The 236,994-nt window shown below is 43.0% G+C and overlaps 1 protein-coding gene across 1 annotated transcript; it reads right to left on the bottom strand.

Annotated features, from left to right (window-relative positions):
* Positions 1-2,446: 2,446 nt before the first annotated feature.
* Positions 2,447-201,455, bottom strand: si:ch211-186j3.6 (neural-cadherin). Its single transcript, XM_037490285.2, has 37 exons — positions 199,922-201,455; positions 144,186-144,383; positions 142,562-142,787; positions 140,934-141,138; positions 137,275-137,386; positions 131,619-131,868; positions 122,611-122,753; positions 111,043-111,215; positions 107,329-107,497; positions 106,077-106,247; positions 105,631-105,803; positions 104,424-104,591; positions 101,911-102,160; positions 99,155-99,282; positions 98,789-98,975; positions 93,912-94,055; positions 86,752-86,872; positions 86,434-86,596; positions 84,682-85,350; positions 83,857-84,048; positions 82,502-82,945; positions 82,034-82,364; positions 80,975-81,068; positions 78,436-78,620; positions 71,846-72,075; positions 63,348-63,625; positions 55,002-55,216; positions 44,357-44,484; positions 41,436-41,563; positions 40,995-41,118; positions 36,171-36,351; positions 32,906-33,072; positions 24,096-24,360; positions 19,810-19,990; positions 14,522-14,766; positions 4,793-4,947; positions 2,447-3,269 (listed from the first exon to the last, which is right to left on the bottom strand). The coding sequence occupies exons 1-37, from the start codon at positions 200,967-200,969 to the stop codon at positions 2,649-2,651; spliced, it is 8,862 nt and encodes a 2,953-aa protein (XP_037346182.2). The 5' UTR covers positions 200,970-201,455; the 3' UTR covers positions 2,447-2,648.
* Positions 201,456-236,994: the final 35,539 nt, after the last annotated feature.

The following is a 236,994-nucleotide window of genomic DNA, read 5'->3' as shown; positions in this document are numbered from 1 at the left end:
ATCAGATGAATTTGTTGGTGAATAGTTTGCATATTTGACTCATATCTTCTCTGGAAACCCACCTTAAGTTGACTCGTGGACACTTTCCACGATGGCCTCCTTGTCAGCAGCTGCAGTTCAGCGTGGAAAACTGTCGGTGTCTTTTAGGGACTTTATAAAAGCAGTGAATCCTAAAATGAGACCTCCTGCGGTTTGGTATCCAAAGCCAGTGGAGGAAGGAGAAGAGAAACTAAATATAAGAACCATCTGAGCATCATCAGACCCAACTACCACTGAAGTATATTGAACTGGTTCTGAATTGGAAATTTGTGTCTAAATAACACCTGTGATTGAATGAAAGTTTTGATTGGGCGAAGGCTTTGCAGGCTGTGGTTTGTCTGAGTGCATTTAGACGAACCACAGCCTGCATGAGCTCTGTTTACATCTGTGAGTGTTTAGAAGAGAACTTCAGTACTTCAACTCCTTTCTTTTCTAACGATCCACAAAACACAAGTTGTGCAGCTTGTTTTCTGCAAAAAAGATAGTTGTTACACCGAACAGGAGTCAGTAAATGTGTATTAACCATTTAAACTCCTATAACTCCTTGTATTTAGATGCAGCTCAGTGACTGGTGCAAACAAATTCATTTATTGGAAAAAAAAAGCAAATACAAAACACTTACATAACTGTCCAAAGCTCATCACCTTCATGATGACATGTTCCAATACATATATATAGTTCTTTTTTTCTCAGTAGCTGCACATTTTTAAATCTCTGTGGTGCTTTTCTTGACAAAAGAAGCAATCATTGATATTAATCTATCTTTGTATTTACAAACAATGTAAAACATCAACTGTGGCCACAGCGCGTGTGCACCCAGAACACAACATTAAGGAAGCGTTTCATGGTACAAATGGATGTTGGTGGGAGGCCAGGTGCTGCAGGGAGGGGAGTGAAGCGTGAACAGCTTCCCGCGCCCCCCCCCCCCCGCAGCTTGTTAAAAACAGGCCGGTGGTCCCTTTAAGAAAACGGTGTGTTTCTGGAAAGCTGCAATCTGGGAATCTACTCCTCTGTCGGCGATATTTTTTTACGCTCTTTTCCCCCCAAAAGTACCACGCAACCCTTCGGTGGTTCCCCCCCCCCCCCCGCCCCCCGCCCCCCGCAGCGTGACAGCGAGCGATCAGCTCCTATCAGGATTAGTGGGCTGACATGTTTTCATGCGCTCCACCCTTTAGCTGCTCCGCCGGCTCTCTGAGGTCGGACTTCTTATCCCTGCTGGAAGAACACGTCTCGGTGCAGCGGCGTCACATCCCATCACGGAGCTGCCTCCACCCTCCTCTGCCTCCACCCTGTAATCATCCATCTCCTCTCCCCCTCCACAGCTTTATTATTGCTCTTTACCTTCTGGTTTTTTCACACTAAATGTCCTCGATGGTTCCCTAAGGGAACAAAGTTGGTTGTATTTTTTTGTTGTCTTGAGAGGGGGGGGGGGGGGTGAAAAGCAGCCAAACCAGAGGAGCCACCTTGCTGACCACGTACAGCTTGGACCAGAACTTTTTATCCTTTAACCTGCAATCACCGGGTGTGTGAGGTCCTTTAGGCAGAGACGATGGATAAACGTGCGCGTGGATTGCGTACAGCACAGGTACCACAGCTGGGACTAATATACATGAGTAACCACCTCCAGCAGGCCCTCGTGCTCCTCCCATCCGCATTGACAGGGGAGTGACCTTGGAGAGCCGCTGGACGTTTGGTATGCCAAGGATCCCCTCCGCCTCCAACGGCCCACTTCTTTGTAACAAAGCTGTTTGTCGGTGCGCCTCCCCTCGTGGGGGGGGGGGGGGGTGGCAGCGGAGCGCTCGGCGAACGAGAATAAGAAATCACACCAAGACGAGGGCGCAGCAGCAGATAGAAAAGAAACGTGTCATCTTACGAGCATTGGAACTTGAAACATCCAACCAATACAGAGTTACTGATTACTGAATACTGAAGCCAGTGAAGAACACGTTACCAGAAGAAAAAGAACAATTATCTCACCCCCCCCACCTTCACAAAACATCAACAGAAGCTGTGTACAGCGAGAACACTATATAGTGAAGAGACAAACTCCTCCTCCTCATCGTCGGGGCTCCTCTTCGTCACGCAGCAGCACCGAGTGGCTGCTTTCATTTACATTGATTTATTCCCGCAGCAAAAGACATTAGAAACAAAACGGAAGAAATAACCTGACCAAAACATTTAGATTTCTCATCAGGCCACGGGGGGATCATTTGGGGAGGGGGGGGGGGGGGGGGGGGGTAGTGGTTGTGACAGGAGCAGATTGGTTGTGACCTTGAAGCTAAGCTCCATCATGGCGAGCAGCGCGGCTGGGTGACGTTCCCGAGCTGAACCTGACTGGCAGCTTTGATAACGTCTGCACCTGTAGGAGGGGGGGGGGTGGGGTGGGGGGGGGGACACTTTCATCTGTCTGTCGGGCCGCCGCACTCAACCGGGGAACACCTTCCGTGTCGGTTGTCAGCGGGTGACGGGGGGAGGGGATGGGAGGGGATGGGAGGGGATGGGAGGCGATCTGTCTGTCACTCAGTCTCTCGCCGGTTTCCCGCCCACGTCGTTGCAACTGATAGTTTTTTTGGGGGGGGGGCACGGTCCTGTCAGTCGGGCGTCCGAGCTCAGAGGTCGCCGGCCTCCGCCCGCTCGTACAGCGCCCGCAGCTTCTCAAAGCGGGGCCCCCACTCCCCGAGTGTCTCCTCCCTCCTCCCCTCCTCCCCGCCTCCCCCGTCCCCGCCTCCGTCCAGCCCCGCCGAGCTGAAGGAGCTGAGCGAGCCGGCGGGCGAGCCCCCTCCCTCGGTGGAGAACACCTGCAGGGAGTCAAAGGGCCCCGTGTCCGGGTGCTGGTCGGCGTCGCGGATGATCTCACACAGGTAGCGCGCCAGGTCCTGGCTGGAGAAGGACAGGGAGCGCCGCGCCAGCTGGGTGGAGCGCGCCTGGCCCTGGGCCGGGAGCCGGGTGGGGGGCACGTCCCTGCGCAGGCTGCCGTTAGTGCCAGTGGTGGCCGTGGAGGTGCTGGAGGCTGCCGAGGGGGGCAGGGTAGTGGAGCTGGACGTCCGGGTGAGGGGGCCCAGCGGCTGGGCGGCAGGCGGGGCCGGCGGCGCCGCCTGGTGGAGGAGGTGGTGGTGGTGGTGGTGGAGGGGCGGGGGAGGGTGGTGGAGGGCTCTAGAGCGGCAGTACTGGACCGACTGGGCCGGGCTCGGCTGGAGGGATTTCTGTAGCTCCGCCATGTCGTAGGCATTCTGGACGCACACAAGGTCATGCACACACACACACACACAGACAGAAGAGCAGGAAGAGGCCAAGTTAGCAGAGAAGAACCAGCCAGGGAGAAGGAGGCAGTATTTTTTTTTGGGGGGGGGGGAGCAGAAAATGAGGGAGAAAACAGAAAAATGTGAAAACATTATCATTAAGTGTGAACCGATGTAATGCACTGCAGTGGGGTTCAGGGGCGGCCTTCACTTTGCAGGTACCTTAACAGCCAATCGCTTCAGTGAACAGTAACCACGGCAGCAGAGAAAAAAAGAGGAGGAGGAGGAGGAGGAGGAAGAAGAAAGGGTACACACGGAGGAGGTGTGGGTCGCTTTGTAAAACTGATTATGAGACGGGTGGAAGTGCTGATGTAAGTCCTCTTCACAGCGTTCAAACAAGACTCTTGAGAATAAAGTGCAGCGTCTGCTCTGCTGCAGGGATCAGGACTGGATGGGAGTGTGTGTTCCTGTTTGTGCGTCTGCGTCGTGTGTGTTTGACTGAAGGTGGTTTACATTACGGAAGACAAGACCTCGAGGGTTTCTGGGGTACTGACGAGGTGTGACAACAATCTGTGTGTACAGAGTCACACACCGAGTCATTGTTGTACTGTGTGTGTGTGTGTGTGTGTGTGCAGCACTGCTTTGTTTCTATCAAAGCTGTGATATGATGCAGCTCTTCAGGACTGTTGGGAGCTGGTGGGTAACAGTCACTGTTGGAGAAAGGAGATAAGGGTTTTTCTGTGTGCCTCATTCTAAATGCTAGTGCACGCATACAAGAGCATTCACACACACACACACACACACACACACACACACACACACACACACACACACACCTGACCTTAACAAGTAAAAGCCCAACCCAAGCTCCATGGAACACGAGGCAGATGCAGACACATTGTTTAATTAGCTACAGCTCTCACACAGACCAGGCATTGGGTTTGATTGCTCCATGTGTCCCTTTGTCCTTCCCAGGGCCTTGGACAGAGACACTATGACACGCGTCATAGCACATGTATGAGGCCTGTCAGGCAAACAAGTCACAGCCTGCGAGTCACCACGAGACCCCCTGAGGAAAGGCTCCAAGAGTGTGACAACCTGGGACAAAGACCCACAGGTAGGGGGCGGGTGTAGACAAGGTGTAGACAGGTCAAACATACACAACTTCAACCAGGTCACAAGGGTGTTATACAACAGTGACACATGTTGAGTATTTGTGTATTTAAGGGAGGTAGCAGGTGCTACTGGCTAAAAACAAGCCATAAAAACAAACTTTTGGTGCTCGCCACAAAGCGCTTCTCGTGTATCGCTGGTGTAGTAAAAAGTAAAATATGAATTTCCTTACATCTGTTTGTAGAGCAGGTCTCATGTCTATAGCTCCGAGCTGCTTTCACACCTGAATTTATTTCCCTTACTCGGCCTGATGCTTCAACCCTAGTGTCGGCCCCCACTTTGTAGGGGGTGCAAGAACATCATCACTTGTGAGCATGTGTGTGTGTGTGTGTGTGTTGTACCTGGTCCTCCTCCCCGCCGCCCTCCTCGTCGTAGTTGAGGACGTTCTCCCGGATGTCCTCCCAGCCGTCGTGGTGGGCTGAGACGTGGTAAACGCCCTCCTTCAGCCCTTTGTAGCTCCTCCAGCGGGTGTAGGAGAAGATGCCCAGCAGCAGCACTGGAGCGGAGACACACAGTTGCGATGGAATCAGCCCTGCGTTCCTCTTTCTGTCACTGGTGGAGGAGGGATGGGCCAGAGTGCCACGGTTTGCACAATGGAGAATGTGCCCCCCCCCCCCCCTCCTCCTCCTCTCCTCAGGGGGACCGGGTCCACCTCAGCAGGCGTTTTCACCTCTCAGTGGGCTGCAGACTGTCCGACTGTGTCGACTCCAGCAGACGTGGAACAACACTTATTGGGAGTCTGCTTTGTTGGCAGCTGAACATTTTTGGATTTTATTCAATGCTTTATATACAACTTCATAATCCCTTACCTATTATGGGACAGCAATATTAATGTCGGATAACAACGTAAACTCACATCCAAGACACAAATGTACATCAATGCATTTTTTATTGGTGATGAATTTGCGCAATACGGGGAGCTCGTTAGTTAACCTTTCAGTTTACTGACAACTTACTAAAAGGACAGCACCAAAGAACGAAAAGAAGAGAATTCACAAATAAATCAACTCATTTAAGTAAAGAAATGCTATCATTTCATACACTCATCCTTTATCTTACATTTATTTCAATGTTTTGAGACCACAATAAAATCATTCTGGTCACAACGGCTGCGTTAAAATTTATTAATTTATATTTATAGACATAGATTTAAATATGCAACTGCCTTAGCCCCACATCCTCTGTACTTTACATTGGCCGATAACTCTCTGGTTAGGGTGAATTAGAACCGTGTGATTGTGTGAGGGATTCACTGTCCTTTAAATAACAGCAACTGCATGACACTCAATTATGAAGACAGAACCATAGGATGATAACGATGCCCTGGCCAAAGGAAACAAAGACGATGACTGTGTGTTTTAACAGAGCCAATTATGCTCCTGTGATTGACAGCGTTTCATTCATGTCCCTTGAATAAATAATTCTGAATCAGATTAGCTAGAATTCTTTGAGGTGATTTAATGAGTCAAAAGCAACTGGCTACAGACAGACCATCAGCTGGTCTTCCCCCTGTAGGGTTGCTTTGACCCTTGATCCCCTAGAGCCTTAACAATACTTATCAAACTAATCCTTCCATCAGAACAGATAATTAAAGTCATTTCTTCAAAATTTGAGTTCAATCAAGTGTCAAGAGTGAATGGCACACAGCTGATTAGACAACAATAATGTTGTGGTATAAGGTACATGTGGATGTGCAAACAAGAACACACTTCACAGGGACCCCGTTGACTCCCTCTGTCTCACTTGGGAGAGACATCTGTGACGTCAGGGTTCGAAATGAGGGGGATCTGGGGGGGTCCCGGACCCCCTATAAGTCATTGGGGACCCCCTATAAGAATTTATTTTTAGATTTTGGGGGGTCCCTGACAAATATTTTTAACATTAAAAATGATTGTGAAAAGGTCTTTAGTGACGTTTTATATTTATAAAAATAATTTATTTATTTCCTAGCGCGATTGGGCAGCAATCAGGGCAGCTAATAGCATCACAGATTGTTGTTGTGGTCCTCCGGCGTAAACAGTACAGTCTATGGCGCAGACACGTAGGTTTTTGTTGAGCGCGGCAAAGCCTCACAAAGAGTGAAATGCCTAATGAAAATGCTGTAAGTGCTTCGATTATGTTTATATCTCCATAATAATTGCTTATTCTAGTAAAATATTTGGAGTTGGTGTTCCTATATCAAAAGTTCCATTAACATCACCTTTAAAATATATCAATATAATTTTGCCTGCAGTATATAGTGTAGCAAGGTAGTCTTCAGTATTTTTTATAGTTACATTTTAGGGGACCCCCCAAGAGTCCTAAGTCACTTCGAACCCTGTGTGACGTTAAGGCACACAGTGAAGTCCGCTCAGGCCTATGTGAAGCTGCAAGTATGAGAGGTGTAGTCCTGCTGCTGTAAGGTGGTGGAGTTTATGTTTTCATGTGTTTACACTTTACTCCCATCTGCTGTGTGTGTGTGTGTGTGTGTGTGTGTGTGTGAGGACTAGGTTAGAATGAGCTCCATGGGCAATTGAGTGAGGAAGCTGGAGGTCAGGGCATACAAGATGAATCTGCCCCGTTCAAAGGCGCTTTCTGGAGGGCAAACAGAGAATGAATGTGATTGGCGTGTGTGTGTGTGTGTGTGTGTGTGTGTGTGTGTGTGTGTGTGAGAGAGAGAGTGAGCCTGAAAAGAGAGATTATGTGTTTATTTGTTTACACTGCCTCCAAGGTACAGAAGTCCCTCTGACCATCACTCTTTTCTTTGTCAAACTTTATCACTCTGTGCTAAACTCCTAATAATACTGGCCATTCCTCCGTCTCATGGCCTTTAAGGAATTGATCTCAGTTAAATAAATATCTGTTAATTCAATGGTAATCAAGCCTTCAGTCCACTGATGAAAAGCCCTTTGAATTTACCGTGCAAACAACAGTGGCAAGACAGGCGTAAAAGTCCTACGCGATGACCCCTACATCTAGGAGAACAAACAGAGACCTTCATGATGCTTTACTTCAATCTTTTGGCTTTTAACAATAAGCAGGCACGAGAAGTCTAACCCTTAAAGGAGCTTAATTAGTAGTAAAATACTATTTGCTATGTGAGGATATAATGGAATAATGTCCCTTTGTCCCTCCCTTTAGCTTGAGGACTTTATTAATGCTGTAAGCGTGTCCTACTGGTTAGCATTGACGTCATTGACTATTACCACTGTTAGCTCTAAGCCGCCCTCACATGGGAGAGCTTTTTCTTTGGCACGTTGTGACAATAAGGATTTATTTTGGACCAAATCTTGAGAATTTCCTTAACCTTACCAAGTGCATGGATGGAGGGAAACTCAATGCTCCCAACCTCCTGTCTCACACCTTTGAGATAATCACAGACCGCTGGCAGGTGCTTTGGGCAATCTGCACCACATTAGGTATAACAAGATTTCACCCTCACCAAATCACTTTACCATGTCATCGCCTGAGTCCTTTAAAGCACCGGGACTATTTGAGGTCTCTGCAAGCACTGTTAACTGGTAAGGAAAATATCTCATTATTGAAAAGGCCAATTTTAGTTGAATGCCTCTAAAGATGTCACATATCTCCCCTTTATTTAGGACTGGCGGCACAACATGGCGGCCTGGGGCCCTTTGATGAGCAGGGAAATCCATTGTACCTGAATGAGTGTGCACGTAATGGGATTTCCAGTCAGACGATCAATATCCGAGCCGCCCTGCAATCAGATCAGTGTCTATGAGTACATCAACACAAGTCAATAATGCTGTATGGATCCCACCCTCATCAAAGTATAATCATGTTTACTGCAGCCCTCTGTCTCTACACGCTCACTGCGTCCCTAGTCCTCGTCTCACTGCTTGTTTTTATTTCGGCCCATTGTAGCAATTTGTTGCTGCTAATAACCTGTTTTTGGTTTTGATGAGGTTTTTCATTGGTTGCTAGCTTCAAATGAGTAGATCTAATGATGGAGGGGAACAATGACAACTCACTGATTAGTTAGTTGGATGCTGACTTTGCATTCAGACCACACGCCTGCAGTCTGACCGCTCCCAAAAGGAGGTAAAAACATCCCATGTTCACCTCATAGGGCAGTGACCCTTTGACCTGTCAGGGTGGAATGTTTGCACTTTCCCAACTCGCGCTCATCCTCCTGTAAATGTGGTCTCAATCATCTTCTTTTAAACAAATCACAGATGATAATCACTGAATGTGGATGCATACATGCACTTCTCCACCTTCCTTCCACAGAGAGAAGCAGACTTCCCTTTCAAGATAATTACCTTTGACTTAGATTGCGGATCATTATGTACTCAAGTCTTCTTAAGCAGAATATCCAGCTCCACGTGGCTTCAGCAGGTATTAATGTGCTTTCAGCTGGAGGGGTTTTACTTTTCTGCAGAATATGACTGGGGGGGGGGGGGGGGGGGGGGGGGGGGCTGTCTATGCTGAGTTTAGTCGGGTTCGGCCCCATGTTTCCTGTGTTGCTGCTACGCTGTCAGACCACTTACACAAAGATCGACTTTACTCTTATCATTTGAGTGAAATTAACTATTTTGCTTTAGGCATTGCAGGCTGTTTGAGGCAGATTTCCAGTGAAATAAACTGCAGTAAACTCAATACACAGTGTGAGACTTCAGACAAGCTGTGGTTCAGTGTACATCAACCTGTTGTTGCAGTTATTGTATATAGAAGAAGACATGCTGACATTTTCTTTCTTTCTTTTTTTGGGTATCATGATCCCAACAAATTCTTCCAAAACAAGGTCCCCTTCTGTGACAGTTACTCCATATGCCATTGGAAATAAAGGGCCCTAAAGGAAATACTCTAATTTCAAGTAGTTCTACCACATTTCAAAAGTTTGTGGAATGTCATGGTTTTAAAAAGGGTACGGTTTTAATTTAACTAAGTGGTTTTGTTGTCTACACATGAAATAAAGTCAAACCCAAAATGCCTTCAGCCATCAGAACCAGTTGGAAGAAAAAGTCAGAAGGAAACGTTCTATTTAAAAATGTGGAGGCTGCTGGATTAAACGATTTCATCTAAACAGAATTTAGCTCTCTCATGTGCTAAAGCACTTGTTCGATTTTCCTCCAAACTCTCAACAATGCACAAAGATAACCTTGGAAACATCTTCACCTTAAAGGAGTTAGATGGAAGGAATCGATGCCAGCAATCACTGCACTGACTGCTCAGCTCATCTGGAAGAGTCGATTATACGGATATATTCAGTCTCTGGTCTCCTTCTCTAATCTCTCTCTAATCACTGAGTGTGTGTGGCTGCTTCAGTGCCCACACAACCACCCTGTGTGTGTGTGTGTCAGATGATCACAAACTAACATATGGTTTCAAGACATATTTCCTTTAGTCTTGACATTAGTAACTATAGCCATGGAAAGGTATCGTTTACTCTCCTCTCGTTGTTTCTCAGTGACTGGATGGAGGCCCCTTTTAGGCTGACGTTGCACTGATGACTAATTGGCCAATTAACCAGAATGTAGCGTGTTGGCTTGCTTCGAGGTTCGCTTTAACCAAGCGCTCTGTGCACCGTGTTGCAATTCAATTCCCCTGCCCTTCTGTTTCAGTGTTTAGCTTTGTTTACAACTCTTAATGCCAGACACTTTAGGGGATTTATCAAACAAAATGTATGAAGTATAAAAGGTATAAAGGTTAAATAACTGCTACTTTCAAGGTTACATCACGTGCACAATGTGATCACCTCAGCCTTAAGGTGAAGATGAGAAAACTAAACAGACAAGTTTCATGGTTTTTCATCTGTTTACAAAGTGCAAGGAAGAAATATTGAGTAAACAGCGTCAGTAAATGCAACAGAAAAGGTCCTCTACTTGTAAGAATGACTCACGTTGACCTTCTAATTGAGGTTTTCCATTTAATCTCTACTTTTTCGCCCCTCTAAAATGTTGTTTTAGAAAAGTTCTAACTATAAAATTAATTTTTCTTAAAGAATCTATTCATCTTTGACTTTTTACTTTTTCATTACATTATCTTCGCTGATCAGATCAAAATAAAGAGTTGAAATGGCACAAACCCACTGTTCAAGTAAACAGAACAATACAAGTTTGGGCTTTACTATTACTAGCTATAAACAGTTCTACATGTTGTTAGATAGAGATGAACTCCCATTGTTGAGGGCCAAATCAATATTCAAGCTACATGCTCAATTCAGAAGGCAGGCTTCTATTCATCAATAGAGATATATATATATATATATATATATATATATATATACTGTATATATATAGAGCCAATTGGACTTTGACTTGGTTTAAGAGCCGTGCTAACATTTGTCCACTACCAACTTTACAGAAGCCCAGGGGACTGTCACTGGGTCAGCACAGCAAGCCCCCCCAGGTCCATCAATGGAGAAACGACACTTTGACTGGATCGCACTGTTCACACCAGGGGCGTCAACTCAGCTAGATCAATACGAAATGTCCCTGCGTCTAATGCTCTCTGCTATAATATCCCTTCAGACCGTGGGAAAAAGTTATAAAAGCAAAAAAAAAAAAAGAAGTGAAACCCCCCCCCTCTCCAAAAAAAGAAAAAACAAACAAATCCGAAACATTTGTTCCTTGTGACTTTGTTTTGAGCTAACTGGGTGGGGTTCACCGGGAACATCCTAATGATGGAGTGTAGAGAACAAGGAGAGTTGTTTGGCAATATGAAAGCAGATGGGGAAATGTATTTTAGTATCCTTGGATACCAATGATGTTCGGGGATGTTTTCGTTTTCATTCTTTCTGATTATTTCCAGTCGGTATTCTTTCAAATGCTCCTCTGTAAATGTTGTCAACAACTCGGCACAGAAATGTCGCTTTCTGAAGATTCCCCGAGAAATTCCTGAGCTTTCTTAACAATCATAGAATGTTTAGCTGGTAATATTTAGCATGTTTGCTATCTGGGTGCTTCAACGATTTGGTCTGCATTGGCAATCACAAAATATATTTTATATCTGTCCATAACATCCATGTCAAAGTTTTTGTGAGTCGTTTTATACAAAACATAAGGCATTCAAAAAAATCGGTCTCTGGCTGCCACTTAAATTTCAGAGTGAACAGCGCTTCACAGATCGAATGCTCTACTGATGGAAATTACTGCCAGAATCCCCCGGAGCCTTCATCTCAATTCCTGCAGGTTTGGGTAAACAGCACCTTGTGTGCCTACAACCCAAGTGGTTAACACAAGGGAGCCTCAGCAGGATCAAGGTCGGTGTTGCATTTAATATTAGCCCAAAGCCAAGTTTGAAGAGAGATATTGTGGAATGGTGAGACGAGGAGAAGGAGAAATGATCCTTTGAGCTGGCCCTCTGGAATCACCAATGAGACAGGCAGACATGGCCAGCAGCATTGTGACATTGAGTCCATCCTTCAAAAACAAGAGGTACACAACCTCTTGTTTTCTTCTGGTCTGTGCAGTGTCCTCTTTTATTCTGCACCTTCCCGATCTCTTTTCTTCTCTTGTATTGTCCTCAATTAAACACACAAAATCCGTCGACAACTCACTCTCTGTGTCAAACCTGCACACGAGGCCCCTTTTCAACCTCGAGGAACAGAACCAAATAGCTAGAGGTATCAGCGTGTGAATATTCAACAGGCTTGAAAAACAAACAGACAGTGAGAGAATTTGGATTCCAACAAAAAACATGCAGTCCACTCACAGTGGGCCTGAGGAAATGCTCACACAGCACCAAAGGTTTAGTATTTAGTAGTCGGTAGTCCTTACCTCAATTCCTCGATTCCTTGAGACTTCTGACCTTTTAGAAAACTATTGTGAGTTCTTTGCTGGCTGTAAGCTGTGTACTACAGTTTATTTGCGAACAGGGGCCCTTCAGGAGAGGGCTTCCGAACAAACACACAGCCACAGCTGTTGTCGTTTTATTTACTCACTTTCATATTCACGAAGCCCATTAGATTCAAAAGTTGCTTTTTGAGGGGGTTGAAAAGTCTGACAACTAAACACACCAAGCCCAATAACCCCCCCCCCCCATTATTAATGATGCACCGTGGTACAGATGGGCTCAGGATCAGCAGCCTTGTTTTGATCTCTTTACCTCCTGCCGAGGGTTCGCTGCCTCGTTGGACACTGCGGCCTCTGCCTTTGTGCATCGACCCGCGGTGCCAGAACACAGTCGAGTGCCCCCCTCCAAGTGCATCAGGAGCATGCCCAAGGCCCATTTAGCTTGTATAATCCCTGGATGCACCTGCAGTGCACTCGGGAATTGAGTGGAACACTACTTATACACAGTGTGAGGCCTTTTTAATTGATTCCAGACTTTTTCTTGAGCTCCACATCAAAGTTTTTTTTGATGTGCCCAATATACCGTGTGCAATAATTCATCAAAAATGGCAACTTTGATAGCACATAAGCATGGGAGACTCTGCTATTTTATTTGACAATCTGCAGATAATAAAGAGATGTGGTATCTTCAGATGACTGTAAAGGTAGTCATCAGTGTAAAGGAAAACGCTTTAGTATAGCAGTATAAGGAGCTATGGCACATATCTGCATCAGTGGAATCTGGAAAGTGGCACTATGAACTTTTTAAACAAACTTCCTTGTGGGTGGAAGAGTGATGACCCCTGCTGTAGTTAATGTTCCATAAATCCTACTCACAAAATGCACCGTTACAGTCTCTCTCCAAACCCATTGGAACAGTCTGCAGCCTGCTGAGAAGAAGTAAGGATTTTTGATGCCATGGGGCACTAAGAGTTTAAACCAAATCACCACCAATGTAGCTGCTGCCCTCCATGTCGGGGACCTAATCAACCTAATCAAGACGCCCAAATACAAGAACTAACTTCTTATTGTCCTGCAGAAAACCACCATGGATGGTGATGTTCAGCATCTTGGCTGTGGACAGTATAAATAATTCTGACATTTAGGGTGCACTCCTCAAGTGCTCCAAAGCACGTAGTGAACACCACGTTCTACCTCTGCTCCCCACTTACTCAAGCGGTCCAGGATATAGAGCTGCTTCTTACAGCTACAGCAATTCCAGGAAGCAGCCGGTGTCCCGTTAGGAGCAGCTGCATGCTGGGTATCTGTGTGCGTGACGCCCAACGGATGGACAAGAGGCTCCGGCTCTTTCAGAGGTGCAGAAGCAGTAAAGTAACAAAGACGGTGAAGGCTTTTCACGATGGAAAACACATCGTATCTTCTGAATGGCCTCGGTGATAGCGTGACTGACAGATGGTTTATTTAATTACCTGTCAAGTATTTTATATTTTCGTTTGCAAGTGCCTGCCCTTTCTCAAACAGTTTGCAGTAAGGGCTTCTCTGGAGTGTGAAGGAAACCATCCGACATGCCAAGTCATCTGTAGTATGCAATGAGTAAGATTGGGTCCCTTGGCTGTCTTCCAGAGAACGTTGTGCTGTGAACACCGAGCCCGTGGGAGGGGAAAACAATCAGAGGCAAACCCTGACGCTAAAAAACACTGACGTTTGGGAAAAGCTAGATCCCACCAAGATAAGGTTGTACTTGTGAACATAATATATAATATTCATCCACAATCAAATATAACCTCCAACTTTAATACCTCACCTACATAACACATAACCTTAGGTATATAGAGTGTCAGCATCTCCTGGTTTGTCCTGATTGTGCCTTAAGCCTTATTGCCTGTATTCTCATTTCTCCCAGTGTCGCCAGCTTATAAAAACTTTGCTGTGGGTTCTTCATCCTGTTGCTTGTGCATTCCACCACATAATGCAAATGGTTTTCCCTGCCGTGTGTGCGGGACGTAATGCAGATCTTTGTAGGTGAAGCGTGGTAGAGTGCGGCAACATGCAATATACACTATATGTTGATAATGTTTATGGCTGCATTGTCTTGCACATGCGAACCATCCGTGCTCCCTAGATTTCTACAATGGAAATGGCAAGTGCTATTACAAAAATAGTCAACCCGGAACACAAGCAGGAGATTCGATCCTGATGGGATGGTATCCACGTGTTTCTTAAGCATCGTAGGCTTCAGAGGGAAAGGCGCAATAAACACGCACGCATAGGGGCTCCTGCTGTGTAATTATCCCCTCATCACGGTTGGTGTAATGCAGTGGATGCAATAGCTACCTAGTAAGGCCATGAAGCAGATACAGATGGCAAACAGGGAGCTGAAGCTCAGACCCACGTCCTCCCGATAGATGGCCAGTGTCGTCTCACAGTGGCGTCCTCGGTAACCCTCGGGGCAGTGGCAGGTGAACTTTGAGGGGGACTGTGCCACACAGGTGCCCCGGTGACAAGGCCGAGTCGCACAGAGGGTGTAGACACAGGACTTCCTGGTCCCGTTCACACGGATCATGTGGCCAGGAGGACATCTGCAAAGAACAGTGAGAAGTCACAACCTCAAACCCATTAGGGGTTATTTTGTATTAACTATACATGTTGCGCTTTGAAGTGACACAAAGCGTACGTATATTACATATTAACCAGAAAACGATTTGTGTAATACACCGTATTATGCAGATAACTGAAGTTACCAAAACGCCACACATGCAAATAAAAATGGAGAAGGATTAAACAAACAATGCTTAGTAGTAGATAAGATGAATGTCTTGAATATGACGTGTTTTACTCATTCACACACTGACACACAAGTGGAATACTGTCTGTGAGTCAGTGATTGTCCACTGATGTACACCTCAGCAGAGAAGGAACTGGGGGAAAATGCTGACTTTTATGCAGGCAGGCCCACATTTTCTGCCTCACTTCAGATGGCACCACTATAATTAAAAGCTCATTTGGGTGTAAGAGCTCAAACAAACATTTTATAAACCCAGTAATTCAGTATCTCTTTGAATGTCTTTGGAGAAGCTCCAGGCTCGACATTTTGATGACATCACAGATGTATTAGAAATACTGACTCAACCAGCGCCGGCGCTCCGCACACGCACATCACGCGCTGCGCGTAGGGCACCAAGTGCCTGGGGGGGCACCAACAAATCTAGGACGTGAAAAATTATCACAGTAGGCTACTAGTATAAATAACAAATAAAATATGTCTAAAGCATGTTAATATGCAAAAGCAATACAAAAGTAATAGGCCTAGACCAAATTAGTCGAGAAAAAGGGGAACCTCCTGTGCGGCCCCCCCCTCCCCCCACCTCCCAGTGGTTTGTTCGATTATGCCTCAAATCTCAAATGTGGCAGACAGCTTTGAAACGGCTTCGAAAGAGTCGGGGGCGGAAAAAAGAAAAAAGAAGGGACAGCGGGATGATGCTCGACGATAGACAATATTTTAAATCAGGGGTCCCCAAACTTTGTCTCGTGAGGACCGTTGCTAGCGGTCACCGGGCGGCCGGCTGCCCACATGTACTCGCGCTCATAATGTCCGCACGGATCGCCGGGGGGGGCCGTATTCGGTACTCGTCCGCGGGCCGCCCCAAGTTTCTGTTACCGTTACGTGCTTAGGGCACCCAAATGGCTAGGAACTATGAAACAGCAACATGACAGTCAAAATCAGAACTAATCCACATGACAAACTGCATCATGTGAGAAAGTCTGTCTCTTCTAAATTACATTTTTTTTGCAAAAAAAGTAGATTTATTTGCACCTTTCCAGAGGCTCTGGATGTTGGATGGGGTGTCAGTATCTGGCTTTGACATCCCGCCTCCCCCAAATTTGTATTCTGGATTGTTGCGGTGGACACGAGGTTTGCTAAATGTGCCTTATGGAAGAAGAGAAGTTCTTTCTTCAACGTGCCTCATTAAAGCAGCTTGCACGGCAACTGCAGTGTTTCCCCTACCATTAACAAAAGCCTCCCCCCCCCCCGAACAAGTGTGCAATTAAAAAAAAAAAAGTCTCTTATCATTTATTTTCTTTTTGTTATTTTCCATTATCTTGAGTCTGTGCTCACAGCGGGGGGGGGGGGGGGGGGGCGCAGAGAGCACCGCAGTGACTACCCCATTGGCCCAACTAATATTGCAACCCCCCCAGGTTCAATTTCGTGGGGGTGTTTTGCACACTGATCAAAAGTACGAAGGACAAATCACTGTTGATGTGCCTATTTGAGCCCCAGGGAGAGGAATTATCCCCACAAGGTGTGGTAGTAATTGACCAGAGCTCCCCTGAGGAATCAGGTATCAAACACCTGGGCTTGGAACACTCGCTGCTCACACTTACTACACTCCAATCATCATCATCAAGTGGTGAAAGGAGAACAAGGCAAACAAGCCAGAAGGCTGGGGGGCCTGCAATGGGAATGTGTGTGTGGATGTGTGGCGATGGCACATCAAAACTGCTTTAAAGAAAACAAACAAAAAAATACCTTGGTGGATGGATGATGCGAATGAGTGGATCAGAGGAGTGGAAAAGATAAAAGTAAAAGATTAAAAGCAAGGCTGCATGGACTGAAGAGCGGCTCATTTTTTCTATGGCAGAAAGAGATTGCTACTACTACTTAGCTGCTGCAGCTTTCATCGCACAACATTACTCATTCGTACTGACAAAAAAACTCTCTTTCTACATAACACTGGTTTGTTTGAGGATTTTGAGTAAAGTAGTAAAAATCGCTCAGATATACACTCACCGGCCACTTTATTAGGTACACCTGTCCAACTGCTCGTTAACACTTAATTTCTAAGCAGCCAATCACATGGCGGCAACTCAGTGCATTTAGGCATGTAGACATTGTCAAGACAATCTCCTGCAGTTCAAACCGAGCATCAGTATGGGGAAGAAAGGTGATTTGAGTGACTTTGAACGTGGCATGATTGTTGGTGCCAGAAGGGCTGGTCTGAGTATTTCAGAAACTGCTAATCTACTGGGATTTTCACGCACAACCATCTCTAGGGTTTACAGAGAATGGTCCGAAAAAGAAAAAACATCCAGTGAGCGGCAGTTCTGTGGGCGGAAATGCCTTGTTGATGCCAGAGGTCAGAGGAGAATGGCCAGACTGGTTCGAGCTGATAGAAGGGCAACAGTGACTCAAATAACCACCCGTTACAACCAAGGTGGGCATAAGAGCATCTCTGAACGCACAGTACGTCGAACTTTGAGGCAGATGGGCTACAGCAGCAGAAGACCACACCGGGTGCCACTCCTTTCAGCTAAGAACAGGAAACTGAGGCTACAATTTGCACAAGCTCATCGAAATTGGACAATAGAAGATTGGAAAAACGTTGCCTGGTCTGATGAGTCTCGATTTCTGCTGCGACATTCGGATGGTAGGGTCAGAATTTGGCGTCTACAACATGAAAGCATGGATCCATCCTGCCTTGTATCAACGGTTCAGGCTGGTGGTGGTGGTGTCATGGTGTGGGGAATATTTTCTTGGCACTCTTTGGGCCCCTTGGTACCAATTGAGCATCGTTGCAACGCCACAGCCTACCTGAGTATTGTTGCTGACCATGTCCATCCCTTTATGACCACAATGTACCCAACTTCTGATGGCTACTTTCAGCAGGATAAAGCGCCATGTCATAAAGCTGGAATCATCTCAGACTGGTTTCTTGAACATGACAATGAGTTCGCTGTACTCAAATGGCCTCCACAATCACCAGATCTCAATCCAATAGAGCATCTTTGGGATGTGGTGGAACGGGAGATTTGCATCATGGTTGTGCAGCCGACAAATCTGCGGCAACTGTGTGATGCCATCATGTCAATATGGACCAAACTCCCTGAGGAATGCTTCCAGCACCTTGTTGAATCTATGCCACGAAGAATTGAGGCAGTTCTGAAGGCAAAAGGGGGTCCAACACGTTACTAGCATGGGGTACCTAATAAAGTGGCCGGTGAGTGTATATTCTTTATAAACAGTCTTTAAAGCCTTTCCAGTTGATTCAGAATGCTGCAGCACATGAACGAATCATATTACTTCTGTATTAGCTTCCCAAGAATATCATTTAAGGTACTTTTCCTCACCTACAAGGCACTTGCTGGTCAAGTAAAGTCTTATCTTAAGGAGCTTATAACGCCATTTTGCCGTACTAAATAAAGAGCTGCGCTCCATCAATGCTTTATTGTTCCGTTTGTGGAACCAGCTTCCGCTTTCAGTCCGGGATGGCAGACACAGCAGCTCATTTAAGACTTTCCTCTTTGATAACACTTATAGTGGGTGCTGGCTCGGGTTGGCTTGGACCGGCCCTTAGATGAACTACTAAGCCGAGTCTTCTCATTAATGCCGCTCTCTCTAAGGTTTCTTCCCTTTTTTTCATTTTCACAAATGATTTGGTATTTATTTGGAAAACTCTTCAGGATAAACTCCAGCAGACTGTGTCATCCGTAGATGTGTGCAGAATTGAAAGGTTCTCTGTCAGCCAGCCCGAGGAGCTAAAGTGAGCTCACACACGGCGCTCTGCTAAATGAATGCGCTTGCTAATTTGTTTTTCAAAGAGCAGATATCCATTAAAAGAGAAAACAAAATGAATGCCTTTTGACCATCAACCAGTTTGGCACTCGCCTGGCAGTCGAATCCTATTTCCTCACTTCATCTCGTGGTTTTTAATCAAGTGACTGAGCTGTGAGGGACAATGTGGACACATCAACGCAGGCTGCGCACGTACCATCACATCCGCAGCTTCTCAACAAGGAAATCAACAACTTTCACGTCGGCCGTGTGCAGACTTATAAAACCACTGCTGCTCCCCTCACGACGGACAAAGGCTGTCTGACTCATTGTTGTATATTTAGTGTTGCCCACTGCAGTATTCTGTGACCTACAGAATTAAATCAGTAATTAGGCTGACACCATCCAATCAATGCCTGGACCCTTCTCTGAGGTGAGTGGGGCTCAGTGGTAGCGCAGCGTAGGCTTTCAGTCCCAGAGCTAAAAGACTTTAACCCCAAATGTCTGTCATCGGTGTGTGAATGAGGACACGAAGGGTTATAACACGCTACATTACAGGCGTGTTCCCCTGCCTGCTCGCTGGTCAGTCTGGGCTCTTTATTACGTGAAGTGGAAAATAATTGGCTGCCATGGGTTCCTTCTGAAAGCCCAGCGTCTTGTTCCACGAAGCTCCTGTCACCGGCTTTAGAACAAAGGCTCAGGGAAGATTCGCCTTCTGCAATTCTCCCTCCCCAAGCACTCAACTAGTTCAGAGCAGGTGGTATCAACACGTGTGTGTGTGTGTGTGTGTGTGGCTGTGAAGAAACACAACTGCAAGGTCCTGCTTATAATTTAAGCATCTAACCCATAAAAGCACATGAATTATTTCAATCTAATCTTAAATAAACAACATGAAATTTCCATGACTTTTGCAAAAGCTCTTCCATGACTTTTCCAGGCCTGGTGATGACCATTTTAAAATACCATGACTTTTCCAGCTTATGAACCCTGTAAATGCATGTGTCCTCATGCCTCTGTGTGACGAGTGTCCAGGGGGAGCATCCAACCGTCAATGAGAGGCGTGTCTGTGTACCTGCATTCGTGCACTCTCCATAAGTCAACACAGGTGAAGGGGGCGCTACACTGGTTCCTCTTGCAGGAGTCAGACGAGCACCCGGGGGAGAGGCCTTGAATGGTGACCTGGGAAACCCCATCACGCGTCTGGCTGTCCAGGGGCAAATAGCGACCGTTGAGGCGTGCGTCCCTCATGCAACCTGCAGGGGGAACAAAGTAAGAGTTCAGAGTTCAGCTGAGGGTGAGCATCAGATTACAGAGACTTCTACCTCACTGCTGAGCAAATCAAGCATATGTTCTTGATGGATGAGTAGCTCTAGTTCCGACAGTTCGTGATTAGCACAATGGGACCGATCTTTTTGGAAGACCATAATGTTTTGAAAAATAATTCATAGGAGTCCAAAAATACAAAATAATCAATTAATTCCAGCAAGAGTGAAGAAAATCAGGATGTTTTTCACAAACCATATCAGCACTCGAATGTGTGAAGCTTTTGTTTTTATCCCAGAACAAATCCCAAACGCCAGAATCTTTGTGGCAGTAAATGTTGTGGGTGATGAGAATAAATCATGAAGAAACATTACACAGTTTCTTGTAGTAGGGTGTTCACTGCTATATCTTAAAATGCAGTTTCGACGGACCGAGGGGAATCTCTGAGGGCAAAGACTTGCATACATGTTGGATTTGGTATAATTTACTCCATGGTGAACTGATGGATGCGTTGTTCACACACATCACTGCTTCGCTGCTGTATGCCTGAGAGACTTGGCAAAGAGGAGAAAACGTATTTGAAAGGCTGGCTGCAAAGTGGCAAAGCACAAAGCTAAAAGAAAACATTGCAAATGCGGGAAAAAGGCTTCAGCTTGGAAAACATTGGTGGGTCTGGATCCAAGTTGTAACAGGATCCTTTTCATCCCTATTTAGATTTGGTTTCCACATCTTTAGTTTATCAATTTGTACTACTGCAGGGTGCTGTACCTTTCATAAAATCCAGGTGCATTTATAGGGGACACATTTACTAGGATGTACCTTTGTAAAACATGTGACATATAACATTTAAAACGGATTAGAGTACATTTAGAGGGTTTATTGCTGCGTAGGGCATGCTGAGCCACAGCCAACGCCATACGCTTGACAAGGGAATTCAGAGTATATTGAGACCGTATTAACTGCGCTCCATTCTTATTCATTAGTGACATTTTTATGGGCCAACGTTATAGCTGCTGGCTAGCTGGATGAGGCTCCATCACGACTGCACATTCAAGCACAGAGCTACAGGAACTGCTGCGTTTGGTTTCTTGACACTTTTTGGGGTTTTCCCAAAATCTGACGTCTCTCTTTTGTTGCCATGGGTGCAAGAACGAGCACATCAGTCCCCTCAGCAAAACAAATCCTGTTATTGAGATGGAGGCTGTGACTGCAGCTGTCACATGACAGGCTGGGCAGCCGAAGGGTCGGACATGGCTTCAAAAGGACATTTGAGGGTGAGGCGCTGCATAAAACAGGAAAAGCAGGTGATGGAGCAACATTACGAATGCAACAGCGATCCACCCATGCAAGAACACGTCCCGCCACAGACGGGACACCGCATTAGAGGTATGAAGTACTTTAGCCAAACTGCTCTTCCTACATTATACAAACAGCATTGTGCAGTCCCCCACCTTTTGATAACATTTTGAATATCTAACTTATTTATCTTTACGGGTTACTTAAACCTGTTCCAGTAAATTGGTCTCTTTTCTAGTCTTGCAGTCATTATTCACTCATTTACAACCATTGATATAGTGACAGTAGGGACGTCCATGCAAGGTGCCACTTGCCCATTGGTACTCACTAAGCATTCTCTCCCATTCAAGCCTGCAGGAGGTGGTCTTGCCCAAGGCCGAATGGAGCTTGACTAGCGTGGGCGCCGCGGATGGGACAGACGACCCTATTCTATGACTTTACCATACAATGATGTTAAGCATTTCTATAATGCCCACTCCGGTATTTATCTAAACGTTAAGCTCAAATCTACTGACGAGCCCCCCAAGGAGGAACGGTAATCTACTACACGCCTGCTAAAGTCATTTTAACGTTTCTTCTGTTCAGCTGATTATACACCAATGAAACAAATATTCACAGTAGATCCAACTTAATCCTACACACATCATCTCATTCCACCTCTGTCAATATTGCACACAGAGCAAGGTGCTCGCTCACATACACCCGTTAGCGTAGAATAGACTCGTCTATTGCGTCTGCTTCAAGAGACGTGCTTTTAAAGTCCACTTAATAAACACGTGTATTGTCTTTCACTGCCTGAGGCACAGCTGTCTAGTTACAGAGAGCCGTTTCTCGCTTTAAGTCGGCTTCCTCTCAGCAGTTGGGACCTTTTTCTCTCTCTCTTTTATCACACGGGGTTTCTTTTTTCTATATATCTGGTTCGGGACTGCGTGCTATTTCATTGAATCTTCTCGACTGTGTCTGCCAACACCAGGGATCATGCTGTCCGTGCTGCGTGCTCCTCTCTGCGTGACTCTCGTAGGGTTTGGCCAACAATCTGTTAATCTGTCACTTCCACGCATTGCCAATCCACACCTCAAAACACAGACCCAGAGAACCGCAGCACCAGCAATCCAACACGGCTCGTTTCAGACTATCTACGGCGTCCTTGTTATGTGCACGGACACCACTGGACTTTTCAGGCCATGTTGATGATGGTCCAATGACCGTAATGGAAGGCCATGATGTACGTCTTATTTCAAACCTAAACGAGTGCCCTTTGTTTAACACGTCTATTGTTCAATAAGTCCTGTCCTCACTCCTTAAAATGATTAGTAAAAAGCAATCCTTGTGTCACCAGGATGAGAACTAATTAGGATTATTGGATCTGTTTGTTGCACCAAGTCATCTGGCAACGTTAGTGTACTCCTCTTCTTGTGTGATACTCTTTTCTTATTTTATTTCTTGTTGATTGACACGTTTTTTTTTTTCATGTCCAGTATTTAGGATAGCATTTCTTTCTCAGCAGCTGGAAGGCGAATTGAGTCAAGCTGCCCATTAAGAAGCAGGTGCTGCATGGATTTTCATTTCATTATGTCACGAACCAGGTTGGCGCTCTTCTTGGCTTTCCTGTGGGTTTTGCACATTCTATCCAGTCTGCTGGCTGTGACTCCGATGACTAGGAATCAGCCTTCCCAGGGCTGATGTTTGCACTCTTAATAAGCACTGGCCTTTCAAGCTTTGTCCCCTTCTCTCTTCTCCGTGTCCTGGGCTTGTAGGAGGTGTGATGGCATTATAATGTTGTTTTTTTTTAACCCTCTTTGTCTCCTAAAGCACTGCTGGAACCCTCTGGGGCATATTCAGCTTCACCACTATGACAAAAAATGAAGGGCTTAATGCAGCCCAAACTGTGCTTCTGAGCGAACAGCGTCTCTGTGCTGTTATATTTTTAATGCAATTGAGCTTCATTGCAAAAACAATCCAATTCACAAAGATTAGAGCAGTCACACAGGGATTCACAGAGAACACGGCAGCATTGAATGATTCTTTGTCTCGACAAACTGGGACATCAAAACCCAAAACTTTCTACCCTTCTATCGAGTTGAAATGCCTGGAGCTTTGAGGAGTGTCCTCGAGTATTTTGTCCACAGCAGCTGTAGCTCGCTGTGCAAAAAAACAGATTTTCACTCTGACATTGTTTGACTTATTGGGTTCTTGGTGCAAAAACGTATTTACAAAAAAATTAAATACGTAGATGTAAATCAAGTCTTCCGTTTAGCTTCAACTTGTAACAACAATTTGAATGTAAAAGCAGCAACTTTACAGAGTTTTTAAGAGAAAAAATATATATAATTATATATAAATATTTGACCTTATTGCTCAGAAATTCAGAGATTGAAGGCATTATTTTAATTCCGCCACTTCAATGTCTTCAGAAATTCTTGATGATTGCATCTAAAACTGTTTGGACAGCAGTAGCTCTGACCACACGGGGTCTTACAAAGTGAGAGCAGAAGGGATCAGCATGATCACATCTGGTCATTCCCAATCGGGTCCCTGAGAGTCCAGATTCAACAGATTCTGTTAGGGATGTCAGCACCTGGGTAATACGTTGTTCTGAGCTGTTTGACATAACTATCATTTTTTTACTTATTGTCCATTTACCAAGTTGTCCTTCAGCCCGTAGTCTCTCCCAGCTGGATTCAGCATGTCCAATTCACAGGGACCTTCAGCGCGTTCGTTGCTGTTTTTACCACCTGATGTCCAGAAGGACATGTCTGATACCAATGGAAGGCCCAGCACGTGTGGCGTGTCACCTACCCTGGAAGCTCTTGTTGATTCCCGAGGGGAAGGTGTTGCCTAGCATCACCACAGTGGGGTCGATGATGATTTCCCGGCTTCGGCCCCGCGATCCCTTGACCTCCCGCTGACCCCCGCCGCCGTCCAGTCGCAGCGTCATCTCATTGTCGTGCCGGTCGAGGAAGACCTCGTGCCATTCGCCGTTGTCGAGGCGATAGGAGGGCAGAGTGAGGTTGAAATCCCCGTCCCCGAGGTTGTAGAAAATGCAAAGGAGGCCCTGGAAGATCTTCAATGGGAAAATGGGACAATTAGTTTTGAATTGAAAGGTTTATTTTTGTGAACGACATTTCAGTCATAATTGTTTTACATGATACTTTATTGTTATTATTACTTTAAATTAAGATACATTTAAAAAGCAAACGAAAAGCAGCAAAAACTCTCCACTCTTGAACTGGGTGGCGCTCACACCAGCGGACGGAGAGTGGATGTCCACCCGAAACGACCCCCCCCCCCCATCCGTCAGTCCGTTTGCCAGACTACCCACAGGGGAAATAAAGAAGACAAATGGACAGAGGTGCACACACGTGGTCCACCCATGTAAACACACTTAGTCTCAACATAGGAAGAAAGTTCTCTCCCGACACAGACAAAGGTCATTTTAGGTAAGATCAAAGTTGATTTGCGTTGCACCTTTTGTATCTTTAGTGCACTTCTTCAGATGACCGACGAGCCAAAAACCAGACACAACGAGTGTAGACCTTGGAAACAACGTAAAAAGTGGCTGCTTTGCTTTGAGATCATTAGGTAAGCCAGTGGGTTGGACGGGCTCTCAGATCAGGAGCCGCACTGCTCAGTGACAAACGGGGTCAACAAAACATTTAGTGCTACACCTTCAGAACAGCTGATCCGTGCCATGGGAACCTGCGGTTCATAGAATGTAAGCCTATGAGACATGGATGCTGGTTTTGGACCAATGGGGACTTTTAAAGACAAATAGTTAAACAACTTATTTGTCAAGTGACATTCTACCAAGGCCTGCTGTTGTATCGGCAACTGAAGACATCATCCTCATCATCATCATCATCTCGGCACAACACTGATTGAAGGTATTGCTCATAGTGTGCAAGAAAGAACAAAAACGGACTGCAGAAATAACTAAAACAAACAAAGTAAGTAGAAACATATATTTCCCCCTAAACTACAACTGCCATCTGTCTATATTTGAGCAGAAGAAGCACAGCAATAAATCCAATGTATTTTGTGTCCACTAGTGTAACATTGAGCTTGGTGGTGGAAGTCTCAGTGGCATGGATCTCAGCAAATCCAATCACAACTATCTATCCGGCAAGGTACCGCAGAGGGTAAATTGGGAAATAAATTGAACTGACTTGAGTCCAAGCCTCAGGTTTAAAGCTAATGGGGATCAGCACAAAGAGATTTGACTTGTTTTGTAAAACACTGGATCAATAAGCCAATTTGGCCAGTACCGACCCAGTAAACCAGATCAACTTGAGGGAAGTGAGCAAACACAGGCAACATGTCAAATGCACAGTATGCTGACATTTATACCACTCCATGATGATGTAATGTCAAGTAAATCTCCTTATAGAACAAATAGAAATGTGTTTGCGTCAACAAATCAATCAAAATAATACGGGGTTTAGCTCCTTGAGCAGTTACAACCCGTTTTTGTGGTAATAAAATGACAAAGCACTTGGGGAACCGCTGGTTGTTGTTTGTGCTGTTGCCACTGGCCTGGAATGCATTTTAAATGAGGCCCTGCTCTACATAAACTGACATATTAACTTGCAATTTGTTGATTTGTGTAAACATGCCCTGCCGTCGGTGCCGTTAGAGACACACACACAAGCACGTATACACACACACACACACACACACACACACACACAGAGCACAGCTCTGGGAGGGCATGGTAATGAGGAGAGGTATTGTGGGAGGTATTGATGAGCGGACAGAAAGTGAGAGGAAACTCATGGATGCACCGCGACAACAAGCTCCAGAGGTGGCCCGTCAATCACAGAGTAACAGCCCTGACACTAAAAAGACACACCAAGTTGCAGTGTCCCTCTCCAGCGACCCTGTCTTTGTCTCTCCCATCGCTCCCTGCCAGATCAAGCCCGTCCACATCTCTTCTTCTCCCCTCCAAGCAGCTGGGCTAGTGCTGACGGCTCCGTGGCTGTTTAGCTGTGATGAAGTATTCATTATATTTAGAATCCGCTGGGGCGGTGCTTTTTAACCAGACGCACTCACAGCCACCTGATTTTACCCCCAATTAAGGCCGAGCGCAGCAGAGCCAAATTGCTCTGCTGCGCTCCCTGGGTGCTGACGGGTTCAAGGGTGTGTGACTTTGCAGGAGAGTCACACACTCTGAATGTGTGACGGCGTGCGACTCACTGCGGGGACTGCAGACCCGTGGACATGTGCCGATGATGTCTTCATCTACCTGCCTCTCATGGTTAAGTAGTGGTGTGCAGATACGGATTATGTACACACGTGACTGACTCGTGCATTCCTCCTTTAATAAAGCTTGGGAAATGAAACTTAAGGGACTAGTTATTGATTTGATCCTAAAATAAATATATAACATATGCTGGTGGGCAAATTACTTCACTTTAAATTCTCATCAGCCCAGAGGCAGATTAATATAATTCATGTGAAATACTGATGTCCAGTTTTATGTCAATTTAAAGCGTTTGCTACAGCATCATTTACCAATATTTCCCTGGTGAGAACTAAGCAATATGTTCCCTAAACCCAGGTGCGTCAATATTTATTTCCTTTTCAAAAGTAAACTTTATTCTAGAAATTGTGTGAATTGCATGCTTGCCTGCATTCATGTTTTTTGGCTGTTCAGTGTGCCTGCTGTGCATAAGTCCTTCTCCAAAGGTATGTGTCTGTCATTCCCCAGTCAAGGTAATCTGCCTTGTAAAAAGAAATGAGCCATACAGTGTGAAGCAGTAAAATAGCAAAGTGACTTCTAGCCCAGCGTGATTTTAATGACTTATTTTAATCGATGCATTTCACTAGTTGCAGCCGCGGCTTGCTACTGTGGTTTTGAAGAAACAAGCCACCAAACTGCTGATAACAAACGCTGTGCATAAACTTTTGGTTACATTTTACTGAAAGATGTCCCTGATCGTTATCCCTCTTATTCATTGCTTGATTTTGATTTAAGGATTTTAAAAGCTTGTTGATACATCCTTAGGAATATCTTAAAGGGCGGTCCTTATTCACTCTTGACCCAACGTGACCTCCGACCCCCTTCATACTGTGGTTTAAGAAACGCGTCTCACACTCAAGATTTTATTAAACCAGATTACATTGGACTGAGAATAAATCGCTCCATCTTTAAGGGCTGTTGTAACTACCGGAGAGAGGAAAGGTCATTTTATGCCCTTTTATGGTCATCATGCATGGTCATTGGATCACAATCCGTCATGTGGTCAAGCACTGTGGCATCATACCAGATGATGCCCTAAGCTGCTTTAGAGGCATTGTGGTCCCTCTTTGTTCACTCATTCACTGTTACAGATACCGCAGGCAGCAGACTGATGGACCAATGAGAGTTATGGAGTTTGATGCATGGCTGTCTAGAAAGTAAAGAATAGATGAAGCAAAAAAACATTTTAAAAAGCCTAACAAAAAACACATGACTGATGTGAATATGTGAATTCAGTTGTTTGGCCTGCTGTCTGCCCGGGGGCTTGGTGCTATGTCTGCAAAGTCTTCCTGAAACGCCCTTAATGTGTTTACATCAACACTGTGTCATAAACTTGCAGGATGAAGCCAGATAACTTAGTTTCTGTGCTACACATGTGGAGCGATGTGTGCACAAGAAGCTGTAACCCTTTAACTAATGCATATACATTCAGCTGACGGCAACACAACACGTAGAGCAGTGACAAAGGAGAGATCCCCCACTGGCTTCCCACCTGTGAACACTGACAGTCACCAGAAATGCAGTGTGATTCTCTGCAGTGGGGGATCAAAAATAGAAATCGACTTGGCACAGACAAATGTTTTCAACTATTCCTAAATTATGAGACGAAGAAGAAGAAGAAGAAGAGGCCAAAAAACGGAAATAATGAAGAGAGGCTATTTACAGCAGCGAGAAGAATGATATGCCAGACTTGTCAAAGCAGTGTACCAACAACACACCATTAAACTGCAGCGCACTCTATTTCACAGGACCTCCCGTTGCCTTTTCCTACTGCGGGGACCCAAAATAGAAGAGACAACTGCAGTTTAAATACACCAGCCTCGTGGTTGAATGGGGGAAATAAGTTACTATGGTGCTATGTTATTCACCTAAATGTTAGCGCTGCTCCTGGTCAGGGACATAGCTAAAATCAATTGAAAAATGTTTGTGAGAGGCCAGGGTTGGGGATGCTACTGCACATGTTAAGTTAAAGGAGAAGAAAAACACCCCCAACAACATGTTTCAGGAAAGATCCGAGCCACCTCCTCCTACTGGAGGGATGAACACCGCTCTTTCAAAAGAATTTCCCTCATTTTGGGGATGGTGTAATTGTGCAGTAGGTGGGTTGGGTTGAGCTCTGCTGATCAGTGGCTCTTTAAGGGGGAGAACGGCAACTAGAGGAAGGAAAGCCAAATGAAAGAATTTTTGTGCCAGAGAGATGGATGTCCTTGTGGCTGAGTTGGTCCCTGAACACTTGTTCCCTTCTAATTCTTCCATTAACTTAGTCCTCTAGCAGAGCCAGTGCATCCATCATGCGCCGTTAAGCCCCATTGTCAGCCCAGTAAAATGTGTTTACAGCAATCACACTGATTGCTTCACAACTTGCCACAATGACAATCAGTGTTATACCCCACCCTGGGATATTACTTGAAGATGGAAGTTTCATCGGTGACACGTGGATACAAATGGATTATTCATCTAGGTTTGATTTTGGTAAACTGGGCCTGCGTTGTGATTAAGACTCATATTTAGCGCTTGAAATGAAAGAATTACAGCAGCCTCTTGCTACTTATTCCTGTTTATTTATTCATTTCTTCCTTCGGAATGTTGAACTGAGTCAGTTACTGTTGTATTTTAATACCTTTAATACTCCAACTGAAACATTGCTGGATTAGGCTTGTGTGTTGCTGTTAATAACTACAAAAGTGGTAACTAGCCAGGTAGCTACCATGCTTATTTTAAGAGTCATACTTGTACTTAACACAGCCTCATTGACGTACAAAGGACCTATCAAAGTGGAATCAAGGTTTCTTTCACACACTCTTGTCACAGCTCGAGAAGAGCGTGAGAAGGGATTGAAAGACCCGGACGCTAACAAGTGGACTTTACTATTTCATTCCTATTAGTGCCGACGGGGTTCAGGTAATCCCAGCATCGGCACTTTCATACTAACTAATGTGCAATGCATCTCTCACCTTTTGTTGCTGTAAAGAGCAAATGAACACCCTTGTATAGGAGAAGCTTTCAGATGAATCCAATCTAGCCAGAAGCTTTCATCCTCAAGGGAAGAGTAACAGCAGAATGTAAAAATGCTGCCAATCAGTAAGCCAAGGGGAGGAAGAAAGAAACGCAATAGCTTTAACTAACCATGTTGTTGGAATGCATGTCACACACAAACAGCAGAAACAAAGCGCTCCTCACATCGGGAGTCTGTAGCCAGCCAAGAGTAACGCATACTAATTCCTCGCTCTGATTAAAAGCAAACACTACTATTACAGTGAAAATCATAATCCCTGAAGGCAATATGGTTGGATTTCTGCCAAGGAACATTGCAGGGTTTCCAACAGGGGGGGGGGGGGGGGTGGTTTGCTATTTCATAGGATTACACACATTTCCACCGTACTGTGTGCACCCACACGCACAGTCTATGGTGGGTGAATGATGTGAACCCACTCCCCATGTCCCTCAGCTCAGGCATTAGTGTGACATTTAAGAAGACATGTAGGAATGGGTGGAAGGGAAGGAGAGGCAGATGGATGACAGGTGGGAATAAGAGGAGATCCTTCACTGTAACACCACACAGCGATGATCAATATGTATATTATATGTAATATTCAGCGTGAGAGCAAGTTATTGTTCAATGGCACCGAGTAAGTCAGTGTTGGACAGGGTAAGGAGGGAGGGAATAAGTAAGTGAAGTAGTCATGTCCAAGATTCAGTGTTGGGAGCCTGTCATCAACGTCAATCTGATTCACAGGTGTCAAACTCAAGGCCAGCTGGGGGGTGCAGTTCGACTTTGCTATTGTGAGCATTACAGAAAGAGCTAAATTGCATTTCTATAAAATAAGCTGCTATTCCTAAATTGCGCACTCTGTGAGTGAGCACATGCGTTAGACCAGGGGGAGCCCACGCTGCGCCGTTGTTCCGTTTGGTTACCGCTACTGCTCGTAATGATTATTATTCAGGCAAACTGCAAAATAGCAGATTTGACGATGCTACAAAGTTACGGAGGCAACGTGTTGCCATTGTTATCGTCACACGGGCGACCTCTCACCTTAAAGTGTGTGACTGAATCTATGGCATCTATGAGCCTCCTGTTACAGACAGGCCCATTTGATGCTAATCTCATGCAGTTTCAGGCCCAAACCTAGCCATGTGGGATGCAGAATATGTCGTACTCTCTATGGCGCGTTTTGGATATATACTTCCGGTGTCTCTGCAATGAGGCCATTTATTGAAGGGTCATCACTGAATAGAGACACAGGACATTCAGACGATATGTATATGTACATGAACATATGGCTCTCCTCAGTATATTTACAATAATGCTGCAGTTCAACCATCAAAGGACAAAATATTTTTTCTTGTTGTTACATATTTCTGAGGGTTTTGGGTTTTTTACATTTTCGATTGTTTAGGTCTGTTACCTATTGAACTGATGCATCATGTTACTGAGATAAACAGATTCTCAGGATGAGTCGTGAAGCAGGATCTGGGTATTTTCCCAAAGAAGTCATGTGGTGAAGTTTTATTGATCATTCAACCATGGATGACAATGCTATCTCTGTCTCTCTTTGATGTGGAGGTGACCAGTGGGAGCAGATCCCACAGGAAATTCACTAAAGGATCAATCTGCATAAATGAGAGAAAAGGGAACGTTGTAACCCCAAAATCACCTGCATCAAGTGACATGTATCTGGAACTTTGTTGCAGAGAAAGTTTAGCATTTTTAGTGAATTGTTCTTGTGTCTATGAAATGAGATTCTTTGCAAACAGTCAATTCCACAAAGATCATGCTACGAGGGCAGGCGCCGTCACAGTGGAACCACTAGTGTGTTTAGGTAATCAAAGCACATTTACTGAATAACCGCTTTCAGATCAGCACTGATTGAGCCTTTTTCTTTTGTTCTGTGATCAAATCATCTTCTTTTAAAGTCTGAAGGTGTGCATTCGACAGACTGGGATTTCAAAATCCCAAATATCATTTCTCCATGGCATGTTTCAATTGTCATTTTCTCTCTAATGGTTTTCTGCCTTCTGTGTTCTTGACAACTAGTCAACCGTTATACATGGCCAAATGGGCAGCCAACCTTGAGACGGGGCAGGTAGCAGATTTAAGTGATGCGCAATTCATGGTGCTACGAGCAGCCGAGATCTATTATTTGTGAATACTGTGAGTGTGCAGGATCCCAGCTGAAAATCAATGCTAACCATACCAAGCTGTTGGAAGAGAGTTAGAAGAATAAAAAAGAAATGTTAAACGCGCTTTTACACGGTTATTTGGCGATGCAACCGATGCACTGTAACAAATTAAATCAAATGTTCTTTAGGTACAGCAATAATGCTATTTAGTATTTCTATAGTTTGTATCAGTATTTAGTGGAATCGAGTTATTCTCACCTCAATACCTAACTCACTCTTTGCATGAAAAATAAATGTTTAATAGAAAAATACACTTTTTTAGGTACATTGCAGAAGCCTAGATATACATTGCATTAGTCTATCACTATTTTTTTTAATGTTTATAAATCTTTTTTTTTTCAGTGTAAGTAGTCAAATGAGACACCTCTGCTGCTCGGGTCATAGTGACCCATGATCGCCACCATCCTCAGAACCGTCCTCCTCTGTATCACTATTGTGATCGAGGACCACTGTCATCCCTCCTCTCTGTCGCTCATGGTGTTCTATTGGAAAGCTGCTGCTCTCAGTATCAGAGTGTAATGTTGGTAGGACTCCCAAGCAACCCTTCACTATGTGTCCTCCCTCCCTGCTAGGACTGTCCCACGGGGAAATAAGAGGTCCCGTCAAAGTCAAATCAGGATCTGCATTTCGTGCACAAGTGTGGTAATGCGACAGAGAGTGTGTGTGCGCGTGTGATGACCCCCCCGTGCGTGGGATGAAATGTGCGTGTGTGAGTAAATTGGGGTCAAACATGGTGGGCGGGAGTAAGACGACTTTGTCTCACATTCTATAAGAAATAAATGGTCTAAACTTGACACTCCTGACCCCTTTTTGCCTTCACTTTCACTGCCGGCTCAAATAGCCCTGAACATCATCTATGAGGGGTGATGGTGGTGCATAGAGGAGTGTGATGCGCTGCGAGCCGCAGGGTTGGTGGTTCAAATCCCAGCAGCTCCATGTGCCATGTTGAAGTGTCCCTGAGCAAGACACCCAACCCCTGATTGCTCCCCAGGCAAAATGTAACGCATGGGTTATAATGCAATGGAAGTCGCTTTGGATAAAAGCGTCAGCTAAATGACATGTAATGTAATACACACACACACACACACACAAACACACACACACACACACACACACACACACACACACACACACACACACACACACACACACACACACACACACACACACACACAGGTAGCAGTCTTACCTCTAGTCGGATGTATTCACTCAGCTCCTTCGAGATCAGGTTCAGGATGGTGCTGCTGTGTTTGCGGGTCCGAACCAAGACCTGAACCCAGGTCCGCCGGGCCGACAGCGGAGGTGCCAGCTGGTAGTGCACGTGGCTGTGGCCATCAAATGTATACTCTGGGGCCTCTGGTGTTGGCAAAAACACACAAACACACAAACAGCGATATTATTGAGTGCAGATGGAGGTGGGTTCACTTATCTGAAATAGTCCCACACACTATGTGGTCTAGCTTGGGTTATACTTCCTTCTGAGGCACACGTTTCCCCAGGTGGATTTTGGACTAAACCGAGGACACCGATAATGTTGGAAAAGCCTTTCCTCCATCTCATCAGGTATGTCCTTCTGTCTCTGGCTCCCTCGCTGTCTCCCTTCAGAGCGACAGCGACAGAGCTGAGCAGCTCGTCAGATCCCGCTTGGAGGCAATGTCAGATCGCACATTTTGGTTCTGTCCTCTCGCTGCTGTTTATCGAGGCCACGGAGCTGCTTGTGTGGGATTTGGGTTGCGTGTGGGATGTGGCAAATAAAATCCTATTAACACTATCAATTTTACACTAATAATCGTTCCTTTATTAAGTAGATGGATGTTCTACACAGAAGAATGTGCTGTTGATTAACATCCTGGGGGAGAATATAGCTAAGCTCTTTTCTCACTGCTGTTTGTTGTTTCTTTTGGATTTTACTTTGCATCTTTTGATGATGTTTGCGTACCATCGCTGCAGCATGACTAAATGTGATCTCTCTTCTCATAAACATTTTAAGCACTATGCAGTGTTGTGGCATCTGTCCAACCTTTCAGAATTCTGGCTGTTTTTACTCCAACTTCTCTCGACGGGGGACATCCCGGCTGGGGGGCTATCGGGGGGGTTAGCGAGGGTTCACAGAACAGTGAGGGACGCTGGAAGCAATATTTTTGGAAGGAGGGCCTCTGGGTGATGATTTGACTTGCTTTAACCATCATCCTCTGAAGCTTCGTGTTCCTCTCCTGTGAACTGTAGCCCTGTGATGCTGCGTGCCCCTCTGGAAGCTGCACTTGACTGGTAGTTGCAAAGTTGACATTTGTACATGGGAGCCACATGATGGCGAGCTCTTTATTCGTTCACTACCTCCGATGAAGAAGTGCTTCATGTGCTCAGCACTGCAGCAGAACGATGACGTAATGAGGAGGTTGTTTTCCTTATGCTTCACAGAGACACAGATATGTAGCGTTTAGAGCTTCATGAAAGTCACAATGAATAAATGTATCATTGAGCTAAATATAAGAGGCATACATGCAATGCAATGCCCCGACCCCCCTCTGGCTTATTGTCTAAACCTACATTGAAGAAGCTTTCTGATTGGCTGCTGTTTGTAACCATTAACAACAGCTTATTAAAGTAAATCATTCTTAACTTTGTTTAACAGTATCATTTATATTCACGTGGCTTCTTTGCCGTCTGTGGAACTCATGATAATGATATTCCAAATGTCGAGTTTAATCAAATGTGTTATTTGGCATTCAATCAGATACTTTTTTTTTTTAAAGATAACAGAATAATAATTACCATTAATAATGAGTTGAGACACTGAGCTCACATTCTAATTGATATGGAGCATTAAGGGACCTAGATAATGGATAGAGGAGCGCTAATCGTAAAAAGATAGAGAACCACTGGACTCCCTGGATCACTTTCTATTATCTCACAGGTACATGAAACAACACACCCACCAGCAAGCAGCCGAGACGCTTGGATTTTTCCAGACATGGTTGTTTTCCAGCTGAATGCCAGCTAACATTACACTGAGTACCTTTGAGTAGTTGAGCATTAGCACAGCATAAGCCAGGGTTGTTTTTTTGGTAACAAATCAATATTTTCATGTGAACAGACCTAAAGGGGCTCTCAGTCGTACTCTCCAGGTGGCTGGGTGCTGCGGGGGGGGGGGCTCGGGCGGGTGTTCGTGTCCCCTTTGGAAGGTAAATGTTGACTTTACGCTTGTCATGCTTGATCTAAAAAATGTTTACCCCACGGTAGTTGTTGCTTACTATTTGAGCCCTTAAAGCCTGTGCTAGAACACATGAGGACATGAGAAAACAATACTTTTAAAAACAAATTTCCATGACTTTTCCAAACCTTTATTTTCTTAGCAGGTTTTTCATGACCGTAGGAAACCCTGAAGGTTCTCCACTACCCCTGCTGCCTGCTGCTGGCAGTCTGATGCAAAGTTGATACAACGCTGAAAGCTTTTCTTTTGGTTTAGAAATGTCGTCATTCATCCTCCTGGAATTAAGTGGGCCTGTGTATTGGTGACAAGCACTGACAAAGTGTCAGTATTTTACTTTTGCAGTGAGAACGGGTTGAATATAGATAAAACACAGTTAGTAAAAACACATGCCTTATTTTTTAAATGGTTTCTAAGCGCATCCACAGCACCCACTTTTTTTTTTTTTAAAGAAAGATGCATTCACATTTTCATCAGTAACTCATGTGAAGGTCCTGTCTCTGTGGTAAAGAAGGAGTGTGAAGCCCACCAAAGACTGCTGCAATCAGCAGACTGCATCTCTGGAGGACGAGTACTGTGGGAGGACCACTAAACATCCATCTTGTCCGACCCGCTGGAGGCAGGCAGACGCCTCCTCAGGCAGAGAAGCACACTAGGAGCTGCTTTCTCCAGGCTATAAGTTAGTGGGGAGGTACCAGGGGCTATGCATGCTGCTCTGACAAGTGCGTGACCTATACATGCATTCATTTACAAGCAGAGGTGTGTACCATTCATGTTGCAGAAGGATGAAACAGCAGCGCGTGATGTCTGAAGACCACCTCAATCATCTGTTACTATTTTAGTTGACGTGTTTACTCAAAGCGGGGCGGACCACACTTAACGTTTATGATGACATTCACAAAAAATTCACGTCACCTGGATTTAATTCAGCATTAAAGAATGCCGCAAATAAAAAAGGGGATTTACTTTAGAAAACAACCTGTAGGCAGTCTCATCTTATCCTCTTAAATCATCAAATGGAATCCACCATCTTGTTTGGTGGTGATACATTGCTGAAAGAAGCCTCTTAGACTGTGTAATTGTTGTATGGCCTGTAAAAAAAAAAGGGGTTCTTTGGAAGCTGTTTTAAGTGAGAAATTGACACTCCCGACCTAAATGTCAGTGCTACTAAACCAACAGCTAGAAGCAGTTCTGCTTGGACGGACGGCTGATTTGGGCTTCAGTTTGATGCCTACGCATGGCTCACCCTCTTCACAATGGTGTCCTGTGTATCCGGGGACACACTGGCAGCTGAAGGAGCCCCACTCTCCGTGGCAGCGACCCCGGTGGCCACAGGACGGATAGCCCATGTTGACGCAGCTGCCGTCGGTCGTCAGGCAGCCTGGAGAGCTGGATTGCGAGTCGGCCGGGGAGCCCAAATCATAAAGCTGAATGCGGGAGATAGGGCAGAGGAGATAGAGGGGTGAGGCACGTCGATAAGTGGAGGAGAAAGAAGAGGGACATTTGACGTCAGCAGGCCAGATGTACGGTGAATTGGACAGTGTGCGGCAAACAAACAAGTGACAGCGGAGAGAAAGGATCGAGGAGGACAGACAACAGACAGGTAGTAGTTTGGTGCCACATGTTCAGTCAGAGAAGAAGAAAGAAAAAGACATTTCAAAGCATGTAGAAGCTCAGGGTACACGGTGCTGTGGCCTTCTGTGCTGTTCCACTCTCTGACTCGCCTCCCACTGCGATGAAACCAAACACCGGACACCGCACCAAAGGCATGGAAAGCTGTAAGGACGTGAAACCTTGATGCCTCAATTTGTGTCCCTCATAAAACCACGCCATAAAAAACATTAATATCTTCAATCTCGTCCCTGTCCAGCCCGATGCTATGAGTTATGTTGGCGCTGCGAGGACGTGGGAATGCAAAGAATCATGAAAACTGACAGTGACCGCCAGGGAGTTGGTGATTGGCTGTGACCTACAGCAGAGAGGCATCTGACAGGTGGCTCACCTTTTAAAAGCCACAGCTAGTCCAGTTCGGTTTGGACCAATCATGTCGATTGCAGAGAACCCCAAAAAGCCAGATATTATAGCAATGACTGACACATCGGGGTGTTTGCAACTCACTGTGTCACTGTGGTGTGTACCTGGGTTTTTAAGTGAAAAGACTTGGATTAAAATACAAACTGATGAAAAGAGTGTCACACACCGACACGGCTTGTTTTTGCTAAGAATGTTTGCAGTTGTTGGGTTAATTTCTCAGTCAACACAGAGTGAAAGTGTGCTGCGTAGTGAGTAAAAACTACGACAGCCCCCCTTCGTAAAAGAAGCTTTCCACTAGATTTCCATTTATAACAGCATTAGTAATGTTGGACAGAGCCTGTCCACTAGGGCTGTCAAAATTGCTCAAAAATGACGTTTGAATATTCACTTTAAAAAAAAGCTTCTAGTCTATTTTATTCATGCAATATAAGGTCAGAACAGTAGAGCGTGTGTTTTGTTTTTCTTCGAATATTCGAATATTAAGTTTCACATTCGAATATCTGTTTTTAACAACTATTTGAATATAGAATATTCGTTGACAGCTCTAATGGCCAAAAAGGCTGTTCGTGGTATAAAATATAAATGCATTTGAATAAAGGTGCGTTTATATAGTTATCCGTGCTGGTTGAGGTAATAAATGTGGTTACTGAAGGTTAGTAAGAGGATGAAAAGTCCCATTTGATGAAAGTCAGTCCTTTATTCTGGTAGTTGTGGCCTGACATGGGTGTGTTTTTTCTAAAAATTCTTCCAATGTATTTCTGCAAATGAATATTATGTAATGTCCTAATTCTCCTGGCAGAATGACAACATGCTCTACATTAGCCCAGAATGTTGTAACTTTGTGTTGAGCAATTTCAATTCAAAGTGGCCAACATTCAAAATGTCATTAGCCCACCCTTGGGCTAATTGCAAACTTTTATACTTTGCCAAAACAACCCCAAAACTCGATAGCAGTTATGTTAGACTGTGAGCCGAGGGGGGAAAGACTAGAGGAATAATGACAGGACAAGGATAGAAAGTTAAAAAAAGAAGATGGCAAATGACAGCTCGATGGGAGGGATCCAGCTCCAGAATAGAAACTCTCTTAAAAAAATCAAAATATCTTGCTGTCTCTCTTCCAGCAGACAGCATTTGCTCCTGCCTTTGGCACAGTCTAGTTTGTTTCCTCCTTCTTCTAAACACACCGCACACTGTTTCCATACAGCAATGCATCACACAGAAATACGTTTAATGGAGGTGAGACACCATAATTGCCAGATGCCCACGTACTGTAAAGGTGTGCTAAATTGGCTAAATTAGCATTGTCCTTAACCGGTCTTTTTTTTGTAAGTAATGATCATTCACACATGTCAAGAATCTACGTGTTGAATTTCACAAATATACATAAACATGCTTTGGGTTTTCTTCCCGTTTTCCTTTGTGGTTTCAAGCCCTGTGTGCCTGGTGCCCCTTGTCGCGTCATTCTGTCAGAACGGCTGCTACAGGAAGGCAGGCAGGACTCAGACGCAGAGTTCCAAATAAAAAGGTTACTTTTAATAAAACCAAAACACGTGGCCAAAAACGCCGACAGGGACAGACACCACTGACATGCAACAGTAAACAATGACACAAGAGGCACCAGGCACACAGGGCTTAAATAGCCAAAGGGAGGTGCAGGTGACTGGACACAGGTGGGAACAATCATCGGCACTGCAGACAATCACAGGACAAGGCAGGAAGTGACATGAAAACTACAAAGTAAAACAGGAAGAAAACCCAAACAGTGACACATGTTTAACTACTGCAAGAAAGTTACTTTGATAAGAGAAAGTATTACGAACACTTGGACGACGCTCGGGCAATACTGCATTCAGCATTTTTTGGAAGTGTATGTCTTACTGTGATGGCCAGAATTGATATGTGAGAAGTATTTATAGTCATTTTGGAAACCCTTTTGGCAATGTTTAATCTCAATGAAAAATAAGGTTTACAATGATGATAGACGTCTAACCGGTTTATGCCCATGGTAGCAGTTTTGTAATAATAAAACAGTGAGAAGTCAAACTTTACTTTAACAGTGTTAAATTGACTGATAACATTACACAATATTTTGTATCCATACTTTTACTTGAACATTAGGGAAAACACCCATTCACCTATTCCTCCTGCAAAGATCCTTACCGTTACAGCTTAACCGTCCTATTGCTTTGTGTTTGTGTTTATTTTAGATTCTTTAAAATGATACACATATTTTAGTAATGGTCACATTTTTTTGTCTCACTCTCGCCTTTCAAAGAAGCAACCTCCTCTGTTTGAGAGACACATTAGTAAAATCACAGACAAATATGAACACCTAAACAGACACACAAAGTCTGCAGTCACTATGAAAGTCATCTACCTTTATCATTTGACAGGCAGGTAAACCTCAAAACAGTTTCAATTCAACACAATTGCACGGTTATAATAAAAAAAGATAATAAAAAAATGTATTATACAATGTCGGAGCACGTCCATCAACATTACTTATCAGTACGCCTACTGTTGCTTGCTCTGTGGAGATTTATTATCTTCATATCAGCCCACACACATTATGCAGATTTCTCTCCATGATGTATGCGGTTTGTGCACCCTGCTGCTATGTGTCGAGCTCAGGTAAGCCGCACCAACCATAGTATAAGTCTGCGTATTGCAGCAGGAGAAGCATATTTACCTTCAAATTTCCATTCTTGAGATTGAATTAGTCAGGATTTAAAGCTCTTCTGAATAGTTAACCAGGGGTGTTCAATTAAGAGCCAAAAATGGCTAACTTGTGCGATAATGTAGTTCCATATATTGTATATTAAAGTTGACTTACAGTTGTATTAACGTCTGTATGAAGTCAACAGTATTAAATCAATTAAGAAAGTTCAATCGGATAATACCTCAATACTTATTGTCCGTTTTTAAATTAAACTGGATGAATTATAAATAATACAGTGATGACACCGTACAGAAGTACAATAACACCTGGATATGAAAACTAGTTTAAAAAAACACAAGCTTTTGTTCTTGATCTGATCAACACATGATTTATATAGCGTTGGTCCCTGTCCATGTGATCTTGTGCCGATTGGAGGGTCACAGACCACAATACAGAGCAGATGAACATGATTCAGACTACAGCGTCTATATTTGTCATTGTTGAACATTTTGTAAAAACAATTTAAATGACACCAAATTTAATTCGGATTAGTCCAACGGCAAAATACAAGGTGCATGAACCCTACTTCCAAAATTCCAGAGGCGCGTAAACAGTGTTTACATGCGTTTACCCCCCACTACAAAGATCAGACCTGGGACTTACGCTTAAATGAACACTGACCAGGGCTGACCATGTTTCCTCATTTACTCTAAACAGGATCATTGATTATAAAAGATCATTAGCAACACTAGCTTCTACAGTAGCAGCAGTTTTACTTTTTAATAACCAATTTGAAATAGTCACTGCCCCGGAGCTCAAAGCAGCAAAAAGACCTGCTCCCCGCCCACTCCTTTGATTTGCAATGAGAGGTGGAAATATTCTGTGATCAGGTTACAAGCATAAATGAACGCAGTGCATATTGCATACACGTTGTAATTTTAGTCTTAATCAAAAATATGAATCCAAGCAAAAAGGGGGAGTAACAAAGGTAGCATTGCCTCTAAATTGCGATGAGAAGGGACATCAAATACTGAATTTCTGTTTTAGAGATCTTAGATTATCAGGAAACCCACATCTCACACTGTGAGCTTTTTTTATAGGTTTATATCAGGCAAGCGTCATTTTGGGATTATAAGAAACCAACGTTCAAAGGCTATGCATCTGAGGCCTGTGGTTTCAAACCGACGGATTCAGGTCCATTTGGGGTCGGGCTGACATTGTCATGGTTGAGTATGGAGTCTTTGACTGTTTGACTCCAACAGATAAGCGGAGGGTTACTTGAAAGTCTCGACTTGAAGTCGAGATGGGGCGGGAGTGGAGAGGTTTTTATTGCGCTTTGCTCTTACATGGCGTGACGTTGTGTCCGGCTCGCGTTACCTTGCTGTCCACGATGAGGTTGCGGATGCAGCCGGTGAAGTGTTTGTGCTGAAGCTGAGGGTAGATGTAGGGAATGTCCTCGTTCACGCCGCCCAGCTGGAGCACCTGGCTCATGTTCAGGTGTCTGACACGCAAAAGCACAGATTACAAACCGTTCACCAAATGCTGCCAAACCTCGGCCATGTGGCTACAACTGCAGGGATTACTCCAAAAGCGATATCATGGAGACACACTGGAACCAAATGAAATGTTGCTTGTGTAGCCATTACCTTAGCTTTAAAGCACTTTCATTAGGAATGAAGATCAATTGAAATTCTATGGGCCTGTTTTTCTGGCACCTTGTAAAGTAGCGGGTCCACTTGAAAGCCCATGAAATGCCCTTGAACTCATCCCCATCGCCGCACACAGGCCCAGCATAGGGGTGAGTGTATGTGTGCGTACCGGTCGCCGTTGGGTGTAACTCCCGTCACTTCACAGGAGGAGTGGTCCTCGCTGGTCACCCAGCTGCCGAGGCCTTCCATTTCCTTCACGGCCGCCCCAGAGCAGCGATCCAGGGTGAAACGCACTTCCTGTGGAGAGCGCACAGTCAAGGACATTCTGTATGCAGACCAAATACATGAATACAGAGTCCTGCTATAATGAGTGCACCCTGTATCGCTGTCAAGTGCTTTTACCGTCACAACTCACGTCTCTTTACGTTTGTGTAAGGGTTATGATACTGCCCATACACAATTGGCCCAAACATCATCGCAATTACTCTTAGAATTCAGTTTAAACGTGGTCTAAAAATATCACGTCTGAGATAAAAGCTTTTTCCACAGCACAAACGAGGAGAACATGTTATTGTGCCAAGAAGAGAATTCTCTGTTGCAATATTAATGTTGGATATTCAAGACATACATTTCAGGCCACAATATTTCTCACCTCATTCAGATGAAAATCACCTGTTGGCAAGGAGCATTTTTTACAATATTTGATCATGAGCATAGTCAACACAGCCAAATAAGTCTGCCTGACATTTGAAACACATGCAGAACACTTCAATACAAAAACACAACTACTGACCGACGGTTTCCTCCCGTCGACAACCAGCTCACGTCCGTCCTGATTGTCACCACATTATAATATTATGCACTTGGACTAGAGTATGACATTGTAGTAATTTCCCAAAAAACATGTTTTGTTAGGTCACAAGGACCTTCAACCTTCAAATCCCAATCAGTTCATCCTTCGCTCCAGTTCAGACGTTTAGGACTACAGAGGCTTTAGAAATCCGCCTTTCGGGAAGTCTTCATAAAAACCACTTCAACTGTTTCAAATGTTATTTATTGATGTAGGAGACAAGACAGTAAAGGGAGATGGCCTAGAGAATATTAAACACAAGGTGATGCTACACACTGTCGGGAACAACTAGGGATGATCCTCCGAACGGCGACTCGCTTAAAGACCCAGAAACGGCTGCATGAAACAGGACTGGACTACTGAACTCAACAATTCATCAAACAAGCCTAAATATATTCAAAGAAAACCTCACTCAGGTCTTCCAATCTTAAAAGTAAAATGACAGAGGTACTTTTCATTATTACATGAAGACAGGAAGGAAGTGGATGCGTTGTAGTCAGCAGCTGACACCCATCATCGGTGGAGTTGATGGTGTCCCATGCAGAGGAATTTTTTGCAGGAATGTAAGCTATGTCTACTGCATACGCTATCAAATAGTATCCAGTTCTTTATATGGCTCAGGAACATTGACTGTTCCAGATGTAAACATGCATTGGTTTGGATGCTATCTGGTTCTTAGCTTAGATCTGCTGAATCACACGGTGAATCTACCGACTGCAGCTCCAAGCAGCCAACCGGGTACCACGATCACGTTGAATAAGCTGCTGCTGACTACAAAACAAATACACTCGCGTCATTTGCAATAGTGCTGATGTGGTGCAGAAACATCCCCATCATAAAAAAATAAACTCTCAATAAGTTATTGTATTCATGAAATTCAGAAAAAAGATGGTGTGACTCACTCATGCATTTATCCGGCTGTCCTCATTCTCATTACATAGAGTCCGTGTTTTCAATGTGAAGCTGAAGCTACAGATGGTATTTCCTTTCAAGCTAAACAAATTTACTGGTTCATTTACACTATGACTTGTCTTTTTTTAGGTTTGGGAACATCTTGGGGTACTTTGATCCACTATCTGGGTGCTGACAAAACCCAGTGTAGTGCTTTTAACTGGAACTCATCTCCATTGGGATTGGTTGGTCAGAACACGTTTTATCCTTTCCAGGTGCTTTAACCTGATATCGGGCCAAGACTCATACACGTGTTGCTTACAGGCCAACTAATAATCTGTGGGGTTAGGGTGTCTTACTCTCCACGCGGACTGACCAGCTGTACCAAAGCCTGCTCAAATGTGATTGGTCAATACAACACAGATGGAAATTACTTCTAAATATTGTCCTTTCGCCTAAAGATTGTGCCTTCACATGAGGGCATCTGTTTAAAGGGATTCAGATGTCCTCAGCTCGGAGCGAGGCTGAAGCTTTTATGCTGGGTTACAACAAAGCCTCTAATAATAGCACCACTTACTTACCATCTTGATATTTAAGAGCGACGAGAACAATGAGGCAGTAGCAATGTGTGAGTCCTTGGAGGTGAAGAGCTCTAAGCGGTCCTCAATCAAATGAAGATTAGCCTAATTTAAATCTAATTTAATTCACTTCCAATGAGCCTGAGCAGAGAATGTCAAAGGAGGGCCACCGCAATGATTCGTCCCACTCTAACTGCTATTGTCTCCCTTTGCACTTTACATCGCAGAGTTCTGCCTTTTTAAATCCCTAACCAACAGTGGTGGATAGCAGTATCAAATCGGCCTGCCCGGGGCTGTGTGGAGTCCATGACATGAGCTTTAAGGTTACATGGATAGAAATGTGATTATGTTAATTGTCCTGAATTATCAGGCTGAATAAGATGGTTTTAGTGCTTGGCGCCATCAAACGATCATTACTCCAAGGTTGGGGCGCTCAAAGGCTAAAAAGGCACGTTCGCTCAACACTCCTTTTGGATTTCAGTCAACATTAATGGTTCAGACGGGAATTAATCGCTGCATCTTCACGGTGTTAAAAAAGCATTCACATTGCGTGCAAAACATATATAAGCAGCCCATCTTAGCCAATATTGGTGGAAAATAACACCGTAAGCTGTTCATATGACAACCATTTCTTGATTTTAATGCCGAAATAGAATGTGTGAGTGCGTTGCTTGTGACCTGCCAGTACAGCCCGCCACGAACATACTTGGAGCTGATTGGCTAAAGTGCTCAATAATCGGTGGCTGGTGTTAAATAGGTGAAGCGTCCAACCTTGCTGTTGCTGCGGACATCCAGCCGATGCCACCGTCTGTCTGCCACGTTCACGTTGCCTGGCAACTGTAGCACTACTCTGCCGGAGCCATGGTTGATTTTCAAGGTGGGGGTCCCATCTATTAGCTCTGGATGGAGAGAGAGAGAGAGAGAGAGACGGGTGGTAAGAGAGGGGACAGTCAGGGGGAAAGACTGCATTGACTGCTGTTCACTACAAATATTTGGTGCTCATTTTCAAGTCTCTTGAACCGCAACAAAAACTACTGAGACTGAGTGACACGTGCCAAACTGATAAGTGGTGCATAGACATTTCATGGAGTGCACACTTCTGTAAATTCTCTTTAATGCAGATTGTTGATGCGATGCAGTTTCTCCATCCCCAGGGTGAGGGCTAACCCTAGCCCATCGCCGTGCTCGCTGAACTTGAGGAGACGGTTCAGGTACATGAACGTGATCACTAAGGAGCCTGCTGTCTCTAAAAAGGACTCGTTGTGTGGTTTGCAGCCAACCAATGCACGCAGTGCACAGTGGATGTCCAATAGCTCGTCCCACACACGCTGCGTAAATCAGGGATTCAGTTCCCACCAAGCATCTCTACTCATGTTCCCTGTTGACACCCGACTCCTAGCCTGGCAAACTCAAACGGTTACAGTGTACGCTGGAATTCTAATTAACACTGAGATAAGACTCCTGCGTGTCGCCTGCTCCCGCACCACGACACTTGTGTTGATGCTCGAGTCAGTAGAAGTTGGAAGTCAAAAGGAGCTGACGAGAATCTAAATCCCTTTTTCTGCCTGTGCCTGCTGAGCTTTCGTCATCCCTCTTGGTGCGTCTCTTGCAACGTTAGTCTGTCTATCAGCGCTCCTCCATCCCCCGTCTTTTCTTCTTTTATACCGTCTGCCGCGCTTAACTCTTTCATTAACTTTTCCACCGTAACTGACAGGTGCAGCTTTTAGACGAGTCACAAAAGCTTTCAACTGACATTCTGCTTTTTAACGTGCCTTTGTGAAATGAAGCTTGAATTCATCCCTAAGCCTTGTGTTTTTATAAGGGTAAAACATGACCAGTTGCAGGTCCTCTCAAAGTTAAAGCTTTTCAATCATTATTTCAATAAACACATTAAATATCCTGTTTTGATGATTCTACATTTTTCTAACAATACACTGCATGTATTATAAGCCTATTTTCTCATTGCACAGTTGCTGTCTTCCCCTGTCTCTCTCTGTAAGAGGCCCGAGGTCCTGGACACGCACGATATTGTTGATTGTCATGGTCTTCAACCAATCACATCTTTATTTGGACATGTTGGGCCTATTCTTTGACGTGCCGGTAGTACCGAGGTGGCGTCATCAGTACGTCAGCATTAATGTACAGCGCGGCGTTAACGTGCTCCCTTCTGATTGGTCAGTGGACCAGTGGGTCTCTGTCAAACAGAAAGATACCTATAGAAGATCTTTGTATTTAGACTTCAGGATGAACAGCTGCTTTGGTGTTTTTACATCTGCAGTAGCGTTTTAATTTGTCTATTGTGTTATTTTTGTTATATGGTTGATATCGTTCCCTCTGATGTAACTAATATTTGAATGGTCCGAGCTCTTGAGTGTTTTTGGACGGATGGTTTTGGCCTGCTTTGTTGTAAATAATTGTGACTGGTTCTTGGGAGTTTGCTCTTGTCAGAGTTAATTGAATTCTCCATTGACTCTTTGCATTGTGCAATAATTAAACAGCTTCCCGTTATGACGTTTTCATCTATCTGCAGTTATTGTATTTGTTGGTGTTGAGCATAATGTAACATTTGGTTTCCCTTTAAATGTTACCGTGTTATGTGAATATGAGGTGTTTACACAGAACAAATGATAACTTGTTACTTAGGCGTCAAGATGAGAACAGAAGGCCCAGGAAGAAAATCACCGCCGGCCACTGAAAATGACTCGTTATTATGTTTAAGAGCAGAGAACAATTCAAGAAATCAACGTGATAGTTCTTCAAATGATCGTTTACTAATGATGAATGCAGTGAAAGGTGGGGTCATTTGCTGTAAACCTTCTGCACATGGCGTCAGTGAAGCTGTTGCAGCTCAGATGAATGTCCAACCTGGGGATACAGCCAATCTGGCAGCCAGTACACTGAGTTTGTGATGAATGACTGAGTCCCATCATGCAAATTGAATTGTATCTCATGGGTTTAGATACGGCCCAGTCTTTTCATTTTACCCCGAGGACAAGGACGGTATATAGAATGTCAACCACACAACGTCTGGGAGCAATAATGTTGCACCTTTTCAAATAATTCCATGCAGCGAGTCTTCACCTTGAGATGGAACAAATGAGGTGTTGTCAGGTACACAAGCTGCTGCTCCTCTTTAATTGCCTTTTCAAGGCATGGCTTGTGTGGCTTCGTGATGAGGGGCTCCATACTTCATTATGCTGCCTCTCGCATAAGTACAAAAAAAAGTTTCTAAAAAATCCTGGCATCGTAGTTTTTAAAGTTTTTCTTACCGCACCTTTTCTTCTAAACATTCCTTCAATTACCTGGAAGTTGATTCGGCCTTCTCCAGCTGCAAGATAAAGTTGCGGCCGCACTTCAAGAATTGTCCAATTAATTTTTCTATATTGGCCGGCACCAGAGAAGCCAACTGAGTAAATTCAATATATCTGTTCAATCCAAGGCCTCTCTTTGTTTAGCTTATGCTTTGTCGTCTTTAGGCCGCAACTCACTCTCCCCACATCTCAGTAACATTCATTACCGACTGTCACTTACTGTCCCATCCGCTGGGGCCCTCACCTTTTTTTCAATCTTTCAATAAGCGCTCTACATGCTGCGCCCTCGCCACCCTCAGGAAAATTGTCCCTCTCCTTTGAACCGTATGCCAACGTTATCACCGCCAACCGTCCCTTTATGCTGCCGCTGGCGCAGCCAGATAAGTGGCAGCACACTCAGAGCCGCAAAGGACACCTTCAGAAGTTGGACAAAATATCCCTTTCCACGGTTGCTCTTGTAAATGTGGATGTGTAATTGCACAGACACATGTGTGTTGAGTGCAGAAAAGTGCACGTAGACATTCACACACCTATAACCAGATAAAGGACATATTGACCAGCTGATGGTGTGGCGGCCTGAGAGCCTTTTTGCCATGATTCAAGTGACATTTGAGAATGACTTGAGAGGTTTCGGAGGAGAGGAGGGACGACGCGAGGCAGCGAGAAGCAAGGGGGGAGCAATACTTATCTGCAGGACTCAAAGGTACGGCAGGAAGGAGAAAAAGGTGGAGTAGAGGAGGAGTATGAGTGAGCATAACACTGGGATGAAGGCCACATTACAAGATGGCAGATGACAGAAGGATGATGGACTGTGAAGTAAATAGATGAGAAATGATCAATGCAGACAAGGCAAAACGGAGAAACAGAAGGTGATGAGCAGAGAACAATGCGATGGTTAATCAGAAGGAGGACAAATTAAAAGGCAGATGCAGGAAGCAAAGGAGGGAATGTGAGTAGAGGTTAGGAGGCATACCTCCACTCTTATCAAAAGGGTAACAAGAGTTTTCTTCACATCCAAGAGATGTGCGTTGAAAAGTTTCTTTGTTCCAACTAAAAATGTTAAGATAGCAAATACCAAGAGTCGTGTTTATATAATCCACAGATCTTTTCTGCTAGTTATTAACATGCGCCAACCATACTGTTAACCCCTTGAACTGGGGTAAATTAATGGGACCCACAGTGATCTAATTAACACAAGGCGGGAAACGTGTCAAAATGTGAAGCTGTGCGGCGCTCAGCACTAAGTGGAGGACAAGGAGGGGGGGAGAGGGGGGGGCGCGGAGCGAATTTCTCACAAGAACTCAAATAAATATCAAAACACATTTGGGGAGAATTGATGACAGAGAGAGTAATTTTTATTGGGCTGCAGCAGAAGGGGCACTTTTCTTATCCAGGGCAAAAGGGCAGGTGTTTGAGCACCACTAGGGGTCAATCTGTGCACGTGCCTGACATAGGCTGTATAGGAGAAGTGGACGTCGGCACCATGACAACGCCAATTGTTTTGTGGACTTTCACAGACTAAAGTTTTTGTGTGGCACACTTGTTGGGTTTGGATTCAGAAGAGACCATATTTAGACAAGAGGGTGGATCTGTGGATGAGTTACCAGCGAACTCTTGCTCTAACAAGCTTGGTCAGCAAGGTAAACCAGAATTGATCTTAAATTGTAATAAGAATCGGGCAGCACATTTTTGGCTTGTAAAGTTTAGCTTAAAATAAGTCTTGTGAGGGGATTAACCAAATTTGCTTAAGGGCATGAACAGAGGAGTAGGGACAACTTGATATACTATGTGCACACATTCTGTTTCCTCCAGTGACGACTCCATTTAGTATAATAGTAAACAATAAATATTGGGTGTTAAATCAATCACCTCAAATCAGATCCCTCCCTATAATTTTCAACCGCCACATATCTACTGTATGTCCATCAAAAAATGACGGTGTAGGCAGTCCTTGTTTTCCTCTTAAGGTTGGCTATGGGTGTGATCTCACTCAATCACACTTTGCTTGAAAATGGTCTCGGATGGGTTTGCTTTGTCTTTGGCTGAGGTAGTTACACTGGGGTAGGGACGGTTTGGTAGCTAGGCTGGAGTAGTTACACTATGCTATGGACAAGCCGGGGTGGCAACGCCGTAGCAGCACTAGCTGTGCTATGCTGTCATAGCGACAACCCCTACGTATTAAGTAGATCAGAGTGGTGTGGGATATACAAAGAACACAGACAGATAATGCATGGTTTATAATTAGAAAGTAAATGAAAAATCCTCATCCAAAATTATTTAAATTAGCCAGTAAAAACATGTACGTTATGTCATTGTTGCTATGTCAAGCGGTAAAACAGTTGAACTTTTTGCAGTTAAATAGAACTGAACTGACTGAAAGAGACACTCAAACAGAAACAGTTGAAAGTTAAACTGAGGGCAGCAGGCTGGAGAGTCTATCTGGGAGAGCAGCGGGGTGCCAGGCCAAATAGGAACATCTTCGTAGGGACCGGCACGCTTTAGAAAAGCTCTGGGTGTCCTCGGGTTAGGACAGGACTTTGCTCTTAAAGGGCACATCCACACGACCAGGGTTTCTTTCCTGCTACTCATACGTAATTCATTGCCTCCTACTGGGAGAGAGGGAGAGAATGCTCTGTGCAAGGAGAGCTTGAGCCGCAGTCGAGATGGGGGCTCTCTCTTGAATGCGAAACGTGTCCTTCTGACTGCCTGAAGATACAAAGGAGCCAAACTTACAGCACATGCACGGCATAAATGGCATAACAAATCACACTGTTACACCCCCTGCACACACACACACACACACACATGCAGTCACATATACTCTGAAGGTTTTTGAATAAACTCTGTCAGCTAACTAGCCAGCTTCAGAACCGGCACATATCGGATCTCTGCATCCGGCAGCACTTCCTATTTGAAGAGCCGTTGCAGTGCTAAGCTGGGGGCCACTGCTAAGAAACAGCTCTGTGGAAATTGAAGGTAATGTCAAAGTGAATCTATATGCTTGCTTGCTATATCCCCTTTACTTCCATTTATATCCAACTATGTTCAAGAGTAAGCAAAGTAAAAACACACTCACACATGCCGTCTCCTAGTAGACCCACCATCGACAACTCTATTTCTGTTCAGCGAGGGTGTTGTGATAACGCAAATGTAATTTGTCTTGTTAATTTGTCTATTGATTGGACAAGCACTGGCCTTTGGCTGGTGGTCTTTGCATGCATAGGTGTGTGAGAGTAGGCGACAGAGAGAGGGGAGTACTGTGTGCGTCTGATTAAGCACCTCCTCGCAGGCATAGCGCTCCGAGCGATGTCTGTCATTCAGCATTGATCTATTATATTATTACAGAGACAATCTCAGTAATACAGCTACGGTCAGCGTGTGGCCTTGCTGGTCAGGCCGAGCATTTATAATGCAAAGCCATGTAAAGTAGTGTCTGATGTCAATATCTGACAACAGGCAATAGTGCAACACTTGAGACAATTGATGTAGTCGGCCTACAATTTTCTGTGAAATATTTTATTATAGTGCATGATTGGAATCTCGCCCTGCTCCAAATTATATCCAACCCATTGAAAAAAACAAAGTGCAAAGAGGAAACAATATATATTATTCGCTAAGCACAGTGAATTTCTGGGGTCTCCTCGCTGACCATGAAAAAAGAAACCTCCAAAAATCACTGCACATGTAAATAGTTGCTCGGATCCAGACCTGTGAGTTTGACTTGACCGATTGGTCTGCATTCGCAATACTAAAAGCTACCGAGACGTTGTGCGCCATGGGAGCGCCTGTCATTATACCAACGGTGTTGTGAAGCTTTGCCACGCTGTTTGCTGTAGGTGGCAGACGTTCACAATATTGCCTGGACATCATAGTTTATTTTGCTCCCCTACTTCAACATTTTTTTTTTTTTTTTAGAAACCCTCTTGACATTCAACACCTTCCCTGAAAAACAGAATAACCATGCTGTATTTGGACTGGCAATGACTGGTACTCCAAAATATATACAGACATTCTACTTGTAATTATCACCAGGAAACAGAAAGGATACATCTGACATTACTCCACTATGCAATAGATCTAACGAGACAAATACCTCCTGTAAGTAAGTATAGGCACCAATCAGATCACAAAGGGAACTCCTGAGGTGTTGACATGTAGTGCCAATGTCAAGGCCTGTCAGGCGGGAGTTGGGGCAGCTTGACTTGAGTGACACATTGGCAATGAGACCTTTTTGTAGGCCATCGGCTGGGACTGAACCAGCTGATATTAATTTGCACTGACAAGGGTCTGGATTGCTTTTTAATTACTGATAGTTTTCAGCTGTTGTCTTGGCTTTCCACACCTTTTTGAACCTCCCTTTCTTCATGTGTTCAATACCTTTTCACATTATTACACATAACTTTATTTCTGAACTTCTTTGTTTTGGTTTATATGTATTACTTGGGTTGTTACCAATGCCTGGTATAAATTTCATGCCAATACTTTTACTTTAACTTTTACACTATTTTCCTCAATTAAATCTTGTCTGGACACAAGTTGGGTGCAAGGCGCAAGGTGACAACAGGGCTCTAAAACGCTTGTGGGGGAGGTAGGAGAGGTTGCTCGGTAGAGAACAGAGAAAGCTTACTCTATATGAGGTAATCCCAGTCATAAGGGGTGTTGTTTGCAGAGGTGAGGAGAAGCCAGGCGCTAGTCCTGAGAGGAACGTGACGACCCTGTAGGACGTATGGATGCGTGGACGGGCTACGAGGGAATTTTCAAAAGAAGGAGGGCCTAAATAACAGATTAAAGGTAGTAGATTTGATGAAAATCCCAAGTCACCTTTTTAAGTTGGGCAACCTTGTTGATTCAGGACAGTAGTTTACATAGAGACCAATTCAGTGGGAGGAAGAGAAAACATAATTTACCTGCTGAAAGAAAGTGAATAGATTAAAGGGAACATCCAATCCGATTTCACCTGGAACACTAGAGGTCAGTGAGGTCACACACACACTGGCTCTGTGTTATAACTGTGTAATCTCTTCTACCCCAGTTGCTAGACGTGTGTGTGTGTGTGTGCGTGCGCCTTACACCTCCTCTGGTCCACACGGCAGGGCTGCCGCAGCAGGATAAAGGGCGGATGAGTGGGCGGCTTTTGGAAAAGCAAAGCAGCCTCTGAAGGAGAAGCTGATGATCACTGTGTGGGAATGTGCGTAGTGGAGCAGTGGGAAAAAGGATCTGACCAATGTGCAGCATTCCTGAGGCAGACTCAATAACAAGGTGCACATTGTCTCGCGCACACAACAATATGATCTAAAATCTGGAGGTATTTTAGGGGCTTCTCATGTTCCTATTGACATAAAAAGCAGTTCAGCAGATGTAAAAAAAACTAATTTCAAATCCAATATACCTATTTTAAAGTCCTGTCACATTATACTTTCCAGCACAGCTCTCTTACTTATTATACATTCACGTTGAGGAGAGGCATTTGGATTGTGCCGCGTTTATTTTAGGAGCAAATCACCTACTTTTTGGTCCGATTCTCCTTGTAATTACGCATCAATCCAATATGGCTCTTTGAGTGGAGCGATGGGTGCTTGAAACTATGTTCCTGGGTTGTGGATGAAAAGCTTTTTTTGTGGCGTGCTGATCACATTTAATCAAAAAGCTGTTATTGAAGCAGAGAAGGAGTTTGTTCTGGGAAACCAACTGTGGGTCACCTTTACATCCATAAAATAACAATGGCACTCCATCAAAATGAAGCTGTATTCCCACTTCCTGCTTTTCCTCTTATGTTATTCGTTCACTGCGTTTATTACTGAGGCTGCAAGCTTTATTATTAGTTATTCAGAGTTTTCACTGTTTTGACTATTGGTCTCTATAGAAGTAAGGAAAGCAAAAAGATCATGAATATGACCGGTCTTTTTTCCATGTGTCTTGACCTTAGTGTAGACAATACTTTACTCCCTCTTTCTCTCACATCAAATGCACTGAAGAATCACATCTGCTGCTGTTTTTATTACAAATCATTCAGATCCAATAGGATCGAGGTTCTTGAGGTGGTGAATTTCTTTTTTAATAGCATTTGTTTCTCAGATAGCTTTCTGCATCGTGTGTCCAAGCAAACAAATCATTTTCTTGTGTTGCATTGGTAAATAAAATCTACTATTTAAGAATTTATTTAAATTCCTTTTACAGGGTTTATTTGTATTTTGTAAATGGTGTATAAAATATATAAAATAAATGAGAGACACGTCTGAAAATGTGGTTATAATACTAATACAAAAGGAAATCTAATGCGTTGCCCATTCTTGGCGTTCGGGGCCGGAGGATCATGATCGTGACCCAAAGTTACATTAGGGATGTTGGTAATGTCTTTTCTAGACTCATCACCCACGTTTAACTTGTTCACATACTTATTTTAGCCTATTGGTAAAACTAAAGGCATTGCTAATTGCTCATTCTAATGCTAATACTGAGGCTAGTTATTATTGGGCAGAGAGATGATCAAACTCATACAAAGAGATTGGTGCAAATGAATCAGTGTGTCAGCAGCTTCTCTCTGCAAATATTGGAAGGCCCTCAACAAACTGATGATTGATACATACGCATTTATATTTAAATTCAGTTATATAAAGCTCCAGCACAGTGGAGGATTGCTGACGTTTTTTATTTTTTTTACATGCAGTAGGTGAACCTTGAAACAAGCTAATTAGAGCTCTGAACATGTACAGCTTGACTCTAATTACACTCTGCGCAGTGACAAATCAGCCTTAACTTTGCAAACACATTAACTCTTTGTGATCTGACGGCACAGGCTGTGCTCGCCTTTCAGATGCACACAGACCAGCTCCAGGAATATTTCAGAAAATACACATAGAAACGGGCTTAAAACGGGTCCGGCTCTCCGGGCGGACCTCTCCACCCACATACATTACTTTGGCAATGATGGAACAACGGCCTCCCTCCCAAGGGTGAGGACCAATGCAAGAGAGACAACGAGGCGTTGGTCTCTCAGACTAAAACAGTAAATGTGCCGAGATGTCTGTCTGCCTCAGTTCAACAAGCTTTATTGTCTTCAAACTTCAACAATATTGCCACAGCAACTATAGAAATCCCCTAAGAGCTCCAGATACACTTCATCCGAAGCTCAGTTTACAAACATGATAAGATCTTTCCGAGAGTACAGATCGATGACAGTGTGCAGTAGGAGTGTGATGTCTTCTATCAGTAAGCATATGAGTAAAAACGACTGTATTTGAATGGGAATCAAAGTGAGTACACAGCACAGTGCAGGCCACGTCATGTTGAATAAGATAAAAATCAGAGTGTCAGTGTGTGCAGTTGTGTAAGAGTGATTGACACGGCCAAATCCTCAAGTCAAGTCAACACACGCAGTGTGGAGCAGTCGTCAGGCTAAGTGAAATAGGCTAATCTGTTAATGCAGTTTGTTCATTCATATTGTGCATTCCTCAGTCCCTATTTCCCCTGCACCATGTCATTCTGGTCTTTGCATTGTAGAACTTTCCATTTAATAAAGAATTGACTTGAAGGGAGAATAAAGCCCTGTGTGAGCTAACAAGTCCGCTACAGTGACACAAAGCTAATTTACTGCCTCCCTCGCTCAGGGGACAATACGTTCACACAACTCCTGTCTCACAATGGTCTGTGAACCATTCCTCTTCGGTGGGGTTTACATTGTGACAGAAACGGTGACATAAAAAGTGGATTGTGCAACCCAGCATGCGCTGTGTTCTACTGTCGGCTCTCTGTTCCCTAGAAGGTCGGCCCCCTGCAGACTGCTTGAACCAACTTAATGGAAGTTGAATTCAGTGGGGACTCTATTGAAATGCATCTATTTTACTACAAAGAACATCATTTTAGTAGCTGGTGTAACTAACCTCTCCAGTGGTTCCGTGCCACTTTTCTTTTCAGACCCCTCCAATTTGCTCATATTGTACAATATAACCTCTGTGGCCTGAACCAACCAGCCATGTGTTCCTTCTTTTATTTTGATGATACCTGATACCTGCTCTATGTCCCATTATTTACCAAATCAGCATTTTATTTTGCCCACGCTAAGAAAGTCCCATCCTTCTATGACGTACTGTGCGACGTGGTCCTACCTATGGCCATGACGTCCTCGTGGTCCCAGGCCTGCAGCTGGGCCAAAGGGCCGCTGTACAGAAGCAGGCCATCAGCAACCTCCGTGATGAACTCCAGCGACACGTGGCTCTCAAAACAAGGCATGATGGGAGGGAACCAGGCATAGCCGTTGCCATGGAAACTGTGCTTGTTCTGCTGGCACTCAGGTCCTTCGAACTGAGCTGGGCATTGGCACCTTGGGGAGAGCCAAAATGACAGGAATTAGTGAGTGCAACACATTTGGTTTTCTTGAAAATGCTGTTACTAAAAAGTGAGGCCCCCTTCCCCCCCTTTCCGAACCACTTACTCACTTTGCTCTTTAAACTACTTTTTTTTCCTGCACTCTGTGTCTCTCTGAATAGTTGTTTTCTCCTCTCAGACAGCCTTCCCCTTCGGCTCCCTCCCTCCATCTGTTTCACTGATGCAGATGTTCTCATTAGTGGAAACACCACGGGGAAAATCGCTACATCACTGGGAAACTCTTTTTACACACATCCAAGTACTTAATTGTTTTTCACCTCAAAAAATATCGGTCTCGCCGGTTTTCTTTTTTTACAAAGAGCCATTCTAGGATTTATGAATAACCAGTCTCATTATCGTCCATTGTTTTATTCCTCCATCCACTTGATCTAGGATCCCTCCCCAATTAGCATCTGATCTGGATATTTACATGTGACCCATTTATCTAAGCCATTGAAAAACTTGCTATTTGATCTGAGGAGTTAAAACAAACAAAGCATTTGAAAAAGTCAAACGTGGACACATTTTGGGTCCGCTGTATGAGCGAGGTAGAGTGAGAGTAGAACATAAAGTAGTATAAAGTACAATCAGGCAACATTTTTCAGAGACATTTGAATATTGAACGAAGGAAAGAATGGAAGCAACTAGAATCCACAAAGATGTTGCTGTTTAAGTACATACAGAATCTGTTGGGTTTTAGATTGTTTAACAACTGACTCCAAAAAAGAGGAAATAGTCTACGATGCCACCTGGAAATAATCAGCAACATATGTTCTCATAACCTTTTTGGCATGGCACAAATCATTTTCTCTCATCTGATTCTCAATATACCTCCTCTGCTTCTCCATTTGGCAGCAGCGTACTGATTTGATGAGAATGTTTTGCATCATTCCTGCAAAATACCCCGTCACCCCGTTCAATCCCCAGCAATTCCCCACAATACAAACTGAAGCCTGACTTTACGCACAAACACTAAGAAAGGCAAGGTTCTCATTGCTTTTTGTTATTCACACTTCAACTGCTTCTCAGGATGTTGAGGAGCTTCCCCCCTGTGCTTGGTCCACCGGCACAGAGGCACATTAAACAATAATAGACAGTAAGGTGCCAACAAAATATAAAGAAAAAGTTTGTATTCTCTGTAAGAACCCTTTTAATGAATGAACCCACAGGGATGAAAGGCCTGGAGCGGTTCCACTGGAACTATTACTTTAGAAAAGCCGATTTAGGTTTCATGGTCTGCAAGATCATTTGTTAACATGAATTAGAAACTAATCTGTTTGTATATTTGGTTGATGGTTGAATATGGATCCGTTTTGGGGGGCCTGACAGCAGTGAGTGCAACTGTAGAAATGAAATGAATCCCAGTGATGATTTGTTGCAGCCAGTCTGTGGGCAGTCATGGACATGTGCAGCCTGCGCTGCTGCATTGCTCCAATGATAAAGCTCCTCCCGGCTCGGGTCTGAGTCGGAGGAAGTAAGAGCTGCCAGACATGAAATGTCTCACGCTTCATCTCTACCAGCGTAGATGATCTAATACTGTGTTGCCGTGGAGACTCGGAGTTTATTAAAGGCACCTTTGATGGAGCATGAGCTGAGAAATGACAGAAGTCGGATGGAACAAATGTCACTAACTCGCTCGTTTACGGTCGGGATGACTTTTAGAAATAAACTTCATTATGTTTTTTACATTATATTTTACAGTTAGATAATTACAATTTGAATTGGGTGACATATTAATAAATGTTTTTTTTTTTCTTTCTCAACTTGAATGTTGCTCATCAAGTCATGAATATGTAATGTAACAAGAAAATAGTTTTCTCAGAGGAGTTAAGCCTCGATTCCGTTCATCGAGACCCACATTTTGTGTGGCTTTGTGTGTGCGATTACATAAACGTCCACGCCTGCATTTCCGTTTTTGGCCTTGTCATCCTAATTCTCTAAACGTGAGACAATCCCAGACATAGTTTTAGTCACAATGGCAGAGTCCTCCAATCCTCTTAAGGCAGCTTTGTTTTGCTCATTCGCTGTCTGCTGGGAATTGTGTTTGTTAACGTCGGGCCGGGAGCTGTAATCCCCCCCCCCCCACCAACCCTGTCGCTCCCTGATCTCCTTATTAATCTAAGCGACTCGATTATCTGCATGTTCTTTCTTTCATGTTGGGCCATAATCTGTTAAAGGTAGGTTTGTTTCAGAAAACCTCTGGAAATAACCCTTATCTAACTTTATCATACACACATCATCGTACTATTTCTTCTCTCGTGCTCTGTTATTTTTTACACTTCTTTCATTCACCAATTATTTCCACTTCTATCCAGTTGTCTCCCACCGCTGACGTCTCTCTTGCTCGCAACTTGGAGAATCACACAGCAGATTTGACAGAGTTCACGCACAGGAGCAGGACTGAAAACATGACAATCACGCAGCGTGTGTGTCTCCGGGTTGACAGCGCCGCCTGCTTTGTCCTGTTCTGCCGTGTCATCAGCACTTAGCGCCGACATTTCCTGCACGTTCTTTGTGGCCCACATTCAACGTCTCACAAAAGACACGATATTCTGGAATCGACAGAAGTTGCAATTTATCATTTGCAAACACAGGTTCTTACAGTTCCATTCAAGGCATGGGGAGAATGCTTAATTAAGGCCAACTGTAATGATTGCCTTTAATTGGAAATGATCCCTCAAAATAAAATACAATAGAGGATAATAAACTCAAATGACAAACAGGATCTGTACAAAATATAAATATATTTTAGCGAACGTCGAAAAGACCTTTTTAAACTTGATTTAATGAATATCTATTTTTATTATCTATACTTGAGGGCCTTAATATGCAAAGGAATGCAGAATAGATTACAGGGACAGAAATGCCCACACATCCAATAACTGTATGTGTGTGTCTGCGTGCGTGTGTGTAATCCACGGATTAAGCAGTCATCCTGCTGTGGTCCAGCGGTGAGCCACATTACACGCTGGCTCCAGCCGGCCGGACTCAGAGCCTCCGTCTAATTAAAATGAACTTCTAGAAGACACAGCGAGAGGGCTCATGTGTGCGCTGAGACTGGGTGTTCATCTGTTCTCCCATATGTTGAGGGAGTACGCACTGTGTGTGTGTGTGTGTGTGGCGGGGGGAGGGGCTGAATCCACACGTCTGTGTTGGCGCTCCAGGATTAAAAAGTTTTGCACATTCTAAGCGCGGAACACCTGTAGTCGCTGCTTGGTAAACGGTGCTCTGATCTGACGTGTGTCTGTGTGCCTCACTGGTCCCCCCCCCCCCCCCTCTGTGTGTGCTAAATGGAGATATTCCTCTTCGCATTATCACTTCAAAGCTGTAATCAAATAAAAAAAAATGTATTTTAGTCATTATCATAATTTTGTAGCATTTTCACGGTCGGATCTACGTTTAAGTCGTACTGGAATTAAACCTGTTACGGCATCTGCTGGGTAAATGACAGAGGAAAATCAAGGCCCACATTGGAGATATATGTACTTTGTACTATATTTGCTTTCATGATGCGTGGCTCCTATCTGTGCATTTAACAGTGAGAAGGAATTTGTGTCCACGGAAAGAGAGAGGATTACAAAATCCAATCATTTAAAGCGGTGACTGTTTCCACTGAATTATTGGCTAACAGTGACACTGATTCACAGACTAATAACAGCCACAATACAGCCAAAAAAAGACTTTCATCTTCAACCTAAACAAGCCTGGAAATCTCCTTCCTTTCAAAATAACGCAACAAAGCCACCGAGTCAGAGAGAGCAGACGAGGTGCTTAGTCTACAGCCATGGCGTCGGCAGAGAGGTTCTATCTTCTCATAGTGGCAATTTAGCAAATGGTGTACACGTACACCTTGGAGGCTTTTAATAATCAGAGGCAACCACTTGACATTTGACATCATAATTTGAATCTCAATGATGCATTGCAGTAATAAGAGATGCCTTTTGGCACTTCAGTTGGACTTCAAGACTGGTGCATTTAAAGCAGCTCAGCTTGCATTCGATGTGCCCCACCTGGACCCGTCTTGCCTCCTTTCAGGTTAATAATATGTACAAAGCAGAAATAATGGACAAGAAGTGACGCGTAGGATTATTTCTGCAGTGTCCCCCCAATAAATCAGCGAGCACATCAGTGGGTCGGATGTGGACTGGAAGCTGCTGCTGGACATATAGACGGTGCATTATGTAGATTGATAGTGCTCAGAGGATGAATCCTACCAACTACTGTGTTGCCCTGGTGAGTGGTCCTGAACGAACACCAGTTGGTTGACATTTGACTTTTTAACCACGGCCCCCAAAGGAAGAGGCCTGAAGGCTTTGATGTCCTACTGGCTTTTCACAGGAGCATCGTTTAAAAGTCTCACTATGTCCAATAAAATGTCTCAAAATCCACACTAGCAGGCCTTTTGTCCGGATATTCCCAAACAAAGTCTCCCGAGGTTGTGCGCTTGTGGCTTTAAGGGAGCTTGAAAGAAAAAATACTAAATAATAATTTGTACTTTCAAGAACAACATCAAGGTTCTGTCCTGAGGAAAAAGTCATCTCTGACAGGATGAAAAATGTACTTTTGATTGACTCGTAATAATCAAATTCCGCATAATGCCATTCAAGGCGCTTTTAAACACGTATTAACGTTTTGTTAAAAATCACAACAGAACTTTTAACTGCAAAGAACTAGTATTGAAGCTCATAGTTAACTGTGGAAAGCCCTCGCTGGCGGCCAGGATTGCAGAGTGACAGACTGGAATTGGTTGCAAAGAGGCTCCTGGATCCTGAAGCACTAACTACTTATTTCATTATCATGTCTGTAGCTAAAAGGATTTGTCCCACTTTGGGCCTTGTTTACACAGGGATTTATGCTAATGAGGAGCAACTGCTTCACTTCACTTATTTCCTGGGAAATGGAAACAAGAAGTGGCAGTTTGTGACAGCTAACATGCTTGATTCCTGATCTAGTAAGAGGTTGTGGAAGGTTGGTTTCTATTTATAACACTAGAAAACACCAAAGCAAACAAGGGCTGTGTTCTGTCCGACTCCACCGGTTTTCTCTTCTTCTTTGTGCGAGTGAGAGCCCGTGACAGAAAGGCCAACCAGTTAAACCCTGTCAGGGTCTGTAGGACCAGTGTCACTCGTTCACAAAGCCCCAAAGGCAAGCTGAACATTAGGAAGCCAAACGGCAAACTCGGATTATGTTGAACAGAAGCATGCGTTTTAGTATGAGAAAAGTGGAGCGGATATTCTGCAGCTAAACATCTACACAACATGTGCTTGTCCTGTTTGTGTTTGTGTTGCTGCTGTTGTTGTTGTAGTGTTTCATAAACTTAACAAAAGAAATGCAGAACTGAGATAATGCTGAGTATAGCCATACTTCCTTCAACAATATATCATGGAATCATGTGATATGATTATGTAATGTAATACTCTTTGAGCAGAGGAAGCAGATTCTGAGATTAAATGCATTTTTGAGCAGGCACCTTCTCCTTTGTACATCTGCTTGGTATCTTGGTGTCATCTTTCAACAAATCAAAGACTCTTGTTCCTGTCTGGACCCACTTGTTTCAAGTACTTTTCCACTATGCTGTGTGTGTGTGCCCAATACATTTGTATTAAAGGATAAATGCAAGCGGTGAACCTTTTGCCAGCAGCAAGGGAGACTTCTTCAGAAGGGCATCAGGGGACTTTTATACAGAGGAAACTCTCAGCAGTTCACTAATAATGTTCCCACGAACTCTATGAACCCCACAAAGGCAAGATATTCAGAAGTGCTTAGGTAGGGTTTCATGGAAGTTACTGTGATTTGCTAATGTATTAGTAAAATAGGCTCAACGGTGTTAAACCACTTTTTGTGTTTTAAACTATTTTACACATGACAAAAAGATTTAACTTGAAATGAATTAGCTGAAAATACAAATCTTGTGTGTTTCCAGCATCCATCTCCTTGCAATGGATGGTTGTGTCCTGAGATTCCATTTGACACTTTCATGCTACTGTGTCGCTGCACTTTTAAATGAGCACAAAAAACATTCACATTCGAGGTCATGTGGGGAAACTTAAACAGATTAAAAGATAAAGGATAACCAACTCAAAAACGATTCTTTGTAACTTGGACACGGACGTGTTTATTAAAATGCCCTGGCAATCCAAAGCGGTGGAGTGATGACCTAAGATTACGGTACTCAGAGGCTCGTCTGTGCCTTCCCTTTTCCCAGAAAGCAGTTTGCTGAATGCTAAATTGTGAGTTGTTTTCATGAAAAATAACGAGTAATGGTATTTAAGCACTCACGCAGTGCCTTAATGAGAGTTTTCTAGCTTGCCCAAACAACTACAACTGGTGTTTAAACATTAGAGTTTGAGTAAACTGACTCCGACTCTGCCAACGCTGGCAACACTTCCTCATTCAAAATGAGCAACTGTTCCGCTGATGTTCAGCCGCAGCAGCTGTTATTAACCACAACAGGGTTCAAGAAATTCCCTTCAGCATGAATAAAACCACTAATTGCAACTTCATTTTAATTCACCTCGTCCACAGCTGCAACACACCACCAGCTTCAAACAACATAGTCAGCTGCTAATGAGCAAAATAAGCGTGAAAAGACCTGGGACTTCAAATTAAGAGCTCAGCAGTTATGGGATTATTAGAGCATTTGGTGCCATAGTATTTAATGGAAGTTCCTTTTAGTGGCATTGGGCAGATTGTTTGTTTTGATGTGTTCATTTTCCTTCACATTCTGTAATCACGCCATCATTTGTGAGGATTTGCATCTAAACGAAACGCAGCATGAACGCACTTTCACACAGTTACACAAACCCGCCCCGAGAGGCACTCTGCCTTCATCTCTCCCTCACAGTCTCCAAAGAGTAATGCTTCTGAGGTTATGTTCACTCCCCCTAATTTGCTCCTCATTCCTCCCTTCATTTGCATCTTCTCCTCTGGTCTCCCTCCCGGCGCTCTGCATCCACCATGGCACTTCCCACTACTGCAAGTGAATGAATTGTCCACAGCATTTAATGTGGTACTGTACACAGTTTGTATCCTGTCATCCTTCTCATACGTACATATGAGCCGCTTTACAATGATAGCATCATGTGACCGAGCCATGAGGCTGATCGCACCGGTCTGGAGAGCAGCTAGTAGACAGCTAGACAAAGCAAACGCCTGGCACATCACTGCAGCACTACAAGGAGCTAACTGGTGTACATACACTCAGGGGGAGCAGTGGAACCTGGTGACAGGCCCCCTGTCTCCACACCAGGGGCTTCAAATGAGTTCACCGTAGGTGTTGATTTGGCATACGGTGTTTTCATGCCTTTGTGTATTGGTAATCTCACTGGAATCTGCATTAAAAGGAATATGTACAACTATGGCTTTATTTAGGGCACGCAGTTTGAATATCTACATCTCTTTGTTTTTAAAAGAGCATTTCTGTCCCAGAAACCTGCATATCCATACACACACACACACACACACACACACACACACACACACACACACACACACACACACACACCTCATTATAGTGAGTAGACAGCATTTATATTTGGATCTAGGGGAAGTTTAAAAAATGTCACCAACATACTTAACATATGATTAATATTAACAATATAAGAATAATGAAATGCTAACTAGGAGCCAGGACAGCAAAATAAAAGGTTCCATTTAATTGCACAATTACAATGCTGACAAGAATGGAAATCAAAGCTGTTCAACTTTCAGCAAGAGTTTGTCATCCCAGAAGTATTGTAAACGCTTCTTACTTATTTTTTGTGTGTTTGCCATGCCTGAAGTACACAATTGTCAAATCGACATTGCATTTTGTGAAAGTAATGCACGTGTCAAAATCTCAGTTGAATCCAACCCCGCCTATACGACACCTCCACATTTACATGTCAACAGTCTGGGAATAACATCAATGTTTTCTCTGCTGTACACAACGAGGAAACTAAAGAGCATTGTCGGCCTGCTTTACTAAAAGAAGCCGTACTAAGGTTTAGGCCTTGTTTCCCCATGTGCTCACCATAATGGAACACACCTCCCTGCTAAACTCTGCTCCTCAGGCTGCGTTGTGTGGACAGCGTTCCCTTCCCACTCACCTGTAGCCATGCTGCGTGTCCACACACACGCCCCCGTTGAAGCAAGGGTTTCTGGGATACGAGGTGCAGGGCTGATGGGACTGCTCCCTCCCAGGGCAGGAGCACACGGCTGTGGACTCCACCGTCACCGAGACGAGACTCATGGTCCCGCAATCCACCACCGTGGGCGTGTCCCTCACGCTCACAGCGCTGGTGCAGCCCCCGGCTCCGGCGCACTCCGAGCCCGGACACTCGTCCACCCGCACCTGGAACACGTTGACCTGCAGGAAGGACTGCAGCTGGATGGAGACGACAGAGAGGACAAACGCACTGTGTGAACCACTGCAGGCACCATGACGCAATTGCTTGAGTGAGCGTTAACTACAAGTGTAGCAGCACCCTTTCACATGGCGTGGTGACTACCACAAGCAGGTACTTTTCAAACCACTGGGATTAATAGTGAGCCGTCACATCCGGATTTAAATGTTTAATTTGTTAGTTGAGAATAAATACATTTGGGATGAGGACGTTTTCACGCATTTTAAAACTTGATTTCTATTCCACGCGCAGATCCGCAGAAACTGCTTCTGCACCTTTCACAATAAAATCCCTACACATGTACACTATTTAACATTGATAAGTCAAATACAAAAAGACCATTTTGCTAAAGGAGTCGCAATAAAACAGTTTAGGTTCTGAATGCAATCATTTCAGAAATGATAACTTGTGTATGTGTATTTAAGTTACCTATTATGCAGATATGGAGTATACTATTTTCATATTTTGTATTTTAAATGATGTCTTTTACTGTACGTGCACAGTGAGTGTAATGTAAAATAATGCCTTGTATGTGTAATGTCCTTGGCATTAAACTCCACTGATTTCTGACGACAGTGAACAAAACAAAATACTTTTTTTAAATGCTGAAAAAAGTCAAGAGCGAGCCACAGATGTGGGGAGAGAGAAATTCACACAGCTGGCAGACATGAGCCACATACAATTAAAGCTTATTTGTCATTGCGGTTCGAGATCATCCTTCTGGCTGAAGAAAACTAACATTACAGCTCCAATAAGAACCGGATCTGGTGCATTAGTTGCCATTACCTTTGAGGTATGCTGTAGTCTCCTGTGTATTAACACTGCACACAGACTGTAATATATGCCTATTCACAACATAATGTTGGTTTTTAGTGTGACACATAGTGGTGCTCTTAGTCAAATTAGTAGTTTGCTCAATGTTATTAGAACTCTTTTAACCTGGGATCATTATTCCTGTCCAGTTAAATGCATACTTACTGAAATGTCAGTGTATTAAATAATGTGTGGTTGATCTATATTACACAGATCCGTAAACATGTGCATACGCACAAACCTGTCGACTACCAACAGGAGGCTGATGTGGAAAGTGCATATTCAGTGGGAGAATATATCACACTGCGCAGGTTCCATCTAAGAACTCAAGCATTTCATTTCTGCACTAGTTCCTGAAAAAGTGGGCTAAACGGCGATGAGTCACAGGGGAAACTGTGACTTTCTAGGTTGAGCAGTTTGACGGAGCACAGGCAGCGACAATGGGAGTCAAATTGAATTTGAACCTAAGCGTTGTGGTGCAGAGGCCGTGTGTGTGTGTGTGTGTGTTCCTATTTTGAAGTGCTGTCCGTGACTGGTTTGAGTGACGATGGAGGAGCAGATTTCACGTGCATGGACTCATGTGTAGCAGGCGTGCACCGGGAACACGTGCAGACCCACTTGATGCGCGTGGCGTTGAAGCGGGTCACTTCCTGCTCAATGCTCTGGACTGATTGGGTCCGATTCAGCGCGTCTGGATTGCGCTCACTAACCATGCAGTTCACATCTAATCCACTTATTCCAGCAAATGACCTGTGCTGCAGGGAATGGGACTTGCATAGCGTTGTGTTCTATGGATCATTGTTACTGCTGACTGAATGCCCTCAGCACTTTATAACAACAATATTAGTCTCCATTTGTATGGCAGAACATGTTGAAAGATACAATAAAGCCCCACAGCAGCAACTAGAACACATGGACGTAAAAGGTCATATACAAGGTAAACAAATGCAACCAATAAACAGAGACTTAGAAACAGTTCAAACTTTAAAAAGTGCACAAGTAGTGATTAACACAAAAGCCTGTGGATGAAAATGTCTTTTTAGAAGGGATTTAAAAGATAGAACTTTCAGCTGTCTTTACTCCCTTAGGCGGGTTATTCCAAAGTACACGTGCACTAATAGAGGAAGCACCTTCAGTCTTCAGCTCGGCCTGCAACAACCACCAAGAACAGCCTTCAACCATGGAGATCGAAGGCTGCGTTCAGCTCCTCGGGGTTAGCCAACTTCAGATCTATTGTGAATCTTACTGAAACTAATCGCACTGCCAAGACTGGGCGTTTCCGGTTTCTATGTGGAGCGATAGTTTAGATTTCAGCCCAAACAGTTTTGAACAAGTCGGAGACGGGGGATTGATGCCGACTGCGACAAGCATGTAGAGGCTTGCAATAGTCCAGAATAAATCAAATCAAATGAATCACTTTCTCTGAATCGGCATGACATAAAGAAATGATTTGATACATTGCTGTGCTGAAGGATGCTTAGCAACTGCATTTACTTGCTCCTTGGTATCAACAAAAAGCACTCTAATGTTTCCTTCATTTTAGACCCCTGAACGCAAGGCATTCTATTAGTTTCAATGTTTCTGCCAGTATGTGCAGTCCTATGAAGAGGCCCTGTAGGAGTTTGATGAGCTGAACCGGGCCAGCACTGAATCTATGAACCCTCCTCCTCGGGCTCTTTGTGCGATTGTTTGTTGTGTGACAGTGTGAGGGACCAACAAAGCGGGCTGTGGAGGTAGTGTTTGGATGGTGAGTGGATTGGTTCATGGGGGAGAGTAGCAGAGACGTCAGTGCAACATATTCACATAGCTACCACGAGAAGAGGCTTTTTCCTAAGAATGCCAGCAACACAAATCAAACTATGGATACGTTTTTAAGTACCACTCCCCTCTAAGGTTCAGGCAACAAAACGACTTAGTCAGATTTATGAAAACATAACACAACTATATTATGTGAGTTATGTTGAACTTTTTGCGCCACCCATCCTGCTCTTGTGTGTGTCTTTATACTCCCTCGTTCACGGGAAAGTAGATGATATGAATAAATGTTTTTGAAGATGTCTACAAAACACAAATATTATTTGTCATATGTATAGCTATAAATGCTGAATAATACCAGTGTCCTCACAAAGCAACCCATTCATGAATAAATTAAGTTCACATTACACGACTACATGAATGCAAAGCTATGTTTTTACCTGCACATCAGTCAGTACATATAACAAGGCAATGAAGGCGAGGAGATACATTCTAGTGGGGAAGCCAGCACAGGTGGCCTCGTAGGGGTTTAGTTTACCTCATAATGTTGACTATTATAAATGGCCATATGAAATAGGGGCGTTGGAGCTGGGGGGGCCCCAGGGACGCAGCACAGCACACAGCTAGCGGTGAGCCACCGGAGATGGCACCCAACAGGGACTCAGCAGCTACTCGCTTAATTAAGTCAGACTTTAAACCGTGATAGAAGAGTGAGTCATAAAATACCCCCCCCCCACCCCCTGTACAGCTGTCACATGGAGGCATAGTCTTTCCCGTACATGGCTGATGTTAAATTGGGCGCTGAAGCCTCTTTGACGTGGGGGTCTCGGGGGGATTGGCTGCTTTTGGAGCCGACCTCAAGGGGCTATTTAAGGAAAGGCGCTTTTTGGCATGCTTCACTTTTTTTAGCACAGAGGTTGGTGGTTGGTTGTACACGGATATTATCAGTGTCATATTGTACTTTGTGGAGCTATATTTCCAGTAGATGCTGAGTAAAAGAAAAGTCATGTGTGGGTTGATCCACATCGACCCATCGTTATTGAATACTCAAAAAAGTCTCTGATCTGGAAATTAGAATTTCATGTGCACTACTTTTCCTAATGAGAGATGAAGAAAAAGGTGCGGCCCGGTCAACAGGGTGTATCCTTGATGTGGGTCAAGCTCACCTTCCCAGCACCGGATAATGGATCCCTGTTGATGTCACAACCCATGAGACACACTCATGCGGTGTAATAATGTCTGCAGTGGAAGGAGGTTAGGGGGGCGGGGGGGTTGTCGGCGGGAGGGAGACATCTCGGGATAAGTGTCATGTCAGGTGGTTAAAAAGCAATAAGTGAACAGCTGAGATATTAAGCTAAAAATGATTTCGTTGCCAGGCACCCTGCCCCCCCCCCCCCCCCCCCCCCTCCCCCCCTTGGTGGTGAGCTTGGAATGCCAAGAAGACACTTTAACATAATGACAGAAGAAGTGGTTCTTCCTTTCAGGTGGGGCAGTGCCATCTCTTCTGAGATTACATTTAGAAAAAGAGACCTCCCTTCTCAATAGGCCACCCCGTCCAGGTCAGGTGAAAGAAGGGGGGGGGGGGCGGAGAAGCTGGGTAGGAGACGGGAGACAGTGGTTGAAGAGATGGTTACAGAAAGACGATGTCCTTTCTCAATAGTCCATCTCGGGGAAAATCCTTCCTCTCCCACTGGAGTCTCCTAATGCCCACAGGAAAATGAATGAGCGTGCCTAATCTCTAGTGATGCTCTGCTGAGGAAATGTACACAGGGGCCCACATTTGATCTGTGGAAGGCAGAGCGGTGTGCAATGCAAGCAACAAAAGGACCACGGGGACGTATTGTTCCCCCGGCTGCAGCTCCGATGCACAGAGAAGCTTGTGCAGTCCTCTCCACCACCCTCAGGGCCACATTCACATAATGACAGGATGCACTTCGGGCCCAAAAAAGTCCAATAGCCAATGCCATTAAGAGTCGAGTGTGTTGGATGGCAAACGCTGAGGGATGACTTCGATGCTTAGAGCAGGGACAAATGGAGAGACCCAAGGAAGATCTTTTTTTTTTTTTTTTTCATTCATTCATCTGGTCATTACTGGCAAATTGGGGACATTAATATTAAGCGTCATCTTCTACACAATCCACCCCCACCCCGCCTCCCGCTCATCCTCTCCGTCGCCGCGCTTCACATTTCATTCTGATCAACGCCCTCTCTGGAGAACCTGGCGGAATTCAGATGAAACGCTCGGCGCTCTCCTCACAAATCACAGGTGAAAGCCGGGCTCCCTGCACGCCGCTCTCACGCCGCTCGTCCCTAAAGACTTCAATCACGCGTGCTTTCCACCTCATTTCTAATCTCTCGCCCCCTTTTTCTTCTCCCTCAAACAAAAGCCACTTGAAATAGAGAGGAAGCCTGGTCCAGCCTGAGTGGGGGAGAGGGGAGAGGCATAGTGAAAGTCCAGCGGGCTGCTCGGGGCGTTGAAGGGGTGAGGGAGGGTCCACGTGGGTCAGGTGGGTGTAGGGAGAGGAGGAGGTGCTCAAGGCCTGAAGAGGGAGGACTTTTGTGAAACGTTTGCTTTTCTCCCAAACTCTATGATGAGATGCTCCTCCACGTTTCCAATTTGGCTCAGCTGCGTCTCTCCTTTGGGTAAAATGTAATATATTGAGACACTTTCTGACTAAATGGAGGAAGGTCTATGATATCTTTCCGACCTCATTTGGTAAAGCACAGTTCATTTTGTTTCCTTCGCTGCGTTTCTCTTAGTCAGACGGGTTGGATTCAGGTTGATTTCCTAGTTGGACCCCCCCCCCAAGAAAAACCAAAACAATGGCCTAAATCAGGCCTCATGTGTTTAACGTATTAGAGATGGACAAGGACCTGGGGAGGACAAACTAGACAAGTCTTTTAGTCTTTTAGGCAAAATCAATTAATCAGCCATCCTTCTATTGAATAAATGGTGGAGGGTTTTTCTCACATTTGTTTCCCCCAAACAACCTTTGTCTCAACAGCAGATCAAACTCCTTACCACAAACAACAGCAACAGCTCCAGCAGGGGACCCCAAACTTCCCTTTCCCACACCTAGCAGCTCTGACTGGGGGATCCCAAGACATTCCCAGGCCGCCCTCGGGAGGCTCCCAGGGGCCATCCCTGCCCAAACAACCTCAACTGGCTCCTTTCAAGGAAAACTCCTCACGGACGGCTGAGCTTCTCCCCCTGGCTCTTGGGGAGACGCCAGCCCCTCTGCTGAGGAAACCCACTTCGGCCGCTGGTACCCGTGACCTAGATCTTTCGGTCATGACCCATCCTTCATGACCATGGGGTCGGAATGAAGATCGGTAAAGCGATTGCAATGCGGCCCCTGTGCTCCGATTCTCCGGCCAAGCTCAGGCTCCCTCTCCCCCTGTGGTTAAATTCACCACATCAGTAAAATGATAAGTTGCCAACATGGATATTCCTCGGTGTTTGTTTGTCTCATATATGCTAAGGCTCCTAACCAGCCATAGAGGCTAATCTACTGCTGACTCACACTTCCAAAGCAGTTACTCTGGTGTCTTATATTGGGCACGATAGGTAGAATGTTTTAAAGTTGCAGGTTGGTTGCGACAAATGGTGAAGTTAAAAGGGAACCAATCCTCCAATTTTATATCTGACTTTTCCACATAATGATCGTTTAGTGAAATATTTTTGACGATTGACCTAATGATTTGTTTGAATCCTAATTCCTAATAAAACTATGACTGAGGTTCTTGTGGTGAGCTTGAATAAGAGAGCTTTTACAAGCTCATTATTTGAACCGTGTAGGACCTGCAGCCCGGTTTATACACAGACCAACAATTTGACAGAAAATAATTGGCCGACGATGGTGTTGAGCGTGAGAAACACGCCGCTCTTTGGTAAATTGTTTAAGTTTAAGATCACTGTGCTGCAGATATGAACAAATAAAGAAGAGCTAGTAAGGGGTTTCACACCTGCTGTTGTTCAAAGCCAGCCATCATTCACACTGAGCCTTTATGTCATCGGATGTGACCTACTCACACTTTTTCTGAGTGGCCTTTTCTCTCGTTAACTAAACAAACAAGGTGCATTTGCCATTATGCTCTCTAGGTGTTGGATGATATTTAGACCATTATTACACGCTTGGACGGTAACACAAACAAACAAGCAACAGCTTAATTAAAATTCAAATTGCAACGAGCCTTTTATACAGCAGACAATATAAACAGGTGTTGCTTCTAGCATTAACAATGGTTGGGTTTCATTCAAGTGTCCCAATAAACAGCGAGCCAGGCTGCACCGCAGGCCCCTGGCACGCTGCGATATGTGAACATGTCCTCATTGCAAAAGGCCAGGCGCCTTACCCACAGGGTTATGTGGGTTGTTGCTGGGGGTCTGGGGTGTTGCAGCTTGCCCTCCTGTGTTTATGGTCAGTAATAATAGTAATGATGCATGGGCATCCCCCACAGACCATGTCGATAAATATGCGACAGGGTGGATGACGACTTGATTACAGTTGGCACATTGGTGCAGAACGGTGGCGGCGCAGGGGTCACGTTCTGGTGCAGAATGCATGGGATGTTAGATTGATGGAAATAAAGGACATTCTAGTCTTGGGTCAACTCAACAAGTGCTTTACATTCAGCCATTTACACACAGTGACACCACAGCCTTCATTCAAATTAGTAGGAAATAAATGATTATATTTTTAGTTACTCAAAAATGTTGTCGTTACAAGGGTCAATGAGGTACTAGAAATATGTTAAGAAGCTAAAAGGTCTTTGACTTACTAGTATATATTTCAAACAACTGGATTCATTTGCTCCCCAAAAACAAGATTATGTTTTAAAACCTTATACAGTCTTACTTTATGATAACCTTAGTTATTTTGAATGGAACAGAAGATCACCATTATGTACCTGAACAACTCAACTAGAAAGCATGAATGCTGAGATCCGGATCACAAACCGGCCGCATTAATCAGCGATAACACATGGTTCACTAAGTCGGATCAAATGTGTCTTTAATCTATGGCTCACGCAACTCCCTTGTCATTTCACTTCAGGTGTCGCCTGACTCCTTTTCCCACGGTAACAATGGAGGTCATGTGCTCATTGGTCCTCATGGTGTTCAAGCGGTCACTTCCTTTCACCTTGTTGATGGAAAAATCGCGCATTTTGAGGTGAGATGGGAGGAGAAACCAGAGTGGGAACCACGAGCATTGCTGCTGTTGTGAACGCGGTGAGACGGGGACATGAAGCCAGCACAGCTATGGTTCACAGTATTTAGGGATGTTTGAAGTCAGCTGTCCAGGGTGAGTGCAGACACATTACACTCCGGTCTGTCTCCACACTTTTATTACGGATGCCGTTTGGTTTGTGTGAAACGATGACTGGCAGCCCTGCAAACAAAGGCAACGTCCCACAGTTTGACTGACATATTTGATTTGCTGCAATCTTCAACCAAAACACTGCCAGAGGCAAGAAACGCTGCCTGCAACCAACAGGTGTTTCCTTCAAGGTTTCTCCGTGCCTCGGCTTATCCCAGGGCTCGTGTTGTGCCCTCGCTCACTGCTGTGCAGTCGGTTGGATTATGCCAATCTAGATTAGGTGTGTGACGGTAAAGAATGGACTACGCCTACCTTTTGTTTGTGGGCGGCCACATAGCCGTGGATCTTCTCGGGTTGGAGGAAGGAGGGCCCGGCGCGCACGGCGAAGCGGACGTCCAGCGTTCGCGCCTTCACGTCCGCGAGGCTGAAGATGTTGACGTCGTCCGGTGGAACCGAGAGCATCTCGGACAGGAAGTCCAGCAGCAGCTCGTAGCGGCTCCGCTGCTTTCCTCTCAGTTCAATGAACTCCGTCGCTGTGATGTCTGAGGAGCGCGCGCACACACACACACACACACACACACACACACACACACACACACACACACACACACACACACATACAGCATTGGAATCGTGCACTATTCAGAAGTGGCCTCATTATTTCCAACCCTGCTTGAGGATAAATCCAATTATTTTCAAACTAGGCCCTAGTGCGAAACTAAAAAACATGGTCTAGAGCACTGGAGACAGAACCTATGATAATTAATTATTGAACAGGGCTCTTTTCATCAGATTCATTTTTAATCATTCCTTTTTTTAAATGAATTTTGCAGTGATACTTTGTCTTGTCGTTTGATATTTCTATTTCACAGATCTTTTATATTTTTAGTATTCTTCTCTACCTTTAAATAATCTAATGGTTACCTCTCAAGGAAAAACATGTATTCTTTAAAAACATTTTTATGGGAAGTAACAGCAGTTTTCTTTCAGAGAACAGAGTGTTTTGGAAGGGCTGCTTATCTTTTATCAACGCTGCTGTCAAATACTGCTCATGAAGCCTTTTCAAGTCTTCCAAGAGTCCTTTCTCACTGTCTCTACAATGTAAGTAGGATATATATCTATTTTTTCTTTTTTTTATGGAGTGTGTGTGTGTGTGTGTGAGAATGCCTTTGGGTGAAGAGGGTGACAGGGACTTGGGTTTTCAATGCTGCACCATTCTTTTGTGGATAATTCCTCATCAGTCTGCAGCAGCCTCCACCCAGAGCTTGCCCGCCCCCCCCCACCCCCCGTTATTGAAGAGGATGAAGTAGCCAGAGTTGTTTGTTTAAGGACAGTAACATGATCGACTCTCAGCTTAGTTTGGGGACAATGGGCCTTGTCCCAGATGACGAACATGTTTGATGTGTCATTGCAGAGATCAGGCCATAGACCATCAGAATTCGGGGAAAATCGTCCCCTAAGGTCGAAGTTTACAAATAACAATGTCACATTTCTAAAGTGTTCCAGACCCGGGGCCAACAATGATCATCTCAGACTTATTTCATCTTGGTGTCGAGCAGGAGACACAGAAGAAAGAAAGCTTCAGAATAGGAACTTTCAGTAGTGTGCAGCAAGGGGGAGGCAGGGCCACCTAAATAAAAACAAGGCTTAATTAGGTTTACAAAAAAGGTCAAGTTTGATTCTTCAACAGAAACAGTCTTAACTTTGGTAATCTCTCAAACAACAAGACACGTCCCCAAAGAAAAGTGTGTCTGAGGAGAAAATCGACTCAACCCAGCAGCTCCGAGCTCTTTGGCTCAGGACCTGGTTCCCTCTCTTCCAGCCTTCCAGCTTCGATCTTTGCCTAAATCAGGTGTCTTAAAGACTTAAAGATGAGTGATTGTTGAGGCCTTCTGGGAAATGTAGTGACGGCCATTTTGTACCGATCCTGTGCGGAGAGGTAGCAGCCCTCCACCTGATGCCACAAGTTGCAGTTGCCCAAATCCAGAGGTGGCTTCCTCACTTAGTCTACGATATTCGGCTAAAGGAAACATGCTGTGTTCATTTTGAAGGTAGATATCTGTAATTTGGGTTGGTGAACACAGACGTTTAACTGTGTGGAACGCTCTGGAGCCTTCACAGTATTTACAAAACTCTTAAACTAGCACTTCTCCTTCATCAACCATCAATCTTACAGTTGACAACGGTGTCTGTCAAAATATCAATCACTTTAATAGTTCACCCTTTTAGACATTTTGTGGAGAATTGTTTTTGGCCAAAAACTCATTTAGCAAGATCAGAGTGCTCTTTGACCAACAAACTAAAATCACCTCTTCTCGAGTAAAAAGGGAAAGCAGAAAATTAAGGCATTTAAGCTTACAGTGTTTACAAAGTATTTCAGGAAACACATGAGGTCACCCTAAGCTTGACCTCTGACCTCCTGTTAGAATCCCTGATGTACAAGGTTTGAAGAAATGATGTGCAGGCGTTCATGATGGGTCAAACAGACGAGCCAAAACATATCATTATAAAACTTTAAGACTTATATTTATATATTATAAAACTTGTATTACATCATTACTAGGATGTGATATCTTCCTATTGGGAGACCAACTACTTGTTTTGCTCAACAAGTGGGCATGCAAGTGCTGTTTGCACGTATGAAAAAACCCTTTAGCTCTAAGCACATCCAGAAACTGTCCTACGTGGCAAAAGACGTCTTCAAAATCGACATTTCAGGACTTCAGCTGGTTTTCACGGGACAGAAGCGCAACACTCACACACACACACACACACACACACACACACACACACACACACACACACACACACACACGTGTCTATGTATAAAGGTTGGGCAGGTTGATTAAGTCTGTGAGCACGTAGAGGGAGACCCAGCCTGGGCATTAAGAGACAAGAGAGTGGGCTCAGCGGACACAGCGCGAGGGATGGAGGCTACTGTCAGCTCCCATCAGTCAGTCCAGCGGGACACATGCAGACAGAGAGACAGTCGGGAGGGACGGCGGCTGGGGGGGAAAGGGAAGCAACTCCTAACGCAGAGTGGCAGCCTTTGCACCTGGCTTTGATCCAACATCACAAATCACTGCTGCTCTCTCCTTGCCAGAGGCGTCATCGGAGCGCGGGCGCACGCCTGCCTTTGGGCTCGTGATGTCTCACAAAGAGGTGCAAAAATGTAATAGTAAACAAAAGCCCTGAAAGAAAACAGAAAAGGCAAATACCACACGGCATTTCTGCAGTTTGGTGGGATTCTTACTGAGAAAAGTCTGAAACAGTGCATTTTTAGGCCTGTTCTTTGATCAACTCAAGAATTGAGGATACGATTATTAAAAGACCAAAAAAATCTCAATTGAACTTCACACACATTACATTATTATATCAGTTTTGAAATAAACATTTTAAAGGTATAATTTAAAACCAGTAATGATTGAATCCTCTTAGGTGTTAATGGAAGTCTACCTTTCCTTTCTCAACTGTGATTCTCAATAGTAACACGTAATGTAACTAATGAGGCCAATAAAACATATTGGTCATTAGCGTGATTGTGTGCAGCAGAATGCAGATGGCAGTCAGCTGAAACAGGAATCTTTTCTCTGCAGAATGTGAAAAAAAATCACTATAATTAATGACTTATTTTGGATTTCTTGTGTAATGCATGTGGAGAACCTGCGTTGCCATGGTTTTGAACATTTTATTTCACTGATTAAAGAAGCAGGTGTGTGAAAGACAGGGAAAACGCAGTCTTTGCCAAGGTGGTTGACTCTGGTCCAAGATGTGTGAAAACAAGTACACTGTCCAGGGAGCTGTAGTGGACCACACAGGCTGCTGTCAGCCTGACAGCATTGCAAATGAAAGGAAAAGCAGTTATGCACTGTTGGTCAGACAAAGAATGTGATTCAAGCATGTCCCTTAGTGATGGTGTGTAATTCAGATATTTGTCAGAACAACAATTCTAATTGTTTTAAATTAACGTGAAGGGCCTTATGAGAAACAACCCTTTGGAAACATGATTCCAGCAAAAAAGACCATCCTCAAATTGCCAAGAAAAGAGGCAAGCTACCATTGATGCTAATAATATTAATAATTTTACAGTTGAGCAACTTAAACACAGAAATGGTACAAATGTAGTGGATTTTATTTTATTATTCATTGTGCAACTTGAGAGACCCTCTGCTGGTCTTTCAGTGGATCCTAATGACCAGGAAACGGTAATGAATACAAGCATTGGTTAAAGCCATAATTCAATGAGGAAATGGATGCGGCACAATTAGACCATCTAAACACCGAGCCAAGGTCAAGGCGGTGTCGAGACCACAACCATTAGGAACATGACTGGGAAGGACAGTGTGAAAACCAAGACCAGTGCCATTCTCAGACCACGTAGTCATTTGTGACATTGATCTGAAAACTCCCCATAATAATATCCACAGAGAATAGAAGCCATTTCACATTTCTTCACATCTTTTATAGCCAGAAATATTTAAGACCGTTTCCGGTATCTCACAAATCCATCCCTGCACCAGCAAACCCAGATATTCTTATAACTTCTGTAGATCGATGGCACAATGCCTCAGAGGGCAGAGACGTGTGAAGAGAGAGAGCTTCTGTTAGAGGACAAGCTCTCCATGTTTGAGAAAGTTTGTTTAACCTGTTACACACGCCATCCTCTGCCTCCCCCTGAGCAATCTGAGCCGGCGCTATGTGGACATTTCAAGGACTTTTTGTTTACCACATTCTCTTTTTTTTTTTTTTTTTACCTTTCCATCAATATTGAGAGAGAGCGGGAGGGAGGGTGGCAGATTTCACTCGTGTGTTCTTTGGGCGTCCTCGTCGCATTCTGCATTTGTTCTTGGAATAGGGTTTAGAATGTCAAAAAGGCCGCACGGAATGCTATGAGAGGAATACTTTCACAATCAATGAGACTGTTTACTCCAAAACTGCACATGAAAAAAACTAACGATTGCTTGTGTTACATATCCTCCACACATGCTCACTGTGTGGCTCCACCTCAGTCATTAATCCGTGCTGTTACTGTTTGCTTGCAAACTTCAAACATCCATTTGGTTTGGTTTGTTCACAGCTGAACTGCGGGTTAAAAGTCAGTTTGTTACTGTGTGTTCACTCCAGCTCTAAATCAAAGTCCCTCTGCTCCCACCAGGGCGTCTTCAATCAATACCCTGTGCAGCTTCAGCCCTCTGAGGACGGCGCTGCCCTTTGAAAACCCTCAATGAAGTGACCAGGGACTAACCGGGCCTCGTCCATCTTAATACATTGGACAAAAACTTGGTTTCATTCGCAAATGAAATTTCTATTTCGGTCCTTGTAAATTTCCACTATTCATCTTGAACACACGTTTGCTTGTCGACATATTGCGGATGGGTTCAATTGCCCCAAAGGAATATTGGAAATGTGGCCGCCAGCTGCTCTCCACGTACTGTCTGGTGGTTTACCTCAGTCCCGTTTTTCAGAATGAGAGGCAAATCCTTTTATCTACTTATAGGAGGCTCCATGGCCTCCTTGCCTCCTCTCCCTCGCCCTTCCTCTCCTTGGAATACATCCCCCCCTGGCCACCTCCTCTGCTTCAATTTCTATATCTCCGAAATCATAAAAATCCCTCAACCATGTCCCATTTCACTAAAGCAAATTTAATTCTGAGCAGACAGCTAATGTGCTCTGCATCAGACAATGATGGATGCTGCTCAACATGTTAAATGTGCTGGCTGAGCAAAACCTTCTCTACTAATCATTTAGCCAGCATAAGTAATGGAAACAGATTATTTTGTGTGTGTGTGTGTGTGTGTGTGCACCAGCGGCCTACTGAAATCCCCCGAGTCAGGGGAGAGGGATTAATAACGAGTGTAATCTTTTGCTAGGGAAAGATCTGTAACTGAGTGTGACAGTGCGCCTGTGAAACAATGCAAACAACCACGGCAAACAATCAGCCCGCATTCATTTGAAATGAATGGAGACAACTTTGCAAAGAAGGATCACAGTGGCCCAACACCAGTCAGCAGCACACTGCGCCCGCTTTTGTCTTCGTTGACGTTTATCAGCTCATCACACATTGGTTTCCCTCTAAGCCCCGTAGTGTAGTGCTGTAGCAGCATGAAGGGGCCAAGCTCTGAATATCACACAAATGTGACACCTGGAGGGCATGGAAAGAGGCCAAAGGGCAGTTCTCTGTGTACCTGGGAGAATATGGACAGCGTCTGTCTTCATGAGGACAGAGGGACAGTCCCGGGGTATGTTACTACACTCTACACACTATCTGGGTTTGTTGTAGTCAGCTCGTCAGACTAAATCTCTGTGATCAGTTCATCATTATTTCCCAATAGATATTTGTGTCATAATCACTGCATGAATTCTTTGGTCAAAACGTTCCGATCAGTTCATCCATGCAGGTGGATTTGTAAAACATTTGAAGAAATTCCCACCAAGCTTTCTGAGGTTTCTCAGTAACGAGACAATAACAGGACAATAATGGGACAACACAAAACATACAGACACATTCATGAAAGGATTGGTGGCCTGTATTGACTCTAGAGACGCTGGTGATGTACCTTACCGAACCTTACATTAGATAACCACCAATAAACCAGTGATTTGACCACCACATCTCCAGATAAAATCCAGTCCATCCAGTTTCCTACGGCCAAGGACCAGGTGATATAATCCCACTGGGCAGAGGCAGCCGACCCCGTTCAGCGCACTGCATGAACACCAGGAACCGACAACACCGTCCTGTCTGTGAACACCACAGTCGCTAAACAAAACTAAACATAGCTCCGACTGGAAAGGGGGTCAAAGGTCAAACAGAACATTCAAGTCTGACCCTTCAGACTGCATCTATTAGTGTAGTTCTGTCCAGAGGCAGGGCCGTGTCTGTCTGTCACCGGTCAGCTTACCTGCGAGGCGGAGGGACCCGGAGTTGTAGATGGCATCGTCACGCAGCTCCCTCACATGCACGGTGACCGAGGAGACGGCATCAGGCCACACTCCATCGGACACACGCACCTGGAACTGGTAGATGTCGGGAGGGGTGTTCTCTTTGATGATCAGGAAGCCGGTTCGCTTGTTCAGGATGAAGTAACTGAGGAGATAGAACCAACACAGAGATGTTAAAAAGACAACATTTCAATGCATTTATTCTGAATCATACAAGCCAAGCCTTGTGCAGGGATCAATACATGTGGAGATCGCTTTATGGACCAGAAAAAACGTTAAACAAACTGTGCTCATTGAATGAAAAGGTTTGAATGTGAATGTCAACGTTTGAGACGTTTTTACTCCAAAACAGCAGCGGGGGGGTTCTGGGACGACTGAGGTCCTTCAGGTTGCCGCCTCATGGGCCGTTCTCCTGGCTGCTGCTGGAAGGCAGTGTGACCAGGCTCCAAGACTGGCCTGTGTGTGTGCGTGTGTGTGTGCAGCATCCAGTTTCACCACAACGAACATCACCTGACCCTAGTTATATCCTAATGGCTCAGAGCGTAAAGGGTCAAGCTGCTGAATCTGGAGGAAACTGCTGGTGTTCTGCTGATTGGACTATTTCAAATGTGTCGTGAGTCTGCAGAGACCAGTCATTTCAGTTATTTGCCCATCAGAGGGTCGCCATGGTAACCGGCTAAGTGGAGAAAAATCCTCAGTATGACTGCTGGCTTATGTCCTGCAGGTCCAGAGTCCACCAGATCCGTCCTTATACAATATGTCAGGGCTGGCACTACTCAGAGGCTCTCTGTATGTGCGCAGCGTGGCCTCAGCAGTGCATGCAGCCCTCTAAAAAAGCAGAATAGAAAAATGATTACCGACATGGAGCCTTTTTATGGGACTCCTATTGATGGGTGTGTTCTCGGTGGTGTGCAATGTGCACATTCCTGGTGTATACATCTGCTGGGATGTGATGTAAAACTCACAGCCCCGAGTAAGGGCTCTGCTTGGGTTCATCGACCTCTGATTAAAAATACAACCATTAAAGTTGCAAGCAGTGATCAACATGAACATCCCTGCTCGTTGGGGGTAACAGCGGGAAACATCCAGGCACCACGCAACAGGAGCTGAGCTCAGTGCAGTAATTAAAATCTGAAAGTCTCTGACAAGCGTGTCACAGAGTTAAGAATGAGGGCGGGGCCACGCGATAACACACAAATGATGGGTGTGAATAATGAGAACTGGGCTTTATGTGTCAATATCTCAAAATTACCACTACTTACTGGTTTGTTGCAAAATGGCCTTTTTTGGAACCAAATCAAAAAAATTGCAAAACCCCCCCGTTGGGACAGAAATGGGCTGAAATGTCACTAAATTTAAAATGTCTGCCTTCTTTATTCTGAAAAATTGCACAAATTTCTAAGCATTTAAACCCTCTAAAAAAGGCCATTAATTTGAGAGACTGTTAGTAATAGCGTTAATAGAATTGGGTCGGACATACAGGACATAACTCTACAAGGTGAACATGTAATGCCAGGCACAGGATATACCAATAAAGAAACTACTGTATTTTCTATATTTTAACAACAAATCGGACAGAATGAGAGGATCAGCACGGACGGAATAAAGATAGAAATAAAAGATTAAAGCAGATGTGTTATGCAATATTCTTTACTGGTTTGGTTGCCTTTATAACTGTCCAACATGAAGACAGACCCATATAAATACGCTTTCATCCCCCCCAGCCTTGTGTTCTACTTAGCATTTTGGTGTTTACTCGGTTTTCTGCTGTAAAGCAATAGCCCCCTGGGACGGTAATGGAGAATGTGAGAGGAAGACACAGGCAAAAATGAGACCGACTAATAGGCAAAAAGACATGCAAGGAAGCAATTTCACTTGGTCCTCCTCTCGACGCTCGCCTTGAACAGCAAATGAGCTCATTCAAGTTGGATTAGAGAGGAGATCCAAGGCAGAACCTTGGCAAATCAAATAATAAACCACTTAGTGGGTCACATTAACTCATTTTACAACATATGCTGTGGTGGTAAATTATGTCTAATGTATAGCACTTCATTTCAGCTTCCACCGACGATTTTTTACTATTACAAGTACCAACACGTCTTTGTGATGTCATTTCATTTAAACGGGACACGTGCACTAGACCTATTATACAAGATGCATCGATAAGCTTTTAAATAATACTAATAATAGTATTATAAAAGTACAGTGGTGTTTGTTTAAATAAAACTAAGCCATTCAATGGCTGAAGTATATGAACAAAGGCAACCGTGATTCACTGACATGAAAACATATGAAGTAGAACAAAAAGAGCTGTGACCCAAAATCAGACAGATCTATCATCTATCAACACACAACATCACAAACAATGGCCAACAAAACCTACGTATCTGATATGTAAAAGGGGTTTTGGGAGATTCTTGAGCAAAGGAAGGACAATTTTACAATGGTAAAATGCAAACAATCCAGCAGGAACGGTCCTCAATGAGTGACCTCAGTTACCTCGGCACGTGTCCTTCAAAGACGTACGTCTTGTTGTCCCAGTCATCAGGGTCAGGAGAGTAGACCTTTCCAAGCACTGTAGTTGGCATCCGGCCTGATAACAGAAACTAAGTCAGTTCACTCTTTTTCAGGACATCCTTTGGTAAGAAGAGTGTCCGTCTCAGCAGGTGTTTTTACATGTACGTGTTCTTTAGTTGGGTGTTGATTAACTGCGCCTGATACACAACCAACACCACAAACCACCTTTACAACCATTCCAATAGAAACTTTATCCCAAACTTTACATTAACACTCCCACGCACACACAAAAACAAATAGACATGAAATATAGAAGAACTAGAATGAAGGCTAGAAGGTGTGTCAAATAATGACCTCCCAGAAGAAGGAAATGCACAGCAGTAAATGCTGCCTGGATCCTCAACGATAATGATCACGTAGAAAGAGCAGTTGTTGCGGAAACCATCTGGGAATCCTTCTGAGAGTCTCCTTAACAATTTAAAGGCCGACCCTGGCATGGTGAATTTTGGTCCCTTCTCCTTCGTTGAAAGGAACTCAGGAAAAGAAAAGTGTTTCAATAAAAATCTGATATTCTTCTATTTTGAAAGTATGTAAGTATGAATATGAACAAAACCTGGATGTGTGGGGGATGTCGTGCCCGGACATCCACTGGCTACAGCCTTTGTTCCCAGTGGCTAAAGTGCCATCAGCCCAATGGCTCATGTGTTCGGGGGCACAGCTCTGAAGGGTAAAGAGTTTAGCGGTAGTAAACCGCATGTCGCATGCAGCAATGGCGTGCCCTTGTCACCCTGAGAATTGCCCCATGGGAGTCATTCTGGGACAGGGAGCATGCAGACAGATGACTGTGTGCTAACAGCTGGTGAATAGAGCCAGAGGTGAATAACACCATGAAAATGATCTGCTGGTGAGAATTGCGAATTAATTGGCACTATTAGTTTCACCTGCCCAGACTGAAAATATGCGTTGACTTCAGAGTAAAAAACAGCCTGGAAAAGATAAATGAAGACCAGTACGATATGTGTACACGGAGGAGCGCCTTACCTCTGTGACTATTGATGAAAATCTTCTTCTCCCCGGCCACATGTGCGTGATCGTTTTGGTCGCCGATGGTCACCGTTAAGGTGGTGGTCACCGTTTTGGCTGGATGGCCGCTGTCGCTCATGATGATAGGAAGGAGGAACTCCTTCTGCCGCTCGCGATCAAACGTCCTCAAAGCTGTGAGCGTCGCCGTGCCGTTCAGGTTGTCCTGCAGGTAGAAGTCGTTGCTGTGGCGATACTGGGGGGGGACGGCGAAGTGAAGGGGCGGCCCGTTCTCTGGGGAGTCCCGGTCCACAGCATGCAGGAGGGTGGACGTTTGGTTCAGGCGTACCACCTAAGCAACAAGGGAGAGCATGACAGGTTGTGCTTCGTCAAGTTTCAGTTGTTTAATCCTAACTTTATTCCTGTCACCATTGCCGTGCGTTATACTACTACGTTGCATCACTATATTACTGTGTCCCACCTACGTACCTGTGGTCCGGCCGCATTCTCAAAGACCATTGGGGAGTACGCTGCCTCAAACTCGGGTCCGTTATCGTTCACATCCAACAGCGGCAGCTGGACCGTGGCGCTGCCGGCTAGAGGTGGAACCCCGTGATCAGTTGCTATGACAACCAGGTGATGCTGCGATATCCTCTCCCGATCCAGAAGCCGGGCCACGGAGAGCACACCGGACTGGTCGATGGCGAACAGCCCGTCGGGATCCGAGTCCTCAGATAAGCTGTAGGTGATGTCACGGTTCTGGCCCGAATCGGAGTCACTGGCCACCAAGCGCGCCACACTGGTTCCAACGCCGATGTCCTCCGGCAGTGGGGCGAGAGCCAGGAGGTGCGGAATGAAGACAGGAGCATGGTCGTTAAAGTCCTCCACCTCCACCGCGCAGTGCAGAAGGCTGGAGAAGTCCATGTCCTCAACCTGAAGCAGAGAGCTCGTTTAGTGCCACATGCCATGCCAGTACAGGCAAGATTCAAGTGTATACACATACATCATATCTGCCAAGTGTTACCACAGGGCATCAATAATAACCGCTGCTAAGAGTGTCATGTTTTTGGTTTGGTTTGTTTGTCTATTTGTCAGGAAATCACTGAAAAACAAGGCCAGACTGCATTGAAACCAGGTGAAAACGTAAAGCAGGGGCCAATGAGGAAGAACTGAGAACAACTCCCCACTTTCTTTGTCATTTTGCAAAGTCTGTGCCCTTCTGGTTGTGTTTGTAATAATTGATAACGATCATATCCATTGTTTTGTGCAATAACAGTACTGATAACCCTCGTGTTAGGAGACCTTTTTTATTCCTTTTGGCGAAGAAGCAATATTACCCAATTTATACATCTATGTGCATGAGTGTGCCACAGCTTTCTTCATATCCCCTCATAGGGTTTATTTCTGGTTAACAGCTACCTCTCACATACGAGTTGCCTAGTGGAGCTTTAATGGTCTGTAGCTGACATATGACACCGCCTGTGTCTTCTGTGACTGACTTTATAGTTCTCCCACACCCAGAAAGTATTTGATGTAGCTGTTAAAAAGGTGGCGTCGATTTGAGAGATTTGTGCTCACTGTCAAAAAAACCTTAAGATCAATGCTCAGAGAATTTCCAAAAACAGTTCTTCCTTGTCTCCTGAGTTTTTACACTTTCCAGGAACACCTAGTCAGCACAGCGTTCTTCATCATCTGTCAGATGGGCCCTTACACATTCGCACCCTTTGCTGAAAGTTCATCCTATTAAAGTAAAATGCAACTCTGCGAATTAGAGAAAGATTGGGAAACTGAATCAAAGCAACCTTCAATCGAGTGTGCCGAGCTTCTGGCACAGCTTGCCCTACCTTCAGCGTGAGGTTGAACCTCTGCTCGCTGTGCCGTTCATAGTCCAGACGTTTCTTAAGCCTCAGGGTGCCGCGCTGCTCCTGCTTGTGACTGACCATGTAGAATTTCTGCTCTTGGTCTCCAGCCACAACACTGAAGGTCAGCTGGGCATTTTCTCCAGTGTCGCTGTCCTCTGCAGTGAGCTCAAGGACCTTACAACAAGCAATTACATTGTGTGAGCCAGGTAGCATTTAGGGAGTGGTGGCTTCTTGTATTATGGGTAAATTGATTGAAATGACCCATCTTTTTTTTATAACTGACATGAATAAACCCAAGGAGCAGACATGTGTATTAACCGATTAATAAAAAGTTTAATTAATGCTGTTTTGCCCGTTTCACAATCACCTTATAAACTGAACAGATAACTTTTTCACAAAAATTAAATAAATAAATTACAGTCCATGAGGATCTTTTAGGCAACAGACAAATTTAAAACTGAGGGCCATGTTTCAATAATAAAAACTGGGACAAACAAATATTTCATAATTTGCTTGTTAACATGGTTGTGAATAAAAGAGCATAGAGAACTTTGTCGTATTTTTTAATACTGAACTGACCTGTAACATCTTAGCTGAGTTACAGGTCAGCCCTGCAGTCAGATGAAATGTTGAACAAAGCTGTAGTTCAAGGCTGACTTCTGATTCCTCTGATGTTTTTCTGTGTGAACCTGTTGTGTCTGTTCTTAATTCTGGTTATAAAATGATGAAGTATTTCATTACCATTATGTGCCTTCCTGAAATAAATTATGTTTTTCTATAATAGCTGTATAAAACTAAACGACCTACCTCTGCATTGGGCTCTGCATTCTCAGAGATCCTTGCCAGGCAGGACCGCTCAGTGAATCTTGGCGCATGATCGTTCACATCTTTAATTTGTATGGTAGCAGTTCCTGTTCCCGTCATGCCTCCCCCATCTCGGGCCTCCACAACCAGGAGGTAGGACTCGACCTGCTCCCTGTCCAGACCACCCATGGCCACGGTGATGGTGCCTGTGGTGGGGTTGATGGTGAACATTTCCGAGAAGGTAGGAGCGCCTCCCACCTCGATGCTAGTGGCGTCTAAACTACCCATAATCCGGTAAGAGAGCACGGCGTTCTGCCCCACAGCGGGGTCGTCCAGGTCAGTGGCTGTCATCTCCATCACGGACGTCCCCGGAGCCGAGTTCTCGGCCACGTCGCCGTGGCAGCTGGGGGCGCAGGTGAAGACTGGAGCGTTGTCATTAATGTCCCTCACATTGATGATGACGTCGGTGAATCCCGTCAGGCCTTCGCCGCCCTCGTCCGTGGCCAAGACCACAAAGCGCCACACGGCCCGCTCCTCGCGGTCCAGGGTCCGCTGGGCGTAGATCTTGCCTGTGACCTCATCAATTATGAATTCACTCTCGGCCCCCTGGCCATGGAGGGAGAAGCGCAGGGCCTCCTGGTCAGCATCCTTATCCGGGTCAGACGCCGTTACCTGTGACATCAAAAGGCAGAGCAAGACAGAGGGGGTGATGAGAGTGTCATCACGTTCTTTTCACCCTAATTATCGGCATGCTGCGGACGTGATCTCTTCGCTGGAGGCAATTCACAACTGCAAAGCTGGCTCCTTGTGCTCAACCCCCACCTCTCTTCTTCTGTGTGTGCCTTCTCACTCATTCTCAACGCATCGGCATTACACCCTGGGCACCCCAAAGATGTTTCAATTCACCACAGTAATTGTGGAGTGACGTAGAGCCAAGATTAACCTGTGTTCCTTTGAAGCGTAGTTAAGAGAGCATCAGGCTTACTATGAATCACTTTAAAGGGGTTAAAGGCAGTTTACCTTGCCCTTGTCAACCCACAATTGGCTGACAGCCCTCCTAGACACCAATGGGCTGTAACTGGTCGTAAAAACACTTCAAACTCAAAAACCAGCAGCAATGTTTGCAGGCCGTTGCCTCGGTCAGTGGCTGCAATGTAATGGTAGTTTGGTTAGCACCACCCAAAACCTAAAGCAAGCCAACTGGCCCCCTGTTGTGTCTCTGGGCAGAGTAGAAGCTGTTGGTTGGTAATGCAGTCAGCTGTTGTATCACCCTTTGGCGGGGCTAACAAATTGTGAGGAGTCTGAATAAAACAGGCGATAACACGACTGTTGAGAGAATCATTTGAACCTCGAGAGGTCCTTGAGCATGCAGGCATCACTGGCCGCCCGAATTATTATGCAGTTTGCTGCGGCAGGATTCAAAATGATTTATTTGCATTTTGATCGCGTCTTATTAATATAGAACAAACAGAAACTTTACATTTGTTAGCGTGACATCTAACACAAGCAAATGTTTCGGTCATAAGGGGCCCAAAAAAATGGTCTGAAGTAAAACCGATTCTCTAATCAACATTCAAGTTTAGAGCAATGTAATATAACAGCATATGTTTAGATTCTATGTCTTAAGTTATCTTAGGTTTATTAGCATTGTGATGTCTGTCCAACTCTCCAGAACATTCAAATATGATTACATATGATTCTATTTATAACAATGCTTGCATGTGATAGCAGAGCGGGGTGAGAGTTGGACTGCACCTGTAACACAAACACCGGAGAGCCATCCAGCTCCTCGGTTGCGCTGCCGTAGTACTCGTTCACGGTGAACACTGGAGCCTCGTCATTCTTGTTCATCACGTTCACCACAACCATCGTGTAATCCTCCCACTTCCCATCGGAAGCCAGCACGTGAAGCTTGTACCTGTAAAGTTTGGCTTCATCAGCGGCTTTCGCAAAATAACAATTGCTTATAAAAGCTTCGAAACTATTAGAATATGGAAGTAGAATTGCATCAGAATTGTAGTTTAAGAATTACAGCTGTGTCTCAAGAGATTCTCCCCTGGTGTGTGTTCCTACCTCTTGTTCTGTTCGTAGTCCAGAGGCTGGGCGATGAAGATAGTGCCCACTTCTGGCTCCACATCAAACACCCCTCCCGTGTTCCCTGACGTGATCTGGTAGCGCAGCTTAGCGTTTCCACCTGTAGAACCGGAGACGAGTCATTTTCATGAAAGGGCTTTTGGTGGATTGGAGGTCCCTATCGATAGAGTGGGGTGTGGGGGCCCTGGAGTCGATCTCAGTGGGTGAAGACAGGGCCCCCCTGGACTGACCACCACATAGGGGCCGATAACAATTCATCATTTATGTAAGGCTCATTTCTCTGGACCCTTGAGCCCCAGACCACGTTAAATCTTCATAATTCTGCCACGTACCCTTTCCTAAAAGACTCTCATACAAATAAATAGAACATTACCAGCGACCCCATTGTGGCTAAATGTATGAAAGAACCTTGATCCACATGACATAACGTCTGTCTGCACCTTCTGAGAATGATTCAACGTACTGCGATGCTGCCTTTTTAGCAATCAGAAGGCCGTTAAAAATGGCATTTAGATTGTGTTTGCAAAGACTTGAGGTTACTGAAAGTTCATATTTAGGGTGGAAAAGGAAATAAAACTATTATTGAGAATAATGCATTGCCAGTGGTATGCATACAACAGTACATTCTGCACAGAGTGGGTTGTGTTGAGGGGAAGGCTTAAACCATATTTTGTTACCATGAGTATTGTAATTATGAAAGCGTATTAATGCATAATGTCAGGATTGGCCTTCTCTCCTGGCAGGTCTCCCTGCTGCCGCCATTCGACCTCTGCGGCTCATCCAGAATGCAGCAGCTCCACTGGTCTCTAACCTTCCTAAATTCCCCCACACTACTCCACTCCTCCGCTCTCTTCACTGGCTACCAGTGCCCGCATCCACTTCAAAACACCGGTGTTCCAATTTTATTCTTATCTATAACAAGTTGGAAATCGGCTTATTTGATGAAATTGCACTTTGTTAGTTGTTTTTCTGAGTTTGCATCGTTACGGTTGAAATGCAGTTATTGTAATTCGCTTTGGATAAAAGCGTCAGCGCTTGATGGCTAAAAGTACAACAGTTAGTTGAGGATGGGCTTGAACAGCAGAAAACCTCCTCAGCGTGTTCCTGTCCGCTGAAGCATGCAAACACCTTCCAATGTAGAAGTTGACTTATTGGGAGCGGATGGCAATGGGATTCAACTTGACGAGTGTGACACGTGGTATTCAGAGATTCACATTAGTACCATTTGCACGGCTTCCTGCGAAAGAAAAAGGCCTGGATCAGTGTTGAAGAGGCTGTTAAGCGTCACTCAGAATGTAAATGCACCAGTAAGTAAAAATGTTTGATTGGATAATAAATAATCCATCGTGCCAAACTATTCAAAGTCATATTGCCTTAAAGTCAACCCTCCCATTATCTCTCCCAACTACTCTTTTTAACTGCTTTTGTTTAAGTTGCGCAAAGCCACATGCAACAATGCTGCACTGTATTATGCTGATCAACACAATGTTCCCCCTCAATGCAATTATGCAATTACTGGTAAAGCGACGGTCTGCATCTCAATCACTAGTGGATGTTCCACCCTTAATGGTAATAGGAGAGCGAAAAGGGAGAAACCTCTGAAGACGAGAAGCGATCTGCAGCTTATTAGCGAGATGAAAGTCGAGGAAGGAGAGGAGAACACACTAATCCAGATCGCTTTGTACCTTCAGTCTGTTTGCTTTTTAAATGAGACATTTGGGGATATATGCAATCACGTTCCTGTTCTTTCCCCTAGTTTTCTCAATCTCGTAAGTATTCAGAAAACTGCTGAGACCCAACAGAAAAAAAAAGAGGAAGCGCAAAGGGGTAATACAACTGTTCACATAAACAAAGCAATTGAGAGAAAACGTATTCCCAGTTGCACCAATTTCAAAACTCTTTTCATCTCCCTCAGTGCGGAGTGTACTGACAAGGGAGTAACAGACACACACACACACACGTTCGTTTATACATCACCAACAGTGAACTACCACTCCACTAAAACCAGGGGGGTCCTGTGCCATCGGTCGGAATTTGCTTCCTGGGAATATTAGTTTGTGTGCTTTTTAATTGGTTTCAAAGGAGCTGCTCAGGGGGATTCGCCTCCTTGAGTGATGTCGACCTATCAAAGGGCCTGTACCCATTCTTTCACTTCATAAGGTTGTTCACCACAAAGACCTTCTGTTTCATTCAAATATGGATCATTTGATCTGAATACATGTTTAAACGTTTGTTTGGTACAAATACTACAAAAAAAGCCATGTACACTTTAATTGCATACACTCATACCAAGATACACAGTTTTAGCAACATTTACTTTAGATTATCTTTAGTGAGGTAAAACATTACAACGTTCATTTTAATCTTGTTTTTGTGGAAAAACATAAATCTTGTGTTGCATGGTGACATTTACACAGCCTACTAATGCCAACATAACCAATGCAAAGCTTGCTTTTACTGATTAGTAATCGTAATTGTGTCATCAGCTGCCTTTAGATTGGCGTCTCCTAAAGGACCGGCCCAGAGGACTTTTACTAGCGTTCTGCATGTCTTTTGCCACGTTTTATTGCATAAAAAGATGAAGGCTGAGTGGTGCACACACTGTTTAAAGTGGAACATTTATATATTTCATATTTTCAACAGCTGTTCAATGAAGCATGAGCTTTTGGACTAAACTATTAAATCCATTGAAATGTAGGCGAGTGTAGATTATCGGCTGCTGTCCTCTGAAGACAAAAGCCACCGCTCAAGAACATTGAGGGTGAGGATTTGCTTTTATGAACGTTTTCAGTTGAGTACTCCAAATGATAGAAGCGCCATTCTTTCAGCTCTTTGATAATCTATGGAAATGATTACATCTTTTAACTACAAAGCAGCTCTTGCTAATCTGTGGTTTCACAAGACTCACCATGAGCTGGGCTTTAGGTTTAACATTTTAAACTATCCAAACCATCCACCTCTTAAAATCCTGCTCCTACATAGTAATGGTGCTACTTAATAGGCAATTCATTCATCATATCATGCATACAGTATGTCGGCTACATCAGCTATGCAATGTGCAAACACTGTGCCCATTGCTGTCTGCCAGAAGATTCCCCGTCTCCAATCTAACAGCCTCCTCCCCGACTTAATCCTTTGGACGCACAAATAGTCAAAATGGATCACTGGCATCTCGCTCAGCTGGTGGTAATACGCCTTTCCAGGGTTCTCACACTCGCACAACAAAGAAAACCAATTCGCGTCTATGATGTTGTGCGTGTAGCTGCCATCCATGACAGGTGCACAGCAGGCCTCTGCACTCCAGTATGAAAAATGCTAGATAATATGCTGGTTACACCTCTAGCCCGTCTCTTCATCTTCACATAGACAACGGATCCTCATCTTACATTACAGGTCATTTCGCTGCTGCTTTCATCCAAAGCGACTTACTTAGCAGTTTTAACCCATGTTTTTTTTCCAATTTTTTTGCCCGGCGAGCAGTTAGGGGTAGAGTGTCCTGCTCAGGGACACCTTGACATGGGACATGGAGCAGCCAGGGTTCGTACCCCCGACCTTGCGGCTCCCTGCACAGCCTTCCTACTCCATGCACCACTGTCTCCTCTCGCTCTCCTCCTTTCAGGCTTCTGTATTTCAATCACAAATTGATCCAATTCACACATTTCCTTGTGTGTGTGTGTAGGTGTGTGTATGTGGAGGAGTGTGTAGGTGGGACACCAAGGTCGTAGGCATAAAGAAGCATTTGTAAAAAGGTCTGGTCTCACTACACTACTTCAATCAGTGGTACAGTTAGGTGTGTTGAAATATATCGATTATTTCTCTATGAGTCAATTTGGGAAATACAGGACAGAAAATGAAAGGTAACAAGGTCTTTATGAGTACCAATATTGACTGTCTCTGGCTCTCCAAAAGGATTCTCCAGAGCTTTGTAGCAGACAGGAATCAGAAGGCGCTTTTTCTAAGTAAAAACCGCAGCAGCAGTGATCACTTGGACTCCATTCAGAGGCCCTCACTGGGTGAAAACCGATTGGTTTGAATGTTGATGACAGCTGTAAGTGTGTATTGTTTTACACAAAGGTATTGCTTCACAGTAGGAATAGGGTTTTCACAGATGAACCTCAGCAGGCACATAAGGGCCCGACATTTGTAACATCGGATCCAACTTAAAAAGGTAAACCGTAGTGTCTGATAGTGATGGCTGAGTATATGTAGCACGTCGGCCTGCACTTATTGACGTCAGTTGAGGCAGCTCACTGGCTAAAATGGCTGGTTGAGAAATAAATACAAATAAAATAAACCACCCATCCATCATCTCAAAGATGCAAGTTGAATCCCAGCCTGGACACTTGAATGCATTTTCAACAGGAGCTGATTTAATCTGATGCACTTGCACTCAGAGAAATATATTCTTTTCATTAAATCATCTGCTGATGAATCATTACTTGAACTCCAGCCAACCTCATGTCAGAATCTTGGGTTTGGTTCAGTTTTCAATACATATTTTATTTCATGAAGACTAAAAGTACCAATGCTCCAAAGGGAGAGGGAGAAAAAATAAAAATTTAGTGGGATCAAAACAGTTTTCTTTCATGTGTTTATGAAAAATGTTCTTTAAACCATTGCTTCAACAAAGATCCTTCAGACAGAAATGTTCTGTGATTTTTTTTTTTTTTTTTTCATTTTGTCCTCTTTATAAATGCATTTGTTACATTCTATAAAATACAATGTTTTGGGAGGTTACTTTGTTTTTTGACAGGATTTGTTTGTCATTGTATTACTGGTTCCAGTAATAGAGGCTGAAGATGCTAAATAGTCCACCACTTGGTTGCTGTTCAGAAAATGATTTAACATTACTGGAATCCAATTTTAGTTTGGAAAGAAATGCATTTTAATCTGTACTAATCTGCCCTTGTGGAAAATATGAATGGGTTTGATCCTGTTGAGGACTGATGCACTTCAGGAAACAACGACAAAAACACTACAAGATTTCACTTGCCAAAACGTTTACCACACACTATAAAAGATGAATGAGTAGAATAAAGAACTTAGAAAGATAATCTTCACAAAACCTTTTTACTCTTCCAAAACAAGCTCCAAGGAATTCAGAGTAGACGCCCAAAACAATGACAGTGTAATGGAACTAATTGGAAGGTGGGTGTTAAGCTTCTTTGACAAACATGCCACTAACAATTATTATTCCACCACATCGTTTCATGCAAATAGTGGTTTGCTGCTAAATTAAAGCTCTGAGTGTCGTACGGAGAACCTTGAGGTCACAAACAAAGAAATCAGAAACATTTCCGTTTAAAGTTGGAAATTGGATTGCCTGAACTTTTCCTTCCTTTTTTCCTCACTGGCCTCGCAGGGCTTCCGTAGTTAAGTGAGCAGGGGATTTTCTGGCTGATACAAACAAAATCAATCGTTACTGGACAAAAGTCAAAAGACAACTAACAAACGCTGCATTGCAGCAACAAAAGAGGAGAAGCCGACTTCTTTCTAGTAAACATGGATGGAAGCAATGTGGTTTCAAATAATAAGGAAAATGAGTTTATAAAAGGCTTTTAAGAGCAAAGACAAGATTTAACATGTTTTTGAGAGAAGGGATGCACTCAGTGTGTTTTGGTGAAGGACACTGATTATAAATCGAAACTTCACAGCGTGCCCTTAAGGCTGCTGTGTTTTAGTCTCACGAGTCGAGAAAGTCCATCACCATCAGCAGCTAAAAGGCCCCGATGGAAGCCACGCCACACGCCTAACAACGCATGGCCATTATTAGGGTAGGTGGAATCAGGAGTCGAATATCAGACCCAAATTCATCATGTGGACAGAACCACGGCTCTAAATGAATTTATTTTATGTCTGCCTTTGATGACGTGAAGATCTTGAAGCCTGTTGCAGTCCCCTTTCAGCCACAGTCACATGACGGCGTTGTTGTATTCTAGGATCATCCATGACGCAACGTGGGGAAGCACAACTAAATGCTGCTGTAACGCCGTCTTGTTGACAAACTCTCTCAATGACATGTTCATTGTTTACACGACTCACAGAGAAGTCAGGTGTTCCTACGGGGGGGAGCTCGGCACTGGTTCTTCATTGAAAGAAGAAGAGCAAAGAATGCCACTGAAGTGAAGAAAAAAAAACATGTTTTTGCTATTCTTTGAAAGAAGGGTCATCCGATCAACTGGCAATTTCCCATCTCTTTCATGTCCTCCCCCGGCAGTGGCCACAACCTATTCAAAACCACAGCTGCCTGCCTTATCCTCTTTGAAGTGTTTTGAGTCAAGATAAAAAGTATTACTTGACTCTGATTAAAAGCGAGATAAAAAAGATCAACTAATTGCAATCAATTGGTAGTTGATAGAACCTGAATGGAAGGTCTTATTCTCGTAGATGTGAAGTGCAGCAGAGTGAATGGAACCTCGGGGGCTGTTGACTAAACAGAGCACCACATCCTCAAACTGGGGGGAAACCCAGGTGGGAAATAAAAAAACGCCAGTGGTGTCAGAAGGTTCTGAGAGGCGGTGCTGGCTGCAGTCGGAAACATTCTAACAGTGAGAAATGTTTCACCAAAGAAGTGGGGCAAAAAAGCCTGAGGTGTTCGCATCGCAGCGCCTCACATATTGCTCCGGTTGTCATGACTTCGTGACATGTTTTGAAGTGGAAACCTTTTTTTTTTTTGTCCTCAGTAAAAGGGGTTCAACTAAAGCAGTGTGTTGCCTTTAAGGCATTTCTCTATTTATGTTATTTTTCTGTGAGATCGGGAGCAGTACAAAGGCCGGAGAGGATTGAGAGAAATCTGCAAGCATCCACTAGGAAGCATCTTAGAGGCAATGCTGAGAGTAATTTCACTTTGATGCTACCTGTTAAGGTCTTTGTCTCTGCTTGGGTTGGTTTCGCTATTGTGTGGTTTTATTTCCAGTCGAAGGTCAAACTGTCTTCATTATCGAGGCCTGGCTCAATGTTTATTCAGTGTTCCAACACACCGCACCGGACATTACAAGCAGTGAGGTGAAAGGTTCGCACTTAAAGTACCAACGCGACCATCAATCCTGCACACTTCTTTCTCTACATCCATTGCCTCATTTTAACACACACACACACACACACACACACACACACTCTCCTTTATCCTCGGCACCCACCTTCGTCCCCGTCGTTGGCACTGACTGTGAGAATGGCAAAGCCTACGTCAGCGTCCTCGTCCACGTCTACTTCATAGGACACCTGTGCAAACGCCGGCTTGTTGTCGTTCACGTCGCTGATGAAAACGCGAACGTACGCCGTGTCTGCAAATGAAAAGGGGACGTAAGAGGTTGTTCTTATTGTGAACATGAACGAGTGTCTCAGTCTCTCTTGGATAGTGACACGTTTTGCCACTTCTACCAGCCTGCACACTTACATTCACACACAGACGGCATTTCTTCCAGCACACAGACAGGAACACAAAAAACATCCAATTTACGCTGTCTCACACTGTTAAGTTGCATCCGTTGTACGTCACCACCTTTTTCAGACTATTTTACCATGAAATACAGACATTTTTCAACTGGGGACCGAGGGTGGACGACATAATGTCTTTAGGTCAATGTATGAAGTTAAATACAGCAAATATCATCACACCTCTGATGTTCTTTGTCTTCTTTTCTAATTTCAGATTTTCTTTTACTTGGACTGCTGTTGTCCTTTGAAGCTTTTAGAAAGCAACTATCCTCTGCAATACATACACCACAACAGCTTGACACAAACAATTTGTAACACTAACAAGAAATAACTCTCTGCTATGCTACATGAAAACATGAAAAAGCGATACAGGAGGAACGACGAGAGACCAGAGATGCAGCAACACAACGTTCATTGCCATCATATGACATACATGGAATATGACTTGGCGCTTGGTGCTTGACTGCAGACAACGTAGTGCAGGACTAAGTTAAAGATATAATAAAATATATGCTATGGGTCAGTAAGCTAAAGCTATGGGTTGAGTTAAGAAATAAAAATAAAAATAGAAATAAAAAGAAAGAAAGTGCACCAGCTAACAGAAAGTGACAAGTGAAAGTGTATGTACATGAAGAGAGTAAAGAGTCAGTCAGTCAGTCAGGGGGGGGGGGGGGGGGGGCGGGCTCTGTTGATGAGCAGAAACTGTTGGTGTGGCAGGAGGTCTTAGTCCTGATGGACCTCAGCCTCCTGCCGGATGGAAGGGGCACAAACAGATCATGACCAGGGTGGGAGGGGTCGGCTACAATACTACTAGCCCGCTTCAAGGTCCTGAAGGGATGGCAGTGATATGGATTTTGGGCCAACAAAATGAAATGCAGTTTGTGTCCCCATTTGGCTACAAGAAAAACAAAGAATTCTTTGTGCAAGGAGGATGAATCATGGCCTCATAGAATCATGGCCTGAAAACAGTTTGACGATACTCTGCCGTTGCTCGGGTGGGAATTGTAGATCAAGTCTGTTCTCTTCCCCAGGATGGAGATGTGTGATGAGCATGTCGGGTTGTTTGTGGTTCCCAGGAACTTAAACATTCACTGTTCCACCTCTGCTGCATTCATGTAAACTTTGAGCAATAGGTTGTTCTCCCACCATCCCTCTAAAGACGGTTTATTTCTGTTTTGAGTCTCAGCGCTGCCGTTGCTTTGCCTGCAAACTGAAATGCGTGACCAGGAGGGGGCTGAGCACACAGCGCTGGGGGCTCCGCTGTTGAACAACTGCTGCATTTAACTGCTGGAGGTGAGGCTGCAAGTTCCAGCTGCCTGGCTTCTGTTCATGAGGAAGTCAAATAAACAGTTGCATGAGGTGAGTGAGTCCTCAAACGAAGGGCGCTGGGCACTCTGATGTAGGTGGTGTTATTTTCCTTTGTTGTGTTGTATTTCTGTTGCTAAAGAACAAGTTTCTCAAAGCACCTTATAAGGAAATGAGGGGAGTGCCACAGGCCGCACTGCAGACTCTTCAGGTAGAGACGATGGTGACTTCCTTGAAGCAGGTGACATCCATTTACTCCTTGCGGAGACAAATTTAGTGTTACTGGTGTTTTTGTCTCTTACCAGCCTGCTTTGTCTCATTAATGGCAACTCCCAGTCTGACGCTGCTGTACGCTTTCATGTCACCTGTCCTAAAGGCATCTTTTGTGTCTCCATTCATCCAGGCCTTCTGCTTTGGAAACAATTTTATGGTTGGTATCACCGCATGATCAATACATTTTCTGATATATTGCGATAGTGTATGATGTGCTCCTGGGTCGGGCCCGGTCTGTGCATTCAACACAGTGTGCAGAGCGATAAGCACAGGGTGTATGCAGCAAACGCAGGGACATATTGTATCGTGCATCGTTTCCTCTTGTCTAGGTGTACACATTGAGGTGGAATAAAGGTGTTGTGTTTTTTAAATCCCCCGGTAAAACATGTTTTTGTTATGTGTATGCTGATAACCTCCCTACAAAACTATAATGGACTTTTTGGGATGAATGTGAAAAGTAATTATCTGGGTAGGTTTCTGTAAGCACGCGTGGACAAGAGTCTCACTTTGCTTTGTAAGTCCTATTTCCTAAATCTTATTTTCCAGAGACCGAACATCAGCGAGGAGCTGGATTGGTAGAAGTATAACTTTGCTTCTCTGCTGGGTCCAAACCATCTACGCACGTGACCTAAAGCATCCCTATTTCTTAATTGGAGATCAAAGTTGTGAGAAGAAGCTCTCACAAAAGAAAGTGGAACAAGATGGGATTTTATTTAATGGGATACCATTTTGTCTGCGTTTGAAGAGATGGTTTGGTATTCTGCCCAGTTACTTACCAACTACATGCCACCCTGCTAGGTTGCCATGCTGAACAATCTGAGGGTGTCTGTATTTTGTTATTGGTATAGAGTCCTTTTCCTAACAACATTTTAGAATCTGCAGCTGTTATATATATAAGATATGGTGACATGTTTCCGTTGCAGGTTTAACACATAGCTAGAGTTATTTTCAGTGGCACCAAACTGAAATGATTTCAATGGACAATTCTCTTATCAGAGATTGAAAACAGTCACTTCTGTGTGAAATTGGTCAATTTGCCTGTCACCCATCTGTCATCATGTGCACCTCATTCAATATTCATAGCACTAGAGAAAGAAAATAAAAAACTCCAGCAGCTTAACTGCAGTCTCCTGGTCTCTGCTTAATATTTAACGTGTGTTTACATTGACACCAGGGCCGCGGTGGGCCAAACCCAGACGGGGGATCTGTTAATGTACTATGATTATATTTAGAAAGAACATATCCTGGGCTGTCTGGCTGTTTATTCAACACCGCACTCCAAACACCCATCTGCATACAACATCTGTTCGGTTCTCTGGGTGTCTCTCTATTAGACTGTGGTAGCATGTACACGTTTCATCTGGCAGCAAATGAGAGAGTAATGGAGAGAGTGACTGAGGGAAAGATGGCCTTCGGTCGTTGGGTAGGGAGAGATGAGCAGATGTTGGGGAAGAGACAGTGATTGTTCCAGCCCTGAGTGGAGATTTGGAGCCTTCAAGAAGTCTATGGAGCAGCTGTTGTGGCTCTCTCCCCTTTTGTGCTCGTCCTTTTTTCAATCAGTGTAACAGGAACCACCGTCATTAGACTGGATTACTAATCTAGTAGCTAACGAATCCAAACAAAATCTTTTTCACCTGGGGGGTGATTAATCACATTCGTCCAGCAATGCAATGCAATGGAATCTCAGATTCTAATTGCAAAAGCATGGGTTTATTATTTATTTCTTCTAATCCAACAAACAAAACAGAGTGTTAGATTTGGATCACAAGGTCTGAACTCTGACCTGCACTTCATGTCACACATGGGAACAAGATTAGAAACAGGGTTTGATGTCAAATTGTGGCCTCAGCTCAGTAGTTAACCTGTGGGAACTGAGGGCAGGCACGTGACACGCCAAGCAGCGTTGGACTGGCAGGTATAAGGCACATTGTGAGTGGACGCGGGAGCCCTGCAAATGTCCAGGCTGCAGTGATGAATCGTGCTTCATTAATTGAAATCTGTGTTGGCATGATTCCGTCAGCCTGATTGCACCTTGCCAACTCTTTGCTGTGGGACCACTCATGTTCTGGGGCTGTTCTAAAGGGACAGTTTAATGCTTGAGCAAACAATTATCTTAGACAATGGCGTCCTTACAACACTTCAGGTGCAAACTGGAGGAGATCTTTTCTTTTCATGACCAAACCAGATCCACGACGGAGAGAAGAGAAACCTGTCCTCAACCCCAGCCAACACTTTTGGAAGGAAGCACAATCTGCCAATGTGGAAGCCAAACCTCATCAACTAACAACAGCAGCCAACCACAGCTACTCTCCTCTGGACAAATGTGAGCAAATCCCCAAAGACGGGGTTCAGAAACAGGTGGAAAAGCCTTCAGAGAAATTATTCTAGCAGAAGTTTAAAGAATAAGTACGTAACATTTTAAGTACTACAAAAGTGCTTTGTGGTCACGGTATAGTTCCTATAGTATTTCCCCTAGCATTATATCAGGGGGGCAAACAATTGGATCGGGGCAGCTACTGGTAACCAGTGGAGGGAGCAGTGCAGGGCTCTATGTTAATGTTTTTCCCAAGGAGTACATGTGCTCCTAAATGAAAAAATGTAGGAGCACACAAAGAAATGTAGGAGCACAGTGTTTTTTTAGGGTTGGGTTACATGTTCTCCCTCTGCCGGCTCCAGTGGACATTGAAGTCGTGGCAGTCACCGTAGCCGCTTCGCTAAGGTTGATCTCAGCTTCTGGTAGCTCTATATCTTGTGAAGAAACCTCTTTCACGTTAGTTGAATCTTCCACTGACTGAGTCACGAGTGCCACACAAGGTTCCTAGCAGTCAGGGTCGAGGTTAAGAGAGTATTTTGATTATCAAATGTTTCCTATGTCCTACTTCACAGTTCCACCATGATGTACTGCAGTCTATCTTTATCCCTGACAGCAATCACACAGTACCAGTCCAACTGGATTAAATATGTTTTAATGACTGTTCTTTCCAGCAGCAGTCCCACTTACCAGAGTTGGGCTGTCCATGTTTGCCGGGCCGAGCTGACTCCCAGCCGTCCATGGACTGAACCTCCAGCAGGTACGAGCTCTTGGTCTCACGGTCAAACACTGCCTGCGAGTAGATGAGTCCAAGCGCGGGGTCGATACGGAAGTACTGGTGGTCTCCACTGCGATCCTCCAGCAGGGAGTAGGAGATCTAAGCAGTGGGGGAGGGGTGTTGAGGCAGACATAATTATACAGTATAGCAGGGCAGGTGCTACAACACAGTTAAACAGCTCATTTACGCAGCTGGCTATTCAAAAACAGAGGGAGTTTGTCTCAGTTCTAAAGATCTCTTTCAACTGATCCCCTCTGTGTGTGTGTGTGTGTTCTCACCTTGCCATTGAGACCCAAGTCAAGGTCATTGGCTGAAACCTGGAAAACCAAAGTCCCCGATTCTGCCCCCTCAGTGACTGAGGCCTCGTAAATGGAAGAAGTGAAAAACGGGACGTTGTCATTTACATCTAGAGAGGGAAAAGAACAGAGTGAGAATGAAAGCCCAAATTGGCAGCAGCACCCGGTACCTGCTTATTTGCAAGAAGTGCTTAGCACAGTATTAGCACAGTTAGAAAAAAGAAACGAGCAGATGTTATTCTATCCTAAACGTTCTTAGTTATCAAAGTACATGTATTATATCTAGCCCCCTGCAATCTAAATCTCCGTTTAGGGCCACTAGATGCTAATGCGTAACATTGAAGGGGTATTGCAGTCAATTTGCATCTTTAGCCACAATGATTGCGTAAGTTTTGCTACTTATCCCAAAATAGTTCACTCTTTGGTTAACAATGTCTAAATGTCTTGGCAAATGCATAAGGGCATAAAGAGCCGCATTGAGCCCCATTGCATTTAAGAACTCTATGTAGATCTTATTCATGAATTCATGATCATTTATTTCTGATCTATGGATTCTGTAACTGAACACTTTTGAAAACGTTTTGGTTAATTATTCTATGGCTTGAACTCCCACTAAACTACTTGAACTACAAATAAACAGCTATCACATTAGAATGAGCTTTAAAGAAAAACAAAATCATCTGTCTAGAGCTGTGAATTCCTGCCACAGAGTGGATTAGGGTGATATTTCAATTTCAGCATTTGGGGTATTTTAATGGAATTATGTTGCGATGACATCATACATTAAGACAATTGAGTTATCTGAGGTTTTTTTAAACAAGCACATACTTCTTAGAAAATGTGTTTATTAAATGAATGAGAAAAAAGATGCATTACTGCATCTGTCATAAACCTACAAGGTAATTTTATATAGATTATTTCTCGAGTTAAACAAATCATTTAATACTGGAAGCAACATTAAGTTTAATCCTCTTCGTTAAGATGTTTCAATAAAGCATTTTGGCCTGTGGTAGATTTTGGGCCTTCATTAAGAAGGAAGCCTTCAGCTATAGGAGGAAAATACAAGACATCATTTACATTGTGATTAGAGGTGATCCTAGTTTTACATTACAATTTTTGTTTTCACTATCAAATAAGTCGAGTTGTGGTCTTTAGAACCAGCTCTGTCATGCAGTCAGCATGCTTTCATCGCTCTGGAGCTTGTTTCTGATGCCAAATTAAACAAACTGTGATTAAAACCTAGGCATTTATATTGCATTGGATTAATTTAAGCACATACTAGAGACTTTAAAAAGTCACATATTATATAGCTCCTATGTCATTTTGGCTGATGTGGCTATTCTTGCGGGCACATTCGGGTTCAGAAGCTTGAAAACTCTGTCCAATTAATAATGAACAGAGAATGTCTCTTAGCTTACATCAGTTACATTTAGCAATAAGGAAAAAGAGGAGAGCAGATTGTAACATGAACCAGTGAGAGATCCACTGCACTCCAAAGTTTCAGAGCCAATGTTGGAGCCAATTTTCCACACAGTGGATTTAAGGTCAAATACAGAACAGAAACGACTTGAGTAGAGCAACACATTAGATCCAACGGTGCTTCATGTGCCATTTCTGCTCCCCTTTCTTCTGAGCAAATGTCTTAATCTATGAATTAAAAATGGGGCCTTGTATCCATTAAAGCCCTCCCTCCCTGCCCCCGCTGCATTGCATCTGGAGGAGTCAAAGAGCTTTGTTATTAAGACAGATAAGCCAGAGGAGACGAGGAGAAGTTAGAAGAGGGACAGAAAGAGGAGGGAAAGGGTCTTTGTGAATTCATTATTTCTCACCGGATTAAACACAATTTAATGGAATAGTGTGTGTGTTTGTGTGTGCATGCGTGTGTGTGTGTGTGTGTGTCCACGTGGCATGGGGATGTAATGCAGGGGAGTCTGGGGCATGTCGGGGAGAACCAGTACTTTTGCAAGGGTTGAAATGCTTGTACTCGCCACAATCCACACATCGTAACTCGCTGTCAAATATGCTGATTAATTGAATTAAGTTCACATCTAGAGGCAATACTCACTTGTGTGTGTTTTGTGAGCTGTTATGAAACATCAGTGCAGGCACTAATGTTGACGTTTCTGAACCGATTTGAATGAAAACGGACCACTGTTTAAAATCTGTGGTTTTCACTTCACTGATCGTTAAAGATTGGCCTTTTTTCCCGTTGAACCAAAACACATTAGGGGATGATGTTGATCACGTTGTAATGTGTCAGCCACATGGGTGTATAGCACTTTATTATATTAACTATAGTAACTATTAGACCTTAAAAGGGTCTTTGAACAAGCATGCGGCTCCTCTTTTGTTATTGGTATTCTGGCGAGTCCATTTAGACCGTCTTGTGAATTAAACATGGAAATCTTTTCTATTCTTCCATTAGCTGTGGCCGTCACAAAGAAGAACACACAACTCGTCTTTTGTCCCTGCAAACAATCATTGATCCGTTCAGTGTGCTGCACATAATAAAACATTTAATAACTGGTTTGTTAATTGAACAAAACAACAATTCTTCAACAATCCTTTTCATCCACAATAAATGTTGTGTGTCTTTAACTTTTCTGTCTTCACAACACCGTCATCTTTCTTTTTCACCTGAAGGGTAAATCAACCCTGATGATGGTATACTCTTTAGCTTTGAAAATACCGTTGCTTAATGTGGTCAACTAAAGCAAAAAGAATCCAACGAGGCTCACCTGTGACATTGATGTAGACCGTGGTGAAGGCCGCCAGCGGCACAGCGGCGACGTTCTGCGCTCGAACCCGCAGCATGAAATTCCTGGTGGTCTCGTAGTCCAGGGGCTCGGCCACGAGGATGGAAGCGGAGCCGTCCTCTCGGTTGGGGGTCAGGTAGAAGCGAACTGGCATGTTGGTCTCTGGGACCATGCCGTCCTCCAAGTTGTACGTCACCCTGGGATCCCCGAGAGGGGACGTGGCCTTGATGTTCTGTTTGGAACAATGCTCACTTTTAGATCATATTGAAGCCGGCGTGGGTAGGACTTTTAATAGTGGACCAGAAGTAGTTGTGAGAAGACAATGAACAATGAGAAAGACAGCCGTGATTTGTCTAATTAGTCATCTATTCCATTGGTGGAGGAGCCCTCTGTGTGAGCAGTAGGACGGACGTCTCTGCGTCCTCGCTAGCTACTAGAGACTTGATCATGAATTGCTTTATGTAGATCTCCTTTCCCCACTTTTTGAATAAATTTAGAAACTCATTATTATTTTCTTGTTTAAGTGAAGGACGACTAACAGAATCAAATATTCAAAAAGGACAGTAATTGGATATTGAACAAGTTTGTTATGTTTCCAATTAGCAATTTGAAGAGCTGGAAGAAAATAACCCTTCTGTGGCCAATGATCCTACTGATAGGAACAGGAGCGGGGACAGCAGCTGCTCAGCTTTAACTCAAGTGCTCATTCTAAATGGGATGGAAGAATTATTCGCCCAGTGGACAAAACAGTGTTTTATAGCATGATAATGAACACTAAAATATTAAGGCAGTCAGTCCAAAACTGTTGGACCAGACAACGAACCCGGCGGGATCAAAGTGAAACAAACACTTCTCTTCAAACTAATTAAGAAAAGGTCATTCACAGATGATGCCATATTCACCCAAATTCAAATCGAACGATGCCATCTCTGACGTGATGTGGTTTGGGTGAACAGGCTGTGTACATTCAACCTGTGATGCAAAGCAGTTACAATAATGGTACACGACGAGCTGCCAAACATGGCTGATGTTGGCCACAAAAAGCTCGCGTTTCAACAGTAAAGCCGTAACAAGCCGCTGGGAGTCATTGCAGCGTTGCACAAAAGCCAAATCCAAACTGCGCTTCCATTTCGATTAATACACTGAAGGGGGAAGGCGCTTTGCAGGCGCATCGCTCACACACACACACACACGCATTTACACGCCCATTCTCGTGTAAAGCACTCTCCTCTGGCTTTTCATTTCCATCCCTCAGTTTGAAATATTCATCAGCAACTTTAATGGACTTAATTGCTTTAAAGATTGTTGGAAAATGCTGTTAATTAGATAAAAGTTTGTAGAGGAATGAAAGAGCAATATGAGTAATCAAATGAACATGACAGGATACATCAAAACTGTAAAGATAATGGAGATTTATTAGTGGAATTTCTATTGTCTGCATTTACCTAAATAGTTGTGGTTCCTATCAGTGTCATGTGACATGGTCGTGACATAATCTTTGTTGAGGAAGAACAACAGGCCTTTTCTGTGTGGATTTCTCTGATCTGTGAGGGGATGTGCACTGGATCCTGCTTTGCAACTTTACCTGCAGTATAGGCACAGTTTTGCATTCTACAGTATGTTTTGGCTGGGAGTAAGTAGCTTGAGCATGACAACTTTCTTGGTTGAGGAATTTACTGCTTTGATGGACTACATTGATCACAAACACTGACTGGACATCCCAAAAAACCGAGGGGGGGTTCACTAGACCAGTGGTTCTCAACTTGTCTGGCTCCGGGACCCACCTTTACCCCTTAATGACGAGCCGCGACCCAATTTGATCGGTCGACGGGGGGGGCGGGGGGGACGGTGAGGGGTTGCTTCCGCGTTAGCTGGCAGTTTCGACGTGGGGGGGGGGGGGATGCTTCCCATGCATGCTTTTCCCATGCAATGGCCCGCGAACCACTACAAACGGGTCCGCGACCCACTACAAACGGGTCCGCGACCCACTTGTGGAGAAACACTGCACCAGACAACCACATGGAACCATTAGTGCTGTTTCAGGAAATGAGGCATCGCATCAGTTCATGCAGGCCACAGGAGTGGCTGACAGGCAGCTGATTAAGTCGTTGTTTCTAATGAGTCGGTTCTCAATGCAAGGCACTCCATTTCAACATAACCCCCTCCTCACTGATCCCTGCTAAGACAGTGCTGATTCACAGCTTTGTCTCCTCCAACTTTCTAGTTCAACATGCAATGCAGACAGGTTTAACTTGTGTGTTGGTAATGCAGGGAGCGTTCTTCTTCAGCATGACTGTATTTCCAGTTGTTGCATTCAATGGTTAAATCTAAGACAGTGCTTGCTTAGACTCGTGTCTATACATGCCTATTTTTCCTTATTATTTTGTTAATTTAATTTAGAAAAATGCTCCAGTAGCACAGTAACTGCACTATGATTCAATTTATAGTTTAATGTGGTTCTGTAGTTGAGATCAACTGGTAAGGAGCAAACGTACCACAATGGCTGTGTCTCGGACGGTGTTCTCTGGTATGACCACGCTGTAGCTGTCTTTGTCCCACTGTGGAGGCTGGTTCTTCACGTTGGTGATGGTGACGGACAGCTCCACTGAACTGCTCATGTTTCCACCGTCTGTGGCCACGATTTCCCTGGTGATGTAGGTCCTCTGTGGGGACAAGGGCGCAGATGAAGAGGAGAGGAGAGATGATCACTGGAAGGTGTGTTCCTGTGCTGCAGGATTATTCAGTGACAATACAGATCAGACCGATTCCAAGCAAGCAATTTGTTTTTTACACTTTTTGTGGAGGCTGCTGACTGCATTTGGGTGAAAACAAAAAGGATAATTACATTGATTTACATGGCCGACTGTGGAGCAGCAGTGTTTTGGTGTTTTGTAACCATAAGAAGAACAATTAGCCTTAGAAAGTCCAATCAGTAAAAACCATCTGTCTTTGCGACTAAAGAGAAGAACTAGACAGAGAGTCTGCACTGCCAGTGTTAACTGGTGTATTTCAAAGAACAATCAGAAACAAATCCAATTTGTATTTTTAATTCTGTGCATGGCCTTTTTCTTAACGCAACATGTGATGAAGGTTATTTGCACATTCCGTCCCTTTAAGGGTAATTCAAGATTGAAAGGAAACGTTTTTCATAAAGACAGTTTTTCCCGTTTTATTTAAAAATTTGAGCAATTACCACAAGCAAGATTCTCACATCAGCAAAGACAGAAACAAACATGAGTATATATTTATACTTCATGCAGTTGTATTGTTTGTGGAAAGGTTTAGCGTGCTTGAAGGTGGATGTGATCGAGCACAATCTCTCTGCAAGGCAAAATCCTGGCACGGCGCCCTGTGTCGGTGTAAGATGAAAGGGGCTGAGGATAGGGACATTCTCTTGGCATTGGAAGATAGCGAGTTGCTGCTCTTTTTTTTGGGAGAATCATTGTAGCACTCATCCGAGACAGACTTCTTTTGCAATACGTAGCAATCACACTCTATTGCTTGTTCAAGTTCCAACCTAGATTGTTTTTCTCGCTGGTGTTGAAACAAAAGGGGGTAGTGGAACTGAAATGAGGGAAATATCAGCAATGGTATTCCTTCTGGTGACAAAAGCACACGGCTAGTAGCAAGTCTATATACCAAACCCGTCCTTGTGTAACTTTCCCTTGGGGTTCTGTTATCTGTATACAGTGTAGTGTGTACCTGGGAAATGGGCTGGTTGACATACACCCAGCCGGTCAGCGGGTTGACCCTCAGATACTCAGGCTGGTCCCTGGACATGGAGTACGTGACGGCCGCATTGGTGCCAAAGTCGTCATCGTGAGCCGCTACCCGCAAGAAACTGGTCCCGATCATCGTGTCTTCGCGAAGGAAGTCTATCGGGGAGGAAAAAGAGCTGAGCCTTATGCCTCGGTAGTTCTGAGAGAGAAAACATTACGCTGTGGACCAAGTTTGCTTCTGACTCATCAGAACAGTAAGTGCGTGTGTTTTATTTAAGTAGTTTCATTGCCTAAAATCTTGTTTTGATCTTAATTAACACCCATTTCAAACCATTTCAAACGGGGACTGTAAACCCAATTGAGAGTACATTCAAGTTAAACCAGTGTTTTCCTCACCGCGATATACACCACACGTATGCACCTACTTACACTCGTATCGGATGTTCTCAAACTTGGGACTGTTGTCGTTCTGGTCCAGGATGAGGACGTTGAGCTGACAAATGCCGATCAGCGGGTCGGCCGCCTGGTCAGTGGCGGTCACCGTCACGGCGTACTCCCGTTGGCGTTCCCGATCATATTTCCTTGCTGTCACAATTACTCCTGGAGACACGGGCACAACCAGTTTCATTACAGCGCTAAATCACGCAAAATGCCGCTCCGGTCCCCAGGGCCTTTTCCATTTAACACTCAAAAGGATTTCCTCTGCTTGCCTTAAAGCTACAATTTAAAGAGAATGGAGCAGATGAAGTGCAGAAGAAGAAGTATTATCATTAAAGAAAAAATGTATTTGATCTATATTTTAGACGTGAATGATAGTTCATCCACTAAAAATCGAAGAGATGCACCATTGATAGATCAGAAAAAAAACACCAAACTACAATCAAAATGCAATCGTCCAAGGAAAAACACCATTTCACTAAAATTATATCCATTTACTTATTTTTTACATTTTGTTTTCCAAACTCCAGTCAGCCACTTCTATGTAAAGCGTGATGTTGTGCAGTAATTAAAAGAATCAAGCTGCTGTGCTCACGTTTTTGGCCTTGGGATTGGAGTAACAATACAACCATATTCTACTGGCTTTTGACCCACTTTCATCCCAGAGTACCAAAGGCAAAACAATACATCACTCTTAGTAGATAGAGCAGGCTGTGTATGGGTAGAGATCTGGGACACTACATGATGTTTTAGACATACTAATATACTTGAAATCAGACAGCAAATCACTGAAAAATGTCGATGTCCGTGGCCATTGCAAAACCACAGGGCGATACATTCTGTTCAGAAAAGGATAAAACATATTTGATACATCATTGAATTAATATTCCAACTTATTCTATTAAACTTTTCCACTGAGTTCAAACTAGGAATGATCATCAAAATGAAAAAATCAATATTCTTGTAAATATAGAGCCCAATTTAATGTTTTCATTCAGTCAATATTCTTTGAAAACACATTAAAACACAATGAGAAGACATTCTCATGAAAAACAGGCTTTCTTTTGGTTTACAGCCCTCAACATCTGAGAACACAATCAGTTGAGAATCGTATGCTTCACATTTCAACAGTAAAGCCATGCAGCCATTTATCTACCTTTAAAAAGTAAGTACCCTGCATGCCTTGATGTACTTTAGACGGTCTATGTTTGTGCAATGAACGTGTGTGTGTGTGTGTTAGTACCGGTGTCAGGGTGGATACTGAATGCAGGCACAGTGGAGTCTTTGTGCATGAAGCCGTATGTGACCCTGCCATTGGAGCCCTCGTCAGCATCCACAGCGTGAACCTGCAGAACAAAGGTCCCAGCCGGCTGGTTCTCCAGCACCGACGTGCTCTCTCTGTACTGTTGACACTGAGGGGAATTAAGACAGCGGACAGAGATGGGAGGAAGAGAAAATCGCCGCAATCAGAGTGTGGAGAAACCTGGATTAGCGCTCTGATCTACAGAAAGGTATTTATAGACGGTGTAGCAGACCAAAGTCTGCAGACTTGTTTTTCCCACCTGACCAAAATAAAGAAGGCGGGGCAAGGAAGGCTACGAGATAGGACACACCTGTAGTTGAAAAGGCAATCCACTGACAGAGGCTGTCTGGCAGAGTGAGAGAAACCAGTACCCAGCTGGTCTGGGACATTATTGTGCCTTGTTCAAATGAATATGACAGGAAATAACATTTGCCTCTTTCAGATTCACGACGCACCCCTACGCTACAACAGTAGGAAGTCCTGCGCCGTTTCCAGTCATTGTTTGCTACATTTACCAGTATAAGGTGGATAGTGGTGATGGATTCAGGGTTTTGGAGCCATATCCCAGCAGCCAATGTTCTCAATGTGCTTTGGTAACCATGAAACACTGATCTCTGTTAGGCTCTGTCCAAAACAAGTGGGGCGCCACACTTCACTCAACGCCTTCAGCAGTGTACCAGCAAATAGCTGTAGTTGGAAAGATATACGACATGAAGCAGGTTGGTTTGTGTCAGCTGAGGGAAACTTTTGTTGGACAGTAGGGCTGTCAACAAATATTCTATATTCAAATATATATTTGAATTGCTTTGCTGGTGGCGCTCTGCTGTTCTGACCTTATATTGCATGAATAAAATAGACTAGAAGCTAGATATTCAAACCAGATATTCGAATATATGGGCTTTTTTAAAGCGAATATTCAAACGTCATTTTTGAGCAATTCTGACAGCCTTAGTGGACAGATGTTCCACAGACATGATACATCCTATTTGCATGCATGCATGTGCCTGAAGTGCATGCTTTAAACAACTGTCAACATCCACTGAGGGTTTGACATATATAAAGGATTCCAACCCAGACATTAAACAATGTGTTTCACTAGTACAGCGTGATACATAATCAGTTAAACTACAATTAATATTATTCTACTACAAATATGCACCACAGACTCTCCTGAACATGAAGGAAATTGTAGTATTATCAACGGCTATCGTTCTTATAATGAGACATTCCCAAGAAAACGTCCCAAAAAATTAACTTCAACCCTAACACATCACCCCTGCTCTCCATGGGGTGCAGCCGCGCTCCCTCTGTGAGCCGTCATACTGATTCATTAGGCACCTGCAGATCTTGGTGAATCGTGAGGCAGCTGCTCCGTGTTTGGGTTCTCCAAGATTTTGTCAATCACTGAACTTGTCAGACAGACAGAGCGCTTCATTATCCTCATTTACAGTCTGCCTGGGTTTCACTCACTTCCCCTACCGACTCCTCCCTTTGGTCTCTCATCTTTCGCTCTCAAGTTCTTTTTTTTCCCGTCTCGCTGGATTGCTGACACTCATGTGCCGACTGAGGAGTGGAAGGAATCCCTCAGTGCTGCTGCTTGATGTCTTGCTTTGACGTCCAACTAATGACAAAGGAACTCTTTTTATCTTCCCTCCATTTCTCCCAATCCCTTGTACCCCATCCTGGATTCTTCTAGCATGGAACAATGGTTTACCTTCCTCTGCCTCTTTCACTCTTCCATCTGAATTAATCACAAGGTTTAGGACTTTGTGCCTCCAGAGCTCAACAATTTGCTGTGAAGCATGAAAATACAGAAGGGTTTTCATGAAGTCGTGCACGCAGGCATTCACTCATGCAATGTGTCAGAGGCCCCAAATAATAACTCGCTCAGTCAACGACAACATACTGAACAAACAGCAACTATTCCAAGCACCAGGAGATCCCCGGTCATTTGTTATTTGAAATGTACAGAGTGTGCATCTCTTAGCAGACAATGTACACTTCTGTACACTGGCTTCCTCAGACGGTGGCCTTTGCTTTACAGCTGGTGGGACAGTCTGCCACCTTGTAGTTTGCTGTAGCTTAAGTTTCTCGGGGCTTTGCCCACGACGAGGGAGGTGTTGCAACGCAGCCGGACTGTCGGGGCTAACAGAGAGCAGTTTGACGGAAAAGCTCTGGATTGACCAGATAATCGACGTACCTCTCCTCACCCGTGACCCAAGGAAGAGATCGCAGATACAAGAAGATTAAACTATTTTGGCTTCCTTGGGTTCTAATATCAATGAATCAGGGTACTGGACGCACCTCTCTAGCACCTCTCTTTTTCCTTCATTTACATGCTCTAACTTTAAAGCAGTTTCCATTGAGGGGAACAAGAGTCCATGGACTGCCGGCACTAAACACATAGGGGGGTGACATAAACACAGAATTTAGTAATGACCCTGATAGAGGCTCTGATATTCATCTTGAATGAGTGGCGTCTCATCGAGTAACAGTATCAACTAGATGTTGCTAGGGGTGCTGAAGGTTAATATGGGTTTGTGTCTGTAGTCTGATGTGTATGCCACTGGTAAAGTGCAGGATCAGGCTTGACACAGGAGATCTCGCCTCCATGTACTCCTACACCTCAGTGTGTGCCTTTTGCCCCTGGTGCCTTGGTCCACTGATCCAGCTCAGAGTTCCAAAGAGACTCTAGTCTGTTGTATAAGATTGGGTATCAAAACAAGATTAAGGGCCTTGCTGCTTCGGTGTCCTGCTGCTGGCTGCCAGTGACAGGAAACACGACACATTGGATATCTCTACTAACTGTGAAACCAACTTGGCGAATCTTCTCAATTTCCTCTTCTAGAACAGCCTTTTCCACCTTCAATTTCTTAGTCCATTTTTGACCACAGACACACAAATAAACATGATATTTGTACAGACTTTTCTCTTCCATCTACCCTTGAGTCTGATTTTCAGTCATTTTTGTATGTGCCTTCATTCATGCATTATTTGTATTCAGGGTTTCTTTGTCCATTGCAATCTGTATCATTCCCTCTGAAAGAAAGAAATGAATCACAAATAGAGTTTGATGCCAGCAGGAGATCCGGAGGGAGGCACTCAAGCATACAGATCACATGAAACACTATGGACTCCTCTTCATCTTCTCTCTTTGCTCTCATCTTGCCCCTGTCCTTCTGCGACTTCCTGCAACTAGGTGGAGCCGAAAAGGATCGCTCTCCCCCAGGACAGTGAGTGGGATTTACTCGGCCAGCAGACGCTCCTTATCTTGGCTTGCGCTACCACAAGGGGCTCGACGAGTGAGCTCATTTCAAATGAAGACATGACAAGAAAAAAAAAAAGAAAAAAAGAGTAGAAACGTTGCTCTTCCAGAGTCGGCCGGTTGGGATTTCGCCCACATCCCTCGAAGCTTTAATTAAGAGGCTGAGATGATGTAGCAGAGAGATGAGGGTCAAGGCGGCTAAACGCTCCTCCAGAGAAGAAAGATAAAGGCTAATGGATAGAAGATGCAGACAGGGGTGATGCAGGAGATTTACAAACAGGAGAAAGGAATGACACATCCTTTAGATGTATGAAGGAGACCAGGAAGCAGAGCAATGAATGGCACGGCGACAAAGAGAGCAGACACTAAAACGCGGTTGCTTCTCTTACCTTCTCAAAGACAGGCTTGTTGTTATTCACGTCGTCCACCCCCACTATGACCTGGGCTGTAGATGACAGAGCCTGAGGTCCGCCCGAGGCGTTGTCGTCCTCCGCCGTTACGTTGAGGACGTATTCCACGCCCTGAAGGTGAGGTGGCGGGCTGGAACGCAGCCGGATCAAACCTGCAGCCAGACATGGGGGTAACGCACCCAGTGAGCTAATGAAGACGAAACTGGCAGTCCATGTGACATCAAGTGTGAGACTTTGAGATAACAGAGTTGGTCCTGTTTATAACAGTAACACGTTTCATTTTATGGATTTTAAGGAGGAAAACTTGGAAGAACATGTGAAAATCCCCAAAGGTAACATGAATACCTTCCCACATTCGGTAGTTAATCCTTTAAAGAACCTGTGTTCATTTCGTTGGCGAAAACTATGACAAAAAATGTCCGTTAACGACCTTTTTCCCATGAGAAAGACAAGAAGAAAACAGATCTTAAAAAATAAAAACTATGACTAAATCTATTCTAACTTTCGTGAACGAGACGAGCCAAAAATGTTGGTGGTGACAAAGTCCCAATACGTCGCATGCACCTAACAGACATGAGCAACCGGTTATTAACGTGACACGTTGACGTCATCCACGAACCCAGACCGCTCGTTCACTGCGGGGGCAGCCACGGACTATTTTACGCTTCGGTGGGTGTGAGGGGGCTTCCTTGGTTTAGCTCAGCTGTCTCAGTTTAGCTAACTGTCAGCGGGCTAAAGACGAGGAACTCCAGAGACCGATGTGCGTGGAGATGAAGACCCGTTTAACCAGCAGAGAGGTTCATGCGGACCTGGCTGCTCCGTTTTCTGGTGGCGGTGCCAGCGTTTGGAGACATCTGCGCACCAGTCAAGCAACAAAGCCACAAAGAACTCGTGACAGGTGGAGGCTTTTGATAGAACTGCTCAGTGCAGGTGAAGGATGTGGCGGCACAGAGCAGGTGGAGGAAAACAAGACAGGAGAAAAAGACTGGTCATGAAACCAAAAAATAAAGAGGAGAGAAAGAAAAAGAAAAGACAGTTCAATAAAAAGTGGGGGTCCAGCTGAGAACGGCTGGTTTATGATCCAGCCCAAAAAATAACGTATTGCACCGATTGTAGGAGGTTAAGGTCTCTTTTGTTGGGACAAGCAATTTCACAGTGGAAACAATAAAGGACCATAAAGCTTCCGTTGGCCTGTCGAAAACCTCGCAGGAAAACCAAGACAACAAAGTGTTGCATTTAGGTTCCTGGTTCTCATGAAGTCAGCGGAGCTTTACACCCTTGCAATTTGTTAAATATCCTTGAAAATAAATGCTTTGCTACTTGTTAAAAGCCAAATCCTTTCATGTAATGATTTTTCACATGTCATTAGAAACCACCCCTGCTATAGTCCTTTCCTAGAAGGGATATCTAATGGACAACTTAAGTGCTATAAGAAAACTATTATTCGGTCCCTGGGCCTGAAAAGGGAAGAAAAGGAGTTTAATATGGCTATTAAATATTAAATATTAAAACTAGACTAAAAGGTAATTTTGACTAAAACTAGACTAAAACAAAGAAGGATTAAAATTACTAAATGTGACTAAAACTAAGATGCATTTTCGGCTAAGACTAAAATGAAGACTAAATAAAAAATAGCTGCCAAAATGAACACAGAACATGATGATAGGCTTGTCGCGATATGCAATACATTGACTTATCGCTCAATATAGGAAGATGAGTCTGATCATTTTTGGTGGTGAGATATTCATTTTACAAATAAAATGACAAATAAATGAACGTCGATCGCGCTTCCTTCTTGTCTGCCTTCATTGTCGGAGGCGGGGCTTAGGCAGCACCATGATGTGGAAGATTACTGGGTTAGAATCTTTTCTAGAGTCCTGGATGACTTTGGCAGGAGAAAAGCAATGGGCTTAGCAATGGTTTTAAGTGCCGTGGTCCATTTACTGATTTTATTCAACACTGTTTTTTTATTATAATAATTATTATAATTTTCTCTACTTTAATAAAATGTTTTGTTTTTTCCTGTTTCATCTATTATCTATTCGTGTTTCCTCACTCTTTCGGCTATTGCCTTGCTTTTAAAGTTATTATAATTTCCATTATGGTTATCATCTCTATTGTCATTATAATATAAGCTATTTCCCTGCTCTGCCTCATGCTGAAATACTAAATGTAAGTCACCGTATTCAGTGGATCATGACACGCCTTGTTTCACAAGCGTTGTTTTTCTCCACTTTGTTTCAGTGCAGTTCAGTTTGGGATAAATAGTAGATCCACTTACTCACACAAAGTATTGTTAAACATCAACAGCTCTCCACAAATGCCAGACAATGACCGTTTTATGTATCAAAGCATGCTAATAAATAAACCAACTGTAGGCAATGTAGATCAGATAACTCAATGGCATGAAATGTAAAGGACACGGAGGACACAATCAACCAGAGTAAAGTGAGAGCAAGGGTGAAAAATCCCCCACGTTACCATCAAACAGTCGCTGCGCTGGTCTAAAAGCAAAGTCAGAGAGGGAGAGAGGGATTTCATTCATTTTGTCTACACAACATATGAATAGTTAAATTGATTGGTATTCCCGTTTAGCTGCCTCCCTCTCGCTGTCACCCAGTCCAGTGTAGGCGGCTCATCTGCATCCCACTCTTTGCTTTGCTCTGCATTCAACCCGCCCTCTGCCTCTGTTTACTTGTGCGTGTGGGCCACACTTACTACACCCTCCTTATCTCCACAGGCAGGTGCTGTGTCTGTCATGTGTTCACTTGCTTTCTGTTACACGAGAGACCTTGGAATCGCTTATCGTGGACACGTCTCCGTGGGTCCAGCATTCATCCTTCTATCTCCGTTTGCCAGACCAAAGCCACCGATGAGACAGATAGCAGCCAGACGTCGTATGAATCTATTGTAACCATTTTGTGTCACAGCTTCAAAAGTAGCATGACCCATGCTGGCCAAAGATTTAAAGTGTGCCCATTTAATGATTGACAGAGGAAACGGCACAAAGCAAAGAGGAGGGCTGCAGTCTACTCCAGGTAACGCTCTACGAGCTACACATGTACAGTATGTCGCTGTCGTTTGCCTTTGTGTGTGTGTGTTGCACAAGAGATGGAGGATTGCCATGGAGGGGGTGTGTGCCTTGAGGTGTTTGTCGTACGTAGGGCTGTGTGTGTGTGTGTGTGTTCGAGAGAGACAAAAATAGGCACGAGAGGCTAAAAGATGATTTTAATTTACACTCTTGGAGGTGTAAGGACACTTTTCATTAAGAAAGTCACATACAATGTGTATGTCACCAATGAATGTATAAATACACTCACTCACTCACACATACACAGCCTGGAGGTGAAATTCCCATAGGTGCAAACAAACGTTGGTATTCAGCAAACACTTGTGCACTAGAAGGGTCAGCCAGCACTGTGTGTGTGCAGGGGAATCTGAGGGGATGTTCTGCAAAAGCTTGTATGTATAATAGCAATTTACACAGTTATTTCTGCTATTTCACAGTGCCTTTTCTGGAGTAGAGTCTTTGGTTTAACACAAATACACCTAATGCATGTAGTGTCGCGCTGCTTCCAGTTTTATACGCGCAAAGTCGATCCAATTTTCACTTTGTTCCATTAAAAGCACGGAGTTGTTATACCGTATTATATTATTAACCACTGACATACAAACGCTTGATAAGCAGATAAAGTGGATAGTAGTGCAGAAGAATTCCTCCACGTGTCAAACAGAAGGGGGATTACTACTTCCATCTCAACATCGACCCTGCAGAGGACCACCACGGTGTCCCTAAAAGACAGTGGTTTGGAAAACGTCCTGCTAATGTCTGGAGATTGTTGGCACTTCAAACAAAAATGATGGAGATTTGAGAGCCAAGTGCACGAGGACAGCAGGAAGAGTTGCTGGTCCAACATGTCCCACCTGCTGGAATTCGGCCTCCAAGATGATCACTTGTGTGTAGCTTTGTGTTTAAAAAAATACAATTAAATGACAGTCTAAAATACACGCTTTCTGATTAATGAAAAACAAACTCTTACGGTGAATTTTAAAATGTGCAATTAATCAGTTACTCTTTCAAATCCATTGACAGCTGTAATCGATATACGGACTATATGGATTATTTTTCATCTTTAATTTGTACATTGAATTTACCTGAGGTGGTGTTACTGACTTGAAGGCCATGACCACCATTATGCATCAGCCTTCCAGCTCATTTAAAATAAGCAGTGCTGCACAGAAATCTTTCAGAAAGAATGTAATAATAGGACACACAATGGCACAATGAAACTTGTTAAGATCAAGGCAATAATCTCAATATTTAACTGGAAATCTATTCATTAGGGTTCTGTATGGAGAAAACCAACAAATAACTTCTACACTCAAAGCCACCTTACAGCTCTGTTCAGTTAAATAGCAGCATACACTACTATGCACACGCAATTCACTATGCTATTTCTTTTATGTTGGCAAGGCTTTAATTATAGACTTATATTCCACACTAGTGTTGCTGACTTTCATTTAAAGTTTGGCGGTCGCAGCAGCTAGATGTATTCAGACCAAATCTCTCACCTGGACACCTTTAATATGATAAAAAAAGCAATTTGCCCGTACTCTAAAGCGACAGGGCCCTGGATGGTTTGATCCCAATATCTCATTATCCAAACCCAAATAGGCTATTGTACAGTGCGTGGCTTGTGTTGACTGTAAAATGGGGGATTATGAGATATTGTGACAAATAGGGAACAATGAGGCTAAAATTAGATCTATTCTTTGCTATAGAAACAGCAACTGACTTGGGTCAACATAAGCTGGCCACGGACATCATTAATCCTGACATCAATTTTCATCTTGGCTAGCTATTAGTGTGAGCAGCAGGGGGTAAAGTAGGTGTTGATTATGCAGTAAATGTTATCCTTGTGGATATAATGAAGATCCTCCGGCTCTGCTTAGCAGGTGTACATTAGAGGGATCCGCCTAAATAACAACAGCTGTACTTTCAACCAAATGCCAACAGGCGCCCAACGACAACGCAGTCAACCTGGTGAACAGAGTACACCTGAGGCTGGGCGACGCCGTTCTTGCAGGTATTAGACCCAAGAAAACAAAGGATTACAGTTCATCCCAAAGGGGAAATTAATGTATGTACCCAAAGTCTATCCAATAGATATTGAGATAATTCAATTGAAATCAACAAAAGTCATGTCATAGAGGTGTAAGAGAGGGAGCGAACATGTGAACATGAATATCTGTACACATCTTTTCAACTAGACAAATAACATTGACAGTTCAATATAATTAAATCTATGTTTTAAATACACGTATTGTGCCACATCCTGATGGAGATGCGAACACGTCTACTCTGCGTTCGCCTTAAACTGTCTCTGCTCTGCTCACTGAAGCAACACAATCTGTGACCAATAAATATCAGAGCCAAGAGCAGCGAGTGTAGTCAGCTACTGCTGCTAACAGACCCTGTCGGACCAGGATTATTTATTTGTGGCCATTAATGAACTTTTCTCCTCATGTGACCCTAGTAACCGCTGTCATTGCAGACGGTTGCGTCAATTCTTGCTCTGAAAATCTACGTACTTCCGGTTTAGCGGCTCCGCTTCGTATTTTCGTTTTATGGGAAAAACCACAAAAAGAATTAACGGAGTAAAACGTTTTTTTTTAGTTCTAAACGAAGAACAAAAAAACAGAAACGAGTGTTTTCGTTTTATGGTTTTTACGGTAAAAGGGACGATGATAAGGTACACGGACCTGCCTTGAAAACTACAGTTTTAAAATTCCACCTTTTGTTTAGCCATTTTTTGGGAAGAGAGATAGTTGAAAGTTGACTCAAGTGGTATGTAATACAGACTGTGAGGTGACACACGGAGAGTGCATTGTGGGATTCGTAGTATTATGGTGATGCGTGCGATACACCGGCGGGCCAGCTCTAATAGTAAATAGATCATGCGGGCCAAAGATAATTCATTCACGGGCCGGATGTGGCCCGCGGGCCTCGAGTTTGACACATGTGGTCTAATGAATACACGTTAGTAAAATTTGAATTGCAATACTTATATATTGTAAACTCTACAGACCTCAAATTATGTAAATGTCTCGCCTTTCAATGGAATGGTTATTTTAATGAAACCGTATATGGAGTTAACAGAACACTCTATTGAAATGTCGCAAGTACAAATTCACATTTAGTCAAACTATGTTAATAATCTGATCGATCTGGATTCATTTAAATGCTTTTTAATATTCTGTATAGTTGAAAATACACTCACCGGCCACTTTATTAGGTACCCCATGCTAGTAACGGGTTGGACCCCCTTTTGCCTTCAGAACTGCCTCAATTCTTCGTGGCATAGATTCAACAAGGTGCTGGAAGCATTCCTCAGGGAGTTTGGTCCATATTGACCTGATGGCATCACACAGTTGCCGCAGATTTGTCGGCTGCACATCCATGATGCGAATCTCCCGTTCCACCACATCCCAAAGATGCTCTATTGGATTGAGATCTGGTGATTGTGGAGGCCATTTGAGTACAGCGAACTCATTGTCATGTTCAAGAAACCAGTCTGAGATGATTCCAGCTTTATGACATGGCGCTTTATCCTGCTGAAAGTAGCCATCAGAAGTTGGGTACATTGTGGTCATAAAGGGATGGACATGGTCAGCAACAATACTCAGGTAGGCTGTGGCGTTGCAACGATGCTCAATTGGTACCAAGGGGCCCAAAGAGTGCCAAGAAAATATTCCCCACACCATGACACCACCACCACCAGCCTGAACCGTTGATACAAGGCAGGATGGATCCATGCTTTCATGTTGTAGACGCCAAATTCTGACCCTACCATCCGAATGTCGCAGCAGAAATCGAGACTCATCAGACCAGGCAACGTTTTTCCAATCTTCTATTGTCCAATTTCGATGAGCTTGTGCAAATTGTAGCCTCAGTTTCCTGTTCTTAGCTGAAAGGAGTGGCACCCGGTGTGGTCTTCTGCTGCTGTAGCCCATCTGCCTCAAAGTTGGACGTACTGTGCGTTCAGAGATGCTCTTATGCCCACCTTGGTTGTAACGGGTGGTTATTTGAGTCACTGTTGCCCTTCTATCAGCTCGAACCAGTCTGGCCATTCTCCTCTGACCTCTGGCATCAACAAGGCATTTCCGCCCACAGAACTGCCGCTCACTGGATGTTTTTTCTTTTTCGGACCATTCTCTGTAAACCCTAGAGATGGTTGTGCGTAAAAATCCCAGTAGATTAGCAGTTTCTGAAATACTCAGACCAGCCCTTCTGGCACCAACAATCATGCCACGTTCAAAGTCACTCAAATCACCTTTCTTCCCCATACTGATGCTCTGTTTGAACTGCAGGAGATTGTCTTGACAATGTCTACATGCCTAAATGCACTGAGTTGCCGCCATGTGATTGGCTGCTTAGAAATTAAGTGTTAACGAGCAGTTGGACAGGTGTACCTAATAAAGTGGCCGGTGAGTGTATATATCTATGTGTATAGAAATATATATATTTCTTTGTCTACACAGCTTTATCATGTTTTTTTTCCTGTTGACTAGGGATTTATTTAACTAACAGAACATGAAACACTGCAACATTCTTGGAGTCTGTAATTTGACAGTGAACATTTTTCCTCCTATGAATACTAGTGATGCGTGTTCTGTGGATTGTCCAAAACAAACAGGTACATTTTTCTGTATTTCTCCAAACCTTTGATCTAAACGCTGGTAATTCCAGTGAACATCAATCTAGTCTCTTTGAGCTGAGCATTTAAAAACTAAATGTAATCTATAAGAAAATGAAAATAATGGTACTGTGGGTGAGAGTAGCAGTACTGTGGCAAGTTGTCATTGAAGATGGAGAGGGAAAATAAAAATTCTATTTGGATTTCTATTGAAGAAAGCTGACTAGAATCATGAATTACAAATGAAAAACATGTAACGTTAGGTACACGTATAAGACGCATTAAGAGAGAAAGCACTCTTTCATCCTCCCCTTTCTCCACCCACGCTGAGTCGGCAGCGCCGCAGAGTGCACTCATGCTTAATGAATTGAGACAGAAGGCCGGATAAATGTGACCAGTTCAGTAAAGGCAGTAGGCGGACACACACACACACACACACACACACACACACACACAAAGAGAGAGGCTGCTGCCTGCTCACTATGTGACATGAACAGGGAGCACCGGGGGCGCCCTGCAGTCCGATCCTCTGCCTCTGGTTGGCATAAACATCTAATAGGGCCTAAAAGCCTTAGATGAGAGCAGCACATGCTGGGTAAGTGGTTGGAAATGGGACATGGAAAAGGTTTTAGGGTATTCCAAGAACAAAGCATAGAGCGAGCGTCTCTTCTGATCTACTAGATATGTGTCCCTGTGGTATGGTTTATGGCCCTGTGTGGATGTGTTTGTGTGTGTGTCTGCACACACTACATGCTCCCTTCTATACAGGTACATGTTTGTTTATGGCTGTGCATGTCTGGTGTGTGTGTGTGTGTGTGTGCGTGGACTTACAGTGCATTTGTCATGTCTGCAAATGTTTTTGTGTGTGTGTGGGTGTTGCTGCTCACAAAGCCAGCACATATCATCGCTTGTTGGAGATGGAGAAGATGCTTCCCTGGGGGTCAGTGAGCAGACGTCACTTCACATGAACGGCAGCCATGAGGAAGAGGAAGTAGAGGGGTGAGGCGAGGGACGGGTGAGGGACAACACGGAGGACTGCGGGGTAAAGCGGGATGGTGGTGGTGGTGTGTGATCGGGGTGAGGGAGGAGAGGGACGGGGGGGGGGGGGGGGGGGGGGAGTGCTTCCTCCAGTCAGCGTCATGCCAACTGGAGTCTGGAGCTGGGAGAGGAAGAGGGACACGTGAAGAGAATGGAAGAAGGAAGTGGACAAGCGGAGGAGAGAAAGAGACTGTGACGATGCCACAGGGAACCGGGGAGAAGAATGAGGGCAGAACAATGTGGGTTTGTTACATAAAGCGGGATCAGACTCGGCTCACCGCGTCAGGAAAAAGCTCAATAGATGGAGTCGAGGAAAGACTAAATAATAGAAATGAAACAAGAGACCAGGAGGATATTGTTCCCCATCACTGTTTATCCAGTGTTCACTGAAAACAAACCCACAACTGCCTTCCTCTCAAGGAGAAACTATTCATCTCCTCTGTAAAATCACCCTAAAATAAAAAATGATGGAAGCCTGTTTATTGGCAGCAGAATTTTTTCCCTTTGCCGTCAGTAAAATCTTCCTCCCCGAGGAGGAGGGTGAGCGGGTGTCTCTGTATTTATGTCTTTTAATAGAAAGTGCGCGATGGTCACATTGACCAGCCTGCTCGCATCCTAATGGGCATCTTAATTCTCATGGATACGCACCCTTTTCTTTGGTGAGTTACAAGCAAATTAACATGGAGAGGGAGGAAAACAATCGCTTGAATGATTGTTGGACATTTAAGATGAGCTGGCGACAAGAGGGGGGGGCAACAAAGGATTTTCCTCAGCGACAGGGAGAGGATTAGGTGGGTTAGAGAGGGTGGGCCAAATCTAACATGCTCGCCTCCCATCATAAGAGCCATTAAATAGTTTTAATGACCAAGTGTCTGGCTCTTTCAAAATCATATTACAAGCGTTTTGCTGTGTATGGAGAGGGACTAAGTGGTTGTCTGGGGTGTGTGGCATATTCACTGTTTTATCCTACTTATAGATACAGTGTTTTGGCTAGTAGGGCTCATACAATATTATTATAATGGTTGTAAAGTAAAAATCAAAGTATCAGATCTTAGACAACACACCTGGCCTAGCAGTTGATCCCAATTCCATTTGTAACGAAATATTGAAGCCATGAAAGTCACAAAATAGCCTTGGGGTGGCTTTTTACTAACTAAATGCAGTGCTGGATGTTTTATCCCCGGCTTTGCGTCGCTGTCCTCCAGTAAGAACAAATTGTAAAGGGCAATAATGTAAAGATGTAGGTTTTTTAGATAAAGAGCAGGCACAGAGTGTAATAAACGCAAAGTCCACCATCTACATGGATGTAAAACTTACTGCCTACATCAAACTTTATTACTAAGCTCGTCGAGAAAACACTTGAAATAAACAGCAAACCTTTAATGAGGGATGACGGGCAGAAATGTGGTCAATGTGTCTAAATGCACAGGGGAGCAAAAGCAGTATAATTGGCAAAGCAAGCCTCCACTACCGTCTGATTAATAAGCCGCACATCTTCTCACTGCGCGATACTATGACCACTATCGTGTACACAGACGCCACTGACGGGGAGGAGCATTGCTGCTGAACAGAGGCCATGGTGCTTTCAAGTTCTGAGTAATTGAATTTATAGAAGTCATTGTATTACCCTAAAACGGGATATGTCGAGATGTGTGACTATAAACTCCAGATGATATTTTGTCACAGAGACACAGAGGAAACGCTCCACTCACTACGGCTGATTATTCTAGCGTCTCCTTGACATGACGTGTCAGGTTTTAAATAACCTCGACAAAGCTTCCAGCACGCGGCTGGCGGGGCATCCCTCCCCACAGAATGGTGGAATGAAACTATACGACGCACACTACATGAAGCATCCTTTCAAGAAGCGCCGAGGGCCGCTTGACAAACGGCTCTGCTTTTAAATTCACACGCTGTATGTAAATAGAGCAGGAAGAGCTGACAGCAGAGCGGGGGGAAAAGCAATCTTTGGGTAGATTTCAGAGTTCCAGGGAAGCGTGAGTAAATAGCTCAATAATAGCAGCTCCTGAGCAGCACACAGTCCTACTCTGCTCTCTTCTAATAACAGGGTCAAATAGTCAGACACATTTGATTCATCAAGTAACTATAAAACCATATATCATTTCATCTGCTGGGAGCCGTTGTAGGCTGCAGTGCAATGGAATAGTGAGGCAAACAGCCCGTTTCCAATAGGCTCGTTTTATGGGGGAAAGGGGGGGGGGGCACCGGTAACAACGGAAGGCAACGCATCGCCAGGTAACCGTTTGCATGATAGGCATCCAAAACTTACGTGGATGCATTTTACTACCAAAAGCCAGCAACTTGTGTACATGTTTAACTTTATTGGATTCATGAAGCCCTTTTGACTGCAACATCGTACGGCGTATGAAAAGGTTGCCATAAACAAGTCCGGGTTGAAGAAAAAGCTCCACTTAGTCGGGGATTGGGAAACAATTGTTTGCGTTGTAATACCACCAAAGTTGTGTTGGAGCAGTAAATTAGGTGAAAAACACATTGACTTCTGGTTTGACATGGGGAACACACCTGCTGGCTCTTATATTGAAGTTTGTTATTTTCACTTCTATCATCAGTATCTTTTTGTAACAGAAACCGGGCTGTCCCAAACTAATCCATTCCACAGAATGCATGGCTCGCAGAGGAAGATGTCATCGCTATGCTTGGTAAGTAGTGAAAATAGAATTAAATTCAGACCTTTCTAATAACAACAACCACCAAGAACCACTTACAACTGGTTGAAAGCGAATGGGCAGTAGAGAAGAAAAAAGACAAAGAATCTAACTAAAAGTCTTACCTTTTTGGCTGTCAATGACAAAGTTGCCCTCCTCGTTTCCTGTGGTGATCACATACGTGATCGCGTCCCCGTCAGGGTCCTTCGCCAGCACCGTGGCAACGAGTGTGTTGGGTCCCGCGTCCTCGGAGACAAAGGTCCGATATCTGATGAAACACACACAATCAACAGCTTGACCACACTGAGACAGTTTCAGATAAATCCCATCTAATTCATGTTTAACCAGCAGATTGATGTACATGATGAAAACAGGCTGAAATACTAACCAAAACATTGAGGGACTTGAATCATTAATGTAGCACAAGCAAATTCACTACATATTACAAGCTCTCATTTGGTTTAGCAATCTTTGCATTTCAAATATGACTATGGGGAACAGAAACACTATGTAACGTGGGGGGTCAGCCAACAATCACACCCTTTGTGGCATTCCTTCCAACATCTTGTGAATCCAGCAGTGACTTTTATTCCTCGTGCTGGAGCAGAGTTTGTGTTGCACACTGTGAGAAAAGCAAGTTTCATTGAATGTTTGCGTGTGCAGCCCAACTGGGGCTCATGAATTAAGTGGTTTTGTTCCCTGGTGAATAGCGAACAGACCTCCAAGGACCAAAGCTCCACTCAATGTTAAAATGTCATGTGTTTAATGTGAGAGCTATCCTTTCTTTTCAAAAACAGCATCGCCGGGTTGGTTTTGTACCAGCTAGTGGGTTGCTTTCACGGTGAGCCGCAGGTGTTGATCAGTCCCTGAGCAGTCAGAAAAACGCAGACCGAGTGTTCTGAGGAGCAGCAGACAGAAATAAAAAAAATTAAAAACACCTTTAGATACCATTTGGGTAACCGCCATATGCAGTGAAGACATGAAGAAAGTTTCACACTCGCATCTGAGACTTTCAACCGCCTACCCCACCATCTTCCACGGCTCCCTCCATCATTGAGTGGTTGCAATCTAACAGCTTTCAAAGTGAGAACGTGGAGCAGGGCGTGAATTGTGAGAGTGAGCTTCCTTCTTCCTCTGATACTTCTACAGTAAAACACGAGGCGTGAATTGTTCTCAGCACAGCACAATCCTGAGGATTGTGTAGGTGTGTCTCACAATAGAGGAGGACTTTAATGGTCATTTATTTAAAGGAAATCCAAATGTATGGCTGTTATAGTGAGCGCATTATGCATCATTAGTATGCAAGGTAATAACTTCATATATATTATGTACACAAATGGTTCTTCATGTATCCATACAATACTCCAATTCAAGCAAACTTGCCCTGACATGCAATTCTTACCAGCCGACGTGAACCAAACCAAAGCTCAGCTTCATGCTTTCAAATTCTCCTTTAGTTTTGTCTGTATCTCCAGAGTAGCACTTTGAACTTCAGCTTTGAACTCTATCTCACCACGGATGTGCTTGAAAGCAGAACTTCTTGAAAGGCTGGCCTTTCTACCTTGTTGACTTAGGGGTTCACACTTGACATTCCTGGCACAAGTTTCCACGGCCTTCTGGGCAATACCAGGTATTATTGCGTAATACAATACGCCAAGCTCCTGGGGTTAATAGTTAAACGTTAAGAAGCACCTTGACAAATTGGCATTTTAACTAGCTGGGTTACTTTTGTTTTGTATGAAATAAAAAGAGAGAGTGCAGCTTCGCTTGGTTTAAAAAATCCTTTTAACTATTATTACACAATTATTTGAACTTGAAGGTCAGTGAGAGACCAAGCAGACCTTTTGTTCCAAAATTTAGGAACGCCTCCTTGGCCCGTGCCACTCTTCCACTCATAAAAAGCGAGTGTGTACTGTGTAGACGGATAAGCATTAGTTACCTGGATCTCATTTGTTAGAGAAACATAAACTAAATGATACATGATGGTTAAATAATGGGTCAATGAGAAACAACAGAAAAACTTGACCGATCAGATTTAACCAAATAAATTAGTCTGGGACACTTCTGCTGTCCACCAAAGCCCATAAATGGTCTCTTACTTGCAGAGACTTAATCATTTTAATAATGCTTACAGCACTGAAAAATGACATTTAAAATACGTTTCATCAAGTCACGAATACTGTGGTTGCTGAGCACAATCCTCATACTGCCAACAGCTGTCAGTTATCTTTAACGAAAACATGTCAGTCTATCAGTAGGGTGTTAAATGTCATTTGGATTTTTTTTCTGATCCTTGCTTCAACCTGAGAGACAAAAAATCAAACAAACTGCTCCACCAACCACCCCTAAGTGGCTGTGTGGACTCTGCCGTTGTTTGTCAATGACTCAGCACTAATTGTGGCAGGTGGAGAATCTGTCGACAGCCTGACACGAACGCACATCCCACTGTCACGCAGCGCCCCAGTGACACGGCCCGTTTAGTGTTCGCTGAAAACACGGAGCTCTCATTAGGAGCCCAGCGCCGTCTTCATGTTCTTTCACTGCCTCCTCAACTGTTGGACTAGTTCTGTCTGGGAAGATCAGCGGCGTGCCACCGCTTTGCTGGGGTTTGTGCGGCTGTTGTTGCAGCATTTGAGTAATTTCAGCTCGCAGTCTGCAAGCCGAGCACAGATCAATACGCACGTCAGGCAAGAGGAGACACTGTGCGGCGTTTCTTTATTATGTCGTTTTCTCCGAGGACACATAGGTCGCATTGATCAAACGGCTTAAACCTGAAGTCTAAGGAGGCTTTCTGACAGATCATTCAAAAATTGCTTGTATTTATCTCCCCTCAAAGAACAAGGCCTCCTTGTGCTTTTCTGGCTGCAATTTGAAGGTTAAAGTACACAGGCTGTTTGTGCGCTTGAATTCAGGCGCGACTCTTTTACACAGAGCGCTAAGCCTCCTTTGTCCCGCCTCGCCGAAGGAACTCAACTCACTCATTACAGATGCAGACGACCTAATCATCATAGATCCAGATGGAGTTGGCTGAAATGGCCACAGCAATAGCAGAAGGCGGCCTGTGTTGGTCTGCTCCACCAGTGGTTCTCAACCTTCTCCCTCACATACTCCTCGTGAAAGGGTTGTTCTGCCAAGTACTAACCAGCGCAAAGCACTTTAGGTCAAAAAAAGATGTATCACACAGCGCTGTGTTTTAAGTGCCTGATTTATTAAACTGTCAATAGTGAAAATACACTGAGCCACGGGTGGGTTGCTGCTTCTATATCCCATTAAGACATATTCTACTACTGCCAGCTTTGATACTTGTACATTGACTTAAATCAGATCCTGATAAATACGTCATTCAACTTATAGTTTGAAAAATAATGATTTAAAAATAACTAACTGTATTGACGGACATTTGTAGAAGATCCGGCAACAAATGTGGACTAACTTTTCTTTTCTGTAATAGAATCCGTTGAAGGAGGACATTTTGGTTAATAACAAATACAAATGCATAACAAATGCAAAAGCAGACTTATACTCAGACTTATTACTTAGCCTTTCATTTAAATCTCAAGCCTACCATGATGTCAATAATTTCATGAGTAAAATAAGTGGTGTCTGACATTTTAAGGCTTAATTGACTTGACACCAACATCAACCTAACAAATACATGTCTCTAATGCTTTCTAGCTGATGCTTGCAGGCATCTACTGCATCTAAGAAGGGTCGCCTGTGAGTGTCTCTATTGAGAGAGAGAGAGAGAGAGAGATCAGGACTAATCACCAAGAGGAAAGCAAAGTAGGCCGGCAGTCGAGCAGCAGTGAGAAGCCTTTTGCAATCACATTTGGGCTCCGCCACAACTCTACTGTGGCCGGATCAATGCCGCCACAAATTGAAATCCGCCTCAGACATACACCGCCACACACTAATTCATTTTCTAACCTTTTTGTTTCACTTTTTGTTTTAGTTTGTTTTCAATCGGTTGATCCAGTGGGAGAAAAAATAGACGTGTTCCCTTAAAGGCCAGAACCTGACGTCAGTTTTGTACATAAATTACAGAATTTAATTATTGACTTCATTTAGTTCATCCTGATAAGGAGCATGTAGGGAATACGGGTGCTAATGTGTGTGTGTGTGTGTGTGTTGAATATTTGAGAACCAGGATCGTCAGCTGATCCGACTGCTGCTCACAGATTTATTTATTTGCTGGAATATCTTCCTGTCGGATTCCACAATAATCAGAGCCATCTTTCCATTTGTTGTTGAATGTGCTGGATGCATGGGTGGTGGTGCAGCTGCAGTAATAACTGTCGCAGCAGAATTCACTATAGAGAGCTAATACTTGTGCGCTCTGACGATTTAAAGTCTGCCATCTTATTGAGGTGGTGGGTTCATATCCCCGTGTCTCTTTACCCTGGTAGAGTTTAAAGATTGGTGTGTTGAATCGTTAGTACGTTTTTTGAAGGATCGTATTTGTGTAATAGGCCTGGGGTCCGTTTCAGGTGTGAGGTTCAACAAACCCTAAACTCTAATTTTAATTACCCTGAGATGGAAACTCTGAGTTTGGGGTTTCAGAACAGCTGTTTAGACTTTGTTTAATCAACTCTGAGTAGGTTGACTTCAAGTTGAGCGTGTGCACTGAAGGCAGCATGAATGGAGCCATGAAACTACAAACAATCAGTCGGCATACGTCACCCCTTTTGAGCAGGAATTATTAATGCAAGCATACGGCGACTATGAACCGCAATTAGAAAAAAAGCAACACACTACTGCAGCAAAAGACAGAGACGACGTGGGAGAAAACTACTGCTTGGGTCAACATGTAAGTTCCAATATAGTGTTGTTAATATTTAATGTACACACTAATCATAATCCATACGCTTTACTAATTTAAAGTTACATTTTTTACACTCTGTTAGAATGCACTACACAGGCTTGAAATACACACCATGCTCATATTAAATCACAGGAATAATATGGCTGGTATTGAACCTATAATGTATTTCATTCAGGTGCATCCTGTGGAACTCCTCTTTAATGACTCACTGGTTTAAAAGACGTTTCACACTTTTCTCACGGCTTTACTAATATCCTCCGCATCACCGATGTTGTAAAGGAACCTGCTGTTTGCAAATAAAGTAATGCTACACAAAGAATGTGCTCGGATGTGAGAGCATGTCCGCGATGGGGGACGTTAGTTATACGAAGACGGGTGAAGTTATGGACATATTTGATGGACTATGAAGAAAAACCCATTCAAACAAGTAGTTATCTTGAAATGACAATACATCTAATCAGGGCCTCAATATTCCCTCCTGACGTTTAACACAGGTTAGGTTCACAGGTTAGGTTCACAGGCTCAGTTACCATAGCGACAGTTTCCCTCATCTCAGGGTTTACCAACTCCAGTTTCCACTAAACCCGCTTCTTGAAACGGACCCGATCCAGATTCACATCGGTGAAGTACACAACAAGTACCTGTTAATGCAACCCGTCGGCCCTCTTGCTATTGCTATAGGACATGGAGGAGTTATGGTTGCAGATGTACTCACTTTGACACTCGCTGCCTTTTATACTCTCGACAGTGATGGAGGGACAACGAGCGTCTACAATGTATTTAGTAGTATTTAGCAAGATCACTAAAACGTTTTTAATTCACGGCTTCCATTGCACTGGTGAAAGAAACAGATCATAAACCCTGTTTAACTGTATCAATGCTATAGTATTTCGGTGCTATAGGAGCACTGCAGATTGCATAAGCATCCAGGCTCTATGGGTGGGTAGGGCGTTAATCAGCTGTCTCTGCCTTATGGTCCATAGCGCTGCTGGTGAGGGAGCCGATGGGGAAAGCTCACGTGCACGAGGAGCACACGCAGACCAAGAGTGACCTCATTCTCCACTCAGATAGAAAGGACTTAATATGGCCGAGCAAATAGTTGTGTCTGCTAAATGAATGTTCCGATTGTAAAATGGTGAAGTGCTTTTGTTTTAACTTCACGGGGTTGTTTCCCAACACTGAAGGTTTGCATGTGAGAAATTTGTTTCCCACTCCCAAAAATCCGTGAGCATCTGTGTTATATTGCTCAAACACATCAGTGTGCTGAGCTGACTAACCTAAAGTTCAAGAAGAAATAAGAGTCAGACATGACCTTATTCTCTTGAGGTAATGAAATGCTACGGCTAGCATGCTCTACTCTGCAAAGCAACAACATTTCTGCTGATTTTTTCTCTTCTACATGTCTCAGCAACTGCTGGGGTTGCTGAGATGTTACCTGGAGATGTACCCTGACGCAACGCTGGGTGTTGATCATTGCTTTGTTTGTTTTGTTCCAACTACACATGTAAGACTCATACAGATGTTCATATAGGTCAGGGGAAGAAAGCGTCTCCAGTTAATTAGAGAGCCAGCAGGAGCAGCTGATAAGATCGGAGAGTGACAGTTTTCATTTCAACTGGCCCACTAATTGTTGATGAATAAATATGGAGATGCCTGCCTCGGTCTTCCTGTTGGACGGATCTGTTGTCTTTTCACAATGATTACTAGTTTCAGTGGGGTATCTGCTAAACCTGTCATCGTAAACTTCATCCGTGCGTTGCTAGATCGTAAAGCTTGATAAGCTTGGCAGCAGGAACTTTACACGAGGCACATCTATACATTATCTCCACTGGAAGTGCACCCAAAAGGGCACTTCATCATGTTCCCTCCACCGGAGTGTGTGGGTGGACATCACCAACCATGAAGACAATTTCATTCCGATTCCTTTCATGAGCTACTATACAAGTTCACATCAACTCTCGCTGTACTGGACCATGAGAAACATGTCCAGGGGGGGGGGGGGGGGGGGTCAGCTCCTAGGGTGGTTACCGTGGCAACAGGCAGGTGATGGTAGGTACGGTAATAGGGTCCTGATCACAAAGTGACAGCGAATAGATGAGAGGCGGCTATTCTGTCACTCACCAGGAAGGGAAGGCATGTGGCGAAGAGGAAGATCTGAGAGTGAGAGTGTAGAACCCATGAGGAAAAAAGGTACTTCTCTTTTCATTCGCCCGCTTTCTGTCCAGGTTTCTCGCCCCGGTGGTCCACAGCCCGAACTCAAAAGAACCCAGTAATGCAAAATCCTTCAAATAATCATCAGTGGAATTTGTATCCTTTGAGCCTGGATTTAATTCATTCATTATTACAACAGAAGATGCTCGTCAACCACAGTTTCTCCTCTGGATGAAATATTGAGCTGCCTTTGTAGTTGGCCATTTCAACTGACAAGATGCTCGTGGAATAGTTGTAAAGCACAGCAATGCCAAATAACCCCGCCCGTTTGGAGCGCTTATGTTAAAGTGGATCAGGCCTACATTCATCCAGAGGTGGAGAAGATTGATTGATTATTGTGTGACCATTACACCTCACAATGAGGACATCTATGCCTGATCAGAAAGGACACAGTTAGACCTTTTCTTGAAATGTAAACATTATCTAAAATAACTTTATTCTAGTAATATTACAACTTTTATCTCAAAATATGACTTATTTTGAATATGACAAAATCTTGCAGAAACACACATGAATTATTTAAGTCCAGGGGTTTATAAATGAATTAAAATGTATCATTGAGATGTATAAATGTCACACGCACGTTTTAATAATTATATAATAATTCCCAAAACACGAGACACACAAAAGGGGGGGAAGAGTACTGTTCCCTTAGCAGAGATTACAATATCTCTTAAGGAATACAATTATTATTAGCATAATGTATAACTTTTCTCTACTAAGAAGCATTCAAAAGCACCACTCTTGTGTTTACCACAGATGTGCTCCCAAGTTTTCTTGGAAATGCAAGAAAAAGCCCCAAAACACAACAAATCTACCAAAGAAATCAGAGAGCAAAACGACTAAAAGGGGCAGACCTTTCGAAGATAGAAAGTGCTTTCACATCTTCCAGAATGCAGGAAATGATGTGTTTGACTTTGCTTGGAGGAAGGCGTCAAGCCCCCCCCTCCCCCTCCTCATATACCGGACATCCCCACCAATGGAACCTGAAGCCCTTGCATACACACATGGACACTCTTCACCGCAAGCTTCCAACTCCAGGGATCGATGGCAATAGGACCAAGTTTCTCTTTAATGACCAGCCTCCCTTCTTCTCCTCTCTGTCCATCACATATATGGACCCAACACACATCTCTCCTGCGCACGCACAAACACGCACACACGGTGCAGGAAGGGACTTTGCCTTCGTAAATTGCGTCCTCCTGGACTGTCCCTGCTATCTGTTTCCTCAAAGACATACACAACGTTTTTGCTCACTCCTGCCTCAGAGTGTGGGCATATTTATGCATTTGCACCAGCACACACGTGTGTGCATGTGTGTGCGTGTTAGCTATACATCAGTGATTGTGCAGTAAGGTTGTTGTGCCTGCTGCAGTACAGGGTTGAGGCCACCAGAACATGCTGTCGCTCATCAGTGGATCAATGCAACCCAACGCACGCGCTCGCACTGCATCAACAACATGAAGACGTGCAAATCGGACTCATGAATGTATTTTACAACTGTGTCCAAACCAACATTGTGCAGGGACCTTCTCAATAACAGAACACACACACAAAGGCATGTGAGAGTGCGTGCCCGAGGCCTCCTGAGGGTGCGGGTGGACATGGCTGATTGACCCCCGCCCCCCCCCACTCTGTGCCAGAAAATCTACCAATTAAAACATGCAGCTACCACAGCATCACTGGAACTGTGGTTGGCGGCAGCTGCAGTGTTGAATCGGGAGGCAGCTGTGTGGAGCTCACCTGACAAAGCGCTCGCTCGCCCGCCACCCCACTCTCTCTCTCTGTACCATTTCAACTCTTTTCTTTCCCTATTTCCACCACGGATTCATCAGCCTGTTAAATGTAGAGCCAGCCTATTTTAGTTGTATCTTCATATGATAGAGACAGAAAATCAAAGGGGAAGAGAAACCCATCACTTAAGTCCAATGGAGAGGAGAGCACATAAAAGGGACAGCGGCGCTTTCTGCTCGGCCCTGACCAAGTCATTATGTCAGCCAGCGGCTTAAATTGAACCTCGCCTGCATCTAATGAGTATTTTCAATTATTATTGAAAAACTGGACGAGAATTCAGACTTTTGGAGCCCGAATGCTACTTACATATGCTGGGAGAACTCGGGCGCCTCGTCGTTGACGTTGGCCATGCGAATCCGTACTGTGGTTGTGCCGGTGCGGGGGACCTCCCCCTTGTCGACGGCCATCACTACGAACTCGTACAGGTGGTTGGGCCTTTCGTAGTCCAGGGGCCCTGCAGGGAAGATGGTCCCGTGAGGGGAGATGGTGAAGTCCGGACTCAGGGTGTAATAGGTCAGCTCCGCGTTCTCTTCAGAGTCACAGTCATTGGCGGACACTGAAGAAGACGACATCGAAGAAGAGGAAAATAGGAAAAAACTTAAGAGGGACGGAAAGACAAACCACAGATCTCAACATGTCGCTCTCTGATGGCAGGACCGCATCAGGATTGCATCAGGACCGCATCAGAACCACATCAGGACCGCAGGGAGCCTTCACATCTTCCGCCGCAAACTAAAGACACACCTTTTCAGACTATACCTCGACTAAAACACACCAACAAATTGTAGCCCTTGAATTACTTATGTCCCTTATCTAAAACATCCTGTAAATCGGCTTATTTGATGAAACTGCACTTTCTTGTTTCTTGTTCTTCTTGGTTTGTATCCTAATGGTTGAAATGCACTTATTCAGCTAAATGACATGAAATGTAATGTTGTTTTCCGCTGAAAACTGAAAGTGTATTTATGGGATGCACTCTGACACCACCACTAGGCATCTGTAGTAGGCTCTCCAAATGAGGACTGTAAATCAAGGGCGTCCATTTTAATAAATGTACCCTCTATAAGCATGGCTGTTATTCATTCTCAAACACTTTCTATACCCTACAGCAACATCCTTGGAGATGAATACATATCGGACGTAAAAGTCAAATTGACTTGGATATGACGACACAAACTCACTGCTTTAAGATTACAATTTTTAGCAAATGTTGTTTTTGGAACATTTTAACTGCACATTTAGGTTGTACGATTGTCCTTACGTGCATCATCAAATGGGACTATTCATCTGAAATGTCTACCCCTACCCCTAACCCATTGACTGTTCAACGAATTTTTAAAGTCATACAGGATCAAAATATTTTTCACCTTTTTCTCACCCACTTGGGCTTCTTTAGTGGAATAAAATCCTGTTAGAAATGACTTGCAACAAACCTACTCAGAAAACCATGGTGAGATAGAAAGTATGAGCTGAATTAGACACGTACAATCTGTTCTATTAATAATTCAGGGACGCGTTTTATCACTGACTAAGGATCCGCACGACGTGAAAGTGATGTGATATCCAGTTCCTGCAGAGGGAGTAGGTGTTTTTTGCCCAGCATGCATTGAAAGGACTGTCGTTTTGCACCATTTCTGTTTCCACACTACACATTGGGAATCCATGGAGCCGCGCCTCGCTCCGCCACAAATTGATTGCCTTGCTAAAACTGAAAGGATCCACGAGGGATTTGAATAAGCATATTTTCCGCTAACAAGTCATTTTGCCATCAAACCCTCAATTCTCCAATTCACCTTACATTGCATTTGGCTCGAGCTCATGAACACACAAAAAACAAACAAACGCTTGGGTCAGTGAATACACATTAAAACAACATCATTGTTTGCAAAAGCTTACAATCTGTTTGCCATAAACCCCAAGAGAAACTCCGCACATTTCAGATTCATATTTTAAATAAATGAATGATTTCAACAAAATTAAAATATCGCAGTTTATTAAAAGACTGTTTATAGACTGTCAGTGTTCATCAACATAACTTGTTTTATTCAATTATGTCAGTACATTTTTTAATTTTTAATTGGAATATATAAGAGTCATTGATTTTGCATGGATTTTCAGTTTCAAAAATAAAATGTTTTTAGCTGTGGCCTCAAGTCTTCATCATCCGGAACAACCATATAATTAAAGAGAAATTAATTAAATTTTCCCAAAAAAAAACTTCACCCATAAAGATGAAAGTGTCCTGAATAATTAAGTTGAACTTCAGCAGAGAGGCCCATTGAATTACTACTAATTAGAAAACCTTGTGAAAGTCAGGCTGAGGATACCATGGAAATCCCCTAAAAAGCTCTCCACTCCGTCTTTAAACTACTTACATGATAATCATCCCGTAGAGCTGATGATGCAGGACGACTGTCAGCGACATCTTTTTTGCACAATTTATTCACACTACAAAATTTCTTGGGGGACCTTTAGTACCTCCTGTCCACACAGATTAATTAAATACATAAAGCAAATAATAATATACATACCAACCTAAAACAATGTAGACAAGAGGAGAAGAGGATGGATTATAGTATGCAAGTACATTTGAAAAGAACACAGCAATAGTTATTTATTCGTGGAAATGAGTTTCATCATTAAATCGTATTGATGAACAACTGCAAATGCAGCTTCTCTGTGTATTAATCCCACGGTATTCCTTTTAACAAAATTGCAATTAAAATTAAGGATAAAAGTCTGTTATTTAGATGTATGCAGAGATTAGCAAACTGAATGAAGTGAATTCATTTTTCCCCTACCATCCTGGTTACAGGACTGACATTTTTCTGAATAACTGAAATGCAGCCGTTTTGGAGCTGTAAAGTGATAAATAACCTCTCATCCGGCAACAATGGGTAGAAAATGGACTGCAGGGCCGGTGTCTGCCCAGCATCCAAAACGCACAACACACGAGTCAATATCTCATTTACTAAGTAGAGATTTCAGAGCACTATTTGAGCATGTATTCATCAGCAGGTCCCTCTGTAATCTGGAATCAGCATAGCTCTGCTGGCATCACTACATGTCAGACTGAAATATAATGATTCTGTACTGAAGAGGGAAACTGAAGGAGACTCAGATCTCTATGGAAACCAACCCTGTGTGCTTGCCCGGCACTCTGCAGTTTTTCTATCCAACCTGTCAAAGTACACACTTGTCCACTCTCACAATAGAAGTTACAATGGGATAATTAGCACACAATTTAGCAAAAAGATTCCAGATGCCAATTTCTCCCTCATTTCATGTAATACTGTGCCTCGAAACCTGTTGTTTTAAGGTTTCTTTTTATTAACGCTGGGCTGTTCCAAACTGAACTCCTCACCTCCCTTGGTGCATCTGTTGATCGCAAGAAGCTTAGCGGCCGCTGTGCATCCTACACCCAACACCTCATTTCCTTACTCCCTGGTTAACTTTTTCCCTTACTAGAATTTGACAGATGACAGAACAGAAGGGAGAGAGACAGAGAGAGACCCTAACCCTGGCTGTCCAGCATCTGGTGCACCATGAGGACAATTGTACAAGAGAGAACCAAATCATCCTTTCTTCAAATGTTACCATGTGACTCAACATCCAAGTCAGTCAGGGTTTTATTAAATACATATTCATTACGACATCAGACTGAGCTCATTGTTTTTCTGTTTGCTTTGAATGGATTTGATGCACACAACCATTTGATGTTGCATGCGTCATGCTGTGCTCCCTACTGATTGTAGATGGGATCAATGTTGTTTTGACGATGATTGCAACTCTATCCTGTCGGAGTAGGAGAGATTGTCCGTAGGTGTGGAGAGTTTGTTTATCTTGGAGAAAAGGACCATGGCTCTGGCGGAACAGGAGTTTGTGATGCCAGCGTAGTAAGTGGAGCATCACTCCGAGTGGATCTTTGACATCACCAGGCAGCAGGACGGAAGGAGAGAGTCAGAGAGGAAGGCAGTGCTTTGTGATTGGATGTGAGGATTTGGGGAGGGTTCTGAGGTTGGCTGTTTGGTAAGATGTCGTGATGTGGGACGTCTTCACTGTTTGGGCCTGGAGGTCTCTGCTGATTGTTGAGTAGGGACAGATCCTCTTTCAGTCTGTTGTTGATTCCTATACAGCATCTCTTTAATGCACAGTTAAATACCAGAGAGTACATGCATCCAACCCCTCTCAATATTTGAAAAGCATATTCTTGTGTTATTACTTTGAGCTTCATCAGGATCAAGTATTGATATACTTGAATATTAAGAAAATAATTACTTGTTTGTTGCAACAGTTGGCTGCTTTTGCACAAAAGTACAAAAAAACTTTAAAAAACACTATTTAAATTTTAAATATTAAGAAATAAATCTACTCAATTGATTTAAACAGCCAATATGTTTGCTTTCCATCTTCACAACTCTATTCCGTTTTAGTCAACTGAACTGCCTCATTTGACAGGTCGGAGCTGTTGTGTGATTTGGTGTGACACTGTGTGTTTGCAAACTGTGCGTAAAAACCCATTAATCCTCCATCAAATGGGCAGCGCAAACAAGGGTGATAATGATATGGATGATTACAATGATCGCATATGCATTATAGCGGGAGTGCAGCACATGGGTTTCTAGAATTATTCCAGTCATTTGCAGTTAACGCCCACAACGTCTTCACTTGCTCACTTTATCCTTTCAGACAGTGTAGAATTCTCATATTCAACGTATGAATTGTGGAGTTGAAGGGTGCTTTGCGAGATCTAACTACCAACATTTTCAAATCGGTTCCTCTCTGAGTTCATGTGGAGTTTCTTCAAGGCATTGCTGAGATTTTCTGTTGACGAGAACAAACCGGACTGAAAACACAGAAACATAGCGCCTCAACAATACTTTGTAATGTGAACCCGATCCAAAAGTGTACCGCCCGCGGCGAAAGTTAATGAGCACTTTCAATGCAGTGTCATAACAGCAGTCATTAATAATTTACATAGTGAATGCAGCAATTATTTTCCTGCATTTTTATCTTGTCAATACTCATTAACAGCTCTGTTGGCGTTTCCATTTTAAGCCAACAGTAAGTAAACCGGTTTATTGAATCTCAAGGAGTACTTTGTTTTGAGCTGTAAGTAGGAGGATGTTGAACTTTAAGTGCGAAAGTTGTTTTATACAGCAGGCAATTTTGATCCAATCACTCTTTTAGAGATAAGAAAAAGCGTCCAACAGAATGTGTATTCTTCACGCAGCGTGCAGAGTGGTAGACAAGTGGGACAGGTTCTGCAGACGGTTTTGAATACCAAAAAATGGTCCTTTCCATTGTTAAGCCACATTGTGACGGCTCACATTGTGACAAGTCGCACCCACGATGCTCACAGTTCCATTTCTTCACACAAGATGAAACTTAAGTAATCCCAATGTGGAAATTGGGTTGTTACAGTGAAGGAGATGGATGGATGTGCTGGTGATTTCACGGCTGCCAGTGCTGACAAGTACCTCCTCAGTTTCCCCACCAGTCAGAACATATGAATGATAAAACCATTTCCATACGCAGGCACACACTCACAGCCCCCAAGCTGCACCTGGGTTACCTTCAATTGCAGGCATTAGAGAGGTAAAAATATGCTGTGTTATAAGTGTAGAATTGTAAAACCACCTGACATCCACACGGAAAGGTAACTGGGATATTTATTACCCCCGGACAGGAAAAAACTAATAAAACAAAGCACTGCAGCATCCCTCCTACTAGTAACATAATGATTTATGACGATGAAATGATTAATTCATGATGTGTTGTGATTATTAGGTGTGCCAAACATTTTCAGCATTGCGTGGAAGATTTATATTAGTTAAGTTTTGCAGAAAAATAAAGCATCTTGTTCTTTTGTTTACTGTTGTTTGAGAACATTTCCAATTCCCCCTGAAGAAGGGATCATGGGTGGAACATAACATTTCTGAGGCGCGCCCGGAAGTCTTACCTTGCAGCAGGGACGTGGCTGTGGTCACAGTCTCCGGCACGCCGTCTTTGCTGTAAATGGACTGGAGGAACTCGGGGACGCAGTCGTTTTCGTCGACGATCACAACCCGTACCTGAGACAGGTGGAGATATAGGAGGGGATTGAAAGATGGAGAGAGACACAGGGAGCAGGTCAAAGACGTGATGTCTACCCACATCCAAAAAGACGCGCCATAGAAAACACACACATTCCTGTCCCATGGGGTCACCCACGTGATACCACTCGACCAATCAAGTTTTTGCATTCCAGGTAGGATAACACTGTCTCAACAGTGCAGACAGATGAGAGAGAAAGCGGCAAATTACAAATAAAAAGACGTAAGGAGGAAATAGCCGAGTGAGACAGAGAACGTGAGAGAAAGGGACGGGTGAGACAAATAAGGATCAAATGGCGCTCTACAAAAAGAGAAAACAGCGAAAGTAGAGCATGTTATCCAGAATGGACAGACTCATTTCTGGTCACACTTCTCACTTCAGCACTAAACCAGTGTCTCATATGCTTAGAAACCATTGAAACGGCATTATGAGGCACCGTGAAGACGTTTAAAATCCTGGCAGGACAAGTGCTAAGTTCTCCCAATGAGCACTCCGTGGGGGAAAGGCTCCAAAGGCGTGCCCTGACCCTGACCCCCGTGCTTTATTTACCTCACTTCAGTGGCCGAGCGCCTGCAGAGTCGGCCACTTCGCCAGGTCGGCGGAGAATGCCATCTAATGCAACTTTTTAACCAATGAGAGTGGATCAGTGGGCAGAGATGAATTGCTATGGTGTGAGCATGTGTGTGCGTGAGTCCCTGTGATGCTGCTCAGTTCATTAAGGGCAGGGAGGCAAACACAGCATCTTCTGGCAGATGTTGACTGCCTGCCCACAGCTTTCTTGGGGAATAAATTCAGACATGGGCTGGAAGGAGAGCTTCTCTGACCACCAGCCTCATAAACACAGCGGTGTAGACAAAAACATACACATCACGCTCCAATACACAAACAACCATCAGCGCACACAGTGTATTAAACCCTGGTAGGTAAAGTACATTTCTATAATATCAGTTAATCCCCAAGTAAAGATCAGCTTGGAAGCAATGGACAGCAAAATAAAATCTGACCAAGTCAACTCCCAAAGGGGTTTTGTGTTTACCAGCAGTTGTTAATCTTTGTTTGCCTCTGTGTATGTTTACATGGCAGAGTGTGCCATGGTACATGTGTGTGAGAAGAGAGGACACACACACACACACACACACTGCAGCTGCAGGCAGGTCTCAGGCTGGTTAAGTAACTAATGGCGCCACCAAGCTATCACTCTTGGAGGGGAAACTACCTGCATGCTCAGTGACTCCATTCAACACAAAGACTAAGACATATATTCTAAGGAACAGAAACATAATAGCAGTTACATGAATTAAAGATTATCCTATTAAAGATTATTTTAACAATACTAGTTAAGTTCAGTAGAAGAACAAAGGGAAAATAGAATGCTTTAAATGGAGAGGTGCTAGAATCAAACACAACCAATAGCGGTTTAGACATGGTCACAGGTTGTCCTTTTGGATTGGATAGCATTCTGAGGGGGTCTTATGTAATGTGGGTGTGCTAAAGGGCTAGATGTCAGGGGGGGGGGAAGAGATTTGTTGAGGCTGTGATTCCCACTGTACAATAATCCCCCTCCCTGAAGAACAAAGGTTTAGTATTTCTACTGCATTTGTTCGTTAACCCTAAACGGTATAAAACCAATGTGAGCTCACGCAGCCGTAACATTAACACAACAGGGCCTTATCTAGTGTGTGTGTGTGTGTGTGTGTATAATCCAACTATGCTGGCTTTTATACAGATTTCGATTGAGCTGTCTGACTACTTCCAACCCGGAGAGGGCTGCAACAGCGGCTTTTGGACTGGAGCGAGGCCATTTCAGCAGCACCAAGACAAGTTGACATTGGTTGGTTCTCAGTGGACTAGAGAGACCACTGATCAATTTATTCAAGTAAATATTGGCCAGTACCAGTCTGAGTACTTAAATGTGTTCAACAGGTCAATTGGCCAAGAAAACAAACAAAATAAACAAATAAAGTTACATTGCAGGTGTTTTTTTTTAAATAGTATTGACTTTCAAACGGTTATGTTAGTGGTGTGCATTGTGTATTTGCCCCACACCACCTCCATTCACTTGAACCACTGACGATTAGTTGAGATTAGTTGCAGTCGTTGGGCCCCCCATTACCCTTTCTATTGAGCTGATGTGATAAAATGACATAATAATAATAATAATGGTACAGTATGTTCATAAGAGGTGCATCAAAGCTAGTATGAAGCAGGGAGCATTTGTAAAGAGTTCACTGAGTCAACAGCCCACACAACACAGCAGAATTCAGAGCACTACAAATAGTTGTTTCCTAGTATAGCACCTCGTAAACATCAATGAGAAAATATCATTCATCATTCAGTCAGCCAATAACCTGAAGAAAAAGAAGAATCCTTGCATCACTGGCACCATTGTCAGCGACCACCCCGCCCACGGCGTAGTTTTCATCTGGTGGTGGCCACACTGCACAGCTAGAGAGGCGGCTGTGCAGAGAGGAGGGCTACACGGTCGAGGAGGTGCTGGCTTTTCCGCGCTGATGGGACTACGTGAGGATGTTCAAAGCACTAGCCAGACTGCAGAGGGCAAGCACTGAGCTGAGGAGGCCCGGTCACCCAGGGCAGCAGTGTGGGCAGACAAGAGCACATGCCAACTCACTGGCAATTTCTCTCTTTCTTTCCCTTTTCTCACTACGAGATGTATTAATCATGCTCTCTGACCGTACAGGCTCTGTGTGGTTCACAGGGGCCCAGGGCAAAGCAGTTGAGGACAGATCGGTTCTGCGGGGCACGTTTTGGCCCCAGGCCTGAGTAATGATGGAAACTAGACCAGATGCATCGACGCCTGCAGCGGACAACCTCTGTTTTCTCACTTCCTGACAGCATAAGGAAGTCATCGGGAATTCCAAAGCAGTCCTTTCAGACAGACAATTCAATTTTGGTTTGACCGAGGAAAAAACTGGTGGTCTCACAAAAGTGTGCAGTTGTTCTAGAGGTAAAGGGTTTTTAGAATCAATGTGCGTTAACGGCATCCCATAACAACCCACATAGCATCGATGAGTGTTAAATGCCTCCCATTAAACAAAAAAGACCAATCAGGAGGCCCTGCAACTAAAATATGGTTTAACTGCAACAATTTCAGATATTTAGATTGATTTGATCAATTCATCTAAATTCAGCAGCATTCAACGAGGTTTCTGAGCACACTGAGACTTGAGGGCCATGTGTGGTTACTTTATGCTCTGCAAGGTGTATCATAATCACCAATGCTCACCACAGCTTCTGGCAAAGATCCACTGCACTGAGTCTGAAGTTCTCTCCAAGAAGAACGTGACAATAACTCAAAATGCTGCTGATCAAAGTCAGCCGTGTGGAACTACCAACAACATCCCACTCGTAGAAGACTTATTCATTGGAAGACTTGTCATGTCTTGTTCCCAGTATGCTGTACGGACTGGGTAAGACTAGACAAAGGAGAGCCTTGTCAACAATCTTTGAGGTTTGAAGACAGTCAAATCTTTGGTAGGGAGTGGAAAAGTGACATCACACACACACCTCCGCTGCACTGCTCATGCTGTCCAGGCCCTCGCTGGCTCGCACCAGCAGCAAGTACCGATGCTGGTCGCTCTCGTAGTCGATAGGGCGGGTCAGGCTGATTTCACCAGTCTCTGCTGAGATGGAGAAGAGGCTGCTGGGATTGATGAGAAGGCTGTAGCTGATTGGTTTCTTCTGGAAGGACACAGCAGGTGTGACTAGGAAGCTGGGGACACATTAACAAAAAGTGCATCATTGACTTCACTTGCAGTAGAGGATTAAATACAGCAGATCAGAGCTTGTTAAGGGCTTCACGTCTCCTTAACATTTGTCTGTGTTTGAGGGGTGAGAAAAAACCTGTGTTGCTGATGGGCCATTTCCACGATGGCAACTAAACAGGTCATAACACGGAGCGTTAGCAGGACCTGAACTGAAGAACCTGGCTTTAATTTGAGTCTCTGCTTTAAACTTTTACCTTGCTTTGCAAACTGTAACATGACAACTATGACTTTAAAAGAGGTATAGCATTGACATTCCATTATGATTATTGCTTAATATTGGTGGGGCTCCTCCTGCAGTAGGAGGCCTGTAGAATGGCCCAGTGGCAGAGCAGCTGTTGCCCCACTGTCTGGCTCTCCAGTGTCCCTGGAGACAGCCTTATGGGGAAGCACAAGCTGCCGGGCTCACTCTGTCTCCTTCATAACGCTTCATTACACGGAGGTGCAGGTGAGGAATCTGTTACGGATAAGACTGCATGGGAAGTGCAAGCATTTATTCGATTTTTTCTTTTTTTTTTCTTAAGTGCTTTGCAGCTAAAAGCCGGCGTCTTTCCTCTGCTGTTGCACACAGGCAGCTGGGTCCCTGGTTCTGAGAGTAGGCTAACCTTTGCTTTTATTTAGTACAACCTGAGCAGTGGCTGAAAATGGCTACATGAAGATGGAGGTTGTTGAGTTGCCAGAGTAGAAGAGTTTCCAGAGTTTGCAGAAGAGTAAAGTATAATCTTGTATATGCAGAGGATAATGACTATTTATAGATTATAATGAAGTACACTACATTTATGAGAATAAAGAAGTTGGATAAATAAGGGGAGCAGGCAGAATTTGACTGAAAGAAGCGCAGGTGCACCTCAAACTCTGCAAAGGCGCAACTATGGAGATTAAATCAATTTCCTGCCAAATCACATTAGAAAGGGATCAAAGTAATGTTCATTGAAACAATTTTGCTCGTTTTATTGTGTGATTTTGTAAAGGAAAAGCGGTGAAAAGATCTAAAAATAGCTTGTAGTTAAACTGAAACCAGGACACAGAGGCCTTGGCATTTTAATCTGTGAAGGGATGCAGCCTGTGTCTGTTAAACAAATCACACTAATAAAGTACATGCATTAAATCCATCACATTAAAATGCCACACTGTGTGAATGTGGGTGCACATCAATACACAAAGGCAGTGCTTTTACTTGTGTGCTGCATATACATATTGTCTGTAGTAGGTAAAACATGGTCAGTTAGCACATCCGGGGATTGAAAGAAACACCAAATAAGGAGAAATGCAGGTAGGACCGTTACGTTTTGTGTTGCACAGCCAACATTGGAAGTGATGCTATAGATGGAGAGGGAGAGGAAGACGTCCTGTGTGTCTGTGTGCACTCACGGCTGTCCTTCAGGCGTGTTTTCCGGTATGCCGATGGTGAAGGAGGCGTTGGTGAACTGGGGCGGCCGAGATCCGGCCACCACAGACACGACGACGGGGGCGCTGCGGCTGCCCAGCCGGTCGGCGGCCACCACCGTCAGCAGGTACTCCCTGTCGCGCTGCAGGGGGAGGCCCGTGGTCTGCACCTGGCCGCTCTTCCTGTCCACTTCGAAGCGGCCATCGCCGCCTGCACAGAGAAGCAACAGGCCGGTTGAACAAAGTACACATTTAGTTTCTATTTAAATAAGAAAGACAGACAATACAGATGTATGAACATAACTTCTTTTTCAGTCCTTAACCCCCCCCCACCCCTCTGAAGATGTAAACCACTGAACACAATGAGTTAAAATAAACTTAGTCAACACCTTTTAATTGAAAGGCTGTATATGGGTATTACTTTAATGCATCATGGCACACAAGTATTATATATTTAATAGTCTTATCGCTATACGATTTGGAATGGCATAGGTGCAAAGAGAAGATAATTAAATAAAGACAATGTAGAGTCTTGCGAAATGAGATTGTAAAATAACTGTTTGTGTATAATAGATAAAACAATATGTTGGTGAAGTCACCTGAACAAAATAAAAGACGCCGTTTGAGGATAGCTGTCATAAAATCAAAGCTATTAGCAGAAATGTGGAGCGTGGAGTTTTCCCACAGCAGCTAAAGCCTGCAGAGATATGAAGCCTAATGTCATGGTGGGAGATGAATCTGTTGGTGACCGTTATCCTTTTTTCCCCCCAGACTTCCTTCTCTGGTTTCGTGTTGTGGAGGCTTTCAGCATAACCGGAAATGACAAACACATAACCACCCCTGGACTCATAATAAACTCCAGAGGTTACAGCTCAGACTCAAGCAGTGTGAAGGACCGCGAGGCGAGAAGCTGTGTAAATACCGCCGCGTTCAAGAGACTCACAAAGACAGTAAATTTGACAGAGGCCGCAACAGGCCGCTGCGTTTTCCAAGAGATGTGTAAGATGTGTACCACGAAAAAGCAGAGACATTTTTTAATTTTTGGTAATTTTCATGGCATCCAGCCTCTGCATTCACAGAAAAATTAAACCAAAACCAATTCAAACGACTTGAAACTTTCGTCTTGTCAGGTTTTCTTTTTTGTTGAGTCCGTCACCCCCACAGGGAAAATTGGAAGACTGCGTGTTGATAGACGGTGGTTTAACAGATTCCAGAATGGGCGGAGGAAAATCATTGCATGGCAAACAATAAGGAAAGCAATTATTTCTGAAATTAATTCAATTACACTGGAAAATAACTGTGTGTGCATGAAATATTAACTGGCTTAAAAATAGACTCAAGTTACAAGGAGCAACAGCAACAGGCATGCTTTTTCTCCATGAGATGCATTTAGAAAAAAGTATTAACCTTGCTGGCTTGAGGCCTATTGAGACTATTTTTCTACCAACATTTAATTGTCAAAGCAGAAAAAGCGAGAAAATGTGTGAATGACCCCTCTATTCTCTACACTGATCTGGCCCTAGTGTCCTGGTGTCCTCATCCATCTACCCCAATTTTGAAGAAAAAGTTCTTTCAAATCAAATGTTAAGCAGCAAGAAAAAAAGCCTACCGTCCGACAGGAAGTACTCCACTTCACCGTTGTTGCCTTCATCCCCGTCCTCGGCGTGCAGCTTGTAGACCAGAGCGCCCGCAGTGGCGTCAGGGGAAACTACGGCCAGGTAGGGCGCAGGAACCATGGTCCATTCTGGGATGTTATCGTTTACGTCCGTCACGGTCAGCTCCACTCTCACCAGGTACCACTCTGGACCTGAAACAGGGAGGAGCGCAGTTCAGAGACGCTTCCAGGTAGGGCTGGCAGACCCTATCCAAGGTAGACACCTTCATTGATGTGGTGATGTCAAGATCATGTTGAGGAACACAACATGGGAACATGCTTTGTCTTGCATTAGCCACATTTACTGAGAAATCAGATGGCTTTTCCTAGCGTAGGTCATAGAAACAGACCACCAATAGGAGGCAAGCTGTCTCTGCTGTATTGTTTCACACACTTGAGACATGCTTGCTGATATTAAGAAAAGAAGTGAATGAGTTTGTTCTTTCTATGTTCACTCCAAATGTAAACGTGTGGCATGTTTTATTCCCTTTGGTCTCGGCATGAAGCTCCACAGTTTATTCTCTCTCAGAAAAGAGACTCTTTGAGTGGAGCAAACCACGTGACAGCCGGGCAGGCAGCAATACACAAGTGTTTCCCAGGAAAACCTCCCGGCTGACAGTACAGGCTGAGCCAGCTCAAAAATACATTAGACATGGAAACCAAACGGTGCCAACAGGAAAAGAGAAGGGGAAGACGTGTAGACATGTAGTGGAAACTTCTGAGGTACACACAGCGCTGACTCAAGAATAAATCTTTAAGTCTTCTGACACAACAAGCAACTTAAAGCTCAAAAAGCTGGTACATTTATTGACACATGCTGTTAATACCAGAATGAAGTATTTTGATTGTTAGTAGTTTCTTTGACCAACATTTACGGGCTCTAGCTTCTTTATTTGGAGGACTTTGACTACTAACCTCAACATATTTGTGTTATGGACTGTTGCCATGAGAGCAGTGTGGAGACAATACCTAAACTCTGAATTCTTTGATGAGCAGCTTTAAGCAAGTATAGCAAAAGCCATTCATGAATTTAAGATTTGTTATTACTTGCCACTAAAATAAATACCAAAAGAAATAAATAAAATGAATAGATAAGGCATCCAGTATTTCTCTTAGCTGATGCTGGTTGCCATTCAACTTTCATGTCAACAAACAACAACAAGGATCTAAGAGGAGGCCACCTCTGCATCTCAAGTAGCAACTATCATCAGTGCTGTGCTGTCTACACTCATGTAAACAGCAATCATGCTAATCCACACACACACACACACACACACACACACACACACACACACACACACACACACACACACACACACACACACACACACACACACACACACACACACACACACACACACACACACACACACACACACACACACACAGCAGGGCAGTGTCCTGCCTACAGCAGGGGAGGAGCAGTGCTGTAGCACGACACTTCTCATGGTGTCATGCTACATTTACTTTCTAATGGCTGAGGTCTGTACACTGTTTTAATATATTTTAGCTTCCCTCACTGTGGCAGAGAAAAGGTATTTTTTTTTTGTGACTAAATAATCACCTTCTACCTTCACAAAATTTCGAATGACCAACTAACCAAATCCCCAGAGGTTGTCTGCGGCCTGTGGGAGGAAGCCGGAGAGGACCCACGCACAGCAGGCACGGGATGTGTTGGTGGCTTCGTACCTGCGTCTTTACTTACAGGATTGAAAATGAAAAAGCTGTGACCATGGTTTGGTATTGAACCGGCTGTCAACACAGCTTCTACTGTACGACGTTCTGCTGCAATGACTGTGTGTGTATAAAACATGGTAACACAGCTCGCCTCAAAATCTAAATCAACATCCATGTGCTGCACACCTTCAGGGATTTTTTTAGTATCTCTACTGAACAGCTTTTAAAGAGCCCAAACTAAAAAGTATTTCCAAAACGTAGAATCCTTTTCTACTATGTACTCTGATAGGTTGAGGTTGTCATCAATTATGAGAAAAGACGGTGCAAAGAATCTCTCAACAGCTGTTAATGAGGGAGCTCGGCTGGGATGACAGCAGTCTGCAGGCGGTGCAAGTCTTCTTCCATACAATAGGATGTACATTCAGTAGATGATGCTCCATTTAGAGTCAAATAGACATAAAGCAGGGGATGCTTTAGGGCAGGGATCTTCAACTAAAATGTGAAGAGGTCCAGTTGTAAAATATTTCTAGAAGCAAAGGTCCGGAAGATCATAATGTGACTACTTAGTGTGATTAAATAGAGGAAAAGAGTTGTATCAACATTTGTATGTAATCAACACACAACTAACAAATCAAATGAATGCAGTATGATTCTCAAACAATATTTATTGTCACATAACAAAGAACTGAACATATATATGTGACTGCAAATATATATATATATATAATGTTCTCTCAACAATATAAAAGTAGGGCTGCATTTAAGAAAAATAATGAATAAAATCTGAAAATTTCTGCATGTTCAAATAAAGCGTTTCAATTGAGAAAAAATTAAATAATGGGAGACAAGCTTGAATTTCCCCTTTTCTGCTTCACATTTGGACTTTAGATTTATTATTTATAATATGCTGAGACTCAACACATTTTAACAATTTAAAAGTTTATATATATATTCACTCTCCCACTTTATTTTGGTAATTGGGAGAATTAAGATAGTTTTTCCTGCCAGGATTTTAAACGTGTACCTGAATGCATCAGGGCCGTTCTCCTCCTCACGTGGAGGGGCATGTTGTGCCTCATGATGGCGTTTCAACGGGTTCTGAGCATATGAGACACCGGTTTAGTGCTGAAATGCTCTACTGTCGCTATCACTATCTCTTTTCTTCCTACTGTCATTTTAATTGTAATTTGCCGGGACCTCTCCCGTCTTTCCGCAGTTTTGAGAAGATATCAGCGTCCTGTCTGGAATGCAAAGACTCGTCGAGTGTTATCACGTGGGATGGTTTAACTCTAATGCAATTGGTCTGTGCTTTAAAATGTACCGGTTTCAGGTTGTTTTTCGGTTGCCTGAAACTCTTAATTAACTTTTGGTTAAACAATAAAAAGCAAAGCACCTTTCTCTATCAATGAGGCAGTGGAAGAGGGCAGGATGATGAACAAAATCAAAGCCATCTTGGGGAACCCTTCGTCTGGCAGATGAAGGACGGATCAAAGCCTGAGGGCAACCTTTTGATTTGTGATAGAGGCATGAATGTTAAAATAGTGCCACGGTGTGTGGCTATATGTCAATTGGTGTGAGAGTTCATTGAACAGCGATGACAGTAGATCATTCCTTGATAATGGAAGCCTCACACAAAAACACTCAGAGTCACCTGTTCAGTACCCGACCAAATGTGAGATGTGAGCAGATCTCCCCTCTCTTCCTCAGCATGGCAGTGCCTAGTAACCATAACAGCATGCCTTTCACCTTTTGGATATGCAATGTGATCACCTCAGCATTCTATCATATCAGACCTTTGAGCAAAATAATGTCCAAAGAAATGTGTGGTGTGTGGTTGACCTATTCACCAACAACATCCCATCAATTCATCCTCATTTGTGCCAAGTTTGAAGACATCCCATACAGGGGTTCCACCGATATCACGTTCAAGAGTATGGGAGGAATGGACCTACAACTCCAAAACCATAATGACTCCAACTACAGCTGTCGCCTGCTCCGTGGCAGAAAGAGCCGAGTGTCAGGTCAACAGGATTAAGAGTGAAACACAGAAGCTGAGAAATGACCCCACTCACCCCGGTTGTTATAGAAACTGCAGAAAAATCAAGGGTGGAAGATGGAAGAATTAAAGAAGAGAAAAAAAAAAAAATGAGAAAAGCGAGCAGGCAATTGCATAAATCAATAGCATTAGAGGAGAGGGGGAGCGAGGGAGCGCTGGACATCAAAAGAAGACACAAGAAGGAAATGAACTAGCCATACCCACTAAAAAATATACTACCCTCCAACCAATGCATCTGTAGATGATCTCTGTTTCTCTCTCTCTCTTTGTCTCCCTGTATCAGCCACTCCCCCCTTTCCTCCCTCCCTCCCTGTGGTCATAACGGATTCAGAATTAATTGGCAAAAGGACAATGCAGCTTTGGGGAAGAAGGGATGGCATTACCCTGATAATAAATCACCAGGCTAATATACAGAGCACTATGCCAAAATTCATCACACACACACACACACACACACACACACAAATAACGATCATCAGTGGATTAGTGGCTAATAAAAGACCCCTGGGAGTTCCAGCTTGGTGCTACAACCGTCCCTCACACTAATGCATCTCACTGGATCTAATGTATGTTGCAATGCTTAAAAAAAAGAAAATGGGACCTGCAACTCCTAATAAGGCTACATAAACTTTGTTATGCCCAGCAACCTTCTTTTTCCAATTATGGTTCCGGGCATTTAAACATATTCATTTTCACGCAACACTTTCATGTTATCTTGGTCCCAGAGGATATACAGTAGTCCTTAAACCCTATATAAACACACTTTATAAATCATTAAGTCTGTGTTGGCGGCTTTTTGTTCATGTTAATTCTGCTACAATTACAAATTGTGGTCAAGGCTGGATAATTTGCAATTTGGTCCTGTAAGGCTTCTAGGCTTTTTCTTTCGTGCCTGACTCTGGGGGGGAAAAAACATCAAATTATGTCAGACCTTTTCCCAGCAGAAAAGTAAAAAATCCAATAATCATGTTAGTTATTTCAATGTCTGCTTTCAACTCTAGTTTCATTTTTTCATTTTTCCTTCGGCTCGTCCAATGCCATACTTTTTGAAGATACAGATGATACAGATGTTGATAGGGATAAGTGACCAGTAATTGTGTAATTGTAAATTCAGTCAGGGCTCAAAAGGCAAAATTATAAATACTTCGTATCTAAAGTATTTCCAGATCTCACTTCTGGCATGTTTTCCTTCAACAAGCTGAGGACGGTAGGCAACAGCTCCTGCATGAGATGACTCTGTGAGTGACAGTTGCCTGTTGCATGAGAGCTGGAAGCCCCGCCCACCCAGCCAAGGCCTGCAGGCAGCCGGACAGAGAGCGGAACACTTGAGTGCGCTCTGAGTGCGCTTTTTAATAAAGTATCGGTACTAAAAATAGTCAGAACCGTACCGTTTTAAACATTAGGGTACCGTGGTACCTTTCTAGCACCGGTACACCGTCCAACCCTACTCTCGCTGAGCACTTGGGCCTGTGTGAACAGCTGCTGCTTCTGAAACTTTAGTGGAAATTGATCTCTTTTGACTTTCATGATAATAATGCTATGTGCTGATTGGACAGGCAGAGCGTAATAGACAGGGGACGGAGGGTTATAATCCCTACAGAATCCCAGTACACCTTAACAGGTAGTAAACCTGGAGATCATAGAAATTACCTCATCCAAACTGAAAATTCACACATGCATGTACGCAAACACATTACGCAAACACAACGAATTGTACCGCTTTTAATTGATTAAACGATTCAGTAATTAACATAACGTTGAATAATGGACATGTGGTGTTCTTGTCCGGCCGTAAGGTTACGTATAGACTAATACCTTCTAATTGGAGCAACAGAATGAAGGTTGTAAAGAAAAGCTGCTGTCTCATTTTGTAAGAAAGTCAGATTTAGATCATAAATAGCATAATCGCATGAAGGGATTTACCAGGGATTGAGGGCTAAAGCTAATGTCTGGATGAAGTCTGAAGCTAATTTCTGTACAGTGAAGGCTGAAGCTAATGTCTGGATGAAGGCTGAAGCTAATGTTTGTACAGTAAAAGGTGAATCTAATGTCTGTACAGTGAAGGCTGAAGCTAATGTCTGTACAGTAAAGGCTGAAGCTAATGTCTGTACAGTGAAGGCTGAAGCTAATGTCTGGATGAAGGCTGAAGCTAATGTTTGTACAGTAAAAGGTGAATCTAATGTCTGTACAGTGAAGGCTGAAGCTAATGTCTGTACAGTAAAGGCTGAAGCTAATGTCTGTACAGTAAAGGCTGAAGCTAATGTCTGTACAGTGAAGGCTAAAGCTAATGTCTGTACAGTAAAGGCTGAAGCTAATGTCTGTACAGTAAAGGCTGAAGCTAATGTCTGTACAGTAAAGGCTGAAGCTAATGTCTGTACAGTGAAGGCTAAAGCTAATGTCTGTACAGTAAAGGCTGAAGCTAATGTCTGTACAGTGAAGGCTGAAGCTAATGTCTGTACAGTGAAGGCTGAAGCTAATGTCTGTACAGTGAAGGCTAAAGCTAATGTCTGTACAGTGAAGGCTGAAGCTAATGTCTGTACAGTGAAGGCTGAAGCTAATGTTTTTACAATGAAGGCTCAAGCTAATGTCTATACAGAACGTATTTCATATTCCTAAAAACAAATAGCAGATTAGGATTAAGTTCTACTGTGTGTCTGAGAATAAACAGAACCTATTTTTTTAATAAATTTAAACACAACCATAGAATTTATGTTAAATACACTAGGTCATGGCTTCTTAACCTTTTTGACTTTGGGGCCCAACTTTTTAAGTACAAAGTGGCACGGGGCCCGTTCAAATATTTACACTGTCTTGGGTTAACTAATTGATATCAATCTACTTTGGATTTGTATTCAATGACTAAATAAAATGTAAAAGGTTTAATAAGCAAAAACCTGATTTATATCTGAATATTGAAATTTGATAGAAATTATAGCAATAAAATACATACATTCAAAATAATACATTTCAAATTAAATAAAATGTATATACAATTTAAGCAAACTGCAAGTGACAACGTAGCCTTGTAATTTGCAGTCAATATTTTTGGCATTTTGGCAATATTTTAACTGCGGCCCTGTGCGGCCTGTGGGTTAATTGAAAGTTTTTTGCGGCCCTCTAGGCCCTAGCTTAAATTATTGATACAAGATCCATTTACCAATTGGCACAAGCCCATAACATATCTTATTTTTTTTAATTTGTAAAATATAGCAAAGGGCTCTTTTTTACTTTGCTCGTTTTTTTATGTTTTTTTACCATGCAACTGCAACCTCATATATTTTTAGTAGTTGTTGTTCGTATATTACATTACATGTCATTTAGCTGACGCTTTTATCCAAAGCGACATAAAATAATTCCATTTTCACATAGAGATACAAACTCAGAAGAACAAGTAACAAGAAAGTACAATTTCGTCAAATAAGCAGTTTCAAAACATGTTATAGAAAAGTGCCATTATAAGTACAATTTAAGTGCTACCATTTGTTAGTGCTACGGTTTGCTAGTGTTTTAGTCAAGGTAGAGTCTAAAGAGGTGTGTTAGCAACCACTTGCCCAGTTACACAACCAGCAGACGTATTGTTTGAAGTTGTGTATCTACAAAGTTCAATATGCACTCTCCCATATCTGTTTCTGTCTCTAATAATCAGCTCAATGCTCCCATTTGTTAACCATTTATGTCTGTTGTCTGTTCTGGGGAGGCCAAAACACTCCGTGGAGCTCAGGCGGTCAACGGAGTCAGCTGGTGCCTCAGCACTGGTCAGGGTTTCACTTTATATAGCCATTGCTTGTTGAATTAGCTCTTATTCTTCAGTGGATGTGCTGTGGCCTTATGAGTGTGCTTGCCAGCTTGTGTGTATTTGTTGGAGCACAGAGTTGGCACAGTAAAGATTTTCAATTATGAGTAGCTGTGCTGGAAGAATAAACAGTAAAACTATTGGCTAACCATTTGTATCATTTGCAATTAATGTAAGAAGTAAAGCTTGATTTTCTTCCTGTCTCTCACTCTCACTTCCCCATCCCTTGCTTTAATTGGCTTTTCAGTGTAAAACATGTAAAAAAGTCACTAAGGCGGCAGCAGCTTTCCATTTAAACAGATTATTGATGGAACAGTTACCAGTCAGGCCCAAATAGCCCTTTGTAATCCTCACAGAGGACATTTAATTAACTGGCCTTATTTGCCCCACCCACCCCCCTCCGTCCCTCCTCATCTTTTTGTGTGCCCGACTTACTTTCTTTCTTCTCACTCTTCTTTTTTCTTTCATTTTCTTACCCGTTTCTTTTTTAATCTCACTTCATTTCTCACTTTTTTGTATGTATGTGCACAAGACACACATGCAGATGGACACGCTCACACAGGTGTTGTCAGGTACAACAAAATATGCTAAATGAAGCAAGAGGGTGGAGGGGGGCAGTGAGACTGGTTTTCCACACTATGCGTTGGTAGTGTCAGCACAATGTAGAGCACAAGGGGGGAGAGAGAGGCAGAAAATAAAGTATCAGAGTTAGAAAGGTGCTGATTGGGGTCATTGGAAAGCAGAGTGTGACTGTGAGTGTGCATGTGTCTGTTGGCTGCTCATCAGCTGCTCACTGACACTGTCTTTCCATACAAAAACATGTGCGCTCTCATGTCAATCTACATGTGTAGAAAAATAATGTAATTAAACAAGTAATTACATAGGTGTGCATGGAAATGTGGAAAGATAACATGTGAACAACTTGCATCTACTTTGTTACCCTGTATTTAAGGAAGAATAGAACTCATAACTTGGTTGTTCTCTAACAGACACAATTGAATCTCAATTGGACACTGTTTGCCAAGGAAACCTGTTTTATAAATCAAATGTGTCCTTGATACGTTGATCTTGTGTACTTGGTGAATTGTGCAGTAAATTAGTGTAATATTGGTTTCTGTGTTAGTTTTTTTTCAACCACTTATAAAGACAATTGAATCTAATCATTCATAGAAGTTGTAGAGATAAATGTTTCTAGAGCTGAAACAGTGCACAAAGTATAAGGTTTCGTATGTAGCTCAGTTTGGGGGTCATGGTGCAAAATGTTTTTGATACCTGAGGGGAAAGGAAGGGTGAGCGGAAACACTGGCATACTGAACCAATACATGTACCATTGACTTAACTACTAACAAATGCATTCCCAGACAGGTTGACGTTTAGCAGCTGGTCAGATCTAGAATAGACTCCAATGCATTGGTGCTCATTGTCCAATCATAAAGAAATTGCCATGTGGACATCTGTTCAAAGTGCATATGTTGGCCTTTGAACCTACACGGCTGTATGTATTTGGCCCCCGGTCTCAAATTGAAACTCATCCATTGACTGCTCCAACAGAATAGTTTTTCACAACTGAGTTTTACCACCAGGGAATATCTGGGGCCGCAATTTGTTTGGAAAGTAGAGATTTTGCAAATGTATTATCCTGCACTGGGCCTTGTCTTGGGTTGCGTTTGCTTATAGGTGAGGTACATGAATATGAAAGAAGACTTTAACAGTGATCTTTATAAACTTTGGTGATTCACAGATTGCTACATTTATAATAAGACGGCTCTTATTAAAAGACAGCACATTTTCTATGCACACTGTCATTTCTCAATATTACTAACATAAAGACAGAAAATCATTGCAATATTATATATTGTGAAATAGAAAACCTTTCATTTTTCTAATTAATTTGAGATATTTTATAGATAATAACCAGATTTTACGTGATCATAGTGTCTTGTTTTGACTCCAGTGAATCTACAAGTACCTAAACAAATCCACAAGGCTTACTTCATAGCATTGATCCAAGAAAAATCTATTTCTGCCATGAAGCCGTCTTCAATTGATTTTTCAACTTGGGCCACCCTGGACTCGTAAAACCAGAGGAGAGATGATTCTTTGTAGTGTCAACGTAGTTTGATATTGCCTAACCCTACTACATTAATGATACACATCGGTAGAAACGTTTCAGTGAGAGCTTGGACTCTTCTGTCGGGATGAATTCAATGTGAACTGGGCCTGTCTTTTTCTCTTGTGTTGCCATCTGGATTTTCTGCTCAAACAATTCTGTAAATTAAAAAGGGTGAGGTTGGAGGTTCAACGTTAAAATATTCAACCGCAATAAATTCAACCACAACATCCGGGACCTCAACGAAGAGCAATCGATTCTAGATTCAAGATCAGGAGCGTGCGTCAAGCAAAAGGAGCGAGCACCCGATACAACTTCAATCGTTCAATAATGCAGCGATTACGATTGTTTAAGTGAGCACTACGTCACTGCCACGTATGAAGAAATGCACTTTTTTATTAAAAGTTCGCAACAACCTGGATTCGAACCGTATCGAGCAAAGTAACATTACATCGTGTTAGTCTGCTGATTTGTATACTTGTCCATAAAATTGTATATCGTCAGTGGCAAGAAAATATTTTGGTTCAAGTTTTTTCACTTATTCAAACGTAATCGCGGCATTGGATATGGGATGCATTTTGAACATTTTCAGCAATATGTTTGCGAATGTGTGACGGATCAGGTGACCGAGGCAGACCACACCTGCCGCTGTTAGAACACAAACACGCACGCGTAGCCAAACCAGTGTTGTGCCAGATCCTCCATAAAGTTTACTCATTTACTCATTTAACGTTACGTGGACTTTGCATGCCGCTAAATACCCAACTGAGATCTGAAAGAGCTACTGCGGTTATTCCTGCATGTCTTGTCGGGTTTATGCGTCTGCACGCTCCGCTGTCCCCACCCCACTTCGCTAAAGCGGCTCAGGTGCCTCTTCAAGCGCATTCCTGGTTTTAAAACTCTGCCAATCACTCCTAACAGCTATAAAGGACCATAAAAAAAGAGTTAAAGCCCCGATATTATTGTACATGGCTACAATCCGAAGCCCAAGGTGTTTTGGGTGCTCGCTCCTTTAGCTTGACGCACGCTCCTGATCTTGAATCTAGAATCGATTGCTCTACCTTAGTGTCCCGGATGTTGGTGTTTTTGCGGCTGAATATTGTAACCATGATTTTTTTGGCGGCTGTATATTTTAAGTGATTTTTTTTAGGTCGAATTTTTTGCAGTATTTTAATGTTGAAAAACATTCAGATACATAATTTCAATGCATAAATATTCAGTGCTAGAAATCACCTTTTTATTTCAACACCCAATGACACAGATTTACATCCATACAGATTGTTTGATCGATGGATGTCACGGTGATATTGGCTCATATTGGTTGATACTATCTGAAAATAGAATTTTGTTTTGCAGGTAGAAAAATAAATACCTTTTTTTTGTAATTTTGTGTCTGAATTTTTCCCTTCTGTCTGCAGATTGATTTAATAATCAAAACACAAACTTCTATGAAAATATTATTTATATATATATATATATAAAATAAACTATGCATATGTGTGAATAAAAAATATAATAAACATTTTGCACTCAAACTTTCCAATGAACTGCCATCGTCGCTGTCCACCAGCACAGCAAATTATTCTGATGACTTTATCGAAAATATTAAGAAATACGCGTCCTTTTGTCATAATAACTAATTATTACTTTGAAATGATTTAGTTGGCTAACGTCAGCTAGCTCTGATTAGCTATTTAACTTGACTGGGGGTTACAAGGTTTAAAGGTTTTGTTCTTTGTTTTTACACAAGCATGGAGTAATCAGCTCCTTAACAGATTGCCAACCTTGGAAGCTTTGAATCCAATACAAAAGACAGCGTTTAAATTGTCAAACTGTTTGACAATAGCATATTGCTAAACACGAAAAATTACAAGGAAATAAAAATAAAATAAAATTGAATGAGTCCGATTCATGTTTTGTTTCTTTTTTTAAAAATCGAAGAAAATAATTTTGAATCTGTAGACTAATGGTATTATTGCAAAAAGGAACCTTGTTCATCAGCCAATCTGACTTGAACTTTCTTTTTGTTGGTACAAATATCTACATTTCTAATGTTCTTTTTTTCATCATGCCAGAGTCTGCATCCAAAAAAAGCGCCTTTTATGTAAGCCTTTAGTCACAATAGCTGCCACACGACTACAACATTGCAATTCATCAAATTAAACTTACTGGCAGTAAATCAGTGTTTTATTTTCATCCCTGCTACTGTAGGCCATAATGGATATGTAAGTTATTGTTACATTTACATTTTTCATTTAGCTGATGCTTTTATCCAAAGCAACTTAATAAGTGCATTCAACCACAAGGGTACAAACCCAGGGCAAGAAAGTAAAATATCTTTAAGAAAGTCAAACCGCTAGAAGTGCCTGCCATCTTTATATATATATATATTATAAAGAGCTACGTAGCTCAGGTAGTCGCTAGAAATGTGTTTTTAGTTGGTCGGAAGCTGTATAGAAGCTGTTAGATATGTTTGTATGGTTGATTTAAATTGTTGTGATGCACATGTAAACTTAAAACATTAAAATCACCAGATTAGGAGTGCAGCACAAAGCCTTGTAACCCATTACCAAAAGAAAAACAACTCAGTAACAAGGTTTGATGAATCAACACAGCGGGTGTTGCAGCCGCATCGTTCAATGAATCAAAGGATCACCGAGGCAGAAAAATCAACTGCGTGCTAATTAAAATCACCTGCTGGACACGCAACTCCTTCTCTGGGTGTGTTTGATTTCTGTTACCACACGTTCTCACCGGGCGGTGCCTTAAATCAATAATGTGTAATATGCTAAAGTTACAGCCCGAGGAAAGTAAGCATGCAGCTTGTAGCACAAAACTGCATGTCACTTTAAATATTAAACAAATAAAATCATGGTGTTGACTGCGATCATTCAAATCACGAAATTGTAACCGGTCCATTTATCCATCATATGTCTGGTTCCCAATGTGCAGCTGTGGATCCGTTAGTGTTTGGCATTCGAGAAAGAACAGGAATAAGGAGCTGGATTTCATTTCTCTTTCCTACTGGTTCTCCTGTCAAGTTCCCTCCACTGATTGTAGAAAATGGGAGTTAATTGTTTCATCTCTCATCTGAACTCCATCGCTGCGGTTGCAGGCGGAGAGTGGAAAGGGGGGCTGAGTGTCTCGGAGATAATGAGGGATAAAACCACGATGGATCTGGCAACCTGCTAGTTCGGGCTCACTGGGAATGACTGTTGTAAGTCAGCGTGCTCCAGTCTCCAGTACAGAACCTTAAGGATGGCTTGGTTCCATTTGTGAAAGAAATCACACAAATAATTGGAGGGAGAGAGAGAAAAGGAAAGAAAAGCAGAATGAATGAGATCAAGTGTAGAGAAGACAGAGGGACAATGCAGTGTGTGGGTGTAGATCAACAGGAAGGACTACGCCGCCTCTTTGTATCCTCTTTACTTTTAAAAAACGGTGAAACAATTTGTACGTACGCACCCACACATATTTGGGAGTGGGAGAAGAATGTCCAATGCCCAATACTTTGCAGTGTTTCCCCAACCATTATAACAGCGGGGCGCACCCCCCATGCTGAAATTATGCCCCGCCGCCCTGAAAAAGTGTGTCCGTACAGACATCCATTTGTGTCTCTACATGGTGGCGTTTACAACTCTTTGCGCTCGGTATCGCTCACGGAGGAGGTCCACCCCAATGTGCGCAGAGACGGGTGCACTTCACCAGCCGGTAGAGAGCGGCAAAAAATATGTCATGTGACAAGCAAAAAAAATCGATCTGCTTTTTCTTCCTAGCTTGGCTGTCAGATGGGAAATACTCCCCCTGGCCGAACAAGACTGATCTTGGTAAGTAAGTAAATACCCCCCGGAGTGGTAAACATAAGGGCAACACTGCTTTGGAAGCTATAAAAACCAATAATCAATATTTTTGAGGAGTAAGGTATGGTAGAGGCCTTGCTAAGATGTTCCTCACTCTGGCCAACACACAACAAAAAGATGCCTATTGTCACTGATTGATGGGTGGTTTTGTGTTGGGGGGTGGGGGGGGGTTTCAAGTGAAACGGCACAACTCTCCTCACTTTTGCGAGGCACCATAATACCAAAAAACAGCACAGCGTGAAAGCGGCTAAACAGCTTATTAACCGGATTATTAACGAGCAGGCATGAGAGGATTAGCGGCGTTGCTTTGAAGTCAATCTGAGGAAGGGATAAATTCACTTGGAAGGCGCTCTACCTCTCTTTTCTTTAATTTCCCCCCGTTCTCGCTTTCTGTCGGGTTTTTTCTATTTTCGAGTAAATGGAAGAAGGCAATAAAAAAAAGTATAACCAAGGCCACTGAAAGGAGGCTCGCTGTAGATGTGTGCGAGCATACCGACAAATCCTGTCACTTACTCGAGGAAAAGTCAATTTCTCCTAATGATGCTACTGGAAAGTATATTATTATTCAAATAAAGACAAACTATCCTTGAAAATAAATTGTGAGTTCAGAGTGAATGACACCCTCCTCACTCACATCAGTACGTATTGTTCAACGCGCTGCGTCTTAATACAATGTTATCACGAAGAATTTACAGCAACACCTTACATCAGACCGTTTTAGAGGGGACTATTTCTTTGGAAAAATGTAGTATCAAGAGTATCAGGGAGAAGATGTTCCCTGCTGATTTCTCTAAAATTACATTTTTCATTGATACAAGGACCTCTAATAAAAATCACTTCACCTCACCTGTATTCGGGTGCGGTAATAAATCCTTGTAACTCAAATAAAAACAAAACTCAAAATCTCCTTGACGCTCTTGGGTTGGAGATTTTGAGTTTCTGCAATTTGGGTCAAATCATGTCAGTTTGTGCAATCACTTCCTTTCAACCGATGTGCTTCTATCTTGTTACCCTGTTGTGTCAGCAGCAACCTGAACCGTGACTGTAAAAGCCTTTGAAAATCTTCTGGGTTTCTGCCTTAAGAACTCCAAATAGTTCTTGATTGAAGCTGCAAATCGCAGCCGGATGTAACTGAAGAAGCACATGAAGACAACATGAAAAGTGAGAAGCTTTCAAATTGTCATCTTCCAACCGACACAGAAGTGATTATACAGAGACAAGCATTTTGTCTGCACAAATGAGCTCAATGAACAGCTAGTAATGAGTAGGAGTACCTCTGCTAGCCCTAAACTGTGCCAAGAGCAGCTTTAATTCAGTCCTCTGACCATTCCACATTTAGAGCACTTACATACAGTACATTTCCTTAACCCATATTGTAGCATTCAACTGATGAGTGATGCTCAGTGTCTCTTGGCTGCGCCTCAGCAGCACAGCCTTTTTTACAGCATATCTATTACTAATTCCTCTTCAATTTTTATTTATTTCATTCTCTCAAAGAGCTGCTCTCATTACTCCAACATTGATGTTTCCGAGTGTGCGCTCGCTGCGAGAGGAGCACATCACCCAGGAAGCAAAGGTGTACAAGCTCTCCAGGGTCACTGCGTGCCATCCCACATTGGACTGAATATCTCAATGCGGCCCAAACACATACTCAAATTACATTACATCACATTTCATTCGGCTCACGCTTCTACCCAAAACCACTGAGGGTTGAGACCCAGAACAACAACAAATCCTGAAGAAAGCCAAACTACTAATCTGCACGTGTGTCCTCGGGAATCACACCTAACCGCTTTTTCAAACGTAGCTGTGACCACGGGGAGTGAATGTTAGCTGCTGATGAGCAGGTGGCACTGTGTGTGGTAGCTCCTGTCATCACTGTGTGAAAGGGTGTGAATGGGTGAATGATGATGCAGTGTTTAAGAGCTTTTAGTGTAATGAAGACTCGAAAAAAAGAGACACAAGTACAGTCCATTTACCATTCTGTCCATTAGGGGGAGACTCCTCTGGTTGCATAGATGGGTAAGTGTAATGCTCATTCAGTAAATGATGATCTCCTTAGTCAGAGTCAGAGATAATAAGCATTAGAGCAGGGATACCTTGCAGTCTGTTGGAAAGAAACAAGACGACCACAGCCGACATGCAGAAAAGGATGTACTGCATTAAAGATTATAAAAAAGCTCATCTGTGTGAATTGAAACATCTCTTGCTGTACACGCTGTTGGGGGTTTAATGTTTCCAGGTCACTGTCTATCCAATCTGGTCATAACCACTCTTCATTAGTACCTCATTCAAACATACATTTTATAATGTGAGTTAGCAAAATATTAAAAACAAATTGCAATGGATTTAGCCTAATTCCTACATGATTTGAAGGTTATTATTATCTTTGAGAAAGCTCAAGGCCATAAACACAAAGCCACTCCTCCTGCAGTTAATGCAAGTCAAATTCCACACAACAAATAGGTCTGTGTTGTCAGTGCCTGGAGACAGTGACGGTCTTTGTTTACCCTAATTAGTCCGTATTGATTGAAGATAGATGTGTGTGAAGGGATCGGAGTAGGATTTCATTGCTCACTGCACAGTGCAAGATGCATCAGATTAATGCACAGCATCATCAAAGAACCTTCCATCCACTGCTGATGGAGATTTAAGTTTCACACTATTGTGTCAACCTGGCAAATCTGAAAGTGGATAACTGAGACTCAAGTCCACTTCAGCTTAGCTCACCCTGCTGTGATCCAAGATTAGCCACCTTGCAGAGTTAAGACTATTTTAGAATTTAACCCACTTAACCCTAGGCTAACCAGCAGTGGAAAAAAGGGGGGCTTATTCTCTAGCCTTGAGCGCCGCAGAGAGAAAGTGCTGCGAGTTTACAATGGGTCCTGTTGCTGACGTGGGAAAGCAAAACCCCTCCAAGCAGGGTATCCATTTTTCTCTCCCATCGCTAGCATGCTACGAATCCAACTGCTGCCTCCAGCTCTGACAACTCAACCGGGGCTTGGAGGGATCTCAGTTTCCCACAGTCTGTGGCTAGAATAGATGCGTTGTGTCACAGCATTAGCATCACTCATATCACAAGGCTCCCCCCGCCCGCCCCCAGATGTTATAAACATCATCTGCATCCATGTCAGTGGGTCTATTTGGCTCTCCATCTGCATGCTTTGGAGCGATATCATGTTTGCGTCTCTCTCTGGGACTGATGTGAAATGGCAAGTCGTCAGAGCGACAATCCGCCGGGGGCGAGGAGTGTCTGTCACCACAGAGGAACCCAGTTGTGCGGTGCGGTTGTTGTGCGTCTTGCGGGCCATGTGTGTGGCAGTGTGCGCACGTTTAAGTACATGTAAGGACAACGGGGCTCACGTTGGTCAAAGTGTAAACTATCACCACCGGCACAGCTGGAGCACTCACAGTGCAGAGTGTGTGCGCTCGCAGCTGGTGTACACAGGCACAACTTGCAGATTAAAACAATGTAATAGACGGCTTATGGAATTTGCAATTAATTATAGATGATGTCATCTGAGGGAAAACAGCTTTTTTTCAATAAAATCAGTTTTAAATGTAATAAGGCGAGATGCTGCAAACAATACTTCCCATTGACTTAACAAACACCCCACTCTTTTCCACCACAGTATTTTTCTTACATTCCCAAACTAGGTCACTCAGGCTGGACCCATCCAGTATTCCACAGCTAACCCTACAAAATGTAACACACTTTATTAGAACCAAAAATCCATTTATTTGTGAACCAGGAGGAATAAAGAACGTGAAAGGACACAGAGAGTGCCGAAGGGGGGGTGGATGGGTCCAACAACGCTCAAGACCTTTGTCTGTTCCCCATGACAAACAGGAAGTCCACCATCAACGTAATTGTCACGTAATCCCAAAACAATATCTTAAAGCCAAAACAGGTAGTTTTCCAGGCTAAACCCCACACACGTGTTTCCTCCTAATTGACTTTCCATGAGACACTACCACATCTACGTAATACACCTCTAACAGCGCATGGTCATTTCATATTTTTGCAAAACCAGGTTGATTAAAGCCAAAAGGAAGCTCACAACGATATTTCTTTTCTGCATTCAAAGGAGAATTCATCAACAATCTGTGTTGTTGGTGTCAACCAAAGAGAATCCTTTTGGTCTGTGTAGGGGCTATTATTTAGTTATTTATTCTTTAAATATATTTTGCTTAATTGTTTGGATAATTGGATCACTAATTGGGTAATGCGGTGGGCACCTAGAGGTTACTTAGGGCCATAGCCAGGTGGAACCAGCATGCACCTGGGTGACTAATACGTTTTTACCAGTGACAGTTAGACAGTGGGAGTGAGAACTGCATAGGAAAGCAGCTCAGGTTATGGCATGTTATTGGTGGAATTTTGGTTGAAAATAAATGAGGAACAACAAGAAAAGACCGCCTAGACAATACTTACTTTACTGCGTATAAGAAAACAAACTAGGTGCAGCAGTGGCCCTTTGATTTAAGGATTTGTAGAACAAATGGCCACTACAGTCTGGGTTTCATTTATATTTTCTTTCATTAGATTTCATTCATTCATATTTTGGGACGCATTTTGTGCATTCCTTCTTTCTCTTCTTTCTTTACACTGCACTCCCCAGGGATTTCCTGCCAATCAATACACGCGTGTGTCAGAATTGTGACATTATTTTCTTTGGAAATCTGTGGTGAAAGTTTGAGTTTCTGCGGCTGTGACTGTGCTCGTAATAGAGCTGCAACGATTAGTCGGCGTATCGATTATGAAAAATGTATATTTAAAAAAAATTCAGAGTTAGTGGTCTTTTACATCCGGCATTGCAATTCACTACAGGAAGTGCCGGGGGGGGGGGGGGCGGTATCGCTTCCATTGTCTACATGCACCAATGAAAAGAAGAGGTAGTATTTCATTGTTAGTTGTCACAAAAGGAAGATATAAAACACGAGTGTGCTGGAGCCTCCACGTCTTCTCCTCAAGTTTAGCTAACTAAAGTAACGTTAACCCTTGTTAGCTTATTGTAAGGTCTACACTCACATGTTTGAGAACAGAACGTCTCCAGGAGGATGCTAACACTATAATGTTAAATGCAATGTAGTAAACCCGTGAATTATTGTAGCCTGTCTTTTTGTTTGTTCTTCAAACACAAGATTGTGGAAAAAATAATTTCATATCAACACAATTAGGAGTGATCCACTCTACAATAAAAACTATGACACTAAAGCCTACAACGGGATAATTGAAGCTCGGTTTTTCTCTTTCTATTTTAGTACTGAGCGAAGGCGTGTGTGAGTTCATCCTTCAGAGGCTCGTGCACCCTTAGATGAAGGAGGCTGGACAGAGAACATCCTCAACATGCTCATCAATTGTCATGTTCTAGTCACTCTTATTTCTACTATTACTACTTAATGTATCTATTATGATGATTCAGCAACAGACAACTTTATTAAGGTTGTACCACATACTTCAGTCACTAGTGGGCCAATATTAGAGTTGGTATCAGTGCATCTCTTATATCACTGAGTCTGACAGTGTTACAATGTTAGTGTGATGCTAAATCTGGGGAGTACTGTTCATACCACCTGCATGTTCCTGTTTTGTTATGAGAGTAGTATCTGCCTCTATATATTGGGCTGGAAACAGTGATGACTGTTTAAAGTAGCTTTGCTCTGTCTGAACAGCATGTTGCATATGAAGTAAAAACACAGAAAATACGATAAAATGCAATGGATTCATTCAATCTGCCAAGAATCACCACATTTAGTACAGTACATCATAAAAAGGGCTGTTCTGACTTGTGGCTTTTTTGAGAACGATAATAACTGCAGACATTAAGCCCTTAAGCACAAATTGAGAGGTAGCCTCAAATCACTTGATGACAGTTCTTATTAGCGTCTGCAATAGAAGGAGCAACTAAAATTAATGCAGGTGTTTAGAGTAGAAGTCCTTTGTCAAAGACAACAAATAACCAACTACAGACTGAGCAAAAATAAAAATAGCATTTTATCACTATGGCAGAAAAAAACGCTTATCTTACTGGATTCAAGGCCACACTGATGAATAACGATGAATAGAGATATAGCCTAGCAGTTTACACAGCGATGCAGTGAAATGATATACATATGCACTTAGTTACATTTTATATATATATATATATATAAAAAATATATAAAACCATATATAAAATCTAAGTAAAGTGCATTAAGGCTACTCAAGCACTGTGGTATTTGTTCTTTTAGTATATATATTGTATGTTAACTTTTACTTGCTGAGCATCGAAAAACAATTTCAGCATTGTGTTGTAATGCGCAAAATTGAATCATTTAAAAATAGCGCATTACACACTTATTTGTGCAAACAATAGGGGTGCTTTTTTATTCAATAAATTTAATAAAAACAAATAAAAATTATAATGAATAAATAAATAATAATAAAAGCGTGCATTGAATATTATTGAATTCATTATTAAATTTAGACGTAATGCAATTAATGCACTTATATGTTGAGATGTTGTAACCTCTGCGTGTTACCATGGATTGGGTTTGTTAATTGTTGTGTAAACAAAAGTAATTATTTGGTTATGATGTTGTGAGCTACTTCTTTAGAATCTTTATGAAAGAAACCTGTTTGTATTCTTCATTGCATGTATTCGTTACGAGGCTGTTGTGGAGCCATAGTTACAGCTCTAGAATGTTGGAAAAATAATAATAATAAAGTATTAAAAGTTTTTTAAATTACAATCAGCTATGGTATATTGGAGCATACAACATACAAGGACTGCAGAACTGCAGGTGTTTCAATATAAAGGATAGTTAAATGAATCCTTTTTCTGAAATGAAAGGGGAAATGCACCAGTTTTAAGCAGATGTCCAATCAGTGATGACAGTAAAAGGATAAATTCCTCAGTGTGTATACGCAGTCTACATGCACCAGGATGCAGAGGTGCAGCTCCGGACACATTTGTCTGAGTAGCCCTTCAGTGACCCAGATACATCGGACATGAGTCACTGAAGTCTGCACATGAATTGCTGTACAGGTTTCGCACAGGATTTATGACGCTGTGGTGGGGGGAGCTCATTCCAATGCATCAATCTGGTTCACTTTGAGAGCCAATTTAAGAGGCTTGATCCATGAAGAATGTGAGGTTGTAAACTAGTTCCTGCTGTGCAGTGGTGGAGTCTAAGTAAGTGCATTAAGGCTGTGGTAGTTGTTCTGTTAGTGTTTATATTGCATGTTGACTTTTACTTCTATTCCATTACATCAAAGAGGGAAACAACATTTTACTTCACTACGTACATTTGAATATGTTTATAGCTACATTGCAGACTCAGAAGATATAAATCAACCTAGAAACTGGGAGGTAATCACTGAGTGTATGACGCATAGTAGTATTAAACGCATAAATGGTAATAATCCAATAACCATTATCCAGTAAGGTAATGTATTATTGGGAAATACACTCCCAAACAACTCGGCTACACTTTCTATCCATTCCTAAAGCCTTTACCACACCTTTATCTTTTTAGAAACCGAAACTCTTCTGCGAAGAGTAAATTGTGTATTGACTTAATTTACTATTAATACCGATTGTCCCGTTAACACCAAAGGCGGCACATTTAACAAAAAATACACTGTGCACTCATTTAAAATGAAAGACTGTGCAAAGTGCAAAAACGTACAAATGAGCACATAGTTCACGCACACACACACACAGTCCCATGCTGGAGTCCCACAGGAAATGTCCATCGCTGTCAATTAGGAACATTCTGCACAGCGGGCGATGTACTTCACTACAGAAAAGCATTATACCCGCTCCCTCTCTTGCTTTCTCTGTCACACACACACACACAGAAAAACACACACACACAGAAAGAAAAACAATGAGACACACACACATTATGAATAGAAAAACCCCATGGGATGCTGAGCCACTGACAGCCCATTACAATTCCACTGAGACGGAGGATGGTTTACAAGCACTTTAAGCTCAGACAGACACACACTGGCATAAAAACTGAACAAAGACATAATGATGTACACACACACACACACACACACACACACGGAGATGTGCAGCATCTCAGTTTGGGATAGGGCAGTGCAAGAGACCAGACACATTTTAAATTTAATTGTGCCAATAGCCATGTCAGCTCTGACACTGAGGATCTGGTTGGATGCTTTTCTGTTAAAGACATACTAAAGCTGATATGATAATCATATGCGCATCATATAAACAGGCCTAAACCACTTCCCGCACACACACAAAAATGCTAGGTAGATTTACTCTATTCACAACAACACCTGGTGTCTTGGCTTGGTCTCACATGGTCGTCTTTATACACACGCTAGCTTTTAGCTTCATGAAAGTGATGAAACTGGCTTAAAACTAGAGCTGCAACTAACGATTATTTTAATAATCGATTCATCTGTCGATTATTTGTTCGATTAATCGATGAATCGGATAAAAAAATTAAAAATGTAAAAACATTAATTTCCAACCCTTTATTGAAAAATAGAACTGACTGTGCACTTTCTAAATATGTTTTGCACTAACAGATTGCTCCTTGAACATCCCTAAGTAAACAAATAATAAATACACAATAAATACATACACACATCGCATGATGTATACTTTACAGCCGCCAAATTAAATATATTAGGCACAAAATCATGAATCATCGCCGTGGTGCTCCCGTGCCAGGCCATATCGCTTTTGCATATCTTACAATCAGACATGTCAACCCTCCCGAATTTCAAAGCCCCTCCCGAAAATATCCCGGACCGACCTTTCTCCTGATTTCCACCCGGACATCAATATTGCTGCACCATCCGTCACTGGGCGCGCCGTTTTAGACCGAACAATAATAAAGGTTACACCTTGAAGTCGAGCGCGGCGATTAGAACGTAAAACTACTGGCGCTGCAAAGAAAACCGCAGCACCCCCCCCCCCCCCCCGTTGCCCGCTAGGACCCGCACCCCCCATTTTAGTGTGAAATATTTAGATCGCATTGGCTTCTCTTCCTCCGCATGTTTCACAACAGTATTACGGGTCTCTCCGATGTTCTGCTGCGCGAGCGCTCAACTTTTTTTTTCTCAGCTCGGCGCGGTGCGCGCAACTTTCTTTTAATACTCAAATAGTCGCGCGACACAACGAATCGATAATGAAATTCGTTGCCAACGCTTTTAATAAACGATTTTAATCGATTTCATCGATTCGTTGTTGCAGCCCTACTTAAAACATGGGGTAAAACCCACGCAGGACTTTTAACTCAGTAAAAGTTTATCCCAACCGTTATAACCAAGCGTCTGGGTGTAAATGTACCAAAAGTATTTTACAAATTTTAACCAGATGTTACGGTGTTAACCAAAAGTATTTCAACAAGTGAAGGTGTAAGTCAACATTACTCACATGTCACTATGTCAACTGCAGCCGTGTCCCAACGGTAAAGAGTTAAACAAAACCTTTTCCCAACATTAACATGTTACAGCATTACCTTCCGCCTTTTTGCAAAGTTAACCCCGCATTGTGAGGTTAGCGCAGCTGTATCCAAACATTGATCTCAGTGTGGGCTTCTGTCTGAGATGGATGACATCACGTTGAGTGTCTGATAGTCACACCAAGAGAGACCGCAAGATCAGTGGGGTTCTAACCGTACATTTGGTTTGACGTCCCGAGGGAGTTTGCTGACTGAGACTCCTCAGTGGATCTCTAAAACACAGTATGAGGCCTTTTAAGGGATAAAATGACATATGATATGGATGATTCACGACACAGTACACACCTTTTCAATGGTCTTCTGTATAATGTTGAAAGCATTTGAAAATAAAAAATTGCAATGCAAGAGGACATTGTGCCCAAAAAGAAGTGTTTAAATATCTAATCAATAATCAACAGGTCAAGTTGGATGAAGATGATGTATGAGATTAAAATTGGATGTGATAGATCGAATGAAAATACCTTACTTAGATTTTTATGCTTAATGCTTTTGTCTTTAATTAAGACAACCTGAATTCTCCACATCACACCTACACATACAGTTCATAAACATATCCTCATAGTTCTCTCCTTCTCACTGAACAAGGTTCTTTTCCCCGCTAGTTCTCTCTCTGCCCCCTCCTTGTTTCACCTGCCTGTCAGTATGGCCCACACACACGTACACACTCCCACACCGACAAGTACGCACAGACACACCTACACACACACACACACACACACAAACACAAAGATACATACACACAGACATTTTCTTTTCTACGAGGTTGGAGACAGAGATGTGTGTGTGTGTGTGTGTCCACCAGTAAGCAACGTGAAATCATGGCAGCAGACGAGAGAGAGAGAGAGATTGAATGTATCACATCTGATGCACTGTAGCACGACAAAAGAGGCCATGAATGGACACAGAAATCTTAAATGTGAGTGAGCCAAACTACAAAATGAGATTCTCATCACACCTTCAGTAGCCAGGAGCCAGTGGGACCTGGAGTGTTGGTGTCAGGGACTTCTTCAACTCAAGACCATTGTAGAAATGATACATTTGACCATTTTCGGTTCTTTTATCACAGAAAAATAAGTAACTTTAAGATTAATTAATTTGTTAATTGTAACTGAGACTGATTAAGCCTCAAATGTTTTGGCAGCAAAATAAAGACATTGCAGTGTTTCTCCTACCATTGTAACAGGGGGGCGCCCCCTCCTTGAAATTACCTTCACAAGTTCACTTGGAACTACAGCAAGTGAGTTCAGTCTGTTTCTCTGTGGCGACTTTCACAAGCAAACTTTTAACTAACGTTACGCGCTAACACCTACTAACAGCAGCTATCACAGCCTGCAGCCGTACCTGACAGCGCTGTGTGGAGCGGCCAAAAGCACACATTTATTTTTAGCTTTATTTTTTTTAATACTGATTTTGTAGGAATAAACTACATCAAAATGTAAAAATATATTTATATCAAATATAACATAATTCCTTTCTTTGTTTCAGTGCCAATCCAACTTTTTTTTAATACAAGTGTTTTAATGCCAGTTTTCTTTTGCCGAAGGCAAATAAGCTTTACATAAAGTTATAATGGAGTTTATGCGCAGAACAGGGACTGGATTTTGTCACCCGTCTCTAACATTGGACACATGACTGAAAGGGATCTCAAGCATTAACATGCAAGTAAAATGTAGAACCTGGCTACTGTTTTAAGATAAACTTGTAAAACAATCTTAGTAGACCAAACTTTCTAGGTATGTAAACACACCACCAATTGCACAGGGTACATCTGTAAAATTGGAGAAGAGCGGTCATCTGCAAGATGTTACAGAGTCTACCTGCATCCTCAGACACCACAAAGCACCTCTTTTTCTCCTCTAGCAATACCAAGCCTCCCATCTTGGTACCATCGACCCAGATAAGTGTGAGTGAAGACTATCGTGGAGAACAGGAGTGTGGGTAATTTCACCATTACTCTCAATCCAAGGCAACCAGCCTCTGGGCCTATGTGTGTGTCTGCATGCTGCTCAACGTACCAGTGTCTAAGACACAGTAATCAGACACTCCCACCTATACCCCGGGGGTCCAAAAACACCCAAAAAGTGAAGATGAAAAGAAAATGTAGGAAGGAATAGACAGAGAGCAAAAGGAAGGAAGGAAAAGTTATAGGCAGAGAGGAAGAAAGAAGTGCTGAGGGATAAAAAAAATAAAAAGTAAGAAGGATAGAAGAGGTAAAAGCAAACAGGGAGAAGCATAAGTAAGGGAACGTGTGGATTGGTGGCAGGCAAAGTGGGGCAAAATGTGAAATGGAGCACTGTAAATCCATTATGTTTAAACACTGATGTCGGGATACACTCTCGCACACACGCGCACGCACACTCTCTCGCACACACACACACACACACACACACACACACACACACAGCGTGGCTGCTGGGTATTTGGCATCTTAGTGTTGGAGGATAGTTTGTCTCCCATTTCTCAAAGCGTTGCACCATAGAGCCGTAATCCTGCACAGGCCCATGCTTAGAAGCTCTGCTCACACAGGCATGAACACACACAACGTTTCCCTGTGGCTAAGTAGTCAGGCCATGTGGAAATTCTGATGGATTGCGTGCTGCTAAAACACAGACACACACACACACACACACACACACACACATTAACAAACAATCAGGGAGGCAGCGAACAGGGATGGACAGAGATTATGCAACCTTTGGGGGTTTAGCCGCTCCTTGGTTGTATTGCAGCTTTTGGTGAGCCAGGGGATCTGGTTTAATAAAGGGATTTGTGAGCTGGGAAGGGGCGCAGGGTGGGAGGAAGGATGGAAGAAGAGAAGGAGGCAGTGGCAAAATGAATGGCACACTGGAAGAACGTGGCAGGTTGATGAGGGGCCGCAGTTCTAATAATGAAGAGCAATGATGGCACCGCTGCTGGTGGTGGTCGGTGGGGATCACAGTGTTGACGAGGATGAGTACGAAGATTATTGTGAAAACATAGGCAGCAATGATGATGATGTGGCTAAAAAAGGACGGTAACACCAATTGCAGTTGCTTGAAGATCATGCCATTGGAGGTACCAGCCCATCATTCCCACTGACATCGAATCATGCTTAGCATGACTAACAAGCAGTAATGGTGCAACTGAACCTTGTCAACTCCTAATGTGTGTGTTTAAATCCCTGGAAAGTGGACTTAACAGTAGGAAGAGAGGCTGTTTTTAGGACACTATCCGTGGAGAGGTTGGGACCGAATGTCATTCCATCTTCTCAAGCAATCATTGTTCTTAGCGCAGAAACAGGGAGGTCCCATCAGGCTGTGAGCTAGAGGACGAGAACAAATTGGATTCTAATCCCCAAAAATTACTGACACATTTCCGCCCTCCGCCACACACACACACACACACACACACACACACACACACACACACACACCCACACACACAGAGAGAGAGTCCGTCCCTTTCAAATAATATCAGAAGCATTTAAATTTAACCCGTTTGAATAATTAATTTAAATAACCAGAACGGGTCGACAAATAGTCGAAAATATCTCACATGACTATACTAAAAATACTGATTAGGGTTAATCTCTATATATTTTCAGAGTAATCATTTTGACAAAATGTGATCAAATCAAAACCATGTCAATTTGATACAAGTACAAATAAAATGATGATTCAAGCATAAAGCAAACCCTTCACTAATTTAGCATAGTTTGGCTTGTTATGAACGTTAAATGGTAAATACTGCGGTGTAACTGATCAATAAGAGTGTCTTTAACATCATACAGTAATTGACAGTTGAAGTTTTAGTCCTCCAGCTGTAGAGCAGAATTTCTCTTTTTATCTGATCTACTGTGTGTTACCTACCTGTCAATGTTGGGGTAATTAGGACAGGCGACAACTTTGAAAATGACAAGCCCTTTGATCCCAAACAGTTGGGGGCAATGAGGTCATTAGCTCCATGTACCCAAATTAAAGCGCTACACCACGTGTTGATGTCAAATGTCAGTAATACAAATTGTCCATCATAATACCTTTCTTTGCATCGACTAACAAAGCATTAAAGCAAGAAGATTTCAATTTTTGATTTCAATTATGGAGGTAGATTTTGGTCGGACCTTTGCTGAGTGTTTGAATGTGATGGTCTTGTTATTACTCCTATAACACCACAGATGCCTTGCATAACTTCTCACTCTATATAGCTGCATCCTCTTCCTTAACTCTGAGGCTTGGATGTGAGTTTTTGTAGAGGGTTCATCAAAGGCCATGATTAAAGGTAACGGTAATTAAAGGTGGATATTAAATCCGCCTCACTTGTTTGATCAGTTTTGTTCAGCTGTTTTAATAACCAATTTCCATAACCATCAAAACAACTACTTGGTAATTGCCATGGTGAACATAGTTATTTCCCCAAAAGACTTGATCAGATATATCAGGCTCCCCTTGTAATTATGAGTGTTTTAGTGCTGCTTTACAGTGCCTTATGGGTTTTTTGCTGTACCAAAAGCAGGATCATAGATTGTGTTTGCTGATAATTATGTGCACTCAATGCAAAATCATTGCTAGCCTGTCTGTCCTTGACAAGGTCCAGTCCAAGATACATACACAATAAATTGCCAAATCTCCATTGAATGTGGTTCATATAATAAAAAAAATAATGTGTTGAAAGGATTATTCCAAATATTGACAACTCATGACCTCCCTCCAAGCATCCCCCTGCTTTAAGGTACAACCCCAAAATACAGAGATTACAAGAGGAAGTTAACAGCATTTTCATATGAAAATGAGCATCCACGTGTGTGTGAGTTTGTGTCTCCATGTGTCGTTACGTCACTGTGTCCTAACCCATATAGGGTTCGTACACTTTTTGACCAATGAATATCCGTGACTTTTCCAAGACCAAATTTGCATGACTTGACATTTTGTCCAAAAAAAAGTGAGAAACTCTCACCAAACCATTCAATTAGGCCCCAAGAAAGTCTGTTTTTTTAATGTTTACAATTATCCACTAGAGATGGCTATTGTTTAGGGGTTTTTAGGTACTGGTGTTAAAACTATACTTTTAAAACATACCGCTGCCTAAATGGTGCCTGAATCAATACTTCCTTTTTTTGCATAAAACGAGTATTAACGGCATTAATAATTATAATTTTTTTTACCTCAAACTATGAACAATGTAAACTGTTAACAGTTCACAGTATACTTACAGTGAAGAGAGGGTAAGAGCGGGTAGTTGTTGCAGACGCACGCTATGTGTCCGCTGGTGTGAACGTTCTCACCGGTGTGCATGCACCTGCCTGTGTCCGTCGGGGCGGAAATGCGGCCCCCCACCAGCAGACTGGCAGCGCGTGTTGGAAAATGTCTGTACGCTTACGCTTACGCAGGCCATGGCCGAAAAGAGACGTGCTGCTCGCCGTAGTAGCTTCGCTAGCAGTCGCCCTCTGATGGGGTTCCTGTAGTAGCAAGGGGACAGCTTTCCTATCTATCCCGAGACCAACTGACAACTTTTTACTCCGTTAATTCTTTTTGTGGTTTTCCGCATAAAACGAAAATACGAAGCGTAGCCGCTATACCGGAAGTACGTAGATTTTCAGAGTAAGAATTGACGCAACCGTCTGCAATGACAGCGGTTACCAAGGTCACATGAGGAGAAAAGTTCATTAATGGCCACAAATAAATAATCCTGGTCCGACGGGGTCTGTTAGCAGCAGTAGGTGACTACACACGCTGCTCTTGGCTCTGATATTTATTGGTCACAGATTGTGTTGCTTCAGTGAGCAGAGCAGAGACAGTTTAAGGCGAACGCAGAGTAAACGTGTTCGCATCTCCACCAGGATGTGGCACAATACGTGTATTTAAAACATAGATTTAATTATATTGAACTGTCCATGTTATTTGTCTAGTTTACATACATACATGTCGAACTCGCGGCCCGCCGCCGGTGTCCGGCTGCCCGTCCAGTGCGGTCCGCCACCGGAGTGCGAACCGTCCCGCTGTCAGCGAACCGTCCGTTGGGCGGCCAGAGCCCCCCCCCGACAGCCGTTTGCACCAGGTTTTTGAGCTTTAGACTTTTGATTTATTAAAAATACATTTTGTGCAAACTCTGCGAATGGGTCCTCCTGCTTCCAGCTTCTGCTTTCGCCTGCGACCTGACATGAACTTTTGATATAACAAATTTTCATGAAATTTTATTTCGGTAAGAGTCGGTAAAAGAATGCCGGTGAATTAGCCGTGCGCTGGTATTGCCCTGACCCGAAAAGGTGGCCATAGTCATTGTAAATATCCTTTTTTGCGGGAATTAGATAATGGTTAAAGGGTCGGCAAAATTTAATCAATGCTGTTAACATATCCGGCAACCCAAAATGTTGTCCCTAATAAGATAACCCGCTTCAACACTCTGCCAAAAGCTCCTTCATCATCGCCCCAGCATTGCCCGGTCGTTGTCCAATACTTTAATAATCAAAGTAACTTTCCTGCAGTAGTGTTAATGTTTATTGGTGTCAAATCTGGTGTCAAATAATGAGATTTGACACGTGTATTCATTGACATTACCAACCATTTCAAGGCAATGCTAGCTCACGCTGTCCGGGTTAGGACACCGTGATGTTAATCGTCAATTTTACAGTGAATACCAATATAATATTTGTTAAACCACAAAAAATATGTTGTAATTATAGATTTATAGATGTCTGGACATCTTTTCAGTGGATGACTGATGAGAGGAATAAGTTACAAGTAGGACAATCTTCATTTGATAAATAAGGCCCGTAAAAATATAAAATGAATTTCACGATGAAAAGACTTTAATGTACTTTCTGACGTGTTCGTGGGTAAATGTGATGGATGTTTTAACCATGGAAATGTGCTATTGATGGATGTTCCTGACAAAGCAATACTTCATTATTTCAGGTTCTGCATTGTTGAGCTCTTCTTTGAACTATATCTTAAATGTAAGCAAGCTAAATAATTAAATAAGGGATGCCTGATATTAAATAGGCAGAGATAGAATCATAGCACTTGTTGTAATGTAACGCATAATAAAGCAATACGGTAAAAGAGGCTGTACTTTATCGTCCAATAAGGTAACAGTTCGAGGGTGTAGTTAGGCCTAACGCGCAACCCTCGAACAGTACGAGTCCCAAGTACCTTATTGCTTTTATAAGACAGTTACCAGCAAAATTATAAATGGTAAGTAAATAGCTGCCTTTCAACACAAAATAGTTGTAGCCATCAAACGTTGTGTATCACATTTTATCAGTCTAGAGGAAAAATAGTCCCCGTAAATGCATGTAAACATCGCTCATGACCTCCACCTTAATTGTCCGGTCGCATTGCCTCAAAACGATCATTTGTGGGATTTCCAGCGGGTTTCTACCGAGCTAAAAGCTAAAATGTCAACTAACGGTCACGTAAAATCTAACGTGTTACTTTGAGTGCGCAGTGATATGGAACGATCAGGTCAATGTGAACAGAAACTCTTCATTATCGCTGAATAATGCACCCTCGTTACTCGCTCTCTACCAATCAGAACGCTGGATTTTATTTACCCGTGTTATAAAGTGTCTTTTGTAACTCCTTGGAATCCCATTTGCTTTTGGAGAAAGTATAAAATTTGAAAGAGCTTTGTCATCTATTGTCAAAATGAAATGCAGAAATTGTTTAAGAAAAGTTTTAAAATGTCAAGTGAAAGGTAACAGAAAGAGAGAAGTAGACTAGGCCTATCATTCCAATCTCATCAAGGCCAGCCTTTGAAATACGGGGAGAAAGATGGAAAGAAAAAATCTTATGAGCGGGAAACTTCCCTTGGGGCTAATGAAAGACATTCCGTTGGGCTGCTTATGGTTTAAAGGTATAAAACATATAATACGGTATTTATTATACAAGGAAGACCTTGATAATTGTAAAAGAGTTCAAGTACTCCAAAGACTGCACAAGTTTCCTTCAAACAGAATTAGAGCACAGATGAATAGGCACTTTGTACCCTTAATTAAGCGACTGAAATCTACATCAGGCATCACAGGACTAAAAGGCAACATGACAACAACAAAAGGTGTATTTGAATAGTACCCATGATTAGGTTTTTTGACACAAAATACATTTAGAAGGAAAGTTCTGGGCCATCCGGGGCTCTGTGGACATTTAATTATTCTATCTTTGAAGTAATTCAATTGAAAGGCCACAATATCATTTATTTAAGTGTGCTAATAACAGCATATCATTACTTTCCCTCTGCTAACATCACACAACAGCAAAAGAGAAATGCTGTTGGGATTATTTGTCACGGTTTGGGTCTGCTTCCTGTTTTATTTTGTAGTTTTCATGTCTCTTGTGTTCCTGGGTAACTTCACTTCCTGCCTTGTCCTGTGATTGCCTGATTGTTTCCACCTGTGTCCAATCACCTGCACCTCCCTAGTGTATTTAAGCCCTGTGTGCCTGTTGTCCCCTGTCGCGTCATTGTTCAGTCTTACCCGTTGTTGGAGCACGGTTTCGTCTTATTTGGAATAAAGAGAACTTTTGAAATCCTGCGTTTGAGTCCTGCTTCAAACTGCACCAGCAGCAACTCTCCCTGACATTTTTGGCTATTAAAAGTTGGTCAAACCAATCATAACCTGGCTAGGTATCTAAAATAGCAAAATCTCCTCCAAAAAGAACACAACGTTGTTTTTCAGACAAAGAGGTTGTGTAAATCCATGCCCCTCTCAGCCGAAGAGAATGATGGACAAGGACAAGCTTAAGAGACATTATAAAAGTTAGTATCCTGCAAAATATCACAAGCAGCTCTCCCTAGGGGAGGAGGGGGGGTCAAAGAGAATTTAGTACCCTCTCTTTGACGGATAATCTTTGAAAAGAATGGCTAAAAACCGACTTCTCCAAATCCAACAGAATAAGAGAAGAAGCAGATTCATACAGATTAACAAGTGGTGTCCAAACTTTTTGCAAAGAGAGCCAAATTTCATAAGTTACATTAAACTTCACACAATTTTCTTTGTCACAATTGCTTTCATTTTTCAAATGACAATGTAACCAAATATAAGCCACTCAGGAAAACGTGATCAACTCTCAAAACACAATTCTGCCTTTCATTCAGTCAGAGAACATTGAACAAACTGTATAATAACTTTTCAATAAGTCAAATATCTTTGCTTCATGAACATTTTAAACAGTAATGCAAAGTGGTAGAAGCAAGAGTTTGTCAAATCTACATAAAATCAACAGTGCACAATAAGTGCCTTAAGTCCAAGTGCATTAGTGTACTTTAGGCTTTTCACTGTAATAATGACAGATGTCACCATTCAAAACACTCAATGTCAGATTGATCCAGTGGAGAATGGATAGTGAACAGGTGATCTACAGTTACAGCATTGGATGTAACCATGGGAACTAGTGGTGCACTCTGTGGCCCATTATCAGTTCGCTGCACTAGGACTGCCGAGGTCACCAAGATAAAGGTAGACTCTGGGTAACCTGTGTGAATCACAAAAATGCAGAGCAAGAAATACAGGTTGGACCTTGAAAAATAGGTCTACATCTAAACATAATACTTAGGTTACATGTTACATCCGAAGCTCACCAGTAATGAGGCAACATTTGTACCGCTATTTGGCGTCCCCCTCAACATCCTCTTCCCCATCCTCATCATCGAGAACAACAAGTTCATTATTAAGCAGCTCCTCCTCGTCGTTCTCCTCATCCTGGGCTACTTGCGTGCAGTTCTCCTCCCCCCCCGCTGCCGGACACACACACACTAGTTTCACCTTTAAGTTGAATTACTGAAAGTAATGAGCTTTTGCACAATATTCTAATTTTGAGTTTCACCTGTATATAGGTGGATGAAATTCTTAAAGGCGAATCATTACAGTCTCGCAAAAACATTTTTAGAGGAGGTTATAACAAACATTAACTCATCTGTGAAAGTTGTGGGGGATGACATGAACCACAAACATGTCACCAAATATATTTATAGTGTAATGCATCAAACCGTCGTTATAATTTACCCAAGGACAGCCATTCCAATGGGATTCATTACACAAATGACAGCATGTCTGCGGAGTTTGTCAGTGAAGGAACAGCGCCTGTTTAAATTGGCGATAACGACTTTGGCAATTCATTACGACACTCATAAATGTTTTCCTTTTTAATTTCACCGTCACTCTGATGTCGCTATGACATTTAAAATGCACCTAATTATTCTGCACAATGGAGGGACCATGAAGGGGCTAAATCTAAAGCAATTTTAACATTTTAACACGGCTTTGTGGACCCATTCACAGTTTGGCTCCAAGTATCAGATAACAGACAAGGATGTCTACGGGACCATTTTTTCAATAACTCCAACACACAAATAATGTGTCTCCAAAAGATTACAGCCAGGGATGCTTACAGTTTCAGAATAAGATGACAAATTATAATGTTTGGTTTCATGATAATAAATACGAATGCATTCATCTATGTTACGAATATACCATATTTTGGCGACTATAAGGCGCACCTTCAATGAATCGCCTATTTTAGAACTATTTTCCTATATAGGGCGCAGCGGATAAGGCGCATAGAATAGAAAATACTGCAGTAAAAGGTTAGTCTGGGGTTGCGTTATGCATCCACTAGATCGGGCTGTGCTAAATCAAACGTTATTAAGCGTTCTGAAAACTCTTCACTCCCATGGTAACGTTGTTCAAACGTTAATGTGGATATTAACAATATCTCTTAACCTCTAACTTTCGTTCTTGATTAATGAAAACATTCTTGGCAAATGCTTTGGTGCATCGTGCACCGAGAGGCAGCGCTGGGACAGACGGTGGCGCCTCGGACCGTCAGCTCGATCCCGAGATCCAACTACCAGCTTTTTAACTAGAGCAGCTTTAATATACGCTACTGGAGCTGGAATTACGGCGGCTGCTGGCACCCGACTTTCCCTCCAATGGATCCTCGTTAACCAGGATGGATCAACCAATTGATCCACATATACGGCGCTCCGGATTATAAGGCGCACTGTCGTTTTTTGAAAAAAAAAGAAAAAGGATTTTAAGTGCGCCTTATAGTCGCGAAAATACGATATGTTAAATATAGAGTCTCAAACTCCACTTGTTCATTTCAATGTGTTCCCTCTTATCAGTGTATGAATGGCTGAATCATGACATGACAGAAATTTCCAAGTTTTTCATACAATCTAATCTAATCAAAAAGTATTAAAGTGTGAATGAAGCTTAAAAAAGAAATTAACAAGTCACTATATTTAATTGTTCATTGAGAAGTTTCTTAATTCTCCCTTTTTCAAAAAATACTTTTACTTTAACTACTAACTACCGATGCAAAGTTTCAGTTCATTTTATTGGACTGCACTGTTTCTGTTGGGGTTTTTTCATGGATCCAACACAGATGTATTGATCCCTACGTAGCAGGGAAATAATAGGCGGCCATGACACTGTGTCATCTCACATTTTGAAGCATCAGAGACACAAGGTGCATAGGATGATCTCATGAAGCACCATGAAGCATCAACACAAATGCATGGAAATTGACACATGAACAGAAGCTCCGGGGTCTGATCACAAAAATGATTTGTGTGGAGCTTTTAGTAATTAAGAGAGGGAATGCTGTTGGCTGGTTAATGGTCACGTCGGTTAGGGAAGCAAAGCAGGATTGTGGCAGAAAGATCAAAGGTGCCAGCTGCTTCAGTCAGGGACAGCTGTTGGTGCAAAAAACACAGATTTCCCTTCTTTGCAGAATGAGTTTTTTCTTTTTCTGCGCTGATTACTCTACTGCGCTGTGATGGAAGCCAAATAACAAGCTGTGCTGCATATGTAGGAAAAACTGGCACTCTTTCTATTCACATGGCACATGAAAGACAATTTGTACTTGTTGGTGGATGCATTGTGAAGGGCAACTAGTGTGCGGACGTCACTCAGTGTCTGGCACTGTCTCTAATTCATAACGAATCCTTTATCCTTCCACGGCACTACACAGCAACCACACCTTGAGAAAAAAATATTACGAAGGTAGCAACTTCAACATGCAAAATAGCTAATTAACTAATTAAAAAGAACAGTGACATGTTTTAAAGTTAAAGGGTTTGTCTCTACCCTTTATTTTATTCTAAAAACTACAATGACACGAAAGCAATACACTCCAGAGAAGATGAATGTGCTGAAAATAAAAGGGAAAAAGGGATGACCCTAAAGAAAGAATATGGACGATGAAGGAGATGGCAGGGTTGTGTTGAGAAAAAATAATTTCCAAATGCAGACGGAAAAGATCATTTAATTGGATCTAGCTTCAAACAGGCGTGCATTAGTTAGATTATATTGCAGCAAGAGATCAACAAGTCAATGTCTGTAATAAAGTGAGGGCTATTTTATCATTTTATCTCGCCTGTCTGTTGCTTATCATATTATATTGAGCTCATTTATTTTGCAGATGCTGGGCAATAGCTTTGGCAGTGTACTTAGAGAAGTAGGATGTCACACATTCAGGTACACAATACACACACACTCCGCCTACACTTCAGAGAGCTGTTCTGCACATGGGGGAATATGTAAATGTACTGATGTGACTCATTGGAGGAAGAAAGTTAAAACAATAAGGGGCCAGAGAGAAGGACTTGCCTGAATATTGGAGCTTCAGTGAGATCCACAGTGGAGTACGTCTCATCCAAATTCTCATGGTGGAAGGTAAGCGTTCGGCGAGAAAGGGCCAGCGTCACAGAGCAGCGAGAGACTCGCTACAATCAGGTAATAGATGCAAAATGCTGTTGGAGCAACTGAACGCACTTCAAACAACTCAAGGAGAGAAGAATAAAAAAGAAGAGAAGCAGCAGAAACGCCACTGATTGCACCTGGGGCTCTGAAGCAACGTGGTACTGCTGTCTGATGTTCAGAGGCAACTGTTCTCTTAATACACTGCGCTCGGCTAGCGGCTGATATTATTGGCGAAGACAGATAAGAGGTCTGGAGGGATTTTGACACGTAGACCAGTGCTACTTAACAAGGCAATCTACAGGGCGAACGGTTCGATGTTCTCTGACCGCATTAACCCTTTCTCCCTGTGCGACACAAAAAGGCTTTGAACCCTTTAAAGTAACACACACAGCCATGGATTCATGCACTCGTACGAGGCCATTGTGTGTCTGAACTGCCAGTATTTTTACTTTCTTAACCTTGAGAGGAACACACACTGGGGCCTCTACAAGTGAAATGTGAATTTACGCTAGCAAGATACTTCCCAATAAGATACTCAAAAAACCCTGTGGGTTCAGTTCAAGGTCCAAGTGAAAAGCTTATAAACGGGCAGTGTGAGAGAAGCACCGATGCATCCGTTTTGGGCGATGGTGTGAAGTGCTGGCATATTCATTTCCACCACGGAGGATTGAGCAATTTAGTTGTGCAATATGCAATATTGTGCCAAAAGAACAATTTTGCACCAGCAACGTTTTAAGGAAACGCTTTTTAATGTCGATAGAGTATCTCTTCTTACTCAATGAGCCAGGGTGACTCTCACCATGTTGCATAAGCTGCTCTAACTATGAAAAGTAGATCTTGCTCTCTTGAGGAAAGCAAAAAGTAAAGAGGAAAGCTTTTTAAGAATATACTCAATTGACAATGAAGTTCAGTTAAGTAGTAGTAGTCGGGCAAACGGTTCATGCTCTCTGCCCCGCTGCTGCGAGCACCACACAGACTTATCTGTCACACATTCCTCTCAGTGTCGCACGTGGAAAAATAAATAGAAAATGTATTTCAGGAAGGGGACACACACACTGTTATTTTTCAAATGCTTTAAGCAATTCATATAGTTCTTGTGTTGTGAGACATGTTCATAGATAGCTATTAAACTCCTAAGCTGTATTCGGATCAACGCCGCAGTACAGATTATTAGTTATTATATAAATCTTTAATAGAAAACAAGGAACCTGCCTCTGCAGACTAAACATGTCAACCCAACCAGTTCTATGAGGCAAATTAGCAAGACGAAGAGAGGAGGAAATGAGGACGAGACATGTCGCAGCATAAAACCAAGCGACAAATAGCTCAGCGCTCGATTGATATGGAGGAGAGATGTAGAAGTGTCTTGAAAGCTTCTGAAAACAACAAACATTTCAACCAAGAGGCTCCACCTCTCCATGACAAGATGATTAAACAATCTTTTAGCTTTGGTTCTCTCCGTTCCTACAAAAGGTCAGCACTGGCTCAACGGTTTGCAAGCTGTCAAGGCTGTAAATGTATATGTCGAAGTTCACAAGCAATGTGCAAACTCACTTCGCCTCTCTTCTAGGGTTGTCACAATACCAAAATTATGACTTCGATACCACAAATAAGATACTGGAACATTTATCTATGATAGTAATAAATAAAACATCTGTAAGGTTCCCTTTTTACCAGCTTGTTCCTGCCCAGCTTTTTGCACACTTAACAAATGTCATTCATATAAGTATTAGCCCAAAGCACGATATTAATGAAAACAACATGGTCAAATCCTAGCATTGATTATACACGGCTATGTAGACCTACTGTCCGTATCTGACTATATGACTATAGTTATTTCCATAAGTATGAATTACATCATTTTACAGACGTGTGTTTGAGGGGGAAAAACACCTAAAGCTATGTGGGTTGGGTACATTAAAGATGGACACATAATTAATGGGCAATTTTCCCCCTGAAAAACGATGAAACAAACGATGTGTATTATTTGGTACAATTCTGTGAGCATTCTGACCTCGTGATCACATAGGCCCACATGAGAGAAATTGTAGGTTATTTTGCATGTGAATATTTCTGCTGGACTATTCAGTAACGTATTTGCTGTCTTGCTTTGTCTCGTTGCAGCGATCAGCATCACAGATGCGCCATTTAACATCGGCGAGGTTGGAGATGAACCAGCACGGATTGTTTTAGCGTGAGACATTGGATGTGTGCCGTGAGTGCGTGTGAAAACCTGCGAAAGAGTGTGTGTCACACTGGGAAACCGTGAGAGATGGCAGCCTGTAGCTGTGTTGGTTAGTTTGACAACAACTTTCCTAACAGTCAAACATCAAGCAAGTGCAACACGAGACCAAGCAGACGTCCTCTTTTACCCGGACATTTCCTCTATTTGAGACGTAAAAAATGCGTAAAACTTTGTACCCAAAGTATTTCCAGATCTCACTTCTGGCATATTTTATTTCAACAAGCCGAGAACGGTCAGCAACAGCTCCTGCACATGAGGACATGTCTCCCTGAGATGACTCTGTGAGTGACAGTTGCCTGTTGCATGAGAGCTGGAAGCCCCGCCCACCCAGTCAATGCGGGCAGGCAGCCGGACAGGGAGCGGAACACACGCTGGTTGCTGCTTTTTAAATGAAGTACCAGTACTAAAATATTCAAAACGTACCGTTTTCAACATAACCGCGGTACCTTTCACAATCGGATGTTGCACAGTGTACCGGTACCTTAGTACACCAATATTAATCTCTGCTAATCACTGTGGCTGCAAGTTTTATTTTGGCTCAATTTTTAGCTGTAAAAATAAAAAGTGATTATGCTAAAAAAAAAAACATTTTCTGTTAATTCCAAACTCATGAAAACCATAAGATACATCCCCTTTGGTGCTGCGCAGGATTATTTTCCCTGTAAAGACTTATCAGACTCAGAGTGCAGAGTGCATCTCGCTGCAGGCTGAGTTATTATTGTACTTCAGCAGCTGCTTACACACATTGAAGATACATGAACATTCCATGAATTGGTACTTTAACTAAATGAAATGCTGCAGTAAAATCCTTTTCTGCTTAAAAAAAGTCTGAAGCCAGTTAAGTCTTGGTTCTGCAAGAGCCCTTCGTTACAGTGTAATAACGTGTATGATCATTCACTTCTCCCTAGGCCGCAGCGGTGATGAATGACAGCAGGGCAGCCATTAGCGAGCCTGCGCTACACAGAGAGGTTACAGCCTAATGCGGCCCCCAACGTAGTGTGTGGCCTGCACCATCAGTCACGACCGGCGGGTCAGACGCAAAGCAAGCGGGACACGCTTGAGCCTCAAACAGATAAACGACTCGGGCGCGCCGTGGAGGCAGCCATTGTTCCGCTCCGGACCATTGCTTTCCTCTATCCATTGAATGGCTGGGTGTGGAGAGGGGAGGGCTATTATCTGTGGGTGCCAGTAGACATAGACACATATGGCGGGAGCACACTCAAGGATGAGGGCTGTGTGTGTGATCGTGTATATACACTGTAAATTTCTCCTGACAAGCTGGAGAATAAGCCGTCAAAATAAATTGAAATGACTGGCAACTCATTGCTGGCAGAGGGGAGGGTGGAGGAAAAGAAGAGGAGATACAGGGTAAGATAAAACGGTAACAACATATAAAGAGTGAGGTTAGAAGAGAGAGGAGACAAGAAGTATAAGGACAAAGTGGCAAAGCAGCCAGATGCAAGAAGTAGAGTGCAGATGTAGAAAGAAATGAGAGGAAAAGCAGAGCAGAGAGAGAGGAGAGAAGTCATTACCTCTGAAAGGTCACTGGCTCCTTTCTCTTCATTTGTCTGTCTGATTGAACTTGCCAATTAGCCACAGAGCGTTACACAGTGCACAGTGGATGGAAACAACCTAATCAGGGCTGGGGGCAACAGTGTTCTGTTGCATTGTGGTCATCCATTCACATTATTCCGATCGCATTTTGTTTCAGTTACGTCGGCTGTGTCGGTCTGACACGTGTTCATGTTGGAACTGAGATGGATTTGATCGAGACTGGCTTGGAGTGGCGAAGCAGGGGAAAAAAAGGATTCATAGAGAGAGCGAGACAGCAACATAGCGAGATAGCCCAGGACTTCCAAACAGTGACAGGAGATCGATGATGAGAGAGGATATAGCCTGACGATGCAAATTGGTACAGGAAAGAGGGAAGGAAACAAGGAAGAGACGTGACAGAGCAGAATGTAAGTCAGGGAGACAAAGCTCTCAGGGTCTGACTGATCATCTCAAACATTGAAGCCACCGCTGTGTACAAACACTGCTTTAAAATGTAAAAGTTTTAATTCTCTCCAAAGACGTGTTTTGTCCACCACAGAGCACTCAGACTCTTGAAGGTTGATAGCTCAATAAAGAACAAGTAAAACCTCTAGAACTGAGGAGATTAACAGCAGCAACTTTTAAATTTAGGTCTACTTAGGTTTGATAGGTGTAATTGTGTTTTTGCCTTGCTTCAAGAGCATCTAATGGATCCAATGTGTCCAATGTTCAACATGAGTGCAAAGAGAAATGTGCTGTAAAAGACCACCGATACGTACTTATATTATCCGACAATGCAATGCAGCCCAGAGAGACAAAGCCCCTCATGTATGTACATTTGCAAACGTAGTGTTATCAGCGCCACAAAATACATGTATTGACTAGTGCGCTGTAGTAGTATAAGTACTTGTGCTGTGATACGGCAGACTGCAATATTCCCACTGCTGATGCTATGACTGTTTGAAATTATCCTGATGCCAATAACTGTAATGTAGGGAGGAGTTCAACAACTGCTGGAATGAAATGTTAACGCTGAGTCGGGATGCAATGTCATCTTTGATTTCTTCCAGTCACTGTAATATTGCGTGGCTGCTTAATTTGTAACACGTAATGATTTGGTGTTCACTTAACTGAAAAAGTGTGATTCTAGTGACAAAAATCCACTCGTCTTCTTGTCCTATGTCGCCTTCTGGCTTGGATTACTGCTGCAATTTCACCAGGAGGCATATGTGAGGGAAGCCGCATTCTGGCTAAAATCTGCTTTTAGGAAGCCCGGAATTTGCACTGCAAAATGGAGGCACACTTTCAAGTGGGGTTTCTTCACATTCCGCAGAATACTTTACGCATCCTCTCCCGTTGCACATTTTGAAACAAATATGCCTGAAGTGGAACTCTCAATTGTTGGCTCTTAGTGAAGATAACAACCGGTGCCACAATATCTCCAAATATATAGAGCGTATATATAAACGAAAATATCTGAGAGATGTCAATCAAATCACTTATTATTCAAATCACTCATGATAACGAGTCATTTTTCTACAAATGGTTACAATATCATGCTCTAAAACATTTGACATAATAACAATATAACCATGGTCATGGATTAACATTAAAAACGTTGAACTATGATAAGATAATTTGTGTATCGTTATAACACAATTATATAAGAGTGAGTCTTGATAAGGAAAGAATGTTGTTATAACATGAAATATGTCATAAAATGATAAACACATATTTAATGAGCTACTTCTTCCGCCCCAACAGCAATGTTCCTCTGTAAAGGATCAGACACAGAGATAGAGTGCGAGACAGATGGATGAGGGAGGGAAGTTGGAGCAGACGGTACTAATACTGTGTTTCCTTCTTTCATTAAACCATCGGTCCTCCACCCATTGCCCACTTATATGTCTTTGGATACAGTCTAACAAACAAACACACACACACAGACAGACATGCACAAGTGCTCTCACACAGACACACATGAGAAGTCATTGATGGGTGATAAGCATCTCTGTGATCTCTCACTCAGTGATATTGATCTACACCAACTGGCAGCCTCTCTTTCTCTCACACACACACACGTAGGGAGATGGCGATGACAATGACAGAACTGTTTCATCCGATTGTGGCCGCCGCGGAGAACAACTGGCTGGCAGATAGTTGGGTGACAGATGTGGTGTCTGACTATGGTTGCACGGGTGGGTCAGTTACAGATCTGTGGGTTCCCCATGCAGATACACCGCCAGCTAAAAACGCACGCTTTCGGTAATCTTTTCAATTTCCTTCTGCCTGTACAGGAATGCATTACAGCAACTTAAAAGGGTGCCCCCTCACCTGCCAGCCGCTCTTTGTCACTTCCTCTATATTGAACACGATTGTATAGCAGTAATTAAGAGTGTGTTGTGTTACACGCCCTGCTAATCCTGCAGAGTCAACTCAATCCACTGTGATAGCAGATTAGAGCTCACGGCATGGGCTCTTTTTATTGTGCTGCTGTGCACACACACACACACACACACATACCGCAGGCTCCTAGAAATACACACACGCTAAATTGTTTATGTGCTAAAAGTGGGGCTGCACCTTCAGGCTTCCCTTTTTGTGTTCGCATTTAGATTAGCCTGACTATGCCATTTGGGAGGACGAGTGTTCCCTAAATCTTTTTGCGAGCATTGTGTGCCATGCCCTGAGTTTTGGGTATGAACTCTGGTATTACACGGGCCCCGTGTTCGCACTCTTTCACGCCATGCATGTTTGACCCTTGAGACCGTCCTTCAAAGACAACCCTTTGAGTAAATACAATGTCATACGTTTAGGTTCATAGAACAAAAGACATACAGTAGCTTTCGAAAGTCTGCTTGTTGTCCAGTTGGAACAAAGGTGAAATTTTTCTCATTTGAATAAAAGGGAAGATAAAAATCATTTGAATCCCCCCACCCCGATTTCTCTAGTTTACAGACTTTGTGATTCTATAATAACATCTGATGCAGAAGTGTTTCTTTCACAAGCCCCGCTACTGCTCCCGCAGCTTCTCAATCTTCCATAAACGCAAGCCCTCTCAAGCTCAACTCAAATACCTTTGTTTGGTCAGTGCCCCTCTGTGCCTGGTGCCTCAACATGACACAACCTTTAGGGTCTGTACGGGACGCAACAGGCTTTCAACTTACTCCAAAGTAAACTGCAACCACTGTGGTATAAAGAGTAAGTCCACTCTGCGGATAGGAGCAAAGATGGGTCAAACCACCTTATCCCGGGAGACATGTCCCTTATTGAAACAAGTTAACATTTCTTTATTTACTGTACTGAAGTTGACTTGTTAACGTAATGTAGGTCTATAAAAAGCGTACTTATTACCCTATACACATTACACCTGTCCCATGTAGCTAATAAGTGAATCTCCCTAAACGTGATGGCGCGAATCCCTGTTCTTATAGACTAATACAATTTGTCTTACAATTCTTAATTGCTGAAACCTAAAATAACTGGCGGTGCCTCCAAAGGAATTTAAAAAGTAAAACAAAAAGGCCTATGCCCCTTATTAAGTCATTTTATCGTATATTTTAATGGTACGTTATGGCCAGCTCTTACCAGAACATTCATGAGTCGTGACCTGGGGGAGAAGGGGCCTAAAACGTGATGGCCGCTTCACTTGTTCATTCACGCAACAAACAAAAAGACACGTGCAAGTAAGTCAGTACTCACAAATCCAACAATATTCAGAGGGAAGATGAGGGGAAGCTGGGCAATGGACGGCAGGCAGAGCACGAGCAGACGCGGGAATCCGGTCTCATTAGGTCCAATGGAGGTGTCCCGATTCTCTGAGTCACAAACGTCCGTCCGATATATCAGCTGAACAAGTCCACGCACTTCATGCTAGCAACAGCTTGTCTTAATAACTGATTTAATAGGCATAGGTAAGTTAACAATATGAAGTCAAAGCAAATGGGTAGTATGCTTATGCTAACGGTTAGTATGCTTATGCTAACGGGTAGTATGCTTATGCTAACGGTTAGTATGCTTATGCTAATGTTTAGTATGCTTATGCTAACGGACAGTATGCTTATGCTAACGGGCAGAAATTAGCATTACACCTTGTTTTACGCTTCAACATTTACGCAGTGTAGCAAACAATAGACAAACAACTCATATTTACCTCTTGTAGATCACGACTGTCCAAACCATAGGATAACTGGTCGAACACGATTACTCTCCTACACTATTCTCGTACACTTGACAGTGATACACTGAACATGACCGTATACACCCAAGCCCCGCCCCTTTACCTGACAATGGAGATGGATTGGCTGCTAGTGTCAGGACAAGCCAATTGAACACCAAGAAAACAAAGATAGACGTTTTTTACTGCTACCATGTTAGAATGTTGGGGATTGCACACGTGCTAAATCTCGTACATATCAAACAAACTATACTACCTTGCATAAACTGCAACCTTTGAACTGCATTATTATTAGTCTCTTATTGAAATAAATTGTATTAACCTGTATCTATTTTTACCATACCTACACCCTTTCAACTGGGTTTTAGAAAACTATATATATTTTTTTTTTTCTTTCTGATATCTAAATGATTTTTTTGCCCGGCGCTACACAAATGTATATTATAACTCAAACCATGACCCTTTCTGAACCTAACCTAAGTTTTTTTGTTGCTTAGTAGATTGTATATTTAAGCTGGGAGTGACATACAGTATGTGTGATATGATGTGTGACAGTGATATGTGTGGACATATTAGTGTTAATTTAAAAAAAATTAAGATATTAGAAGAAAGTATCATTTTGGCATCATAATCGGTACAGACACAGTATTTACATGAAAAATGAAAACAATCCCTAGTTGCAATTCAACCCCCAAACGTGAAGTCAGTTAATTGTGCCATCCCCATGTCCTTCCAATTCCCAAACTCTGCATATATGTATCAAACGCTGATGCAGATATGGATGTAAAAACAGTCAGGAACTTTCATTTATACAAATTCAATGTTCTCTCTATTCATAGATGAGGCCCATTGAGAATAGTGTCGCAAAGGTTCTTCAACTTCATAAGCGCTTCGATTCAATGAGCTCCTAGTGCTTCAAATGGAACATGAAGGGAAAATACTTTTACAAGTAAATGAATGTGCACATACTGACCTTTAAGTCTGATTGAGTATAAATACAAATACCAAGGGCTGTGTTATTTTTCCTGCAGTGACGTATGTTGCTATCCACAGTCAAGCAATATTATTATGGGTTGAGTTATTATTATTGTTTTATTGGGCATTTCAGTGCCATCATCCGACAAGAACATTGGAATTAAACTACGTGGCAAAACTCCAAATACATTTTAAAACAGTAGTGCTAACAATAGTTTACGGCTGGACCATAAAACTTCATTATTCGGTTATTCGTTTAAGGTATTCCGTTTTGGTAAAACCCATAGGGTTGCAAACATTCATTAAATATACAAAACCTTCAAATACCTCTCGGCGGTATTCTTTCCCGCTGAAGTATAAATAAACTAAGCCAAAAACCCTTTCTGGATTATATCTGCATCTCCTCCATAAAGGAGGTCTACGTGACGCGTTGATAAGTTGGACAGCCCTTCAAACCCTTTTGTTCTGCCATGCTATTACATCAAACTTAGACCCCTTGTTAATAAATATGAGTTGTCAGGTTTGTGATCTTCCAAATTGGTCGTCCCTAGGATATTGGGTTAGGTACTTAAACGGCTGGCTAATGAGGAATCTCATTTTCTTCGCTTTTTCTCATTTTTGATCAGGCCCCGTGCCAATTTGGTGGTGATGTTTTGTCATGCCAAACTATATGAAGCAATTAAGTGCCTCTAAAAAGACACACAGGATTGGTCGAGGAGCTCAAGCAAAAAATGATCTTCTAAAAGAACTAGAGTGAGTTTGGGTTTGATAGAAACTAATCTATAATCATGTGTATTTAGTTATAACAAACAAAAAACCGTGCACTTGAGGATATATTTAAATGCACTGAACTTACATTTGATGAAAGCACAAGTCACCAAATAAAGTCATACATGAACAAAATGATGACAGCCAAAGCAATGGTCCATAAGTGGGGTGAAAAAACCCTCATCTGTGTTGTTCTTTGGATGTTTTTCAGATCCCGCTCTCCGTTTATGCCGACTTCCAGATGCGAAAAACGGGATTTACATGCGTGGTGGAGCCACACACAGTTACCAGCTGAGCCTTCATTGGGGTCTCCTCTGCTCTTTGCCCCCGCATTAATTCTCCGTGTAATCCCTGTAGTAATGGGAGACGACAACAGCTCTGACCTTTGTCTCTTTTCTATCGCCGCCGTTGTAGCAGTCAGCTGAGCGCGTGACAATGTAAAAGGGAGAGCACGCCTCCATATGCGCCGATCACAGAGGTCCAATTCTACTCAGCCGCCGCAGCGCTCCGCCCCTCGGTGGAGCCGCAACGAGCTGACGGATGATGTGACACGCCACACGCTACACCACGCCAGCGCCAATCTCTGCACTGGCAGCTGCTCTAGCGGACAGATAACGGATCGCCACTTGTAGGAGGCCATTGTGTGTGTGTGTGTGTGTGTTTGTGTGTAAGTAAGTCAGGGAGGGAGACATAAAGAGTGGCTTCCGATCTCTAATTCTCAACTTGTCCGTCTAGGATCAGATGAACTGACTTCCTCTGCTTCAGACAGGAAATCAATCCTGGTGAAGCCCACCAATCACTTCTCGCCGTCGGGGGTGAGCCATGTGATGTTTCCAACGTCTATGTGTGTGTGTGTGTGTGTGCAAGCGTGTTTTCAAAATTGACATCTAAATAAATGTGTATTTTATAAATAGGACTTTCCATGTTTGTTTCAGCTGTTGTGCACCTGCTTCCATCATGCCTTGCGCTCTGTTAGTTTGTGTGCGTGTGTGTTTAAGAACGGGGTGAGAATACATATTCAGCCGCCGTCTATTGATCTGTTTGACAGTCTTCTCATGTCTTTACCACGCTGCCAGGTTTCACAATCGCTCACATTGATAGCGCGCAAGAGAGTGAGTGAGAATGAAACGAGTCTCCTCAGGATAAAAAAAAAAAAAGAGTGGCAATGAGAGAATAAGTGGAAAAAAGGGCAAATAAAGCAGGCATACGTCAACAACTGGGGGAAATGGAATGGAATGGTGGAAATAAGGAGTGGAAAGGATCAGGGAGAGAAAATGGAAACACCATGAATCTAAATAATAATAAAAAAAACACTAGTGTAGACTTCAGGAGAGATAGATAGCAGAAAGGAATGCTAGAGGGTGTGTGAACCCACAGGGAGGCAGGAAAGGAAAGGAGCATTACAGGAAGCAGATTTGGTGGATGAGGTGTGGGTAACAAATCCGACGTTTTGTTTGTTAGCTTTTGGATGATCTCGGAGAACCCAGTGGGAGGCGTGCATGACACATTCAAACACAGAAGATGGAAAGAAAACATTTGAATCATGTTTACGTCGTGTGGAGGAGGTAAAAAAAAAAAGGAGGAAATGTATATCTAACTAAATGAGGAGGAAGCAGAGCAAGAAGGAGCTCTCTTGTGTGCTCAGTGTTTTAGAGGAGGTGCTGCGGTTAAACAAAGGGAGGTTTGACACCACACACACACACACACTAGCTGTTTGATCCACAGACCCTCCCAAACACACTCAGAAATATGCGGCCACAAAAAGTGTGCAGACATTATTAATTGATCCCGCTGCAAAGACATGAGACATGTGGAAGCTGCCCTGTGACCTTTGCCCACACACGCATACGAATGAATGGGCTACCTCATATCACAACAATGCTTTAATTGGGGAGAAGCCAGAGAGATGACTTAAGGCTGGCACACGACCTTTGCCGCAGTGAAAAGAGGGTTGTCAACGTTTTACCATCCTAAGATGTGGTTTTGCTTTCATACATACCCAGCGAGTATTAACAGCTTTTGCCTATACTACCGAAACCATTTCTTCAAGTATATCACATTGCCTTTAAATTGAGTGTGTTGAAGTCTAGAGAAATGTTTCTCCTAAGTTGAATTCGTTTGCACTGCTGTCCAGCAAGCAGACCAGTGTGCATTGAAAGGGAGGGCTTTGCAGCATTTTGAGGAAATTGGTTCGCAGTGGAATACAAACCTCATAATGACCATCAAAATAAATAATGCCCTGATTTTATTTGATTAAAAACAAAAAACATGTTTGCCATTGGAGAAATTACGACCATTTGCTCAATTTAGGCTCACTTGAGGATTCTCCGAGTGCAACGCAACAACGCCGTTGAGTAAATGTTTCCAAGCACACAGCATTTTCGGATCAGAGCTCCGAGATGAGAGGTTTGAATGCTCTCACATTCCGGGAGACCACCGGGGAACCCAAAGGCAACACCGAGTCCCCTCTGCCCCGGCCAAGTTGAGTTTAATCAAGCCGAGAACTTCCCCATCTGATCACTCAAAGAAGTCTATTTATAATCTGGGAAGAACGTTTACAAGGCACGATGTCATCAATCACTTGAAGATGAAACTGTCCTCAGCTCCTATCATTTCTGAAGCAAGGACGGAAGGGTGAAGCCAGAAACATGCTACGAGCTGGATGGCCATACAATAGAATATTCCTGTTTGTTAACATAGACATGCATAGGGCTGTTATATAATACATAATATATAATGTGATAATGATGAAATCTATCAGTTATTCTGGAAATTTCCACTGTTTTTTATTTTTTATTCCCCATTGATTCACTTCATATTCACGTTGCCAGTCTTGTTCAATTAAACCAATTACACTTTGCCTGTAAGATATAACAGATCGAAAACAATCTCCTATCACAACAATAGCAACACCTTGATAACAACACAAGGTACTAATTCATTTTTAATTGTTTCATTTCCTTTTGAATGTTGTGTTCGGAGTCTAAACTTCCCATACTGGGGCTTCATCTCATAATTAGCACACACACATTTTTGTATTCTTTATCTCAAGTTATTCCAACTAGAGGAGTGAGACGGGGGAAATCCAGTCTGACAAACACTTCCACCGTGAGAAATAAGCAACTCAACAAACAGCGAGCTTCCATACGGTGCTGCCCCCATTTCCCTCGGAATCGCATTCCCCACTTCAGGTACAAGCATTCATTAATCCATAGACCATGACAGGCTGTGATATATTGAAATTAATCTCCCAGTTTTTCAAATCACTGAAGTAATATATAAGCCCACAAAGGAATAAAGCGTGCCTGGATTGGGTTCCCCCGTTTAACACTAGCTTATATTAGCTCTGAGCCATATTCCATTACAGCAACCTGCTCCTTCTGCACTGTATTTTTGTTGAGGGCCTAAAGCGTGCAATTTCTGCCACCAGAATAATCTTTGAAATTACCCACTTAATCTATCAAGGCACTAGGGATATACTTCAATGTAAATTGATACTAAAACGCATTTCTTTTAACTGAGTTTAAAGGAGAAATTATGGGATGCAGCAGCAGCAGGGAAAATCAGGTTGGAGAAAAAGTACAAAAGGACAAACCTAATCTTAAAGCCTCACCTTAGCGTATTATTCGTGTATAATAGTGACATGCAAGTGATGTGATCATGGCCACTGTGAAGCAAACTGTTTTAACTGCTCACTAATGTTGAAATATGTTGGTTACAAAATGGCAACCCATCTGATGATACTGGCGATGAAACACATAATGGCGTGCCGTAACTCAAAAGGCACATGGCTGGCACTAAGAGAGCAGAGGTAAAACTGTAAAAGTCCATTAAAAGAGGTAAGCACAACACCAATAAACTAATTTATTGGAGAAAATTGAAATAGACCGCGGCATAAATTGTTGCCGCCAACTACAATGAATTATTCATGTTTTTTTGGAGGATGTAGCCATCCAAATTGACTCCCAATGACTCACACACTAGGAACCAGAATCATTGGGGTTTCTGTGTCTACTGTCTCAATGAAACACCAAAAGTCTTTAAAATGTGCAGAATGGAAGTATGGACAGAGAGACAGATTTGATTAAATAGACATAGCTTAATCACACTGATGTTATGTGATGAGTCGTTCCCTTCACTGATTAGTAATGGCTTTTAGTGGTTTGGCTCTTGGTTTGATGCTGCACCACAGCTGGTTCCTTGGAGAACAGGGCAACAGTGTATGATTACTGGCTGATTGTAGGGACATAATTAAACTAGCTGTAATAAAATTCTAATTGTGCGACAGTGGAGTAGAGAAAGTGAAAAGGAGCTGCGCTGATCGAGTCATCTAATGAAAAGGAGACATAGAGTCCTGGCAGTAATCTACAGCTATGTGAACGTTTCAAAGAAAAGGTTCAGCATTTTGGGAAACAAGCCAGTTCACTTTCTTGCCAAGAATTCAATGAGAACATCAATAGCACTTTCATATCCTTCCACTAAATGATATAGGAAATAAAAGTTCCAGCTCCTTTTTCAAAAGAAGCAAGATCGGTGACTTTAAACACAACAACACAAAAAATATTCAGACCGGCAGTGACGTAAATTTGCCAAAGCTGCAAAACATTTCAGATTTTGTTAAACAATTATTGACTTTCCTTTTACTCAATGTGAGGGCTTTTATTGTGACGGATAATTAATGTGGTCAACGCTGCATTCGCGCAAGTTGACCACATTTTAATTTAAATATTTGAAATGTTTTGTTGTATGGTACCTCCTAATTGTTATAGTCTGTTTTGGGAGCTTGTTCCGCTGAAAACACTCCATGCTCCATGCCAATCAATCAGGAAAACAGAGCCATCCATGGTGTGGAAAGTGAACAATTACATTTGTTTTAATATGTCACTACTCTTGGAACAAATTTGGGAAAAATATTTTACTCATGATGGGTAATTTTTTTTACATACATTTTATGAAAATAAGCTTGCTATTTTTTGTACTAGTAAATATTTATCAAGAACTTAACTTTCAGTGTCTACAATATGATTTGGACCATATGGTACACTTTTAAAGTTATTTGTTACTTCTTCTTTTTACCCTTAGAAAAAGACTCATCCCTTTGGCCTGCTCTTCCGTTAAGTGCAGCCAGCACTTAGCTGCATTGTCATCATCACATGGCATTTCTTTACTGGTCCTTCCAATCTTTGTTACATAACTCCATAAACCAGCTGACTAACAGACTGATCTGTTGACGTAATAAAAGGTTTCAAGTACTAGTTTCAAAAGAGGACATTACCGCTGTGGCTCCTTTTCAATTTTTCGGGACAGACGCTTTTTTTAGGCTCTACTCGGCCTTTAATTTGTTCCCGTGAAATTACCATAACTTAAAATGGAAATGTGAGTCCTGTGCATAAAATGTGAAAGGAATCCATTCCTCATTGTGAATAAAAGATACTCTCTGAAATAAAAATAAAGACGAGGGTGACATTGTGGAGGTTCAGGAAGGGGGAGAGACCCGTAACATTATTCCCTTTAACTGTGGTGATGCTGGATCAATACCGGCATCGTGGTACTATGCGGCTTTTACAACCCGCTCCCGGGAGAGCAGTGTGACGGTCTCTAATTTACTCAACTTTTGCTACAAAACTTTGGCTTTTCACCCCATTCCCCCACAAAAACCAACAACGTTTTCAGACACCTGAGAAATTCAAGTCTGGCGCTTTAACCGAACACTCGCATTTAAGACAGGAAATAGAATTATAGAAAAATTATCAAGTTTTAAGTAAAAACATTGATAATGTATTACTCTGTTACAAACATGTCTCTTACAATTTTCTGTCATCAGCTGACCTTTTCAAGTTTTAAAAGGTTTCTTTTGTTACCGGACAAAAGAAGGTAATTAAGAGCAGTCATTTTGAAGAGGCGGTCTTTGAAAGGTGGAAAATCTAAATAACTACCTCCATGCCTTAAGTAGTTGCTCTGACATTCAACTTTAAAAGCATTGCTGGCCTGCTGAATCTGGGTCCAAGGCCGTCTGCGATCATTTTGAAGGTCTGAGCAAGTTGTCAGCCTCTGACGAGCTCAGCAGATTTGGGTTTGGATGCACAACCCGGTGACACACAATCTCCTTTTCCCAAGAAGGTAGAAGACAGACCCACAGTGACATGCGCATGTTCGGCGTCACCAAATTCAAGCTCACACTTCAATGCAGAAATGCAAAGGGCTCTCTCTGGGGAGAGTGTTGGGTGACTCCTATACACTGCACCCTGTGTGCAGAACAAGACCCCAAAGAAAGTCTTGAAGGTTTTGAAAACACGCATGCATGGAACCATCAGTGAATACTCATTGTGCATAGAAGGCCAGTTAAGTGCTATTCCAGCTCTTTGAAGGAACAAAGGGATGCAGACTCTGTCTCATCTCAGTAGACAAAGGACTAAAAACATATTCAGCTAACGGCCCCTCTCCTTCACCACCGTCTGCCTGGATGCAGAACGGTAATGTGGCAATAAGCACAATGCTGGATTCGGTGGGGGAATGTACAGTATGGATGTTAGTTTGCGTTGTGGCTTTGAAGTGAATCAAACGCCTTCCATGTGCATTTCTTTTGACCGATAAAAAACACATATTTGAAATGGTTGCGTTGCCAGACTTTCGGGTCACGTGAGTGTTCGTGCTCGGTGAGATCAGCGAACCGTTTTCTTGATTAAAGCCAGCTGTTTCCCTTCATTAAACAAAATCCTATACATGCTTGAACACACACACAATCTGCACATATGCGTGTATACACATCTGGAGACACTTGAGCAAAGCGCATGTAATTCTCTCTTTTTAATTTATACATATAAAGAAAAGACACCTAATGTGTAGAAAGCAAAACATTTTCTAATTTTCTCTGTTGTATTTTGTAATGTTTATAAAATTATGTATTAAACTAAGTTCAATGTGATTTGTATAATGTGTGAGCACAGAATTAACAACATTTAACAACTGTTAAATAAGCTAATAAAGACTCATTTATAACAATAATCTGGCAGAAGATTGAGCATTAAAATTAAAGCAAATTACAAACTTTAATAAGCTAAATTCTAGAAAATAACTGAGTTCCACATGGGCCTGAAACACGGGCTGCCTGCTAAATGGCTTTATTTAACAAACAGGTAGAGTGCCCATTAGTTTTGCACCAGTGGGTCTGCAGGCACCGTTTAAGTGCACAAAGACAACAGCTCTGCTAACATGGCACAAATGATTCTTATGGACATAACGGAAAGTGGGAACCCATCTTTAGACTTGGCATGACAGCAACGGGAAACGATTAGACAAAAGGAAACAACAATAATTGAAGCTTTCAGTGACGCCGGCAAAGCAGTGATTAATTCAACAGTCTGCCGGCTGAAGCCGACGCGCGGCTGCTGTCAGCAGCTCCAAAATACGCTTCCCATAACACGAAGGATCACTAAACGCCGCGTAACACATCTCTGACTGAAGCCACCAGGTGTCAAATGGCTGTGTGTAAATAATACGTAATAAGCCTTACGTATCTAAATATTATTTGATAAAAACAATGAAGTCACATTAGAAGAAAGTATCATTAGTTTGATCCCAGCCAAGTGGCAGAGATTTTTTTTTTTATGCTGACACGCAACAAATAACTCCTTTAACTGTAATTGGCAAAAATGAATGTGATTAAAAATTTTAATCGTTAGCAATTATATATATTGTTAAGCATACCAAATGTTACTTTGAGACAGCATCATTTCCTTAAAATTGCTTCTTTCATTTGACGAAAAAAAGGCCAAAGGTTAAACTTGCTCTCAATGCAACCGGATGTATGAGAGATTTGATTGACAAGTAAACAAAACGGCACACCTCATTAATATATATATATATATATATATGGCAGAGGAGACCAATGGAGTACCTGTTGCTCCCTTTGACGTAAAAATGGTCAATTGATTGGAATAAACAGTAATAACAATAATCAGTATGGTATTTTTTGGACATTACAGTAAGTCATAAAGGCTGTGTACCCCCCCCCCCCCCTCCCCCCGAAGTTGTAAACCTGGGGAAAACACTGTAATAATTGATTTGAGTGACGGAAGGGGATTTCACCGTAGGTGAGAAATGACAAGTAAAGCAGTGAAAGAAAACATTGAGGTGGATTCTTCAAAAGGGAAAAGCTGTGAAGATGGAACAATGGACTTGTGTTGGCTCGACACAATTAATCATTAACCTAATTAACCAAATTTAATGATTGCATGAATCATTATGCTGAAAGGAGTGACTGCATTCAAAGAACAGTGACAGATGTTCCAGAGGAGAGGAGGAACCTCGAGGGGGGGGGGGGGGGGGGGGGGGGCATTCACTTAGAGCTCTTTCAGGTAGGAGATACAGTATATGAAGCTAGATGTTTGCCAAGGAAACCCTGGTGGAATCACCTATGTGAAATTTAGTAGCAAACACAAGCTTGTTTCTCACACACACACACACACACACTTAACTCATGGTGTGGTGAGCGAGAGAGAGAGAATGAGATGGGATTACATGGATAATGGGAGCAGATGGAGGGAGGTCGAGGCTCCGGCAGGACTCTCCACTCCAAACAGATTAAAAGAGTTCAGATCCACCGACAATCCGCCGGCACCCGCCGCCGCCCCCCCCCCCCCCCCCAACCTCGCTCACCGCTAAACTCGCCACCTTTCAGCATCATGCAGTGATTGGATGGAGCATAGAAATGTATTTCAATCCTATGAAACGCATGAAAAAGTGAAGCGATTCATTTTAGGAAACATTTAGTCTGATCCTCCTCACGAGTGCACATCAGGTTAGACAGAACCAAAGTCCGGTACCATGGATACAGCCATTCTGGATCCAGTCATCTGAAAGCGTCACCGGTATTTGACTACTTGAGCGACAGTGGGTCCCTAATCATCCGACACACGAAGCCACCTTTATAAATGACGGGTTAACTTCTGCTCGTCTCATCTGGTTGGATTTAACACATTCAAATGCACTTAACGCAATAGAAACGTTTGTGTCATCAGGACACAGTCACACGTCAGCATCTACACCTTTTTAGAAATCTCCAGCTGAACCCATTTGTTGTTCGCGTTCCTTCACCGGCAGATTGAAGGCCGTCCCCGATGCGTTTGATTCCTGGTCATTCGCTGGAGGAATGTAACAACGCAGTCCCTCAGAAAGAGACAAAATCTACCGACTTAAGGAGGAGGGGGAAAAACATCAGCCAGAGAAATGTTTTCTATCAAAGAATAAGAAAAAAAAAAAAAAAAGGTTTGGAGACCTTTGGTGAATTCGGATACTAACAAAATTCCCAACTGAGTCACTGCTTTTAATTAGATGGCAGCTAAATGCCGAAATGTTGCCACGTTTGACACCGGCAGCTTTCATCCCGTCACCGTGTCCAAGAAGCAAAACGATTGTGACAAACAGCCAACATTGTTACTGGGAGAACGGGATGGAACTGTGTGCCAGTAGCAGCCTCAGCTTCTTTCTCAGGATGGTTCCCATTACCCGGACCAATAGGTCAAATCGATCGGGTCATCTCCCCCAGTCAAATGCTGTTAGCAAGTCTTAATGGAAGACACAGCGCAACTTGTTCCTCTGGTCCACCCATGCAGACGGACATATGGGCACATAAATATATATGGATTACAGTCACTTATTCATGCGTGGTTGTTTTCTGCAGTCTGTATTTGAGTCTCAGTGTCACCATCAGCCCGGCGTACCATCCCCACTCATATCTATTCATTAAAGTAAATCTGGCACCATGGTGACTCTCTTTCCACCCCCCCGCCCCCCGTCCCTCTGCGCCTCTGCTTTTCCACAGGTGATAATTAACCTGTTGGTCCGCCGGCGGCCACTCCCTGCCACCCCCTCCCCCTCCCCCGACACCCCAGCATCTGTTGCTGCTGGCAGCGGCACACACACACACAGCACCGACTCCACGGAGCACATGAATCCTCATCAGCACCGATGACGGCCTCCGCTGTCACTTCTATTGTAAACACTGGGCCCTGTGACCAGCCCGATGCCTGGCTGTGAGGCCCTCAACGCTGCATCTCGGGGGTCGGCACAGAAACCGCTCTCCAAAAAGACACTTCAACTCTGACAATCTTAGAGCAACCATCAGGATGCTGCACCAAAGGGCTCCCCGGGGCTCCTTAGTGACGTCTCAATGTTCACTTTCACTTTCTCCTCCTTATTACCAAACTGTGTGTGTACTCTTATCGAGAGCCCGGGGCCTTTGGAAGCCAGTGGGGAAAGGTCTCTGATGAGAGTTGGTTTTATTTGAATGTTACTCAATGAGCATCTCTCATCCCTCCTGCTCACCTCTTTTATCCTGGACTTTGACGGTGATCTCCACCAGCGGCTCGGTCTCCCGGTCCAGCCGCCGCGATATGACCATATCTCCGCTGTCCCGGCTCACGCTGACCGGTGAGCTGTCCAAGCCGGGCTCCACCAGCTCAAACGCTGCAGACTGAAACCTCACCGGGCCCAGGTTCACCACCACCGAACCGATCCCCGCGTCCTCGGACACGTTGATTAAAACGGGGCTGTCGGGTCCCAGCACCGACCTGGACCTCCTCGCTGGCACTTTAATCGGAGTTTTAGGTTTCCCTTTGCCCGGTGGTGGCTTCGGTGCCACGGGCCACTGCCGTGGATTGACCTCCACGGCCACGCTCAGGCTCGTGCGAGGCGGCCACCCGCGATCCCGGGCAAACACTTGAAACTTAATCGGCTCGCCGAGACCGAGGATGGAGTCCACCAGGAGAATGTCTCCGGTCTTGGGCACCGCGTAGAAACTCCCATTTCTGGGCAAAGCGAAGTAGATGAGCTCCGCGTTCTTGCCACTGTCGTCGTCCCGCGCGGTGACCGTGTACACCGCCGTTCGGAGCGCAGTGGCGTCATCCAGGCTCAGCTTCACCCCGGCCCCGGGGAAGGTGGGCTGGTGGTCGTTGGTGTCCAAGACGTCCACCTTGATGGAGGCCACCCCTGCCACAGCCGGGGACACCTCGTCCACTTCCAGCGAGGGTTCCGCGCATTCCCCGCAACACAAGCCGAGCCTGAGCGCGTATTCAGCCCGTTCCTCCCGGTCCAGAACCCCGCAAGTCTTCAACAACACATGGCCCCGTTTGTGGTGCGCAAACACGCGGAAATTCTGGCTGCCGTCTCCGAAGAGTTGAAAGTGAGCTGCGGGCTCCTCGGCGCCGCAGAGCCTGTGCGAGTTGAGCCGCTTTAACGGGACGCTCAGTCCGTTGACCCGGGAGCCCGGGGACGAGTTCTCAAACACATGCCCGTGAAAGAACGGCACCTGCTCCGCGGTCCCGTTGCCTTGTGCGCACGAAACCCAAAAAGGTAGAAACGCGAGCCAAATCATGGCTGGATGTGTCACCGGCTCCGCTGCACTAACGCGCCCGTGCCACACCGACACCCATGAGGGCACTCGTTCCTCGGGGAGTATTTCTGCTTCGTTCCCTTTGCGGTGGCAAACTTGGATTAAACTGGAACGCGGATCATTTTGCCGTCACCACACTTCATCTCGACGCCGGAGAACTTTGTCTGCTGCCTCGCCAGCAGCGCCGTCGGTCTGTGCGCGTCCCGAGCAGACAGGGGGCTTTTCGCGGCTCGAGTGCGCGCTTCCTCGCTCGCTTTCTACGTGCGTGTTTCCCACCGATCCAACGTTATCCGCCTCGCGTTTGAGTGCCACGGAACGTCTCTCCAGGGGCGGCGCGGACTTGAAGCTGCACCGCCTCTCGGATGGACGGGTGAGATCGGTCCGTCGGAGGCGCGTGCGTTGCCAAAAGAGGCGAGCGCGAGGTATCCACAGCAAAGAGACGCAGCTTTTAGCGCATGCCTCTCATCCGGGAGAGGAACTTCTCAGCAGCGGAACTTGTATGTGCGCGCGCGCGCGCAAACACCCACACAGTCACGGCCAGAAGAGCGCACACGTGCATGAGCGTGTCTGTGAGTAGTGCATGTGTGTGTCCGTTAATCAACAATCATTCCTTCCAATAACGCGTCAGTGCATCGGATTAAAATAATGTAAAAATCGATCATTTTAAACGCCCGGCGAGGGCCAAAGAGAAAAGAACTCCAGTGACTGCAGAGCTGTCTTTGTGTCACAGGAGAGTTGCAATACTTAATTGAGGCAGAACCATTCAGGGTGTGAATGTGAGTCAGCTCTGGTGTGACTAGGCCTCAGAATAAAGTGGTTGTTGCATGACACACCTGTTGGAGATCTCTCCCTCTTGTATCCTACAACGAATTTATACCTGCATTCCATGTGTAGGCTACAAATCCATCCCAGATGGAATGTGTATATAAAATTTCAGCTTGTGGCCGATTTTGACGTTTTAGGATCTCTCTTTAACCGTTTAAAGAAATGCTCTTCATGAGTGCTGACCGAGCTACAATCATACCACCTAATTACTAGGTCTTTTATTAGAGATTATTAGCAATTAATGAAGAAAATGTAGACTGAAGAAAACAATTCACGTGTATTGTATGGTTGGGTTTAATGTCAGGAGTGTTAGGCTACAATCATGGATTTTGTTGTTATTTTGTTAATCAAAGCTCTTGATTTTAGTCTGCTATAAAGTCCTACAGCTCCTTTTCATATATTATATATATATTCAAGATGGGAAATATACCACATGACAGGTGATGAAATCAGGATATTGATTAACGTACTCAACAGTGTATAAAACTCATTTCATGCAAGAACGTTGTTCTCTACTTCTGCCTTCATTCATTTTTTGTTTCAATGCATTTATTGTGTAATTTATGGGGGGGGGGGGGATTTTAAAATCTATTAATAGACCCAAAAAAAAGTATTCTTTATTCTCGCATGACTCATATGAAGCAAATTGTGAAAAAAAACAAAACATTTTCAAAGCAAAATCAAGCCAGGGAAGAGGAAGCCGACACAGACACAGCCGGTCAGCTCTATAGAGCCTGACTGTGGAGTAATATTCCACCACAACAGCCCAGTGAGCACCAGACTGAATCATCTCTTTGTGTCTCTTTGGATTTGAAATATGATTCAGTATGTATTAAGCCTCCCCTGGAACTGTTTGCTCATTCATTTTGCAGTCTTCAGTCTGTCAGTATCACAGACAGCTTTTAGCTGGTCCCGTCACTGGAAAAGTCACATATTTCAGTCCGCAAGCCAACGGGCGTTTGAAGACGCCAGTGCTGACGTCACACAAGGGAACATTGTCACAAACCTTTCTTGAGCATTCTCCGCAGCAGAAATGCCATTGGGTAAACGGGTCGTGATTGCAGTCCCACTTTAGTTCAGACTGTTAGGGAGGTTTGGCAGGTAGACCAGAGTTAAGAGGATCGAAACACTTTTGAAAGTGCATGAGTCTACCGGTCAGAACACAGAAATAAGAGCAGCAAAAAACAATGATGATGGTAAATAATAATGTAGTTGAGTGCATATAAATATACTATTTGCGTTTATAGTTATGATGAAACATGTGACCCTGGGCGGCAGTATATATATATATATATATTTAGAGAGGCATATTTGCCTTCGATAACACACACAGTTGAATTTGCATAAATGTAGGGCACTTAAATTCCCAGAATGAGAATTGTGATGATATCTATTCTTTCTGAGCTATCATTTGATAGAAAAATTGAACATTTTGAGCTTACCATAGTATTGGATCAAATATGTAATATTATTGTTACTGTTATACAATCCTTCAATTCATAGTGTCAGTGTTGAGGCTGTAGGTGGCCTGAGGCAAGTAACCTCTACAAAGAGACAAGGAAATTTGAATTTTACCATCTCCAAGGTTGAATTATTGACATGTTGTTCAAAGAGTTAGCGTTACTGCTGCTGATCCTAGCCCTTCTTTCTACACACATTTAGAAGGCATCATTTCAATAGGATATACATTTATATTCATTCGAGACAGAAAAAAAAGATGGGGATAATTTGAAAATCATAATAGCAATGATCAATTGAAAGTTTAAACAATTTAATACATTTATGCAATATATAATGCAAATATTTTAATATAGGTGAGACCCCAAATCTTTTAAAATCCTGCCACTGCAAAAAAATGAACCCAGATGTTGGGTGGGGTAATTTAAGTTAAACTAAAGTCTCCCAGTAAATATACTTATTTTGAAATAAATAATAAAAAAAATAAATGTATGTCATTGCAAAGTACTTCCAGCTGCATCGTATCATCAAAGCCTGCTTTTTCCCCGCTCATCACCACCACCAATATTGTGGTATTTGGATCCCTTGTCATACAGCCTGGCCACCTGGACAGTGAGCAGCAACGTGAGAATGCTTGGCACTGAACCCGTCATCTTCCATTCATTATCACGACAACTGAGGTGACACTGCGCCGAGGACCATTCAAAATCCGCACGCGCTCACTACGTCTCATTAAAGCCGAACGTCAATCCTGCCTCCCCCTCAACCAAGCAGGGTCTGCTCTGGGGTTTGTCCCCCTAGAACAAGAACAAGCTGGTAGGTTGACACAACACACGCTCCCCTAACTGCTATTGATCATTCTGCCGGCAAATTTTAACAACACACTCAGTCTTAACTCAGTCTTCTTTTTCTATCTCTGTTTTTCCTCTTCTCGCACAGCCCTTTTCTCAGAACAAAACAAAATTTTCAATTATTGGATTATCATCTACGCAACACTCTTGATCCCCCAATGCAGGCCTTTTCTTTTTTTTACAAATGAAGAAGCAGCAGCAGCGAGCTATTGAAGAGGCACAAACGCAGGGAAGGGAGGACAGGCATATTGCTCGAGTTTATAGAATGCTTGGAAGAGAAAAAGAGGAAGGTGAGAGTTCATTATCCAGACATACGATTTCTCTCTTCCACCTGCAACAGGCTAGCCATCAGGGGAAATATCTTGATAGGACGATAAAGAAAACAGAGACGGGGAATATGCTCGCTGGTGCTTTGGAGAGGCGCCAATTGGACTTTGCTGCAAATACAATCTGGAGATCCACTGGGCTGTAAATTGGCGGAGTAAAATGCCAGTGTGTGTGCTGGTGTATGTTGGCATGTGGGTCCTCAGAGAGTGGATGGGGACATTCTACTAACCTAACAAAACAAACACATTTTCAAATTCATGTACTTGTAGTTTCTGCACAAACATGGCTGGATCTTTATATTGTGCCATGCAAGGGTTTTATTTGATTACAAAATCAGCATTAAAGAACAACATCTGATATGCAGTTGTACACTCACATTCTGAAAATGTTATTGATCTGACATTCAGAGGAACCTAAGTGGAGTCTCATTCCTTGTGATGTGGAAACATACTTATACCAATAAAGCTACTTTGTTGCAATAAAAACAACTTTAAATATAGGACTTTAATGAACTTCTATCAGCTTTTTTTACAATATATGCTAATGCAGTAGTAAAAAAAAAAATTGACCTGCACTTTACGGTCCTCATCTTCATCCCTTTTATATATTGGATAAGATAGAAATGCTTTTTTAACCTCTTTGTGTGTTTGGTGTATGTTGAGGAATTGACAATAAAGCCGACAAAAGACTGCAGCTTCACTTCTGGAAAAAGTCGCACTAACCTTGTTTTTTAAAAGTTTTTTTCTTTGTTGCTGTTTATTGGATTTTATTAATATCTGACTGAAAGCAATACCTGGAATTTTGCAACTATGTGCCGTCTCAAACAACAAATCCACCTTGAAAGAGTGCAGGAGCCTGGTATGAACTGAAGAAACAAAACGTAGGGTTGAGTTGTGACGTTCAACTCATTTAGAGAGGGTCCCTCACAGAGCTTAGACTCAGGAAGGAGCCGTCAAGTAAATAAAGCCGACAAGTGGTTGGAAGTTCAAGTAAAGACCATTTCATTTGATTGAATGCAACTACACAATAAAACACACAACATAAAGTAATGCAGGCTAGCTTTCCCATGGAAAAGCTCTCTGCTGCGTTCTCCCGGGCAGGCTGCTGGTGCCCATTAGCTGCCTTGAAAATCCTCCTAGTTTCCGCCTTGTTGTCCTCATTAACTCTTTATAATAATAATAATAATAATAAATCGAACTTGTATAGCGCTTTTTTGGACACTCAAAGACGCTTTACATGGGGGAAAAAAACAAAAAAGGCGGTTTACGAAAAAGCTAGTTTGAACAGGTGGGTTTTGAGCACTGATTTGAAGGAAGGTAGTGAGTCAGAGTTTCTAATGGGCTGTGGGAGTGAGTTCCAAAGGGTGGGGGCGGCGATGGCAAAGGCTCGGTCCCCCAGGGTTCGGCGGTTAGTGCGAATGATAGGGGTGAGGCGGTTGGTGCCTGCTGAGCGGAGGTGGCGGGTGGGCTGGTGTTGTTGCAGGAGCTCAGAGAGGTAGGGCGGAGCCAGGTTATGGAGGGACTTATAAGTGAGGAGGAGGAGCTTGTATTGAATCCGATATTGAACAGGGAGCCAGTGGAGCTGTTCGAGGACCGGGGTGATGTGTTCTCTGGACCGGGTATGGGTGAGTAGGCGGGCAGCAGAGTTCTGGATGTATTGCAGTTTTTGGAGATGAGTGGTGGGAAGTCCATAGAGGAGGCTATTGCAGTAGTCGAGTCTGGAAGAGATGAATGCGTGGATGAGGATTTCTGCTGTTGACTGGGTAAGGGAGGGGCGGAGGCGGGCAATGTTGCGGAGGTGGAAGAAGGATGTTTTAGTGATGTGGTTAATGTGCGTTTGGTATGAGAGAGTGGAATCCATTATGATGCCGAGGTTGCGTACAGAGGGGGAGGGGGTGACATTGTGACCGTCAATGTGGAGGGTAAAGTTCTGGACAGAGGAGAGGAGAGATTTGGGGCCAGTGATGAGGAGTTCAGTTTTTTTGCTGTTGAGTTTGAGAAAGTTATTGTCCATCCAGGTTTTGATGTCGGAGATACAGTCAGTGATGGTGGAGAGGATAACCGGGGTGATGGATTTGGTGGCGATGTAGAGTTGGGTATCGTCAGCATAGTGCATAGCATAGCAAACCTCCACATTTTAATTACAGCATGTAAGCCAAATGAAGGTTCATTTTTGGGATTAATTAACAGGCCTGCCCCTTCTCCCCTCTGCTGAATATGTCGATGTGATGCTTGACTCACACACACTTACAGGCAGCTCATTTTCCACCCGTTTAGAATATCTGGAGCTTCCCAACAGAAGCCCCGGATCAGAGGCACGTTGGTTTTGGTTCAATGCTCGCTTTTCATCCGCGAGACAGGGCTCACTGATCTTAACATCTTAAAACCATTAAGTGTAATATGTTGATGTTGAACAGATGATTCAGACGACTAAAAAGGTTGTACAAACTAGTTAGCTCCGCGCATAACCTGCTTTTGGATGACAAATATTTGCACGCCTGAATACGATGCACTTGACACCCACAAGGAAATACCACAAGGACAGTACTTGTGCCAACATACAAGCATGTTTATGCCCTCTTAACATCACCAACATCAATAAAGGTGGAAATCAATTCATACATTATGATACTGCTGCACAGCTGTCACAAGCCTCCCACTTGATGCAAAAATCAATGAGCTCAATGACAAGGTCATGGTCAAATTCTCTTGCAAGGCTTAACAACAGGAAGAATTTCATTTTTGTGCCCTAAAGACTTTGTACGCCATTGAGCTATAGTAAGTTTGACACTGTACACACTCGAGAAGAGAGTGGCACCGGATAAATGTGTTCTCTTAAAAGCATCTTTAGGATAAATCAACCAAAAGTGCGCAGACTTTGCAGCAGAAAAAAGAAGAAAACTTCTACCCACAAGTCAAGTTCAACAGCATCGTCTAGCGTGATCTGACATCTTTAGACATCATCACCGCTGAGCTTCAACAAGGAGCAACGTGACTGCCACACACTCCCGGCATCAAGTGGGGGGAACCTGGGCAAGTTGCAACTCTACACAAACCTTGGGGGGGGCATCCATTCTCAAGTGAGTCGCTCATTGTTGTATATTGCAGCACATTAGTGTGTTAAAGTTAATCCTCTTGTGAGAAATAGCAAAAGAAGTAAAGAAAACGGACCTGTCCGCTAAAGAGTGGACATTTAATTACTATCCCAGTGTGAAACAAAGTGACTGACCTGTGCTGCCTCTCCCTCTGCTGTAATGTGCCCATTAATGCTTAAGTCACCACTTTCTTCATGGGCCCACATGCTGATGTTCTGTTTTTTATGATCCATGTGGGTTTTTTGCACTCTTGGTCCAATTCTAAAATAAATTCAGCAGTTGTAGCAAAAAAAAAAAGTATAAAATAGTTAGCCATCCCCATTGCCACGCTTTAGCAGCCATTTAAAACCTGTCAATACCAGTCCGTTAATAATTTAAACATTTACTGAATTAAATCCAAACAAAGCAGCCGTCGTAATACAGAACCTAATGGAACCCACGAGGGCCTTTAGAGCAGAGGTTCCCAACCTCTTTTTGCACCAGTTTTAATGTTAGACACGTTTGAAGGTGTGTCGGAGAAACGCGACAAAATAACATACCAAAGGGGGGAAATGCGTCAAGAAGGACACGCTAAGGTTATTGGGAGAAAATCATGTCAAAAATAAAACATTTTTCTGGAAAAGTCGTGGCCCGGTGGCTGGGGACCACTGCTTTAAAACATCACCCTGCAAAGCGAGAACAATTAACAGTACTGACTGCCAACTTCCCCGGCAGGATGTAGAAAACTCACAGCTTTACCACTACTAATGGAGCCTAATAATTCAAAACTGTCCACTTACTTAAGAACAGAGCAGAAACTCAGCAGATACAATTCTTTTTGTACTTCCTTTTAATAATGCATGCAAACAAATAGATTCATTTCACCCCTTGTGTTCAATATTGGTGTGCACAAGTCTACTACTAATTCTCAGTGAGTCTGTGCTCCCGCATTGAGTCAGTAAGTATCCCTATATCTCACTCTTGAGGGGTTTTATTGCATGGATTCTCCTAATAAAAAGGGTACTGGGCCAGTGGACTGAATCCTCAGGCTGAGCTTTTGAGGATCAGTCAGCAGGAGTGTTAGGGAGAGACTAAGTTAAGGGGATGAATTGAACAGCGTATAGCTGGATCAAGCCAGGCTCCACACCCCTCGGTGTACAATACCTGTGCTATCGCATATTCTCCTGCATCGTGAGCCCCACGCCTTGGTAAACAAACAACGGCGCACATACCAAATATTCAACCCGATCCCCGGACTAAAATGTCAATATTTTATGTTTCTGCAGACCGCCATTGTCCAAGTTCTTTTAGGATTCTAGTCTGAAAGTTATTTCCCTCAGAAGGACATGGCTCAGCACATAACCAAAACCAACAACCTTTTGGCCAATCATCACAAAAAGCCCAACGAAAGTCAGATTATACTTGGTCATCAATGGAAATCTTGTATCGCCTAATACTGGTCGCAACTCCTTCCATGAATGAGTTGGATAGGTTGAATAAGCTGTTCATAAATCAATGTTTTTCCCAAACATCACTTATACTGGATATTTTGAATAACGTTTAAACGCGTTCCCACTGCCAAGCTGTAATGGGTCAGGACTGAGACTCAGGCCCAGAGGAATGAAGGAAAAAAAAATACTTCTTTCCAGGTTTGGTACCTTTTACAAAAAGAATCAAAAAGTAGCACAGGCACAAGCGGACTTAACACACTGAAGAGGGAGAAAAAAAAACTGCCTGGCAACAAAAAACAGGAGGACCAAAAATAAACACTAGGAACACTCAGAACACTGGCAGCTTGGTACATGCAAAGTCGGGGTCCTGATGGATAACCTGATGGATGGGTGGGTGACTGGGGCTTAAATACAGGTGGGGTGACTGTGGTTAACTGAACTGTGGCAAGAATCACTGCCATACAAATGTCTGAAGGATAATCATGTTTACGCATTTCTGTTGCTGTTTTTTCTAAGGATTCAAGGGTGATATATTTGGGCCATGGGCTCAGATGTCGTTTCCTTGGGACCATCTCCATCATAGCTGTGATGGGACTGTTGTTCTGCCTAAGTGACTCCATTTGGCCAATTAACCCATAGCCAGAATTACTACTCTATTATTCCTCTCCCCTCGGCTCTGATGAAACAATGTCAGGCTGAGGCATTTGTTAGCTGATGTACTGCCGTGACATTCAACCACATGACGGTTCGGAGCGGTGGAATCCCATAAAACATGCAGTGTAATGAGAGCCGACAGTTGGTGATAGATCGAAAAGGGGGGGGATTGCATGAAGGGCCGAGTGTGTTCGCCCTTGGCTCTGTGCAGCAGTTTTTTTTACAATAACAATTAGTGTGCAAGATATAAAAACTAATGATCAGGTCTGTCATATTTGCATATGCAAAGAGCAGCGGGCTGATTGCTTGCACGAAACGACACTTAGAGAGCATAATTAGAGGAGTCTGGCGGTGGTGATGTCGACAGCCAGAACAGTGTAGAGATTTCCTCTTAATGAGGCTTGTCACAGTACGCACTGCCTCTAGTCTCCGTTCTGTGATACACACGCACGCGCGCGCACACACACACACACACACACACACACACACACACACACACGCAAACCAATGTCTACAGTCTGTAACTCAGTCATGAAAGCATTTAACTTTACTTAGCGGTTTTAACATGACAGTGTAGCCACCCAAACACTCACTGACAAACACTGACACCAATAAACTGCAGACAAAAAGTTCAAATCAGTAACCAAGACCATCCTGCAGACATCCTCTTCAGCTATCTGGTCTCAGTGCATTCAGTCTAATTGCAGGACATGCGTCTACCAAACACAGCTTCTTTCAAAGTTTTCCGCTCCCTCCCGTAGGACGGAACTGATGTTTTCCTTTTCATCCAGAAACATCTTTGCCTGGCATACTGCAGGCATAGCTATTTTTCCTAGTATTCCACTTTTGCAGATCTCTTTCATCTGTTAGTCTACGGCGGCCGTTGCTCCTGCTGGTGTTTATTTGAAACTAACCAAAGAATCTGTCGGACAGCATCGGCTTGCCAGAACAAACCCCATCTTACCTGCTGAAGAAGTGTCAGGTTCAAAGTCTGGTGGGTATTCAATGCTTAATTATGCTCAAAAGCAGGAGCTTATCATTCCTGCATTCAGAGTCGGCTCTGTTCTACTTGTCTGGCATTGTGAAATCTATATTTATTAACCATGTACATTGTCATTTATGTACAAACGGACCATTTGGAACTAGTTCTGATTTGATCCACTCCGTTGTCATGGGATGACGTCGCTTCCTCCCCTGGTGGGGTTTCCTTCCCTTGTGATTGTCCGCCTCGTCTCTAATTGTTCCCACTCGTGTCCAATTGCCTGCACTTCCCCAGTTTACTTAAACCTTGCCTCGTTGTTGGGTTAGTCTTTGTGATTCCATGATACCTGTACCCCGGCATTTCTCTTTATTAAATTGTTTTTCATTTAAACATGGGTTCATTGAGTCCTACTTACACCAAAACGTGACATACATGTACTGACCAGTTTTTTTTTATCATTTTATGATAAAAAGTTCATGGAAACCATGGAGAGAGTACTCCATTTGAGGAAGTTAATACATTAATTTTAGAGAAAGACATGGGTTGAAAACAAATGGTTATAGAGAGATTGTGATCATGTGTTAAAAGAAACCAATGTCTCCAGTAATGTCATGAGAAGTCAAAATTGGCATTGGAAGGTTTAATAAAAAATGTATAGGTTTCCAATAAAAATGAAAGTTGTATATTCTCCTCCAAAATAGAAGTCCAAAACAAACCAAAAGCATCCCAAAAGAGGTGTGAATGAATTACAAAGAATAGTATGAATAATTTATCAACTTCCTGCTCAGTGTCAACGAGTCTGCGCATACAAACGACTTCGACTACACTTTATTTTTAACTAAATTCCGTCAAACAGTGCACTGATTAATGAGTACTTCTGTGTACGTGGATGAATGAAAATGAATGTGTGTGTTTCCTGTTGCTGATACACTCTACAACACTAGTTTTATTAATTCATGTTTCTTCTAACCCTACCCCAGTATATGCTTCCATCCACATTTCTAGCATACATTTGGTTTAAAACAAACAAACAAACAAAGGTAACACCCCCCCCCCCCCCACCCCAATCTGACCCCTTTGATGAGAAGATCTGCCCCAGGTGCGTCTCATCACACATGATGCCAATGCTCCTGAGCGAGTGGGTGGAGGCCTCTGGCTGGAACACACATTCTGAAAGGAAAATGTAGCACCTTTCTACCACATGTGATGCCACATGTTATAGGTTGCCTTTCCGTGCTCCATCCGTGACCTAGAAATGGATCCGCTATCATCAAGCATGTCCCAATTCTTAGAATGTGTCTGCGGTCCAAAAAGCAGAGTGAGGGAATACATTATGCTTTTACACCAAGGTTATAATGAGAATAGATTGCTAATCTAACGGTACTTAGTGCATACAGTAAATAGAGCAGTAAATGTAAAGTAAATGTAGACACAGCATTACTTTAATATTGACATTCTTGCAAAAATTGTAACATTGTAGATTAGATGAAGTCCTCTAGAAACAAATGACAGCCCTAAAGACAAGTCTCTTTCTCCAAATGAAAATAACATGTGTTTCTTTTCTGTGGATGCATCTCATTTCCTTAATTTATGCCTTTTCCGACTCTTACGTCCAATTTCAATGCGCACCCATGTGCACTCAGAGACTGAGGTGGACAGGTAGACATTTTGAGCCCTTTATGAACCCAGCATTGGATGCTGACTTAAAGTAAGCAAAGAGAATGGCACATGAGTTCAGACTGTCATAATAAACAAAGGGCTGTCCTGTTCATGTATACACCATTTAAAGCTCTCAGACTCTCACACTCAAAAAGCCTGTTTTTTGGCCTCTCATCCAAAAATGGCATACCATGATAAAAAGTGCAATAACTCTGGAACTACTCTGTCAGGATAAAGGGGAACTGCTCTGGGTGCTCTGATGTGTAAATATCAGTTTTTACTAGGGAAGAAAAAAAAATCAATGTAACGCACAAAAAAACCCTTTGAATTTCAAGAAGGCTAAAAAAACATCTACGTGATAACCCAGTAATTATGGAAAGTTTCACGTTGAAAGCGTGCCAGTGAGTACTCTAGGAGAGGCTTTTATGGAGGCCTCACAGCAGAGAAACGGCACTGGTCATAATCTGGATTTTTGCGTAACTCTGGCTCTGGTTGGCTGAATAGCCCGATTCAACCACCCCTTTGATCTTCTGACCTTATTGGATCCGACTTATTGGAAGACTTTTTAGAAAAATCCCCACTAACCACTAAAACCTGCACAGAAGGCTGGCAATTGGTTGTGATAGGCATCCAATGGCTGCTGCACATATCCTGTAAAAAAAGTAAAAATGATGTCTATAATAGTTCAACACGTCAAAGGCGAGGGGCATTTATGATGCACATGCCGGGTGGGAACTTTGCTCTTTGTCTGAAGGAATTGATACGGATATCAGCGAATTATATTATAGCATAATATTGTCTCAACAGTAAAGACAAATGAGAGAGATAGCGGCTATGACATTTTACAAATATAAAGACGTACGGAGGAAACAGATAACATCATTTGAGGAAGGAGGAGACGGAGAAAGCGAGAGAAAAGGACGGACAAATAAGAAACAACTGCCTCTCCTAAAAGAGAAAAGTGGACAGCGAAAGTAAAGCGTTTTATCTAGGATGGACGGACTTGTTTCTGTTCACACTTCCCACTGGAGCACTAAACCAGTGTGCCTCATATGCTCCGAACCCATTGAAACACCTCCTCGTGAGTATGTGACTGCATCCACGCCCTGGTTTAAGTCCTGGTTTAATTCTCCCACTGAGCAAACCAGTGGGAAATGTATATTGTATAAAACTGATCTAAAAATCTGTTTAGATGTATTATTTATAATACATCTACGGCTGACACTGTCGAGTCAAAATGCAGAAAATGCTTTTCTTCCATTTTTATTTTTCTGATTTCAAGCATTGGAACATGAACATTTATTTAGCTTTCTCCTATTTTGAAATGCAGTGTGGATGAGATAACATCAGTTCACTTTGCAATCATACATATATGTTTAGTTCTTTGGTATGGGACAATAGAAATTGTCAAAGAGGTTTTGAATCATTCTGAATTCTTTTTGATTAGTGAGTCATACATTGATACAGCTATTTAATCACACTATACAGTCACATTATGATCTTCAAACCTTTGCTTCTAGGAAAGTGGACCTCTTTACATTTTGGTTGAATACCCACCATGGGAGATGCAACAAAAGAGGAACCAGGGAAACTTCCGTAAAATGAGACCTCTCAAACCGTGTCCATTTTCTAATGACTAATGGAGGGAAAGCCACATCAATGCCATCTCTCTGTGTGTTGATTCGTTCAAATCTACAAAACAAATCAACACTTTTTATGAAATGTTTTCTGTACTGTGGAATTCTGTGTTTGGTGAATCTGGGGTGAATCTGAGCCGAACACAACAGATCTCTAGTTGTGTGCTGCTCAGTCAAACGAGTTTGGCAAAGATCTCCTCTTTAATGTCTTGTTCATGTCTCCTGAAAGCGGGCACAACTGTCCTGTGCCGTACGCCAGGCCACCAGATTGTGAACTGCTACGATAAAGATGTAACATGTCTGACCTTGGAACAAAGCAGGAAGAGGAGTCAGGGGGAGGGATGTCAATCAAGGAGTCTGTGCACACAGACCCAAGAAGACGTCCATTCAGGGAAAGGAGAAGGCCTTTTTTACACATTTTTCTAAGAATAAACTAGGATTTGAGGCTTCCTCATTCATAGTATCAAAGTCATTTTTCAATGAGAGTTATTTGTTGAAGACAGAGAGAAGTTTGACAGTAAGGACAGATGTTCATTATCCTTCACAGCTGTTGAGGATATACAAAACATGCCCAAATATGAATGAAGGAAACCAAACCGATCCGATAAAGTGCAGCATATAAGAAACCAAACATTGTCTATTGACCTCCAAAACCCCCAATAAGCCTGACCCTTTGAAAAGCACAGAAATATCTGTAAGCTACCAAAACCAACCCAGTATTCCAGAAGCCTTATCCTCCAGGGGGCATATTTGCGCCACAAGATCGATATCTCTCTCCCTTTACCTTTTATTAATCCGTCTCTCCCTCCCTTTCCAACCCCCTCCTCTGTCTCTCAATCCGTCTCTCTCTCGTCTACTCTCCCATTTATACTGCCTCCTCCAATCTACCATTCACCTCTCCTTTCGTTCTGCAATCTATCCCTCTCCCTCCCTCCTCCATATCTATCTCTCGCTGGATTAAAATGGCTCATTTTTAGATCCATTCTCAGCTCCTACACTGCGGGTCTTGTTCCCTCGCTCCAAACAAGAGAGCGTCTCTTCAGCACAAGCAATCTCATCAACAGATTATCCTCCTCTGCCACTGATCAGTGTGTGTGTGCCATGTTTATCTGGACAAGAGGTGGAGTTAGAGCGTGTTTTTTGGGGGTGTTGAAGCCATCCGACATGGGGGGAAAAAGAAGTTGAGCTTGTAGCTCGTCCTCTAGAGTCAATGTTTACAGCTGATGTAAGACAAAACACAGACGACAGTGAATATGAGTAAAGGGGCGGGGCCAAAGAGCATCCCAGCCGGGTACTCAGAACACAGGCCAACGTACCAGTTGAGTCAGCATGTTATGTCACAGGGATGCACAAACAGGACCAACAGACCCAGAAAGGATGCCGTCTCCACTGCTGTCTGTCTGTCTTCACACATCTTGAAAATCACCTGGAACCCCCCCTACATGTGAAACTTTAGAACTAGACCCATGGAAGTTGGCTGAGTTTGAGTATCTCACTGTCAAAATGGATTATTAGAGCTCTGCACAAACAGACTATGTCAGTTCCCATTGCAGCCATACTTCCTCCATCCAGACCTTTGAAACCCCCGCTACAGGGAGTTTGCAACATCGTGATTTAGCCAATTAGGCCCAGTGGTGGGACTAGAATTGTTAAAAATCTGTTGTCAAGCACTTGTCAAAAAACTCAAAATGATGTTTGAAGGAAACACACTATTTAGTTAGATGTGTACAGTTTGTTGGTGAATAAAAACTATAACTTCAAGTTTCCATGTCTCTCTTGGCACTTAGTGGATTAAAGTAAATTGGGTTCTGTTCTTTAAGTTGAATCAGTACTGTTTTATAGATATTATATCTATATAGTTTTCCTGTCAAGCAGCTTGAAGCTCAAATGATAACATCACAAACAAACCAGAGGACGAGAGGCCGATGCGTTCTTGTTCTCGCGGGCCGTACTGTTCCAACTCTAAACTGGACAGGGGCAACCACACTGACTATAGTCCCCTTGATGTTTGAGTACCAAGAAGAAAACCAGGAGGTGTGTATGTGGAGTGTAGCCCTATTGATTCAAATATGAACTTATCAATTATTGCTGCCATTTCAAACCTTATCTGTACCTTATGAAACCTTTATAAAGCTAATGTGATGTAATACAACAGCCCTAACACCTAACCCTCCGGAGTCCATTCCCCCAAGAAAGCAGGTCCATTATCGACCTTCTGGCTATTGAGAAAGAGCCCGTGTGATTGTCAAAGTAAAAAATGAAAAGTGAAAAGAAGTAAATGATAAAAAGACGTTAATTACCCGAACAAGCCGTGACAGCCTCCGCATTGTTAAACCACACGGTTCAGCTTCTATTAATATTTTAGTGTAAATGCAGTTCTACTAATGGCTATACCTTTTTATATAACCACTTGGGGCTTTTGCAATTTGTTCCACACCCAGTAGTGAAACCAGCAGCTGCAGCATGAGAAACGCTTGTCCCACAGTGATGGACTAATGAGGTCAGAATTACTACTTCTCTCTGTTGGACTGTGGGTTCTTCAAAACATGCTTTAAACAAGTACGCTTGAATGTTGCACACTGGGGACATGACTGACATTTTCTAGACTTGTTACACAGTTGATAACTGTTTGGATGACGATCAGCTAATTCAGGAAGTTTCTTTCATAAGAATATTCTCATTTTGATCTTGTTTTCCCATCTGCTGCTCTGTATTTAGCATGCACTTATATGATAAAGTGTAGTCTCTATTAAACATAACTAATAATTAAAGAAGTTGTTGTTCAAATTTGAAATAAAGAAATGACACAACAATAACCCCCAGGGGCAGATAGCACATTGGTTACAGAGACAAAGGCTGTCATAGACCAGCATGTTCATGTTTTTTTGAAGTGGAGACACTTTAGGTGTATCATGAGTTCTCAATATAAGAGCTTAAAAATAGTTTACAGCTCCTCAGTGATGTGTGGGTGTGTCTTTGATGGAGGGTTTGGACATACATCGAGGCATGTCAGTGTTAGTAGTGTATGTGTGTCGACGCAGGCTTTAGTGAGTCCTTTTTCAAGTGCACTGCAGCTATTATGCTCTTCCAACGCAATAAACAATAGTGCGTCTCAACATTCTGCTTGATTTTTTTTGATTTGTGAAATTATTCCTAATCCTTTGATTTAAGAGTGATAAAACACAAGTTCATTTACAATTTTGAATCCAGTATTTGCTCCGAGCATTTAGAGACATAGCATGCACCACTGGCTTCAAGGGTGTGTTGAATCCTTCTACTACAGTCATGCACTTGTGCTCTGCCTTTTTTAAAGGGAAGTTGGTGGTGGTGATGAAGACAAACTATGGGCTGCTTTTCAGCTTGGAATTCCATTGGGCATGTTGTTGTAAATGACTCAAAACAGAACATACTTGAATTCTTTTGGCGTTTTGGAAACTAAATCTTTCCAGCAGCTAAAATGGTATCCCAGAATTTCCGATTTTCAACAGGGTTTTACTGTACAATACTTTTATGTGAGTGTTGATCAACACTCAGAAAGCCAGTGTGTGCTCCTCAATGCATTCGTGTTTCACTCCGCACATTGACAGGGGGTTGGTAGAGACCACCAGGTTGCTAGGGAGCAACTTTCTTTTTTTATAGGAGCACCAGTTGCCACCCAAATACTGAAAAAATGTACATACCGTACTTTATTTAACAAATACCTACCTCAGTGCCACTAGCGCCCTGCACCTCCGAACCCTGTGCTCTGATCCCTGATCAGCTGTGACTAACCTCTACCACCAAGAAACATGTGCTTCTTTGTGCTTGGTCGCATGCCAGATGCACCGCCAAAGCTGCTGTGTTTATTATATATATATATATATATATATATATATAACGTGCCTGGTGGAAATAAATGGAGCTTTTGAGGCACCACAGCAGAGATCAACTGACTGCACCAGTTTGACGAATGGTTGCAGCGTCCTCCCAGCCACTAGCACCGCACTACACTCCCACTCTGTGACCAGATGCGTCTCTCCGCTGCTTTATCTTCCCGTCTCAGCAACAAAGCCCTGGCAGTGTGTTCCTCTCTCCGGCCGGCTCTTGTCTGTGGACAGCGCACAAGGAGTTTCATAAACTACTGCGGTTGAAATGAATATGAAAGCTTGATGTTAATCTGTAATGTCAAACCTTTCATTTTCCCTTATCTCGTTACTTCCCGTTTCTCTCTCTACTCCTTCTTCTATATATATATATACAGTATATATGAAAAGACAGAGATGACACAGAGCGATACAGCGTTGTACTTGCACAGCCGACACAAACACTCCCATAACATACAACACAATAGCAAAAGTGTCACTTTGTATTCGCCTTCTCTTCTGTAATCTTGGCCTTAGGTGCTGAATGAATTATATCTGCAAGAATTTACTCTCTCATGCCCTGCTGGTTTTCTCCCAAACAAAAGCAGATGTGCAATTTCCATATGTGTAGGCGAACCTCTCTACATGTATTTCTCGTAGAGGAAAAAAAGAGTACCCACTGAGATCCCAAATGAACGTAAAAGTCCAATGCTGCAAAGGGAGAATGGAGGAGGGCGGAAACAAGTCCCTCCATAACCACCAGCAACGTTGTGGCTCTTTTGATTGACATTACTTCACACCTAAATTAAATGAATTTTTAAAAATGGGAAAGGTTAATCAAATTTTCTCACTAAGTAGTAACAGCGTGACGTGTCAGTCTACTGTTTATTTCATGGGATCCAGATTGGATGGTTTGTGTTTTTGCATGAAATTTTCACTCCGCTTTAAGGTGTTATGGCATTAAGTCAGACACAACACGCTATTAAGAGAATTGGAGTGACAGATAGAGAAGCTCACACACATCATGGGGCTCACAACGCCGGGGGGGGTTTAAGGTGATGGAGAGAGTTAGTTACCACCTTGGCTTTCAGCGCGCAACCTCCCACTCCGAGAGCACAATGAGCTCATTATCCTCACATAGGCAGACACACACACACACACACACTCTCACACACACTCTCACACACTCCACGGCTTCCACAGTTGTGGCAGTATACTGATAGTGTGGTAGAGAGAACTAATGAGAACATTCTTCAAGTCCATAACCTTTACCTGGGAAACTGTGCCAGTGCCCGCCGCCCTCGACAGGTGAAGAATAGTTGTCAGTCAGAAGGAAACAACTATGGGTGTTTACGGTTTGTCAGTAAATTGAATCTGTAGGGGAATGTATTTGGAAAAGGCTTACAAGAAACACAATGTTGTTCCTCCTCTCCTTCGTGGTAGGTCTGGCATGTAACGAAATCTGTTACCTCCTCATCAAGTAGATTTTGTAGTCATGTAGTAATAAATGTACCAGTATCTGCACATCAACATTCTACTTGCTCCCCTTTTGGTTTCTTCTATTTTTTTCCTTTACACAAATCCAGATTTTACAGGATGAGTCACCCTCTATCCAGTTTTTTTTGTTGTGTTTTCTTTTTTTTTTTACATATTTTGAAATAATTAAGCGCTGAGCTGATGTTCTAGTCCTGTGAGTTTAAAACAATATTTCAGAACACCATATGCCACAAGCACATCTTCCTGTTTTTTCATGTTCATAATTTCATGTTGGACGAATATGGTTTATACATTAAGGGGAAATAATAGAGCATGAGTCACTCATGCCTACATAATTCATGGAGCCAAAGAGTCAATTTTAAATGACCTGAATCCCAAACCCCTTTCTTTTATCTGAAGAACCAATATCTCTGGCTGTGTAGTATTGGTTCATATGTTTTGTCATATATATTTAGTGAGTTCTACATATTTTGTCATACATTTGAATAGTGACTGTCTTCTACTGTTTTAAACCTGGCTATTACAATTGCTATTGGCTAATACCAAAATCCCCCCCAACAGCCAAGACCTTGATTGTATTACTATACTGGTTATGAAAAATTAACTGACAGTCCTACATTACAGTATATTATATATAAATAAAATTCACCATTGTGCGTAAGCCATTGACTGCCACATATTGGTATATTGTACAATTACACTTCAGTATCAAAAACATTTCCACTTTTTCTGTTGTTATTTCATGTCATTGTTTTTTCGATCGGTTGCCAAACACACCATGGCTGCCCAGAGAACCATAAACACAAAGAAAGACGCCGAGAACTAACATTTCTCTATTTTGATTGAATTCTGAATTAAAGTCTGTTGTTTGGAGCTGATCTCTGGAGTTCATTTAGTCCTGCGGCTTGATCATGATCAGTTCAGCCCGTCTCCAATTAGGATTTTCATCTTTAGGCTGTGCTACCTCCACTCGGCAGTGGCGCTAACAACTGATCTGTATGTTGCTGTGATCTACGGGTTAATTTATCTACAGTACCAACAAACCAGCTTGTCGTACAACACATTAAGTGCTAATGGAGGGCAGGTTAAAGAAGCTTGATGAGAAATGGAGCGTAAACAGCGTAAAAGTAAAGAACATCATCTTAAGAATAGTCCTGATTGTAGCTTTAACTATTCATTTAGGTTTCATCTGTGATCCTCGCTTTGATACATGCAGCTCAACTCTCAGAACCTGAGCTGTATCAAAGATAATTGGACCAATAAGTGCGATGCTAATGTGATACTACCAGCTGGTTTAAGAACAAATGCATGGGAGTGCATCGAGAAAACACCTCCTGTTGATTTAATGAAACCAGCATATGCATAATTACCCTAAATGGCTAAAGGAACTTTGTCTTTAAGTAAGCCACAGCTGCAGACGCAAACAGGCCCGACGAGGATGTTAATGAAAATAAGTTCAAATTCAAAATAAACTTACATGAAGTACACAACAAAGTACAGGTGATTTATCTGGACTTCATTAAATTAAAAGGAGAATCTTTGAGTAAGAACAAGCATCACACACTTATTGGACTAAATGAGTTTTGTTCTGCACGTACTGCTTCTGGTGGTTTTAAGACCACCACTGTGTGATAATGCTGCATATGGGCGAATGCTAGGGCGGGTCAACTACACACAGCCTAAAGGAGGACACCTGCCTATAAAACATATTGTGGTTTGTTGAGCATTCTTTAGTTTACCACATAGTTCCATGTGTTTCTATACATGATGTCTTGTATATTAATCTACAATGTAGAAAAAGAGCAGACAAAACGTAGAGTAAGAAGGTACTGTATGTAGAATATTTCCTTAATCTTTGAGGGCTTTCAGCTCATGATTTCCACACTTCTAAGTCTTCCCTTTGCCTTCCTATAGCTCTTGAAATAAATCCTGTATCTAATTTTAAGAATGCTGTCTCCCTTGAGCCAGGAGCATTGATCGATACAAGTATTCAAATTTATTTCATTGCAGTCAAATGCAAAGCCAAGCTGATGCACATGGACTCCTCCACTAAGTACGGGAACTCATCTATAATCAATCAGCAATAGCTAAAAGGAGCGGTTCTCTGCATCCCCCCCCCCGTCGACCACACGGTGCATGTGCGATATGCATATCTGAACAACATGCACTAATTGTACATGCTCAGGCGCGTTTAATCCCCCAACTCATCAAGCATAGATCATCTCCGTGAGTGAGCCTGTGATATCTGGTTTCTTACCAGAAGATGAATGTCTGCGCTGTGTGACCACAATCCACCAAACTACAGCTCTGTTCAAGAGAGAACTCCCAGACAAATCGAATGCTGCGTCGCCTCAGAGGTTCACTCTGTGTTTTCTTCATGTTGGACTCGTGTCGGTGACGTTTCAGTCCCTCACGCTCACGCTGTGATTTGTGAAGGCCATGTGACTCGCTTCGCCCACTGGTTCCTGATCTGTGACCGACGGCACATAGCAACCACACAATCTAGAAACTGTTTAAAGTTGTACCAGTTATCAGACCAGCGTTTCTAACACAAACGGTTTATGGTTTTAATGATTGACATATGAAAACATTCTCCTGTTGGCTATTCATTTTTACACATACATTACAAGCCTTTGTGGCTTTATCACTGAATTGATATTTGACTATTGACATTATCTTTTAAATGTGGCCCAATCAGATTTCAGGGTGTACGATTCATGTATCACTGATGTGATTGGGTTAGAAGTTGATGTGCAGTGGCAAACGGTGGATGTGTGAGCACATGATAGACTGGAAGAGGACAATGGGAGCAAAGTTGTCTAATGTGCTTACAAGGGGCGACGCGTGGGCAGATTCTGACTTGAACTGACAAGTAATAATGACATTCATTTGAATCTTACTGGTGAGTCTGAGTTGGCACGTCACATATTCACGGTTGCGTTGGGGCCTAGAGGATAACGAGTAACACATCTCCATTAAAACGACGCAATGTTATTGGTTTTCAGAAACACATTTCTCATTAAAAATGATTAAGTATTGTTTGCATTTGACTCACATAACAGTGTTTCATTTTAAAAGACATAATTGCAATTGCGACAAATTAATTTCTGTAAACTTTCTCCTACAACTCTCAGAGGACCCGATTAGACAGTTTGACATGAATGTAGTTGGACTGCAATGCTCTGGAAATGCGTCTCATGCCAAAATGAGCATGTGAGCCACAAAGCAGGAGTAATTACAAACTTGAAACTATTATTTCCTTTGTTTGATAAGTCATAGAAACTGGTGAACGGTACATAGGATTTAAATCATTCACACATGGTGTGAACGATTTGGAGTTGTTTTCGGAGCTTTTAGTCAAAGGTCCAATGCACGGTGCCTAGTACAACTTTTATCCATAAACACAGTCTAATCTGAGTGGGAAATAAGGCGTGATACATTTTGAAACTAAAACTGTGGGAAAAATATTGGCTTTAAAATATGATATACAGCTATGTAAACCCTTTCTGATAGATGCTACATGTTCAACATGTAAGTACATGTGTGTGAACAACAAGGTGCGTCACTCTGAGCCTATCTGGGGGCCCATCTAGACGACTGACACGTCAGAGCAGGTGACCTCATCACGGAGGAGATAAAGAGGAGCATTAGAATCTTGTATAAGATCGGTTTATTTTGTCAGCATTTCCACAACGTTGGATTGTTCTAAAGGTCAACACAAAAGGTTACCGCACTCTCCGAAGAACAATAGCCATTCTTTCTCTGTTGGTCATATGATGATTAGCTGCTGCAATACAATAAATTGGCTGGTTCCATTTTGGATCTAGCTGCAGGTTGGCCAAATAAACAGATTCGCTAATCTCAGACGCCAATGAATCTTTTATTTTGTAAAGAATAATACACCGCTGAATGTGGCTTGAATGTTAATTTAGGCTGTGATCCGACAAAGCACAATTTAGCAGCCTGGGGCCGCTTTTTATAATATAATATGAGCCTTCATGTATTTAAAGCAGGGCCCTCAACGCCTCCAATATTTCGGAAGAAATTTGCAAGTATTATTCTTTTTTATTGTTTTGCATTCAGAAATGATTTTATTTAAAACCCAGCATGAAATATGGCTGCTAAATGCACAACATGGGTTTTACTTTCAATGTAATTCAAGCATGCACGCCGCTTTTGTTCCTCAACTGTGATGGATTAGCTCATCCGATTGTCCTAGTACTTCTACCTCAGCTGTTCAATACACATTTGCCTGGATTTACCTCAGCCTGTTTCACTACTCAAACCCCCCCCCCTCCTCTGGCACCACTGAAATTCTCATCCATTCCCTCATAACTTCTAGACTCGACTACTGCAACAGCATCCCAACAAAATCCTCAACAAAGTGCGATATGTCCAGAACTCTGCCGCTCGACAGCTCGCACATCACCCCGGTCAGCCAGCACCTGCGGAGCCCTAAACTACCTGGCCCCTCCCTACCTCTCACACCTCCTCCCCCTCCACGCCCCAACCAGCAATGCCAACACCCTGAGGACCACCGGGACCAAGCGTCTGACCTGGGGAGACCTGGGGAGGCCTTCTCGGCTGCTGCACCCCGTGACTCATTCTCCGGTTCTACTTTCTATTTGTATTTTTCAGTGTTTCTGTCTATTTCTCTTATTTGTAAGTTTCTTTTACTTCTTTGGGTACCCAGAAAAGCACAAGTATTATCATTATCATTGTTATCTTTTGTGTAAGCCTCTTTGTTTGCCAAGTGATAATTCTGCTCACTGCCTGCATTGTGAAGCAAAGTCCAGTAAACCAAATGTTATCAAACGCCTACTCGTTTCCTTTATTTTTGGTCCTTACAATGGCCATTATAAGTTCACATTAATAGCATAGTCCTGTAAAACTAATCACCTGCTTTATTTTTATGCACTGAATTTAATTGGACAGTTTGCTGATAATAAATTGCATTGTTTGTGAGGTGTCATAAAGTCACCGTTGTTGTTTTACTAGAGTTTAAATAGAGATTTGACAAGCAGTAGTCAGTAGACCCAAGGAAAGAAAAGAGAGGGGCACTTGGTATAATTCCATTTGATAATTTGTCATACTAATATATACAGTAGATGAATAGAGAGAGGGACGTAGAGAGGCAAGGGGGGGTGTCGTGTGGAAGGTTGGAGTTTGATGAAAAAGAGGCCGTTTCAGTGAGAGTGATTGCACTGGGAGACGAGGAAGGGTTTTCCAAGCCAATAAGAACAGACAGGGGCCGAAGCAAAGGACTCTATGAAGATGCAATAAGCCTTTCTCCATCACACTGCAGGGGCTTTCTGCAACTATTTCTCATCTGTAGAAGTGCTCGGGGTAATAATGGAGCTGACGGAGTCGGCTAAAGCTCTCATGTCCAGACGCTATCCAGGTAATTGTTGAGTTCTGTGCTGTTTTTAAGCACCACTTTCCGTCTCTTTGGTTCAGTTATTAGGTCCAAGCGTAATCATCTGTTAAAAAATCCTGTTGGTTTTCGCTGTCTTAATACTTTCTTAATCTTATAACTCATTATTTTACAAAGGTATAGGTACAAACGCCTGATGAGACCGGTCTCACACATGCAGTTTTTCACTGGTTTCCCTGAGGAGAACACACAGCCCCCAGTCACTGAAGTACGGCCAGTGGAACTGGAAACAAAAACATATCGGGTGTTTGTAATGCAACATTTTTACATTTCCTTTTGGGTGGCTCACAGCTTAGAGGGGAAGTTTCTGTTTGTAGGTTTTCAGTCTTACAACGCTTATCCATACAGGTGGAGTGTGTCTGTTCCACCATCCATCCACATCTCAACATCCATATCATAAAAAGCAAAGCCCACGTGTAACGCACTAACTATTAAAAGAAAAGTGATCAGTGAATGTGGGGGTGTCAGGGCCTCAGCAGCAGGAGGACTGCTTAAATAGGCTCCAGCCTCTCTCCTAAAGCTGAAACATGTCTCTAGTGTTGAGGTTTAAAAAAAAATAAGTTCCTTAATTAAACCACCACTAATTAAACAATAAATATTCTCACTAAAAAACGATTTCTGCAGGCCAATCTCTATGCATCCTGAAGAGAGCATCTGCACGTGCCATGAAACTTGCTCCCCACACACCATGCTGACAGCAGTCATCCATTCATTGAGGAATGCAAAGGAAGTCCCTGCGGGTCCTTCATCCTAATCGGTCAGATCCCCAAATCACTTAATCGCCGTCCCTCGTGTTTCTGGACTTCCTTGAGTCCGTTAGCGACAGCTGCTCCACCACACACACACGCTTCATCTCCAGCTATGTATTCTCCTGGTCTCCAGAGAGCAGCGCTCTGTCACTTTCTTCCCGCCAGCCAGCTCTTTTCATCTCCTCCACTCACATCTTCGCTGCGCTCCTTCTCTGTCACGTTTTTTCTGTCTTTGTATCTCTGCCTTTCATCTCTGACCTCTTCCCTTCACCGGGTCATTGGTCATTATGGCTCCCTGCCGAGCCCTCTTCATCTAACACCCCTCCGTCGCTCTGCTCTCCGTTGCTTGACCCCTGTTGTCTCTTCTTCTGCTCCGCTAAAAGAATATCAAGAGGTGGCTGTTTTTCTTTCTATCTCCTTGTGGCGTTCGTGCTCTTCGTTGATGCGACCCTCTGCCCTACAGATCATCTCTTTGAGCTTTCTGCCAGGTTATACTAAACCTTTGCCAGCCAGGAGGGACTCATAGATAAATAAGCGTGTCAGTGTGTGTGTGTGTGTGTGTGGGTCTCTGCGTGCACGTGTTTGCCTGAGAGACAGAGCTTTGATTCAGCTGCATTTCTCTCCTGCAGGCATCTGCTACCTTCTTCCAATCTTTCTGTTCATCAAGCTAAGACGCTCAGCGCGAGGCTGCTGAGGCAATCCAGACACCCCGCCCCCCCTCCCCCCAACGCACATATACACACGCCAATATGCACCCTGTACACACTTTTTCTTGCATCCTCCCTCTTAACAGCCAAGCCCAATAGTGAAGAGAAAAGCGTACACACACACAAGCGCCCCCACGCCTCTTCCATCTGACACCCCGTGGAGCGCCGTCGATCTTCAGGCGCTGTGGCAGCACACATAGAGAGTCGAGATGTTAAAGGGGGTGGGGGGGTAATAAGAGAGTCCATCACCAGACACCCACCCTTCCCTTTCCTACTCATTCAGACGCCGTCTACCAGAGGACCTAACGTCTTCTCTCAGGGAGACTTCTCACACCCTCAGCTGCCAGGATGGGTTTTAAACCCGGTTTTGCGAACAGAAGCAGCTTCTAAATTCTGCCGAGTTGGCTCGTAGCCAAGCAGACAAAAAAAGGTGCGATGTTTCAGTTGGTGCAAAGTTGTGACTGACTGACTCACTGACTGACTCACTCACTGACTCACTGACTGACTGACTCACTGACTGACTCACTGACTGACTCACTGACTCACTGACTGACTGACTGACTGACTGACTCACTGACTGACTGACTGACTCACTGACTGACTCACTGAATGACTGACTGACTCACTGACTCACTGACTCACTGACCCACTGACTGACTCACTGACTGACTGACTCACTGACTGACTGACTCACTGACTCAGTCACTGACTGACTCACTGACTGACTGACTGACTGACTCACTGACTGACTGACCGCGTTGATTTCGGGCTGAAACAACATTTTCAGCGTTGGTGGCCTGATTGAGCCTGAAAGTCAGAGGCGGCGGATGGAAAATGTTCTATGTAGGGCAATCACTTCCATCAAATATTCAAGGTTGATTTTATGCAAAACAATTAAGGCATCAAAAACACATCCCTACTTTGCAATTAAATACTTGATATTCATCCCAACATAAAAAAGGTCGATAGAATCCGTGCTCTTTACTTCCTCCAGAATGTCATCCGTCATTCTAGCTCCAGCGCAGGAATCGTTTTGGAGTGTGCTAATAGTACCAATCATAACGCGGAACACATTTTCCTCACACCTACAACTCGCTTTATTTATAGTGTTCTTCTCAAGAGACTCAAAGACTCTTTGAATGACAAAATGCAATAAAAATATACAAAATGAGCTTTGAGGAGTTTGACTGGATGTGTTGTGGGAAAACGAGGCAGGGGAGGGTTTTGGGAGGAGTGATGTTACAAGAATCTTTGGATGGGATATTTTCTTGGTTTCTGTTTCCTCCAGTTAATTCAATTCAATTCATTTCATTTTGTATAGCCCAAAATCACAAATTTGTCTCAGAGGGCTTTACAGTCTGCACACTTGCGACATCCTCTTACCCCGAAACTCTCACATGGGCACAGGAAAAACTCCCCAAAAAGGTTAAGGAAGTTAAGGAAATCGTAATGCTTTGTGGCAGGGCCCTGTGCAGCCATGTCAGGTTGAATGTAGGATGCTCTGAGGTGAGGGTTCCTTGGTTTTGTATGTACTACTGAAGAAAAACGCAACAAAGAATTCAATTGCAAGTGTCTTTTGCTTCGAGCATGCAAAAGGTCTGTCCATCAAACCCACTAAACACAGAATTAAACTCATCCTCACGATTGTATTGCATGTTGCATGAAAAAAAACGGATCCACTTAAACACAGGTTCATACCTCAGGTGCACTGTTGCCAACTGCACCTGTGTGTCCATGCAGGCTGTGTGTAAGCAGTGCAGAGCAGGTGTGAGTGGTGATATTCTCCTGAGTTCAGCTTTAACAATAGCACATCTCTGCCTTAAACAGCCACAAACAGCCAAAGGAGGAGCTCCCTGGCTGACATAAGGACTGAAGCGCCTCCGGGTATGAGGTGCGTCTATGCACTCGTTTCTCATCCTTGTGACTGACTCCCACACTCACCAGGAACTGAACGACACAGTTTGAAATATAGGGACAAGCCTATAAACCTTAAATACATGCAAACTGGACCTGAGACAGAGGGATAATTGAGATTTATTATAAGTTGACCTCTATTCTAATCAGCACAGCTTTACTAGCCTTTGAAGCTTAGCCCCAAAAACGGATCATAAGAGAAATGTGAAGAGCCAGACTGATGGCTCTGACCAAGTAACGACAGCATCTAAGACGATAATTCCCCCAATAGGCAGTTAAATTGAGAGGAATACTAACACATTAATTGACAGCCCATAAATAAAGTTAACTGTGATGAGAACAGAGCTGAAAAGTGATTTCCATAATCACAGATAAAGTCGGTGCACACATTCTTGTTAAAGCGACACTCAACACCAGAATTAACTAAGAAGGACAATTTAGTTCAGTTCATTATTCTTAAACGAATTACTTTATTTTTAGATGAAAATCTTATTGTAATTGAAATGTTCACTATTTATAATACATCCCAATTTAAAAACTGAGGATTTTTGCTCTGGACCTTACTGAACATTAATTGAATAACCCCTAATTCATGCAACCTGCACATGCAAATCTGTTCGCCTTGTTTGAATACCCACTGGTTTATTGAAGAAAAAATTAGAAGATTAGGGATGGACCATAAAGTAAGTGACAGTTGAGTGACAATTAGGTTCATAGACTTCCATTCAACCAGAAAGAGACAAAGTAAGTGTAGAGCACTTCCACATTGGCTTCCATCCTCAAGTTCTCTCTGAATGCAGGGCTAGACCTGAGAATTGAAGCATTAAGTGGTGAATCTGAGGGACCACCATACCCATACCTTTTGTTTTGAGTAAGCAAGTTCATCTCACCATGTGTCAGTACAAAGCGAGTTGAGGATTTAAACCGGAGAAGTTAAACTCTAGTGAAAGCTGAAGCTGATTATAAGACAGATGAAAAAAATGTACGACCGTGAATAGAATGTCATCATCACCCACGCTTGCTTTCTCTACCAGTACAAGTCCAAAGCTGGCTGAAAAGATGTGAACTGAACTGAGTAGGGCACACTTGAGGGACATACAGAGATTGTAAATAATCGGCTCAAGAACATTTGTGTTCGAACAAATAGTTGGCTTAGTGAATAAATGTGTTTAGGTGAGAGGCTAGCTCGGGTATTTCTTATTCAGTACGCATTTACTTCTGGTTCTGAATCAGATTTACTATCATCCTAGCGTAAAATAAATCAATTTCCTTGGAAGAAATTGAAAACCTGTGAAGTATCCCAAAAGTCAGTTGGTTATGGTTTCAAACCAGGATGGCAAAAATGTGTTCTCTAAAGTGCCATTCAACTGGACATTTTCCTGTTTAGATAAAACATCTTGTGCAAGCCCCTATAAATGCTGATGTGTACGTGTGTGCATCCCGGTAATGTGAGCCGACAGGCTAAAAACAAACCGTATGAATAAAAGATGGGAAACAGTCTTTTCATCTTCGCTCTGCTTTTCTAATGCTCATTACCTTGGCTTCCGTCTCTTTCTGTGTCTGTTTTTGCCTCTGCCTCTTTCTTTCTCTCCCGCTTCTCCCTATATCTCTTTGTTGTTCCCTCTGTTTCTGCTCCTATCTTCTCTTCAGTCACACACTAGGCCCAAGGGCAACCTTGTAACCGTGGCAAACGGTACCACCTTCATTAGAAAGTTTTTTTGCAGGGAAAGAATGTGACTTTAAAAATAGTTATTAGTTTTGTATTGTTCCTGAATCAGTTTAATCTTTTATTTATTAAAAAAAAGTGGCAGTTTAATGGGATACTTCTGAGACTACAAATATTTGTAATATCCCCAGAGCCGAAGATAAACCGATTAAATTGGGATAAATTTAGCTTTCCTCTTTTATTTTTCCCTCTAGCTTTCGTGATAAGATTGTATCAAGGCACAAACTTCTCTAAATGTGTTGTTTTCTTTAAAAATATTTAGCTTTTAATTTCCATCGGTGTCTGCATTAAAATGCTCATAGAGTCGCATTGAAAAGTTTGGGCACCCCTGATAATCTCCATAACCCTCATTTATAAATTGTTAGGCGTTTGGATCAGGAACCCTTTTTGTCGTACCTCATGGACACGGTTATATTTTAGGCGTGAAGTAAGGTTTATTTGACGAACAGAAAATATGCCATATGCATCAGAACAGAGAGCCAGTGAGACAGGTGCATACGTTTGGGCACCCGAACAGAAGACTAGAGCCTCCTTTTGTAAAAACAACAGCCTCCTTCCTAGAGCCTCTGATGAGTGTCTGGATTCTGGATGAAGGTGTTCTGGAGCATTCTTCGTCACACCACATCTCCAGTTCAGTAAGGTTTGATGGGTGCCTGCTTAAAGTCATCCCATAGAATCTACACTTTCAATAATAAGTGTGGGATAACTGGGATGGCCATTCCAGAACATTGTAGTTGTTCCTCTGCATAAATGACTTGGGGGATTCGGGAACAATGTTTCGGGTCGTTGTCCTGCTGGAACACCCAACTCCGCCGAAACTTTGTTACTGATTATGTCAAGAAATTGCTTGTTCGGAGTTCAATCCATGCAACGTTCAACCTCAACAATATTCCCAGTTCAGCCTATACAGCCCCACAGTGGGATGGACCCCCACCAAATGTAGAAAAGGCTTCATTCCGCATCACTCTCCCATACAGCTGTTCTCTGTGCACTGAATGGTTGAGCAGTGCGCAGTGACACCACCTGCAGCGAGACGACCGGGTCGGTCTTTGGAGGTGGTCCGAGGGGAGTCCTTGACCATTCTCACCATTATTTGCCTTTTCCTCTTGGCTCTTTTGGCCTTAAACATTCCTTGCAATTGGTTACCTTAAATACCTTTTCTAAGGATTGGATGCAGAATTGAGGGCATAACAAGCTAATCAGACTAATTAAGGGTTGTGGTTAATCAGCTTTGAGTAGTTACAGGTATCAAATCAACAAACTTATCACCATGCCCAAACATTTGCACAACCTATTTTTCACATGATTTAATTTCACACAACTAAACATCTTTGTCTGGAAACTAGCCCAGTGTTAACTAGAAAATCAATATTATACCACTGGTCTTTTAGCGCAAAGCCAGAGTAAAGGACAATTCAAGTGACTTAAGTGACTGAGGAGGAAAGGTCATACTCTGACTTTTTCAGCATCCATAAGTGTTTGCACCATTGACATGTTTTGCAGGTTTTTGTAAAAAAGTTAGAAAATTGTCCAAAAAATTAGAAAGAGTACCAGAATATTGCACTAGTTGCACAAGTAAAGCGGACATCACAATGATAGACTGTACATCAACAATATACAAGAAAAACTCGACTACAGCTCAGGGAACAAATGCACCAATAACAGCAAATTAGGGACTGCAAGATATTTGGGCAAAGATAAGAATACAGATTGAACAACTGTGACATATAATGAGACGAAAATGAGAGCAAGCAGAGAGCATTTCAAGCGTCCTTGTAGCTTAAATGAATTCTCCATGGGGACTCACAGGCACCACCTCAAATCAATTCAAAGGCAGTAGTCACATGATCACGTGTTGGGTTCACTGCAAAAGTGTTTTCCTGATGATCATGCCCGAGGCAGTGGTACCAGAGGGGGTACCAGGAATACTCTTATAGATACTCAAACAATTTCTGCTAATTTCCTCAGGCCATGACAGTCATGCTATTTTGAAACCAAGGATGTAAATATATATATAGCTATGCATATACAGTATATGTACCCACAATTAAATAATTGTCAGCGACAACTGGTGAACGTGATAATAACGAGTTACCATGCCGAGTACTAATTTATATATATTTATGGTAACATGAGGCCAAAGACGTCAGCAGCCTGCTGTGATTCAATTAATATAGGATCATTACCAAGAGGATTCCACAGCATCAGTGGATTCTCTGTTGGTTGCAACAGAAATTTAAAATCAAATCTCTGTCTAAGTATCGGATGTTTGCAATAACAGGCAACATCAGGCGTTAGATAGCATTGCTGATCAAACCTTGGCTGCTTCAGGAGTAAAAAGAACTGAAAAAAAAGAAGAAGACGGTGTGCCTTCCCTCAAACCAAGCTGTTTTCTAAAGTCTAAACCCTCTTTATGTTCTCTGCCATTGTTGTTCCATTATGTGTTCCAACATCTGTTGGTTAATGCATCAAAGTCAGGGTTTATGTACTGGTTTTAACCAGAATCAGCTGCAGATTTCTTGGTCTCTGATGCTGGGCTCCTGAATGTCGTTTTGCAACAGAAAAAAAGGTATTTCCTAATCTTATCCGTAACCATTTCATTAAGATGCATCACATTGTATAGTAGACTGCCACTGCTTTTTCTCTCATATTTTTCCAAAAGGCAAATGTTACACCGCGAAAAGCTGAGGAAAATGCATTATCACACTCACAGCTTTTGGAATCACGTTCAAGATATCAGTATGCATCAGAAGAGCTTCTTAAAACTCTTCAAGCTCTTACCTGCTGGGAACCTCTGAGGAAGCCTCCTCTGTGCGAAGTAGCAGTACACCTTCATAGAATATATTTTACCTCTTTTGCCATGTGTGTTTGAGGGAGAGAGGGATAAATAATTTAGTTGAATCAATGCTCATTGGGATAGAGGCAGCCAGTAGTAGGGCATTAAGGGCAGGGGTTAGAGAAAACAGATATGTGAGAACTGACTTTCTATGCGTAATAACCTCGGTTCAATACCCGGAGCAGCCGCTCTATTTTACCCGCAGAGACACACAACCTGTGCTGTGCAACCTACGTGTATACCTACAACAACCTTCTCTGCAAAATGTCGACATGTATCTTCTCAGAAGATTGGGTTGGATCGTTGAGGATTAAGTGGAGCTAGTCTACATGTCACGGTTTGGTCCTGCTTCCTGTTTTATTTTGTAGTTTCATGTCTCTTGTGTTCCTGGGTAACTTCACAGCCATGAATATGGCACTTTAATTGTGAAGTGAAATGCAGAGCAGTTTACAGGACGGAGTGGAAACTTGTTCAGATCCCCCACAAACATTGATGAAATAGTTACTTCATTGGTTGGCAGCTACAGGCAGTAAATCCAATGTGAAACTATAAAGATGTAATCTATTTAAATATAATAAATATGCAGTTGCCAACCAGATCCAAAACTATTACTTGTGTCCTAGTAAATATCTTAAATGATTTGCAAATGTCAGGTGGTGACAACTGGTAAATTAGGTGGAGCAACATCAAAGGATTACATTTATTACATTTTGTTAAACTTAGCAATCACATTATATGAAGGTCATTCGAAGCTCAAAGATTATTTTTGACATTTTTTTATGTTTAAAAACGTTCAGTTAGAGATGTTATACAATGGGAGCGCATTAAAACTGATCCGGTCGATCGATGAGTTGTGATCCCCCCATAGCTCAGAGCAGAGAAGGAACAACCTGGGGAGCATTGGAAGTAACGCCACAGGACGGAAAAGGAGAAGGAAGACGGAGGCCATCCTCAATTTCACAGCTGTCTTTGGATGCTGCTCTCGAGAGCTCCAAGCAGAACCTCAATGTAAAGCTCACCACTATTACAAAGACAATATTGTCAGTTTAGATCCACAGTACCCAGAGCATTGCCAACACCAGCAGGAAGCACTGAAAGGAAAGAGAGACGGCCAAGTTGGGTAATAAAATGAACATAATGAAAACAAAAAATGGAAGCTGCCAGAACAGAATCTGCCAAATTAGATGGAGACGGGATACAAGTGAGGCGTGTGGTTGTTAAACCATTCAACAGGCTCTCTAGTTCTGAAAATGAGAAACTACTACAGTCTGCCTTACCCACAGTCTATCCCATAGTGTTGTTTCTTTGCCACACAAACCGACGGGTTGTGCTTTTTTTGTCATGAGGAGATCAAACTCTGCGGCAGAAAGGTTTTGCGAGCACGGCCAACGTTTGGTACCTGTGGTCCTTCAGTGGTGTGCAGTTCACAGAATAAGTGATGCTGTATGAGTATGTGCAAAATGCTGCTACCATCAGGTAGAAGTTACCCAAGTGGAGGCGACTGTCACTTTGTATCCATGGATAAAGAAAACTGTGATAGAGAGACAAAAACCTACAGGAATTGTTTCAAAGAAATACAAAGTTATTTAGATAGCTCACAGAGATTTAAAGGGCTTTTATTTTGAAACTCTACCTTTTAGAATGTCCTGAGTGAAGGCTTCAGGTGGCCTGTATTAACCTGAAGGGAAATACTTCTTCAACTATAGACAATTTCCTTTCAAATCAAATCTGAAAATACAGAAAGCCTATGACTAATATGTGCTGAACATGATTCCCATGCTACTATAACATATTCACTACGACAACTAAAAAATAGACCGTTGGCGTATTTTCAATGCAAATTCAAATATTCCGCATATCAATCATCCGGCGTCACAACTTCCCCATGGACGTGGCGATGGTTGTGGTCTCATCATGTCGTTGTCTCGACAGACGCCAGCCTCTCTGGGTGGGGTACAGCAAGTCATTTGAAGTGTGATTCCTTGGCCTTTATCTGATGGGTAGTATCTGTCTCAAGCGTCTTTAGTTAAACAAACCTGTCCTCTTCATCAATGACGCGATTTATTTTTTTGAAAGGCTCTCCGTGGAAGTACATGCCCAAGTACAATTATATGTGGTTGATCCATATGAACTGAAGCAAATGAGTTGCTTAGTCATTTGTTCCTATCCTTTACCTACTTTTCTTCAGCAAACTTTCATGAAAGGAGAACGTCTTTGGATGTGTTCAACTGATCTTTCTCCTCTTGGTCATTTAGCAAATTAAGGTTGTTTCAGCCCATCATGGGTGCCCCAATTTTACAGTTCCTTTGAGGACTTTGCCTGTTTGGAGTTGGCCTCTGCTCCAAATATCTGGCCGACACTGATTGGTTAGAATCTGCTTCTTTATTGAAAATGCTCAATGCTGCAGGCACATAGATTTGGGTCTTAATGTCTCATGACTTAAGATGCTTCTGGATTGGTTCAAACAGGCTTCTCTACTGTTGTCCTGGAGGTTTAAAGTAGAGTTCTTTTGTTTCTTTCGTACTGACTTTTCTCTGCCATGCTGGACTAGCCTGGTTTCTTTCTCATGGCTCCAACAACTAATGCTTTGTCAATCCCTGGGCATTCCTTCACAGTCCGTATGAGACACACCAGGCTTTGAAGTGGCTACGATGTAAACATGTCGGTGTCATTATATGGCACGAGCTGCGTATGACTGTAACAAAATCAACTGTAATCAGAGATCTTGTCAAAATCAAAGACTAATGTAAGAAACAAAGGAATCTGCTGAGCCGTTTTTCCTTCTGCACTAGTTTTGTTTCCTCACTCGCCGTGTTAAGTGGAGAATACAAAGTGAGAAGCATTTCAAATAATGAGGCGGTGTAATGTATGGTAAGCCGAGCAGAAGGCTCATTTCAAGAATATTTGAAAAGGGATCAGCGTGAGAGCCATTTCTCAGATTGATAATCGCTCCAAAGAGCATCTGCAGCTGTCCAGGATACGCAGGCCAAACAAACAAGACAAGATGAAGTAGAACCAATATAAATGTCTTCAGCCTGTTGCACATGCAGACAGGAGAGTGACTGACACCTGTGTTTTAATTACAGCGAGAGAGAAGGAAGGTAGAGGGCAAGAGAAAGCAGCAGAGGAGAAAATTACTTTTGGTTTTCAGACAAATGAACATTGGTAATGTAATGGATGGACATAATGGCTCCATTGTTTTCTTCCCCAGTCTAACAAAATGTATTAGACAGACAGAGTAGACTATTTCTTCTGGTCAGACAGATGGATGTGAAGGGTTGGCAAAGAGACGTTACACTCTCACGTGGACGCGTTCATTAGAAAACAATGAGTGCATTAAGCAGCTCTTCAGGGCAGCATCACTTGCTTGCTGCTCCTTGGACGATAACGATTCCTCTTGGCATTTTATCGCAGCGGCACCAGAGACCAAAACTGAGTCCAGACGTCCGGACCGCGATGCCAGCGCCCATGTCTCCATTTCTGGAAGGGTCAGTGAGGCTTAGAGACGAGGGAGAGACGTTGCACAGATGGACAGGGTCAATGGATGCTGGTTGGTGCCTGCGTGTACGTGTACGTGTGTGTGTGTGTGTGTGTGTGTGTGTCAGGGTTCTTCCAGTAAGGTCTTAAAGGTCAGAAGCTGTTGTTTATTGTTGGATTTTTCAGATTCACATACCCAGTTGGTTACTCCGATAATGTAACAGCTTTTATATCTTTGAAAGGACTTAACGCACACTCGCATGGCTGAGGAATAATCAATTTTTAAAATAACTGCTTTTGTTCTGCCTTTAGGAGAACTGCTGAACTCCCCCGACCGCTCCAGTGGAGCTGCTCAGTGGCCAACAGTATAGAGCACGATTGAAGAGAGCAGCCGTTAGATGTGCAGCGCGGCTCTGCCAAAGAACTTTCTCAGCCTCTTCATCAAAGTTTGATAGCGTCTCTTCTAAGAACCCTGTGGTGAATAGGTTCACTTTTGTTTAAGTGCAACCCAAGATGCTTGCAATAATTCGAAGCGTTGGATTTTGACAGTCTGATGTTCCTTCGCCAGAATTGAAATGGTCAGATGTGATTGGTCCCGTCTTGACTATACTGTGGACAGATTGTTGAGTCCTAAAGAATCACTCATGGATTAAACGAATATCTAGCACTCTGATTGTGCAATGTTCATATCTGAGTCCACTGATTAATACATTTCAATTCAATTCAATTCAATTCATTTTATTTTGTATTGCCCAAAATCGCAAATTACAAATTTGCCTCAGAGAGTCAGTACACATGCAACATCCTCTGTCCCGAAACCCTCACATCGGCACAGGAAAAACTCCCCATAAAATGAAAAAACCCTTCAATGGGGAAAAAAGGGAAGAAACCTTAGGGAGAACGTCAGA

This window comes from Pungitius pungitius, chromosome 4 (assembly GCF_949316345.1).
Source record: "Pungitius pungitius chromosome 4, fPunPun2.1, whole genome shotgun sequence".
Lineage (NCBI taxonomy): Eukaryota > Metazoa > Chordata > Actinopteri > Perciformes > Gasterosteidae > Pungitius > Pungitius pungitius.
This window is presented reverse-complemented; position numbering and strand designations above follow the sequence as displayed.

Excerpts from the sequence above, each read along its gene's own strand:
- si:ch211-186j3.6 (XM_037490285.2), bottom strand. The coding sequence starts at position 200,969 with ATGATTTGGCTCGCGTTTCTACCTTTTTGGGTTTCGTGCGCACAAGGC. Across the intron at positions 4,948-14,521 it reads CTGCTTCATGGCCTTACTAG|TGCTGCTGCTGGGCATCTTC; the intron begins GTAGCTATTGCA and ends TCTCCGCTCCAG. Across the intron at positions 3,270-4,792 it reads GCGGCGGGGAGGAGGACCAG|AATGCCTACGACATGGCGGA; the intron begins GTACAACACACA and ends GTGTGCGTCCAG.